This window comes from Lepus europaeus, chromosome 4 (assembly GCF_033115175.1).
Source record: "Lepus europaeus isolate LE1 chromosome 4, mLepTim1.pri, whole genome shotgun sequence".
Taxonomy (NCBI): domain Eukaryota; kingdom Metazoa; phylum Chordata; class Mammalia; order Lagomorpha; family Leporidae; genus Lepus; species Lepus europaeus.
The window spans coordinates 124,521,105-124,809,462 of NC_084830.1; the positions used below are offsets into that span (position 1 = coordinate 124,521,105).

At 40.3% G+C, this 288,358-nt stretch overlaps 1 pseudogene; it reads left to right on the plus strand.

Annotated features, from left to right (window-relative positions):
• The first annotated feature begins 199,850 nt into the window (after positions 1-199,850).
• LOC133758764 (protein artemis-like) lies at positions 199,851-208,234 on the plus strand (annotated as a pseudogene).
• The last annotated feature ends 80,124 nt before the right edge of the window (positions 208,235-288,358 follow it).

Below are 288,358 nucleotides of genomic sequence, written 5' to 3' on the forward strand. Positions count from 1 at the left end.
TAAAGTAATCCACAGGAGGGCCAGTGTTGTGGTGCAATGGGTCAAGCAGCTGCATGCAGTGCCAGCATCCCCTACGGGCACTAATTTGATTCCCAGCTGCTCCACTTCTGATCCAGCTCTCTGCTAATGCACCTGGGAAAACAGTGGAGAATGTGCCAAGACCTTGGGCCCTGGCACCAATGTTAGAGTCCGAAGAAGCTCCTCTGGCTTCAGAGGGGCCCAGCTCCAGCTGTTGAGGCTATTTGAGGGAATGAATCAACATATGGTCGATCTCACTCTTTCTTTCTCTCTCTGCATAGCTATGCCTTTCAAATATATAAATAAATATTTAAAAGTAATTCACTGTTACTGGCTGACTATAAAGTAACAATATTCAAATCCATATTCATCTACAAGGAAAGATTTATCTTTAACATAATTTCCCACTATGTCTCCTCTCGGTGGATTGTTTGGAATAGGAAACATAATAATAACCAGGGACTTCAATAAATGCATTCCTAGTTTTCTCTGACATCTTCTGGATGAGATCCAATCCAGAATAGCCCACACAGGTGACTATGACATGAGTCACTCTTTAGGGAGAAACCATTTTTACTTCTCCACAAGTGTATCAGACACTACCTTAGTTTGCCCTTAAAGAAAAGAAAAAGAGAGGAAAGAAACAAACAGAAAAAAAATACAATAACCTAGGAACTGAATATGACATCCACAAAATTTTTAAATTTTTAAACTCAATGTTTTCTTCCAAAAGTAAGAAAAAATATGTGATGCCTATCTTTCAGAAAATAGCTTATTTTACATAGCATAATGATCTCTAGTTGCATCCACTTTTTGTTACAAATGTCAGAATGTCGTGGTTGTGCCAATTTGTATTCCTACCAACAGTGAATTAGGCTACCTTTTTCTCTGTCTTCATAGCATTTGTTATTTTGTGATGATAGATATTCTAATTGGGGTGTGGTAAAACTTCACTTGAGCTTTTATTTGCATTTCCCTGATGGCTAGTGATTTTGAGCATCTTTTTGTGGGTCTGTTCATCATTCCTGTTCATATTTTTAGCCCATTTCTAAATGGATTGTTTGGTTTTTTGTTGTTGAATTGCCTGAGCCTCTTATATATTCTGGTTATTAATCATTTATCAGTTTCACAGTTTGCAAATATTTTCTCCCATTCTGTCAGTTGCCTTTTCAATTTGTTGAGTGCTTCCTTTGCTGTGCAGAAGCTCTTAACTTGATGTAACCCCATTTGTCTGTTTTTGCTTTCATTACCTGGGCTTTTGGGGTGTTACCCAAGAGATCTTTGCTGAGTCAATGTTTTGCAGTGTTTTCCCTATGATTTCCTCTAGTAATTTTATGGTTTCAAGTCTTTGTTTAGAGGAGCTGACTAATTCTATCAGGGAAAAATGGGTAAATGGAAACTGGCACTACTATACACAAAACACTGGAGGATATTTTTTTCTTACATGACACCTGAAGGTAATGTACACAAAAACCTCATTCTTTGCTATTTTTTAACTTGTTCTTTTTAAATTTAATTTTTTGACAGGCCAAGTTAGACAGTGAGAGAGAAAGCTCTTCCTTCCATTGGTTCACTCCCCAAATGGCTGTTACGGCCGGTGCGCTGCGCCGATCCGAAGCCAGGAGCCAGGTGCTTCCTCCTGGTCTCCCATGAGGGTACAAGGCCCAATGACCTGGGCCATCCTCCACTGCACTCCAATATGATTTATAGATAAAAATAAGAACATAATAACATTCCCTTCCTCTCTTTCTCACATAACAGAGGAAAAAGGAGGGAAGTTAAAACAGCTTCATTTTTAAATATTCCTATAAAGTGATTTTTTAAAGATTTTATTTATTTATTTGACAGGTAGAGCTACAGACATTGAGAGGGATAGACAGAGAGAAAGGTCTTCCTTTCATTGGTTTACTCCCAAATGGCCACAACGGCTGGAGCTGTGGTGATCTGAAGCCAGGAGCCAGGTGCTTCTTCCTGGTCTCCCACATGGATGTAGGGGCCCAAGCACTTGGGCCATCTTCTACTGATTTCCCAGGCCATAGCAGAGAGCTTGATTGGAAAAGGAGCAGCTGGGACTAGAACGGGCACCCATATGGGATACTGGTGCCACAGGTAGAGGATTTAACCTACTGTGACATGGAGTCAGCCCCTATAAAGTGATTCTGTATATAAAGAAATATTAACAAGTGTCTTGATCAGAATTTTTCAATTTTAACTATACTTGTAGCAAGTAAACCAAGCCCAACTCCATGTTTTGGGTCTATTTTAAGAAAAAAAGAAAAGCTCAGTATCCCCATTTGTGTGTTTATAGCATAATATAAAGTTGCATTCACTGTAAATCAGAATAGTTCAAGAATTAATATCAGCCTGACACACAAAATCACTATTTGGAAATTGAAAACTTAGAATATGAGAGAGGCCTCTGAAAATGTACTAATGTACTCAAATAAACACAACATTTTAAAGATTTTTTTGAAGTTTTCAGGTACAGAATATTCCTATTTCTCCAGAATTCAAACATCCTCATGTTTGGTGCTATACTTTACTTTTGTAAGAGTTAATAGGGATATCAGATGTGACCCTAAATATAATTTTATAACCACTAGACTTACATTTTCATTTTGCTTTGACATTTTTACCTGGATATATCTAAGCCATCTTGCAGTTAGCACTGGAAAACTGAAGACCAGATTTCCCTCTAATATATTCTGTTACAGCAGTTCACATCGAATAAGGTACACCGAAAACTGGATTAATTCTCATCTTTCCTCAGCTCAGTGCTTAGCACCAGCATTTACCAAGATGCTTAAGTCAGAGCCCGGAAATCAGGACTGGCTTCATGGGCATGTACACTGTGTGCAGACGGAACCCCAAACTCAGCCTCCCCCAGTATTTGGAGTTTAATGCTCAATGATTGCTATCTTGAAATTCTTAACTTCATTTTATAACTTGTGCTATTAAAGTCAAGTCGAATGGGACAATAGAGCAACTTTGTCTCCCATACATGTCCTTCCTCCCAAAACCTCCTTGCCTCCCTAACAAGTTCTTAAATTTCCATCCTCAGTTCTTTTGTATCCTCAGCCTCCTCTCACCTTTCCTGGCTTATCACTTTGCAAAATCTGCTGCTTTGTGTCCAACATAGCAATCATTTCCTTGGTCTGTGTCCTGGGTGGAGCCCTGGGTGCAGGGATGGCCAAAGTCAAAATTAAGCATACATCCATTGTGTCTTAGGGCAGGGCATGATAGTGAGGTACCCTGGATGTCCGAACAATGATGTGTTCATCCAGCAACATGGCAGGGGGAGGTCTCTTGCCCAGTCTCCCAGGCAGGTACAGAGTATAACTTGGTCTAAGTTTGCAATAACCTTCGGGGTTCCTGTTCATTGTAGTTGAGGCAGCAGGATTATAGGAAGTGGAGACCAACCTCCCTGTTTCTAAAGGAGCACAGGATGTTTGTCCTTTAGCTGATGGGACAGGAAACACAGCAGGCCCTTATAGGTTTCGCTGGGCAGGGAGAGGATAGAGATTTTGTCTTTCAAGTTTTCCTGAGCCTCAGGCAAACTTGCCATTAAACAGCAAATAAAGAAGCATCTTGACAGATGGAAAGAGTGGGAGGGAGGGAGAGAGAAAACAGTTACACATGTTAGTACCGTTACTAAAATGCTCCTTGAACGAGGAACCCCACATTTGTATTTCCACTGGGCCCCACAGTGGTTGCAGCTGGCCTAGCCAAGAGTCATCAATTGTCCCCCATGTTTTATTTGCAAGTTCTGTTGTTTCAGCCATCAAAGTACATGCTATGCTCACATCTCTCCACTCCCACATCTCTCACCTCAGCCTTACAACCTCATTTAACCTAGTGTGAAGGAGTGGACAGTCTGTTCTTTTCATGAGCTTTTAAAAAAGTACAGTTCTCTGCACTTCAAATCTTTCCTCCCCAGCACACTTGGTATGAAGTTCAAAGTCTCTCCCACAACCTCCAATGCCCTATATAATCGGATCCCTACCCTCCTCTCCCCTCCCATCCATACCGTTCGAGCCACACTAGCTTCTGCCCCTCACCAGGGCTTCATGACCCTTCTCTTTCCTCAGAACAATGCACCTCCCTGTCCCCACCCCCCACACACAGTGTGAGTACTGAAGCACGCAGGCTGGATTGGCTCCCTCCCCTTCTTCAGAAACAACCTCCTGGAACCTCCCACGGTACAATCAGACTCCTTGACCATATTTTATCCATTACTTGGTTTATTTTCGACCATTTTCTGTCTGCCTCCTCCGTCTAAGTTATAAGCTGCCTGAGCACAAGTTCATCTGTTTTCTTAACCAGCTGCATCTAGTGGTGCCCAGTATATAGCACCCAGCACAGCGTGTCCAGTAGGTCTTTACTGGATGAATCAGTCTTCCTAACAGCTGTATTTGGTGTCCTGCATTTAATGGTGACTTGAAATCTGGAAGCTAGAAACTTGGGTACCTCATTCAGTTTGCCATAAACCAGTGTCCAGATGCACAGTACAGGGAGCACTTGCTCCACACAGGTGACACCTTCAACTCCTTCTACACTGAAAGTGACAAGAGCCTGAGAAACCAGCTCAGAACTAATATTCTCATTTTTGAAAATGAGGAAGTTTCAACATAACAATTCCATAAATAAATGTGGGGCAGGATATGCTAGATTGGAACAGTTTTAAGGACTTACTATGCACTGACTCCTTTTGTCCTTTCAAAACACATGTGGCTGCTTTGGGAGATGGGGCCTCTAGGGAACAGTAATTAAAGTCAAAGGAAGGGCCAGCACCTCAGCTCCATAGGCTGATCCTCTGCCTGTGGCGCCGGCACACTGGGTTCTAGTTCCGGTCAGGGCGCCGGATTCTGTCCCGGTTGCCCCTCTTCCAGGCCAGCTCTCTGCTATGGCCCGGGAGTACAGTGGAGGATGGCCCAAGTCCTTGGGCCCTGCACCCCATGGGAGACCAGGAGAAGCACCTGGCTCCTGCCTTCGGATCAGCGCGATATGCCGGCTACAGCGTGGCCGCGGCGGCCATTGGAGGTGAACCAAAGGCAAAGGAAGACATTTCTTTCTGTCTCTCTCTCTCACTGTCCACTCTGCCTGTCAAAAAAAAAAAAAAAAGCTAAAGGAAGTCAAAATGCTGAGCCGAGAGGATTTGTGTTTTAGAGGAAATACATACGTCTCCAACCAGAGACAAAGAAAGAAAAGCGGACCCCTCCTCCCAACACAGACCTTGAAAAGTGTGGCTGCTTGCAATTAACAAGTGAAGCAGCTGCCCACTGTTCTCTTGTCTAGCGAGGGAAGATGTCCTAAGTTCTGCTTCTGTAACCTCCAGTCATAAACCTGTCCAATAAATCTGCCCTGGTATCTCTTTTAGTAACATACCAGGCCCAATGACCTTTGGAAGTATGGTCCTAAATTACGTAGGCTGCAATGTAAACCCACCAATGCTGTAACAGGTAAGGTATGACACTGATGAACCTATGAATATTGTAACAAACTTTGGGTTCTTGCTCTGTTCTCAGGAAATGATTCCAGCTGAGCCTGCTGGTGAACTAAATGGCTTGGATCCTCCACTGTCTCTGCTGCCTGTTCGAATGGAGGGAGCTTCCCCACCTCAGATTTCTTTAACACTGTCTAGAGACGCCAGGGCTTGTTTTTTTCTTTCTCCACTTGGACTCACTGAGGCAAGATCTTCTGAAGACATGCTCAGTCACCAGTTAGAACATTCTTTGGACCTTGCTCTGTTTTGCAGCCTCCAAAACTGTGAAAAAACCACCCAGCCCATTGTACTTTGTAACCAGCAGCCACGCTAAGACAGAGCCCTACACCTGGATGAGTATGGTCCAGTGTTGGCTACCAATTTAAAGAAGCCAGACTTAAAGGACATTTTTGAGACAATCAGGAAATCTGAATGTAGCCTGAAACTTTGTTAAAATGGAAAAGCACAGATTATAAACTGAAAGTTCAGTGTGTGTGGAGATACATGCACACTGATGTGCACACGTGTTTGTATGTGCCTGATAAGATACTCTCTAATGTTAAACTTTGGCTCTTTTAGTGGTAGAAGAGTGATTCATTTTTGAATTTTCTTTCCTGCATTGCCTAATTTCCTACAATGTACTTATGCGGTTTCTAGGACAATGAAATATTATTCAGCATAATTGACATAAATCCTTGTATAGAAAAAAATTCTGTCACTTTACGGCATGTTTCTGATCTCTATGCTTTAACGGGATTGTTTCCATTGTTCTACCTTTCTCCCGGGGAACCTGTGGCATTTATGATCAAATAGCTACAGAGCTGCAAATGGCTACTCTGCCTCAAAAAAAAGCAAGAGCCCACCAAGACAAGCACTGTCTGTCTATTGGGTCTCAGGCTTCCATCTGTCTATAGTTGAAGCAGCTCATGCTCAGTCTCACTCCTTCAAACAAAACTTGCTGGGGAATTAATTCATCCTCCTTAAAGAAAATATTCCCTTAAATATTAAAAATAATAACAGCACCATGGGCTCTGACAATGAAGACATTCAGAAAACCATCAGACATGGCAGTGGTGCGCAGTAATTGAAATATGAAGATCTACTCTGATTCCCTTCCACAGCCTCCAGTGAAAATCTGATGTGCTCCAAGCTCCAAGCTTGAACACTCCACTCTCCCCTACTTGAAAAGTTCTATAATCTCCTCATCAATTAGCTGTACTTTACCTCTTCCTAAAGATATTGCTCTACATCCAGTTTTTCCAAGAAGCTCTATCTGACTTTGCCAATTCAAGCAAAAAGCCTCTTCCTATGAAAATGCAGGTTTCTCAGAGTCTCTAGAACTGAACTGGGAGCTTTTAGTTATTTAGATTTATGTAAAGTCTGTCTCTGGTTAGATTAGAGCAGTCCAAGGGGAAGGGTCCTCTTTATTCTATTATCCACAATGTTTTACATTTGGAAGATTCTGAATAAATGTTGCTGATTCACTGACAGATTTGCCACTCACTTGGTCCAAAACACTAGCACAAAACTGCAAGGGTGAAGTTCATATTTATTGAAAAGGGTACCAATTGTTTGTCTCTAAACATGGTAATGATCTTTTTCAAATAGTCTTGGACTTACCCCTGTTTTCTAACTGGCTGGAGAAAGGGTAGGGCTGGTTTGTTCATTAACAATACAAAGAAAAATCTCTTCCTTGCCTTCAGTGCCAGACAGATTGGAATACAGAGTGAGAACTGGAGGTTTCCACAGTTCATGCACCAGGTGATAAGACAGAAGCTTTTTCCAAGCCACAGAACTGCTTTCTCTGCTGAGTTTCTTAAAAGCAAGAAAGAGCCAGCCTTAAAGTTCGGTCTTTGCCCCCACTTTTCCAGTGCTGAGCCAGGAGAAGTAGATACTAGAGAGGTGAAATTTTGCCAAATCCCTGAGAAATGAAGCATTTGCTGCTGGGGATGCAAGAAGGTTGGTGACATTTAATTGAGGAATTGCCCAATTTTCCATCTGGTTCGGGAAAAAAAATCAAGGTGAAACAGTTGGGCTTCGATGTGTGTGACTGAGCGAGAGGCAGGTGCCATCCAATTTCATTTTCTTAAGGCAATGGATCTTAGCAAAAAGATGGCTCTGTTCCCTGGACCGAGGACACAATTAGAGACATGGGGAAGTTTATGTCTTGACTCCTGTTCTTCCAGAAAGACATTTAGAGTGTGTTAACTTTTGACCTACTCTGCTGTGAAGTAAGAATGCACTAAGGGGTCACACAGGGTTGTGTTACACTGCTTAGATAAGACATTCATTAACTGTATGGCTTTGAGTAAGTGACACAGCCTCTCTTCCTCAGTTGTGTCTTCTATGAAGTGGCAAACTTAATATCCGCTCCACAAATCCTGGGTGATTAAGGCAAGTAACATTTTCAGGGTATCTGACACATAAGTTTTACAAAGTGGATGTCCCATCACTAAGGAAACTCTCTTAATTAGAAACTCAAAATTTGGAATATATTCCTGCTTTGGAGGACATGATGGCTTACCTGGAGTCACTGTAGCTAAGACCAGAGCACATTTAAATCATCACGTCGGTTGCATCCCAAGCTCTTGATGTTGCTCCACTGCAACTCCCCAAGTGTGCCTTAGTGATCACTATTCCTCATTCTGATCAAGCTTTTTGTATCTTTATCTTGTGATATGGTTGGGGCTGCCAATCTGAATATAGTCAACTCCTGTCCTTTATCAAGGCTCAAGTCAAAGGTTGTGATTTTATGCATTTCACAGTCCAAAGTCACCATTCTTCTCCATTCTCCCTGGAACCTCCCACTAGTACTTAGGCGTTATGTCCTTTACATGCTTCATTCTATTTTGCATAATGATTTGCTTTTTCCACAGGAAACATTCCACCATCTCTATTGATAAGAGTTTATCATTTGACAGAGAACATACCTCTTCAAATTTATCTTTCCATACATAAAACATATGAAAAAATACACAAGTCTAGAGTTTTTTTTTTTTTTTTAGCAATAGGCACTAAATAAATTGTTGATAGATGAATGAATATCTGAATAAATTCAGCCTCATGGGAGATCAATTAAAGCACCTGACTATACCTTAAGAGCAGCATCCTTCGTCCACATCCCCTCTTTACCACTTGTCTTCTGGTATTTTATTTCTCACATTCCCCCCAAAATAGAAACTTCTGCCTTTTTTTGAAAGTACTGGTAAGAAAAATGTCTGCATGTTCTCCCATCCCTCCTCATTCATTCCTATCCAAATAAGAATAATGAGATAATCTCACCAGTAAGGTGAAAAAGGGACCTGGATAGAAGGTGGTCAAATGCTTCCAGTATACAGCCATTACGTGAACAAGACAACTCAATTCAGCAGTGTGGATGGCCAGCTTATCTGTGAGTCCTGGGTCAAATTTTCAACTGGTTCAGAACTTACAGAAGAAAATGGGTATGACCTGCTCTGATAGCCACACTGCTAGCATTGCTATAAGGTCTAACATTGAGCTGATGCTGGATATGGCACCAGAAAGAAGCATCTCAAAACATAAGATTTCAAAAAGAAATATAGAACACCATATTTTATACATTAGGGCAATATGAGAAACATTCCAAGAAGCTCACCTTCCTTGAATTGAAATTCCAGATCTGATGATGTTTTATTAATAGGTTACCATAAAAATCCAAATGGGCCTCCAGCCAGCCTCTTCCTAAATTAGAGGCTTACACATCATTGGAACCAGTTCCATCAGGAAAGCACTAGATTCAATAGAGGATGTTAAAAGCCCTAAAATAATTTGATATAAGACGTAATAGTAGATGCCCCACTATAAAAGATTAAAAACGTCATCTAAATGGAAATGAAGGCCCGAATCTGCCCACACTCTTGGGAGTGTCACAAACAGCTGGATGCGAGATCCTGAACATACTACACCATTGAGGTCTTTGAATTCATTTCTTCCAACAGCAAACGCAAAAGAATGTAAAGTGGTGGCTTTTCACAATCAGCCATTTTAATTCAACAAGGATCTAATCAGTGTCTACTCAGTATGCAGTGCACTACTGGAGCAGGCTCCCCAAGGCATAAAAATATGTGTCATCTAGCATTCTGTGTACTCAACACCAGTATTTTTGTTTGAGCTCCTCCAGTATAATCAGAGGCAACCTAGATTGTGTGGGGCCTGAATTTTATGCAGTTTGGGGGAAGCTCTTTAAGAAAGATAAGACAAAATGCCAAAGTAAGTGGACATCTTTAGAAAGGGTTCTTGCATGGCAGGGGCACTGGGGCTTAAGCCTCATTAGCGTCTCAGTAAATCCTCTTCTGGTTACATCACAGCAATGCTACCTAACATTCCAATAAAGGCTTCCAGTAAATGGCCTGTTCAGTGTTTGCAAAAGAATATGCAAGTGGTAAAACATAAATAATGATGACAGAGGTTTGCACAGAGCTTAAGCTTCCTCCTTCCCACTTCATGCTGTTGCCATTGGCCAGCAGAAACCCACATCAGAATCAAGGCGATGGCTGTCTCCAGACTTCATTGTTTTGGAGCTCCACTCTCTGGTACTCACCTCTACATACAGTCTCTTGTTTGCAAACTGCTGCTCGTGCAAATGGCTTGACACTCTAATATATCTCCACAGTGCACCATTCAGAAGAATTTGAAGGGACTGTACATTCATCCCTTTCATTTCTTGAACAGTTTAGAGGTTTCTGTCTTTTATATAGAAGTCAAAACAACAGCCTGCAGGAGCTTTTCTGCAAATATATTACCTATGATTTGTTACTTCTCTGTCTCTTTGGGGATCTTGAAACAGCAACAGGAAAGTACTCTGCAGATAGCACAAGAGGATTCAGTGGATACCTTGTAAGTTATAAAGGCTGAAATGAGAAACACCCCAGTCATAGTCATTTCAGTCTAGTTGTTGGTTTTCCTTAACTGCCCAGTTGGTTTTCAGGCAAATGTCTTAATTGTCTAATTTTTGTGGTAGGGTTTTTTTTGTTTTTTTGTTTTTTTGTTTTTTTTTTTATAAAATAGTGTAAATGTCTACTACGTACCTGTACTCTGCTAGATCCTAGGCATCTAACCATGGTTTTTTGTGAAATGATTTGTGCCTAAATATCATCATGTAAAAATCACCCTTGCCCAAGACATATACTGCTTGCTTTGTTAATGTAGGTCTATTGTACATTGCATTTACTTTTGTTTTGGATACAGAGGCATCTAAGTAGTCATACATGGGTATTAAAACAGCAAAGATAATTTGAGATTAATTAATTAATTTGAATTAATATTGTAAAATTATAAAATTGCACATATTGATAATGTGTTGTAGAGGCAAACCAGGAACATGTAGAACCAGGAGGGCATGTTCTTTCACTACAGAGGCACAAGAGACTTCAGCAGCAAAAATAGGTTGTCTAATGGGCTTTTGCGAGTATGTGATGGGGCAGGCTGTCAAAGAAGTCTTCCTGGAGGAAAGAGAGAGATGAAGATGGAATTCAAGTAGCTGTATGTTTATGGGGGAAGAGATGCAACCCTCTAGGAAGATAAGGAAAGCAGATTGCATGCTGGGGGTAAAACAGGCTGGCACGATTGCAGAGAGGAGAAGGTAATCCTGAGAAGATGATCACAGACCAAATGTTGCAGGGAGTCATAGACCATGCAATGGATTTGGCATTTTACCAACTCTGCATCATCCTGCCCATTGGTGGAGGCATTTAGATAGAAAAAAGAAGGCTATCTCAATGTGAGTGATGGTGGAAAGATAGCCTTCTGTTAGAACTCAAAGCAAAGGTCCTACAGGGTGGGCGATGATTCTCCAATCCTTACGAAAGAAGGAACAAAATTAAAATGGAAAGTGGACACCCTGCCTCTGTAAATTTCCATCTCCTTATTTGTAAATTGAAAGCTTTGGCCTATGCCTTTTGTGGGTGTGGAGTCATATTTGGTTAATGTTTTATTTTGAAATAATGTGAGGCTTATAGAAAAGTTGCAAATAGAGTCACCCTAACACTTTCCTCTAATATACTGTTATTATAAAACCCTGGCACATTTACAACCACTGAATAATTAAATTAGTATAATACTATTCACTAAGCTACACACAATTCAGATTTCATCTGTTTTCCCACTGATACCCCTTTTCTGTTAGAGGACCTAATTCAGGACATCCCATCACAACTTAATCTCCCTCAATCTGTGACACAGTCTCCATCCTTCCTTGTCTTTCTTGACCTTGATACCTCTTAAAAGTACTTGTCAGGTGTTTTGTAAAATATATCTCCCTTTGGGGTTTGTCTAATGCTTTTTGAAGACTGCAGTGAGGATATAGATTTCAGGGAAGAATATCTTCTCACTACCACATGATTTTGAGTTTTCTACTACTTTGAACTTTACTAGAAAGTTGACTTTGCTGGTCTATACCTTCAAGTGTCTAAGAATCCATACATCAGACTCGAAAGAAGCTTAAGACATGGCAGCTACAGGAAGTCCCACGACATATCTGGTTTTCTTTTGTAGGAGTTGCATTAACTATGACCTTCCTCTAACTTTCTTTGTTTTATTCATTTCCTTCATTTTCCCCTTCTCTCTACATCATAAAGCTATTATAAATATGTCTATGTAGACACGGTTAGTTATGTTTCTTAGAAGAGTGTCATATTTTATTTTTTAAAAAACTGATTGATTTGAAAGTCAGAGTTAGAGAGAGAGAGAGAGGGAGAGAGAGATCATCCATCTGCTGGTTTGCTCCCCAAATGGTCACAACAACTGAAGCTGGGCCAGGCCTAAGCCATGATCCAGGAAATTCAGGGCTCCCATTTGGGTGCAAGGACCCGAGGACCTGGGGCATCTTCCTCTTCTCCCACAGATGTATTAGCAGAGAGCTGAGTTGGAAGCTGAGCAGCTACAACACACACTGGGACCCATATGTGATGCTGGCATCCCAGGCATCAGCTTAAACCACTGTTACACAATGCCAGTCAAAGAGTTCTATTTTTAATATGGTTATGTTACATTTCTACTGTCCCCAGCAGAAAGGCAATCTCTTTCTAGGTAGTTTGATCTATGTACAGTGGTAGGGAATTAACATATGCAAGAACTATGTCTGTAAATTTTCTAGATCTTAACTGCTTGTTCCTTAAAGCCAATGAATCACTCTTAATTTTCTTGTCCCTTGAAGAGAAAGAACTTTCTAAATTTAAATCATAACCATCAAAAAGCCACCCAATCAACGGATAGACTCAGGAAAAATGGAACACAATGGGAACAAGACTTCACTGTGTTCTAGTGTAAGAAGTTTGTATGGTAAACCTTCACTGGAGTTACACATGATGAGCAGAACTGACTCACAAAGGTGGGGAAATTGGGATGTGAGTATAAGGTGCCATCAGAGGAATGCAAAATCTTGCAGAAACACCTTGGATTGCGGAGAAACGCTGAAGAGAAAATGATCACATTTAGACTGTTTTACGAGCACCATTACACTGGCTTTCCCACCTTAAACATGGCGTCCCCCGGAAGCCTGGGGTACTTTGCACTTGCTACTCCTTCTTCCCAGGAAGTTTTCATCCCCAACTTTCTTTTTGATCCATTCAGGAAAGTTTTCACCTTCCCCCATTTCCCACACCAAGGTTAGGAACTCCTTCAGCTGCTTCCACAATTCCCTATGTTTTCCTTCATTGGACTTAATAACATTAAGAATTATATATCTGTGATGTAATTGAATAGAAACAGTATCAACTAACAACTACTGAGCCAAATCCTGAACCTCTATGCCAAGCCCTGCATCTCTCATTCAGTCTTCAAAACACAATTTGGAAGTCTCTGTGGCACAACTTGACAAATGTCTGGTACTTTGGACAACGGTACCATTGGACAGATTGTGTACCTGTTATACCCTCCCTTAAAACACCAGAATCTGGTAGAAAAAGTTCCTGGTGTGTATTTGTTAAACAAACACCTCAGCATTGTGTAGAAGAAACACTCTCTCTCTCTCTCTCTCTCTCTCTCTCTCTCTCTCTCTCTTTCACACACACACACACACACACACACACACACACATACACAGGGGCCAGTGCTGTGGCACAATGGGTAAAGCTGCTGCCTTCAGTGCCGGCATCCCATATGGGCACTAGTTCAAGTCTTGGCTGCTTTATTTCCAATCCAGCTCTCTGTTGTGGCCTGGGAAAGCAGTAGAAGATGGCCCAAGTCCTTGGGCCCCTGCATCCATGTGGGAGACCCAGAAGAAGCTCCTGGCTCCTGGCTTCTGATCAATGCAGTTCCAGCCATTGTGTCCAACTGGGGAGTGAACCAGCAGATGGAAGACTTCTTTCTATCTCTCTCTGCCTCTCCTTCTTGCTCTGTGTAACTCTGACTTTCAAATAAATAAATCAATAAATCTAAAAGAAAAAAATCTCAATTTTGTGACCAGCAAACTCTATCAACTTGGATGATGAATTTAGCTCCCCTAAGCATTGGTGTCCTCACCCTTCTGAAATAGTGAAACCTCACAATACAAACATTTAAGAAAAGTACATGAGATAGTACAGGTGAAAACACACCCTCACGCATTATATGCACTATATGCTGTGTAACAGTTTCTCTATTCGTTAAAAAAAAAAATCTACAAACAACTCCCTTAACATTAGTATCAGCATTCCTGGATACCACTTTGACACTTTGCTCATGAATGTGCACTGTTTTAAATCTCTTTCGGGACTGACAGTATGGCACAGCAGGTAAAGTTGCCACCTGACACATTGGTTCAAGTCTGGTGTTGGCCTGAGAAAAGCAGCAGAAGACAGCCCAAGTGTCTGGGCTGCTGCCACCCGTGTGGGAGACCTGAATGAGGTTCCTGGCTCTTGGATTCAGTCTGGTTCAGTCCCGGCCATGAAAGCCATCTGGACAGTGAACCAGCAGATGGAAGATCGATCACTCAATCGATCTCTCTCTAACTCTGACTTCCAAATAAATATTTTTCCAAAAACACAATCAATTCTGTTCCTTCCATGATGTTATTCCAAGAATAAAGATGGATTTATCACTATTCAAAGAAATACAATGGAAGTCAACAGGAAACATTTATTTTATAATCCACCTTATTAAACTATTATAAAGGAAAATGATATTTCTCTTCTGCTATTTTTGCACCATTCAAATAGCCACTGTAGTACATTCTGCAGGTGATAAACTTAACCTGATTTAATGACCCTTTGCAAGCTTTCATAACAGGTTGAAGTGGTACTGATAGATGCTGGAAATCATTCCCAAATTAAAAGACACACAAGACAAAGTGAATTATATTAGCATTTCAAAGTTGGAAGCCAAACAGAAAGACTCACAGAGGAAAACTTTAAAACACAGCTTAGGATGAAATTCTTTTGAAGGAACCTCAATTCCCAAAATAACAAAATGGTTATCTAATTGTATCCATTATGTTCTGTTAATTACCTTATGAAATTTATAGTGGAAGCACATTGAAGTCAATCCTACAATATAAAAAGTTGCCAATAAAATATAAGATTAATGGGTATTCACACAAATTTACAAAACTTCCTAATATGTATTAAGGATTTATGATGTGCTATGCTCTGAGTTAAACATTTAAACTACATTTAGTTTTTATTGGATCCTTTGATACATTTATTCAACAAATATTTGCCAAGTTCTGACTATGTATCTGACTTTGTGTGTAGAGAAAGACATAGTTCCTGTTTTCATGAAGTCTGTAGTCAAGAGAGGGAGACAGACAGTATACAGTTTTAAAATGTTTACTGCATAACTTAGAGTGACCATCTCATGCCATTTTGCTTAAGCCTTTTCTGATTTCATCACTGAAAAAGTTCACATGCTAGGAATGCAGCCTCAGAGCCACATGCAATAGGGGAGCCATTTTTTTACTAGCATAATGACAAAATGTATTTAGTTATAATAAGTGTAAGTACAGTGGTCATTAAGTTGTACATGCTTAACCCTCTTAGGTAGAAGAAGAGACTTAATATTTAGGAAAATTGATATACTCAAATCCATATATGATAAAGTAAGGCTCTGAATCCTGATTGCTCTGACTCCAGTTCAATGACTTATAAGTCCATAAGCTATCCTCTGAGATTTTAGACTTCAGATTCCAAACTTGGACTTGCTTTAATTCATAAAATGCCTCCAAAAGGTGTGATGAAGACTGTTCTTCAGAACAAGGAAAGACAGATCTGAGAGCAAATCCCTTGGGTCTGGATCCTGAATGCTGTTCTATCCCTGCTGATAGTGCAAGAAAAAACAGACATCTGCAGACCCTCTGTCATCCCATCTTTCAGCTGTGAATGGCTCATGGACAAACAAAGGAAAGCATTTTTCAGTTTGACTAGTGTATTTTGCAGGAGACAAACAGTAATTCTTCAAGTGTGAAGAGTGAGGTAGGAGCGTAAGACTGTTAAAATTTGACAGGGCATACCTTAATACCTCTGGGCAGTGGATAAAAACTTCCCAAAAGGATATTTCAACAGATGACATCTGCTCAGTTTGTTTAATAACACACAGTTTTCTCCTGGTAGAAACTCAATGAGGAACGTTTCATGACTTGCATTGATCAGCTTGATTGGGCTGAGTTTTTTGAAATAAGAAAACAAGTGGTCTTGAAAATTGGCACTGTGGAGCCGTAAAGAAGGTTAGGAATTCACTGACAATAAGCAAGTTCTAGTAACAGCAGGGTCCTTGCTCTGTTTTGGCCATTCCTGTATTTCTCCGTAACATAGGACAGTATACCTTGCACATGGTCAGCATCCCCTCCTATTTACTGAATGTGTGTATGGAAAACAATCTTAGTTCCTTATCTGTGAATGTGGGAATGGTACTTTTCCTCCCAGAGCCTTGACTTTCTCATCCATTGAAGAGAGAATTTAAGTGGATAACTTCTATCCCTTGCAGGCAAGTTCAGAGTTCCAAGTTCTAAGAACTACACTGCAGGTTACGATTCCTTCACAGACAGGATGAGCCCCAGCATCTGGGCAGATTCACAGAATGCCCGACTAGAGAAGAGTTTAATGCATTATAATATAGTAATAAAAGAGAAAAATAAAATAACACTGATGTTGTAGAAGTCTAGTTACTGATTAGGAAATTGCTCATCATATTAATTTTAACATTATAAACAAGCATAAGCATATGTATATACAAGTGCAGGCTCAGAGGAGAATAATGAAAAGATGTACAGTGATATGTTGGTAATGATCATTACCGGATAGGGGATTTATGGGTGAGGTGGAGTTTATCTTGTGGGTGACAATTTGTCTCAATAATTACATGTGTTGTCATATAATACAAACCGATGCAATGACCTAACACTTATTAGGTACCTAGTGTTTCATGGGTAGGTGCTATAAGATAGAGGTTAGAAGGTGGTCTCTGGAATCAGACTGTGTGATTCAAATTTGAATCCTCTTACTGTAACCAACCTAGGAAGGTTGATCAGTCTCTCTCAGATTCAGTTTCTTCCACTATGAAACAAATAGTTAATAACCAACTCACAGATTAATGCTGAAGTTTAAACTAGGTAATTCTGCAAAGTGCCTAGCATTCATTATACACTTGATAATTGTTAGCTATCATTATGCTCAGTACAAAGAAAGAATTTTTTGTGTGTGTGAACTTGCCAAATGATAAAGTCATCATCCTCAGGGAATTTTTAATTTGGTGAGAATAATAAGATTAACACAGAGAAAGAAAAGCTAAACATTATGCTACCTTCCCAGAATGAAGGATCTGCAATACCTTTTTGTTTTCTCCCTCCTTGAGGCTTTGGATTTGATGAGATCCAGTTACCACCAGGAGGAAATCTCTGGCCTCCCGCTCCCACGTGCGGCCATGATTCCCCCAGCTTCCATTATTTTGCACTCAGCTCAGAAGGGTTCCCTGGCCCTGTGTCTGCTAGCTCCATCCATCCGCTCCGTGGCTCTCTAAGAGTGGGTGCCAGACTAGCAGCACTGCAATACCTGATCACTTGTAGAACTGCAGGTACCCAGGTCTCACCAACAGCAAATGAATCAGAAACACTGGGCACAGAACTCAGGAATCAGGGTTTGAACAAGTCTTCTAGGGGTGTGGATGGCTACTCCAGCTAGAGTGTCTCTGTTCTGTACAATTTTAGGAGATCAGCCATCCTAAAACACAGGTGGAGACACCTCAGGGAGCTCCTGGAGAAACTGAGTTAAAAGGTAAGTGTATTTTAGAGACAAGTAATAGAAATTTGTGCAGTTTTTTCATGAACATTTTGAACACTTCTCATATACTTCTGTTATGTCTCTTTGCCACTTCTCCCTAGCTACTGAGGAAATAGATGTTCCTAAGTGTCTCAGAAATTTCCCACGTGGTCTAGCCTAATCTCCTCTCTAGCATCGTATGTCACTTTTTTTTTTTTCCTCAAAAAGTGCTCTAGTTCTCCAGCGCTGTGGTGCAGTAGGCTAAGCCTCTGCCTGCTGCACCATTATCCCATATAGGCACTGGTTTGAGTCCTGGCTGCTCCTCTTCCAGTCCAGCTCTCCGCTACTGCTTGGGAAAGCAGTGGAAGACAGCCCAAGTGCTTGGGCCCCTGCACCCACTTGTGAGACCCGGATTGGCCCAGCTGCTGAAGCCATTTAGGGAGTAAATGCTCAGATGGAAGACCCCTCTCTGTCTCTCCTTTTTCTGTTTGTAACTCTACCTCTCAAGTAAAGAAATAAATCTAAAAAAAAGTGTTTTAGTAAAGTTAAAGCAACTCACTCTCCCTGGATAAAGCCCGTGTTATGAATTCACAATAGGTATCTATATCTTTATTTGTATAATTCCTAAAATTGCAAAATAACTTTATCTTACTTTTCATTTTAGATATTTAAATCCTGCTCACTGTCCAGACTGAGAGCCATCCTCGAAACATCTCTAATATACCCGTGGCCCATTAGAGAGACGCCTGTTCCCTTCATAGACCATCCAAAGCATTAGACTAACCCATTCTTTGCTCATTTCTTCCCTTGATATCATCATGTCTTCGCTTATTTACTGGGACTGACATTATACACTCTCACAAGCCAGGGGGTTTGAAACAGAAATATATTTTATCACAGTTCCAGAAGCTAAAAATCCAAAACCAAGGTGTTGACAGGGCCACACCATCCTCTTAGTGTCTGGTGTTGCCATCAATCCTAGGTGCTTCTTGGCTTGAGGATGCATCATCCCACTGTCTGTTTCCCTCATCACACAGTATTTTCTCTACATCTCTGTGTGTCTTCTCCTCTTCTAAGGACATCAGACATAACTGGATTAGGATGCACTCTAAATCAATATGATTTCAATTCAAGTTAACATCTGCAAAGAACCTATTTACATCCCAATTCTGTATAAGGTCATATTCTTGGAAACTGGTGGCTAGGACTTCAACATACTTTTTTTTGGAGAATACAATTCAACCTATGATAATGTGTACATGTGACAGATCATCTCTAATTCCTAACAAACTCCTTGAAGGTAGGCACTCCAAATCATTCCTATTTTCCCTCCTCTGGACATGCCCCCAGTCCACCAACCCACCAACTCTCCTCAGAGGATAAACTGTAGAAAAGAGAAACTCTTAGATCATATTATTGGTTAAAGAAGAGAAAACTAAAAGATAGAATGTAACTAAGCACCAGTTAGACTAACTAGGAGCTATGCACTAAATTGCATTATACAATTCATTCAGTTGTGGGGAATGTGGAGGTTAGGGTTGGAGGTTCATCAGTGCTTAGAAAAGCCTTCATAGACACAAAAGGGCTTCTTAGTTATTTAATAGGATTTATGGGCAGGAAAAAAAAAAACCATACAATTTCCAAGAAGTGAAACAGTCCTAAAAAATTTGTGAATAATTAAATTAAAATTCTGTGTTAGTAGAACCAGAGCTCTAGAGAATCAATCTGGAGTGGAGGTAAAAATTGGACAGAAATGGGAAGCAATCCATCGCTTGTTCTTCTTGTTAGTTCAATGATCATTGTTTGGTCTCTTCTCTATTTTTCCTGCTAGCTTATTACTCCCTGGCTGGCTTCTTAATTCTGTTTCTCAGAGAAGATAATTGAGTTGGCAGCCAAATGTGCCTGTAGGACCCTGGACTTCGTTCTCCTGACACTAATCATCTTCTCGTGCTAGAGGGAAAGCTGGCGAATGAGAATAAGGATCATGACTGCCTCTGTTACCACAGTGTCTCCTATGCCTGCCATAGAAAACAGGCTCAGTACACATATCATGAACGAATGAATGGATCAGTGATGACAAGGAAACCATAAAAGTGCTGGTGTGTGTGTGTGTGTGTGTGAGTGATCATTTCTTCCCATTAACTACAGGTTTCTGATTACTGAAAGATAACAAAACACCCATGTTCCAATGAGTTCCAAGGCAATGTTAATTGATGCTTATTTAACTAATTTTTCTTACTTAGTCCCCAATCTAGTTTTTACTATTAGTCTATTAGACAGGCCCTATGGTTATTTATGTTTTATATTCAGTTTAAATGAACATTTTCTTGATTGGCATTACATATATCAAACTGTCAATGTAAAAGCTCTTCATATTCAAATTCACAACACATAATGAGGTCGAAAATGGTGACCATAATAAATTAATTCTTAAATTATGATGTAAAAAATATTAGAAAAGCCTAAAATACAAAAGGGAAATATGTGACTGACTTTAAAACTTCCCTCAATCTTTCTCCAGCATACACACACATAAAGTGTGTTAAAGAAGCAGTATATACAGTTTGTGATTTTGTGCTGAGCGGTAGTCTACTAGCTGGTGGCATTAATGCTAAAAATTCTTCTTTAACAAGCAACAGTTGGTTTGAGACAGCATCATGATTTATTCTCTCCTTTCAGATGGGAAATTATTAAATTTTTATCTTTTGATTCTAATAAATATTAAATCTCTGGCAGAGAAAAATTCTCCACAACTGTCTCAAATCTCATAATATGTAACACATGCATTTTAACGGCTCATCTAGTATCACTGCCTTCATCGTTCCTGGAAGTTTGAAAAACTAAAAAACACTCTGATTAATAGAACTGCCTATCATTGTCAGCAAGGGAAATGTTTACCAAGCAGCAGCCACGCACGAGGCAGTTTTCAGTACTCCTTAAGGCTGAGCATTTGGTTCTCTAATGTCATCATTAGAACAACTTTGAGCTAGGAATTGTAGTGATTATCATGTACACGGGGAATAAGCAGATCCTAGAGGACAAACAGCTGACCCCAGGTCACATGCACAGCTAATAATTCAACGAGTCAACTTTTTTTTTTTTTTTTTTTTTTTTTTTTTGACAGGCAGAGTGGACAGTGAGAGAGAGACAGAGAGAAAGGTCTTCCTTTTGCCGTTGGTTCACCCTCCAATGGCTGCCGCGGTAGCGCGCTGCAGCCGGCGCACCGCGCTGATCAGATGGCAGGAGCCAGGTGCTTCTCCTGGTCTCCCATGGGGTGTAGGGCCCAAGGGCTTGGGCCATCCTCCACTGCACTCCCTGGCCACAGCAGAGAGCTGGCCTGGAAGAGGGGCAACCGGGACAGGATCGGTGCCCTGACCGGGACTAGAACCCGGTGTGCCGGCGCCACTAGGTGGAGGATTAGCCTAGTGAGCTGCGGCGCCGGCCAACGAGTCAACTTTTAATCCCAATCTGGCCGGCTTTACAACACATGTGCTACTCGTTAAATCATACTGTACCTTTTCTTAAACTAAAAGAAAGGTGAAACATAGAAAAAAATCAGTTGATCTAAGGTAAAAAAAAAAAAAATAGGACAATGTTTAGTGCACTGTTTCTGGATCCTGTGCCTTTAACACTGCTGTTTGTGATCAGCAAGTCCCTGAATCCAGAAACGAAGGGATTCAGAAGATACTGAAGTGAAGTACAGCATGTTTGAGGACAGTGATATTTGTCTGAATTGTTCCCCAAAAATTCCTAGTGGAAACTTAATCTCTAGTGTGACAGCATTAAGAACTAGGGCATATGGAGATAATTCAATTATGCATGTTCCACTCTTGTGAATGGGATCAAGGCTTGTGAAAAGCCTTCATGGAGTTCACCATTTTTTACCTCCTGTCTTCGGCCACGTGAGGGACCATGGTTCAAGCCACCACCCTGGAAGACACCACACCCTCACTGGACACAAAATCTACTGAGCCTCTGTTGGAGACTTCCGGGCCTCCAGAACTGGCAGAAGTACTTCTGAAATTTACAAATTACCTAGTTTGTGTTGTTTTGTTTTAGTAGCAGGGAAAGCCTAAAACAATCAACGACAAGTATTTATTATCAAATACATAATTTATATCAGTCAGCAGTACAGCTATTTATTTTTACCTGAATTTTGAATAATGAATGATATTTTATACAAAAAGGTAAGATCCGTCATAGCCCTACATGTTTATTCAACCATTCTTTTTTTCATTTTTAAAATACATATTCAATACATTGAGTATCTACCAAGGGTGAGGTTTTTTGGAGAATGCATAGCACTTTTTTTAAAAAAAAGATCCATTTATTTATCTGAAAGGCAGAATCATGGGTGGGGCAGATTTTTCATCTGGTGGTTCACTCCCCAAATGGCTGCAATGGTTGGAGCTGGGCCAATCCAAAGGGAGGAGCCAGGAGCTTCTTCCTGGTCTCCCACATGTGTGCAGGGGGCTAAGGATCTGGACCATCTTCTATTGCTTTTCCAGGACAAGCAGAAGCTAGATTGAAATTAAGGCAGCCAGGACTCGAACTGGAGCCCATATGGGATGCCGGCACTGCAGGCAGCTTTACCCACTATTCCACAGCACTGGACCCAACCCATAGCATTTTAAAATGTGATCGCCCATGTCTATGGAACAGAAGACTCAAATAATAGCATCGTGATATTTTCCATCCAATCATCATCATATTCTAATAAATTTGGAGTTGTCCTACCCATTTCATTCACCCACAGGTAGGCAGGTCCTAAAATACACTGAGTATTCATTCAGAACTCATTCCTAAAGCCATTATCCACATCAAGATGTCAAAGCTTAAATATCCTAAGTATTTCTCTTTAGAGAAATGTGGTGTCAAACCTAAATTTAACTATCTCAAATAGATTATGCCCCAGGACAAGAGTCTGAAACACATACTAGGAATGAATAAGTACTGCTTTTGATTGAAAAGGCAAAAACATTTCTGATTTTCTAAAAATTGCATTGCTTTTGCCAACCCTGTTTGAAGTATCAAAGTGATGTCATCATAATGCCTTTTTTAATTTGAAAAAAATATCCTACTAGTTGGTTGCTGTTGAAATGAGTTATGCAGGGGTAAGGGTTAAATCAAGTGTCTGCAAACTATGACTCCTGGCCTAAGTGGCCAAGTCTCTCCTATTACTTGGTATTGTAAAGAAAGCTCTGTTAAAACACAGCCACTCCAATTCACTTTGTATTATCTTCTGCTGATTTGTGTTACAGTGATGGAATTGAGTTGTGGCAAAGATTACCTGGTTAGCCAGCCATGTCTAAATTATTATCTGAACTTAAAAAAAATTTCAATTTGTAGTCTATGCCGTCAGTCAAGTTCTTCCTCAACAGCCATTCCACACTATCTACTCCCTCCAGTGAGAGCTTACCTAGAGGACTCTAATAAAACCCAAGTACTAGAGACAACAAGGTAACAGTGTTGTTGGAAATAGTTATGGATCGGGCTTGCTGACAACATGGGGCTGAAAAATAAATTTTGAACATTTCACTCAGGTCTTTCTAAGGACAAACTGAATAGCTGGGCTCAATGATTTCTTTAATGTAAAAAGTTTTATTTGTGTAATTGAGAGTGCATTATGTCACAGAGAAATAAGTTTAAATCATGGCTCTTTCTCCCATGAACTCTGAGATTTCTATTTCCTGCCTGCCCTGGGAGTTTGGACCAGGCTTGCATCCCTAGAGTCCATCAGGATCCTTGTTAGAGTATTCCACAAAACTCTTTCCTTGAGAAAATTCTCTCTTGGGCCATTTTTATATACTCAGACCTGAAATTATTTGATCCATGTTTGCCTCTAATATCCTGCAACCTCTATGAGAATTGTCACCACATCGCTTTCTTTCTCTTTTAACATACTGTATGTAGGGTGCAGAGTAGATTCTCAATAAACATTGGCTGCTAAAATTTTCTGTCAACCTACTGACAAATACCAATACTAAATTGCACATTTTTTTCTACTTTCCATTGCACCAGCAATGGGCCATGCATTTATTATGAATTCAATGACTATCCTTTGATACATTGAAAGCTCAGCTGAGTTTGGAGAGCTAACTAGAGTAACCATTTCATTAGTATTCACTTTATAGACATTGATGTCACCCAGAAGCTCAAAAAAATTGAAGACAACTGTTATTTTACACAAGTTTCCATCACCAGTTCTTCTAAAGTAAAGGGCTAGTGGGCTGTTAAAACAACATGAGCCCAACTACCACCACACAGCAGTCTTTCCTTGTCAACCACCACTCACTTCCATGCATCTTGTGTTTGCTTTGCCTTTCAGAATATGCTCTTTGAAAACACCAAGATTATCCCAAACCATAGAAGCAAATGGCACATTTTTAGCAAATTCCATAACACAGATTTACAAAATCAGACCACCACAAGGGACACTAGGAGAACTGATGCTGACCGCAGCAACAAGAAAGGAAATGTAGAAATTCTCTATTTTATTTCTATGAAAATATGTTCTATTGAGTAGTCATGCTGTAAATTAATCTAAGAGGGGGTCAGTGCTGTGATGCTGTGGGTGAAATCACTACCTGCAGCACCGGCATCTCATATGGGCACCCGTTTAAGTCCCTGCTGCTCTACATCCAATTCAGCTCTCTGCTAATGCTCCTAGGAAAGCAGCAAAGGATGGCCCAAATGCCTGGGCCACTATACCCACGTGGGAGACCCAGAGGAAACTCCTTAGTCCTGGTTTCAACCTGGCCCAGCCCTGGCTTTTCCAGCCATTTGGGGAGTCAACCACCAGATGGCAGGTTCTCTCTCTCTCTCTCTCTCTAGCTCTGCCCTTCAAATAAAATAATTCTCTCTCTTTTTAAAGATAATCTAAGCGACAAGAATTTCAGGAACGAATAGATTTGGGAAAAAATTGCAAAATATGAGTCTATCTTAAAGACAGGCAAATTATGTTACCATTACCAAAGCTCCAAAAAATCCTGAAGTTATTAAAAAAAAGTTTGGCTCAGAGTGGGAAAAATTATTGTGGTCTATTTATATCTGTTTATTCCTACTTTTCCTAGACAAATAGAAGATTCCCATCCTCTTGCCATTAAGCAGAAATTTGTCATTATCACCAACCAGTGAAATATAAGTGGATGTGATGTGTCTCACCCATGGTGAGTAGTGGGAATGCTCTTGTGTGAACTTACTGCTCTCTTGTTTGCTAAGAGGAGATTATGAATGTCGTGATGGTTTCAGAATTATGTGAGGCAGGGGTGTCAATATTTATGTCACCCAGTGGAAGCCAGCTGTCCTAGAAAGGCCTCCCACTGCCACCAGGCTTTTCATGGGCAGGAAACAAACTGTTCTCAAGGTAAGCCATGGAAATTTGAGAACACAGTTGTTGCCATAGATTAACTAACACCAAGTGTTTTCTAACTCATCTTATGAAACCATCCAATAGTCTCATAAAATAATTAACATGACATAGAAATATTAGAACAGGAAATCACCTTGGCAATCACTATGCCACCTAAGATATATTTTTCCAAGGAACAATGGCTAGAACATTCTGATTCTCGGCCACAGTGATTCTTGAAATAAGAAATACATTCCAATCTGCAAGACAAGTCAGGAATCCACAGAACCAACTTGAAAAGGTTCAAGTACTAGAAATCAAACAACTGGGTTGGAAATCTATAAAGCAGAATTATCTCTGCCTCTGCTTTCACCACAAACTTTCTCAATCCTGTAGACAAAATTTTCTCACTTCTTGTAAAAATTCATACACCAAGTGTTTTTTGAGGGCAACCCTCAGGACATTGCACAGTGTGAAGCACAATTTGTGACTTACAGTCCTCCTTCAGTACATATCAAGGAGGGCTGTTTTCTCCCAAGCACACATTGCCTGTTTATCTCACACCTCCCAGTTTCGATAGATACCCATTCACTTCAGCAGAAGAAAGACTTGGAATGACCTGGGCACTGCCATGCTTACAGCCTCATGATCTTTAGTTTTATCCAAGGCCGATTGGATCAGGAGCACTGTAGGAGCCACAGGTAGTAGCAGCAAACCCCAGAGTTATTGGACTCTGTGATGATGTGTCCCAACAGCTCTGGAAGAAGAAATTGCAACCAGAATGCAGGCTGAGATTAAGATGAAATATAAGTATGGCCAATCTCAAGAAAAGTCTAGCTTGTCAGGCAACTGAAGATGGATACAGTCAATGAAGCTACTTTGCATCTTGAATGATACTCATAGACTCCACAGCTCCTTGCTCTTACATTACTGAGGCAGCTTCCTGAGGGCATTCCAATCCTGTGGCACCCAAAGGAACCTTGCCACAACTCATCAAACTCAGGCTCTGAGTTGCTTGAGAAAAGTGACAGGTGTGAATTATGTTATTAAGCCCCACCCAATGCTAACTATGGAGACTTGTTTGTAGCATATATGTAATATTTCAGAAATATTCAGACCCCTGTCCAGTCTCAGCTGTAGACAACATTCAGTGAAGTAGAAAAGCCCCTGGACTCTTGGGACTCATCTTCTACTTCAGCACTTGATTGGTTGGGGGAGAATGCTATGTACCATTCTTGGCAACGTGAGAATATTGTGCCGAACAATACATAAATCACCTAAAGAACTATCTGTCTCCATCTGGAGTCAAACTCTTCCTTCTTTAATAGAAAAATAAAATGAAAGTAAATGTCATTTAGTAAGCTCGCACAACGAGCCAGGCACTCCGCTAGGACCCTACATATGCTGCCTAATCACTTCAAGAACCCCAAGAAGGAGATGCCAGCATCCTTATCAAAGGTGAGGAAAAGGAAAGTTCGTTTAAATAATAGCCCAAATTCTCTGTGTGTAGGCCATGAAGGCATAATTCACATTCTGCTTTCCTTGGCTTTCTGTAACTCTGAGTTTGTGTCTTCTGGCTTCGAGACACTTAGGGGGAAAAGATGAGCGTTTTAGCTAGGGAACACAGTGACAGCTGGGGTGCAAAAGCACACTGTTGTACCAGCGTATTTTCACTGCATGCAATTCAGAGGAATCTGATGCAGAAGATTATTTTCCAGAATGAATTCCTCAAACGGCAAGTAAAGAGAAGTTAATTACTATATACACTTGATCTTAGCCAAAGGCCAACAAGTGATATCAGATCCTACTTCTATCTTTTTATTTTGGCATTAAAAAAATGTAAGAAAGAAAAAGCTAGAAAGAAAAAAAGACAAGGTAAGTTTATATGGAATACTGTGTTTTAAAGCAATTTAAAATATTTAATGGAAGGCAACTTTGTCCTATATATATTCCTTTCTACAGAAATAGTTCCAAATGTTTGCCACAAAAAATTCCCTAGACAACATTACTGAAACTAATTTCTATTCACTATTAGGAAAGTATAGCAAATCTATGCCAAACCACTTATTCTATAACTGAAGTTATGAAATGTGTTAGTTTACACGCTCTGATAATGTTGCAACAATTAAGCCTGGGAAACGCTGGAGTTATTATGTCTTCAAAGAAGAATGTACATGTTATATGATTTCAGAGGCCATACTTGGACACTCACAGTAATTCCACTGCATGCTTTTTAAATGTTTTAAGAATATAAATGAATGCCCAGGGTATACTTTCAGATTTATACTATCCTAAAGGTGAAATTGTTTTAGGATTTAAAGTCTGCAAGGTGTTTTTGGAAGCTGCTAAATTCACTCCATAGCAAGCATAAAATATTACCAACATTTATTTAGAAATAAAATTCAGCAATTATTTGAGAATAAAAAGGAAGGCAGTACTGATACACGTAATGACGGGGCGCACCTTGAACACATTATGTTAAGAAGCCAGGAACAGGGGTTACATATGGTATGATCAATTTATATGAAACATCTGAAGTGGGCAAGAGCATAAAGACAGGAGATAGATTCACAGTCATGAGAGAATGCAGAGAGGGACTGGGAGGAATGAAAACTGACAGGTAAGGGTCGCTGGCTTTCTTTTGGGGTGACTGAAATACTTGGGAGTTGATTGAGATCATGGTGAAAATACTAAAAACCAATGATTTATAAACTTTGAATAGGTAAATTTTATTCTATGTCAGTGACATGTCAATAAAGCTATTATTTTATCAAAAACCATTACCAACAGTACTCCATGCCAGCCCCTCCCTGAACAAACTCCTTTGGTTCCCAAGTGCTGAGAGGACACTCCTTCCCTGGATTCCTGACATGTCTACGCACTGGTTAACTTTTGCCCTTTCAACATCACCTGTCTCCTCCCCAGAGGCCAGAAAAAAGGCCAGAAAAAGCCTTCCATGGCTCCCGAATTATCACTGCAGAGCACTCATGGTCACTGTGCACCTCTACATTTATCGAGGCTTTTACTTTTTGAAGGTGTTTCTATTCGAGCTGACCTTGTTCTTCCAGCTTGTAGCACAGCACCTGGTATATAATATGTGCTCAATAAATATTTTAGTAATGCATGAATTATTTATAATTTTTTATCATGAAAAGTTTCAATATCCTCTTTCCCCTATTTTTTTCCACCAAAAAATAGCTAGAATTTCTTTTAAAAAGCTGCAAATAAACTGTTTATTCCAGGGTATATTAATGGAACCACAGGTAGTGAGCAAATACAAAACAGGTAATTTTTTGTCTATGGTTTCTTACAAAAAAGATAAGTACTTTCAAGGATAACTACAAACAGAATTGCAGAAATAATTTGTGGCTAAAAGAAGAAATGTCTTTTGTTGACGGGAACAATATCTTTTTGTTTTCTTTATGAGTTTCCCTTTTGTTCTGTTCCAGACATAAACACTGGGCAAAAATCTCCAGAGGGCTAATTGTGTGCAGAAGGAAGGTGCAGTGCTTAGGAAGGGCTTGAAAGCCAGACTCATAACCTGAGTTCAAGGGCTACGTGTTTCCAAGTTACTTAATTCCTTGAGGTTTCGGTTTACTTATCTGTGAAAGGAAAACAGCAACACCAAGTCCATGGGGTTATTCTGAAAACCAAATGAGATACACTTGCAACGGGGGTAGCAGCCTGATCAAAACATAGTAGTGATGATAATGGTAACAGTTTGTTGAGCTTTGGTGTGGAGATGGTAATAAAAGGATATAATTCTAAATAACTGTAATTCAAGATGACAAACAACCTTACAGTTAGGCATTAATCCTACTAACAGTCCTTACGAAATTCTCCAAAAAGACCATTCGAGAGTTAAAAAAAAAAAAAAAAAAAAACCACTGGGGCCGTGACGCAGTAGGTTAATCCCCAACATGCGGCGCCAGCATCCCATATGGGCGCCAGTTCTAGTCCCGGCTACTCCTCTTCCGATCCAGCTCTGCTATGGCCTGGGATAGCAGTAGAAGATGGCCCAGATCTTGGGCCCCTGCACCCACGTGGGAGACCCAGAAGAAGCTCCTGGCTCCTGGCTTCAGACTGGCACAGCTCCAGCCATTTCGGCCACTTGGGGAGTGAACCAACGGAAGGAAGACCTTTCTCTCTGTCTCTCCCTCTGTCTGTGACTCTACCTCTCAAATAAAGAAATAAAATATTTTAAAAAGCAAACAACTAAAAACAACTAAAATCTTCACAAAAACAGGACCAGTTAATTAAATTATGATGTGCGTACATATGATGTGATAAAATGTGACTGTTAAAAGCAGGAGAAGCCTGTAAAAAAATCATGCTGTAGTACAAATATATTCTTAGTTTCCCCATTTATTTTTATTTTAGTAGACATGAGCTGGTTTTGACATCCATAATATGGATCACGATAGGCATTCTTATTAAAGTCAGGAAAAGGATGAGAATTTTCCACTATCTCAGCTAGGATTTTAACATTAATTTAAATGTCAATATAAATTTCAACATAGGAGATTATGGTTCTTTATTTTTTGTGCATCCTCTTCTATGTAATTACTAATAAGAAAATATAATAATGCATAAAAATAAGAAAGAACAATATGAACATTCTTAGAGACATACTTCCATTTCAAAACTATTAATGAAATAGAGAATACAGCAAGGTACATGTTTCCCAATAATTAGATAAAATTAATGTGTGTCTTTTTTTTTGAGAAAGATTTATTTATTTTATTTGAAAATCTGAGTTGGTCTTCCATCTGCTGGTTCACCCCCCAAATGGCCACACGACTGGTGTTGGGGTAGACAGAAGTCAGAAGCCAGGAGCTTCCTCCGGGTTTCCCAGCTAGGTGCAGAGATCCATGCACTTGGTCCATCCTCCACTACTTGCCGAGGTCATTAGTAGGGAGCTGGATTGGAAGTGGAGTAGTGTAGAGATGCTGCATAAGTGACTCTCAGGGGAGCACACTGCCCTGAAATTAGAGGCATAGCTGCATTTTCTGCTCATGCCAAAACAGGCCGGGGATGGGCACACCAGCCCCAAAGGAATGTGGCAGTGGGTGCAGCTGGGGACTAATGGGCATTAATTGGTACCTGGAATATTTTTGGGAATTTGTCAGTTTGCACAAGCATCTAAATGGGCCTATCTCTGAAGATTTACAACACAGCTCTAATCCCTATCTTAGTCCACCACATTGAATTCCTTTTCCCAAATCCTTAAATTGATGTATAACCTTGCCTACATGCCTGCTGGCTTGTAGACTCGCTGGTACCCTCTAAATAAAAGTGGGAGCACATAGCTATATAGTGGTGTGCTCTTAGAATGGATGCTCCCATATCCTGTCTCCTCATTTGAAAAATCCTACAGAGTAGCCTGGACTTAAACTAGTGCCCAAATGGGATACCAACACCGCAGGCAGAGGCTTAACCTCAAATGCCACAGCACTGGTCCAAATGTATTTCTTAAATATCAGAAATAACTAACAAAATTTAATGGATAAAACATTCCTATTGTAATAATAAAATTAAAAAATATTTAGCAATGGTGTTGTAAGAAACATACATAATATTATGAGAACAAACAAAAAATCTGCCTTACATATAAAGGAAAATTATTCTATTTCAATAGGAAAATATTAATGAATTCCTCTATGATCTAAGTGTTGGGAAAAGCATTTTCTGAATGACTCAAACTTGAATTGAAATAAAAGAAAATGCTGATGCCTTTGATTATATAAAAATAATAAGTAAAAAAAACTTCTGCATGGATAAAAGTATATAAGAAAAGTTAAAACACAAATTAAAAACTAGTGGAAGATATTTGCAATAATAAACAATAAAGAACATTTATACATTGAAGGAAGGAAAACAGAAATCTTATAGAAAAGCAGGCCAAAGATATTTTACAGATATATTTTAGAGTTGTTCTTAAGCATATGATAAATTATTGTTCTTACTTATAATAGGAAAAATGCAAATTTCCCAATTATGGTATTGGCAAAAATTCAAAACCTTCACAATATACTTTATTGGTTAAGGTTATAGGAAAATGGGCACTGTCACATGTTGTTGGTAGAAACTTAAGGGCACAATCACACTGATAAGGAAATGACCAGGGGAATAAATCCCATTTGATTCTACTGTTCTACCCAGCAATCACATATCCAAGAACATAGTCAAATATACACTTCCATTAATACAAACATATATGTGTGAGGTCATTCATTGCAACACTATCTTCAACTGTAAAATATTGGCAATTATTTAAGTGTCTAAACATACAATTAGTTAAACAAACTATGGTGCCTACACAAGATGCGAATCCAACAGCTACAAAGGACAATAAGAAAGATTCCATAAATTTTAGAAAGTGATTTTCAAGATACATTTAATTAAACAAGGGAAAGTGTAAGACAATATATGTAATATGTTACCTTTGTGTAATAAACAAGGAGAAATAAGAAAACATATGTGTATTTGCTGATTTTTGCAAAAAAAAAAAATATGGCAGGGATGTTTCCATGTCTTGGTTATTGTGAATGATGCTGCAATGAACACGAGTGTGGATATCCCTCTAAAATGTTGATTTTCATTCGTTTGTGTATACAAAAGCAGGATTACTGAATTACATGGTATTTCTTTTTCAGGAACTTTATACCAATTTCCATAATGGCTATACTACTTTACATTCCCCCAATAGCAGATAAGAATCCCCTTTCTCATCATTCTATCCAACACTTTCTTTTCACCTTTTTGATGAAAGCCATTGTAACAGGTAGGAGGTGATAGCTCTTTGTGGTTTCAATTTACATTGCCCTAGTGATGCTGAGTACTTTTTCAACTACCTATTGGCCATCACCGAGGATAACGGTCTCAAAGTACTTCTTGAAAGATTGCCTCATAGCTGCAAAGGGGAAGGTAATGAATACTGAGTAGAGAGAGCAGAGAGCCCTCTGACTCCTGTTACTGTTAGAAATATCTAGGAAAGGCCCGCAGGAGTCACACACCTTCAGATATGATGCCCTGGGTAGAACACATTATTCTGTGGTGTTCTGATTGGACATGCATAGCCTGAGTCTGTCTTAGGAAAAACCACCTCCAAGACCATGTATGGAACATCATAGAAAATAACTGACCATGTATTAACAAAAAATATCACTATTTGTGAAAGCCAAAGAAAGATTAAAAACTGCTCTGGACTAAAGAAGACTAAAGATGATAATTAAAATGATCTTGGACAATATCTTCTACTTACTAGAGGGAAAATTTTGCTATATTAATGGGATAATATTTTACAAATCAGGACAAAGGTATAGTGGAGATCACAAAATACATAAATTATAGTCTCAACTCTGAAGTCTCCTGAAGTTCATAAACATATGCATGATTATCTAAGAAGATACCCTTGTTCTTAGAAAATCAATACCAAGGGGCCAATGTTGTGGATTAGCATGTTAAGCTGCTGCCCATGAAGCCCGCACCTTATGTGGGGGGTCGGTTCAAGTACCAGCTGCTTTAATGCTGATCCAGCTCCCTGCTAATGTGCCTGGGAAAGCAGCAGAGGATGGCCCAAGTGCTTGGGCCCCTGCCACCCACATGGGAGACCTGGAAGAAGCTCCTGGCTCCTGGCTTTGGCCTGTCCCAGGCCCTGCTGTTGCGGCCATTTGGGGAGTAAATTAGAGGAAAGAAGATCTCCCTCTTCCTGTAACTATGCTTTCAAATAAATAAAATAAATTTAGGGGGAAAAAAGAAAACAAATATTGAAATATCCAGAGGATAAGGTACAAGCAATGTACTCACAAATAAAAAAACACATTTTATCATCTCTTCTCAAATTAAAAAATCAATAATGTTTTATATATATTTATGGATGATAGAGCAAATGTAGCAACTGCCAAAAAAAAAGTGAATCTGGTTAAAGGACATGCAGGATTTTCTGCAGTTTTTTTTTTTTTGTAGGTTTAAAGTTATTTCAAAATAAAAGTTAAAAGAAAGAGAATTCTATATCGTATTTGAAGAAGTAAACAGTAAGAGAAGCCAAGAAATCTTTGAAAGAACAAAGTACCAAGGAGAGTCATGCTCTACTGGATATTGAATCTCATTATAAAGTTTTTAAAAATCATAGTGTTCAACTATTCTAAGAATTTGTGAACAAATCAAAAGAAGAACTAAAGGCCCCAAAGGTGTCCTTTAGCTACATATACGAAATCTGGAATTGCTATTCCTTGGCAAAGGATTCATATTTTAAATACATAATGCTAAAACTATTCTCTGTTTGAGAAAAAATACTTATCTCACAAGTAATAAAAACAATTGAGGGTACTTCAAAAAGTTCATGGAAAACACTCATTATCTTTCAATGCCATTTTTCATGAAATTTTTGAAGTACTCTCATATTTCATATAAAATAAATGCCCGTAGTACCTAAAGCAAACTACAGATTCAGTATGATCCTTACCAAAACACTAATGACATTTTTTAAAAATTGAAAAAAAAGCATCCTAAAATACATATGGAATCATGTAAGACCCAGAATAACCAAAGTGATCTGAGGGGAAAAAAAAAAAATTAAAATGGAGGCATCACAATACCTGACTTCAAAGCATACAACAAAATCTTAGTAGTTAAAACAGCATGGTACAGGCATAAGAACAGAATACAATGCCCAGAAATTAATCCACGTACATGGAACCAACTGATTTTTGACAGAAGTATTCAGACTCCACACTGAAGAAAGGATAAATGGTGTTGGCAAAACTGCATGTACAGATGCAGAAGAACGCAATGAGATCCCTACCTCTCACCATATACAAATTCAACTCAAGGTGGATAGAAGACATCAATCTAAGACCAGAGACTATGAAGCTGATGGAAGAAATTATAAGCAAAAATACCTCAAGACATTGGTGGGCTGATGATTTCTTGGATAAGACCACCACAACACAGGCAACAAAGGCAAAACCATATAAAATAAGTAAGTATAAATACACACATCTGAAATGCAAGAAGAATACTAAGGGTAAATATCTAACCTAAGAATCAAGGGTGTCTTTAAGAAAAGGAAAAAAAAAACCACAAAAATTTTAAGGAAAATACTAATTATTCTGATACACAAAATAAAGATGGCTATATGAAAAAATGCACTAAGTAAAATGAAGGAAAAACTAACAATTGGGAACATTTATATCAGTTATGCCAGATAAAGTTTAACATTTCAAAAAGCAAACACTCTTAATTTTAAAAGGGACAAAAGAATAAATTCCTAAGAAGAGATAATAATGACCTGAAAATCCTTGAAACATGTTCAAATATTGTAATAATCAAAGAGATAAAACTGAAACACTGACATGATTTTCCATTTAGGGACATCATTTAAAAAGAAAACTGGTAGTGTCCAAGTTCATAAGGGCAAAGGTAGAATCGGACCTCCTTAGTCATACGTTCCTCATCTGCAGGTTCCACTAAGTGCAGATCAAAAACTATTTTTTTTTAAGAACAGATGGAGTTTGGATAAATTGGGACCAAATCAAAGTTTGTTCAAGTAAATAATTCATAGTGTTACACAGCACACTGCAGAGACAATAGCTCTGATAACCTACCATATACTGTGTGAACAGACAGAACAAGCTCCAAGCCTCCAGTCATTAAGTGATGTCAGAGCAGGGGAAACACGGGGACTGGAGTTGAGGTCTAGTGGGTTAAGCTGCTGCCTGCAATGCAATCATCTGTGAACACCGTGCAAGTCCTGGCTGCTCCCCTTCTGATCCAGTACCCAAATAATGCTCCTGGGAAAACAGCAAAAGATGGCCCAAGTACTCAGACACCTTCCATTCATGTGGGAGACGAGACACAGTTTCAGGCTCCTGATTTCAGATTGGCCCAGATCTGTCTGTTGCAGCCATTTGAGGGAGTGTACCAATTGACAGAAGATTCTCTCTCTGTCTCTGTCTCTGTCTCTGTAACTCTACCTTTCACAAGGATAAATCAATCTTTTAAAAAGGTGGCGGGGGTGAGGTACTGATTACCCTGTTTTGATCAGTACCCATTGTAGACATGTACTGAAATATCACAGCAGAACAAAAAATAAATACAAATTTTGGTAAGTAAATAAAATAACGTATTAAAATAATAGTTGTTATGGTAGGCATCTGGCCTAGCAGTTGACATCTGTACCCCATACCGGAATACCTGGGTTTCATCTCCTGCTTTGCTCTCGGCTCCAGCTTCCTGCTAATGCTGATCCTGGGAGGAAACAGTGATGGCTGAATGACTGAGTCCCTCCAACCCACAGGGGAGACCAGAAGCACGTTCCCAAACCTTCACTTCAGCCCCAGCTGCTGGGGCCTGCAGTGTGCACTTGGGAAGAGAACCAGTAGGTGGGAACTCTCTCCTCTCTCTGCTCACTCTGTCTTGCTCTAGCTCTAGTTCTAGCTGTATCTCTCTATCATTTCTCTCTTGTTCTATTCCTCTCTGCCTCCCAAGTAAAAAAAAAATTAAACTGTATCTATACTGAACAGGTATGAATTTTTTTTCCTTGTAATTACTTCCTTTTTTTTTTTTTTTTTTTTTTTGGACAGGCAGAGTTAGACAGTGAGAGAGAGAGGGAGAGAAAGGTCTTCCTTCCATTGGTTCATCCCCCAAATGGCTGCTATGGCCAGCATGCTGTGCCGATCTGAAGCCAGGAGCCAGGTGCTTCCTCCTGGTCTCCCATGCGGGTGCAGGGCCCAAGCACGTGGGCCATCCTCCACTAACTTCCCGGGCCACAGCAGAGAACTGGACTGGAAGAGGAGCAAGTGGGACAGAACTGGTACCCCGACCGGGACTAGAACCGGGAGTGCAGGCGCTGCAGGTGGAAGATTAGCCTAGTGAGCCGCGGTGTCATCGATAATCACTGTTTTTAAAAACAGACAATATACCAACAAAAGTGAAGATAATTATAGAAAAAAAAAATCTCACACATCTTTAAAAAATGCTATTTAAATTTTTGCATATTTGACTTTATATCCTGTCCCATATGTTTATGCATATTAAAGAGTAACATTCAGTAGTACACAGATCATTTTAAAGCCTATGCTTGAAAATTCACCATCTTATCTGTTCATATTTTATGAAAACTGCCATTTTAGTGTAGATAATTTCAATGTTTCAAAATTATGTAGAGAAGAAAATGTAAATGACTCATAATCATATCATCCAGGAAATCAATAATGGTGGCATTTCAGTGATTATATAGACTTCAGGATATGTATAGATTTGTACATATCTTTTTCTTTATCTCTGTCACTAGAGTTCTATTTCTTTACTGTTAGAATAATTTAAGATATGTGTATTTATATTTATTAAGTCAATGGCCGCAGTGGCCATTGGGAAAAGGAAGATGTTTCTCTCTGTCTCTCTCTCTCACTAACTCTGCCTGTCAAAAAAATAAATAAATAAATAAATTAAAAAAAACAGTGATTATCTACTAAATCAGTATATGACATCTGAAGATCTAATGAAACAGGAACAAACAGAAATTAGAGATAAATGTATACGCAAATATATTGAACACATATAGTTTTAATAAAATACGTTGGTAGAGAAAAACCCATTTTGGTACTCAGGAAATAATAAACAACTGAGTTTTACCTCCTTGTAGGTCAAGTATATTGTAAAGGGGTCAAAATTTTGTATCCAGAGTTAGAAAGAAATTTGCTTGGTAGTACAGCTAGGATCCATCATAAATGGGAGCTCTATGTTAGAAGTTATTAATGTACCTTTTATTTCTGCATTTCTGTATATACAATTTTTGTCCTCGTCTACCCCAAGTATTCATTGGCTTGCTGAGAGATTTAGATTTTATACATACACACACAACTTCAGTAATAACCTTGTTATTATTCATACTGTCACATTTTAAAATAGGATTATGGGGGCTGGCACTGTGGCATAGCAGGTAAAGCAGCTGCCTGCAGTGCCAGCATCCCATATGGGTGGTGGTTCAAAACCCGGCTGTTCTACTTCTGACCCTGCTCTTTGCTATGGTCTGAGAAAGCAGAAGATGGCCCAAGTCCCTGGACCCCCGTACCTGTGTAGGAGACTCAGAAGAACCTTCAGGCTCCTGGCTTTGGATTGGCTCAGCTCTGACTACTGCAGCCATTTGGGGAGTGAACCAGTGGATGGAAGACCCCCCTCTCTCTCTGCCTCTGCCTCTCTGTAATTCTTTCAAATAAATAAGTAAATAATTTTTTAAAATAGGATTGTGTAGATTATTTCTTATGTAGCATATTAAATACCAAGACTGTTGAACCCAACCTATTTCCATCCATCAAGCAAGGACCAAAATTCAGTAAATTTTCTTTAAAGAGTCATGTGGCAAGTACTGCATGCATTATAAGCCAGATAGTCTGTTGTCACTCTTCAGCTCTGCTACATGAGTTGGCAGGAGTTTTAAGAAAGCTCAGGTTTTGCTCCCCAACCCATGCGGTGTACTTGGAGAAGGGCCCCTGCAAGTTCCCTGTAAAATCCAACTGTGGTTCCAGACAATTAAATGTGATGACCCACTGTACTCAGATGGAAAGGGTTTTTTTTTTTTTTTTATTGTCAAACCACCCTCAGGTGCCCAGTGGTCTTTATTCTGTTGAGAGCCAGTGTCCAGGAAAAATGTGTGCTTTATAAGGCAGCGCTGAGTTGACAGAAGGAAACACAGAGATCTGGGAGTCTTTAGTAGATGTTAGTAGATAGGAGTTAATTTGTGGCCCCCACCCTAGCCATATAGCTTTATGAAATCTTTACAAACCAAGAGAGACCAGGAAAGAAGTTCAGGGCTCTCAACCTCTGCCACCAAACAGGCAGGTAATTGGACTCTATGACAGTGAACTGGGAAGTGAGAACAAGTGCACCAGAGAACAAGTGCACAGACAGAGAATCTTTATTTGTGCCCATCTGCCTTAAGTGACCTAAGTCACTGCTATTAAATGTGAGGTTCCTGTACCTGTATTACTACCTGGGAGCTTGTAAACAATGTAACATCTCAGGCCCACCCCACATCTCCTGACCTACTTAATGTGTTTTAACAGGAATCGAGGTGATTTGTAAGCATCTTAAAATCTGAGAAGCACTGATCCAGACTGGAGTCCTCAAGTCCTACATTCAGACACCAACTTAAGAGGAAAAATAGAAGGGGTGATTGAATTAAGAAACAGAACACTTTTACATATGAAAGAACAGAGCCATCAACTGTGAGTGTGAATTATCGCTCATGAAATGTCCAAACTTACTTATAGCTAAGGCCACATCCCATGCACATGTGTGTTCTTGAACACACACACACAAATGCAAAGCAAAGTGTGACACAAGCGGGTTGGGTCCTTGGCAGCACTGGAGACACATGAGCAAGTCCTCATACCATATCCCTGCTGTGCTCACAAGAACACATCCACCGCAAAGCTCCTGCCAGGGCTGCATTTGTGTCTCTACTCAGGGCCAAAAGGGCGCAGTGTTAAAGCAGACTAGTAACTCTCCCTTCTGTATCCTGGAAAACACCTGTAAAACGCCAATGGCAATCAATCGGAGGGTTTCTAAATTAAATAAGATCTAGGGTCAAATTCTTGCTCCAAAGCTTATGAGCTGTGTGACTCAACTGAAAGTCACCTGAAGCGTCTAAGCCACAATTTCCCCATCTATACTGGGGATACTACAAATCCACACCCCACAGCCCAAAAGTCTGAAACCAAAAGCTCTAGGAAACAAACCATTTTCAGAACTTACCTGCTGGCAAACCTGACCTGACACGAACTCATCTGTTGATAAAAACGTGACCTGGACCAAGGGGAGATCAGAGGCAGCCTTTATTCCACTTGAGGATGAAGACTTACACACTGCACACGTTTTGTTGACATATTAACATGTTGACGCAAGAGAACATGTTTTGCTGCCAATGATTCTTCTAAAAATAACTAAAAACTAAATTTTGAACGCACCTGGCCTGAAGGAATATAAATAAAGGACTGAAGACTGAAAACCTGTACTATTATTATCATGGGGTCATGAGGTCATGATAAGGACTTAACATGCAAAGTGTCTCGTTCAATGTCTAGAATAGACTGGACGTCTAATACGCTAACTTTCTTTTCTGTCTTTGCTTTTTTCTAAATTGTTTTAAAGTTTACCCTGGTAAAGGTGCACAAAGATGTATATTTTTAATTATCCAAAGTTACAATGCCTTTCAATAACATATTCAAGGTAATCATGACTCTATCCGGCAAGGAAATTCAATATAGCATAATGAAGTTGTGTGCAAGAGCTATAACTATAAAATAAACCTTAACAATATACATCAGTAACTGCATTTCTAGAAAGGGCAGTAATGAATAATGGTTAAGAAGATGAATTTTGCTAACACAAAAATCTGGATACAAGTCTCAACTTTTTTTGGGCCAAATGCATGACCACTATTCAGTTATTTGGATAACTAAGCTAATTTCACTGAACCTATTTTCTAAGTTATAAGATAGATGCTAGAGGGGCCGATACTGTAGCTTAGCAGGTAAAGCTGTTACTTACAGTGCTGGCATCCCATTTGGGTGCCGGTTCGAGACCTGGCTGCTTCACTTCTGATCCAGATCTCTGCTATGGCTTAATAAAGCAGTGGAAGATGGTCCTTGGACCCCTCTACCTGCATGAGGGACCCAGAAGAACGTCTTATTTCCTGGCTTTGGATCGGATTAGCTCAGCTCTGGTAGTTGAAGCCATTTGGAGAGTGAATCAACTGATGGAAGACTTCTCCCTTTCTCCCTCTCCCTCTCTCTCTCTCTCTCTCTCTCTCTCTCTCTCTGCCTCTGCCTCTGCCTCTCTGTAACTCTTTCAAGTGAATAAATAAAATTTTTTTAAAGGCCGGCGCTGTGGCTTAACAGGCTAATCCTCCGCCTTGAGGCGCCGGCACACCAGGTTCTAGTCCTGGTTGGGGCGCCGGATTCTATCCCGGTTGCCCCTCTTCCAGGCCAGCTCTCTGCTATGGCCCGGGAAGGCAGTGGAGGATGGCCCAAGTGCTTGGGCCCTGCACCCGCATGGGAGACCAGGAGAAGCACCTGGCTCCTGGCTTCGGATCAGCACAATGCGCTGGCCGCAGCAGCCATTGGAGGGTGAACCAACGGCAAAAAGGAAGACCTTTCTCTCTGTCTCTCTCTCACTATACACTCTGCTGTCAAAAAATATTTTTTAAAAAAAGATAGATGCTAGAAAGGTACTGCATGTTATACTGGTGTTTCCCTCATCAGAGTTCCAATTCAAGTACCAGTTGCTCCACTTATGATCCATCTCCCTGCTAATGTGCTGGCAAAACAGAGATGATGCCCAAATACTTGGAAGTCTGTCACACACTTGGCAGAACCAGATGGAGTTCCCAGATCCTGGCTCCTGGATACAGCCTGTTCCAGTCCCAGCTTTGTGGCCATATGTAGAGTGAAGAAGTGGATGGACTATCTCTGTCTTTCTGTTTTCCCCTCTCTGTCACTCTGCCTTACATATAATTAAATAAATCTTCAAAAAAAAAAAAAAAGAAAAGAAAGGAAATGTACCTACATTCTAATATTTGTGCCAAAGATTAAATTAGATGATGTATGCAGAGCACTTAGCACAATGCTTGTCAAATTATTGTGTGGTAATAATAATTTAATAACTGAAACTGTTGTTATTACAGATTAAAGTTACAGTCGGCTAGGTACTATAATCACCTAGATAGCATAACTCATTAGACATCAACTGTCTGAAAAATTATTTCAGTGCCATAATTGATTATGCATTGAGTAACAATAGATTTATAAAGTTAATTTCTATATTAATAGAGTAAACAGGTTTTAAGAGCTGTGTAACATGTTTTTTTTTTTAATTAAACTTTTATTTAATGAATATAAATTTCCAAAGTACTGCTTATGGGTTACAATGGCTTCCCCCTCCCAAAACTTCCCTCCCACCCGCAACCCTCCCCCCTCCCGCTCCCTCTCCCCTTCCAGTCACATCATGATTCATTTTCAATTCTCTTTATATACAGAAGATCAGTTTAGTATATATTAGGTAACGATTTCAACAGTTTGCCACCATATAGCATCACATAGTGAAAAAAAAAATAGAACTGTTGGAGTACTAGTTATAGCATTAAATAAGAGTGTACAGCACATTAAAGACAGAGATCCTACATAATATTTTTTTAAAGATTAATTAATTTTCTATGCCATTTCCAATTTAACACCAGGGTTTTTTTTTTTTTCATTTCCAATTATCTTTATATACAGAAGATCGATTCAGTATATAATTAGTAAAGATCACATCAGTTTGTACCCACGCAGAAACACAAAGTGTAAAAATACTGTTTCAGTACTAGTTATAGCATCACTGCACATTAGACAACACATTAAGGACAGATCCCACATGGGATGTAAGTACACAGTGACTCCTGTTGCTGACTTAACAATTTGACACTCCTGTTCATGGCGTCAGTAATCTCCCTAGGCTCTAGTCATGAGTTGCCAGGGCTATGGAAGCCTTTAGAGTTTGCTGACTTTGATCTTATTCCGATAGGGTCATAGTCAAAGTGGAAGTTCTCTCCTCCCTTCAGAGGAAGGTACTTCCTTCTTTGATGGCCCCGTTCTTTCCACTGGGATCTCACTCACAGAGATCTTTCATTTAGGTCTTCTTTTTTTTTTTTTCTTTTCCATGGTGTCTTGGCTTTCCATGCCTACAATACTCTCATGGGCTCTTCAGCCAGATCCGAATGCCTTAAGGGCTGATTCTGAGGCCAGAGTGTTGTTTAGGACGTCTGCCATTCTATGAGTCTGCTGTGTATCCCATTTCCCATGTTGGATCTTTCTCTCCTTTTTTGATTCTATCAGTTAGTATTAGCAGACACTTGTCTTGTTTGTGTGATCCCTTTGATTCTTAGACCTATCAGAGCCATCAATTGTGAACTGAAATTGATCACTTGGACTAGTGAGATGGCATTGGTACATGCCACCTTGAACAGCTATGGGACATATTTTCACAGCAAATTATAATTTTGTAAATAGTTGAACTATCAAATGCCATAAAATAATTACTGTAATAAACTTCCAAATGTAAAATCAAAACCCAAAGATTAAGATTGTATTTGCTAAACAGAATCCAGTTACAACTTTGTGTAGAAGCTCTCTGACCAGCTCAAAGTAGTGGTAAGCACCATTTGTTCTTTCCATGAAAACTTGGGAAAGCTTAAGAAAGCAATGACTCACATTTGATTTTACACATTAGCACATTTTAATTAAATCTCCTAGAGTCTATAATAATATATGGGGGCCCAATTAACTAACTCATCAAGCTTGTAAGTGGACCACAGAGTAAAATATTCAAACTTAAGCAAAGCAAGACCAATAAAGAGGAAAATTTGCCCAAACTTGTTTGAGTTTATAAGGAAAATTAACCTTTTTATCCACACTGATTGCTGGCTTTCTTCAAATGAATGTTCCTATCTTGAGAAACCTGATGATGGGAATTTCAAAGAGAGTGAATACACAACATTGACAGTTGTTTGTCTACAAACAGAGGGCAACTCAGAAATTCCATCCTGTCCCCAGAAGTAACTCAGAGGACAGATTGCAGCAGTTCAAGAAAGCAATAAAAGCCCGCCAAGGAGATGCTGGCAATTCTTCCAGATCCAGGAAAATGATAAGAAGATGAAAAAACTAAGTGGATGATTAGCAAGGTCTGGGCCAGCCACAACCTGCTTGCTCCTTTATTCAACTTTTGTTGTGTGTCTAATGTGTGCCAAACATTGTATTGCCAATTAATACCCAGGATGTCCGGCAGCAGGGAATATGTGGAACCAGACACAGGAGCATGATCCAAAAAGCAGAAGGATTAATGTTTCTCAAAAACTGAGATAGAGGCCCAAGGGCAAAATTCACAGTCATGGGAAGTGCTGACCAGTAGTAGTTAGGAAACAAACCCAGACCCTGGCCAAGGTCCTGAATACTGCAGAGAGCAAGCTAGTTCAGCATCCCCGGGTATGGGAACTGACGGGCAGAGAGGTGGGAAAGTGGGCAAGGCATCACAATTTGCCAACTTGTTGTTTAGAAACCAAAAGGTCATTGTACTCATGTGAAAATTCACTTGGGGAGTATTTGTGATACCAGGGAACATACATTCCACTACCAGTAGAACTAGCCTGGCAATTGGAAGGAAGATACACTTCCTCTCCCCCAGTAACTAGCTAAATCCAATAACCATGAGAGTTTTGGGTTGATCCCATTCCAGCTTCCCAGTAAGCCTCATAGACCTATAAAGAAGTCAAGTTAAAATTTCCAAAATATTCAAAACATGGTTCTTTTACAAATATACACTGAACATGTTCTGAAGATTTTAACTCATTAATAAAAGAACAAAGATGATTGCTAGGGGTTGAATTTTGTTCCCCAGAAAAAAGTGTGTTGAAGCCCTAATTCCCAATGCCTCATAAAGTGATCTGCCTTGGAAAGTGAGTAATTGCAGATGTAATTAGTTAAAAAGAAATTCTACTAAAGTAGGGTGGGACCTAAGAAGGCTGCATGAGCAGAGAGACGGAGTGCTGCCCCTGTCCGTCCAGGGACCCCAAGCATGGCTGCAAACCACCACAAGCTGGAAAGCATCAAGAAAGGATTCAGCCAGGGGTTTCTGGAGAGCCTGGCTCTGCGAACACCTTGAGACTGGAATATGAGAATCACAATTTTAGATTCCAGCACTATGAGACAATCCATCCTGAGTATTTTAAGTCAGCTCCTTTGTGGTAACGGATCACAGCAGCTCTAGGACAGCAGTGCTAATACAACTCTAAGAACTCTGACAAGCCGACTATTTGTCAGCATTTTAGAAACAACAAGAATCTTGGGGTCAAATTACCAGAGAAAAAAATCTGAATTGTGTCCTACAGGGCAGTGCAATCATGACCTTGGAGGAGAGAAAATATTGCTGCTTGACAAATGTCTACAAGTTAACATGCAACTTCACAAAGTCTGAGCCTTGAATCAATAGTGGATGGCAAGTCAAACACAAGTTCATTCCCTTGGATAATTTTCAAAAAGCCATTGGTGGATTCATTAAATAATGCTCCAGTGTAACACAAAAAGGTCTTACTCTCCCCTCCCCTGGCCCCTTTGCCTTGATCCCAACATGTCTACTACATTTCTCACAAATCCCTCCCATATTGGCCCTGCTTGGATTTGAGGTTCACTACATGCTATCCTGGCTCCTCCAGCTCCTTCCTAACTGTGTACAAACAAGGCCGATCGCACCACTCACCACCACCGTTATCCTCTACTGGCCCCAGTTTTGATGACTGAGCCCTTCCCATTGTCATCTGCGTAACTCTTTAACAACTCCCTCCCACTACTCATCCCTTGCTGAGATGGAGCATATTTCAGTAGGAGGAAATAAGGCCCTATGACAGAATCAGAAAGGAAATTGGACAATTTTAACATGAACAGTTAATTGCTTTATTTCTCTTTGATGCACTTGGAAGATGAAACTCCCGCATCCCAGTGGAGTTTGAAGATTAAACCTATCCTGCTTTCTAAGAAAGGAGGCAGAGTCCCTACCTTGCTAAGCATTTGGACTCAGGGTTTAAAAAGCAACAAGTTCTGTTGTGAAACAAAGTGGTGGCATGGGATGGCGATGTACTTAGCATATGTATCACCCCACGTAGCAAGGTTTCTACCGAGCAGAATGGAAGCTCGGGCAACAGAATTGATGCAAGGGTCTGGCAGCCTCCCACTGGATTCAGGGCAAAACCAGAGGATCCTGGTGAATACATCAGGGCAGTGGAAGGAGCACATGATGTGAGCTTCTTAGGAAACAGCCTACCAATTATATACGATGAAACCACTCCAACATAGGTTTAAGCTATGCAGCTGGACCTTGCTAAGTCTTACGAAAGATAAAGGTTAAGCAGGAATAAAAATGAGATAACTTAGTGAAACTAAGAATGGATAAGCAATGACATATTTGGGTTCTTCCTGAACAACCAGGAATTCAAAAGAAGGGGATTGGAGCCCTAGGTTCTGGGTGGGAAGAGTATAGGGACTCCCTCACCCAATTCATGTATTGCTTGTGATTGGAATGCACAAGTTGGAGAACTGCTCAGCTGCAGCACAGCTCAATAACATTCACATAGATTTCCATGTTAAAGCTTACTATAGGGGCTGGTGCTGTGGCGCAGTGGGTTGAGCCACCGCCTGCAGTGCCTGCATCTCATGTGGGCGCTGGTTCGAGTCCCAACTGCTCCACTTGTGATACAGCTCTCTGTTATGGCCTGGGAAAGCAGTAGAGGAAGGTCCAAGTCCTTGGGCCCCTGCACCTGTATGGGAGACCGTGAGGAAGCTCCTGGATCCTGGCTTCAGGTCAGCACAGCTCTGGCTGTGGCAGCCAGCTGGGGAGTGAAGCAGCAGATGAGGGACCTCTCTCTCTCTCTGCCTCTGCTTCTCTCTGTGTAACTCTGACTTTCAAATAAATAAATAAATAAATAAATTTTTTTTTTAAAAAGCCTACTATAAAATAGATTCTATTCATCTATCTTTTTTTTTTCTTTTCTTAAACAGGTAACATAACCCAAACTGAAAGGTAAGTATCTAGGATGGGACTTGGATCTGGAACAGTGCTTAAGGCTCTGTTTGGGACGCCTACATCCTATACTGGAGTGTCTGGTTTGAGTCTCAGCTATTCCGCTTCTTGCTCTACCTTCCTGCTGATTCTCACCATAGGAGGCAGCAGATTATGGCTCAACTACTTGGACCCCTGCCACCCTGTGAGAGACTTGGATTGTATTTCATGCTCTTGACTTTAGTCTGGCCTTGCTCTGGCTGTTACAGGCATGTAGGGAGTGAATCAGCAGATGGAACATATATATCCACTCCTCTCTCTCATTCTTTGTTTCAAATAAAATAAGAGATGAAAATGTAAAAATCAGGGGTGAAGATACACTATTGTATTTTATCTTGTGGTAGTAGATGCTAGTGAGAATTATTTCTCCTTTCTCATGTCAAGTGAAAAGAACCACATTTTTCTGGCTCTCAGCTACAGAAAATGATTAGATGCATGACGTGGCTCAGTAACACGGTACAGTTTGATTTCTTGGGAAAAAGAAAGGTCTAAGTCCATGGGACAAGGCATTTTTTTTTTTAAAGAGAGACAAGGCATTTGTAACAAGCACACATGAGCTTGGGAGAACACAGTAGCTATCCACATAGCTTAAGCAAGATAGTAAAATAAAAAAAAAAAGGACTTACCCTCAAATGAAGAAGAACCAAATAAAATGATTTGTCATTTTGACTTTGGTACTGATTTCAAAGTCAATGCCAAAATAGAAAATGCCACAATTAATATAAATGCTCACGGTAGTCTATTTTAGAAATAACAGCCATCACTGAAAGAGTTTGGGTCCTGCCCAAGATCACTAAAATCCCTTTTTTCCATCACCACCAGCAACTGGCGATACTGAAAGTAACAGCAGCTCACTGATTGATGTTCACTCTGTACCAGAGATTATGCCAAGGAATAAATCTGTAATCCCTCAGTTCATCTTTACAGCGGCCACATGAAGCACAGATCGTTAAAGCACGGGTATGAGAGATGATGTAATGTGCCAGTAATAAATGAGGAAAGTAGAATTCAAACACAGGCTCATCCTGCACTAAAATCCAGAGCCTTAAACACTGATCATGCCATCCTGCCACTGATGGAGCAAATGTTGACTACAGTTGAATAATAAATTTCCCTTGAATACAAATCAAAATAACATCATTTCATGATGCATATGAGACTATGAGCCCCAAAGACTGGGTGAACCCACAAGGTTTTAAACAACCCCTGACATCAAAACAAACAAAAAAACCCAAAGAGTAAAGATTATTCTTGAAAGCCACATAATTTTCACTTGAGTATGATTTCACTTCTTTGTATGGGATCTTTTTAAATTCTGTTAGAATACCTGGAGTGAAAAACAGACTTGGCCCAAACTCTCCTAATGTAAGCTGGAAAGGAAGATCAATCAGAAGCCCATTAGGGGAGCGATGAAGGGGAAGTAGCTGAGCACAGCCACTGCCAAGAGACTATCAGGATCAGATACTCGGACTATTTGGATGTCTTCAGTGTCAGTCGCTTCCTGAAACACTGTAAGTCTAGAGTCAATTTCCCATTTTCCACCTATGAATCCTTCACTCAGCAGAAGCTTTTGAAGTTCGATGCTCAAAGTTGTTCTGATCTCCAACTCCTGGCCTTCGGCCCTGGAGGCTGCTCTCTGTTAGTGTTTACAAAATAACAGCTCAAACCCCCCACCCCATTTTGGAAAGCAAGGATTTTGCTGTGTCTGTACCTTCCCATCCCTGTACATGTTCATTTATTTTAGGAGGTAGGTACATTCAATCAGTATAGAGAATATTTGTACTGCATAAAAACGGTTTAAAATTCTTACAAAGAGAGCCTAATAGAAAAGTATGAAAAAGTTCCAGCACCAAACTTTGGTTTAACAGAATGTTACTTTTCTACACTATTCAGCATGGAAGAGTTTAGAGTACGTGGGTTTGAAAGCAACCATTACACTAGACAGAGAAAACAAAAGGATATAAATTGGAAAGGAGCAAGTCAAATTATCCTTGTTTGCAAGTGACATGATCTTATGTACAGGGAAACCAAATGATTCCACTAAGATACTACTGGAACTCATAATAGAGTTTGGCAAAGTTGTAGGATACAAAATCAACACACAAACAACGTGTATACACAAACGATGTCATGGCTGAAAAAAGAACTTGTAAGATCAGTCCCATTAACAATAACTGCAAAAAAGTTAAATATCTTAGAAAAATTTAATCAATGATGTGAAAGATCTCTACAATGAAAATTATAAAACATTTAAAAAAATAGAAGACACAAAAACATGAAAAATCTTCCAGGTTTATGGATTGGAAGAATTAGCATCATCAAAATGCCCATTCTACTAAAGCAATTTACAGATTCAATGTGTTCCCAATCACAATACTAAGACATTCTTCTCAGATCTAGAAAAAAAGTGATGCTAAAATTCATATGGAAACAAGAGACTCTGAATAGCTTGATCAATCTTAAACAACAAAAACAAAGCCAGAGGTATCACAAAACCATATTTCAAGACATACTACAGGGTAGTATAATCAAAACAGCCTGGTACTGGAACAAAAATAGACAAATAGACAATATAGATCAATGGGACAGACTAGAAACCCCAGACATTAATCCACACATCTACAACCAACTAACCTTTGACAAATGAGCTAATATCAGTCTCTGGAGAAAGGAAAGCCTTTTCAACAAATGGTGCTGGGAAAACTGGTTTTATGCATCTGGAAATATGAAATAAGACACCTACCTTAAACCTTATACAAAAAATCATTTCAAAATATATCAAAGATCTAAATCTATGATCTGATGCCATCAAATTATTAGGGGAAAACATCAGGGGAAACTCTGCAAGACAATGACATAGACAAAGACTTCTTGGAAAGATCTCAGGAACTCAGGCAATCAAAGCAAAAGTAGACAAATGGTGTCACATCAAGCCAAGACACTTTTGCAAAGCAAAGGAAACACTCAACAAAGTGAAGAGGCAACCAAAAGAATGGGGGGAAATATTTGCAAATTATGCACTGATAAAGGATTAATATCCAGGATCTATAAAGGACTCAAGAAATTCAACAGCAGTGAAACAAATAATACAGTTAAGAAATGGGCAAAGGACGTAAAGAGGCATTTTTCAAAGGATGGAATGCAACTGGCCAATAAACATGGGAAAAATGCTCAAGATCACTAGTCACCAGGGAAATGCATATAAAAATGACAATTAGGTTTCATCCCACCCTAGTTAGAATGGCTCTCATACAGAAGCCAACAAACAAGAAATACTAGCAAGGATGTGGGGACAATAGTACCCAAATCCACTGTTGGTGAGAGTGTAAACTAGTATAGCCATTGTACAAAATAGTATGAAGATTTCTCAGAAATCTGAAAACAGATGTGACTCAGCCATCCCACCCTTCGGAATTTACCCAAACAAAATGAAATCAGCCAATGAAAGAGTTATCTCTACCCCCATGTTTATTGCAGTTTGATTCATAATAGCTAAGATACAGAGTCAACCAAGATGTGCAACAACTGAACTGATTACTGGATAAAGAAAGCGGTGTGTACACAAACACATACACACACACTAAGGTATACTACTCAGCTATAAAAAATAATGAAATCCTGTCTTTCACAACAAAACACATACAACTGCAAACAACTGTGCTTAATGAAATAAACCAGTTCCAAAAAAAGGAAAATTTCATATATTTTCTCTGATATGTGACAATTAATATGTAATTTAAAAAATGCCTAAGGGGGCTGGCACTGTGGCATAGCAGGTAGTGCTGTCGCCTACAGTGCTATATCGGTACTAGTTAGAGGCCTGAATGTTCTACTTCCAAGCCAGCTCTCTGCCATGTCCTGGGAAAGCTAGAAGATGTTCCAAGTGCTTCGGTCCCTGCACCTGTGTGGGAGGCTCGGAAGCAGCTCCTGGCTCCTGGTTCTGGATTGGCCCAGCTCTGGATATTGCAGCTACTTGGGGAAAGAACCAGCATTTGAAACACGTTTTTTTCTGTCTCTCCTCTCTGTCTGTAACTCTACCTCTCAAATAAGTAACCAAATGTTTAAAAAATGTTTGTAATGAAATGGGCATTTTGTGATTTGATTGTTGATTTGGCCTTGTTTATACTCCTGAGGAGCTGCAATCTTCCCACATTTTTATTTGTTGGATATTATGGTTAGTGATGAATTAGCCTGTCCTCACAGAGTGGGTTGAAATTATGTCTTTGTACAAATTAAAGAAAAAAAGAAAACAAGGGTGAGACTGAGGGAAGTATGGTTTTCTTCCTAGAACCATATCTTTGAAATCTATTCACTTTATATTAATAAAAATTAACAAAAAGGAAAAAAAGAAAGATTATTTACACCAACAAATAAAATATGTGCAATTATTTTCTTATAAAAAAATAAAGCAAGGCTGGTGTAGGCTTAAGAGTAGCTTCCAGGTCTTACATCTGGGTGAGCTGAGGTAACTTCTTACTTCGTCCTGTAAGTTTTCTAGCTGGCAATGGGAACATAATATTACTTGCCTTTTGGGTTATAAGTATTCAATGAAACAATATATGAGAAGTATTCACTTAATACTAGGAACAACGCAGTTTCTCAGTAACTTAGAAAGATCACTATTAACATTATCAGGAATATTCCCACACTGTAATGTTAGTACTTCTACATTTGCTAGTGATAGAACTATAGTACAGCCGTATCAATACTTGTAGTAAAGAACAAAGCAAGTTACAAGAGCGGAACGCACTTTGAATAATGCTTATCTCCCAAATACAAATTATTCTTAATATTTATATTTATTTATTTCTAAAAATGCTTTGCCCCAGCTATGAATATCAAATGCTATCTTACCCTGAAAAAAGGACTGGCATAACTAATTAAGATGCTTTCCATTTAGTTATTCTTTAAAGACATTAATTCAATAGAATTGCTTAATTTTCTTTATCTATTTTAAAATGCAAATCATGAATGGACTTCCCTGAGACCCTAATAACATGAGATATAAGATAAGGCCACTTGCTTTCAAATTAAAACAAAATCTATGTTTCTATCTTTGTTCCTAATATAGTGACTAATGGAGCCCTAATGCTTTCATCTTTCACTGGAAAAATATCAAAACATCTTTAATATGCAAATCAAGGCAGGGACTTGTAGGGTCATCAGCAGCAGGTTTATTCTCCCTTACAACAGTAATTGGAAAATCTATGGGGGCCCTGAGGATCATTACTTTAAAAATAATTCTACCACTAACAAAAATCTACTAGCTTATCCTTAGTCACATTGCACGACGAAATTTAGATATTAAGTAGTATTGATTTCAGTTCACAAGCTGCTTTGACCACCTCTCTATCAATCCTTCAGACTTGGAATGGGGATTGGTGGAAATCATTAAGTCATCTATCTTGTCAAAATCTTGGCCACAAGCCCAGATGTATCAAACCCTGCCAGGGGGCTGCTGTTAGCTCCCATAGCCACAGAGTAACTGACTGCCCATAAAAGCCTTCAGTCAGCCTCACCCCAGGTCAGAGAGTTCTGGGGAGGAGAGAGATGACATTTGAAAGCTGCATCATCTTTAAAGAAGAGGAGCAGGTCGAGGTGGGCATTATATTCCCTTCCAAGCAACACGTGAACTCTGAAGCTCTTGTTCACACGCCCAGGGTTGTCCTTTCTCTGTTCATCCAATGCATGCCAAGCACACACCAATACCAAAGGAAGCTTCGGGGCAGGAAGTCAACAACCAACTGTGCCAATAAATTCATAAATTTATGATCCCTACTGTGGAGGAAAACAAGAAAACGCCGTAGAGAGGGAATCACAGAAAGATTGATTAGGTGGGAGTAGACTTTTAAAAGGTAATGGCACTTAAGCTAAATGATAGGATAAGTGGGTTTTGGCTAGAGAGGAAAAACACACTGTCAGAGGGAACCTGTGAGTCAGGAAATTGGGGACGTTGGAAGCGGAGGCGGAAGGCATTCTCAAAAGATGGCATCACCATCTTTGGATGAGGCTGTTTGGTGAAGCACCTGCACAGAGACTCCCTGACCATGGCAAAGATCCTAGAGTTCTTAGAGTTTATAGGTATGGTTTTAAGCAGAGAGGTGCCATGAGTCAAATAAACAGAAAACAGAGATCTCACAGGAGGGTATGAGAGTGTTCCATTTGGTTTTTATCCCTGGTAAATCTCTTGCTGGATGTTATAAGCCAGTTTTAAATCAAGGGTTGCTCCCCTACATCTCCTATAACAGAATGGGCCAAGATAGTCGTTAAAAATGCAGAGCCTCACTGCAGACCTATTGCATCAAATCCTTGGGAATGGCAGCAGGAATCTGAATTTTTAAAGCAGCAGTCTGAGGGATTCTGAAAAGCTCCACAGTGGTGTATGCTCTGCAGGTGACCTATGGAGTGGGGGTGAGGGGCACGGGCTGGAATGGGAGACGGGCACTTCTCTGCAGTTCTCACGGTGGAGCACACAGAGAGGACATTCCCCTGTGACAACCTTTTACTCATAGAGGGCTTTCCCAGGGCTGTCCTAACAGAACCACAGGGCTGGGTGGATTAAACCACGAACATTTATTTTCTCACAGTTCTGGAAGCTGAAGCCCAAGACCAAGGTGTGGATGGGGGAGGTTTCTCCTGAGGCCTCTCTCCTTGTCAATGGCTGCAGTCTCACTGAGGCGTCACCTGGTCCTGGCATGTGCACTGTGTGTGTGCCCTAATCTTTTCTTCACCTGACACCTGTCCTACTGGATCAGGGCTCACCCTGGTCACCTAATCTGAAATAAATGACCTCTTGAAAGACCCTGTCTCCAAACAGTCACACTGTGAGGTACAGAAGGTTAAAACTTCAACATCAGAATTGGGGGCCCACACAACTCAGATTTCAGTACCACCTTATTCTGTTTTACCTCATTCTAAGACCCAGACACCAGGGAAATCTTCCTCCATTCCTGATGATTCTGGATCTCCGTGTGAGGCAAGCCAGTCATACCTTCTGATTTACGCCTTCCCAACAGTCCTTATTTTAGCAGGCCTGACAGCGTGTATGGGGGAATTTTCTGGACAAAGCCTTCATCCTCAGTGACCTTTCTGGGTCAGCCATTAGGATAGGCAGGGGCTCTGCCTGAGTCCTCGCCCAATATGTTTTTTAATTTTAATTCAAATAAATCAGCCACTCCTCCATTTCTGTACTCATAATCATCTAGTCCTCATCTTAATATGTTACACTTTAAAATGTAATTGCTGGTCCAAATGATGCATTTACCTAATAGAAAATAAAATAAGACTCAGTTCAAGCAAAGTAGATGTTCAGTATTACCTCTTACAGAATATAAGTATTTGGAAATTGGACTGTTAATTAACAAGAATACCACTTAAATGGAAAACATTAACAGTTCAAAACTGAGAATATGAGGCAGAGATATGCTATTCAGCTCCAAAGTTGTTCTCAATAATATGAGAGCAAAATATGATTATGTCATTTTTCAATGAATCAATGGAATATAAAATACATTTTCCAACTAAAAATAAAACCAATGAATCATTGACAAGATTTTGAAATTTAGCCATTACACCATAAAACAAATTAGAGTCTATTTTTTGACTCAGAAAATAGTGACAAAACCCTTTCCACCCATTCAATTGCATTTTTATTTGAAGACTTGTCAAAAAAGTCTCAAAAAAGTTTGCTAAACCAGCTGTTGTAGACTTCAATGCAGACTGTGGCGTAATGCAATGGCTGTCTCCAATGGCCACACATAACCATTTGTATCAGCTCCAAGAGCATGAGAGTGGTACCCAGAAACACAGTAATCAGGAGAGAATTCGTGCAAACCCTGGCCAAGGGGGGACTGCAGAGTTGCTCACTGAGCACTTCCTTGTCTCACTGTGTTTGTCATCCCAATGGCAGGCTCACCAGGGTGGGCCCAGAGGAAGATAACAAGCTCCAGGTTTTTGTCACCATTCCTTATCAAGGGATCCTCAAAATATGTTCTCAGCGGCATCCACATTATGAGAACTTAACAGAATGCACATTCAGGGGCATTTAGCAGAGAGGTTAAGACCTCCGTGTGTCACAACACAGTACCTGGGTTCAATACTCATTTCCAGTTCTCAATTCCAGCTTCCTGTCAATGTAGCTCCTGAGGTACAGTGGAGGTAGCTCCCACTTGCTGCCCATGGTGGGAGACTTTGGCTGAATTCCTGGGTCCCAGGTTTCACCCAGTCCAGCCCAGCCTCAGTAGTCACAGGGATATAGGTAGCGAACTAGTGAGAGGTTGCTTTCTCTTTCTCACTTTGCTAAGTACTAAAAAAAAAAAAAAAGATAAACATGTACACACACAGGCAAGGCAAGACAAAAGCAAATTCTGAGGCTTTGTCCTTAGGGCAGGAGGACAATAGCTAGTATTGGAACAATCCCCTCCACCAGCACCAGTACATTCTGATTCCTGCCTGAGCTTCAGAATCTCATCCAAAGCCAGAGCCCCAGGATTCCTGTAAGGTGCATCTGTATGGGGGATGGGGACTTGAGGGGAGGAGAAGTAGAAAGGGAAGAAGGAAGGGCCAGGCTTGGCTTCGGACTGAGGGAGGAAACCAGCCAGGGCACATTCTAGGCTGTGAGCACTGACATCAGTGTGAGAAACTTTGCTTTCTCTGTTTCATATATAAGGGTTCATATACGGCATTATTTGGGGGAAAATGAATTTTTTCTGCAATTTTTTTTCTTTGAAATCATTATTGCAATCAGTACTCCCCTTTACACAGGCAGAGAGGAACCTCAGACCTCAGGGGTTATCTGCCCAGCCCTTCCCTGATCACCCTTTCACACAGGACCAGAGAATGGGCCCTTCTGGGGCTGCAGTCCTTCCAGCCTTAGCCTTATGCTGGGGAATACAGTGCTGCCTGCCCATGTATGCCCATGTATTCCCATGCCTGCTCCCCATGTATTCCACTGACCTCTTTCCCAGAGCCATCTTCTCAAAGATGCACCACACCACCCAAGTACACCCCTCAGCCCAAGGGGTCATTATTATGTGGAGGTAGAGAAGGGTAGAGGATGTGGCAGGGGGAACAGAACCTGGAATTGTAGTCAGGAGCATCCCCATGTGGACAGACTGATGTCACAAAAGCAAAGAAACACCTTTCTACATGTAGGCTCTCTGTAGCCTTCCCTGGACCCAGCAACTACTTGCAGAAGCGTGATCTCACAGCTACAAGTAAGACACGGTCGCTCACTACTTGAACATCCAGCTCTAATGAGATTATCAAAGAAAAACTAACAAAAAATGTTTTCACTGTGCCCATTTTACCACCATCTTCTATTCAGTTGTATGCACAGTCTTTGGGAGATGCTGGCAGACAGGTCATGAACAGGGTGATCTTGTGTTTTTACCAAGCCTTCTGCAGAATCCAGAATGAACAAGCCTTTTGCAGTAGAAAAACATTTTATACACACTGGTGTTTACCAGCCTGAAACCCTGAAAGGTGTAGTTATCCAAAGGGTCATACTTTCAATTGAAGGTTGACAAGACAGACCTGCACCACAGAGGAACATTGCCACCAGCGCGTAGAGCATATGTGGATTATGCTGTTTGGTGCTGTCAGCGATAGCATCATGTTGTGTGATGCTATCAGTGAAAATTTTTCACATTTCCCTGGTTAAATGTAAGGCAATAAAAAAATGCAGTAGGAGAGGAAAATCGCATTAGTCAGCAATTTTCTAAGGAAACAGCCACACAGAATTTTAAATAAGCTTTGGATTGAACTAAAAATGGCCTTTCCCTAAGTTATTTCCCAGGCTTGAAAATAAAAGATATTTGTTAAATTCTTAAATGCACACTGCACATAGGTAACAGTGCCAGATACATTACACTTACCATAGAGCTAACTTTAGAATTCGACATTTGGCCACCCCTATTGTTTTTTAAGATGGCAGAATTTGATTTTATAACGTTTGACTATTATGTTAAATTGCGAAAACTTCATCACTTTGTAAATTATTATGTGGCACAGATGTTCACATTTATTAAAAGCATCCAGGATCATCAATGCCCAAGGCAATGCTTGTCACTATAATAAGCAAGCCAGTCAAATCCTTCCTAGAGGCAGGCCCTGACCCGTTTTCTTCCAAATCTCATTTCCGAAGGTTTTTCACTTTAAAATAATCCACACTGTGAAAGGACAACAAGAAAGTTCAAACCTACTGTACAACGATGTGGACTGTTGACCTAAAAAAGGTCTCCATCTCTCTTTCCCTTCCTCTCCTTCACACTCTCCACCCACCCACCTGCCCCCACCTCTGGCTCACTCTCTCTCCCTCTTATCAAATTTTAAAGCAATTTTTCAAAACACTTCTCGTTAGTGTCTCCCCGTGCCACTTGGTGAGGTCCGTGCATTGTTGAAAACCCTTAATCTGTATGTTCCTGTCGCAGGAAAGGGTCTTCTGAGGTTCAAGCGAGTGACTGCCACCTCCTGAACACAGCATATCGTAGGATACAGACAAGCTCTGTAACATTCAGAATCCTCTGTGAAGTATCAACAATTGTCTAAGGGGCAGGAAAGATAATTCTCTGGCAAGAACCATGGATTCCCTAAAACAAAGAGAGGAACAAATCCCATATACTTCCTTTTTGTCTTTACTGCTGTTTAAATATTTTCCATGTTGCTATGTTCCATGATGACAAACTCACTTCCAGGATCATTCTTCTAATGACAGTGTCCCTAAACAAGTTTATGATAAAAATCTTAAGGATACTCAACTCACTTAAGAGAGTCTCCCAAGCTTAACACTCAGATGCTGAATATTTTCAGCTCTCATGTCTTGCATAGCGCAGTAGCCTATGTTTCATAATGAAAGTTAACATAACTCACTGGAAAATAACAGGCACTGGATTCCATCATGTGAATGTGAGCTTTCACAAGTGTCAAATGGCATTTACAGTAGCACTCACTGTCTTCCATTGTTGTGAAAAGTAGTTATTACCTGCAATGTGCTTAGCACAGTGGCAAGTACATAGACTAAATATTGGCTCAATCACCTTTATATTTAGTAGCTTTACTTTCCCAATCTCCCCACACAATCTTTTAATAAGAAAAAAATAAGCCAAAAAGTTATAAACTTTACGTCCTTCCAAAATTATAGAATAACTTATTATTAAACATATGAAATCATGACTGTAATGCAACATATATATATTTATGTATATATATACATATATTTGTGTATATCAGATTTAGCATTCGAAAGTCTTTGATTTTTCAAATCCCCAGTATATGAAATTAAAGCCAACTAACCCATTAAGCAAACACAGTGCACACTGCCGGCTCTGAACTTGACTGCTGACACGAAGGGATAGAGCATGGCTTGCGACCACATAATCCAAGAAATCGACAGTCTCCTCTCCCTTGGAGGCTGCTCAAAAGCAATGTGCTCCCGACTTCCTCCTGTAAGGGGGCATTCCAAATCTTTTCTTTAAGAAGGGGAAATTCTCACTCTTCTGAAGGCTGCCAAGTTGCTCTGAGCTAACAGGGATGGACCATAGTGAAAGCTTGTGCATCTCTAAGAAGCCCAGCTAAGAACCAGGGCCAATGAGGCTTTTCAGGACAAGAACCTGTGGTGCAGAGGTTCGAGAGAGTCAGGGGGTTGAGTTTGAATCCAGGTTCTATTCCCCAATGACTATGTGACCACTGATAAGTCATCCTATATGTCTATTTACTTATTTTTATTGTTTTTAAAGATTTATTTATTTGAAAGTTAGAGTTATAGGCAGAGAGGGAAAGACAGAGAGGTAGAGAAATCTTCCATGCTGGTTCACATTCCAAGTGGCCATGCCAGTTAAGGCTGAGCCACACCAAACTCTGGAGCCAGGAACTTCAACTAGTCACCCATCTTCCACTTGGCCATCATCCATTGCTTTTCTCAGACCATTAGTAGGGAGCTGGATTAGAGTGGAGCAGCTGGGATAGCTGCTCTGATATGGGGAAGCAGTGCTCATACGGGATGCCAGCATTGAAGGCAGTGGCTTTCCTTGCTATGCCATGATGCTGGCCCCATTTGTGCCCAATGATGAATGACAATAGCAGCCCCATAAATACCACAAGAATTTAAGCTGGATTCAATCAAGGTCCTAGCAGGAGTCAGGACGTACAGGAATTCCAACAGAATTTCTTGGTTCTCTCCAGCAGTGCATCATCTTTGTTAACCCTGTAGTGACAACAGTTCCTTGACAGCCTGCACTAACATAATTGTAGACCAACTTACAAATTGTTTGTACATACACAGTTCATTTGAAGAAAAGAGGACAGGGAACTGATTATTAATTATGTCCCACAAAAACAAACAAATTAAAAAAAAAAAATCCCAAGTTAGCTGTTTGAATCCCAAAGTTAGTAAACAGTAAGGCCAGAACCTGATGGCAAGCATTGTGGCTGGAACTTTTTTTCACTAAGAGTAACCTTTACTTTCAAAACCTAAAATGATCACATCGTCACCAAATTTGCCCTTGCATCCTGTTGCTGTCATTAGTGGTGAAAATGATGTCTCACCATCCTTCAAAGTTCACATCCTAGAAGCGGCAAAATACAGGTGCTCTACTGACATGCCTGAGAATAAGCTACATGCACTACATGCGAGGCCCCATTTACTCTTTTTTTTTTTTTAGTTTTTATTTAATGAATGCATTTTTCATAGGTAAAACTTTAGGAATATAGTGTTTCTTTTCCCCATACCCATCCATCCACCCTGACTCCCATTCTACCTCCCTCTCCACCTCCCATCTCCTTCTTCATTGTGGTTCATTTTTAGCTTGATTTTATATACCAAGGACCAACTCCATATTAAGCACAGATTTCAACAGTTTGCAACCACACACACTCACAACATGTAGAGTACAGTTTGAGAACACGATTTGCAGCCAATTCTCATAGTAAAATTCATTAGGGAGGGAGGTCCTACATGGGGACCTCTCATTTATGACGTCAGTAATCATCCGAGGCTCTTGCTACGGGCTGCCAAGGCTATGGAAGCTTTCTGTGGCCATAGACTCCATTGGTATTTGGACATGGCTATAAGCAAAGTGGATGTTCTCTCCTCCCTTCAGAGAAGAGTATATCCTTCTTTGATGGCCCTTTCTTTCCATTAAGGTCTCACAGGGATCCTCCGTGTAGGATATTTTTTGGTCAGAGTCTTGGCTTTCCATGCCTGAGATGCTCTCACAGGCCTTTCAGCCAGACCAGGAAGCCTCCAGGGTTGATTCTGAGGTCAGAGTGTTATCATCCCAGTGAGACAGATGCTGTTCAGAAGCCCATGTTCTGGATGAAAAAACTGAGGCTCAGAGAGGTTACTGAGTTCCTCCAAGTCAGCAAGCCAAAGAAACCTACGTCTTTCTAGATTCCAGCATTCTCAAACAAAATGTATCCAGTCTAGCCTGCCTCTAGCCTGTTGTGGTCATTTTGTGTACTTCCCTCTGAGATGGTCTGCAAATACCCTCAGCAGGGCTAAAGGGGATAAGTCTTGGGACATGTTATCTTTCCTAAAGACGGTCACCATAGCATGTCTTATTCCACATGTCGTTTCTCTAGCATGGGCCCTGCACTTTTCCCATCTACTGGTGGAGCCTGTCTCGTCCTCCTGGGCCTACATAGGACTTAGTGTCTGCTTCAGGCAATAGAGTAGGACAGAAATGCTGTGTCATGGCTTCCATGGAGGGGTCTTAAATATGCTGTGCATTTCAGCTGTGTTCTCTGGGGAAGCTCATTCTGAGAACAGCTACCAAACCGTGAGGAAGCCCAGACTTGCCAGCCACAACCACCACAGACAGAGTCCATGTGTGAGCAAGAGATTCTGACCCAGCTATCACCAGCCTCTACACATGTAACATTCAGGTTGTTCTGAATTCCTTCTGGGTCTCCCACTTGCTGGCAGGAATCCCACTATTCGAGTCATCACCTGCTGCCTTCCAGGATGCACATTAGCAGGAAGCTGAATCCAAAGCAGAGTGGAGATTCGAACTCAGGCATTTCCATATGGGATGCAGACACTCCAAATGGCTTCTTAATGCTGCCCCAAACGCCAGCTACATTCAGTTTATTTTAAAATGCACCCATAGGTCTTGCACGGTGGTACAGTAGGTTATGCCACAGCTTGCAATGCCAGCATCCCATGTTGGAGCAGGCTCAAGCCTTGGATGTTCTGCTTCCAATCCACCTGCCTGCTGGAGCCCCTGGGAAAGCAGTGAAAGATAGCTGAAGTATCTGGACCTTCACCACCCATGTAGGAGAACCAGAGGGAGCTCCAGGTTCCTGATTTCAGCCTGAGCCAATCCCAACTGCTGCAGCCATGTGGGGGAATAAACCGCAGGATGGAAGATATTCTCTTTCTTTCTCTCTGCTCCCTTTCTCTGTCCCTCCCTATCTTTCTCTCCCCCTTCTCTCCTTCTCTGACACTCATTCAAAATAAATAAATAAACATTTAAAAAAATTAAAATGTACTCAGTTTGTTTTAACATAAGAAAATATACAGACACAGAAATGACTGTCATGAAGGAAGATTCTTCGAGGGGCCTTCCAAAAGGTCCTAGAATATGTATACTATGGAAAAACATGCACTGATTTCTATTTTTCTTTTGCACAAAACTTTTCTTTCAATTTGAGTTTTCAGCAAATTTTTAAAGATACGTCAGTATTAACCAATGTGTAGAAACAGGGGGCCTAGCACATCATGCAGGGGGCTCATGGGGAAGAAGTAGGGCTGATCAAGAGACAGAAAGAGTGTGAGGAAAATGTGAGCAAGGCTCTTTTTTTAATTTTTTTGACAGGCAGAGTGGACAGTGAGAGAGAGACAGAGAGAAAGGTCTTCCTTTTCTGTTGGTTCACCCCTCAATGGCCGCTGCAGCTAGTGCGCTGAGGCCGGCACACTGTGCTGATCCAAAGCCAGGAGCTAGGTGTTTCTCCTGGTCTTCCTTGCGGTGCAGGGCCCAAGCACTTGGGCCATCCTCCACTGCCTTCCTGGGCCATAGCAGATTGGAAGAGGAGCAACCGGGACAGAATCTGGCACCCTGACAGGGACTAGAGCCCAGGGTGCCAGCACCGCAGGCTGAGTATTAGCCTATTGAGCCAGCCGTGAGCAAGCTTCTTAGCTGTGGTTTCCATGAGAAGAGATAGGTGAGGCAGGCAAAGAGCTTTAGGAATGGCTAGTTTGAACAACGTCAGGGTGCTCTGGGTTGAAAGGGCTGCCTCTAGCTGTTTGGTACCTGACCCTGGGCTAATAGGAGTGGGAGAATAGTGGCCTGGGTCTAATAGCCACAAAAAAAAGCTATGGTTGGAGTCTGGGCTGCAGAGTTGTTGGTTCACATCTGAAAGGGATGCTCTGGTCACTGCCTCCAGGAACTGTCTAACTCTGAGAGAGGCCACGCTTATCTCCCTAAGGCACCAGCAGTGCCCAATTGTCAAAGCATCAGAAATACAGAAAATAAAAAGGCATGATGATCAGGGAGGATTCTGTGTCTAGCAACCCAATGAAGGCTAGGTTACCAGTATTCACAGACAGTGTACAGCAGAGAAAACCCACTACTGCTGTGCCCTTCCTGGTCGACAGTGAGCTGACTGCTTCACGCCACGAAGTTCTTGAATAGTTTATTACGCAGCAATAGATAACTGGTATAAAGCTTTTGGCTGGAACAATGATAATTCCAATCAACTGTAGTTAATTTTACCTTCAGGAAGGGGAGATTCTTGATTATACTGTTTCTCTTGGCGTTGAATTTTCACCAATTAGTGCTCATAAATGATATGAAAATGTGTTTAGGTTATTTTCCCGTTTGCCTGCAGGAACGGTTCTAAGATTAGGGATGCTAATTTTTCAATGTTCTGATTAAATCTTTCCTTATAAAAAAGAGAAGAAACAAGCTGCAGTTTCTAAAACTGCATCACCCGAGGCAGCGCTAGTGAAAAACACATATCCTGACCTTGCCATGCAAAAAATAAAAGAGAGTTGCGAGTCATTTGTGTAACTAGGACTACACCAGAAGGATAAATTCTCCAGAGTGTGCACAGAATGGGAAAAGAGGAGGGAGCAAGGTTTCAGGAGGCCTATTTCTATCTGATTCAGTTGGCTTTTCATGATGAAAAAAACCCTAGTCTTAATTTGAAAGCAGTATCCAACCTAGAAGAGGAAAAATTATGTATTTTGTGTGAAAATGATGGAAATTAAAATTCAAAGGTATATACCAATTTGAAAAGAGAACCTGAGAGCTTTGAAGATTCAACCACCAGGGAGGTAGAAAAGTGACACGACAATCTCCATGCTAATATATACAGAAAAATGAGGAAAGGCAGAAAAATAAGAGAGAAAGTTAAATTCCTACACTTCAACATTATCAAAAAGCATTGTCTCTGGAGAGTTCAGTATACAATCCGTGTTTGAGAGGGTAATTTTACACGATAGCAAAAAGAAGCACTTGTAGTCTTTACCTTAAGAAACAATAGACACAGGTTATCAAGGGCCCAGACAGAGAGTAATGACAAAAATACAACATCCAACTTCTATTTGTTCTGATAATATGTTAGTTTATGTTTAACTCAATATTTTTGGTCAGGAATCTATAACTTGGTATAAACAAGAAAAATATGAGACAAAAATGGCTACAAAGTATTTGTTATGCTATTCATATGGAAAAAATACCACTCAATAAATTTTTATCGAGTACATGCTATTTTCAAGGCACTATGGAAATATTCATTTCAGCCAACACAATTTTCCCAGGGTATAACTACTCCCTTGAACTAAGGTGGGAATTGCTCTACACAAAACCAATCCATTGATTTGTGTGTTCAGGATCTTGCAGTGAAAGAAAACAATGCAGGTCTTATATACCAGCAATTCTCAAACTCTGGCTGATCTGTGGGATCATCAGGAGAGCTTACTGAAAGGGACTTATGCAAAGGCAATGGTTTCCCCTTAAGAGCAAATGAGACAAACTGGAATTTTCAAAACTGTTTTCCTCCAGATTTAGAGGAAACTCAAAGAATAATACAAAGCTTTGTAATAACAGCAACAAAAATGATAGCATTCAAAAGTCCAGTTTAAAAAAAAAATGTTCTTTTTTTTTTTTTTTTTTTTTTTTTTTTGCTTACAAGACAGAGAAGGGGAGAGAAGGAGAAAATGGCAGAAAGACAAAGAGGATGATAGTTCCTATTTTCTGGTTCACTCTCCGTCGCTCACAGCTGAGGCCCTGCGCCAGGGCAAAGCTGGGAGCTGAGAATTCAACACAGGTTTCCCACAGGGGGGCCAGCATTGAGGTGTAGTGGGTTAATACCCTGGCCTGAAGCGCCGGCATCCCATATAGGCGCTGGTTCTAGTCCCAGCTGCTCCACTTCCTATCCAGCTCTCTGCTATGGCCTGGGATAGCAGTGGAAGATGGCCCAAGTCCTTAGGCCCCTGTACCCATGTGGGAGACCTGGAGGAGGCTCCTGGCTCCTGGTTTCAGATCGGCACAGTTCTGTCCATTGCGGCCAACTGGGGAGTGAACCAGCGGATGTCTCTGCCTCTCCTCTCTCTGTGTAAACTCTGACTCTCAAGCAAAAAATAAATAACTCTTTAAAAAAAAAAAAAAGGTTTCCCAAGGGTGGCAGAGACCCAACTACTAGAGCCATAGCTGCTACTACATGCCAACGTCTACAATGGCAGGAAGCTGGAGTTAAGAGCAGCAAGTGGCAATCCAGCCCAGGGTCTCTGATAAGGGTTGTGGGTGCATTTTCTTTGGTATCTTAACTGCTAGGCCATATGCCTGGTCTTTTTTTTTTTTTTTTTTTTGGACAGGCAGAGTTAGACAGTGAGAGAGAAAGAGAGAGAGAGAGAGAAAGAAAGGTCTTCCTTCCGTTGGTTCACCCCCCAAATGGCCGCTACGGCCGGCACGCTGCACTGATCCAAAGCCAGGAGCCAGGTGCTTCCTCCTGGTCGCCCATGCGGGTGCAGGGCCAAAGCACTTGGGCCATCCTCTACTGCCTTCTCAGGCCACAGCAGAGAGCTGGACTAGAAGAGGAACAACTGCGACAGAATCTGGCGCCCCAACCGGGACTAGAACCTGGGGTACCGGCGCCACAGGTGGAGGATTAGCCTAGTGAGCTGCCCATATGCCTGGTCTTAAAATCGAATTTTCTACTGCATCATACCTAAAAGATCTTTGATAAGTGGTGATTCAAGTCTGTTCTCCATCTTCCCTCAAATCTTTATCAGGTGTTACTAAGCCCAATGCCCAGCTTGTCCCTACCTGCCTTAGTTTCACCCTGCTCTGTCTTTTCTATCAACAGGAGTGTCCTTTCACTCTCCCTGAATGCCGAAATCGCTCCAAATCCTAATGTGTTGTTCATCCTAAAGCCTTCCCCATCACCCATGATGCAGTAAATAAGTCCCCTTCTTTCAGGTCACAACTGATCTGACCTTTTTGGACCCCAAAAGGTCCCTCCCTCCCGATGCCAAGCTGACAGAGTCCTGCACTTCCCGTTCAATCTCCCACAACGATGGAATAGAGTAATGATTTGTGTGAGTCTCTCCAACAGATACCCGTTTTCTTACTACTTATCCCAGAACCTAAAGTAGCAGCTAGCATCCTGTTAGATGCACACTAAAAAACCCTTGAAGGGATGTGATGCAGGTAAGATTACAGGTTAAAACTGATCAGGTTTGTGAGCTGGAAGACCACGCCTTCACCACGCCCCTGTGTGACCTCACACCCCTACCTGGCCACACCTGAGCACCCATTGGCCAATCACGTTAATTAACCACTCCCCTTTGGAAGTGGATTAAAAGCCTGGGACTCAGTGTGCCCACCCCTTCCTTTCCTTGGCTTACCAGTATGGGTCTGGCTGTGGCCCTGCGCCTCCAGGGCCCATGGCCTTTGAGCAACCCCGCCCCATGCTTCCTGGCCTAGATGCTCCTCCACGTGGCTGGTTCCTGGGACTTGGTATGAACACAGATTTATCTCTCTCCTTTAGACAGGACCCTCACTCTCTTATGCATCTTTTGCACTGAATAAAAGCTTATTAAAATGTACCATGCTGCCTTGTTCATTTATGGTGGTATTCAGAATTCTTCTCTGAATATCAGGCAAGAACCCACGTGGGCTTGTTATTATTGGGAATTTATTAATAAGCACATGGTGATATCATGTGGCACCCCAAATTCCAGTTTCATATGACACCCCAGATGGGACTTCAGGGGAACTTTAAGGGGGCCACATTCCGGTATCATATTTTAAGGGGCCAATCCCAATTTCAGATGGACAACAAATACCAGGGAATATATCCAGCTTCAGAGCAGCCTTGCTTATTTTACAAGACTCAGTTCGAGTTCTGCTTTCTCTGGATAGCTTTTCTTAACAATTCCCCACAGAAGAATACATCAAAATGTTGGTGGAAAACTGAAAATAAAGGTAAGTTCATTATGGTGCCAAAATCCGAAATTCATGCAAAAGTTCATGGAAAATGTGTAAGAATTATTCATGGGCTTCAAAATTTTCCCCACCAAAATAAACTAATCTTTTAATTCCATTTGTACAAAAACCTCCTGAAATACCCAAGTATGAGTCCTGTAGTTTCAGACACTTGGGTACAGGAAAAGAATCTAAATATGCCTGCTTACAGGCAGTGGCCACCAAAGTCCCTGGTAAGAGCTCACTAAATTCTGGGTGCTCCTCCTTCAGTAGGTGGATTTTTTTTCCCCTAAGGACAATGAGGAACCCTGGCTGACTCCTTAACATAACCATGAGAAGAGTCAAATATCTAAATATATGTTTGTATTGGCTGTCACAATATCTTCAATGCATACAGCAAGAATAAAGACAAAGAATAGCAATGAAGCATGTAATCATCTTATTTTTTAACATCTCAGAGGTATTTTCAGAATTCTACGACTTGCTATGAAAAAAAGAAGAATTTCCCGAAGGAAGGTAGACGATAGTTATAAATGAACAGAGTTCAAAGGAATGCTTATCATCACACATCAAGCATCACCTGCAAAAAATAATCTTTACTCAAAGGGCTTTCTTCCCAGGCATTGCCTCCTTTCCCCTTTAGCATACCTTGTAATCTTTTTAAGTATCTTGATCACACTTCCTGCTGCCTCCTGAGCTTAGGGTTATACCTGTGAAACAGTAATCTCCTTTGGCAGCCACTTGCTGTTGGCTGTGGACTCCTTCAGTGTGACCTCTTGGAGTCTGAATTCACACTCAGTGCCATGTGCTTCACTGTACTGTTTAAGAAAAACAGCTTGGTTCTTAAGATATCAACCTTTCAATCACAGGAAAATGTCACACACACACACACACACACTCACACACTCCACTGTGATCAAACTGGATAGCGTGAAAGCCTGTAAACAGAACTATTAAGCACCGTACAATTTCTTTGTGTGTTTATACTTGTAAGTATTGTGTGCATCCATGAAATGACTGCTGTGTGATTCAGATACTGCTCTGAAAAGAATCATGCTTTATATACAGATAACCTTTTATACCTCCAAAGCCAACAAAGAAACAAAGAAGATAAAAATCATTGACTTGAGAGATGTCTAGAATATACATGGGAACCAGCAGGAGTAGCATTAATCGGGAAACCTGTTAGAAATGTGGATTCTTGAGCCCTACCCCAGAACTAAAAAGTCACAAGTCCTGAAGATCAGCCATATGACCCTCGGGTGACTCTGAGACACGCTCACGTTCCAGAATTGCTGGTTTAGATACAGGAGCACAGCAGACTTGTGGTGGTGATAGTTAAGAGCATAGATGCTAGTCACCACAACCCAGGATTGAAACCTGGCTCCTGTGCTGACGTCAGCAAATCATTTATCAGCTTGCTTTAGTGCCTAGATCTGAATGCAGTACAGAGAATAACATTTTTCTCAAAAGGTTGCTTCCAGAATTAAGTGATAAGACACATGGGATGTTTGATATAGTACATATTCAATTAAGGTTAGCAAGTTTTGAATGAGGTCCATTAAATACACAAATGGGAAACTGGGAAAGGCCTTGGAGCTGAAAGGATGGAAAATTTCTACTACTACACATGAGCAGGAAAAGAAGAAGCCAAAACCAAAAAATAAATGATCATGCATGCATTCCTTGCAATGTTTCGTCTTATTTTAATGCTTGATTCAAGTGAAAACCCACGCTGCCCCTGTAGCATCACCATTGTCTGAACGCCTGTGTAAGATCACACAGGTGCTTTCCTGATCTAAACCAGGTGGAAGAAGAACAAACAGAAGCTGACGGACTGCTCTGTCTTTTGAAGAGCACTTCTGTCTTTTTAAATTGTTGTGTCATATTCAGAAATTCTATGGCTGCCTTGTCTCAGCACTGTTATTGACATCAAACATGCTTCCAAATCTTCAAGAAAAGTAAAACAGCTATGTTTTTGGGCAAAACAGCCTATGGGAGAGCAGGACTGCCTCAGACCTGCTCAGAACCCTTAGTGTAAAGCACAGCGAATCCTCTCCATTGTACAGCTTGCAAACAAGCTTTTTTCGCTACATGGAAACAAGTCAAAGGTATCAAATGCTGCCTCTGACAGCTGTTGTCTCCCATTTTCAACCTGACATAATGAGTTTCAAGGCTTCAAAGCTGCTGCCCAGAAGTGGCGGTAGGCCCTGAGCAATTGGATTGCAAGAGAAAAGAAATTGAACAAAAGGAAGGAATAAATATGGTCTTATTTTTATTCTCAAGCTATCAGTATTGCACTTGCTTGCTCCTGGTAGAAGTCTACCAGTCAAACTGCTGTTCTCCATGCTGTAAAATATGCTGTGGTATTTTAGTCCTGTATCATCCATGGGCAGCCTAAGGATGACAGAATGAGGTGGACAACCAGGGCCATCCTATGAATCTCACTCCCTGCCTATTCAAGGCATGACATGACTGCTTGCTTCCTTATAAAGTGAGAAGATTCTAAGTAAATTGAATTACATTTTTAAAGCTATGTTATATATTTACACATTGTAACACAAATTTCATTATTTTGAATGCTCTTATTCCAGTCATAGAAGTTAGTGATTTGCACATTAAAATTCTACTTGGCAATGCTCAATCCAGTCTTTGGAAAGCAGATTCTAGGCACGACAAGATGAATGATAAATTTAATCTAGTATGGCATAAAAGATGAGGATCACATTAGGTTAAAGCAAAAGTTGGCAGGTGGATGTTTGGTGGGTGTTAAGATGTCTCTTCAGGTGTCTTCATCCCATATCAGAGTGCCTAAGTTCAAGATCTGGCTGTGTTCCTGATTCCAGCTTCCTGCAAATGCACGCCTTGGGAGGCAGCAGGTGATGGCTCAAGTAGTTGGGGTCCCTGTCACTCACACACGAGATCCGGATTGCGATCCTGGCCGCCAGCTTTCTCCTGGCTCTGGTGGGCATTTCAGAAATGAACCTTGGGATGGGAGCTTTATCTGTTTGTCTGTCTCTATCTCTTTCAAATGAATAAGGTTCATTTTTACTCCTCACAAACATCATTTAGGTTTCAAAGTAATGCTCACTCCAACTTTCATCAATTTGAGTATCCGCCTTCCCTTTAGGACAATAAAAGCTTTGGAAGTAAAGCATAATGGAGACTGAGGTATGAAGTCAGTTTGACCAATTAAGACGAAGGTACAAGCATGGTGACTGACACTGTTATCTGCTTACCTGTAATCTGTCTTTTCTTTTCTAACACAATCTGTCTTCAAAGTGGACCTGTGCATACGGTGAAGTGAGAAATAGTTTCCCGGAGTCCATGACCATAGGATATGGCTCTGGCCAATGAGACGCAGATGGACGTCAGGGACACTTGGAACATTTCTTTCTTTCTTTTTAATTTTTTCCCAATGAAGGGAAAAGACATGGCATACCAATCCCATTTTTCTTTTCTTCTGTGTTTCAAAATTGGATGTGAAGTCTGGAGTTATAGCGGTCATCTTGTGACCATGAGGAAATACACACAGAGGGAAAACAGAATTGCAGAGGTGTTGGCGCTGTGCCAATAGTAACTATTGCCTCTTCCAGATTTCTTTGCTTGGTTGTCTACCTGAAACCCTTCCTAAGTGATACAGATGAACAACAAAGCAATAAAAATCTAACCCATTTCTGTATCCATTCTCTCCTATTTCCTGGGTGAATTCACTCCAATTCAACAATTTCAAGTTATTATATTTCCTAATAGTAAATATGAATAAAAGTAAACATATCTATGCTCACTATATACTTAATCCAGTTAAGCCTTTATTAAAATATATCATTTACTTGTTATTTCATTTCTGCTCTGAAACAAATATCCTTTAAGAATAGATTGTGGGGGAGGAGGTGGGCATTGTGATGTAGCAGATAAAGCTAAAGCCTGCAATGGCAGTAACCCATACAACTGCTGGTTTGAGTCCCAGCTGCTGCACTTCTGATCCAAACCTTGGCTAATGTGCCAGAAAGCAAAAGAAAGTGGCCTAACTGCTTGGGCCCCTATACCCAAGTGGGAGACCCAGAAGAAGATCTTGACTCTTGGCTTTAGTCTGGTCCAACCTTGGCCACTGCAGCCATTTGGGGATTAAACCAGAAGATGGAAGATTTTCTCTCTCTCTCTCTCTCTCTCTCTCTCTCTCTCTCTCTCTCTCTCTTTGCCTTTTGAATTAATGAAACAAACCTTTACAAAAAAAAAAAAAAAGAGAGAGAGAGAGAATAGCATGGGGCTAATGCTGTGGCACAGGAGGTCAAGCTGCCGCTTTTGATCCTAGCATCCATTATCAAAGCTCAGATGCACATACTGGCTGCTCTACTTCCAATCCAGGTCCCTGCTGATGCACCTGGAAGGCATCAGAAGATGCCCCAAATTCTTGTGTTCCTGCTATCCATGTGGTAGACCCACATGGGATTTCTGATTTCAGTCTGGCCCAGCCCCAGCTGTTGCAGCCATTTGGGGAGTGAGTTGGGTGAATGGAAGAAATCTCTCTCTCTCTCTTTTTCATGCTCTGCCTTTCAAATAAATAAAATTTTAAGACAAAGAATCTATTGCTATGCATTGTTATGAACTATCATCACCATGTTATTCAGAAGACGTCCTGAACTTACTCCACCTCACAGAAATTTGGTCTCCATTGGCAACATCTCCCCAATCTTCCCATCACCTACAACTACAATTGATGCCCTGTTTCCACCAGGTCCCCTTTCATAGATTCCACTTGTGAGGATTTGTCTTTCTTTGCTTGGCTTCCATCATTTGGCATAATGTCTTCCAGGATCACCCATGTTGTCCCACATGGCATTTGATCTTTTTTATGACATACAGAATTTCATTGCAGAAATGCAGATTTTAAATGTTCCCACCACGAAATGTATATGAAGTATGTATGAATATGTCCATTGGTTTGATATGGTCATTCCACAATGCATACAACCCAACATAATATTTAATAGAATCTATGTGTATATATGTATACTTACATGTGCCTAAATTTAATTTTTTTCAAATAAATAAATGACAGAATCCATTTGTATGAATTAGGCACTCTTTGGGATACTTGAGACAGCTTAGGTCCCAGAACTCATGGAGAGGGACAGAGGTGTTTTCAACAGCAAATCTATTTGCCAAGGGTCTTTCCTAAACTATATCCAGTGGATGACTGTGGATAGTCACAATTAACCATGCAGTCACTTGAGTCAAGCAGATAATGGTTTGAACTTATGTCCTTCCTCTGACCAGCTGGGGAATTTATGAAAATAACTTAACTTCCTCTTGAGTTTGTCCCTTTATTTGTGATTTGGGAATAAATACATCTACTTTAAAAGTAGATGAACAATTAAGGGACAGGTGACACAACTGTGATGTGTCCACACAGCCTGACACACAGTAATCTGCTAACAGAAACAGTCGATACATACCACGAAATAAATAATGCATAGCTAAGTGTTGATAAGAAAAGGGTGTAGGGTGGGAGAATGCAAATGTGAACCAAAGAATGTTTTCTGGGGAATGGCATTTGGGCAAATGAAGATGGGAAGGAGATTTCTTGTTAAAAATGAGAGGGAGAATGGAGCATCTTGGGCAGAGACTTAGGGAAAAGTGCTTGGCAGACACAGCAAAAGGTGGATGGAGGAAATATGAATGTACACTATGAGGACTGGCAGACAGTGGGAATTAAAAGGCCCATCATGGAGGGTCTCACCGGTGGCATGCTGAGCTTAGGGCTTCATCCTACCAACAAGCAGAAGCTTCCGACAGATGGCAGGCAAGGAGGTGACATAATCAGGTCTCTGTTTTAGAGGGATAATTGGCAGCACAATGGGAGATGGGTTGGGGCTGGTAGAAACTATGAATAAGAAAGACCATTAGGAAGATATTTCTATAGACCAGACAAAGGATAATGAGGAACCAAACTAGGACAGTCAGGCTGGGACATGTGGAAGAGGTTAGATTTTCGAGATATGTTGGAGGAAGAAGCTAGACACCAGTGAATTTTGGAAGGTTGAAAAAAATGGAAGACTCAAAATTGACTCTGAGTTACCTGGATTGTGGGGTTCAAGGGCTATTAAATGCCGTGACCTGAGATAGCAATGCCAGTGAAGTGCAATAATAAATAGAACTTCAAATTAGGAGGAACCGGCCATTTGGGGAGGTTAGCTGTTACTGTCAAATCCTTCCTGAAGATTCACCTAACTGTCCTTGTGTGTTATACAAGCCTGCTTTCTCCCTGTGACATTGGGGGAGAGGAATAAGAACTGGCTACACTCTGTTCTTAACAAACCATCATAGGGCTAAAATAGTCATTTATACACCCACGTGAGCAATAGGACTTCCAGATCCTTTACTAACAATTCTATAATAGATTTGCTGCCAGGAGGCTCCTACTTAACATTTTCTATGCCCACCACTATGTCCAGTACATGGCCTTGCAAAGGGTAATGTTCAGCAAAAACTTGGTATAAATCCATACTTCCTAGGGATCAAATTTCAAGCCATCAGCGGTCATGGTACAGGCCCTGAAGAGACAGGTGTGGAAGGAGGTCTCAGAAGAGAATTGCATGGGGCTATGTGCATGGATCCAGGCTCTGGTGACACTTGTGTACTTAGACATAGAAGATGGCATTCCATAGCCTGAGACCTATGCTTCCCTCAGTTTCTCTGGACACGCAGAGTTCTCAATCTCTGACCCCAACTTCTCATGCTCATCACCCATCTGCTTCCCTCCTAGACCTCAAAATGGTGCCTTAGGTGTCACAGAACACTGGCTCCATGCATGAGTCAGGTACGGCCTGATACTACACTTCTGGGACTCCACTCAAATTTCTTCAGCATGCACAGCTTTCCGTGTTCCATGCTATCGTCATCTCTTTGTGCTCCTGAAACCCTGGTTTCCTGAAGGCAAACCCAGGGTCACATAGACTGGGAGTGCGTAGCCATAGTGAAACAAAAGGAGTAAAGAATTGGGGTCTTTTATGTGTTAACATCCACTGTAAATGTTCAGACACAGAAGAAACCTTAAAAATATTTGCCACGCTGACCTGAGAATATTTTGAATGAGTGTATGGTTTCAAGGCTAGATAAACAAAGGCATAAACTGACCTAAATACAAATACTCTGGAGCATTTTCAAATCTTTGTTCATGGGGGTTGGCAGAAGCTCCTGGCTCCTGGCTCCTGGCTTTGGATCGGCCCAGTTCTGGCTGTTACTGCCATTTGAGGAGAGAACCAGCAGATGGAAGACCCCTCTCTCTGTCTCTTCCTCTCTCTCTAACTTTACTTCTCAAATAAATAAATTAATCTTAAAGAATCTTTGTTCATAAGATATAGAGAAGGAATCAACAAGTGATTAAATTAATTAATGTAAGAATGAAACAAAGAAGAATCAATCAAACAAATGAAAAGATTATCTATACTTTTTTCTCAGAAATAGTTCTTCGAGTGGGAGCCTGGGCAGGAGGAAGGGTAGGGTATGAAGTATTACTATGTTCCTCAATATGTAAATATGAAATACATGACATTTGTTCACCTTATATAAATAAATTATTATTAAAAATCAATTCTCTCCCCTATAGTGCCTGAATGCCTTGCTCCCAAGTGCACCAACAGGTGAAGAAGAACATCACAAGTTTGAGGTCATAAACTGGAAATTCTGAAGCTTCCATAGTAAAGAGCCTGCCTTTCAGAGAAAGCGTTGTGCCTTGGCCAAACCCCCTAGAGAACAAATTCCCGTGCATGAGGGAAAACTCCAAAGGCACAGTCGTCTGTTGAAGCTGGCAGCTGAGCGCCACGAAGCACACTTCTCTCCTCTGTCCATTTTGTGAATGCGATTCAATCAGCACTCCTGCTCCTCGGGGACCTGGTGCATTAATGTGAACTGCTACTACTCAAAAGCAATGGAGTGAGAGTGCCATTATTTTAAATGGTTTGAGGCCATGCAGTCCCCAATTTCATTAGCTTCATTTCTAGAAAACCCATTTGCCAAATTTCATGGCATCTTCAGAAGTGGAGGGATGTCCACAGAAATCCCATTCTACCACTCTTTCTTCAAGGTAAGTCATGGGCAAATTGATACACATTTGGGATTTATCCAGGCAGCGCAGTGGCCTAAGGTAACTATGTCCACAACCAAATCCTTAGCAAGGATCAATGTGATAAGATTATCCTAGCACATTATGGTGGGCCCACTACAGTCACAGGAGCCCTTAAAAGGAGAAGAGGAGGGAAGAGGAGGAAAACAGAAGATGAGGTAGAAAGGGAAAGCAAGAGATTCCAACACAAGAAGAAGCTATGGTCATGGACTGCGGGCTGTGGGTTCTAGCAGCGGAGAGCAAGCAGAAACTGAACAGCAGCCAGAAACCACAAAGAATCAATGCTACCAATCCTCTGAGTGAGGTCTGGAAGCAAAATCCCACCTACCCCCAAGTTAGTACAGGTCTCCTAAAACTTTGTCTTGAGGAAGCTCAAAGCATAGAGCACAGCTGAACCACCTCAGGCTCAGACTTCAGAATTGGGAACAGGGTGATAAATGGATGCTGCTTAAAATCCTGAAATCTGGTAATTTGTACTGCAACAATATAAAATGAACAGAGTATTTCATCAGTTAATTCGGGAACATTCAAACTCTGATGCTGATGAACCTTCTTCCCATCATTCACCCAATATCTATTTTTGGAGCACCTCCCTACCATGCACTAGTCTCACAGAGATGAGCAAGAGCAGGCATCTGCTCCTATGCTTTCAGTCCAGCTGGGGACAGCAATGTTCAACCTTACTTACATAATACCCATGCACCGGCAGATTCTATACCAGGGGTTTCAGTGAACGGGTCTGACACAGAATACCACCCTGAAGCATGGACGCTGGAGCGGAGGGCTGCAGTGTGGGAAGGCAGAAGCATGAAGGTATGAAGCCTTTGGGGCAGAGTTGGTAGCAAAGACCTTGAAGCAAGGAGCCCAAAATGCTGGGACAGCAGGGAAAGGCTAAAGAGGCAGGCAACAGCTCTATCATGAGGCATAGTGAGCTGCTCCAAGGGCTTTCCCAGAAGGAAAATAAAAACATCCATCACAATTCAAGAGGAAAGGCATATTTGTTGATTAATTACTACAGAAATCATCACGTACATGCAAATGTACACAAGCTATTCCTGCGAGCTGTTGGCTTTTATCATTTCAATCCATGGTTTACGAAACCAAGCACAGGGCTTGCCCTTCAAACATCAGGTCACCAACAGGTTTAGAAAAGAAACCAATATTTGGCATTCTATACCTGAAAGAGGCACAGAAAGTCATTTATTCTCTCTGAGGCTCACTTTACTCCTCAACAAAGTAGAAAGGGTATTTTAATGCTAATAGGAGGCACGGTAAATATTTGCCAAATAAACATGTTAATAAATTCCTACCCCGCTTGACTCAGGACATCAAATGAAAATCAGGTCCATGAATGTGCTTTGCAAAGCAGAAAATGTTTTATAAATACAAATAATCAATGTTATGATTACAGCAACATACATGCAGAGATTGTTTGCATTTCTGAAGACAGAAATAAGACTCATGCTAATAATACTAACAAGCAGAATGGAACAAGTCTGGGAACAAGGTCAGAGGGTTTTCATCTACAGATCCATTTGTGACTAGAATAGCAGCCACCTGCCATGGAGAGATTATGGGATATCAACTAAGGGACAAAGATTCGGCTATATGGGGCATCTTGAGCCCCAGGATTTTACATAAACTTACTCAAACCAGAGCAATATGGAGACCACAATTCTAGAGATTACTAACTTAGGCTATTCTTTGACCTAAAATCTGTCAAAAATCGTAGCCAGTACAAAGCTGACTTTCATTCCTATCTCCACCAGAACCATTCCTTGAAAACTGACAAAATTCTGCATCTACAGGCGTGCTCGCTCACTCTCTCTCTCTCTCCCTCTTTCTCTCTCTCTCTTATATTCTCACCCTAGTCAAGGAGAACAGCCAAGCAGTATCACATCACTGAGAGAATAGCACAGTAAATCTATCAGCTTCCAGGGCCAAGAGAGAAGGTCGCCTTCTAGCTCCCACACCTGGTAGGACAGGTCACTGCTGAAACTCAAATCTTCTCACCATTGAAATAGAAAAGTCAGAGGCTTAAACGTGCGCAGCTACACTTGACACAATGGCTATCACATGGAAACAGTAAATATAGCCAGCTCTTTCTTTCCCTGGGTTCTACACTTCAGGACATTTAACCAATCTCACACAGAATTTTTAAAATTATATCTTGTACAGATCATCTATAGATTTTTTTCTCCATAATTATTTACTTCTCAACAATTCAGCAAACAACTATTATATTATACTTTAAGTAACCTCAAGACAATTTAAAACATATTGGGGAGGGCAGCATTGTAGCATAGCAAGTTAAGTCACTTCCTGGAACACTGGCATCCTACACGGGTGCTGGTTCAAATCCAAGCTGTTCCACTTTCTGCTCAGGTCTCTGCTATGGCAGATGTCCCAAGTGCTCCACCCACCCCCACCCCCACCCACCCCCACCCACTCCCCACCCCCGACATGGGAGACCAAGATGGAATTCCTTGCACCTGGCTTCTGCCTGGCCCAGTCCTGGCCAATGTGGCCATTTGGGGAGTGAATCAGCAGACAGACTATCCCTCCTTCCAACACCCCGCTCTCCCTCTGTAATGCTACATTTCAAATAAATAAATCTTAAACAAAATGAAATATATGGAAGTATATGCATAGGTTCTACACAAATACAAAACCATTTTATATAAGAGATTCACAAACCTTCAGATTGTGCTATTCATGGGTGTGGGTGGCCCTACAAACAATCTCCCTTGCATACCAAGGAATGGCCACGCCATTATCATCATGGTTATCAGAGATCTATATTCTCTGTGTGAACTTGAAAGCTTGAATTCCTCTCAGAAAAAAATGTGTAAATCACACAACAATACCTCACTAATTGTTCAAGCCCCTATTTCTTTCCTCCCTAGTACTAACTATGACAAAGCAAACGTGAACCGGAACTTGCTGACAGAAGCCTCCTCGCTGAGCTCTTGGTCTTCACTGAGGGTTATCTGTGCAAGGCACAAGTGAAACAACAACTCTGCGGATTCTGCTCAGCACATGGAACCACATGTCTTCTATTTCAGAACCCAATCGCCGTCACTGGCGTTTGAAATACTCTGCAGATAGGAATCGTCATAATTTCAGAGACACTCACCCCCGGACAGCAGCCCACACTAAGTCATCCACTGGCAGTATCATAGCCAGGGCCTCAAAGGGAAGCCCACAGTGCAGGCGTGTGGTAATTAGGTCTCTAAATTTACTCTACTGGCTGGGAAACCTGTCAAAGAAATTCTTATCATGGATGGCATTAATTACACATAAAATGACAGGGCAGACAGGCTGGGAGTCAAGTAGTCACCTGGAGAGAGAGATGGCTGGATGAAGGGCAGCAAGGGGCAGTGTTCAGATCCGTTCTATGTGCATGCTAAACCTTCCTGGCCCCGACAGCATAAACAAGTCTACCGGGATCGGAGAGGAGCATTCTCAGTGTCTAAATGAATTTATGTTAGGTCCATTCACAGCAAGATGAAACACACTACAAATGCAGAAACTGAGAACTTTACAGTGCTCGATCTACTCACTCACCAACGCAAGAAGTAATTTGAATTCTGCTTTCCTTTCATCCATTTTGTCAAATATGGGTTGAAAATAGGCTCATATCAGATACAGCGCTTGCAATGATAAAATAAAACAGCCCTGCCCAGATGTCGCAGACAACATGAAATGAAATAGGAATTAATAAAAAACACATGAGCACATAGATCAGTACATTGTGATGGGAGCCTGGAAGGATAAGATGTGAGACACAAACAAGGGCAGGATTGACCGATCGTTGGACCAGGGAGACAAGGTAGAGAAGGTGGTATCTGTTTAAGACTAGAGGGAAGGCAGACATTCAATGGGTTAGGAAACAGACGAGGAGGACCCCAGGGGAAGGGAGGTCTCAGGGCTCCGCTCTGTCTCCAGCTCCTTTCTCTTGTCTCTCCTTCCTTCACTTCTGCCAGTTTAAACCAATCCATATCCTGTCTTAGGATTAAAAAAGAAGTGAAATTTTGTCTTTGCATTCTAAAAGGTTTGACACTTCTTGGGAGACCATGGGAAATAAATGACAAACGAAGCCAAAGAGGATAGGATGGATCACCAAAGGTAAATCCCAAAGGGATTCAGATAGTAAGGTGAGGCTTGGGGTGGGCCCCAGGATGGGCAGGACACAGAGAATGGGAGCACCACAGATAAAGTCACACTTGGGGAAGGAGCCTGGGCAGGCTGGGATAAAACACCGCTGGAGTGAAGGGGGAGGGTAAGGGGAGGAGGTGGACCACAGCAGAAGCCAGGGAGTGGGGGATGGAGGGGTCAGTAGGGACTGAGAAACAGACTGGGCAACTACAGGGCAAGCACACAGAGCATACACATGGATGTCAGAGCCACTGAAAGTTTCTTTGGAACATCAGATTACAACACATTTACATCATAAGGGGGATGGCAAGTCCTACATGCAAGTAAGTGCCAGGAGGAAATGGGGACTGTATATTTAATCCCAGCTCTGGAGTCTTCTCCTTCCTCTGACCTATTCCACTACAGATTCTGAAAACTGTCAGTTTGTAGCCTGACCCCCATAAGACCTATGGCTGACAGAGTTGTTGAGACCAAGTTCAGCAGCTGACATGTCAGGACTCAGCCCTGTGTCCCCAGCCCCCCGGGACACAGGGCTCTCTGAATGCTCACTAGGTCCCCACTGAGATGAGTACAGACCCCAGCTCTGTTCTACTCTGGCCATGCTCGCAGCCCCTCCCTCGCTCTCGCCAGTGGCCTTGCGGAGCTACAGGCACTCCTCCCCAGTTCTCCTTCCTGCTCGTTGGAGCCTTTCCTGCCAGGTGCCATCTCCTCCATGTGCTGGGCCATGGAGACCACATCCCCCTGCTTTCAAACTCCTGTTAGGAGTCAGAATGAACCTCCAGGATGGTCAGGATCACAACTGAACCTAACTTTGCTATTCCCTTAGCACTTTATAAGTTGGATCACTGGCTTCCCAGAAAGTACCGTTCTTATTGCTGGTTCCTGTCCCCTGTCCCAGCATGGACACCATGCACTTTGGAGCATACCCAGCAGGTAGGCCTAATATCTACTGAGGAGCTTATTTTGTTTTTGTGAGTTTCTTTGGGAAAATTATTCTGGTGTACCCCCACCAAATACAAATGAGTTTCATACCATGTTTTCAAAAAGGATAAATGGAGTTAGCAAAATAAAGATCGCTTTTGCAGTCCAGTCCAGAAGTGTTTGCACAGCCAGTAAGAGGTCTTAGTCATCTGCATTAGTCAGGACCACCTTGAATACAAGCCATGGTCATATACACTCTGTCCTAGTCAGTTAGGGCTGCTATAATAAATGACGTACACCAAATGACTTACGAACAGCAGAAATGTTTTTTTCTCACAGTTGAGTAGGCTGGAAGTCCAAGATAAGGGTACTAGCCTGGTTTCCTTCTGGCAGATGGGCAGCCTCGCTTCCTCACATGATTCAGAGATCCAGTCTCTGCCTTGCCTTGTCAGGGCACTTAACCCCATTCACAGGGGCTTCAGCCTCATGGCCTCATTCCCTCCCAAAGGCTCCTTATCCCATCGTCTTGGACGTAAGAATTTCAGCCTATGAATGTGGGCACAACACAAGCATTTAGTGCACGGCACACAGTCATCTGAGTCAGCCCCACTGGGCCCCCCAGCAGCCGCTTAGACACACTGTGATGGGCAATGTCCACACCCCTTCACCTAGTGGCGGAAGTGCTTCTAGCACAGCAGTTGGCAGTGCCACCCTTCTCTGGAAGTCGCCCTTGGGATCTCGCCTAAACCCAATCATTGGTCCAGAGAGAGAAGAAGCCTAGCATCCTCACCTCAACTAGGGACTACTGTTGAGAGCCATTCCAGCTTCATGACCCCACCCGCCCCATACATCTGGCAGAGGCTTCTTTGAGACTGTACCACAGCTCACTCTCCCCTTAATAAAGGCCCTGCATGCTAAACTGTATCTTAGTGCCCACTTCCCAGGGAAACAGATCTCTGTCAACCAAGCCCTGAAACAACAGTCATGTGGATTCTCCCAGTGAAATTATCTAACACCTTGAGCGTTTATTGAGCACCACTGTGTGCCAGATATGTCTTCCCTAAGAAGCTTCTAGCTCTGCTATGGAGTTCAGAGTCTCTCTTGCAGGTATATGTACATTAAGCACACATGGATGGAGGCTAATGCAGTAGGTGTTATTCCAAAAAGTTTCATCCTTAATATCCAAGGTAGCTGTAATGATCCAATATGGACCATCTGTTGTTGTGTCAATCTGTTCAGGCGAGAGACTTGAAATCCTAGGAGAGTCTGGAATCACAAGTTTCCTGCATTCAAAAATAATGTGGCAGCATTTTCAGCCCAGCTGTGAAGCGCTGCATGACTAAGAAAATACAAGTCCCCTAGGAGGCACCCTGTGTACATGCTAATGAAATCAGGATGAGGCCAAGTTTATGATCTAATCGGTCATCTAAGAGGCCAGTTTTTTAACCAGGTGTTTAAGTAGTGACTTTCTTGCTGTAAATATGTTGTCTTTTTAGGGCAACTTGGTAGCTTCACAATTTTCTGCCTTAATTCTTTTTTCTTGTTTACTCCAGCTTTCCCCTCTGCTACACTCTCTCCAAAAAAACAGTTCTCCTGAAGACTAGTTTTGTAAAAATAACATAAAACGCTTGTATTTATAGCTTTGAGGACTAACAATTTCTGTTGTTTTAGAGCTTAATTAAGAAGGAGTCAACAAGAAAGGCCAGGTTGATATTTATCTATCTGGTGAGGGCTAAGTCTAGACAAGGGACACCAAATCAATGTTAATCTTTGCCATGTGTGAGTTAAAAGCAAAAGCCACCAGGCCCAGGAGACGAGGTAGCTCATTCCACAGCTGTAATACTCTGCATAATCACATCCTCTTAGATGTGAGCCATCTACACAGTTGGTACGCTCTCATGACGACTTTCACCATGACTCGCATTTCCTTTAGTTCAAAAGTTACAGGAAGCTGAGAATTTGGGGGATTTTCTAACCTTTTTTTTTTTTTTCATTTCTCCTCTGCCCCGGTCCCATATCCAACTACTATGTACTACAATCCTTGGACCCTGGCCTGAACCTCCTGATTCAGAAGAATGCTCTTCAGGGGGTGCTCTAGAATCTGCATCCTACGTATACACAGTGTGACTGTCATGCACGTAGCGTTCTGGAGCCAAGAGGTTTGGCAATGGAGTGATAAGCAGAATTTCAAATATCAATAAACTACATCACACTGTGTTCTGCTCAGAGATGAGCCCTCCTGACAGCCCTGAACGAGGCTGCCTCACCCATAAAAACCTGTTCCACGACCTTCAGGTTCTGCTGTCTCACTTTCTCAGGCTCCACGGCTGTTTGGCTCCACATTTCCACTGCTAATGGTCACCTGTTGCCACCCGTCCTGGGTGACCACTCGGAACTGTCACTTATTCTTAGGATATATGTACGATGAGCAGGCGAAAATCAAACCGGGCAGAGAGAAATGGAAAAGCCAATTCTGCTTCCTGTGTAGTCTCCATTTTGATAGAGAGAAATGTGTTCAACCATTCATTCATTCCTTTACAGGGGCTCAGGAAATAATCCAAACATGCCAGGACATGCTGAACTAAAAATAAAGCAGTCTGTTCTCTCCGTCCTCCGGCTGCTCTCTCGTCCCCTCTTTTCCACTGGAGTGCAAGGAGCAGCTTTCTTTGAAGCTCCCCTATCGACTTGAAAGGCCAGATTCTGCAGAAGATCCGCAGTGGTTGTGAAACCTGTTCCCAGAAACTCATCAGCCAGGAGACAGTGATGGATACGGAAAGACAAGTGGAGTCGACATCACACTCAGAATACAGAGGAACTGTTTCCCAGGCTATCACTGTCTGTTCTTCAGGTCCATTCATCTCCCATAAAAATAATTTACTCTCCCTTTAAATTACTGAGACCCCCCTCTCTCGCCTCTGCTCTATGAAGAGGGCACATAAGCTTCCAAATTTCATCAGGTCATTGGTTACTGACTTTTCTGAGATGCCCTGGGCATGTAATAAACTCGAATGCCTTTTCTCCTGTTGATCTCTTTATTGGCGGCTTATGTCAGTAGTCTCACTTTTCAGAACTTCAGGGCAAAGAGGGAGTTCCTTTCATGCTGACAGCTGCTTCAATATTTATTGAACACCCACTATGTACCAGGTACTGTACCATGCCCAAAGAATATCAATAAGGAAAAGAGCTCTGAGACTAGAATTTTAGTGTTTGTATTCTAGAAAAAAGTTAATTGCACAATTATGTAATTAAACTTGTGAGTAGTACGATGAGTGATTATGGCGTTCTAGGAGGTTAAACAGCAGGGCATCTAGCCAAGTTTGGAAAAGATAGAAAATTTCCCTGAGGAAATAATATTTGATATGAACATTAAATGGATGGCAGAAGCAGCAACTCAGCCAGGAGACGTGGGTGTGCATGAGGCCAAGGTGCTGCTGAGCAATCTCCCGGAAAAGGAAGCAGCATCTGCAAAGACCCTGGGGTACAAGGGGGACTGGCCACACAACTAGGAAGAAAAGAGAAGACTGGCAAGGATGTGGGCTGACAGGCTAGCTTAGACCTGGACATTCACTATATCAAAGCTATTCTTCCTATTCTAGGCTTTTCTGAAGGCTGGAGGGGAAATCGAGACCCAGTCTGCATTTTAATCACTCTGCTGGGGTCTAGAAGAAGAATAAAAGGGGGCTAACCCAGGAACTGGGGGAGCTGTGAATACCCGATTCCAAGTGAAAGACAATGGCAACCAAGATGAGGACAGTGACAGAGACAGGAGAATGGCAGTGCAGCTTGAAGACTGAGTAGGATTTTTTTTCTTTTCTTTCTTTTTTTTTTTTTTATTTTTGACAGGCAGAGTGGACAGTGAGAGAGAGAGAGAGAGAGAGAAAGGTCTTCCTTTGCCGTTGGTTCACCCTCTAATGGCCGCCGCGGTAGCGCGCTGCGGCCTGCGCACCGCGCTGTTCCGATGGCAGGAGCCAGGTGCTTCTCCTGGTCTCCCATGGGGTGCAGAGCCCAAACACTTGGGCCATCCTCCACTGCACTCCCTGGCCACAGCAGAGAGCTGGCCTGGAAGAGGGGCAACCGGGACAGGATCGGTGCCCCGACCGGGACTAGAACCCGGTGTGCCGGCGCCACAAGGCGGAGGATTAGCCTGTTGAGCCACGGCCAACTGAGTAGGATTTGATGACTGATGAAAATGTGGGAGGAAAGAGAAGGCAGGAGCAGTGACGATGCCTATAGACCAGCCATATTTATTGCTTTTTCTTCAGTCCATGGGAACCCTAAGTCATGGCCACTTCGAAGGGGAAGAGGAAGAACAAGTGGCAGTAAGCGAACATACTGCAAATTTTACTCACTTTCTCTCCATGGCAGTGTCTTGATCGATAACGTGTAGAAGGTAGCAGTGCTTAACTGCATAGGGTTACTGGGAAGATTAAATGAGTGAATGCCTGTCACCTCCTCAGAAAAGTGCCTGGAAGACTGGCGCACCACAAGCTCATATCCCTATCACATCATTCAGCAGTGCCTTGTGTAGTCGAGTAGCATGGGAAGAAAGTTAAGAGCCTGGACTGTAAGACACTGATACCTGACTTTGAGTCCTGGAGCTGGTGTTGTTTAGTTAGTATTCAGTATGTAGCATTTATATCATTTTAGCTCTATTTGTATTCTTCATTTCTCTTTCCAAATATTAAATATTTTAAACATCTAAAAATATGGAAAATAATGTAACAGTACACACCATAGACTTAACAAGTGTTTACACTGTAGTTGAGTCCTATATTTAAAGAAATAAAATAACATAAAACCCTGTTAAAGAACCCTCCCCATTGATTTCCAAGCCTTTCATTCTCAGAGGTAACCATTATTCTAAAATTTGTGTGTATGTTCCCCTACAGCTTGGTTTTATAATGCTTTCACAAGGCATATAAATATCCATAATAATATACAGTATCACTCTGTATGTTTTAAATTTTCATATAAACAATATCAAACTGTGACTAAGTAGATTTTATCCTCATAATGAAAGAATAGTTTTAACATTTGAAAATCTATTGTTAGAATCCATTAGACAGATTCATGAAAAAATAATACATGATTATCTGGATATAGTAAATGCATTAAAGTAAAATTCAACAATGCCTATTCACGATAAGAACACTTTTCACCTTCTTAATAGACCATGTGAGGCCACAGTTTCTCAGCCTCAGCACTACTGACATTTTGGGCAGGATAATTCCTTGCAACGGGGACCTGTCTTGTGCACTGTTGGATCTTTAGCAAGTACTACCTTCCTGTTCACGACAATCAAAATGTTTCCAGACAATGCCGAGTGTCCCCTGAGGACAACATAGCCCAATTGAGATCACTGGGTTAGGCAAGTTATTTGATCCCTACAAGTGTCAGTTTTCTCATTTATATAATGGAGAAAATAACAGAGCTAAGGGGAATCTGTGAAATAAAATTACATCATGTGCTAAAGATATTTGCTGGCACTCTTCCAACCAGCCCTCAGTAAATCACTTGCCTGACAGTGACAGTGGTGAGGGTGCAGACAGTACTGATGATGGTGATGATGATCGTGACACTGACATTCAGGGGGGCAGGGCACTATGGCAGAAGTCCCCACACAATGTTTTTACTGTAAAGATTTCTTTCTGTCTCAACTCTTCTTCATTTATCTCCAAGGCATTTTAGTTCCATAGTCATTTCTTCCAGGAGGGGTGACATAGCAGAAACCACAGAGAAGATGAGCAAGAGTCAATTTCCACTCCCAGGGAATGGGTGGTCTCTTGGGCACAGAAAATAGATCTAGGAGAAGATGGCCAGGACAGAGAAACAAATTTCCAATGTGTGTTAGAACGGATGTCCTAGCATGAGAGAAATAACAGAGACAGGGGTATCGCTAGGATGATGAAATATCAGAGAGGTCCAAGACAGGCAGACCAGCCATATAGCAGCCATGATCAGAGAAGGAAGTTCACCTCCAGAGACCTCCCATCCTCCAGTGGGGCATCCCACCATGGAGCCACTGTTCCTCCCCACATCCTTGTGAACCAGGCTATTTCTAAGGAAACAGTACGATGCAGCCAATAGCAGACTTTCCAGTCTGTACAGCAGGGTACTCCCTACCCATAGGCAGCACACCGCCACTGCTCATCTCATAGAAGTTGCATCTATCTGCGCTCAGGACATTGCTGCAAAGCCCGTGAGTGAGGTTCCCAGGGAAATATACTTTCTGGTCTCCAGACGGCCTATGACACACAGGGATAGAGAGGATGTGAAGAGAAATCCACCTCGCCATGTACATCACCCCTATATAAAATATAACAGAATCAGCCCAAGATCTCATCTTTATACAACTCTGTAGAGGTCACTGTTTGTCATTATTACTAATATTTGATGCTGGGAAAATAACGTAACTTGCCTGGATCTCAATTTCCTCTACTGTCATACACCTTAAAGTCACTCAGCTCTAAAATTTTATGATTTCTCTCTCTCTCCTTTTCCATAGATGAACTGTTCTTCATAAATATGCAGTAACTGCTTGAGAAATATTCAGATGTCATCAGTTTTAAGTCACAAAAGATTGAGATGTAAAAAATAAAATAAAAATGAAAAGTTGGGCTACTTTCACAGACAGCATGGATTGACTGCCAGAGAGAACTTGCTTATAAAATGCCAAATTAATGGCAGTTCTACACAGCTTCATTCAATTCCTTACTTTCCTCTGCTATGACTTTTAAATACTGCCTGCACCTGAGACCAGATCACTCATATATTCATACTCAGCAGGGAGATGAACGTCTGAAATGACAAAATGAGTGATTCTTCGGGAGCTGCCACTGCAAGCCTTACTCCCATTTCAAAGTCAAAGAAACTGAGATCTTCAAGAGTTAAGCAAGGTTCCCCAAGTAATTATTAAGGGGAAAAGTCAAAATGCAAGCCCAGGACTATCATATTTCTCATAATCATCACATGGGTAAGGATTCTGTAGATTTCATTTTGTGTGTCATTTATATTCATATGGTCACACTCACTTGAAGACATAGTTGAGTGGCCAAATGACAACAATTCCCCCACTCACCTGACCATGTTTATTTCAAGCCCATTCATTTAGCAAACGCACCACCATTGAAAAGTTTGGGTTAAATGTAGATAATCATTCAAGAGAGTAGCTGGGCAAAACAAAATGACACTGTCCAAGAAGTTAAGTTACTGCTGGTTCTGTTAGCAATGAGCCACAGCACTCTTTAAAAACTTTCTCATGGAAGAACTGAATTTAAAGGAACTACTTTAAAAAAAGTAAGTCATTCATCTTCCAGGACCAATTTCAAATGGTTAGAAAATTAGAAAGTCTGTGCAAATATGCTATGGGTTATTAAATCCTGGTTTGGACTACATTGCAAATGGGTGTGGGTAAATACCAGCCACAGAGACATAATTACTCAAGTCCGATGAGCTCCCATATTGCCAAAGCTCCACTCAGCATGGATATACAACTTGAAATAGTGGATAATCAGAATGTTTCTGCCTTTTCTTAGCATTGCAATAAGACCAGGAACTAAGAAAGAAAAAGTATCAGCATATTTCACCATAAAAATTAAAGTTCATATAGCCAAAGACACCATAAACACAGTTAAAAGACAAAGGACAATGTAATCAGGAAAAAGATCAACATGCATGGCATGTGGGTTAAAACCTGTAACATCTAAAGTTTCATCACAAGAAAACCTGAATAAACACAGGCAAAAGGGCGTGAGGATGTGACTGACAAAATAATGACCAATAGTCATGTGTACTAATGCTGGAAATCAGTGCTAACCCAATAATTACACGTTAAAAGAGATATATAACCATTTTGCCTTTCATATTAGCAAGGTCCAAAGATATATAATAACTAGTGCTGGTGAGAGTATAGGAAAACAGACATTCCTAAACTGCTGATAGGGGAGAATTCTGTAATGTTTACAAATTTTAAATGTGTCTACTTTCTAAGTAGTCTGTATTTTTTCTGGGTGTTTTCTTCCTATGGAAATACTAAGCACCTGCTTAATGACATATATATGTTAACCACTACAACATTAAACATTTGGAGGAAATTACATGGCCAATATTAGGGGATGGGCTACAAGATTTATAATTCATTCTTTAAAAAATACCATACATACACTAAAATAATCATGTAGATACAAATATACTGGTATGGAAAATGTTCATAATATATTACTAGGCAACAAAATTTGCAAACACTATCGTATCCATTAATGAGGACAAAATAATTATTAATATTTAATGATTGCAAATGTATTGGAAAGTTCCTGAAAGGCCATAAACTAATCTGCTCATGCTGCTTATCCTGTGGGATGTAACCAGAGAAAGCTTTCACTATGTATTGCAAACAATTCTGTATTGTCTTCATCTTGGAAAAGTTAGCCTATGTTATTTCTCCCTTCAATCAGAAATGGCCACAAAGTCTTTTTAAAAGACTTGACGCTCTAAACTTTGAGAGGTTTCTAGCACATGCTTGGGTAATTGAAAAGATATGTGTGGAGGAATATCTATGCTGTGCAGAAGCAACTGCCATTAGAATTTCCACATAGGAGGAAATTCTATGCAGCAGTTATCTGTGTATGAAAGAGAGAAATTAAATCCGCTCTATGATGTGGTGTTGGTGTTGCTATTGTTCAGACTAAGGAACCCATGATTAAGAAAAATTGTTTTAGCATTTTAAGTCATTGAGTTTCGCCTAGGCATCAGTTTACCAAAAGTAATGTCAATAACGATTTCTGACTTATTTTCAAGAGTAGCTTTGCAAAGCAAGTAAGTCAATACAGATACAAACAAGTGCAAACTGAAAGATATTCGATAGCTATGAAGGATTCCGAGACTTTGGACTACTCCCAAGTAATATTCTGTCAGTATTTCTTCCAAAGAAAAACTATTTCCCGCTGATCCTGTATCTAAATTGAATCTGCAATCAGTTTAGTAGTCTTTGGATTTGCCACACATCATGCATCAATCGCTGGCCAATCTTAGGAAACAGTAGGGTAATTAGATGAAAAGTTGGACCAGACAAATTTCAGTGCTTGGAAATTCTACTTAAAATAACAGACAATGTTGACAATACCAATATTAGCCATACAGCAACCAAAACTTTGTTTCAGCCCCTCCATGGTGCTGCCAACATTAGTCTGACATTGGTCACCTCCTCCCCATCTTGTAGGAGACAAACTGCATCACAAATTAATCAGTCAGGTTACCAAAGATTAGAGGAGCTGGACTTCGCTTCTAGACAGACCCAGCTTACTAGACGTGATTCTGAGCACATATTTCATGGCAAGGCAAACAGCAATCCGATACTTATGTACAAGTCTTTTCCCTTATTTGTTTCACTTTGGAAACAGTAACTACTCACTCACTTCCTCAGCCTTCTTTGCAGCAAGGGATGGCCAGGAGACATTGATCTTCCCAATACAACTTCAGAGGGAAACCGTAGAGTCCACCATCTTTCCAACAAGAGAGTCAGATGGAATAGGTGTATCTCCTTCCTTGCTCTGGCTTGGAATTCAGGGACGCTGCCTGGATCTGTAGAAGCCATGAGGGAAAGTTTAAGAAAACAACAGATACCAACCTGTAACAAACTGAGCTACCTAACCAAAAACTGCAACTTCCTCTTTCAGCAGTTTCTGTCAGCTAGAAACACAAACTCCCACTGCTTGAGGTCACTATCAGATGGATACTCTATTGCTACTGAGAAAACTTCCTCATGCATTTCTTAACCTCTTTAAGCATCAATTTGCTAGTTTGTATAACGGGGGTAATAATACTTAACTTGCAGTCAAGAACACACAGGTATGTAACATATCTACATACACATATTTTGTATATATGCAAATATATGCAATAAACATACAAGTACATGTATGTATGTATACACACAGATATATATATATATATATATACACACACACAGATATAAGCTCTATGATATAGTCACTCAAATTGCTAATGAAAGGATAGTCCACAGAGAGGCTGCACCTGAAAACCTATAATGTATTTTTTTTTCCTTCACACTGATGTATATTAAGAATAAAATACAATATCTACTATCTTCTTATCTATTTATTGTCCAGTACTCTCTGCTAAAATGAATCCTTCATGAAGCAAGGAGTTTTACTGTGTTTAACCCCGGCAGTCCAGCACATACTCACATTTGATACGTATCAAGTAATGAATGAACAAATTAATTAATGTATATAAAATATTTCTCATATAAAGGACCTAAAATGAGAGGGATTGAAGTTGTCTTAGAGAGTGATGGTCCTTGCTTAAGTAACAATCACTGGGCGAGGCAGAGCTTGAGAGCAAGAGGAGAAACAAAGCCATGCTGAGGGAGAATGAGCGAGCAGCTCTGTGGGAAGGGGTTGTGGGCTGGGTGAGAATGGGACAGCTCTTTCTGTAGATTACAACTGTCCTAAACACAGAGGATCTCTCATACTAAATTGGGATCCTACCCCTTGACTATATTGAGGCTCTGCCTACAAAAGCTCTAAATTCTATAGTATCACCAACCTAAATTGTATTGTGTGTGTGTGTTTTGTGTGTGTGTGTCTGTGTATGTGTGTGAGGTCATCACAAAGAAGAGCAAAGACAATGAGGGGATCTTCCATTTTTTAAAATAAAAAATAACTAGCCCAAATGGAAAATCTGGAAAGAATCTTAGATAGTATCCAACAAGACTTCCTCTTTTGTGGAGTGGATAACAGGCCTCATCAGATTAAGTTAACCTGACTCATGCCAGAAAGACAATGAGTGATGGGGTTTACAGTGATGATAGTTTCTAAACAACATTATACTTATGACCCACAGGGTAGCCAGTCCCAGGCTTGGCATTTGCCACCAACGTGGCTCATTTCATCTTCATGACACCACCAAGATGCTGGTTATGGTTAACCCTGTCTTAAAGAAGCTGAATGAGAGAGGACTACTAGGGATCTCAGAGGCACGGGTTTCAAACATGGGCTTGTTAAGACTCCAAATATCATTCTCATTCATACATTCTGCTTGTTACATTCGCACCACATGCCCCCTTGCAGAACACATTGAAATAGCTCAAACTCATTTTTTCTCAGCCTTTCTGGAGCACATATTCATTTTCACTTTTATGGGAAATGATCCAAAGGTTGATTATCATGGGTTCTTTTATTTGGTTTTAATTTTCACAGTTCTCTTACATCTTGATGTGTGTGTGTATTGAGCTCTGCAGGATAGCTTACAGGCAAATACATACTAATAAATCATCATTATGTTTAAATTCTAATTGAACACCTTTGCCCAGTGTAACCCCATGGGCCGGAATGCTCACAATCTTGCAAATTCCTATCAGTTAGCACTGTCTACATATGTCATTTTTAGTCCATCATTAGGATAATCAGTTAACAGATTCCAATAATGTAGTGTTGCAGCAAAAACTATGTATGTAACCTAGAGATATAGCATACCCATGTATAAAGAGACGTACACATGTTTCTTAATAGTAACATCTGTTTTTGTAAAAGCAAAACAGTGAAACTAAAATGTCAACCAACATGAGAAGTTGTGGTTCATCCACATCTAGAATAATCAGCTCTTCAAAAAATTTTTCTAGATATAGCTTGATCAACAATACAGATGGATGTATTAATGTAGACATCTCTAAAAATAGTACTAAGCAAAAAAGCACAAGATACAAGAAAAATAAACAAGGAAAATAACATTCTTATTTACTTTATTTTTGAGTGTAAATAAGAATGTGTTTTGAAATGACTAATACTGAAATTATTAAACATAAAGCATGAGATGCATCCTAAGCAATATTTTTTCCCAATGAAACTGTTTATTTAATGAATACAAATTTCTTAAGTACAGCTTTAGCAATATAGTGATTCTTCCCACTATACTCATCCTCCCACCCCCACTTTCACCTCATTTCCTTCTCCCACTCCCCTTCCCATTCTCCATTAAGATTCATTTTCAATTAACTGTATACACAGAAGACCAACTCTATACTAAGTAAAGATTTCAACATTTACTTTAAAATAACCAAAAAATGAAACTATATACTGCTCTGTGGAATATTTAATGCATGGCCATTCAAGTAAAAACATCTACAAGACAGACTTGATTTGGATGAGTGAGGCAGGGAATAAGTTGGAGGGTGGGGATGCAAGTATAAATTCTTGTGTTCTTGGTTATGGGAGTTCTACACAAAGAATGTATTTATACACATTTAGTAAAAAAAAAAAATTGGCTAAAACCATAAGTGCCTCAAGAACAAAACCCAAAAACACCCACATGCCATATGTAACTTAAGCAAATCCCCCAGCTAATGGCAAATATTATTTCATGAGTAATGTCTCAATTACTACTGATAGGCAGTTGTCTTTTGGAAGATTCTACAAATCATTTTTAAAATGAGAACAGACACACAAAATGCACATGTTGATCATTTCCTGCACTACCTTTGCATGACTCTCAGAAAGGCACAAGCACTGTAAAGCCTATTTTGTATAAGACTGACCATCACCCCATCCCAACCACCTTGTAGAGCTAAGGCAACTTATCAATTTGTGAAGAGTCTTGTGGGTGGGAGGGAATCCCAAACCATATGATTACATACACTGTATCTTGAAAGGAAACCAATAGCGCTCTTTGGCAAACTAAAATATATCCATGGAACAAAGCAGCACACGGAAATCATTTCCAATCAGGCTCAATTATGAGCCAGAAATGGGGTGCCTCCGTGCTTCCTCCTGAAAGTGTCTCCGTGGCTGCCAGTTCCAGTGGCTCCACATTATCTCCACCAAATTAAGAGGAAATGGGTTGAGGAGATCAAGGCAGTGAAAGGAAATTGTCCATTCTTTCCGGGCTGCCTCAGAAGTCATTACTGAACATATTCCATGGGATAATAAATAAAACTGATTGGGTGTGTGGTTCAGAGCATTAAAGAAACCTGGGACACCTCTAAAAAGAGCATTGTGCTGCAAGAAGTGTATTAAAAAGTGAGGCATTTCCTCCATTCACATTTCAGCGTGCTGGCTTGGGAGAGAAACCATACTTGAAATGGATAGGAGTAATTTTCCATCATTATGGAAACCTTAAACAACCCCTGACTGCTTATACCCTCATCTCTTAGCATCCTAGTAAATTGCAGTTATTTGTTCCAAACAAACAGAAAGGCCCATGCGATAATGGAGCAATTTAAAGCTGGGAGAATAAGACACCTGTAATTCAATTTCATGGCAGCTGGTTTCACAACACGCTCCTCTACCTCCGCTGATGACATGGGGAACTTACCTCCACGTGTGACAACTCTCGCGTGCTAAGCTGAGGAATCGAGATGATAAGTGGACCTTAAATGGACAGAGACACTTATCACAGGGAAGGTGTAGCTCAGCTTCAGTTCCCACGGCATTTTACCATCTGCCAGGCGCTCAGGCGAGCAGGGAATTGCTGAGCTCTCCCATAGCTGAGGGTGCAGCAATGAGGGATGCTAAAAAAAGGAAGTACTACAGGGAAAAATGCCTGCCCATTACCACTGCCAATGTCCAAAGTGTCAGGCAATAAAGGCATACACACACACACACAATAAATACATCTCTGCCAAATAACTGAAAACACAAGATGCACAACAACTGCTTAAGATTTGATTGGTGGAATGGGACCATGCAAAATTAACATCTGAGGATCATCTGCTATTTGAGGCAAACCAGTGTTAATTCCATACTGCTCCAAGTGAGCACTTACCCCTGAGCTAACTTTACTGAATTTTCACAACTCTAGAAATTCAGGAGCGTTATTGTCACTTCCACTTTGAGAGAAATGAGGTTCATAGAGGTTATGTCACTCACCCAGGTTTACATAGCCAACTAGAAGCTAACAGTTGGCAATTCAAACACTGGTACAGTGACCCACACTTGTGCACGCCATGGCCTCTTACAACTTGTTGACGTGTATCAAAAGAAATGTTGTCAAAATGCTGTCGTGAGAACAATTTGACTTCTGCCCAGCTTTTAGGAAGTGTTTATACCACACAGGGTTTTAATTTCTTATAGAAATCCCGTGAGTTTTATCAATGAAATACTGGTTAGTTTATGAGTACTATATAGACTAACACATTTTTCTATCTGTTAATTCACTGTACAGCATAGTCACTACCTGATGGTTTAAATTATAGCTCCATGTAACCTCTTCTCCACTCTATGCTCATTATTGCCATTTATTACTGGTGGGATTATATGCAAGTTAATTAGATCCTTGACATTTACAGTTTTTTTTAAAAATAATAAAGTATGGGTAATGATACAAAAAAAAAAAAGAAACCCTGTAAGAAAGAGTATTATCCTCACTTTATAGATGAGAATACCTTGACTCAGATAAGCCAAAATAGTTGCTAAACTTATAAATTTATATTAATTGTTATGAAAAAATTAATAGCTTTGCAACACTGGAAAATGAATACTTGGAACTTGAACTTAGAACATGATACCAAAATTTGCTTCCTCTGGGGGTCAGCAATGTAGCACAATGGGTTAAGCCACTGCTAGCAATGCTGGTCTACTGTATCAGAGTTTGAGTTGAGTTCTGGCTGCTCCACTTCCCATCAGCTTCCTGCAAATATGCCTGGGTGAGCAGCAGATAATGGCACAAGTACTTGGTTTCCTGCCATTCATGTGAGAGACAAGGATGGAGTTTCTGGCTCTTGGCTTCAGCCTGGCACAGCCTTGGTTGTTGCAGTCATTTGGAAAGCAAACCAGTGGATGGAATATCTCTCATTGCCTCTCCTTTTCCCTCTCACTCTCACACTCTGCCTTTTAATTAAAGAAATGAATAAAGAACTTTTCTACAAAAAAAAAAAAAAAAAAACAAAACACCTTTTGCTTCCTCTGAAACTCTGAGATTAGAGTGTAGGTTAATAGTTGCTGAAGTCAAGTTGGTATGGTCTTACATTGACTGGGGGGATATTTATTAAAGGATGGTGGTTCATTAGTTTGGAGAAGGATATACGGAACGTAGGACTTCCAGGTACTTCTCATGGCATCAGAGCGTTTCAACGGGTTTGTGTTCTAAGTCAATGCATGCTGTTATAAGAGAGTAATCAGACTGGCAAACATTTAGGGATTATTTTAAAAAATGGTTTAACTCAAAGAAGCAAATCTATCATTTTATAGAGTCCCAGGCAGGTTCCCCAAGTCTCTACACCTACATTTTTACAAACAAAATAAAAGACATAGTAATGGAGAGAGTATAACTGAGACGTGACCAAAAAACCTCCCTAATTCAGTGTCAGGAATTCAGCAGCATTAGCCACTGTGACCACAAATAGGATCTCAAGTACAATAGACATAGAGGACAAAGATTACCCCTCTTCTGTAGGGAGGGGATCATGGTCATGGACCAAGTAGGTCTGATACTGATAAAGCAGGCTAAAGGCCAGGATGCTTTAGAAGAGGGAACTCAGGGCTACCTGGTTGCAGCAGCATCAGGTATCATGGATGTCTACTTAAGACAGATTGAAGGATACTGAACCAAGGTCTCATTTCAAGGTTACAGCAACTAGGAACAATATTTAGCATCACCACAACCCTCACTTCTCCTAGTGTACAGGGCGGAGGGGCACCAAACAGACTGCTTGAACTTTGCGAGGGTAAGTGCGACTCTAGCCCCACTATCTCAAAGTGGCCTTCAAAACTTTTCACTCTTCTGCTCCCAGGCAGGCGTAAACAATTCTAGGACCTGCCTGTCTGCTCAGAGAGGGCTGCCACAAAGCCCCAGGGATGGGTATTTAGGGGTCCAAAAGGAATCATAAATCTACACTGGCTTTCACTGACACTCTAGAGACCTAACGTACACTGCGAATACAGATCATTTTGTGCAGACCTGGGAAAATATCCATGCTGCTAGCCAGCAGCAGAGGTACAACAGTCTGGCCATATGATGTCAGGGAACTGCCTGGGCTTTCGAATCAGAACTCTAGTATCCAGTCTTAACCCTGTCATGAATTACCCGCACATTCTTCATTCCTGCTTGAAGGCCCAGCACCCTCATTAATGCAAAGTGAAAACTTAAAAAAAGCAATTGATGTCTGTTGGCAAGTTAGTATACTAGAGCACAGTACAATATGGATTGGTTAGAGCAAAACAGTATATCAAGTTGTATTAAATTCTTATTTACTTATTGATTTGAGAGAGAGAGACACTGACAGAGACAGAGAGAAAAAGGGAGAGAGAAAGAAGCAGAGACAGAGATTGAGTTTCCTTCTACTGGTTCCTTCCCCAAATGCCCACAACAGCCAGGACTAAGCCAGGCAAGGCCGTGAATTCCATCAGGGTTTCCTTTGTGGACAGCAGAGGCACAACTACTTAAGCCAATACCTGCTGCCTTTTAGGGTATTCATTGGTAGAAATCTACTACAACTTGAACCCAGGTACTGTGATAATCTATACAGACATCCCAAATGGCATCAAATGTCTGCCCCAACACATCTGTATTTATTGCTGAGTACAAAAGGCAGCCCCAGGTAGATTCCCCCAAAATGGTGCTCTTATTTATGGTTGATAAAAAGATGATAAAGCCTGTTTAGGTCAAAAGGAAAGCTTAAATGGAATTGCTTAAATGGAAATATCACTGTGGACAATGGCATGTAGAAAAGCCAAACAGATCTGAAACAGGCAGATGCTTTTCTATGGCTATGGCAATGAGGTACTGTCGAGGACAATTTCCAAGGAAATCGGGTCATGCACAATGAGTGTTGTAAGGGTGTAACCTAAGAACAATAAATGAGCTTCAGCTTTGGGATGCCTCAACTTCAAGAGATTTTTATTAGACTGATATGCAAGAAAGTTTCTTTTTATTTCATACAGAATATTATTTTGGTGAAAATAAAACATTAAAATTTTATGTTTCCAATGAAGTGCCTAATGAAAGTCTTATTATAACAGCAAAGAGGAGAAGGAAGACTGGAGTTGTTTCTGAATGATCATGCTTTTATTAGTCAGGACATTATGTTTACATTTATTCCATGAGTCTCTCTTTTCTGATCTTTTGAATGGAGGGGTAACAATAACAGTTTCTTCAGGGGTCAGTTGTAAGGATTAAATAAGCAGTAGATGAAATACAATTGCAGCAATGCCTCCTTGAAAGGCTCACTCAAGGGATGCCATCATTGCCTCCACTGCTACTATTCTAGATCAGTTTGCAGACCAGGCTGGGCAACCCTAAAACAAACCATGAGACTCAAGAAGACGCATACAGGGAAGAAGGGATTCAATGACTTTTGAGCTCATTTTAATACTACAGTTGTAACTACATAAATGCTTCAGGGAGATATCAAATAAGTATTTTATCAAAATTATAAATGCAAATTTTAAAACTTGATGAAAAGTTACCACATTATTCCATGCACACTTGTCAGTGCTGGCTTTCAAAATTCAAGTGAAAAACCTCTTTATTGCATGTGTATGATGAGCTGCCTGAGGAGTTGGGCACATGGTGGTGCTTTGACAGTGTCTCAGTTATCTTTGTCAATAGCCACAATGACAGAAAAACCTGTGTCCTTGAATGTTAGCATTGATTATTGGGAAGAGTTCAAATGAGTTCAGGTGACTAATCTGGGTAATAAAACTGAGACCTGCTTTGAATGCAGGCCGACATTTTTTGTGAGCCTCAAAAGACATCTGAAAGTAGTTTTCAAAGGGCTTTTGCAAATGAGCAGGAGCAGCATTGCTGAAATTATTGCAAAATCACTAAGGTGAGCACTTTGAAGAGGACTGCTTATGGTTTCAGTGGAGAATTCCTGGTGGTTTCCTGAGGAATCGGTCTCTTGAAACATCCCCCTGCAGCAGAGGCCACATGCTTCCCTTGCCACTTAGTACAGTTTTGTACACACAGTGCAAGCTCAATCCAGCACTTCTCTACCCACTGTGAAAGATGCCCCCAGGTGATGACCCGTGCCCTCCCACCCCTGAGTTCTCTGGAAGGTTCAGGACCTTTTCTTCTATCAATCTTGCCACACTCAAATGAAACACAGCCTACTGCTTTCTGCTCAGATTTTACGTCCTGCTGCTCCCAATCCTACCTCTGAAAGTTTCCTGGGATGTGAGAACTCCCAGCGCTGCTAGGAGGCTCTGTAGCTGTAAAGAAACCACTGGACAATATCTTATAGTGTGTAAAGTGAGTCCTCAGGGAAAAATGAGTTTAGTGCAAGGGTAGGAAATAGCCAGGCAGTGCCATTTGAATATTAAACCTCAAATAGACCCTGGAGTAGTCCATGAGGAAGGGGAGAGTTGTGGAGGGAAGAGCTCAGAACCATTTTGAAGCTAAACACACGCTAGAATGATTTTCCTAAGATGTAGCATTTAGCAAAATAAACTTTTAATCAGAAAGATTGAAGTTCAAATTGCAATTCTAGGGGGCCAGAGCAATGGCATATCGGGTAAAGCTGCTGCCTGCAGTGGCAGCATTCCATATAGGTGCTGGTTCGAGACCCGGCTGCTCCTCTTCTGAGCCAGCCCGCTGCAGTATCCTGGGAAAGCAGTGGAAGATGACCCAACTCCTTGGGCCCTGCACCCGCATGGGAGACCTGGAAGAGGCTCCTGGCTTCGGATCAGCGCACCTCTGGCCACTGCGGCCATCTGCTGAGTGAACCAGCATTCCTGGAGAATGCTTCTTTTTTGTTTGTTTGTTTTAGATTTATTTATTTCAAATGTGAAGTTTCAGAGAGGCAGAGAGAGGGGGAGAGAGAGAGAGAGGTCTTCCATCCACTGGTTCACTCCCCAAATGGCTGCAATGGCTGGAGCTGGGCCATCATGAAAGCCAGGAGCCAAGAGCTTCTACTGTGTCTCCCATGGAGGTTCAGGAGTCCTAGGGCTTGGGCCATCCTCCACTGCTTTTTCAGGCTATAGCAGAGACCTGGATTGGAAGTAGAGCAGCATGGACCGGAACTGGCACCCATGTGAGATGCTGCCACTGCAGGTGGCAGCTTTACCTTCTAGACCACAGTGCCAGCCCCTAAATAAATCTATTAAAAAAAACTTTGAACTCTATCCTAGTTATTATGGGACTATGCATCATATAACCTCTGGATAACTCCTTTTCTCATCTTCTAGACTTGGATTCTCATAGTTCTTAGTTCATTTATTAAATATAAGAAAACATTTGACACATAGAAAGCACTGCACACAATTGTTATTAAAGGACACCATTATTATTAATTATAAAGACTTCAGAACATAATTACTTGCTTAACCCCTTGTATCAAGTGGCACAGTATTTTTTCACGTGTATTTACCAAGTTTGTATGAAAAAGGTCTTTATCATGCCTAGTACCAGTCTGTTTTCATGTGTTTTTTTTTTTAAAATACTTTGTTTCAATGACAATTAGGACTAGTCTAAAAAGGCCTGGATTAAAGTAAAGATTAAAACGCAATTCTGCAAAAAAAAAAAAAAAAAAGAAAGAAAAAAGAAATAAAAATAGCCACATTTGGTTTCATAAATGCTTTGCTTCCTATTTTCTGCCAAACTGACAATTCTTGGTCTGAATTTCTGTCCAGTGGAGATTAAGCTTTGCCAGGTGACAGTAGGTGAGCAAAATATGGCATGGCTAATTGGATTTCTAATCTTCACTAGTCTTTAGCAACAAATATCCACTATGTTTGGTGGCTTAAATGTCAAACTGCTGGTCAATTAAATGCCAATGGGTTACCTGGGTATTTATAATGATTCAGGGAAGCACTTTAAATTATTTCCCTTCTAAAATATACAAATTAAATCTGCAGTTGAATTAAATGAGAAATGTAAATAGTCATTAATTAGGGAAATTTTTTAAAAGATTAATTGAAATGTAATTGCTCAGAAATTAAAACAAAGTATTCAGAATAGTAAAATCTAACAAAAAGATAACTTTTAAAGCAAATAAAGGGGAGCAGATTCATTGTTGCCCTTCAGCCAAGGCATAATTCTACAAATATTAACCATTTAACCACAGAAACACACTAGAAGAAGGAGGCAAAGGCAAGTAAAAGGTCAATCAGGGAGATTTTGATAGCCCAATACACTGAGACATCAGGGATTTCAGTTCTTCAAAATGTTAGGTAGGAAGTCAGATATGAGCTTATGTGTGTGTGACAAAGGCCTAAAAGAAAAGACATCTATGTCCAGCGTATGCATCTGCATCTCAAAGTCATCCGTTTCAGGGGCAGCCCAGTGTTTGCATCCTGCCCCACCCCTTCTACCTGATAACCTGCCAGGTGGGGGTCCCCACCCCTTCTGCCTGGCAGTCTTCCACAATCTCCCAGATGCAGCCCAGTATCTGCATTTCAAGCACCCTGCTCCGGATCCCGATTCTCCAGGGGGTCTTGCTCACCCTTCCTCTAAACTCAGGATGGTGCCAGCTAGGCTTCCTCCTGTCTGATACCTTCAAGGGAAAACTCAGATAGGAGCTTCTTAATATTTACATCCATAAAATCCTTTGTTTCAGGAGGAGATGTGTGAAGACAAAGATCCATCTCCTTAAAAACCCCAGGGCCTCAGGCCGGCGCCACAGCTCACTAGGCTAATCCTCCACCTTGCGGCGCCAGCACACCAGGTTCTAGTCCCGGTCAGGGAGCCAGATTCTGTCCCGGTTGCCGCTCTTCCAGGCCAGCTCTCTGCTGTGGCCCGGGAGTGCAATGGAGGATGGCCCAAGTCCTTGGGCCCTGCACCCCATGGGAGACCAGGAGAAGCACCTGGCTCCTGCCTTCGGATCAGTGCAGTGCGCCGGCCACAGCGTGCTGGCTACAGCGCGCAAGCCACGGCGGCCAATGGAGGGTGAACCAACGGCAAAAGGAAGACCTTTCTCTCTGTCTCTCTCTCACTGTCCACTCTGCCTCTCAAAAACAAAACAAACAAAAAAAACCCAGGGCCTCAACTGGAGTGCGTGCTCAGCCCTCTGCCTCTGCTGAGTCGCCCACCTGCCTGTCCAGGTGTAATCTCTCCACTCAACCATGTAACCTTGCTCCTCCCCCCAGTCTGAGCGACTGAGCACTCTCTCGGGTCCTGTCTGGAGAGGTGCCCATCCGTTCTTACGGATGTCCCTTCCCTAATAAACTTTGCTATTTTACTTTTCCACTACTCTCTGCCTCACGCCTGAATTACTTCTTGCAAAAAGACAAGAACCCTGCCATTCTCTGGTAACAAAACTAAGAAAAAAGTTACAACAAAAAAATTGTGTTTGTGAATGTTCTGATACAGTTAAATTATATCTATGTTTTCCTCTAAGCCGCTGGGCCTCCATCAATTTGCATCATCATGTGATCCAATGTTCAAGTTTCCAACTAAGGTATGCAATTTCAGGACACAGTAAAGAAATACCAGGGAGTTTGGACTTCAAATGAGAATGGAAAGCTACTTCTTGTTACGTAGGAGTGAGTTCCAGCACACTGGGAGTGAAGCTTGGATTCCTTATGTTCCTATAAGGATCCCTTGAATGCGCTCATTTAGACATGCAGATATAAAAGAAATGCTCACTTGGCCATTCCTGGAGAAGTCTTAAGTCTGGGAAGCAACCAAGATGCAGGAGCTTCTGTGAAACGGGGCTTTAGGCTTAGTAAGGAAAACTGATTCATCCTCATCAGAACTCTTCCGTTTTGGAAGCTTTTCTAAATATGAATTTTAATGAGAATATCTTGAAAATTATTCCCTAGGGTGATGTGGGAAATATGTAAAGACTTTTATGGTTCCTGTCAAAGGACGTCAAAGCAGATCAAGGCACTAGATAGAAAAGACCAGGAGGAGGAGGAGGAGGAGGAAGAAGAATAAAAAGAGAAAGACAGAAGAGGAGAAGGAGAAAAAGAAATGCAGGTGAAAGACAAAGGGAAGGGGGAGGGGAGTGAGGTCTTTTGTATCATCCCAGACAAACTTCATGAACTCTAAAATAACTGTTTTTGAATCTTCAACTGCTGACCTTTTTTTCCTTTTAAAATATGTTTCTCTCTCTAGATAAGGGCTTTGGTCGGGACCTCCACTGTGGCACAGCAGATAAAGCTGCAGCCAGCAGTGCTAGCATTGCACATGGGCGCTGGTTCAAGTCCCAGCTGCTCCACTTCCAATCCAGCTCTCTGCTATGGCCTGGGATAGCAGTGGAAGATGGCCCAACTCCTTGGGCCCCTGCACCCATGTGGGAGACCCAGAAGAATCTCCTGGCTTCGGATCTGCACAGCTCAGGCCTTCGTGGCCATCTGGGGAGTGAACCAGCTGATGGAAGACCTTTCTCTCTGCCTCTCCTCTCTATGTGTAACTCTGACTTTCATATAAATAAATAAATCTTTAAAAAAAAAAAAGATAAGGGCTTTGGAACTGGATGCCATAGTCCAGAATAGAGTGTTTTGAAACCAGCTAGTAGGTAGCCTTGAGAAAATTGCTTATCCCAAGTTTCAGTTTTGGCCAGCGCCGTGGCTCAACAGGCTAATCCTCCGCCTTGCGGCGCCGGCACACCGGGTTCTAGTCCCGGTCGGGGCACCGATCCTGTCCCGGTTGCCCCTCTTCCAGGCCAGCTCTCTGCTATGGCCAGGGAGTGCAGTGGAGGATGGCCAAAATGTTTGGGCTCTGCACCCCATGGGAGACCAGGAGAAGCACCTGGCTCCTGCCATCGGAACAGCGCGGTGCGCCGGCCGCAGCGCGCTACCGCGGCGGCCATTAGAGGGTGAACCAATGGCAAAGGAAGACCTTTCTCTCTGTCTCTCTCTCTCTCTCACTGTCCACTCTGCCTGTCAAAAATAAAAAAAAAAAAAATTAAAAAAAAAGTTTCAGTTTCTTCAAATGGAAAAATGTATGAAAATAAACTCTCGGAGCTCTACAAGAGTTAAATAAGTTAACATATACAGTAATTAGTATACTGCCTGATACATAGTTAGTACATAGTGTTATATATATATATATATATATATATGACTAAATGATTTATTAATATTCATTTTATTTATTTAAAAGGCAGAGTAACAGAGAGGGTGAAAAAAATTTAAAAAGAGATCTCCCATCTGCTGGTTCATTCCCTAAATGGCCTGTAATAGCTAAGGCTGAGCCAGGTCAAGACCAAGAGCCCAGAGCTCCATCCAAATCTGTCATATGGATAGCAGGGGCCCGAGTATGTGGGTCATCTTCCACTGTAGGGAGCCGCATCAAAGGAGAACAGCAGGACTTGAAATGGTGCTAAAGTACGGGATGCTGGCATTGTATGCAGTGGTTTAACCCTCTGGGCCACAATGCTGGCCCAAACACTAAACTGTTTAGCTTTTAAAAGTACCATTAAGACTTTTAAGTGATATTTTAAAAATATCTTCTAATACATGGATTATATGTAAACAATTTTAATAATCATTTAATTGAATTCTAGCAACCCAAAGTTATTTCAGAGGCAACTCAAAAAACTCTCAAAAACCAAAACAAGGAAACATAATATTGAAGCCTGGCCCCTATCCAGTGCCTGTGCCTTATTGGGCTCCTGTTTCTCTTTAGCTAGAAGTTCCTCTGTTAAGAGGCATTGATTACATTAAGAGAGAGACAGAGTAAAGCCAGGGCCAGACCCTGAATCCCAAAGACTCAAATTGTTCCTATATTTGACATCTCAATGGAAGCCTCTATTCTGAGAACTTTACAGGAACTAAATCACATGCTCTGATCAAACAAAGTAATATGCAATCTACCCTTAGACTGAGAGAGACTGGAGACGACCATTGCCATTACAAAGGAGAAATGTTGGCCCCTTTCAAAGACGAATCAAAGGAAGGCCAAGTGTACCCCTCACCAACCAGGAACCCACACACAAACTGATCATTCTCTGCTCATCCTCAACTTTGTATGTTTTTTTTTTTAAGATTTTTTTTATTTATTTATTCAAAAAGTCAGAGTTACACAGAGAGAAGAGAGGCAGAGAGAGAGAGATGTCTTCCATCCTATGGTTCACTCCCCAATTGGCCGCAACAGCCGGAGCTGTGCCGATCTGAAGCCAGGAGCCAGGAGCTTCTTCCAGGCTTCCCACATGGGTGCAGGGGCCCAAGGACTTAGGCCATCTTCTACTGCTTTTCCAGGCCATAGCAGAGAGCTGGATCAGAAGAGGAGCAGCCGGGACTAGAACCGGTGCCCACATGGAATGCTGGCACTTCAGGCCAGGGCGTTAACCCGCTGCGCCACAAGGCCGGCCCCTCATCCTCAACTTTGAACTATAACATCTCTGCCTTTAACCCCTCATGGAGTCTAGGAATTGAGCATCAGCTTCCTGGATCTTTGTTTTATACTTTGCAGTAACATCTGTTTTTATCCACCACCTCAGTATCTGTGACTGCCATGCTGCATGTCAGCTGAGAAGGCCCAATTTTGGGTTCTATAGCAGCTCTTTCAGCCACTTCTGGAGCTGTTCTGTAACAACATGATGCTTTCCAAGTGATAAAGTTGGATGGTCTCAGGATAACGTGCCAATCACTATTCAAAAACATCCCACAAAGAGAAGCAACTACCCAGACTCCTTCTGTCATATGGTATACAAAATGTGGGACATTGTAAGAAAGGCCACTTCAGGCTGGCGCCATGACTCACTTGGCTAATCTTCCACCTACAGCGCCAGCACCCCCCGGGTTCTAGTCCTGGTTGGGGTGCCGGGCACTAGTCCCAGTTGCTCCTCTTCCAGTCCAGCTCTCTGCTGGGGCCTGGGAGGGCAGCGGAGGATGGCCCAAGTGGTCCCTGCACCCACATGGGAGACTGGGAGGAAGCACCTGGCTCCTGGCTTCAGATGGGCACAGCGCCAGGCATAGCAGCCATTAGGGGAGTGAACCAATGGAAGGAAGACCTTTCTCTCTGTCTCTCTTTCACTGTCTATAACTCTACCTGTCAAATTAAAAAAAAAAAAAAAGGCCACTTGGCACTCAAGATTCAGACTTGAAGAAACTGTGGGGGATGGAATTACGGAAGAGGATGGAAGAGATGGCATTGGCCAGGGCTCTGGCATAGGGCCTGGATTATAAATATAAATAAAGTAAATGAGTTAATGAGAAATAGGAAGAAAAACTGCAGGCGACTATGAAAGACTGACTAATGCTATGTCACATTCAACTGAGAAATGAGATTTCATACCTATGAATGACCTCATTGTACTTAAGTGGTACCATAGATTTCTATAGTTTGTAATAAACTTTAATTTACCTAACTTCCAATTCTATTGGTTGAAGTCTTGTGGAAAGTGGGGCATGGAGAGAAAGACATTGCTAAGGCAGTGGACTTTGGAGAATAAGATTCCAAATTTAGGGGACATTAGGGCCAGAAAGACCTTAAAATAGGACTAAGTTTGGCTTGAGGTTAGAGAAATCCTATCTACCAGCTTCCCTTAGCAGAGCATATAGTTATCAAAACAGCTGCTTACACTCGTTATTGGCTTTCTTAGTGACAGGCAAGCAGATTTCTGGATGCATTCTCTCAACTCAGGCTCACAGCAACACTCTGAGGCATTATTATTATTATTATCCCTTTCTCATAGAAGAAGAAACTGAGGCTGGGACTTGCTAAACATCACAACACTGCTAGCTACTGGCTGAACTATGACCCAAATACTGCACTGATGACAAAATTTCTACTTTCAAATATTTTTAATTGTTCCCATGCTTATATTCACTCAGTGGTTACTCATTGCCTTGATTAGATGCAACACATGATGCTGTTTTCCTTTTAAGTAGAAGACGTTGGTCTCATTCTCCAGGGAATACAAAACTGGTTGATGACTTCATCCAGGTAGAAGAAGGCAGAAAGAAATGGTGGCAGAAGGTGCAATCTGGCCGGTGCCGCGGCTCACTAGGCTAATCCTCCGCCTTGCAGCGCCGGCACACCGGGTTCTAGTCCCGGTCGGGGCACCGATCCTGTCCCGGTTGCCTCTCTTCCAGGCCAGCTCTCTGCTGTGGCCAGGGACTGCAGTGGAGGATGGCCCAAGTCCTTGGGCCCTGCACCCCATGGGAGACCAGGAGAAGCACCTGGCTCCTGCCTTCGGATCAGCACAATGCACTGGCCGCAGCAGCCATTGGAGGGTGAACCAACGGCAAAAAGGAAGACCTTTCTCTCTCTTTCTCACTGTCCACTCTGCCTGTCAAAAAAGAAGGTGCAGTCTGCAAATCTGGACAACCTGGGTTTTCATCTCAGCTCTGCCAATGGCCAGCTGGAGAGTCCTGGGTCTCCCTCACTTCTTTAGGTTTTAATTTCTTCATCTGTCAAACAGATAACAATACTAATACCTGTCTCCCAGCCTTGTTGTAAGGATGAATTCAGTTCACAGATGTAACATACAGAACAGAAACTAGTACTAGGGAAGCAATCATTGAAAGTTAACTATGGTTAATACAGAGCTTCAGAGCTTAAATACCCCTTTTGTGTGCTTAATTGTTTGCACCCCTCACTACAATCATGAGGTAGGCAGGATAAGGGAGAACTGTGAATATTGCCTAGCAATGCTATCATATTGTCATGGAAACTCAGCCTTCATTCTCTGAGAGGACATTCATCACTTTTCTCTTTCCAAAGCCCTTGGGACCTCTCAGCTGCTGACATTCCTTTTTACTTCACTGAGAAAAATAAAGTAAGTGCAAAGGACATTCTAGAAGCTCCCAACTACACATCTTCTTTGCATCCATGCCCTCTGTCTTCCATGTAAATGATGTGTCACTGTGAATATTTGCATTTCCATCTGTGGCAGGCAGAATAATCATCTCCTGACACTGCCCACGTGCTGACCCTCAGAACCTGTCGATATATTCTACTGTATGGCAAACAGGATTTTTGATAGCCTACAAAATTAAGGCTGGTGTTTAGCTGTGTTGAAAATTGAGAGGAGACATTTGGCCAAGTGGTTAAGGCAACAATTGGAATGCCTGCACCTAATACAAAATGTCTTGATTTGACTCTTGGCTCTGCTCTTTGTTGAAGCTTTCTGCCAGTGTAGACCCTGGGAGGCAGGAGTGATGGCTCAAGCACTGGGCACCCACATGGAGACCTAGATACACTTCTTGACTCCAGACTTTGATCTGGCCCAGCCCCAGTTGGTGTGGATATTTGGGTAGTGACCCAGGAGAAGGGAACCCCCTCCCTCACCGATTAACTAATTAAAATAAAACAGATGCTAAGAGTGTTCAAAGAGGAAAATTATCCAGAAAGATCCAGTGTACCACAAGCATCCTTATATCCTCAAGAGGAGGCAGAAGACCAAGGTCAAAGTGATTCAGTGCAAGGAGGACACGACCCCAGGTTGCTGCCTTTGAAGATGAGAGAAAATGGCCACAAGGCAACGAGTGAGAACAGCTGCTAAAAGCTGAACAAAGCAAGGAAATAGGTTCTCCCCTAGAGCCTCCACAAAGAAATGGAGCCTCAATGACACTTTGACTTTAGCTCAGGGAACCTCATTTCAGACATCTGACCTTTAGAACTGTAATTCTGCCTCAAGGCGAGGGAGCCAGTCTTACGCTTTTCTACAGACTAGTCATTCAGTAAGACTTTCCACTAGAAGAGTGTGTGACTTTGAGGAGTCAGTGCTCTTCAGTTGAGAGCAGCTCCGGGGGTGGGAGGGACTTCCAGTGAGCATCACGAGATGCCCCCACTCCTAACAGCTGGGGGAAGAGTCCGCAAAGAGAAGGGGAACCCACGAGGCTCCTGAAGCACCCACTACAGGGAAGTTCCCTTTCTCTTCCCCCATGAGAAACGCCCCTCCCCCAGAGGCTTTCCAGTCTATAATAATTCCTTCAGACTTTTATCAAATGTCACTTCCAAGTGAACCTTCCCATTCAAATCTGCATCACTTCCGCACCCCCGGCTCTCTCCCCACACTGATCTATGTTTACTGGACAAACTTGAGCATTTTATTAGTTTTGTATTTATAGCCTCTTTCCCTCTGCTAGGTTAAAATCTCTGAAGTGAGGATTCTTGTCTATAATAGCACCTGTCCCTAGTAGATACTCGATGAGCATTTGTTGAGTGAATGAGAAAGCATGAGAAACTAGAGGATTAACCAAGTGGAGTGCTTGGCCAAGGTCATGTAACAAGTATGGAGAACTAGAAAGACTCTGGACATAAGAATAAATCTCTGGCTACAAAGTCTCATGCCCCCAGAGTTCTTCAGCCACCCAGAGCATCCTCTCTGGACTCTTCATTTTGTTATAATTAGAGAACAAAATTAAGTATTGAGTTAACAATCAAAATGACAATCCCAGTCCCCAAATGAACAGAGAATTAGGTTGGGGGTAGGAAAACATTGAAATATAAGCAACAATGAGTGGCCACATTTTGACTTAAAATGCATCATATTATCTATTTGAAAAGTATGGTCATCATAGAACATTATGAATTCAACAAAGGTACTATGAGCCTGTGGATTCTGGCACATATTTGGGCCTTGGAAAATTGGAACCAAACAGACAAGTCTGTCATGTTGTAGGCTTCTGGTAGCCTTATCCTGCAATATACATTTAAGTAACAACAAACCTATGGGCTGACGCACAAAAAATGTTACTCATTGAACTCAAATTTATTCTTAAGACTTTGTATCTGATAGAGAAAAATGTACACATTTCACAACTCATGCTATAGATGGTATCTGAAGCAATGAAGATAAAAAGCTCTTTAGGAAAAGTAAAAACCCCTGGATATCCTGATAAAATGTTAATTTGACAGAAGTGATTTCCATTATAAAGACAGGGAAATGCTTATACTGAGGCAACCCTTACACAGATGCTCCCCCGGCAACAGATGAGCATCTAACAAAACATTTTATAAACATTTTCTGAAAATTACTCAATCGCATCACTCGCATCTCATCCCCAAGATGCCTGCTACCTCTGGGTCTCTGCAACACTGTGCTAGCAAAATTGCAGTTCTTGTCTGTAGCCTACAGGGCAGGGTAAGTGAAGTGGTTAGAACTGTAGCTCCAAACAACGTGGATCCTAGTTCTAACCCTTGGTACATGCAAACGTGCCCTGTTGGGCAGAAGAGCCTTTGCAGGTGCAATTAAGTGATGGCTCTTGTGACGAGATTGCCTGGGTTAATAAAACAGACCCTCAATCCAATGAAAAATGTGCTTATAAGAAGTGGAGGGAGCACACACAAAGGAGGGGAAACACAGTGACATTCAGAGGAGCCCATGTGAAGAAGCAGTCAGAGAGGGAAGTTAGAGGCACTATAATCGCTAAGACTCAATAGACAATTCTCTTCTAGAGCCTTCAGAGGGAGCAGAGCCTTGTTGTTACCTTGACGTTCACTTTCAGGCCTCTGGACCTAGTGAAGGATACATTTCTGTTGTCTGAAAGCCCCTGTTTTCAATAATTTGCTATGGCAACCCTAGGAAACCAATACAGTGAGTACTCTCAGAATGATGAAAATAAACACCAGGGCCTACTTTATGATCCATGCAAGCTCAAGGCATGAACAACCATCATCTGTCGGAGAGGAAGCTCCACGCGCTTGTAATTTTGATTTCTTCTTCTCAGAGTTGATTAAATCTAGCTGATTTTTTTTTTAACTCAATGTTCCTTTGGTTATAAACGTTCCTAACTTCAAAAATAATCTAGTTCTAAAGAAGCAAGCTGCCAAGTCAATCAAGTCACCTCTTGCAAGCTAGTAATATCTGTGATAGATTTACAAGGAACAGCAGGAAGGGTCTAAATCATGAACACAAAAACTCCAGCCTGGGGCACACCTACCTGAGACACAGCAGAGGGAACTCACGGCTTTGGCAGGCAGGGGAGGTGGAATAAGAAGAGCAAGGAGGCAGTTGCCGGGGGATTTTGAAAGGAACCATCTGAACTGTTAGAGTGGAAATGCAATTATTTCAACGCCTGCCTCCTCCAACACTTTACGAATAACACTATTTCCTCCTGCTACTACCTGTGTGCTCATCTGACACACTTTACATTTGATTCCTTATATTTGTATATATCAGTTAACTGCCCACAGCTGTTTTTATAGCTAACACAGCTGTTCCGGTAGGCACTGTACCATGTTTTCTTTTCTCATGCTCCCAGTTTCTCTTCAGGGCTGACTAAACAGTAAATCATTAAGGGATAATTGCTAGGTGACTTATCTTTATATTTCTATTTGTAAACTTCCACTCAAAAAATTACAGCTATTTTGTCTAATAAATTCAAAAGCATTGGTATATCAGAGTAAGAACACATCCAAAAAGTATGTAGCTAGCATGCTTTTACATATGTGTCCACACAACCTAGAAAGACACACGTCTAAGCAACAGAAATACCTGGTTCTTTATCAGATTTGGTAACAACTCTCTTCACATCTGAGAGTTCTAATAACACATTAGGGTAATTATTTTTCACAAAGGAGGACCAGAAAGATAAAAATATCTCCAATTTAGACTACCATGCAGTTTTTGTATAGATAACATAACTGAAGGTTCCTATCAAATGCCCAAATCTGAAATATCACACACTGTGCTTTACATGATCAGCTATCAGCCAAACTTGGTTCAAGAACACTTCAAGCACCTATGGGAGAAATCATAATAATGCCAAGTATTTAGCACTTATTCCAGTTCACTTGTAAACGCTTCACATTCGTTAGACTCACTCACTTCTGAAATCATCACATACTTACTGAGTTCATGAAGGTAGTTTTATATGTCTAATTGACTGGACCACAGGGCCAGACATTTGGCCAAACACTCTTCTAGGAGTATTTGTGAGGGTATTTCTGACACCATCACTTGAAATCCTGTCATTTGGAATGAATGAATGAAGCAGAACACCCCCAGGTGGATAGGCCTCATCCAATCAATTCCATCTCTAAATAGAACAAAAAGGCTGAGTAAGGGGGAGCTCTTCCTACCTTTCTGGTTGTCTTTTCTGGGCCTTGGAACACTTTCTGGCTGAAACACTGGCTCTTCTTGGAGCTTGACTGTCAGATATCAGACTAGAACTTGGACCACAGGCTGCCTCAAGGCTTGGGCCTTTATATTCATACTGGAATACACATTGACTTTTTATTTTTTTAAAAAATTATTTATTTATTTGAAAGTCAGAGTTACACAGAGAAGGAGAGTCAGAAAGAGAGGGATCTTCCATCCACTAGTTCACTCCCCAATTGGCTGCAATGGCTGTAGCTGTGCTGATTTGAAGGTAGGAGTCAGGGGCTTCCCCCAGATCCCCACGTGGGTGCAGGGGCCAAGGACCTGGGCCATCTTGTACTGCTTTCCCAGGCCACAGCAGAGAGCTGGATCAGAAGTAGAGCAGCCGGGACTCGGGATTCAAGACTCAAACCAGCACCTATATGGGATGCTGGTACAGCAGGTGGCGGCATTACCTGCTATACCACATTGTGGCCCTGATATTTTATTTTTAAAAATTTGTTTAAAGATTATTTATTTGAAAGTCACAGTTAGAGAGAGAAGGAGAGAAGGAGAGAGGGAAAGAGGGGGAGAGAGGGATCTCTTCCACTTACTGGTTTAGAACCCAGATGGCTGCAACAGCTAGGGTGAGGCCAGGGTGAAGCCAGGAGCCAGGAGCTTCACCTGAGTCTCCAACATGTTGGCAGGGGCCCAAGCACTTGGGCCATCTTCCCCTGCTTTTCCTAGGCAAATTAGCAGGGAGCTAGATTGGAAGTGGACTGACTGGGACACGATCTGGTGCCCAAATGGGATGCTTGTTGAAACAGGTGGTAGCTATGCCCACTATACCATAATGCCAGCCCCACTTGGTGACATTTTTGATGTCAGATTTGAGTGTTATTTACATGTCATGGGCGAGGTGCGGGATGCTGCTAAACATCCTATAGTGCACAGCATGTTTCCCAGAGCATAGAGTTATCCAGTATAAGACGCAAATATTGCCAGTGTTGGGAACCCTAGAATTAAAATATAATGTGCTAGCTTTATATTTCTGCTTCTCATCCTTAAAATAAAAGTAATTATAATCATATTGTCAGGATGTGATGAGGATGGGAGCAGTTAACACAAGGAAAGCAGTTAATAATATAGTGACTGGAGAGTAGTTAACCATTCAGTAAGAATTTGTTAATATTGGTTCTTAACTGTGTCACAGTACAAAGAAACAGAGGAAATCCATGAGAATATGATATTAATAATGTCATAGGGACTGTCAATGCCTTCCCAGAAAGATCAGCGGAAATATGTCTGTGGTGGATCAGTTGCCACCAGAGAAGACACACTTGGAGAAAGATGGGGTATCTCAGTAAGATGTCAAGGAAGAACATGTTTTGGGGTTTGTGTTTTGCTTGGCTGAATGTGGAAGTGTATTATGAAACCAAAGTTCACTTAAGATTGGATACTGTATAAAAATGGGCATAGTCACATGAATGAGCATATTAATAAATCTTATTTATTGGAAGGCAATCTAGGGTGAAGATTGAGCTATAATTGGAAAGTGACAATCATACATTTTGGCAGAGAGAGGGCCAAATACATATGCATATACATATACATATATATATATATATATATATATATATATATAATTGATATAGAGGAGATAAAGTGACTTGGTTCTTGTTTCTGCTTAGACCAAACTATGGAATGGCCTTGTTTCATCTCATTTTGTCTTGGTCTCAGAGTCCTTTTGTTTGAGGTTGGTATTTGTAAGATGGCATTTATCCAACAGGAGAATAACACGGCCAGCTCTGAGTGACAGGACAATGTTCGAATGTCAGAGACTACTCTGTCTGTGTCAGTACTTACATTTTCTTAATATTTTAAAATACTTTCTAATTGTTCTATTTTGAACCTATATTTTTGTAATTAAAGAAAAGGAATGCTTATTAAAAGTAATAAAACTGAAATACTTAGGTCATCTTCTGTTGCTTTTTCCAGGCCATTAGCAGGGAGCTGGATCAGAAATGGAGCAGCTGGGATATGAAACAGCACCCACATGAGATGCCAGCATCACAAGCTGCACCTTTACCAGCTATGTCATAACACCGGCCCCAACACATCAACTTTAAAAGTTCTCTGGTTTGCATACTGTGCATCTTGGGCCATCTCAGCTTCCATCACAAGCCGGGCCAATTCCTGACGATAAGTTCTATAAACTTATATAAAATGTCTATACATTCAGATTTTTTGGGGAACCCTTTTACAGGTTCTGGTATCAAGAGTGGCATGGAAGAGCACCAAAGAGCAGAGTTTTCAGTCTAAGTTTTCCGAAATAATTCTGATGTTTCTGGAATTGGCTCTTTGAACTGAAAAGAATCCAACACTAATGACTTTGTTTCCAATAGTAAAAAGACCCTGATAGTCCATGGGATTAACAAGCAACAGAGACACACACCATTCATAAGAAGCAAGCAATTCGGAGGCTGTGTATATTGTAATTGAAAGATTCTTTGAAAACTGATGGATTTAATGTGATTTGTTGGTTGTTCTTATTGTCTCTGGATGAAGTAGGGAAATAAAAGGATGAGTTTAAAGATTGAAATTCCCAGTTACGTATGTGATCCCAGAGTTTTTCTTTTTGGCCACAAGGAGACCCTTATCTACTATAGACACAGAGTTGATAGTGCTAAAAGTCAAATACAAAATTTCAACCCAGGACCGGCTGAATTATACTGTCAGTTGAACTCAGCTTTGTAGGCATCTATTGATGAAATGAGAATACTGGGATGGAATGGGTTTCCAAAATTTGGAAAACAGAGGGATGGGGAAACCCTGATAAAGCAGAGGACACTTATCCCCTAAATTCCAATGAATCTTCTTTGCAGTGGAAAAGGCCTCCACATCTCCTTTGGAAGCAATCCCCCCCACCCCAATCACGGTATTATCACTACATTGCCCAAGAAACTACAACAGCCTCCACTGGGGTAGTTGCCATATGAGTTAATGCTAATTCTCCTCAGGGCTACCCCCATCACCTCTCTTGGATTCTAAACTTAAAAGTCAAATTCCAGCAGGTCCCTAAACGTAAGGTACAATGCTTGGCCCATTCGGAAGTGCATTGCATTCCAAAAGAATTACCTGAGTTTTCTGATACAGACATAAGTTATATGTGAAAATGCATACTAAGGATGTAGGACTGTGGTGGAAGAAACATGAAATTGGATGTGGATGAATTGATAAGAGATGGCTAAGCAGAGATTCCTTAATAAATGTTATAGTTCAAGGAGTGGGAAAGGCTATAACAGGTTACTTGGCTGGTTGGCTGAAATATGAATCAAAAGTCCTGCACAATGAGCCAGGTGGAAATGCTGAACCTGCCTTGTTTAATGTAGAGGAAGGGATTCTCAGGCTTGGGAGACTGGAATGTTAGAATGGATTTTCCATATACTATCTACTCACTCACTCTGGGGGGTCCAGAAGACCCTTCAGAAGAATGGGAGTTCAGCAACGTGTGAGTAATAAATTTGTGTGGGGAGCCCCAGCGTATCTGAACAGTCCGATAATGACACAACCCCATAGGCCATACATTACTGTGCCTACTACAGTCACTAAGTTGGGACCCCGAAGTGGCAGGGGCCACATGGCAGCACCCAGTCACAAAAGACAAGGTGAAGAGGCTATGGTGAAGAAGAGCACAAAGCAGCTATCAAACTGGACTCACACTGACCCCTGGCACTGGTAGTAGACCATGGTGTCTCCAGACACCATGGGTGTGTTTCTTATGCGACTCATAGAAACATAACATTTCTAGGTCAGACAAACATCTAATCAGAATCACATCAACTGCCAGTTTACAGACCCACAACCCCTTGGATGCAGGAGAAGCTGATTCCCCTTGAGGAAGGACCCTTGCATATTGCCAAAATTTAGTCTATTAGTCTTTCTCATAGCTTTTCCCAAAGGTACTCAAAGTCTTTCTCCAAGGTATTTGTGTATTAATGAAGAGGAAATAAGCATATTTTTCAGGGACTACTGGATGCTGGGTATGAACTGGTACTGAATTCCAGGAGACACCAAATGTCTCTGTGGCCCATTAGTTGGAGTAAGAGCTTATGGAGGTCAGGGGACCAGTGTAATATTAGTTCAATGGGCCACGAAACCCTTCCTGTAGTTATTTTCCCAGTTTCAGAATACACAATTGGAACAGACACACTCAGGAGCTGTTGAAATCCCCATATTCTGTTGTCATGAAGTGAGCATCACTATAATAGTAAAGGCCAAGTACAAGCCACTAAAACTAAGTCATTCTTGGAGGAACTTGGAGATTAGTGCCACTATTAATAGTTAGAAAAACACAGGGTAGTAATTCCTAGGACATCCCTATTCAAATTTCTTATTTGCAGACAACTATGCAGAAGAGAGTTGGATCTTTGAGAAAGATGGTTGATTATCCTAAGTTTAACCAGGTGGTGATTCCAAATGAAGATGTGGCTTCACTGCCTGAGCAGATGAAAAGAGCCCCTGGTGCCTGGTATACAGTGGTTGGTCTGGAAAGTCAATTTTTCTCACTCCACATCAGTAAGAGCCAGAAGAAGTCTCCCTTTAGCTGTCAAGGGCAACAACGCACCTTTCTTGTCCTTAAGCTCTTTTTTTATAATTTGTTCAAATAGATCTTAGTCACCTTTCCCTTCTGCAAGTGTTACACTGGTCCTTTACATTGATGGCATTATACCTAATGTACCTAGAAAGCAAAATGTGGAAACTACTTTAGACTTATTAAAGTACCTGCATGCCAGAGAAAAGTAAATAAATAGGATTAAATTTCAGGGGCTTCCTATTGCCATGGGATTTGTAGGGGTCCAGTGGTGTGAAGAGTAAGTTGTTGCCATCTTAACTAATTCCTAATGAGCCTCTCTGGATTTTGGATGCAATATATTCTTCATCTCAGTGTCACTGAAACACATCCACCAAATGACCTGAGAAACTACTAGTTCTGAGTGGTGTCTGGAACACGGAAGGGCTCTGCAACAAACCCACGTGGTTATGCAAGCTGCCCTGCTATTTGGGTGACATCATCCAGCAGCTCCAGTGGTGCCTGGAGTGCCAGTGGCAGGCAGTCATGCTTTCTGGAACGACCGGCATGCTTCCATCAGTCAATCAGAGCAGGCCTTTAGGATTTCAGAGAAAAGCCCTACCACACTCTACAGACAACTACTTCCCTGTTGAGAAACATCTCTTGGTAAGCTACTTGGCTATAATAGAGACCAAATGCGTAACAACAGGCCAACTAGCTATCATGTGAATTCAGATGCCTATCAGGAAATGAGTATTCTCTCACTCCCCCAAGCCACAAAGTTGGGCATGTATAATGGCACTCTATTATCTAATAGAAGCTAGAGAGAGAGAGAGAGAGAGAGAGAGAGAGAGAGAGAGAAAGGAAAGAAAGAAGGAAGGAAGGAAGGGAGGGAGGGAGGGAGGGAGGGAGGGAGGGAGGGAGGAAGGAAGGAAGGAAAGAAAGAAGGAAAGAAAGAAAGAAAGAAAGAAAGAAAGAAAGAAAGAAAGAAAAGGAAGGAAGGAAGGAAGGAAGGAAGGAAGGAAGGAAGGAAGGAAGGAAGGAAGGAAGGAAGGGAGAGAGAGAGAAAGAGAGAAAGAAAGAAAAAGAGAGAGAGAGAGAGAGAAAGAAAGAAGGAGAAAGAGAGAAAGAAAGAGAAAGAGAGGAAAGAAAATTAAGCAGACTAGAATCTTAAGGAACCAAGTAAAGTAAAGGCCAACGCTCATGCTCTGGTATTACCCATTCTCCTGGGTGATCATTCAGCAACTCAGTAGCAGACTGTTTATAATGGGTCACTCTCAGAAGAGGGAGGAATTTGTTCCTATTAGAAGATCTACTAATCTGGATATGAATACAAATTTGTCTTTCCTGCACACAGTGCTCCTGCCTAAGGTACTAACCCTGGACTTACAGAGTGCCTTATTCAGTGAATAAGGCATACAATATCAGGGAACTCACTAGAAAACAAAAAAGTGTGGCAATGGGTCCACAGTCATGTAACTCACCGATTATCCATGTTCCCTACCCTCCAAAAGCAAGTGATGTGTTTAAGCAGTGAAATGGCCTTTTGAAGTTTCCATTATAGCATCATGTAGGGGGCAATACTCTGCCAGGTTGGAGCAAGGTCCTCCAGAAGGTTACATTTGCTCAGAATCAGCTTCCAATGCCTGATATTTTCTTCTCCATGGCCTGAAATCACGCATTCAGAAATCAAGGAATGTGATCAACTAGCAAAATTTTGCTTCTTTTCCTGAAACCTTATGTTCTGTTGGCCTACATGTCTTAACTGCAGAAACAGGAATGGTCCCACCAGGAGATACAGAGTGATTCTATTGAACTGGAACTTAGGACTGCCAGCTGGTCATTTTGGGCTCCTCATGCTTTTGAATCAACAAGCAGTGACTTACCATGCTGTTAGAGTAGCCCAGTCCTTTTAGGAACAAAGGTTTGAGTCACCCTATAAAGTAAAGAACTACAACCAGCTAAGGTACTTATTGAAGGCAAAGGGAATATATAACAAGTAAGGGAAGAAGGTAATTATAAATACCAGCTACCACCACGTAATCAGTTACACAAACAAGAACTGTAATCGCTATCAGCACACTCTCCTTATTTTGTATTGAAAACATATGCAGGTCTTCAGAAAGCTAGTGTAAAGTATGAATATCTTTTTTGTTTTCCAAGAACTTTTTGAGATACTTTCATATGTGTGTATATGCATGTGTGCATGTCTAATAAATTATGTGTATGTGATGCCTCTTAAAAAGTTCATGGAAAATGTGCGCTATAAAAAAAACTATGTATACATTTAAAAATTTAGATGAAAATCAACCTTTTATTCCCTTTTTACATGGGAATAAAGTTTATTTATTTAAGTTATTTATTTAAGTTAGCTCATATAATATCTTTGTTTTATTTATTGTGTAGCACATGCCATACAGACTTTATATCACATTATCTAAGTATTACTTGTTCTACGTCACAGTATCTACATCACAGGATACTGAGAATGTTAAACATCACTTAAGCACTCTAACTCCTCTTCATGGAAAATAATTAGTATATTTTCAGTTGTATGCAAGATCATTGTATTGCACTAGGCGGAACTGTGATTTTGTTATTACCTATACTGGGAGGTGAGTATATGTTTTCAGGAGATGTACAGAGATGCCAAGGTGTCAAGGAGTACACTTGTGGTATTCACCATTATGGGTCAACGATACTAGGTTACAGGGTGCCCAAACATCTGACCAAACACTCTTCTGAATGTCTGTATGAAGTTGCTGCTGGATGAGATGAACATCTCAATCAGTAGACTGAGTAAAGCAGATCACCTTCCCTGCTGTGGTGGGCTTCATTCAATCAAGTGAACTCTTGAAAGAACCAAAAGGTTGAGTAAGAGGGAATGCTTCCTGAATGATGGCGTGAGGTAGGACTTTGGTCTTTTCTAGCCATTAGACTCAGACTTAAACACTGTCACTTCCTGGGTCTCTAGCTGGTTGTTTGCCCAACCCAAAAATACACCATTGGCTCTCCCAGTTCTCAAGTATTTGAACTTAGATTAGAACCACACATCAGGTCTCATGGGCCTCCAGCTCACCACCTGAAGATTTTGGGATTTTCTGGAATCCATAATCATATGAGCCAATTACTTGTAATCAATATCATGCTATACAGACTTAGACCCTATTGGTTCTCTTTCTCTGTAAAGAACTGGCTGATTCACAGCACAAGTTGGTAAAGGCACTACTGTAGGTCCCAAGGCTATCACCATAAACACAACAGACCAAAGAATGATGTCTTGGATGTTTTTTTGTTGTTGTTCTAGTCATTTAATCTGAAAAGATACCTTTAAGCTACTCAAAATAATGGATTCTTATTCTACTTTTACAGATGGAGCAATGAGAAGTGCTTTAACCCCAGGGCCACAGCACTAATCAAATGGATCTAAGTTGTTCTTGCATTAGCCTACCACATCTTAACAGTGCTAATTTTATCTTTGGTTTTATTGATTCAGGTCTCATCAGTTTAGCAACTACATTGTGTGTGTGTGTGGGGGGGGTTCTGTGTGAATTGTGCACATTTCTGCAATTAGTTCAGATAAATACTTATTTGTTGGCTGAAAATCCAAAGTGTGCCTTTCCTTCAGGAGTCAAAGTTCAGGAAGTAATAGATCAATTTCCCCCAAAGCCTGCCTAGAAATACTGATGAGTCAGAGATACTTTCAAAAGCTCCTTGCAATAATACATTATTTTCTTTAAAAAACAAAACAAACGAACAAACGTGTAGGAGGTCTTTAATCTGTATTGGAGAGGTGTCAAGTGTGGAAATCAGAGACCTGGTATTAGATCACAGTCTGAGAGGACTTCCCAAACTGACTTATTTGCTTCGCTTAACTGTGCCTAGATTTATGATATGTAAAACAGAAATAGTGTATTTTCCTCTGAAGGGCAGCTCCAGCTATTTGATGAAGAAGGGAATAGAAAGCTCTGAGCACAGTGGCTAGAACACATTAAGTTTTCACGAGATACAAGGAGTCTTCAAAAATTCACATAAAAGCATATTATGAACAAAGGCATGGATGTCTTTTTTTTTTAACATCAAAATAAACTCATCTCTCAATTCTCATTTTCCACTAACTTTCTGAAATACACTCAACTAAAATAACATAGGAAGATTTTTAGACTGAACTTTGGGATCAATGTGACATTTGGGTACGTATCTGAAAAATTTGTGTTAAGCCTGAAAGACAAGGAGAAAGTGACATTATGAGGGCAAACTCAAGATTATGTGGCTGTCTGGATCTATGGTAGAGAGCTAGAAATCCAGCAGAGGAACTTGCCTGAAGTGTCTTGCTTGTACCATGCCCTTTAACAGACTCCACAGCTCAATCAGCTCATTGAATTCTCTGCCACAAGGTGCGGCTGATTTTATCTAAGTGGCTTCTGTGTGCCAGGCAGCTGTTTGGCACCAATGAACCAGTGGTGAGCAAAATTAGGAACTCTGACTTCACAGATCTTGTAGTCACTAACTAGCTGGCTTTGAATCATTGAAGTGCTTACCTGGACAATCTTTTCCTGTAAAGGGTCAGAGAATAAATATTCCAGGTTTTGCAGGCAATGCAAAACAACTACTACAACTGTTGGATTATTCCATAGTATAGAGAAAGCAGTCATAGACAACAAGCAAATGAAGCAACATGGCAGTGTCCCATTTAAGCTTGACTTATAAAACTAGGAAACTGGGCAATGTGGATAGCAACTAGCTCGCGCCTTGAAGATTGAACAGGGATTTCAGAGTCCGATATTTGGTACAGAGATTAAGACATCGTCTGGGGTACCTGCATCCCATATTGGAGTGTCTGGGTTTCAGGCCCAGCTCTGCTAGCAATTCCAGTTTTCTGCTAATGTACTCCACAGGAGAGAGCATGTTGGCTCAGAGAGATGGGTCCCTATCCCCAGTTTGGGAGATCTGGACTGAATCCTAGGCTCCTGACTTCAGCATAGCCCAGCCCTGACTGGTGCAGGCACTTAGAAGTGAACCAGTGGATTAGAAATGCTCTCAGTGTCTGTCTGTTTCTCTCTCTCGATCTCTCGATCTCTCTCTCTCAATCTCTCTGCTATCAAGAAGTGAAAAGGCCTGTTCGGGCAGAAGGAACACAGTGCAAAGTCCCAGAATTACTGAAGGACAAGGTTTGTTCAGGAAGACTAATGGTGAGGAGCAATGATGACCACAAGACTGGGGCTAGAGAGAAACGGATAGAAAAAGCCTTGCTATACATAGTTCGGCAGGGGATGAAAGCAAAGTTCATATTATCTTTCAATATTGCTAAAGGTCGAGCTGAGCTTCCTCCCCCAAAGCTAAACGATAACATGATGCAGTTCAAAAGCTGGTCATATCAAATTGCCATCTAATCATTTAATTAAAGCCCCATGCTGGCACCAGCCATCCTCGGGGCCCATTTTTCATTTGGGCACATTTCATTACACTTTTCAAAGCAAATTTGCCTTTTCAAAGGCGAAAAATGCAAATGACTAGGTTTGAAAGGAAATGCATAACACTGTGCATAATGACAGGGATTTTCTTGGAAAGCAGAAATGCACAGGCAGAGCTATCTTTAGGGGCTGAGGGTGGCTTATCAGCCTTATGGGAACTCAACATGATATTTCATTACAGCACCAGGAAGCAAACCAAAGTGAAATACCAAATACCAGCAAGCAAACAGCCCTCTGTGTCTCCCTTTTTCAGCATCACTGAAACCACATTTTGCAACAAGGTACTTCCTTTGGAGCAGCAAGACCAAGGCAGACATTGATAAATGGAGGACATTTATGGTGTGGCCAAGAAAATCATGAACAGCAAGAAGGGACTGACCTGTTCAAACACAGGAACAGGAACACCCTGCCTAAAGGCCAATTAACATGGAGCATTTTAGGCAAATTCAAGTACATTGAAAAAGCATCCCCAAGAGTAAGAAATCATCCATTTGAGGCAGTATAATGCATGCCAGTGGTATTCATAATAAGGGAATGAACATGACCTTAACAATATAAATCCGTATTCTCCCCCTCTGTTGGGAGAAACAGGCAGAAGCACTGCCCCACAGTTCCTGCTGTTGCGTCTTTCTCCTTGAAAGATGAAACGTAACTCAATCGTTATGAAATACAGACCCCAAAGTCAGAGGTAATTAGCCCCAAAACGAAATGACTGTGAAGTCATTCCTTAGCCCTGGGGAGAGAAGAAATGATGAACTTCAGGTTGTCAGAGAAACACATCAGCAGCATCCATGTGAGGTTGAGCAAAGTGTAAACGAAGTTGAAGGATGTAAAAAGTCCTCATCTGTGGCCAGAGTGCATGTGGGCATTGCAAGCGAGAGCTTCAGACCACTTGAACAATGGCCCAGTAAACTCAGTGAAGGCCGCATTCTATTCCTAACCCAGAAAGGATGCCACACCTGACAGGTACAGGCAGGCCACATCTTGTCCCAAATAGGGACTGTATTTTGGAGCACTGCCCCAGCTCAGATAAACAAGAACTAAAGCACGGCGTGACGTTTTAATGTAGCCTACCTTATATTTTTTTCAGTTTTATTATGTTGGAATATATATATATATATATAGAGAGAGAGAAGTACACATACTATAAATATTCACCTTGATCAATTATCATGTAAACATACCTACACAATCAGTAATTAGGCAAAATATAAAATACACAGTTTAACAGCACTTTGACGTTTTCTTCATGCCTTTTAGGATAACCACTGTCTTAACTTCCAACAGCACAGGAGAGTTCAGTAGTTTATATCAACAGAATGGAACTGTACATTGTATTGTCAGAATTCTTCAGTTCAACATCGTACCTGTGAGATTTAAGCATGTTATGGGGTCTAGTTACATGTTATTCCTCCTCACTGATGCACAACATTCCATTATGTGGAGATAGCACCATCTATTCTAATGCTGAGAATGGGTTGTGGTATTTCCACCTGTAGGCTATGAGGAATGATAGCTATGGAGATCCTGTACCTATCTTTTGGTGAACGTGGCTAATATTTTGTTCTTGCCACTGTGATATGAAAAAAAACTGTGATATAGCATTATTTCACAACTGTGTCAGATTTGTCACGTTGAAAAGTGAAAGCTTGGGGCTGGCGTTGTGGTGTAGTGGGGAAACCTGCCACCTGCCCCGGCTGCTCCATTTCCAACCCAGTACCCTGCTAATGTGCCTGGGAAAGCAGTGGGGATGGCCCAAGTGCTTGGGCCCTTGCATCCACATGGGAGATCCGAAAGAAGCTCCTGACTCCTGCCTTCAGCTTGGCTAAGCACCAGCCATCGCAGTCACTGGATGGAAGATCTCTCTCTCTCTCTCTCTTCCTCTGTGTAACTCTAACTTTCAAACAAATAAATGAATCTTGGAAAACAATGTGCAAGCTGTATCTTCTATGTGGAGAAGAGCATGAAAGGCACATTGCTGATTTACAGTCAGTCTGGACCCTCCCCTCTGCCCCTCACCATTCTGCCTGGATCAAGAGGCTATGCTGGGGGAGCAGAGTAGCACATAAAAGGAGCCAGGCAGCCCACATGTAATACTAATAGCCCTCCTAAAAGGAACAACAAAATATGCTTTTAAAACCACATACGGATTCTTTAAAGGAGACGTTTTAGGTGAGAGGTTTCCTGCCTCCAGCACAAGAATCAATAATTATAACATATTCTGGCTATTTGAAGAGCATCAAGTGTTAGCAGTTGTTGAGAGAGGAAATATCTACAGTTTGCAATAACACAGGCCATCGGGTGGCAAAGGCTAAGGGAGTAGAAAGAAAAGGAACATACACTGCATCAGGATCCGGCTCAGTTACACACAAACCTTTCAGAGAAGGGAGATGTGTGGGCGTCTGTTAGGACAACACTTCTGGCAATCTTCCTTCCTAATCATATCCCAGATTTCCCAACTATGTGATTGGAGAGGTGCTCAACCAACACTTGACTTCAAAGGTGGCCATTAACTGACAAATCAGTCAGGGACTCCTGGTTCTTTAGCTATAATAATGGTTCAGGAAGGGTTAACCCACTTCCCAACAGTGTAACCCCTTCTCCGCCTAACAAGTTGAGGCCAATAGGACACATGGCTGAATCAGATCGCCGTGGGACTTGGTCTTCTTTGTGAAGGCTGGCATACAGACTGCCTTCACCTGTCTATTTCTGGGCTATGTGGCACAAAGGTGAGGACTGGAGAGAAAAGCTGGACTTAGCAGGTGAGCATGAACGATAATAACCTTGAGAGTTAGATTAACTCAAATGACAGAGCAAAGACACAGGTCTTTATTAGTTTTGTACGTGAAGATTCACCTGATGTGAGATTAATTCATGGATTATAAATTTTGTTTTTAAACTTATGTGAGAGACAGAAACATTCTGACTGGCAGACCTCCCATTTGTTGATTCATTCTCCCAAATGATTGGGTTGCATCAGGGCCAGACCATCACCAGAAATTCAATCTGGGTCTCTTATATGTAGAGCAGGAACCAAATCATCTGAGCCACTACCTGCTGCCTCCCAGGATCTGCAGCCCAGCAAAGCTGGGTTCAAGAATTGGAGCTGCAGCTGGGAACTGAACTCAGGCACTCCAGTGTAGAATCCAGGCATCTAACTACTGGGCAAAGTACCTGCTCCCTCCTGAATGCTTCTCACATACATCAATTTGCCTTTTTGAAAAATCCAGTTTCAGTGGTTTTTGTTGTCTTTGTTACTATTGCTGCTTCCTACCTAGCCATTCAAAATTCAAATGAGTGATACTAGATCAGACCATGACAAATATAAGAAACATTCTACAGGTACACCTGGCATCACATTCTGTTTCAGGAACAAGCACGCTGGAGTGCAGGGTGGAAGGGAGACTGAAGAACAAGTGTCTACACGAGAGAGGCAGCACGGTACGGGGGGCGGCAGCTTCATGCATGGGTTAAGATGGGTTAGGAGTCAGCCAGCTTCTTCTGTCGGGGCAGATAGTAAATATTTTCAGTTTTGTGCGCCAGATGATTGCTGTCACAACTACTCAGCTCTTCCACTGTACCATGAAATTAGACACAGACAATACGTAAACAAATGAGTGTGGTTGTGTTCTAATAAAACTGCATTTATGGGCACTGAGATCTGAATTTCATATAAATTTCACATACCATAGAATACTATTCTCAATCTGAGCTTTTCAATTACTTAAAGTACAAAACTCAGTCTGAGCTCACGGGCCGTGAATTTGCTGACTTCCGAGACAGAGGGAATCAAGAACGTCTAGGTTTTAATTTTCCTGCCACCGCATACTTGCTACGTAACATTGAACCAAACTACTGACTCTCCCTGAACCTGAGTTACCTCTCCTTGACAGAACAGGAATCATTAGCGTGACTAACTCATAATTTTGTTCCAAGAATTAAATACTCTCATCCGTATAAAAACTCTGAGAAAAGTATCCGATGCACAGCAGGCACCCATTGAAGACTAGCCATCTTTCTTATGATTGATGGTGAAGGTCCCTTGGTACCAGGCTATGTATCTTCATAATAGAACACCATCAATGTTTTCTGAGCTGCGCCCTGGGAAGTTTACAAAAGCATCTGTTGAGAGGACAGTTTGGAGGAAGCTACCTATTTAAATTGACCTAATGTGTGCCATCCATCTAACTTTGGAAACTCCGATGTTTATTAGTATCTTGCTTTTCATCTCAATGCAGCAAACCGAGAGGAAGAGGAGGGGTAGTGTGTGGGAGTGTGTGCTTCCAGTCCTATGTAAAGTCTTTAGAAACAAATTCTTTCACTGAGATTTCAGCTGAACTGATAAAAATTTTAAAACCCATGGTCATTTCTGGTTTGAACTGCATTTGGTGTTGTGATAATTTATTCATTGGCTAATTAGTTCAGCCAAATCTTATAGACTATGTCATTTGCTGGGAGTCCAGATGGTACGCCATCACACAGATGATGGGGAATAAGACCCCATACTGCATTTGTCAGACACCCCACTGGGTAACTGATAACCAAAAAGTACTTCAGTCAAGATTTTCATTTAAGGTCTCTGAAGGTCTTCTGATTCTCTTCACCACTCCCCTCCACAACACATACTAAAGATCCTAACCCCATTTAAGATCATTAGAAAATCCCAAGCTTCATAAATATCACAGGGGAGCTAATGAGATGACTTAAAGAAGGTTTGCAGTTCAATGTAGATGAGGGCACCAAGCCGGTTTGATTTCTCTGGTCTATGCCACAGGGAAACCAATTAGACTTTGCTTTTGCTGGAATGAGGCAAATAAAAACAGTGTAATTTGGCTGAATAAATCTGTTAAGCAGAGAAATTTGGATCCATATTAATAGCAATAAACATGGGCAATAGAAGAGAAGAAATTGTCTCTAATACCTGCTTCTGACTTGGCCAGTCACCCAATAATCAAAATGTATTTGTGGAGCTCCTACTGTGCATCAGGCAATACAATAAGAATCTTAAGCATGTTTTCTTACGAAATATTTATCGCTACCCTATGAAATGGGTCCCATTTTCCCAGTTTTATAGTTGAGAAAATTGAGGCTTAGAGACATCATACATCTCACCCCAAATCATGGAGCTTGTAAATGTGCAAGCTGTCAACGCTCACTTTTTCTCTCTGGTTTCTCCTCTGCCATGCACTGAGTCAGGGTGACCAGGGGAGCTCTCTTCACTCAGCACCAGCCCGTTAGTGCTGAGGGTAGTCGGCAGAGTAGAATACAGATCTTGTGCACTTGCCTACCTCTTCTCCAAGTGCTTGTTCTTTAAGTGATCTTGATTGAGATAATTTTCAAAAGTACCTCTTCAGACTGTTTTATCTCCCTCTGGGAGATGGACAGTTGACTTCCACATCACAGAGGAAAGAACCGAGCCTGGGAGATGTAACTTGCTCAAGATCCAGAACTACTAAATAAATGAGCCCTATTCAATTCCAGCTCTGGGTTCAAAGGCCACAGTATCTCTAAGACTCTAAAACATTGAGGAAAATCACTAAGATGTCCCTCAAAACCTCATTCTTAATTATGAAAGTCCCATCTTTTCTTGGGAAAACTGGATGCAAAATGAATCCAAATTATAAGTAATTTCCAAGATCCTTAGATTTTATATACATGAACATAAATGTGTTAGGTAAGTGTACTAACACTAAGTTAATAATTTCAGCCTCAGTTCCCGCATCTGTTAAATGGAGCTCATAACACCAATATCACTAGTTTAAGAGTCAAATAAAAAAATACAAGCAAAGCAGCAAGAATAGAGTAGATATTAAAGGGAAGGTACAAGTCCAGCTGTCTGTCTTCCCCTGTATGTCCAGCCATCCTCTCCCAGAACTCCCTCCCTGTTTCTCACCTAAAGGTACATCTTTTGGAAGCCTGGCCCCTGACGTGACCACACTGAGTGGATACAGAACATTAAAGAGATGAGGCGTAGTGGGAGAGTATCAGGTATCTGTGGAGCACCAACCTAGCAGGGGGTTCATGCCAATCTTGTGGGAGTGCTTCTCACACTGGAGAGTTTGCTGAAGAGTGAGTTGTTAAAAAGCAAGTTTGGTATTCTAAGCTTACTTTCTTGCTTTCTATCTTGCCATCCGATACCTCTCTCTACCTTCCCCCAACACCATAGGATGCCATCCACCCTCACCAGCAGTTGATGCCAGCACCATGCTCTTGGGCCTCCAGAACTGTGAGCTAAATGAACCTCTTTTCTTTACAAAGTGCCTAGTCTCAGGTATTCCATTACAGCAACAGGAAACAGAGCATGACACTATCTATCCACCAGGTATGTTTGCTGATAGAATGGGAAGAGTCACAGACCGAACACCTGGGTTCTTGGCCCATTCATAGTTAGTTCTCTTCTCTCACCTCTTATACGCCAGATCCTCTGACTCTCACCTATAAAATGGGGACTTTCTGGTTTATGACAATCCTATTGTTGCAGCCTCCCCCCACCCTACCTGACAGCCACATTTAGGTTCCCTCAGGAGTAGCCTACAGGAGGAGGTTGTGTGCAGTTTTGTCTTAATGACCCAGCTGCTTTGGCCAGCCACGCATTTTGGAGACACACTATTACTAGTCTGTTTAGTGGCTGATGAGTTTCACAAGATTATTTTATTGTGGTTACATAAACAATAACTTTCCAATGACAAGGACTATGCTCTTTTGGCATGAAGATGTGCTTTGGTTAAGCTAGGAGTATTAATCTCGGAAAATGTAAACCTACAGAAATACTGAGGAAGAAGAGATAGGGAAGGCACAATCCTACTCACATTAATATTCCTTTTCTTAAGGTTTCAAAATACTATTAGGAAAAGGCTTTTCATGATTATCAGCAGTGTAGTCGCCTGGCAAACATGATCAATCCTCATTGCAGAGATGTGGAAATCTACTAGATCTTCTTTCAGATGCAGACTCTAACCAAGCTCGCTGGATGAGTTCAATACATTATCCTAATGTCTGTTTACCTCTATATTCTCTACTACAACATGAGAAAAATGATGCTACTTTGCAAGATGGTTATCAGAACTAAATAAAATATGCAAATCATCTAACACAGTTTCTCAAAGTACCCAAAAATCAACATGCTTAAAACACGAATCAAAATTTTTCTCTTACACACCTGCTACATGCAATTCATTGTTTCCTGCCCTGTGAACACCACCAGACAACCAGTTGCAGTAGCCAGAAATATTAAAGTCAGGGCTGGTGTTGTGGTGTAACAGGTTAGGCTACTCCCTGCAACGCAGGTATCACATGTGGGCACAGGTTTGAAGGTTCGAGTCCTGGCTGCTCCACTTCCAATACAGCTCCCTGATAATGTGCCTGGGAAAAGCAGCAGAAGATGGCCCAAGCCCTTGGGGCCCTGCACCAATGTGTGAGACCCTGATGAAGCTGCTGGCTCCTGGCTTTGGCATGGCCCAGCTCTGGCCATTGCAGTTGTTGGAGGAGTAAAGCATCGGATGGAATATCTTTCTTTCTCTGTAACTCTGACTTTCAAAAATAAATATTAATAAAAAGAAATATAAAAGTCATCTTGACACCGTCCAAATGCTTGAAACCTCCATTTCTCACCATTCCATCCTGAAGCTCTGCCCATTTTACCTTCTACATCTTTCAAGTGGATCATCTCCTTCCATCTGCATTGTAACCATTTCCTTCCATGCTCTGACTGTGTACTGCCCCAGTACCACAGCTCTGGCTCCTCACATCTACCACTGGTCCTTTCCAGGTGACCCTCCACAAAGCAGGCAAAGAGACATTTTAAAAATAAACTCTCTGCAAGGTCCTCCCTGCCTTTAAGTCCTTCAGGACTCCCTCATTCTTCTAGGATGAGACCAAACTCCTCACTTGGCCTTCAAGGCACTGCAGAGTCCTGGCCATTTAGCCAGTCCATCTTCTCTTGTCTGGAATCCACAACTCTGAGCTTCCTTGTATGTCCCGAGGGCTCCTGCACTGTTCCCTAAGCTCAGAATCTGAGTGCGCCACTTCTCAGCTCCAACGAAGCTTTAAATCTCGCAAGATGCCAAGCCTGACATCTCAGCTTCTTCAGCCTTGTGTATAGGATTGCAAATTTCCTTAGGTGCCTCCTTTCTGGAATCTACAGAGTGTACAGAGTGTAGTTGTGATTCTTTACCTTGGATGGGAGGGATCATCTCTGTCGTGGTTTTTTTTGTTTGTTTGTTTGTTTTGTTTTGTTTTGTTTTTACAGGCAGAGTTAGCGAGAGAGAGAGAGAAAGGTCTTCCTTCCTTCCGTTGGTTAACCCCCCCAAATGGCTGCCACGGCCAGCGCACTGCACTGATCCGAAGCCAGGAACCAGGTGCTTTCCCCTGGTTTCCCATGCAGGTACAGGGCCCAAGCACTTGGGCCATCCTCCACTGCCTTCCCGGGCCACAGCCATTGTTTCCCCCCTGTATCTAACAGAGAGCCAGGCACAGATAAGTGTTCAATACTTTCAAATGAATGAGTGCAATTTACCTCTTTCTCTTTTTTTTTACTTCTATCCATTCTTTTGTTAAAGATTTATTCATTTGTCTGATAGACAAAGTTACAGATGGAGAGAGGAAGAGAGAGAGAGAGAGGTCTTTCGTCCACTGGCCCACTCTCCAAACGACCTGGGCCAATCTGAAGCTAGGAGCCAGGAACTTCTTCCAGTCTCCTTTATGGGTGCAGAGAGAGGCCCAAGCACTTAGGCCATCTTCCTGTGCTTTCTGAGGCTATTAGTAGAGACCTGGACCAGAAGTGGAGTAGCCAACACTCAAACTGGTGCCTCAGGCAGAGCATTAACCTACTACACCACAGCACTGGTCCCTGCTTCTCTCCATTCTACAGATATTTACTGAGCATCTACTATAGGCTAGTTAATCCATTTGGAAGTATTAGCGTCGTTTTCCAAACTCTGTTTGAATGTCTCTGAAACTTGAACCTCATGAGTTCCTAAAATCTTCATTTACAGAAAGTTCTAAGTGGTATTAATTCTTCTTCCAAATAAGCTCAGATTTATCTCTATGTAATTTCTATCCATTTGTAGATGTGGACTACCTTTTGCAATTAAAGTCAGAAGAAAAATACAACCATTGGTATACATAAAAACTGATGCTATCTGCTTGCAAATCTGTGCCACTGGTGAGATTTACCTTCAGTTTATGTGGTTCCTGCACCTCCAGTGGCATGCCCAGGTACAGATAAAACATAACTTATTGAAATGTTTGCCCAACTTGACAATGATATACTAAGTCACAGGTTACAAAGATGAGAGTAAAGGAACAATTATAATTTAAACTTGAGGACAAACAGTACAATTATGGAACTTTGACATTCTCTTGTATTTTCTATCAGGTTATCTATCTGTGCCACTATAATAACAGTAGCTTGAGTATAAGGTTAATTTCTTCATAGTGTGGGCATTTGTCCCAGCACTTCATAAACTGGGTCTTTAAAATATGTTTGTTGGGGGCAGCACTGTGGCGTAGCAGGTAAAGCCGCCGCCCACAGTGCCAGTCTCCATGGGCACCAATTTGAGTCCCAGCTGCTCTACTTTTGATCCAGCTCTCTGCTATGGCCTTGGAAAGCACTGCAAGATGGCCCAAGTCCTTGGGCCCCTGCCCCCACAAGGGAGACCCGGAAGAACCTCCTGACTCCTGGCTTCAGATCGGCGCAGCACCAGCTGTTGCTGCCAATTGGGGATGAACAAACGGATAGAAGACTGTGTCTCTATGCCTCTCCTTCTCTGTGTAACTCTGACTTTCAAATAAATAAATAAATCTTTAAAAAAATGTTTGTTGAACAAGTGAAATAGTTATGACTATAACAATAGTCTTGACTCTAATTAGAGTAATTAAATGTTGGGCTCTATTACAGACGCTAGACTTTGGATGTCATATGGTGATCCACGACCTGAATAAAATGTTTAAAATACAGTTTCAGAGTTGCAGAACAATGTGATATTTACATGTATGGCAATAGATGTGCAGTGCATGCCTAAACATTATCTTGTCGAGCATCTACAAACCCTAAACTGTTGGCCTTCCTAAGGACATGATTTGCTTAAGTGGTCTACATTAACATATCACCTTTTATTCCATACAAAACTGCACAGTCTTGTGGATCCTGGGTTTTGGTTTGGTTTCATTTACTTTGCAACAAGTATCTACGATTTTTGTGATTCAAGGAAACAGCTCCCAGACCTGGTCACAGTCAGATGAAAGCAACTGGGCTGAGAAACCATCTGCCCCATGAGAAAGTAGTAATCACTGAAAGAATTGATAAATATGAAAAATTAGAAAAAAAACCTAGTGGAAGAGCTTCTTGGCTCTTCTTCTATGTAAACTATTTAACTTTTTAAAGAAACTCGCAAAATTTACTGAGAGCAAGGACTATGCCTGAAATATAGCTATATTTCTTCTAGATCAAGCACAGTTTCTAGTACAACGTAGGTAATTAATCAATGTCAAAAAAATAAGTGAAGAAACAGACTCCTAGGATACATTTCTCCCCTTCTCACTGCTCTATGTGGTAATTAAATTACATCAGTAGAACAGAATTCCATCTATGAGTAGGTAGTGGCAGGATGATTATGGCAGTGGTAACAAATATTATTGACTAATCACTATGCAGCAAGCATTATATATTCCAAAGCATGTGGAATTCTCACAGCAATTATTTAAGGAAGGTGAGTCTTAGCCTAATGAAATAACTTAGCAGGTTTACCAGAGAGTAAAGCAAACCCACGACAGCACCTTAAAACATCAAGTTTTACTGCCAATAATGTGACAAAAACCAAAGCAAAACAACTACAGCATCTTAACAATTGTTGTTATGTTGTATGACACATTCTATTTAGGGAGCAAGATAACCTGGACTTTGTTCTCAATGTTGTGATAGGTGTGTGAAGGACTTAGCCAAGGTTCTTCTCTGTCCTTTACCTGTCAAATCTGTATGTGCAATATATTATTCCAAGAAAAACCTGGGAGATAATATGGAATGATTGTGAAGAGCATAGACTGTGCCAACTTACTAAAAACAATTTTGCATTAATTATACATAATTGTAATACCTGTTTTTAAATCCATATCTGCTATTTCTAGTATTCGGATGATACTGAGGTTATCTTTGTCGAATACTTTCATATTTTTCCTATTTGTCAAGTAATTCTGTGAAGTATTCTGAATACTGTATATGACACTTTTTATCCGGGTTTGGTCATATCTCTGAATAGTCAATCTATTATTGTAGTCATTTATTTTAGGAGACATTTTGCTTTGACTTTATTCAAACTCCAGATTCTGCCTCTTTGTACTAAGGCTTTAGTCAAACTTCTAGTCTCCACAGACCCATAGTTCAGAGACTGGCCAGAGACTGGGAAGAGAGCTTATGAAGAGCAGGACTTGCTCCTATACTACTGTCCTTTCTACAATCCCCTCTTGTCCACTTTCCAGCTTCTTAATTAGCTCTAAATTTTGCTTTACATTTCCTAATGCCAGTAACACTGGAGCTTTTTATCACACACAGTAGCACAAAAACATAAGAAAATGCCATAAAACAAGAAACTCGTTCACTGCCATTACCTTCTCCATTAAGTATCAAGTCCCCTCCAGTTTTTGCTTGCTTTTGTCTATTCTCCATTCTCTTCACATAGTGTATGAGTGTATGAGTGTGTATTACAGAATTTGTAAAAGTTATCTGTGATAGAGCTGGTCCTATAAGACAGACTTCACTCATAGTATGGACTTTGAGGTCAAAATGACTTGATCTCATGCTATGACTCTCAGACAGGGGCATCTTTTCCATTCGCTGATAAAGATCTCAAGTGGCCCTGCCAGTTCTTGGAAGCATTTTACTTCTGCCATAATTTACCCCAGTGTACAATACAAGTATTTTCATTTTCTAAGTGTGTTATAATATGAAAGACACAGGGAACCATTGTCTTAAACAAAGCCACCTTGCTTCCTATAGTTTTCCATCAAACTGGGTTAGTAATGATACATGTCTCAGAGGATTACTGTAAAGATTGAATAAGATAATGTAGTTAATGATATATGATGCGTGAGGAATGGAATACGGAAGTGTTCAGAAAAATCTTAGTAGGATGTGAATGTTTTTTATTTTTAGATTATCAATAATTATTAATGGCAATATAACTGAAAATTTTCATTTAAATAATTCTGAAACTCGTGTTTGGCACAGTAGTTAAGATGCTGTTTGGGATGCCAGCACGTTATACTAGAATCACTGAGCTTGAGTTCCGGCTTCTCTTCTGATTCCAGCTTTCTGTTGATGCTCACTCCTAGAGGTATCAGATTACAGCTCAAAGACAGGGTCCCAGCCCCCACCTGAGAGATCTGGACCAAGGTCCTGGCTCCTGTCTCTGGCTCTGTGCTGACTGTTTTGGACAGCTGGGAAATGAACCAGTAGATGGAAGATATCTCTCTAAGGCTGTCACTCCATCTCTCCCTCTCCCATTCTGTCTCCCTCCATCTCTCTGACCTTAAAATGAAAAGAAATAAAAATTTAAAATATTGATTATTATCAATGGCAATATTTTTGCCTGTGACAGAAGCCCCACCCCAACTGCATGGAGCTATTCATATTTCTCTCCTTCCACCTGGTAAGGAAAATGTGCTGAATATACATGAATCCTCAAAAACTGACCAGCAGAATGACAACAGCAATCCAAATAGCACTAATTAATATTTTTAGGTGTTTATGACATCAGATACTGCTCCAAGTATTGTATGTATACTAACTTCTGTCATCTTCTAATCAGCTCCGACGATGCAGATATTATTAGATCGTCTTTACCAAAGAGGAAAAGGTGGTGCAGATTGGTCAGGTAACTTACACATGATCACACAGCCGGGGTGTGTTGGAATTAAGATTTGAACAAAGAAAAATAGAACCAGAGAAACAAAAAAGATAAAATGGTTTGCACTATAAGAGCCAGAGGGACTACTTGATAAGGAAAATTCTGGACATGTAAATGAAGAGCTAGAAAAAAGGGAAGAGAAACTCCAGAGAAAGATGAATGTTGAATAAAGAACTCTGGAGTATATGGATGCTCAAGACATTTAGTGAGGAGTATACTAGGGAAGATGAATGGAAGAAGAGTTTCTTTTTTTAAAAGATTTATTTACTTATTTAAAAGGCAGATTTGTACACACACACACACACACAGAGAGAGAGAGAGAGAGAGAGAGAGAGAGAGAGAGAGAAAATGACTGCAGTGGCCAGTACTGGTTTGATCCAAAGCCAGGAGCCAGGAGCTTTTTCCAGGTCTCCCATGTGAGTGTAGGAGCTCAAACACTGGGGCACTTTCTGCTGCTTTCCCAGGCACGTTAGCAGGGAGCTAGTTAGGAAGTGGAGTAGCAGGAACTCAACCAGCACCCATATGGGATACTAATGTCACAGGCAGTGGCTTTACCAGCTATGCCACCATACCAGCCCAAAGAAGTTTCTTTAGCCATATTGCTGTACATGAGAGTTCTTCTCAGCCATGCTTCAGGTCTGACATAAAGATTTAAATTTGTCTTTTCCTTGGTTTGGGATATGCAGTTAATTACTAAGTTTTAAAATTGAAAAATTATATAATGTATGTGTATATATAAGTCTATAAAATGAACAAGATGGTTTTTAAAATATGCATACAGAGTATAATGGTTCAACTGACATAATTATATTTTTATCTTATATATTTACTATTTTTTGTGGTGGGAATATTTAAAATCTATTTTTAAAGCAATTTTCAAGAACAAAACACACTGCTATTAAATCCAGGTACCATGCAGCACAATAGATCTCTTTTTTTGATAAATAATTATAAGTGGAGTTTTTTAAACATTTTTTAAAAGATTTAATTATTTATTTGAAAGTCAGAGTTACACAGAGAGAGGAGAGGCAGTGAGAGAGAGAGAGAGAGAATGAGAAAGAGAGGTCTTCCATTTGCTGGTTCACTCCGAATTGGCAGCAATGGCCAGAGCTGCACCGATCCGAACCCACGAGCCGGGAGCTTCCTCCAGGTCTCCCACATGGGTGCAGGAACCCTAAGACTTAGGCCATCTTGTACTGCTTTCCCAGGCCATAGCAAAGAACTGGATCAGAACTGGAGCAGCCGGAACTCGAACCAGAGCCCTTATGGGATGCCGGCACTGCAGGCAGTGGCTTTACCTGCTACGCCACAGTGCCAGCTCCAACCATAGATCTCTTGAACCTATTCCTCCCATGTTGTGGATACTTTAACCAACATTTCCCCAGTTCCCCACCCAACAGTCCTTGATAAAGCCATTCTTCTGTTCTCTGCTTGTGTCTGTGCTGAATGTGATATTGTATTCACACTGGCTGCTATCAGAAGTACAGCTTCAGATGGGAGTTAACAGTCATGCTGACGGTAACCATGATAACGAGGGCCATGTAGTGTCGTGAGAAAGAGAAGAAAACATAATATTTGATATTTAAACCCCAACTTTGACAGTCACTGGCTAGTTATGTCTTTGGACAAATTATTAGGAACAGCTGTCTTTTCTGTGACATTCAGATAATAACGTCCACTTCACAGGTTTATTGGTAAGATTTAATGAAGAAGTACGTGGGTCTGCAGCATACCTAGTATACTGTCTGCTGTTCCGCAGGATCACACCCTGATGGTCCATTTTCCTCATCCTGTCCCTTCTTTCTCAAACTCTCTAATCAAAACTTTGGCTGTGGGGAACAGCTATTACCTTACAGGAAAAACCACTGTCATAGTATCAGCACTTTGGTAAGTGGCCCAATTAGGGACATGTCTATTAAATTTATCTATATTCCAACACATCATTCATGGCACCGAGGCCAACAGAAGAAAAAGACAGAGTGATTAATGAAGCCCCAGTAACAGTCAACCTGATGCCTATAAGCAGCCACATATTTGTTTACTCATCTATAATTTGTTAATTTTTCCTTTTGGAGTCCCAAACTCAGAAGGGGCTGTCAGATGAAAAAATTCAATCTGAAGTGATTCTCCAAGCACACTTATCCTGGGGCAGACCCAAGTTTATTTCAGGCTGACAGCTGGCACCTGTGGCCTGCAGTGAAATACTCTCCGACATGATAGAAAGAGACAGGTGGCAGGGCTGCCACCAAATGCCACATTTGATTGATAAAGTGATCTAAGTATCACAGCCATTGAGAATGTCATTAGCAATCACTGCTTCTCCTGTAGAGAGCACCCGACAGGCCAAACAACTCAACAGAGAACACAGCCCTTCAGTGTCTGTCTATGCAGATGTGTCTGTCTTTGTATGAGAAGTGTGATAGTGTGGCTGCAATGGCAGGGCTGGGCCAGGCCAAAACCAGGAGCCAGGAACTCCATCTGGATTTCCCATGTGGGTATGAGGGCCCAAGAACTTGGGCCATTTTCTGCTGAATGACCAGGTACATTAGTGGAGAACGGGATTGGAAGTAGAGAAGCCAGGACTTGAACTGGAGCCCATGTAGGATGCTGGCATCACAGGTGGCAGTTTATTACACTGTGCCACAATTCTTCCTGCCCCAGACATCTTTTTCTGTGTATATACTTATCCCTTTCTGACCTTTTCATTTCCTTTCTCTCTCCTCTTTCTGTACAGATTTGGGGTTTTCATCATCTAATATCTCTTTGCTTCCTCTATTATAAATCAGTTTAACATCCTGGCTTCTCTATTTCTGCTTCTTTAATTTCCAAATTATCTTTTTTGAGGAAGCTGGCCTTCATAGACAAGCATTTGGATGAAAACCCTGGCTCCAGCCCTTCCGAGCTGGATGCCTATAGGCAAGTTATTTGTCACACTGACCTTCTCTCTTGTCCTCTTGCCAAGCTAGCTTTCCATTGCTATTCCCTTGCCTGGAATTCTCCCCATATGGCTCTTCAATTAGGTGGCTCCTTCTTATGGTTCAAATCAAACATAACTACTTAGATGGCTTTACCAGAGCTCACCCTCATCATTTTCCATTTGATTATGACATTAAATAAATCCCATGCCAGTTATTGTGGGTGACATTATTTTATTTATCTAAGCTTTCAGCATCAATCTCCTCCAATAACAAGGGAATTCTGTGAGGAGAGTGACCTGTCCTACTTGTCAAGTACAGCAGCTTAAACTTAAGTACAATGCCTGGGAAGCACTTTCAGCAAGCATATTTTAAATAAATGAATAAAATTAATTTTCAGTGAAAGAATGAACAATAGTCACTAGGATATCACAGTGATTAATAAAAGATATGTAAAAATGTTTTGTATCAGCCTAAATTCTTAGCTGTAACAACAGAAACCAATTCTGACTGGTTTAAATGGAAGAAGTAACTTTTTTTCAAACACTATCAGTTGAATTACAGAATCTTTCAAAAGATTCTGAGCAAATTCTGCTCTGAACATAGGCTATGTATATTGCCCCTAATCCAGTTACAGCACAATGTGGCGTGGATATTACTGCTGCTACCATCTCTAAGCACTGGATAGCTTTAATCAAGGAGCTGTCTATCTTTGACTACTCCAAGAACTCTATCCCATTGCATATCCTGCCTACAACAGTTCCTCTTGGACCCAGTTTTAACAAGTCATTAGCCCAAGTCTGGGACAGTAGTAACCAATGGACCGATTGTGGGCAAGATGTCTACCCTAATCTAAGGGTATGGGAAAAGCAAGGAGCTGACATTTTTATCTTTTACAATAAGAAAAAAGGCTGTGACACTGAATCTTAGAACAAGGAGCTTCCCAAACACAGGAATATGGGTCAGATGCTGAGCAGTCAAAAATAATGACAAATTTCCACTAAAATCATCAACTAATATTAACCATATAACAACCAATTACCAAGAACATCTCTACAGAACAACTGACAGTCAAATCACTGCAAAGGAAAAACCAGAACAAAACCTACCACTTCATTCTTTAACACTGTACCAAGTTGAAAGCACTCATTTTATAACTTTTTCATGAGTTACTCAGTTTGTCAGGTATCTGGATATTAAATGCACTTGAGTATTGATTTGAGAGAACTCTTGTCCTGCATAGTTCACTGCTACGCAGAACAGGATCGTTAAAAAGACTTCTTCCCGACACAGCTCTGGGGATGTGAGCTAGATGGCAAATAAGCCAAGCCATTTTCATGGCTTGGTGATTACAAAGGCAAAGAAATCCTTAGCTGTTCTCCAAAAATGTAGATGTCAAATATTGTGCACTGAGGCAGCTGCTATTGTAATGTGGCTCTGTGCTTGGCAACATTCTCCAGTCCATTGGTGAAATATTGGTGGGACTGTCAAAGTGCCCACCTACTCCTAATAAAGCTAGATCAGTTGATTATTCTCCTGGGATTTGAATCTTGACAGTTGTGGTAGAAATGAAAACTATAGGAAGTGATGGTCCCTAAGGCCAATGTCCTTACATTCCTGGCACCTAGTTTGTAATTTCATTCCAATCACTTTTGCTGCGCATGGATCTTAGCTTTTCCCTAATTTCCTGAGTTTTGCACACAGCTATGGCTAGATTCTGTTGCTTGAAATCAATGACCTTTAACAGATGTGTTCTTTTGTGGATTTAATGGAGTATTTTTAAATAAAATATTAATGATTAAAGTTTAATTAAACACTAGTTGTAACACAGGCCTTGGAGCAAATGTTTTATGGCATAATATTTTAATCCCACAAATATCCTGAAGATGGATAAAATTTTAGATACATTTTGCCAGTGAGAATTCTGCAGCTTACAATGGCTTTATTTGCCTACCCAAGGATGTACTCACAGAAGTACTAAAGTATTCCGTTCCAAATCCACACATTTGGCTATACCAGATGGTCAGAATAGGATTCATTCATTCATTCACTCACTCATTTATCAATTAATGATTAAATAGTTGTACTGTGCCAAATTCTGTTCCAGAGGCGGGAGAAATTATGGTCAAAGACAATTAAGATTCTATATGCTTAAAGAGTTACATTCCAATAGAAATAACAAATAAACAAATAAATTTGTAATTTCTTATAAGTTAAAAACAAGAAACTGAAGGAGGATAAGGCAATAGAGTGGGATATGCCTGATGGTAAAACCTAATAATAAAGTCAGGAGCTATGCAACCCTCTGGGACAGAGCATTAGAGACAGACAAGAATCAGGTACCATCATCTCTGGAGAAGTAGAGAACTAGATGTAATTTAAAGGCAATAATACGTCTGTCTAGGGTTAAGCGAGGACAGAAGGAGAAACTAACATAGAACTCTGATAGTCAGAGGCTATACGATATGGAATTTAGGACTGTGGCTTCCAGTTATAGCCCCATCTCTGGTGGTAGCTTGTCCCAAGGAAACTCACTAGCCCTCTCCATGTCATTTCCTTATTTGTAAAAAAAGAATGTAGGTGAGATAGGAGTAGGGGGCCTGAAAGGTCCTTCCTAGCCCTGAGAGGAAGAACATGACAGATAGAAAGGAAAGAATAAACACTGAGCAATGAATCCAGCATCTCACAGAGGTCACCTTGAATGTCTACCTTTTTGCATGCACCGATGTGAGAGTTTAACAGGAAAAATACTCTTTCCAAACACTGCAGAATCACCCAATAACAATATTAGCTTCAGGATTCACTAAATTTAAGGAGATACACAATACACCCCGACAGTCAAATAAAGGAACTTAAAAACACTGTGAGAAGCCCCACTTTATTGGTAAAATGCTTTGTTCTGATGAAGGGGAGCCTTCTATTTTATTGAACTTTTTAGAACAATAGTTCCTGAAATCAACTACTTTGAGAGAGAATCAAATCATCTTTGAATTATAACAAATCATAATACTACACAAAATCTTGTCAAATACAGAATATAAAGATAACCTAAATTTGTTTCTTGGGATTATCCCGTGATACAAATTGCCTAAATTACCTGTGAATGACAATTATTTAATAATAGAGGTCCAGATAATGTCCAGAGTTGGACTCACCACCCAATATCAAACTGGAACAAACTCTATTCATTCTCCCTGTGAATTTCTGCACTAGAAAGAAAAGCTCCAATTAGGAAATATTTGCTCAGTTAATTATAAGGATACTTCAAGAGGACCAGGGAAAAATGGAATCAAAAGATAGATTTACAGCATGGCAGGTAGGTAAATTTAAGGCTTTACCTTGAAGCTCAGAGTCAGATCTACTAAGATGAAATCCAGCACCAGATAAATCCCAAAAACTTCTATCCTCAGACCAGGGCTTAAAAACACAGCCTCAGCATCTGCCATAGCATTAGATGAAAAGATGAACTTATTTCAGGCTATATCGCCACCAGCTTCATGTAGACCAGGGAAATACCATGATACTGTGTAGATCCCAGTGACTGTCAGACTCACCAAGACCCAGCTCAGTGTCAGCCTTGACCACTGAGGGACTGTCTCCATCACCTCTCTCCCCTATCCTCAAGCAGACAGAAAGGGATGACTTCAATTAGAGAACAAGTTGAAAAAGTAAGCTCAGGGCTATGGCTTGAAGCTCAATATCAATCTTTCTGTAGGTTATCCAACACCAGGTTTCACATAGACAAGGACTCCATTCCAAGACTAATTTCATATGGAAAGCCTTTAGGATGGCTCTGCCACCATACAAAGTCCTGAATCTTGGTAATATATTATAAGCATCTGAGCCTGCATCATCACCAGCTTCTTGTGGGTTTGGAATGCATCTATAAGACAGCTTGGAGCCCTATAACTGAGACTCAGACACAATCCAGTTTAGAGTCAGCTTGGGAGACTGCTTTTACTACCCTTTCCCCAACCATGGGCAGACAGCAAGACTCAAGACTTCAGTCTCTGGGGAGGAGGCCATCAAATTAAGCATGGAATTGTATACTGAATCTGGTAAAATCATCACTTGGTAGATATTAATAATCCTAGTCCCTGGGCCAATGCATGCCTATAGAGCCCCAGTACCAAATGGAGACCTGTGGTCACAGCCAACTGAATTTCTACCCTGGTCAGCACCACTTGTGTTTGGTTGTAGTGGCCCTGGCTAGAAGTCATACCCAGCAGTAGCCAGCCTATAAAAAAGCAAGCCTTGGCACTGTCCCTTTCCATGTTGATCTTGGAGGACTGTGTGGTCTAACATTGCAGCATAGGTGACCATTCTATCCTTCTGTCACCCCCAGGTAGCATAGTACAAAGAGAATAACTACCTGCTTGGGAGAAAGGAAAGGTAGATGGATGCCAAGATAGCATGTAGAAACCTGAGGAACTGCAGGGAGTTAGGCACCCCTGCTGAACTTTGGGCTGGTTATACTGTGACATAAAAACAACTCTGTGAAAAGCCCCTCCAGAAGTCTGCATTAGCAGTCCCATAACCTCAGCCCCAGAACTGAGTGGTAGCACTCCTGTGACCCCAGACCTTATTCCCACAGGCCACTACCGAGACACATGCACTCCTCTAGTGACTGAGAGGAGTGTCCCTTGCACCCTCTGCTGTTGCCATCAACTGCTGTAAAGGAAGATATACAGAGGCTGTACAATAGCATCCAGCTGGAAATAGACAAAACAGCCTACCAAGCCAACAACTGACAGCACATCTTCAGGGAAAATCCATTAACTGTGAAACCCATCCATTTAAAAGTGTTAGAAAGCACTAGTTCACCAGATACATAAACTGTAAATGTAGGAACACAGGAAATATGAAAAAGTTAAGCAATACTATGCCCCTAAAGGAACAATGTAACACTTTGGTAATACACACCAAAGAAAAGAAGACTGATGAAATATCTATTAAAGAATTCAAAAGAATGATTATAAGGATGTTCAAAGAGATATAAGAAAATACAGTTGACTAAAGTTGGAAAAAATGCATATTATGAATGAGGAATTCAGTAAAGAGATGTATTTTGTGAAAAGTCCAAAAGGAAATTGTGGAAATAAAAAACTGAGTCAGTAAAAAAAAAGAACTACAGTTAAAATCCTCCACAACTGATGAGATCAAGGAGTAGAAAGAACACCTGAATTTGACGATAAGTCTTTTGAAATACCCTACTCAGACAAAAGAACACTTGAAAAGAATGCAGACAATCTCTGAGATCTGTGGGATATCATTAAATACATACTCAAATCGTGGGGACTCCCAAGGGTGAAGAAAGTGGAGTCTTAGAAAAGTTATCTAATGATAAAACAGCTGAAAAATTCCCCATTCTGGAGAAAAATATGAGCATCTATGTACAGCAGACATACAGGACTGCAAATAGGCATGACTAGACAAAGATTCCTTACATGACACAGCATAACATAAACTCACAAATATACAGCACAAAGAGAATAATAATAAAACAGTAAAATTTGCAAGGAAAAAGTTCCAGGTCACTTTTAATGGAACCACAATTAGACTAACTGCATATTTTTCAGCTGAAATCTTACAGGAAAGGAGAGAATGGGATATATTCCAAGTTCTGAAAGAAAACAACGGCCAAACAATAGTAGTTTGCTCAGCAAAGGTATCATTCATAAATGAAGGAGAAATAAAGACTCCAACAGGCAAAAATGGAGGGAATTCATGAACACCAGACAGGCCTTAGAAAAGATGCTTAAGGGGCCAGCACTGTGGCATAGCAGGTAAACCTGCCACCTGCAGTGCCAGCATCCCATACGGGTGCTGGTTCAAGTCCTGGCTGCTTCACTTCCAATCTGGCTCCCTGTTAATGTGCCTGAGAAAACAGCAGAAGATTCCCAAGTCTTTGGGCCTCTGCACCCACAGGGGAGACCTGGAAGACACTCCAGGCTTCTGGCTTTGGATAGGACCAGCTCCAGCCATTGCAGCCATTTGAGGAGTGAACCAGCAGACAGAAGACCTCTCTCTCTCTTTCTCTGCTTCTGCTTCTACCTCTGCCTCTCTGTAACTCTGCCTTTCAAATAAATAAATACATCATCTTTTTTAAAAAAAGATGCTTAAGAAAGTCCCACATACAAAGGAAAAGAAAGTTAACAACCATGATGAAACATGTGAGAGCCTTAAATCCAATAGTAAAAACAAAGAATATTAAAAATAAACAGAACAAACACTTAAATGATAGGACTAAGTCATTACTTAATAACCACCTTCAATATAAATGGATTAAATCCTCCAAATAAAACAATATAAGCTGCATGAAGAAATTAAAAGATAAGACCCAATGGTAGGCTGCTTACAATAAACTCATGGAATCAGGAAATAGCCACAGAAATTGAAAATAAGGAATGGGAAAAGATCTCCTTCACAAATGCAAACCAAAATTAAGCAGGAGTAGCTACACATGTATCAAAAAATAAACTTTAAAAGAAAAGAGGATCAGTATATGATGATCAAGGGACTAATTCAAAAAGAATATATGAAATTGTATTCAATTTTATAAAACACAGAGTATTGGATCTATAGGGAGAGATAAGCCCCAATACAGTAAGAGCTGGGGACTTCCTTAGCTGGCTTCCTTATCCACTTAGTAATGGACAGACAATGCAGACAACAAATATAAAGAAACATCAGATTAAAACTATATTAGATCTCTCTCTCTCTTTCTGTCTCCCCCTCTCTCTTTTTAACTATGACTTTAAAATAAATTAAATAAAACACATTTTTTTAAATGGGGCCCAAGTTGTGTTTTAGCGGGTAAAGCTGCCATCTGCAACAGTACCATCCTATATGGGCACCAGTTCATCTCCTGGTTGCTCCACTTTCACACTAGCTTCCTACTAAAGGGCTGAGAAAACCAGTAAAGATGGCCCAAGTGTTTGGGCCCCTGCCACCCATATTAGTAGACAAAGATGAAGCTCCTGGCTCCTGGCATCAACCTTGCCTAACTCTAGCCATTGTAGCCATCTGAAGAGTTAACCAGCAATCTTTATCTCTGTCTCTTCCTTCTTTCTCTCTGCAATTCTTTCAAATAAATAACTAAATAAACAAACCTACCTTTAGAAAAGAAAACTGTACTATAGACAAAATGTAATTAACTTACATTTTCTGAACATTCCATCCAACAAACACATAATGCATATTGTGCAAATTATTTTCAATATACACGAAACATTCTCTAAGATATCGAATAAATTACCTAGCAGTGCATCTCAAGGACCTTGAAAAGACAAGAACAAACCAAACCTAAAATTAGCAGACTGAAAGAAATAAAGATCAGACATAGCTAGTAAAGCCACCACCTGCAGTGCCAGCATCCCAGATGGACACAGGTTTGAGAGCCGGATGCCCCAATTCCAATTCATCTCTCTGCTATGGCCTGGAAAGCAATAGAAGATGGCCCAGTTCCTTGGGTCACTGCACCCATGTGGGAGACCCAGAAAAGCTCCCGGCTCCTGGCTTTGGATCAGCCTAACTCCCGCCATTGTGGCCATTTGGGGAGTGAACCAGCAGATGAAAGATCTCTCTCTCTGCCTCTGCTTCTTTGTAACTCTGCCTTTCAAATAAATTTTTTTTTTTTATTAAGCTTTTATTTAATGAATATAGATTTCCAAAGTATAGCTTATGGGTTACAATGGCTTCCCCCCTCCCATAACTTCCCTCCCGCCCGCTACCCTCCCCTTTCCCGCTCCCTTTCCCCTTCCATTCATGTAAAGATTCATTTTCAATTCTCTTTGTATACAGAAGATCAGTTTAGTATATATTAGGTAAAGATTTCAACTTTTTGCCCATATAGCAACATCAAGTGAAAAAACTACCATTGGATTACTAATTATAGCATTAAATAGCAATGTACAGTACATTAAAGACAGAGATCCTAGAGAATTTTTTTTTCAAAGTAATTAATTTTCTATGCCATTTCCATTTTAACACCAGGTTATTTTTTTTTTTTCATTTCCAATTCTCTTTATATACAGAAGATCACTTCAGTATATAATTAGCAAAGACCTCATCAGTCTGCGCCCACACAGAAACGCAAAGTATAAAAATACCGTTTCAGTACCAGTCGTAGCATCACTTGGCTTTAGACGACACATTAGGGACAGATCCCACATGGGGTGTAAGTACACAGTGACTCCTGTTGCTGATTTAACAATTTGACACTCCTGTTCATGGCGTCAGTAATCTCCCTAGGCTCTAGTCATGAGTTGCCAGGGCTATGGAAGCCTTTAGAGTTCGCTGACTTTGATCTTATTCCGATAGGGTCATAGTCAAAGTGGAGGTTCTCTCCTCCCTTCGGAGAAGGGTACCTCCTTCTTTGATGGCCCCGTTCTTTCCACTGGGATCTCACTCACAGAGATCATTCATTTAGGTCTTTTTTTTTTTTCCCATGATATCTTGGCTTTCCATGCCTGCTATACTCCCATGGGCTCTTCAGCCAGATCCGAATGCCCTGAGGGCTGATTCTGAGGCCAGAGTGTTGTTTAGGACATCTGCCATCCTATGAGTCTGCTGTGTATCCCACTTCCCATGTTGGATCTTTCTCTCCCTTTTTGATTCTATCAGTTAGTATTAGCAGATACTTGTCTTGTTTGTGTGATCTCTTTGAGTCTTAGACCTATCAGAGCTATCAATTGTGAGCTGAAATTGGTCACTTGGACTAGTGCGATGGCATTGGTACATGCCATCTTGATGGAATTGTGTTGGAATCCCCTGGCACGTTTCTAACTCCACCATTTGCGGCCAGACCGATTGAGCATGTTCCAAATTGTTCATCTCCTCCCTCTCTTTTTCCACTCTTAGATTTAACAGGGATCACTTTTCAGTTAAAATTTAAACACCTAAGAATAATTGTGTGTTAATTACTGAGTTCAACCAATAGTACTAGAACAACAACAATAACAACAAATACTAAAATGGATAAAGTATTACATTGTACATCTAAAGTCAGGACAGGAGCTAATCAGTTCATTGTTGCTTATAGTGTCCGTTTCACTTAACAGGTTTCCCCTTTGGTGCTCAGTTGTCACCGATCAGGGAAAACAAATGATATTTTTCTCTTTGGGTCTGGCTTAATTCACTCAGCATGATGTTTTCCAGATTGCTCCATCTTGTTGCAAATGACTGGGTTTCGTTGTTTCTTACTGCTGTATAGTATTCTATGGAGTACATGTCCCATAATTTCTTTATCCAGTCTACTGTTGATGGGCATTTGGGTTGGTTCCAGGTCTTAGCTATTGTGAATTGAGCTGCAATAAACATTAACGTGCAGATGGCTTTTTTATTAGCCAAATTAATTTCCTTTGGGTAAATTCCAAGGAGTGGGATGGCTGGGTTGTATGGTAGGGTTATGTTCAGGTTTCTGAGGAATCTCCAGACAGACTTCCATAGTGGCTTAACCAGTTTGCATTCCCACCAACAGTGGGTTAGTGTCCCTTTTTCCCCACATCCTCTCCAGCATCTGTTGTTGGTAGATTTCTGAATGTGAGCCATTCTCACCGGGGTGAGATGGAACCTCATTGTGGTTTTGATTTGCATTTCTCTGATTGCTAATGATCTTGAACATTTTTTCATGTGTCTGTTGGCCATTTGTATTTCCTCTTTCGAAAAATGTCTATTGAGGTCTTTGGCCCATCTCTTTAGTGGGTTGTTTGTTTTGTTGTTGTGGATTTTCTTGATTTCTTTGTAGATTCTGGTTATCAATCCTTTATCTGTAGTATAGTTTGCAAATATTTTTTCCCATTCTGTTGGTTGCCTCTTCACTTTCCTGACTGTTTCTTTTGAAGTACAGAAACTTCTCAATTTGATGCAATCCCAAATGTTAATTTTGGTTTTGACTGCCTGTGCTGTTGGAGTATTTTCCAGGAAGTCTTTGCCTGTGCCTATATCTTGCAGGGTTTCTCCAATGCTCTCTAATAATTTGATGGTTTCGGGTCGTAGATTTAAGTCTTTAATCCATGTTGAGTGGATTTTTGTGTAAGGTGATAGGTATGGGTCTTGCTTCAAGCTTCTGCACGTGGAAATCCAATTTTCCCAGCACCATTTATTGAATAGACTGTCCTTGTTCCAGGGATTAGATTTGGATCTTTGGTCAAATATAAGTTGGCTGTAGATGTTTGGATTGATTTCTGGTGTTTCTATTCTGTTCCATTGGTCTATCCATCTGTTTCTGTACCAGTACCATGCTGTTTTGATAACAACTGCCCTGTAGTATGTCCTAAAATCAGGTATTGTGATGCCTCCGGCTTTGTTTTTGTTGTACAGGATTGCTTTGGCTATTCGAGGTCTTCTGTGTCTCCATATGAATTTCAGCATCGTTTTTTCTAGATCTGAGAAGAAGGTCTTCGGGATCTTAATGGGTATTGCATTGAATGTATAAATTGCTTTTGGGAGAATAGACATTTTGATGATATTGATTCTTCCAATCCATGAGCATGGAAGATTTCTCCATTTTTTGGTATCCTCTTCTATTTCTTTCTTTAAGGTTTTGTAGTTTTCATCGTAGAGATCCTTAACGTCTTTGGTTAAGTTTATTCCAAGGTATTTGATTGTTTTTGTAGCTATTGTGAATGGGATTGATTTTAGAAGTTCTTCCTCAGCCGAAGCATTGCCTGTGTATACAAAGGCTGTTGATTTTTGTGCATTGATTTTATATCCTGCTACTTTGCCAAACTCTTCGATGAGTTCCAGCAGTCTCTTAGTAGAGTTCTTTGGGTCCCCTAAATAAAGAATCATATCATCTGCAAAGAGGGATAGTTTGAGTTCGTCCTTCCCGATTTGTATCCCTTTAATTTCTTTTTCTTGCCTAATAGCTCTGGCCAAAACTTCCAGAACTATATTGAATAGCAGTGGTGAGAGAGGGCATCCCTGTCTGGTACCAGATTTCAGTGGAAATGCTTCCAACTTTTCCCCATTCAATAGGATGTTGGCCGTGGGTTTTTCATATATTGCTTTGATTGTATTAAGGAATGTTCCTTCCATACCCAGTTTGCTTAGAGTTTTCATCATGAAAGGGTGTTGTATTTTATCAAATGCTTTCTCTGCATCTATTGAGAGAATCATATGGTTTTTCTTCTGCAGTCTGTTAATGTAGTGTATTACGTTGATTGTTTTGCGAATGTTGAACCATCCCTGCATACCGGGGATGAATCCCACTTGGTCTGGGTGGATGATCTTTCTGATGTGTTGTTGCATTCTATTGGCCAGAATTTTATTGAGGATTTTTGCATCTATGTTCATCAGGGATATTGGTCTGTAATTCTCTTTCAATGTTGCGTCTCTTTCTGGCTTAGGAATTAAGGTGATGGTGGCTTCATAGAAAGAATTTGGGAGGATTCCCTCTTTTTCGATTGCTCTGAATAGTTTGAGAAGAATTGGAGTTAGTTCTTCTCTAAATATCTGGTAGAACTCAGCAGTGAATCCATCTGGCCCTGGGCTTTTCTTTGTTGGGAGGGCCTTTATTACTGTTTCAATTTCTGTGTCAGTTATTGGTCTGTTTAGGTTTTCTATGTCTTCCTGGCTCAATTTAGGGAGGTTGTATGTGTCCAAGAATCTGTCCATTTCTGATAGATTTCCCTGTTTGCTGGCATACAAGTCCTTGTAGTAATTTCTGATGATTCTTTTTATTTCTGTGGCGTCTGTTGTTACGTTTCCCATTTCATCTCTGATCCTATTGATTTGGGTCTTTTCTCTTCTTTTTTTAGTTAGTTGGGCCAATGGGGTGTCAATTTTGTTTATTTTTTCAAAAAACCAGCTCCTCGTTTGGCTGATTTTTTGTAATGTTTTTTTGGATTCAATCCTGTTGATTTCTTCTCTGATTTTAATTATTTCTCTTCTCCTACTGGGTTTGGGTTTGGCTTGCTGCAGATTTTCTAGATCCTTGAGATGACTTGAAAGCTCATCTATTTGGTGCCTTTCCAATTTCTTGATGTAGGCACCTATTGATATAAACTTTCCTCTTAACACTGCTTTTGTTGTATCCCATAGGTTTTGGTATGTTGTGCTGTTATCCTCATTTACTTCCAGAAAATTTTTGATTTCTCTTTTAATTTCTTCTATGACCCATTGTTCATTCAGGAGCATGTTGTTCAATCTCCATGTGTTTGCACGTGCTCTAGGGATTCCTGAGTTGCCAATTTCCAATTTCATTCCTTTGTGGTCTGAGAAGCTGCATGGTATGATTCTAATTCTTTTGAATTTGCTTAGACTTGCTTTATGGCCTAGTATGTGGTCAATCCTAGAGAGGGTTCCATGTACTGCTGAGAAGAATGTAAAGTCCTTAGATGTCGGATGAAATGTTCTGTAGATATCTGTTAGATCCATTTGGGCTATAGTGTCATTTAAATCTACTGTCTCCTTGTTGATCTTCTGTCCTGTTGATCTGTCTATCTCTGAGAGTGGAGTATTGAAGTCCCCCAGTACTATTGTATTGGGGTCTAAGTCTCCCTTTAAGTCCCTTAACAAGTCTTTTAAATAAGCTGGTGCCCTATGATTAGGTGCATATATGTTGATAATCGTTATATCTTCCTGTTGAATGGATCCCTTAATCATTATATAGTGCCCCTCTTTGTCTCTCCTAACAGTTTTTGTGGTAAAGTTTATGTTGTCCGATATTAAGATGGCTACGCCCGCTCTCTTTTCATTTCTGTTGGCGTGGTATATCTTTTTCCAGCCTTTCACTCTCAGCTTGTATGGATCATTGTTGGATAGATGGGTTTCTTGTAAGCAGCAAAAGGATGGGTTTTGTTCCTTAACCCAGTCAGCCAATCGGTGTCTTTTAACTGGACAGTTCAAGCCATTAACATTCAATGTGACTATTGAGAAGGAGTGACTTTGCCCTGCCATTTGCCAAAGATGTTTTCTAATATCTGGTTTGAGATTCCTGTGATCTTTTGCTGTGAGGTTTCCTTCCTTTAACTTCTTTCATATTGGTGACCGTGTTTCTGTGTTTCTGTGTGTAACACATCTTTAAGCATCTTTTGCAGGGCTGGACGAGTGGCGACAAATTCTTTCAATTTCTGTTTGCTGTGAAAGGTCTTAATTTCACCTTCATTCACAAATGAGAGCTTTGCAGGATATAATATTCTGGGCTGGCAGTTTTTCTCTCTTAGTACCTGGGCTATATCTCGCCATTCTCTCCTGGCTTGTAGGGTTTCTGATGAGAAGTCTGCTGTGAGTCTAATTGGAGATCCTCTGAGAGTAATCTGGCGTTTCTCTCTTACACATTTTAGGATCTTTTCTTTGTGTTTCACTGTGGTGAGTTTGATTACGACGTGTCGTGGTGAGGATCTCTTTTGATCGTGTTTATTAGGGGTTCTCTGAGCTTCCTGTACTAGGATGTCTCTGTCCTTCTCCAAACTTGGGAAATTTTCTGCTAGTATCTCACTAAAAAGGCCTTCTAATCCTTTCTCCCTTTCCATGCCTTCAGGAACTCCTAGAACCCGAATGTTAGGTTTTTTAATAGTATCCTGTAGGTTCCTGACAGTATTTTTTAGATTTCTGATTTCTTCTTCTTTTCTTTGATTTGACTGTTTCCTTTCCTGTTCTCTGTCTTCTAATTCTGATATTCTCTCTTCTGCTTCACCCATTCTGTTTTTAAGGCTCTCTAATGTGTTTGCCATTTGATCTATTGAGTTCTTCATTTCATTGAGGTTTTTTGTCACTATCTCAGATTTATGTTCCACTAGTTTTTTCATTTCATTTTGATTCCTCCTTAATATTTCGTTTTCACGGGAGAGATTTTCTATCTTGTCCATTAAGGATTTCTGTAGTTCAAGAATTTGTTTTTGAGAACTTCTTAATGTTCTTATCATAAATTTTTTGAAATCTGTATCTTTCATTTCTTCTATCTCATAATCTTCATAATCTTGCATTGGCGTGTCTTGTTCACTTGGGGGCGTCATAGTGCCTTCCCTGTTCTTGGAACCTCCGCTTCTATGTTTCTTTCTTGGCATGTTAGAGATAATTTGTGGTGTTTTTGTTTTTGTTTTTTTTCTCTCGTTATACTATGCCTCTAAGTGAGCTGTCTGCTTTGTTGGAGCCTTAGGGGCTGTGATGGGTGTGGCCAGAGAGCTATGCTTGTTTCTTCAGGTTTAAGGCTGTGTAAGGAGCAACTCTCCCAGATTTCTCACTCACTTGCTCCTTGCTGGCTCGCTCTCTCTCTCTCTCTCTCTTTTTTTTTTTTTTTTTGACTCAGTTGGGAGTGGAGTTGAGTGTAGTTGAAATCTGGCCTTTGTGAGTATTCGTTTGATCTACCCCTGGGACCATACACAGAGATTATGCAGCCCTCAATGTGTTCTCCAGTTTCGCTAAAGATACTGAGTTTGGCTGAGCTTTACATATGTAAAATCGCGGTGCTCTTTGTTTTGCTTGGTGAGTGAAGGGAGAGGCCTCTGTTCCCCCTCCCCCCAATGTCTCGGACTTCTCAGGTCTTTGTCTTACCCTCCTCCTCCGTTCCCGCGCTGGCGAGATTCTGAGGCTCTGGCTCCTCTCCCGCCGCTGCCACCCGGCTCGTCTCGGTTGGTTTTCCACGCGGTGGGTTCCCTGTAAGTCCTCTGTGTCTCATCCACGAGATCCGGAAGCGTTTCCTCTGCAGTTTTTTTCTTGAGTCTTTTCCTGAGGCTGCAGTAATTCCACTTTTATGAAAGTTTATTTTCCCAAACTAAGGCACACGTCCTCACTATCCGCCATCTTGGCTCCGCCCCCTTTCAAATAAATTTTAAAAAAAGAAATAAAGAATAGAAATAAAATAGAAACTAATGTACAAAAGATCAATAAAGGTTTTTTTTTTTTTTTAAATTGATAAAGGAAGACCTAAATGAAAGATCTCTGTGAGTGAGATCCCAGTGGAAAGAACAGGGCTATCAAAGAAGGAGATACCTTTGTCTGAAGGGAGGAGAGAACTTCCACTTTCACTATGACCCTGTCGGAATAAGATCGAAGTTGGCGAACCCTAAAGGCTTCCATAGCCTTGGCAACTCATGAGTAGAGCCTAGGGAGATTACTGACACCATAAACAAGAGTGTCAAATTGTTAAGTCAACAACAGAAGTCACTGTGTACTTACGTCTCATGTGGGATCTGTCCTTAATGTGTTGTCCAATGTGAAGTAATGCTATAACTAGTACTGAAACAGTATTTTTATACTTTCTGTTTCTGTGTGGGTGCAAACTGATGAAATTTTTACTTAGTATATACTGAATCGATCTTCTGTATATAAAGATAATTGAAAATGAAAAAAAAAACTTGGTTTTAAATTGGACATTACATAGAAAATTAATCAGTTTTTAAAAAATATCATGTAGGATCTCTGTCCTTAATGTGCTGTACATTGTGATGTAATGCTATAACTAGTACTCCAACAGTATTTTTCACTTTATGTTGCTATGTCGGTGCAAACTGTTGAAATCTTTACTTAATATACACTAAACTGATCTTCTGTATATAAAGAGAATTGAAAATGAATCTTGATGTGAATGGAAGGGGAGAGGGAGCGGGAAAGGGGAGGGTTGCAGGTGGGAGGGAAGTTATGGGGGGGGGAGCCATTGTAATCCATAAGCTGTACTTTGGAAATTTATATTCATTAAATAAAAGTTTTTTTTAAAAAGAAAAAATTGATAAACATTTAGCTGAACTAAGAAAAATCAGACAACTCAAATAAAAAGGAGGTATTATGACTTATATTAGAGAAATAAAAAGTATTACTATGGCCTATTAAGAATAACTGTATTCCAAAAAGTAGTAATTCCTAGAAGAAATAGAAAATTTCTGGACACATATATGTTACCACAGTTGAACCATGAAAGAACAGAAAACCTGAACAAACCAATAACGACTAATAAAATTGAATCAGTAATCAAAAATTTCCTGAAAAAGAAAAGCCCAGGTCTTGGATAGCTCACTGCTGAATTTCACGAAACCTGAAGGAAACATTAATCCCAGTTTTTCAAACAATTCAAAACACTGAAATGAAGGAAATTCTTATAAGCTAAGCCTGTAAGGCTGGCGTTACCTTGATCCCCAAAGCAGAAAAGAACAAAAAGAAAACAACAGAACAATATCATAGATAAATATAGTCACAAAAACTCTTACACAAATTCTAACATGTTGAGTCCAATAACATCTCAAAAAAGTGGGTTTGAGCCAGGGATGCAGGGATAGCTTAACAAACATCAGACCAACAAATGAAGGATAAATACACTATCATCTCCACACATACAGGAAAAGCATTCACTAAAATCCAAAATGCACTCATGATTAAAAAGCCTTGAACAAATCAAGTATAGAAGGAACAAACTTCAACTTAATAAAATGCTACATATGTCAGATCCATAGCCAACATGGTACTGAACTGAGAAAAGATAAAAGCATTATCTCTAAGCTGCATACATGGACAAGGAGGTCTATGTTTGCAATTCTTATTTCATATAGTCCTGCAAGTTTTAGCCAGAGGCATTAGGAAAGAGAAATAGAAAGCATATAAATAGGAAAGGAGAACGTCAACCTCTCTGTTTGCAGAAGACATGAATCTATATACAGAGAAACATAAAAAAGTCCACCAAGGCCAGCGCCGTGGCTTAACAGCCTAATCCTCCACCTTGTGGCGCCGGCACATCAGGTTCTAGTCCCGGTTGGGGAACCGGATTCTATCCCAGTTGCCCCTCTTCCAGGCCAGCTCTCTGCTATAGCCCGGGAAGGCAGTGGAGGATGGCCCAAGGACTTGCATGGAAGACCAGGAGAAGCACCTGGCTCCTGGCTTCGGGTCAGCGAGATGCGCCAGCCATAGCGGCCATTGGAGGGTGAACCAACCGCAAAAAGGAAGACCTTTCTCTCTGTCTCTCTCTCTCTCACTATCCACTCTGCGTGTAAAAAAAAAAAAAAAAAAGTCCACCAATAGCCTATTACAAATTGCAAATTCAATAAAGTTGTAGGATACAAAATCAACATACAAAAGTCTCATTTTTGGCCAGCGCCGTGGCTTAACAGGCTAATCCTCCACCTTGAGGCACCGGCACACCAGGTTCCAGTCCTGGTTGGGGTGCCGGATTCTATCCCGGTTGCCCCTCTTCCAGACCAGCTCTCTGCTATGGCCTGGGAAGGCAGTAGAGGATGGCCCAAGTCCTTGGGCCCTGCACCCTCATGGAAGACCAGGAGAAGCACCTGGCTCCTGGCTTCGGATCAGCGAGATGCGCCGGTCGCAGCGGCCATTGGAGGGTGAACCAACAGCAAAAGGAAGACCTTTCTCTCTGTCTCTCTTTCTCACTATCCACTCTGCCTGTCAAAAAAAAAAGTCTCATTTTTATACATTTATAATGAATTCATTCAGAAAGGAATTATAAGAGAAATTCCATGCAAAATTGTTATAAAAATTACCTTGGAATAGATTTACAAAAGGATTTGAAAGAGCTCTACAATGAAAACTTAAAAATACCAGTGAAGGAAATTGAAATCACAAAAACCAGAAAGATATCCCATGTTCATGGAATGGAAGAATGAATATTATTAAATGTCTATATTACCCAAAGTGATTTACAAATTCAATACAATCTCTATCAAAATATCAATGACATTCTTCATAGAATCAGTAAAAGCAACCCTAAAATTGTCAAGGAAGCATCAAAGACTGGGAATGGTGAAAGCAATCTTGAACAAAATGAACTAAACTGGAGGTATCACAATACCAAACTCTAAGACATACTACAGAGCTAGTAGAAACAAATGAAATGACACTGGCATAAAAACAGAGTCACTGATCATGAAGCAGAAAAGAGATTCCAGAAATTAATCCATGCATCCATAACACTTATCTGTGACAAATGTGCCAAAAACACACACTGGAGGAAAGGACAGTATCTTCAATAAATAGTGATGGTAAAACTGGATACTTATAAAAATAAGAATGCAGGAAGGCCCACTCATCCCCCTTAGCTCTCTCTCTATAAAAATCAACTCAAAATAGATATAAGAATTAAAACTATGAAACGAGACGAAAATATAGAGGGAACACCTCAAGACCTTGGTGTAGGAAGTGATTCTTTTGAATAAGGCCCCAAAATCACAGGCAACAAATGCAAAAATAGACAAATGGGATTATTTCAAACTAAGACACTTGGGCATAGCAAAAGAAATCAACAGAGTGAAGAGATCACTGACAGGAGAAAATATCTGTAAACTATACATCTTACAAATGGTTAATAGTCATAATAAATGAGGACCTCTTTATTAGACCTGGAACCAACCCAAATGCCCATCAACAGTAAACTGGATAAAGAAATTATGGGACATGTACTCCATAGAATACTATACAGCAGTAAGAAACAACGAAACCCGGTCATTTGCAACAAGATGGAGCAATCTGGAAAACATCATGCCGAGTGAATTAAGCCAGTCCCAAAGAGACAAATATCATTTGTTTTCCCTGATCGGTGACAACTGAGCACCAAAGGGGAAACCTGTAAATGTACACTATAAGAAACAATGACCTGATCAGCTCTTGTCCTGACTCTAGATGTACAAAGTAATACTTTATCCTTTTTAGTATTTGTTGTTGTTGTTGTTGTTCTAGTACTAGTGGTTGAACTCTGTAATTAACACACAAGTATTCTTAGGTGTTTAAATTTTAACTGAAAAGTGATCCCTGTTAAATTTCAGAGTGGAAAAAGAGAGGGAGGAGATGTACAATTTGGGACATGCTCAATCGGACTTGCCCCAAATGGTGGAGTTAGAAATGTGCCAGGGGATTCCAACACAATCCCATCAAGGTGGCATGTACCAATGCCATCTCACTAGTCCAAGTGATCAATTTCAGCTCACAATTGATGGCTCTGATAGGTCTAAGAGTCAAAGGGATCACACAAACAAGACAAGTGTCTGCTAATACTAACTGATAGAATCAAAAAGGGAGAGAAGGATCCAACATGGGAAGTGGGATACACAGCAGACTCATAGAATGGCAGATGTCCTAAATAGCACTCTGGCCTCAGAATCAGCCCTCAAGGCATTCGGATCTGGCTGAAGAGCCCATGAGAGTATTGTAGGCATGGAAAGCCAAGATACCATGGGAAAAAAAAAAAAAGACCTAAATGAAAGATCTCTGTGAGTGAGATCCCAGTGGAAAGAACGGGGCCATCAAAGAAGGAGGTACCCTTCTCCGAAGGGAGGAGAGAACTTCCACTTTGACTATGACCCTATCGGAATAAGATCAAAGTCAGTGAACTCTAAAGGTTTCCATAGCCCTGACAACTCATGACTAGAGCCTAGGGAGATTACTGACGCCACGAACAGGAGTGTCAAATTGTTAAGTTAGCAACAGGAGTCACTGTGTACTTACACCCCATGTGGGATCTGTCCTTAATGTGTTGTCTAATGTGAAGTGATGCTATAACTAGTACTGAAACAGTATTTTTATACTTTGTGTTTCTGTGTGGGTACAAACTGATGAGGTCTTTACTAATTATATACTGAATTGATCTTCTGTATATAAAGATAATTGGAAATGAAAAACAACAACCTGGTGTTAAATTGGAAATGGCATAGAAAATTAATTAATTTTAAAAAAATATTATGTAGGATCTCTGTCTTTAATGTGCTGTACACTGTTATTTAATGCTATAACTAGTACTCCAATGGTAGTTTTTTCACTTTGTGTTGCTATATGGGGCAAACTGTTGAAATCTTTACTTAATATATACTAAACTGATCTTCTGTATAAAGAGAATTGAAAATGAATCTTGATGTGAATGGAAGGGGAGAGGGAGCGGGAAAGGGGAGGGTTGCAGGTGGGAGGGAAGTTATGGGGGGGGGGGAGCCATTGTAATCCATAAGCTGTACTTTGGAAATTTATATTCATTAAATAAAAGTTTAATAAATGAAAAATAAATAAATAAATGAGGACCTCAAAAAATCTTAACAAAAAAAACCAAACGTTCCAGTTAAGAAATGGTAAATTATTATAACAAGCATTTCTTGGAAGAATAAATATAAATGTCCAACAAATATATTAAAAATGCTTAATATCACAAGTCATCAGAAAAATGCATATAGAATCCACAGTGAGGTACCATGTCACTACAATTAGAAAAGAATTACCAAAATTATAAAAAAAAAAAACGATGAGGCTCTTAAAGAAAAAGACAATCCATCTACATTACTGGTAGGAATACAAATTAGAACAGCCATTACAGGGAATAGTATGCATGTTCCATAAAAACTTAAAACAGATCTAGCATTTGACACAGATTTCTCACTTTTGGGTACATATCCTGTGCAAATGAAATGAGCATATGAAAGAGACACCTGCACTTACATGTTTACTGCAATACGACTTACCATAGCCATAAGGAATCAACCTATGTGTCCACTGATGGATGAATGGATAAAGAAAATATGGTATATACACTCAATAGGATACCAATCAGCCAACGGTTGTGTTGGATGAGAACAGAGAATTAGTGTTTATAAATGTAAAATTCCATTTGGGGAAGACAAACAATTCTATAAGTAGAAAATAGCAATAGTTGCAAATTCACATGAAAACAGGCCTTATGGTGATTAGGTCATGAAGGCGGAGCCCTTAAGAATGGAATTTAGTGCCTTTACTAAAAGAGGCTAGAGAGAGACCACTTATCCACTCCACCATATGAGTGGCGCCACAGGAAGACACCATTTATGGGCCATAAAGTAGGCTCTCATTAGACACTAAGACCACTTACCCAAGAACAGTCAGACAGTAAGTGGCTGAAAGCAAATCCAAAGCAATGGTTTCTGACTTGGAAGCAATACATCCTTGTGACAAATGACAGGTTTAAAATAGGTGGCATACTCGAGACTCAATTTAACCTAGAATGTATTCAGTGCCAAAATACTAACAGTACTGCTTATGTTAATGAAGAAAGATGTATTAATAGTAGGATATCAGAAACCCATGTTCAGCACAACTGTGTCATCTTATTTAATTTATTCAATAGCTTCCAAGAAATTAGAAATTAAATCCATACAACTTTCACACCTCATATAGAAACAGTGGTTTAAATGAAGATAACATCAGAGGATTTACAATATTTCTAGTATATATGTAGCTGAATCTATTTAGAGTGAAATATATTGACAGAAATGTTTACAATATTACAATAATTTGGAAAATCTAATCCAGTAATATGTTGAAGGAATTTTGAACAAAACAGCTTTATGAATGTTTTCTACTTCTTTCTGTGTTCTCAGAATCTGCATGGAACTCAGACTGTAAAGTCATATAATAGTAAGCTTTATTCACTATAAATAGCCAAAAAAAACCTTTTTGCTTTTAAAAATCTTTAAGAAAGCTAAAGGAATCAGAAGAGATTTTCTTTTCTTTGTTGCTTAGTAATTTTACCTTTCATGTGACTTGTTTCAAATGTCATGATTATCCAGCTTAGCAACATATTCCATCAGCATATAAAAAATTCACATCCAACCATATGTAAATATTGAACTATTCTAGCCATCACAGAAGATCAGAGTGCTTTGCCAATAATAAATGAGAAAAAAGGAAGAAAAACAAAAATGAGTAACTCTTAACTCATAAGTTCAAAACGATGATCTGAGGCTTACCATAAACCTGACACAAGTGCCAGGGATTACGATAACTATTATCATTCTCATCCCAAAGTGATTTTTCTCTTTATAGTCATTCCAAATAATGAGGGCAAGAACATTTGAACATTTTCAGTGATTCTCAATGGTCACAGGTACGAATAAAATCAGATAACTGCAAAATATCTGAACTTGAAAACAGTGCTTAGATCATCTGTCCCAGTTTCCTGAATGATGATATTTGACAAGAGTGTTAATTTTAGATCATCACAATAAATGCAGAAAAGAATTTGTTCATATCAAAAATAAAATCCAGGAGCTATAAAATGACTTCTGTCCTATTCTTTTTAGGATAAGATTCATTGATCCAGATAAGGGAGTATTCAAAAAGATCACTCTAATTAGCTATGATACCCAAACGATATCACAGACACACAGTGTGTTTCCCTAACATCCTCTCTGCCTCCATTGCTGTCCTTTAGCCACAGAAAGTAGATCTTGCTGTCACATTAGGTGCATGGATTGGGCAGACATCTTTAACTTTGGTTGCTACAGTTCTATGCATTCATTTTAGACCCTGATTATCTCTTACACATTTTATAAGTGAACCTTACTAAGGACAACTTGTCACCATTTTCTTGTAAAAAGGACTCCCCAGATTGCAGAGAGGACTTTCCGGGTATCAAATATGTGTTGCAAGCTATGAGAAATACAATGATGAATGGAAAAATCAAAGACTTTCCTATGTTAAGTTTTCTAACATTGACAAGAGGAGTTTGAAAATGACATAGGAAGACATATGTAACCAAGGCCCTCAAGCTCAAGTGAGAATATTTTTGGTGGTATAAGCAAAACATCATGAGCACAAAAGTGCAAGGGGTTCAACTTGTGGGACCCTGGACCTTCTGCATAGAGGAGATAGTTGGGCATTGAAAGAGATATTTTTTTGATGGAGAAGGGGTAAGAGAGTATTCTGGAAAAGGAATTAAATTGATCAGGAAAAAGTAATAGAAATAGAAAAGGAATAGGATAGAATCAGAAAAGAAATAGAAGTGGTACATAATCAGATAGTATAATAGGCACACACAAAAAACTACTTGTTGAATGAATGATAATTAGAGTAAAATCTGTAGAAAAGTAAGTGGTGGTAAATGAAATCTGTAAAAGAGGTTGAGATTAACAAAGAACTTTGACGTATGCTCTGTTAAGTAAGGACTACACCTTGGAAGCAATAGAAATTATCAGAAGTCATCACAGCAACTGGTGAGAGGAATCCATATCCCTATTTGAGAAAGAAACTTGGTGTGGGGGATGTAGAGACAAACTGAACAGAAGAGATTTGAGAAGGAGGTTGTTTCAAGAGCTAAGATAAATTAAGAGTTAGGCTAAATGTAATATATAATGAAATGTAGAAGTGGCAGAAAGCAAAAAGAAATGGAAATTTGGAAGGGAATCATGAGATTAAATATGCAAGTTTTCATAAAAGGCTATGGGAAACATTGATGGAGATAACAAATATTTTTTCTCTTTTCTGATTCACTGAGTTCATTAATTAAAGCACTCACTGAGATAAGGACTACTGAAATGTCCTCAGTCAACCCACTGGGCAAGCACATACAGTGCAAGGTCCTGGAGATAATCTACTGCAGACAGAGATCAGGCCCAGTCTCACCCATATGTAACCTCCCATCTCACCCCAGAAGTGCAGGTCAAGATTTCAAGTATGTGAGTCACAGAACTCACAAGGATAAAAAACATGAAAAACATAAAACCTGTATTGAAGGAGAATTAGACTAGAATTAAAAGGTCATTACTTTAAGAATTAAGATGGGAAAAGTAAAAGTTCTTACTGGTCACTTTACACCTTTGCCATTGTTTAAAGTCATTACAATAATTTAATCCTATTCTTCATATGTAAAATATAAAGATTAAAATACAATTAAAATATATTCAAAGTTCAAGAGATCCCTTCCAATCTAACCTAACAAAAGAGTCAGCATTGAAAGAGAATTCGTGTATCTTTAAAGATGTCCTTGAAAATGCGCATTTTTGGTTGGCTGTTGTCATATCTTGGAGAATGATGAGGTATCTTAGCAAGAAGATATTAAGGAAGGACCAGTTTTAGGGTTTGGGCTTTGGTTGGATAAATGTGGAAGAGTGCTAAGAAACAAAAATTTACTTTAGATTGGATACTATATTTAAATGGGGGTAGTCATATGAATGAAAATCTTAATAAATCCATATTTCCCACTAAGTTTGAGTCTGGCAGAGAGGGATGACAATGGACTAGGTATCCACTTAGGACTGTGAAATGCTCCCATCCTCTAAGCCAATCCACAGACTCCAGGGCTCAAACAGCCAAGGCGGAACACCCACAGGCAGCTGGCTGTGGGAACATCTCTGACGTCTCCATGAATGTGGACTGATAGGGGATCCTCTGCACCCTGTGAATGTGGAAGCCTTGCATGCTTTGACTGTGGGAATCCAGTGACTGTATGATAGGGCATGGGGTATAGCTGGGTCTATGGGTAATCACTGTATCTGGCGTCAGAGGCTCAGAGCTCCCTAACTCTCTAGGGTAGATCATTGCAAAAGGTTCCATGCTCACACTGAGGATGGTCAGGCTGAGACGATGTGTGCAGCCCATGTGACATCTTTGGAGAGGGGGAGGAGGAGGGGGGGGGAGGGGGAGGGAGAGGGAGAGGTCTTCCAAGTCGAGGTTTGGCCAGGTTGAAGCCAGGAGCCAGGGGCTTCATCTGGGTCTCCCACGTGGGTGTGCCCTAAGTCTCTCTCTCTCTTTTTTTTTTTTTCCACTTTTTTAATTTATTTGACAGAGTTAGACAGTGAGAGAGAGAGAGACAGAGAAAAAGGTCTTCCCTCCTTTGGTTTACGCCCTAAATGGCCAAATGGCCACTAGGGCTGGCGTACTGCACCGATTTGAAGCCAGGAGCCTGGAGATTCCTCCTGGTCTCCCATGAGGGTGCAGGAGCCCAAGCACTTGGGCCATCCTCCACTGCCCTCCTGGGCCACAGCAGAGAGCTGGACTGGAAGAGGAGCAACCAGGACTAGAACTGGCACCCATATGGGATGCTGGCACCACAGACAGTGGATTAACCAAATGAGCCACGGTGCCGGCCCCAAGTCTCTTGTTTTAAGGTACCCTGTTTGTAGCACTTTGTTATGTTAGCTTCAGAAAATTAGTATGTCAGGATACAGATTTTGCCTTTACAGAATCAATGAATTTTTGTAAATTTTAGGAAATTTAGTAAGAACTTATCAGCACCCTAAAAAAACGGATTCAGAAAGTGGAAAAAAATATACCCCCTATTTTACTTTATTTTATGAGAAAAAGATTGATATGTATGCAATACTAACCTATTACTATCATTAATCATTACTATTATTATCACATTATTTTATGAAGGAAAGACTATTAAAGCATCAATGTAGGAGAGAAATAATTTCATAATATTATAAAAATTTAAGTTTTATTTTTATAATTTTTAATTTCTTTATTTCTCTAAGGACAGGGCTTGTAAAAATTCATTTACGAATCAGTACAAGCCCATCTCTGGCTCATTAAATTCCTGCTAATTCTAGCTTATTTGCAGGTTTAACAACCCACAAAATTTTCCTATTCATTGTAATATCTACAGGAAAAGACACATGAAGCAGACCAATATCTCATAAACCTTCTAAAAATGAAGTAAACTCACTTGAATTTCCTCAGTGTTTTTGCGAATATAGCTGATTTAATTTATTAAAGAATAAACCATAAATTTGCTTGTTAAAATATAATCTGGAAATCCCAATTCACCTCTTCCTTGACTTAGAGAGATAATCAGACCTAAGGAGAAGGACTTCTGCTTGGGTATCAACCTAGTATATAGCAGAACGAGGACTGTGGAAGACCACGTCTTTTTATCTGCACACCTACTATTCTTTACATTATTTTCCTTTGTGTTTGTTATTTTCCTGCTTCCTTCAGATTGTCATGGTCTTATCAACTCAGTGATAAACTCTTAAAGGTCAAAGACATCTTGTTGGCTCCCATTCCTGGGCCTCTTTCTGGCTGAGCACTCCATGCCTGTTAAAGGCAGATGTAGAAGGGAAAAACAGGCAGGGACAGGCCGATTATCAGTTGTGAACAAAATTTTCTTGCTACAAGAAAAAAGACTTCTAAAATTTACTTTCAATGAATGAACTTGAACATACATTCCTCACATCATTTTGTACAGGCATTGTCTATTTTCCTGTTAGATTATGGTCTTTTTACTTTTTATCTGTTGAACTATTTATTTAGCGGAGCAAATAAGCCTTTGACTATAATGTAAATTAAAAATGTGTTATCTCAAGAAACAACAGGGATCAGCCATGTGGCATAATGTATTAAGCCACTGGCTGCAACGCCAGCCTCCCATATTGGTGCCGGTTCAAGTCCTAGCTGCTCCACTTCCAATCCAGCTCCCTGATAATCTGCCTGGGAAAGCAGCAGAAGATGGCCCAAGTGCTTGGGCCCCTGCATCCACATTGGAGACCTAGATGAAGCTCCTGGTTCCTGGCTTTGTCCTGGCCCAGCCTAGGCTGTGGTGGCCACTTGATTGAACCAACAATTACCTCTCTCTCTCTCTCTCTCTCTCTCCGCCTCTCTCTCTCTCTCTCTTTCAAATAAATAAATATTTTAAAGAGAGAAAGAAAAAAAATCAACTTTTTTTTCCTCACCAGAAATGAGAAAAAGTACCAAATAATCAAATAAAAGCTAAACAAATACTAAGTGTTGTTGATAAAGCGATGTTGCAAACATTAGCCAAATCTGCTTGTCTAATTCCCTTGATTGCTTTTATTACTTCTATGTAACTCTAACTGAAAATGTAATGACATTGTTCAGTTTGCTTCAGCTGTCATATTAACATATTAATCGAGTGATGGTTTTTCCAAGGCTTTGTGTGGAAATGTCCGTTCACAAGGAGCTTATTATGAAAAGAGCACGGAAGATGTAACTATGTATACTGTCCAGCTTCCCTGTTTTTTCAGCTTCCTTTGATGAAATAAAAAAAAAAAAATCTGTCTTCCTAGGTCATTCTGAAAACTTCTGATCTTAATCATTAGTGGTGGAGGAAAGATTTGGGTTCCACTAATTTACATTAAAGCACTTGAAGGCATTCAGAGTTATTCACTTGAGTGTCCCATTAATAAAATAAAATAAACTTGAGCACACACCCCCAATCTCTGTATGTTTTTGTAGCTCAAATGTGCATTATTTTATTCATTTGTTATACACTTCAGAAAACATGCTACATGTTAAAAGCATGCCTTAATACATATTAAGAGATTTTACAGAAAATCCATGGAAAATGAAATGAAAAGCTAGGTACATTTTGCTGCAAAATATATTTGAAATTTATGCAGTTTCTTGTTAATAACTTGAACTTTCCTTGAACTTTTTGAATAATCTCCATATGCATGGATTTCAATATTTTTGCATCAAAATAAATCTACCTTTAACTCCATTTTCCATGAACTTTTTAAAGTACCCTTGGAAGAAAGCTCTTAATGACTTCCTCCAGCCCCTGAAAAAATTGTCTTGATCACCTTTGTGTGGCACAAAAATCCCACATTTGAGGCTGTAGTTCCAACATACAAAGGATATGCACAGGTAGCAAGCAGCATCTGCCTGCTCCCTGTTCTGTCTCAGATAATAACTATGTTTCATGCTGTACGGTTATGTTAATAGGACTCATCTAGAAATCGATCCGTTCACCATTGTACACATTTGTTCATTATCCACTGGAGCACTGGGGCATGGTCTGATGTTCAAATTTCTCAGTGGGCATTGATTGTGCTGGAGCTTCTGGTGATTTATTGGTCTTCCCAGATGAAAGAGTCAACCTCACAAGCCCTCCTTCTCTACAAGTTACTTTTCTTCAAGAGCTAAAATTACTGCAAGCTGGTTTAAAGAAACTCCAAGTTTTTGCACCAAAATATTTGCACTGGCAGGAAAGAGAAAGTATATGCCCCCAGAACCTGGGAAGGTAAACTGAGCAATAACGCTAAAAAAATAAAATAAAAATCCACATATTCACTGGGAAATATTGGAAATAAATTTATAAACTGAAAAATTCTTTTAATTTTTAAAATATGTCTTATTTAACATTGTAACAGGCATATAAAATTGTAGATATTTGTGAGGTCCTATGTGAAGTTTCTTTATATTACATTTATACTATAATTACCCTTTTAAACATTTAACAAGTATTTAAGTGAAAACATCCAAAACTCCTACATTCTTGCTTTTTATACAGTAAATTTACATTATTTCTCTTCAACCTATTGTGTATTAGAAACCTACAAGTTCCTACTGCTATCCAGCTGCAGCTTAGTACCTATCAAGCAATCTGTTCCCTCTCCACTTCCCTCCCCAGTCTCTGGTGATACCATTATACTTTTAACTTCTAGGAGATCACTTACTTTTCACACTCTGCATATGGATGAGATCACGTGGCATGTGTCTTTCTGTGCCTGGCTGTTTTCACTTAACGTGGTCACCTTCATTCTCATCCACACTTTGGAAACTACAAGATTGCATCCCATTTTATGCCTGAGTAAAATATTCTGTTGTGTATATGTACTGCATTTTCTTTATCTGTCCATTGACAGGTAGACACTTAAGTTGTTTGTGTTTCTTGACTATTGTGAATAGTATTGTAAAAAGCATGGGAGTACAGCCATCTCTTTGACCCATGGAATTCATTTCCCTTGGACATCCAATCAGCAGGGGGATTGCTGGATCACACAATAGTTCTGTTTTCAGTCGTTTTGAGGAACAGCCATACTGTTTTCCTCAAAGGTTGTACTAAATCACACTCCCATCAACAGTATACAGGGTTTCCCTTTTCTCAATCCTGGCCAACAGCTGTTATCTCCTGCCTTTTTGATAACAGTGGATCTCACTAGAATTGGGTGACGGCTCCTTGTGGCTTTGATTTGCATCTCCCTCATGATTCATGACAATGAGCGTTTTCCTCATGTACCTGCTGCCATTCATATGTCTTTAGGAAATGTCTGTTAAGATCTATTGCCTGATTTATTTTTTGTCTGTTCAGTTGTCTGGGTTCTCACACACAGGTGGACCACCTTCTGCTGCCTTTCCAGGTGCTTTATAAGGAAGCTGGATCAGAAGTGGAGCAACCAGGAGACAAACTGGCACTTTGAAATGGAATGTCAGCGTCCCAAGAGGGAGCTTGACACTGCACCACAATCCTGGCCTCGTAACTGTATTTTCAAATAGCCTATATTTTAGCTCACTAATTATTTCTTCTGCTTGATCTATTCTGCTACTGCTGCCTTCTGTTGTATTTTCAACTTCACTTAGTGTACTCTGCAGTCAAAGGATTTCTTCTTTTTTTAATTACTTCCATCTTTTAGATGTTAGTCTGTTAGAATATTGAATCGTTTGCCTGTTTTCTGAAACTCTGTTGAGGTTCCTTAATACAACTATTTTGAAATCTTCCTCTGAGCATTTGGAAATTGCAATTCCTAGACAGTTGGTTTCTGGCACCTTCTTTTGCTGTTTAGATGAGGTCACAGTACCATGAAAGTGTCTGGTATTTTTGGAGTATGATATTGACCGCACATCATAAGGCTGGTTCAGTAATTTGGTTTCATCTGTGACTGACTTCTAGAAATTCTATGCGGTCTGTTCTGCTGCTGCCTAGAGCTATCTGTTGCTGAAGTGTGCTCACTGACTGATGCTGCACCTGTCAATCACTGCTAAAGCTGGCTCAGGTATAAAACTTCTCAACAAGGACCACACAACATCCCTAGGCTCAAAATCAGGTCCAGAAGCTCAGTCTGCAGGCAACATCCTGGGGAAAGGGACCAATAGTTTATGTCCAAATGTTGGGTTTGATCAGTCTTGCACAGGTTTCAATAAAAGGACTGTGACTCATTGCTGTCTTTCCAACATTGTAGGAGGAGTTGATAAAGGCAGCTTCCCAGCTGCTCAGTCAAGCCAGAGGTGGGTTACAACCGAGGCCCACAGACACCAGGCCCTCTGTAATCCTGAGGACACACACCACACCCACAAGAGGCTATCAATGCTATATGCCAAAACAAGACTGTCTCACCAGGGTGCAGGTCTCTGCCTGGTATCTGGGCAGGTCCAGAGACTTGGTCCACAAGCACTTGCCTAAGGACAGAAATTATTATTTCCTGTCCAGCATTGGGTTTTTACAACCAAATATATTGCTTTCCAAGGCACAGTTCTTTGGCTTCTCGCTGTTTGCCAACATGATAAAGGCAACCCCCTGGCCAACCACATTGTCGCTAGGTTGTCACACCTATTTCCCATGGTTCCTGGGCCCCACAAAGTGCCAGAGGTACCCACCAGCCCTACCTGAGACTGGAAGAGACACAAAATGAATTCAACCGGCTGGAGCACTAATGGCTGCCTGATGCTAGGGAAGCCTAGAGACTCAGTCTGAGCGCACAGGCTAGAAGGTAGAGGCCCTTGAGGTTTGGCAGGTTTCAGCTCTCGATGCCACGGTCCTAACTATCTATCCTCAGCTCCCTCTCCACAGCTCTCCACCTGGCTGCAGTTTCCTTTTCTGCCAGCACTTGGGAGATGAGTGGTTACCTGGTTCTAGATGCTCCAAATATCCACTCCCTGGGTAAGGGTCTGGTGGGCTCAGCTGCAGTGAATTTTTGCAGTGGGCCTAGCACTAGGATGAAGCTCACTCTCCCTCTCCAAGGAGGAGGCAAATTTCTACTCCATGCTGCTTGGAACTGAGAGAGCAGTGACACAGGTGGGCAACTCGTCCTTTCCTGCTTGCTTCACTGTGACCCTTTCTTATGAATTCAGTGAGATGAGAGGCTGTGGTTTCTCACATGCCTTCTGTTCTTCCTTTGAAAGGGATGGAGCTTGCATCTCTGCTAACACTGGTGTCTCTGCAGGAAAGTGGGCACCAGGCCTCTGACTCAGCCACCAACTTTTTTTTTTTTAACTTGAGTTTTTATTTTTACTTGAATTTGTGGCATTTTTAGGTGAATTTTTTTCTTTTTTTCTGAGACCATTCTTCATTTTTAACATAAAACTAATACTTTTGCCATTGGAGGGTGAACCAACAGCAAAGGAAGACCTTTCTCTCTGTCTCTCTCTCTCACTATCCACTCTGCCTGTCAAAAAAACAAAAAACAAACAAACAAAAAAACACTAATGCTATTAGGGCCGGTGCCGTGGCTCAATAGGCTAAACCTCTGCCTAGTGGCACCGGCACACTGGGTTCTTAGTCCCAGTCAGGGTGCTGGATTCTGTCCCGGTTGCCCCTCTTCCAGGCCAGCTCTCTGCTGTGGCCCAGGAGTGCAGTGGAGGATGGCTCAAGTGCTTGGGCCCTGCACCCGCATGGGAGACCAGGAGAGGCACCTGGCTCCTGGCTTCGGATCAGCGTGGTGCGCTGGCCATAGCACGCCGGCCGCGGCGGCCATTGGAGGGTGAACCAACGGCAAAGGAAGACTTTTCTCTCTCTCTCTCTCTCACTGTCCACTCTGCCTGTCAAAAAAAATAAAAAAAATAAAAAACTAATGCTTTTAAATCATGAACACCAAAGAAACGAATACCTTCAAGGACAAGGTCCATGTTCATCCTGGTGCCATGGCTAGCCCTATGACCCCTATGGTTTTACTCACCCAGTTATGGCAACTTGAGACAAAAGGATGAGGACAGGAATGGGAAGTGGTGTTCATACAGGTGCCTCCATACTGCTCACTGTCGTAAGATTTTGGCAAGTCTCTTAACTTCTCTACATCTCATCCCATGGTAGTAAGAGACAATTACAATTTGCTGTTACTATTTCTTATAGGTCACCTCCAAAACCTTGTCTTGTAAATCCAGAGGTCTAGGACTTCACCGAGCCTTACTGAACACTAAACATTTCAAAGACAAAGAAATCCAGAGTCAGAAAATAGTTGGCCACTCGCAACACTCATAGAGCTATAGTATTTTCAACTACGAGGACTATTACTTTGATTTGCAGAGAATGGCTGTTTCATGAAAAGAAATTAATTTTCCATGAAAGTACTCAATATAAAAATATCTGAACCCTTTACCTGTTTCAATAACAAATCCACTGCCCTTTTCAGAGGATATGTCTTTAGTCTTAACACATGGTGGATGTTTAAAGCTTGCTGGTTAAAATGAACACGTGAATGCAGCTGAGGGATGGCACAGAAGGAACTCTTTGCTGCATTCTTACTGATTCCTCAAGCCCCACATTCTGGTAGGCAGACTGATGGCTCCAGAGAAGGTTTATGTAAGCCGGAGGGTACTTGTCAGTGTTGCCTGTGATTATGAAGAGGTTTATTCAAACTCAATCTGCTGTGATACCTAAGAATACTTCGGTTTTCTCCAAAGCTCTGCTTTATACTGAGTTCATATCTCTCCCTAGTTTTAACAAGCTGAAACACCCAGGAGCTTCTCTTCACCAACTAAAATCTGGCTTCTGCCTCCGGAGCTCTACAGATGCTGCTCTCCCTCAGATGACAACTAATTTCATGGTTATCAAATGCAATTGACATTTTCAAGCCCTTCCTGCAACACTGGCTCTGGTGATAGCCTCTCCTTGCTGGGCTTCTATGACTGATCCCCCTTGGGCTTCCAACATCATTAGATATTCCTTTGTCTTTGGGTGCTTCCTTATCCATTAAGTACTGGCATTGCACAACGTTCTGTTCCAGTTCTTCTCTTATTTTATTATCACACCTACTACTTCAATTATTTCCCACGCAGCAACAGACACACTTCTCCAGCTAGCCTCAAGTGATAATTTCTCTACATATCTTCATTTATCAGAGTGGTGGATAACTGAGTGTTTCACCAAGACCCTTCTCTGAGGTTGGCCTGTCCATCTCACTTCCCACTAATTGCTTGGCACATAGGATGTGGCTGTGGTAGTGTGGCCCACTGGAAATTGCTCTGCTGCTCTATGAACTATCCCATGCAGAACTACGCCCCTTCTCATTAGGCAGCCCCTAGCAAATAGATGGTTAATGTGGGATAGAGAGACCGGGTTCTCTGGTCTCGATTTTCAGCACTCCGGAGTGCCATTCAGAGCTCCAAGTAGGACTGACTGAAATCAGCTGTAATTGCCTTTCTGGTCTACTTTGCTCCTGGCCGATTCCTCCCCTCTTTCACTTTCCAACAGGATTGTCTCAAGACTTCCCAAAGAACTATTCTGCAATCACTTCTCCTCCTGAGTCTCCTTCTTAGGGAAGAAGGGTGAAAATACGAGGATTGCGGCTGGCACCGTGGCTCAATAGGCTAATCCTCCGCCTTGCGGCGCCGGCACACCGGGTTCTAGTCCCGGTCGGGGCATCGATCCTGTCCCAGTTGCTCCTCTTCCAGGCCAGCTCTCTACTGTGGCCCGGGAGTGCAGTGGAGGATGGCCCAAGTGCTTGGGCCCTGCACCCCATGGGAGACCAGGAGAAGCACCTGGCTCCTGGCTTCGGATCAGCGCGGTGCGCCGGCCGCAGCGCGCCAACCGCGGTGGCCATTGGAGGGTGAACCAACGGCAAAAAAAAGGAAGACCTTTCTCTCTATCCCTCTCTCTCACCGTCCACTCTGCCTGTCAAAAAAATTTAAAAAAAAAATATGGGGATTGCTCCTCATTTCTCCTAGAAACACCTTTCGCCTCCTTTTTCTTTCCCATACATGTTCACCATCTCTGTAAATGGTACCCACATCCTCTGGAGCTGCTCAGGACAGACATATAGAAGACATCACTGGCTTTTTCACTTATAAGTCGCTCATGAAGGCTTGTTAAGTCTACTATTTAAATACATTTCAAAGAATCTTCTAGTCTCCACTAGTATTGCAAATTCCTCAGTTCAGGAAAACATCTCCTCTATCAAGACTACCACCATGTGTCTTAACCAACGGGCCAGGGATAGATGCTAATCCCTGCATTATTGGAGTGACTGTATGAGGTTTCTGAGACAGATAGCACCTACCACTCACAGCTTCTATCCAAGAACAACCTCACAACAACCAAATTACCACAAACATCCTACCATATGCCAAGCAATATTTTCATTTTATATGCATAGCATGTTATGAAAAAGGTCGGGTGCACCAATCCTACCACTGGCAAATAGTTACTATGTCACATGTCTTGTCATTACTGTGCTAGGTGGTAAATAACCCTAGGTGCTCAGCCTAAGGCAGGCAGATAGTAGGCACTCACTATATATTTGTTGAATGCATGAATATATGTATCAATCAATTTTTCAGAGAAGGAATGAATCAAAGGATGAAAGAAAAGGATATAATACAAAGAGAAAACAGGGAAAGAAAATGATATCAGCTTTGCATCCAACCAAAGGTCTTCTCCCTAGGGTTGAATTGATTTCCATAATGAATGATCTGTTTTAGAAGATAAGAGGAATGGTGGCAAAGTTCTGGAGAACAGAGTTTTAAATTATAGCCACATTTTCTCATTTTGCCTCTTTTTGTTTGCAATCTGCAGGAGGGATTATAATACCAGCTTGTGCTGTGAAGCAGTTTACCCAAGAGAGAAGAATCAATAAATACTAATTAATGATAATAATTAAGGAGGGATAAGCAATGGAAGACAGAATGAGAATGGCTAAGTATGTTTCTTCCGAAGCAAATTCCTCTCTAGAATGAAATTCTATCCAATGGTTTTTCCTGTTGCATTGCATGTTTTCTATAATGAAAAAATATTCACCAACAAATGGAAAAACAAATATTCATGTCCTAGCTCAATCATTTTCTATGACCCTGGAGAAGGCACTTAACCTCTTCAAACTTGCATATCTTTGCCTGTAAGAAGAAGGGATTGCTCTGGGTGATGTTCATGTCCACTTTTACCTCAAATATCCTGTTCTCTACAATGCTATTTTTAGCTTCCTTGATGCCTGTCAATCCAGTGCCTTCTGAAAACTGGAAAATGAATTCAAACTGGCTAGTGTTTTATTGGAGTCAGCTAAAAATAAACTTTAAAGCAGGGATGTGGAAACTGCTATGTGGAAGCCATGCATGTCAGCAAGCCAGAAGATTTTTACAAGAACCATTTTCAGCCTGATTCTTCTTTACCTATTAACGAATGTGCTCCAGACAGGAAAGATATAATGAACAGGCACATATACTTATTTACCAAGCTGACATATTGAGAAGGTAGAAGGCAAAACAGGGAAATTTTGGCAACAGTTGACTACTAGGGATTTTGCATTGAAGGAAAATACAAGATAGAAACTGGATCAGATGTGGAAACCCAATGGCTACTGGCAGACACTAACTGGATCTATGCAATGATCCATCACTCTCTCTTTTCACCCTGCTTCCATTGGGAGACCAACACTAACTCCATGATGAGGTACAAAGGCCAAGTTGGGTGTGCTAACATTATGTTACCCACATCTTTCTTGATATATTACATCACCTTTTTCATTATTAAACACTACCTGGGTGGCCTTCATTTAATGGATAGTTTTTAGGAGACCATTATTTTTCTTTTTCTCTTAAATAAGAGGGACATTCATATCAGAACTTTAATCTCCTGGGCAGATAAAATTTCCATTCTTATCAGGACAGTGGAATACGAAAGAGAATCATCTGAATGAGAAAACAGATCATTTGTAATATTTGGCTATCCAGTAAATTTCCTGAGGCATTACAGATCAGGAAGCACAGTATGAGGTAGAAATCAAGAGAAATGTAGCCAAAAAATATAACACAAACATATGTTGCTCCTAACAACATAAATTAAACCATTAACTCCTGCTTCAAGGGATTCTCCCCTGTGAACGAATCCACTAAAAGGAACCACAGGGCTCTCTTAAAAATTTTCAGCAGTGGTCACTTTAGAAAAACCTGGAATTTTTTTCCCTAAGTACAATGGCTTTAGGAATAGAGCATCCAGTATCTCCCCTATGTAAATGTGTTCCATCATGACTATGTTTCTAACACCGTGGACTCTGCTGTGAGAACAGATAAGCTGTCTTTTTACAAACTGTTCTGTTACCTGGTACCTTGGTATTCCAAAGAACAACAGAACATTTGTTTACTATCTAGAAAAGCCTACTTTCCAGTTAGAGAGGTTGCAGATAATGTTTTCCCAATAGTTTGAATATGGATTGAATATCTCAAAGCATTAGCCCTGTGAGGTTCTAAGAGAGTATAAGCATAAATTCTACTATGGTGTACAGAAGTAGAACCTTAGGGGGTGATAAGGATTATATTAAGCGGAGCCCCAGGACTGAATCCTGATAGCTTTATAATAAGGAGGATACACAAACATATACATACATACACTTCATTTCTTTCACCATGCAGTGTTTCGTACCACCTAAGGCCTATGCCAATAAGAGGCCCTTACTCAATGAGGTCCCTAGACCACATACCTCCCACAACCATGAGCTACAAAATAAACAAATTTTTCTTTATAAAGTAGCCTGCCTCAGTTATTTCATTTTAGTAGCAAAAAGTGGACTAATACAGGTTTCCATTTAAAACTCATTCTTTAGTTCTCTATTCTCAACTTTGCTCAACAGCACTATTCAAAGTATAATAATGTCTAATAAGAATGGTTAGCATTTATGTTAGTACATACTTACTACAGGCCAGATCCCATGTCAGATGTTTTATATGCAATCCATTTTCCATTCAGTCCTGGCACAGACCCTCCCAGTTCAGTGTATGCTTTCCTCAATCTTATTTACACAGGAGGCAACTAAGCAGGGCTTCACATCATGAACTATTCACTTGCAGATAGTCAGAAGGATCCCTCTCTAGTATCAGCCAGTGCACACAGTCTCTCTTTGGCCTGATCAAATGGAGTTAAAGTCAAGTCCCACCAATCAAAATGATTATTAAAAAAAAAAGAGTGATGCACATTGATTCTGTCTTTAATGTGCTGTACACTGTTATTTAATGCTATAACTAGTACTCCAACAGTATTTTTCACTTTGTGTTGGTATGTGGGGGCAAACTGTTGAAATCTTTGCTTAATATATACTGAACTGATCTTCTGTATATAAAGAGAATTGAAAATGAATCTTGATGTGAATGGAAGGGGAGAGGGAGCGGGAAAGGGGAGGGTTGCGGGTAGGAGGGAAGTTATGGGGGTGGGGGGAGCCATTGTAATCCATAAGCTGTACTTTGGAAATGTATATTCATTAAATAAAAGTTAAAAAAAAAGAGTGATGCATATCTAAGGGTCATCTGAGAATGTCATAGCCAAAATGACAAATTCAAATGCAAGTGGCCTTTTATGTATAATAACTGGTTTTACATTCATTGTCTTGCAATTGAGAAATGCTCAGTATGTATGTGTGGAGTGTGTCTGTGTGTGTGTTTGTGTTTTAAACAAGACACAGTTTAAATCAAAGAAGGGAGAATGGTAATTTCAGGAAAGCTGCCTGATCTCCACATTTACTTTTCTTTGTGTTTATTTATTTACTTAATTATTTAATGAAAGAAAGTATTTATGAAGTAGAGAGAATTAGAGAGAGACAGAGACGCATACACAGAGAGAGATTCAATCAACTGGTTAACTCCCTAACTACCCGCCACAGCCAGGGTAAAGCTTAGAGCCAGAGGCAAGAACCCAACTCAAGCCTCAGTGCAGGTGGCAGTGACCCAGCTATCTGCTACCTCCCAGGATGTGTGCTGGCTGGAAGCCAGAATGGGAGCTGAAGAAAGGAATCGGAACCAGAGACTCCAGTGTGGGACACAGGCTTTTCCGTTGGCATGTTAAACACCTGGCCAAACATCCCCACATTTGGGTGGACTTAGGATGCACATATTTCTCCATACATTTCCCACTTTGGTGGATACATGAAAGAAGCACAGGAGATAACAATGCTGGAAGAATGTCTGGAAAAGTTTAAATGCCCCATATGTGAGCTGCTATGGTTACTGTCACTCTAATTCACTTGAACCTGAGAGTCTGTGAAGGTAAAATTGAGAAATAATCATAGTAAGTCTGCTAAACATCTGAAATTTTTCTCAAAATAATGCAATTTTTTTACCTCAGCTATAAAATTATAGTCCTCTGAAAAGCAACTTGAAAGAAACAAATTACGTTGGGAAATCAAAGATCAATACAGACCTGATATTCATACTAAATATGAGCTCAAATTGGGTTCCTGACTTGCTACTTCTGTTACCAAACACCAGAAAGCAGGTTGTCAAGATCACAAAGAACAAGGCCCTGGGATTATCTGTAGTGAAAACTCACAATCAGAGACCTAAGCATTATACTTCTCTAAGAATAATAGTTCATGAGTGTTGGCTACTGTGAAAGAAACACTGGATTGACCCACTGATACATGAGCAGAAGAAACCAGAGAGTCAGTGCTGAAACAAGTTATACCACATCTGACTTCTTGCTGGTTTTATTTTTGTTATGTATCATTCAGTTCTTCACTTCTCCCCCAAAACCTTGTAATGAAAAACATCCATTAACAGTGCTCCTGGGATGTAGCAGGGTTCTGTTACGAAACAGCAACAAGAAGTTGCTTTCTCTGTTTTGCACTGTGGATCTGTATGTGTATATTTGTTTCACATTTAGTAAAAACTCAGGTTACTCAAAGATCATTTGGCCCTTGGATATTTGTAAAAAAGGGATGCTTAACCAACAATAATTCTGTCCAGTGTTTCCCTCCTATACACTCGGATCTATAAAGACACATACCACGTAAGCCCAAAAGGGAGCTATCTACCCCATTTTTACCTTTACTTCTACCTCTTCCCTTTCTTCAATTCTGGGACACTGCACCCTGGGACAGCCAAGAACTGACTCAGATTTCCCTCCTGTAGGCAGTCCTGGTGAAGTCCTCTGGAAGTACCACCCAACAAAATGTCACACACTGGAAATATACGCATGCCCCATTTTGAATGCAGTTGCTTAGTATTAGTACATCAGTATTAGTACATTTAAAATGTACTAATAATGCAATTTCTGAACTCCCATAATCATGAGTAACTCATTCAATATATGTGTTGCTATAATTGCTTGAGAATATTCAGGTTCAGGGATTACTAACGAGTGAGAAAATCTAATACACAGATTGTTCTCAAATATAACTCAATTTTAAGAGTACAAAACAATAAACAAAACTGATAAAATACACAGTTGACAGACCCTGAATTAAACACTTATCAATTCTGATTTTGCAGATTTCATCTGACTGTCTGTAGCCACTGATTTTTTTCCTCCTCCAGGCATTGTGTCTACTACTCTGAGGTCTTGTGTGGCATTAATCGATCTGCTAGTTTTGCTATTACATACTTACTCATGGATTACTTGAAGTCATGCATTCTCAGTGGGAGAAGTACCATCACTAAAAGGATGGAAATGGATTCTCCTGGAAAGATAAACCTTAGTGTTATTGTGTATTATGCACAGGTGCCCATACTGTATAAAGAGACATCTGGAGTGTCTGTTACATAAAAATATTCTGACGTGGGAGGGAGGGGTGAATGGGGAAATAATGGGCGGGGCAAAAAGGAGCACAAAGCTGAGAATGCAGGCTCTGGATTGCTGCTGCAAGCTTTTCATGTATCCCTGGCATTTTCCCAACAGAGGCAAAGCTGTTGAAGGGTAAGGAATGCATCTTCCATTTCTCCTCCATGTTTGCACCTCCTGGTCAAAGTTCCCAACACTTTCTGCTTTCTATCCTCCTGGGGCTACACTGTGATCTAATTGAATGCACAATTGAATTATGAAAATCTGAAAGAATATCATAATGCATATACAATGCTCAAAATGTGAAATAATGCAAATTTCCTCAAACTAAAAATATGCCAACAATAGCATTGTGTTAAACCTGGCAAGCCAAGCTAAGTGTTAATTATATTTACTGCCAGGTGGTAACATTGTATACATAGAAATATCCCTTCTACCTTTGTAAAGACAAATTTATGGGAAGGTTCTAAGAATACTTTTCTCCAATAATATGCTAAAATATGCTGAAGTATACTTGTAAGAATTTAATACGTAACTTTTTTTTTATTAAGTAAAGATTTCAATAGTTTGCACCCACATAGAAACACAAAGTGAAACATACTGTTTGAGTTCTAGTTATACCATTAAATCAAAATGTACAGCACATTAAGGACAGAGATCCCATATGAGGAGCAAGTGCACAGTGACTCCTGTTGTTGACCCAACAAATTGACACTCTAGTTTATAGCGCCAGTAACCACCCTAGTCTCTCGTCATGAGTTGCCAAGGCTATGGAAGCCTTCCAAGTTCACCGACTCTGATCATATTTAGACAAGGTCATAAAAGACAGGGTGAGGATAGTAACCAATGATCCTAAGAGTGGCATTAACCAGGACTGAAGAATTATACAGCATTAAGTGGGGAAGAGGACCATCAGTACACACAGGTTGAGAGTAGAGCCATTGGAGGTAGAGTAGAGGTTATGATTACGAAGGAATGAGGCCCAAGTACGCTAGACAGGGTCTAGAACAAAAGACAGAGTCATTATTAGAGGAAATACGTAACTATTTATATACAGTCATGTGTCACTTAACAATGAGAATATATTCTCAGAACTGAATTGTTAGCCAGATTTTTCAGATGTAACCTAACTATTCTCCACCTATAACATTTCCTTTCCTTAAACCATCCAGATTGTTAAAGGGTGACATTAGCATGGAGAAGCCAACACCTCCTTAGGGTTTCAGTAAATGCTTAATCATACCAAATTTGTCAACAGTTGTGCCGAAGTTGACTTTTATTCATATTTTTCTAATGTACTACTCTATGTGTTATTCACTGGCATCCCACAGATGCAGTGGAATCCCCCTTGCAGATAAACTCTCTTAAATTAGTTACATGCAGGATTATCCCTGCCTTTTTCCTTAATCAGGGAGAGAATTCCCAGTGCACCCTGCCATTCATCTCACATGACTATGTCCATGTATACCCATTTCATCTGCCCCCAACATCCTTGATCCTGCTCAAAAGGGAACTCTTTTTCCCCTTTGATTTGAGTAACTCACATCTGGGCAAGTCAGGAATAGGAAAGCTAGTCAGAAGAGAGAAGTTTTAGAAAGCATTTTATTATATCACTGCTGTGAAAAAATCCACAATGCAAGAGTAGGAATAAATCCAAAACTAAAAATAGAGACTCAAACATGGAAGGGTTCTTAGAAGGAGGGCTATTAATAGATTACCTGACTTAAGTACCAAGAAGAAAGAAAGTTGGAAGCAAAGAAATCAGGTAGGATAAAAGTAATAAAGGACATAGAATGCTGGAAATTAAAATATTAGGGAGGGAACAGGAATGGAAAGAAGACAGGAAAGAGGGATACCAATTAGAAAGAAAGGAAGGTAAGAGAGGGGAGGAAGAAAGAGAGGAAAGGACAGGAGAGAGAGGAGGACAAAAAGCAGGCCAGCCAAGAATTAGATGAACTGACTATCACTCTGGCTTCCAAAGAAAATCAGAGTGAACAAAATACAAGTCATGTGATGAGAAAGAAATACATCCAACGCAATAACATGGCTTTCACATTCTACTTAAAATAGAGCCACAAAACCACGTGAAGTGGAACAAAATGACTTACTGTGTGGTTTCTTTGCATGGAGCAGGCTGTGCTGCTTCAGCCTGGCACTGTTTGAAGAAACTAGTCCCGAATGCCATTTGGACAGGACCCAAGGTGTTCATGCCCCGATAGGAAGCACATATCATTAAAAGAAAAATGTTGAAAGCAGCTTCTGTGTTGGTGTGTAATTTCTCAATGTTGCTGCCAGCACACAAAATGCTCTGAGGGGAACAAAGCTAATGAGGTACTGCGATAAACACTAGTAGTGCTTGCTAACACACCCACCCTTTATCAACTTTCCCAAGACTCCATCAACTCCCCCCCGCAACTCATTCTGCAGAAATGGCACACTTGCACACACCTGAGGTTTCACCCGGATGTGGCATCACTTCATTCTTCCGAATGTGACAACTCAAAAGCCCTCAAATCACATATCGATTGCAGAATTTCAGAAACAAGGCAAGTAAGGTTCTCTTAAACCAGCATGATGAATGAAGTCACTGACACACGTTTTAGCACAGCCTATTCATAGAAAGGACAGGCTCTTGGAAAGACGAAGTCTTTTGCACAAAAATCCTGGCTCCAGAGACACAGCAGGCAGTCGGTGACAGAGTACCCACGCTAGTCAGTCTTCTGATTTGGAGATACCCCTTTAGTGACAGAGCTACAGGTGGTGGCGGAAAAGGCTCTTAGGCTGTGAGAGACAGAGCAGGTGTAGCTCAGGAGACAAAAAATGACAATACTTGGGATACAGGACAATTCCCTTTTTTTTCAGTCTACACAGCTATGATACAGCCCTTTGGCAACAAAATACTCTAAGATTTCCAGGAGACATCACTTTTATCATATTTGGTGTTCTCATGATGGGTTCTTTTAGCAGTAGGGAGAGAGGCACTGACAAACAAATTCAAAGCAGACGGTAAGAAAATTGGGCAGGAGTAGAAAATGAGAAAATGGTGGCTCCCACTTGGTGAATGTGGCTCATGGAAAAGAGACTTAATGATTTGAAAGACACTTAAAAACACCTTCCAGAGGATGGGGTGCTGGACACAACAGGATGAGCAGGTATCAGAGTGTATGATGCTATTGAAGTCAAGAGGGTGTGTTTTTAATTTTAAATAATTATTTATTTATTTAAAAGGCAAAGTTACAGAGAGGCAGAAGCAGAGAAAGACAGACAGAAGTCTTCCATCCACTGGTTCACTCCCCAGATGGCCGCAACGGCTGGAGCTGGGTAAATCCGAAGACAGGAGCCAGGAGCTTCTTCCGGGTCTCGCATGTGAGAGCACTGGTCCAAGGACCTGGACCATCCTCCACTGCTTTGTGAGGCCATAGCAGAGAGCCAGACTGAAAGTGGAGCCGCTGGAACTTGAACTGGCACCCACATGTGATTCTGGCACTGCAGACTGCAGCCTTACCCGCTACGCCACAACGCTGGCCCAAGAAGCTGTTTTGATTTCATTCCATTTTGCTTTGCTTATGATTTGCTAATTTTGCAGGTCCTGAGAAAGAATCTCTCTGGAGGAACAGGAGTAGCATACATATAGAATTGAAATGAGTGTATATAATTTTTAAAATAAAATATAAATCCTTACAAAAGGATTCGGATATTCATATGTGATATGCAATATGTGAAGTGGATGTCCAAAATTCGAGAACCTGGATCTTTTGAAACCCTATTAATCCCACATCACATAGACTAATACCAGCCATGATCCTTCTAGAAAAGGCAACATCATGTTTGCAATCATACATGAGATTACATATAATGCATTGCTATTCAACCGGCATTCACCTAACTCATCTTTGAAATGAAATCCACCAAAAGCAGCTAAATGCCAAATTAGGCCCCAAAATCATCCTCTCAGAATTTTCATGCAGACAGTGTGCAGCTCCCCTTCCTGAGGAACCATGTCCAAATATTTGTGCAGCAGGTGATGAAGCTATTGAGAGAACAGGATGTAAATGAATCACAGAATTGATGGGTAGCTTCCTTTTGATGGTATACTCCCTTAAAATTGGGCATTTTTATGTGGATGATTTATTTTCTCTTCTGTTATTAGTAAGGAACAAATTAGTTACCATTTATTTCCTTTTTCCCCCCAGGAGGGAAAATAATTCTAGGAGGAGGCAAGAATGCACTCAGTGTTTTTCTGCAGGTCTGCCACACTGACTCACTCCCATCTGTCATCCTGGTGCGGTGCTTCTTCAGAGCCCTTGGCAGCTATTCTTCACCATCAGGATTGACACGGTGTGCAACCATCAGCCCACTACCTTGCCTAGAAGTCCCAGTGCTGGGCAATCTAATGACCTCCTTGGGACTGTAGCCTTGCACTGGCTCTCTGCCCTGATTCCATTGGCCTGTCATCTAACTTCAGGCTGCTGGTGTTTCTACGCTGCTTCTTTTGCATAAAGTCTGTCCATGAGATTTTCCAAACTTATTATTTAAAAAAATAAGATTTAAGTTGTTTGCATTTTCCTCTCAATACTGTTTATTTCTTTATTGAGTACAGAAACTTTTTTGAGTGACATATTAGGCAGAGTCACAACCAAGGAAGGAGTGAAAGGGGACGCTGTGCTAACCAAGCACATTGGGGAAGGTTCTGGACAGGTACTGACGGCAGGTTCACAACACCATTTCCCCTCTTCACCCATTCGAAAGCACCACTCTGCCAACTGGAGAACAAAATTTTAAAATGTCTAATTCATAATATCATACAACTTCCTGTTTTGAGAAATAACTGAATATTTTCCATTGCAAATCTAATTGGTATATGTGATACCCTCAGCCTTTTGACAGGATATCTGACAGAATATCCCCTTTGTTCCCAGTCTATTAAAACATATTATAATTTAATCTAAGAATAGTCATTCTCTAAAAAAAATTTGTATATTACAAGATTTTTTTTTCTTGAATTCCCTAAAAAAAAAAAAAAAAAAAAAAAAAAAAAAAAAACCTGAATTACTGAAGTTTGGAAAAATCTGCCTTCATCTATTAAGCTGTTTAAAGAATCCTATGAGGCCGGCGCCGCGGCTCACTACGCTAATCCTCCGCCTTGCGGCGCCGGCACACCGGGTTCTAGTCCCGGTCGGGGCACCGATCCTGTCCCGGTTGCCCCTCTTCCAGGCCAGCTCTCTGCTGTGACCAGGGAGTACAGTGGAGGATGGCCCAAGTGCTTGGGCCCTGCACCCCATGGGAGACCAGGATAAGCACCTGGCTCCTGGCTTCGGATCAGTGTGGTGCGGCGGCCATTGGAGGGTGAATCAACGGCAAAAAGGAAGACCTTTCTCTCTGTCTCTCTCTCACTGTCCACTCTGCCTTTCAAAAAAAAAAAAAAAAGAATCCTATGAGCTCAAACTGCTAATAATTTTAACATTTTCAGCTAAGGTCTACTATAAAAGAAATAGGACAAGTTCAGGTGCCTCAGACTTGGCTAAGGGCTTAGAGAAATCTGCAAGAATTGTGCAGTAATTCTCAAAGTCAAAGAATTTGTGATCTCTCTAAAAGAATATTTTTTTTGCATGCTCTTAGAAGCAATTCCTATTATTTATCCTTCCTGGCCTAAAATATTACATAATCTCTGTGTGCTTCTTATAATGTTATTTTTCAAATACAGTCCTTCCTAGAAGCGGCATTCTGGTGATCTGTGGACAGATATTTAACCAGCAGATAAAGCTCTCCCTCAATAATATGAGGATGTTCTCTGCATAAAGGCAATGTGCAGTAGCAAGTCATCAAAGGGGGAAATGATGGTTATTTATAGGTACTAACAGCACTGTTCCATCAGGACTTCACTTACCACAAAACAGTAAAGAAGATCCCTCTGGAAAATTCACACCTTTTCTCTTCTGAATATTTATTAAGCACACCAACTTTTTTAAGGTTTACTGCAATGACATATCTATGGGTTTTGTTGGTACTTAATGATTCACAAGCTGAAGCCAGACTTCCTTTTAGGTAAGAGAGAAGGAAAACACACTTTGTTCCTTAAGAGAGTTCAGCAGGGGACACTTTTGGAGCACCTGTAGGAGGACTGCAGACTTTTTAAAGTCCATTCATTCACTCATTTGAAAGGCAGAGAGACAGAGCAAGAAATCTCCTGGTTCACTCCCCAAATGCTCACCACAGCCAGGGCTGGGCTAAGCTGAAGCCAGGAGCCAGGAACTCCATCTAGATTTCTCACATGGATGTCAGAGACTCAATCATCTGATGCCATCCCAGTCATATTAGCAGGTACCTTGATCAGAAGCAGGGTAGCTGGTACTTGAACCAGCACCAGCTTAAACTGCAGACTCTTTAAAGATTATCTCCCTTCCTCTCAGAACCTAACACTCACTACATGATTAGCCTCAAGGTTGCCAATTAATTAAAAAAAAAAAAACTATGATTCCTATGTCCTTCATAAGTGAAGAAGCCATGGGGATTATCAACAGAGTAGGGGTTCTATTATAATACATTCAGCAAATAAGTTTTCTTTCCAGTTATTTCATTTTTTCTTAAGTATTCATTGAGGACCTATTATGGTACGAGGTAGACGCTGCTTGACAAAGTAGGTTGTTACCCTTAAAGTGTCCAGTTTAGTCAATTTATTATAGTCTGGGGTCTCACACTCAGCTGGAAGGAGTTTAGAAATGATGCTTCCTGCATCCCAAGTTTGTCTGCACTGTTGATGCTGTTAAATAAATAAAGCTCAGAAGACAATGAGAGGATCCCAAGATGGCAGGATACGGAGGGAGCTTACTGCTCTTGTGTAAAAAAGTGGAGAGAGTGCAATCTTAGGGAAGAGTTAGGGAGAAAACTGCAGAGGAAACTCCACGCAAATTAGAGAGACACGGTGGATCTACATGGAGGATGTGGACATGCACCACTCAGGATCCCAGAAGCCGAGAGCCTCAGCACCAGCTTTGGAGAGTGAGGTGAGACCAGACTGGAGCAGCCCAAGTCACTGGTGATAAAGCTGTGGGGAGAGCCTGGTATGAGTCCAGTGTGGAGCCCTGTGGGTAATGGTGTACCTACCAACATAGAAGGAAAAAAATGGGGGATATTTCTCCCTCCCTAACCATCCAGTCCTAGCATCCTGTAACTAGCCAAAAGAGGGCAGGCACCATTTTGGACATTTTTAACAGCCTTGCAAGCTCAAACCTGGGCGCTCACAAACCAGCCAAAAGGAGATGCCTGAGTCTGACTGGGAGAACTTATAGGGGGCTGGGTGCTCATGACTGTGGGAACCTTGTGTGCTGGGACTGTGAAAACACTGTGGCTGTGTGGGAGGGTGCAGGATGTGGCTTGGTCTTTGGGCAGTCACTCTAGGTGGCTCCACATGCTAAGGGCTCCCTGATTCCCTGGTGAGGGTCACTGCTGTGGGATCCATGCTCACACTGAGGACTGCATAGATCAATTTTATGGTTCTTGTGGTGGCACAGATGAATACTGAACTCACTGGGGCTACTGACCAGGCATTGGTCTCCAGAGCTCCCTGGCCACAACCACCATATGCCTCTGGGTATTCACTGAAAAAGCAAACACTTCACTAAGCCCCAGAGGCATAATCCAAAGAAAACAGCCAATGAAGGGAAAACAACAACAAATACCTCCACAAATGACTAAAAATAAATGCAGAAATCCTAGAAACAAGAATGAGGAAGACAATATGACACCCCCAAAGGAACACAACAACACTTCAATACTAGAACATGAATATGGAGATTGAAGAAATTCCAGAAACGGAATTCCAAAAACTGATTGTAGGATTACTCAGAAGTAATCAGAAGCAAATCCACGAACTAACAAAATCCCTATATGACATGAATAAAATTTTTTCCCACAAAATTGAGATTTTAAGAGAAAACAAAATATTAGAAATGAATAATTCAATAGAACAAATAAAAAATATGGTGCAACGCCTTAACAGACTCAATGAGGCAGAACAAAGAATATCTAAGTTCAAAGATAAATCTCTGAAAATTTTACAGTAAGAACAAAAAAAAAAGAAGAAGAAATCAGAGAACTAAAAAAACAATGTTGGAGATTTATGGGATACTATCACATGACTCAACATATGTGTCTTAGGAGTCCCTGAAGGTATAGAAAGAGAGACGGATTAAAAGACCTTTTTAGTAAAATAATCACTTCAAACTTCTCCAATTAGGAGAATCAAAGGTACATCCAAGTACAGTAAGCACAAAGAACTACTAATAGACATGACCAGAAAAGATCTTTTCCATGACACATTGTAGTCAAACTCTCCACAGTAAAACATAAAGAAAATATTCTAAAATGTGCATGAGAGAAATGCCAGATTAGTTTCAGAGGATATCCAATTAGATTCACAGCTGACTTTTCATCAGAAACCTTACATAATAGAAGAGAATGGCAAGTTATATTCCAAGTCATAGGAGAAGAAAAAAGTCAACCCACAATACTTTACACTGAAAAACTCTCATTTATGAATGAAGCAGAAATAAAGACCTTCCATAACAGAAATTCAATGAATTTGTCACCACTCATCCAGCCTTAAAAAAATATGCTTAAGGATTTGTTACACAGAGAAACACAGAAACATGGTCACCACTGTGAAAGAAAGTTAAGGCAGAAAATCTTCCAGTAAAAATACAAAGAAAATACAAAGTAATATGTATGGAAAAATGGCAGGGCCAAGTTGTTACTTATCAATAGTCACCCTGAATGTAAATGGCTTCAACTCTCTAGTTAAAAGATACAGACTGGCTGGATGGATTAAAAAACAAGACTCATCTATTTTCTGTCTACAAGAAATACCTCTTACCAACAAAGATATAGGCAGACTGAAAGTGAAAGGATGGAAAAAGATACTTCATGCTAACAGAAACCAAAAAGGACTGAAGTAGCCATCCTAATATCAGACAAAATAAACTTTAACAACAAAAATTATTAAAAGAGAAAAAGAAAGGCACTATGTAAGGATTAAGGCATCAATTCAACAAGAAGAAATGACTATAATAAATGTATAGGCACTCAATTACAGGGCACTTGGCTACTAAAAAGAAATTTCAATAGATCTAAAGGTATACACAGACCCCAGTGCAATACTAATGGGAGATATCAATATCCCACTTTCAGCAATGGACAAATCAACCAGACAGAAAATCAGTAAGTAAACAACAGAGTTAATCAACACTATAGACCAATGGACCTAATGGATACCTACAGAACTTTTCATTCTACAGATGCAGAATACATATTCTTTTCACCAGTGCATGGAACTTCTAGGATAGACCACATGCTGAGCCATAAAGCAAGTCTCAGAAAATTCAAAAACATCAAAATCATACCATGCATCTTTCCTGACAACAATGGAATGAAGCTGGAAATCAACACTCAAGAATTTCTAGAACACATGCAAACATATGGAGACTGAACATATGAATGAATTGTGGGTCATATAAGAAATCAAAAATTAAAAAAAAAATTTCTGGAAATGAATATGACAATACAACATGTCAAAACATATGGGATATAGCAAAAGCAATGAAAGACCAAAGTTTATAGCAATTTGTGTCTACATCAAGAAGTTAGAAGGCCAGCGCTGTGGCTCACTTGGCTAATCCTCCCGCTTGGCACCGGCACCCGGGTTCTAGTCCCGGTTGGGGTGCCAGGTGCTAGTCCCAGTTGCTCCTCTTCCAGTCCAGCTCTCTGCTGTGGCCCAGGAGGGCAGCAGAGGATGGCTCAAGTGCTTGGGTCCCTGCACTCACATGGGAGACCAGGAGGAAGTACCCAGCTCCTGGCTTTGGATTGGCGCAGCACCAGCCATAGCAGCCATTAAGGGAGTGAACCAATGGAAGGAAGACCATTCTCTGTGTCTCTCTCTCACTGTCTATAACTCTCTATCTCTGTCTCTCACTGTCTAACTCTGCCTGGCAAAAAAAAAAAAAAGAAGAAGTTGGAAAGTCATGAAATAAATGAGCTCTCAATGCATCTCAAGGACCCAGAAAAACAACTGCCAATCAAACCCAAAATTAGTAGGAAAAAAAAGAAATAATTAAAAATAGAGAAGAAAACAAAATAGAAACAAAAAAAATACAAAAGATCAGTGAAACGAAGAGCAGGTTTTTTGGAAAAATAAGCAAAATTGACACATCACTGGTTCAAGTAACCAAAAAAAAAAAAAAACCGCAAAGACCCAAATCATTAAAATTAGAAATAAAAAAGGAAATAAAACAATGGGTATCATGGAAATAAAAATAATCATCAGAAATTCTATAAAGAGCTGTATGCCAACAAATTGGGAAACCTAGAAGAAATGGACAGATTGCTGGACATATACAACCTACCTAAATTGAGTCATGACACATAGAAAACCTAAACAGACCAATAACCAACATGAAGATTAAATCAGTAATAAAAACCCTCCCAAGATGAGATGGCTTCACTGCTGAACTCTACCAGACATTTAAAGAAGAACTAACTACAATTCCTCTTAAGCTTTTCAGAACAATTGAAAGGGAGGGAATCCTCCAAAATGCCTTCTGTGAAGGCAGCATCACCTTAATTCCTAAACCTGAAGAAGATACAATAGAGAAAGAGAACTACCGACCAATTTCCCTAATGAACATAGACACAAAAATCCTCAACAAATATAGCCTATCAAATCCAATAACACATCACAAAGATCATTCACCTTGACCAAGTAGTACTTATCCCTGGTATGTAGGGTGCCTGAACATTCACAAATCAATGTGACACATCCCATTAACAAACTGAAGAAAAAAAAAAAACATGACTATCTCAATAGATACAGAGAAAGCATTTGATAAAATACAACACCCTTTCATGATGAAAACTTCAAGCAAACTGGGTATAGAAGGAACATTCCTCAACATAATCAAGGCAGTTTATGACAAACCCACAGCCAGTATCCTACTGAGTGGGGAAAAGTTGGAATCATTCCCACTAAGATCTGGAACCAGACAAAGATGCCTACTCTCACCACTGCTATTCAGTATAGCCCTGGAAGTTTTAGCCAGAGCCATTAGGCAAGAAAAAGAAATCAAAGGGATACAAATTCGGAGGGAAGAAGTCAAACTATCCCTATTTGCAGATGGCATGATTATATATATAGGGCATCTAAAAGGCTCCACTAGGAAACTACTAGAACTCATAAAAGAGTTTGGTAAAGTGGAGGATATATAATCAACATGGAAGAATCAATAGCCTTTGTATACACAGACAATGCCCCAGTTGAAAAAGAACTTTTAAGATCAATTCAATTCACAATAGCTACAAAAAAACACCCAAATACCTTGGAAAAAATTTAACCACAGACATCACAGATCTCTATGGTGAGAATTACAAAATATTAAAGAAAGAAATAGAAGACACAAACAATGAAAAAATCTTCCATGTTCATGGATTGGAAGAATCAATATCATCAAAATGTCCATACTACCAAAAGCAGTTTACAGATTCAATGAAATACCAATCAAAATACCATGGACATTGTTCTCAGATATAGAAAAAGCAATGCTGAAATTCATATGGAGACACAGGAGACTCCAAAGAGCTAAAGCAATCTAACACAACAAAAACAAAGCCAGAAGCACCACAATACCAGATTTCAAGACATACTATAGGACAGTCATAATGAAAACAGCCAGGTATTGGCACAAAACAAAACAAACAAACAAACAAACAAAAAACAGAAAACAAATGGAACAGAATAGAAAAGCCAGAAATCAATCCATATGTATACAATTGACTTATCTTTGACAATGGTGCTAAAATCAATCCCTGGAACAAGCATAGTCTCTTCAACAAGAGGTGCTGTGAAAACTGGATCTTCATATTTATGATGAATATGAAATACGAAGTAAGACCCCTACCTTTCACCTTACACAAAAATACACTCAAAATGGATCAAGGACCTAAATCTATAGCCCAATATCATCAAATTACTAGAGAACATTGGGGAAACCTTGCACGACATTGGTGTAGGCAGAAGACTCCAGAAGCACAGGCAATCAAATTCAAAATTGGCCTATGGGATTAACTCAAATTGAGAAGCTTCTGCACTGCAAGAGAAACACTCAGGAAAGTGAAGAGGCAACCAACAGAATGCAATAAATTACTTGCAGCTGATAAAGGATTAATAACCAGAATATATAGAGCTCAAAAAAACTCAGCAACAACAAAACAATCCAGTTAAGAGATGAGCAAAGGATTTAAATAGGCATTTTTCAAGAGGCAATCCAAATGGCGAACAAACACATGAAATAAAGCTCAGGGACACATGAGAAAAAGCTAGCTATCAGGCAAATGCAAATTGAAACCACAATGAGATTTCAGGTCACCCCTATTAGAATCGCTTTCATACAGAAATCAACAAACAACAAATGCTGGTGAGGATGTGGGGAAAAAGGTACCCTAATCCACTGTTGGTGGGAATGTAAATTGCTACAGCTACTGTAAAAGACAGTCTGGAGATACTTCAGAATCTGAATATAGACCTACTATATGACCCAACATCTCACTCCTGGGAATTTACCCAAGGGAAATGAAATGAGCATATTAAAGAGTTATCTGTATCTCCACGTTTATTGCAGCTCAATTCACAATAGCTAAGATATGGAATTAACACAAATGTCCATCAAATGAAAAGTAGACAAAGAAATTATGGTATATGTACACCATGGAATACCACACAGTGGTTAAAAAATGAAATCCTGTCATTTGTAACAACTGTGAACTGTGGTAATTAATAGAGCACCTAAGAGGTAATCTATACAAGTGAAATTATCACTTTGGGATGTAATGACTTTGAATAGCCCTTGTCTCCATTTTTGGGGAATAGTTTTTTTTTATACTAATTGTAAAACTCTTTACTTAGTATAATCTTAGATGTATAAATTTAATTGGAAATAGATCTTAGTAAAAAGTAAGAATGGGAATATGAGGGGGAGGAGAGAGGATGAAGTGTGGGTGGGAGGATGGGTAGGGTGGAAATATTCACTATGTTCCTAAAGTTGATTTTATGAAATACGTGAAGTTTGTATACCTTAAATAAAAGGTTTCTGGGGGGGAAAAGAAGATAACAGAGGAGCTAGAGAAGAAAATAAGTGCAATGTATTGCAGGGATAAGGAAATTTTATACAATCAATGTATTCTTGGAATTACTTGAATGCAGTGCCAAAGTCTCAGTCTCACTTGCAATTTGATTTTGTGGAAGTCAGGCAAACTCTTCGGCCATCCATGTCCCCAGGAGTAAAATGGCAATTAAAACTTACTCCATAAAATTGTTGCTACTAAGTGAAATAAAATGTATGTAATGCTTCACACTAAGTCAATCAATTGTCTTGAGCCAGGGCCAGCATTGTGGTGCAACGGGTTAATGCCCTGGCCTGAAGCACCAACATCCCATATGGGCAAAGGTTCCAGACCCAGCTGCTCCACTTCCGATCCAGATCTTTGCTATGACTGGGAAAGCATTAGAAGGTGGCCCAAGTCTTTGGGCCCCTACACCCATGTGAGAGACCCAGAAGAAGCTCCCAGCTCCTGACTTCAGATCAGTACAGCTCTGGCCATTGAGGACAACTGGGGAGCGAACCATTGGATGGAAAACCCCCCACCCCATTTCTCTCTGTGTAACTCTTTCAAATAAATAAATCTTTTAAAAAAAAATAGTCAGGAGCCCACATATGCAGCAGACATCATACTAAGCACTGGTGACAGTACTGAGTGAATCACATGTCTTTTGGGGCTGTTTTGGAGTCAACAGGAGTGAAATCTTGAGAATGCCAGACTTCACTGGCACATGAGGACCCAACTTCATGCTTCCCAGAGCCAGGCTCAATCAAGGTGGGCACTACCTATCAGGTGAACAGGTAGGACTCCAATATGGTTCCTGTAAACCTCTACTATAAGTTTCCTTTGTTGGCCAATGTCCCTCATGACTTTCAGCTTCACTCAACATACATCTCCAAAAAGCTCATACTAGTTAATGATCATGCAGCACATACCATGTGCTAGAAAAAATGCTTTTTCTCTGGCTAGGGATCTGAAGGTCTCCCTAGCGTGATTTCTGCATCTTTTATTTAATCTATTTAGTGTTTGTGATATATTTGCAATATTCCAAGTTAGCTAAACTGGAACTATGCCTCCCGGAATTGTCATGCCTGCAGGATTGGCTACAAGAGCTATCTTGCTTGAGAGTTGGAAGACAAAAAGTATAACAGTTGCCATCATCTGTGCTTGGAAAGCAGGTGCAAGGCATAGACACTGCCGTGGCTCATGTGTGTTTAGCTGCTGGATGAAGGGTATAGTTTGTCCTGTAGAGCATCCCTAACATAGCAATTGGAGACTGGGGAGCAGTGACAGATTTGCAAAAATCCATCTATCCTGTGGATTCTGACCAATCCTCACATCTCTCCTTCTCCTATGCTTGTTCATCTGATCCCAGGCTCTAGATTAGGACACCAAAGCTAACAGCATCCCATAAACTATTCAGCCAGCCCCACAGGAAGCTCTCTATAAATCCCACAGAGCTCATCTATGGATTCTCGCTTCTCTGACTGAACCCTAATACAGTACTAATTTGCAAACTATTTCTATAATGGTAGTTACTCTTCCTTCAAAGTTTCTGAGAAGATCAGTAAAGGACAGAGCCATTGTAAACATTCTCTATCCTCTCTTTGTTTAAAATATTTTATTGAAATATAATTTATGCAAAATAACATTGTGAAGTTTACCATTCATTGGTTTTCAGTAAATTCTCAAAATTGCAGAACCCTCACTATTACCTATTTGCAGAAAAACCTTCATCCCCCAAAGCCCTGTCCCCCTTGGCAGTCAATCTCCAATTCCCCCTCTTCTTGAACCATGGCTACCATCAATCTGATTTCTGTACCTATAAATTTGCCTATTCTGGATATTTCCTAAAGACAAAATAAGGCAGTATGTGTGTTGTGGTATCAGCTGTCTTTCACTCAGCACAATGTTTGCAAAGCTCACCTATGTCATAGCATACATGAGAACTTCATTTCATTTTATAATGAAATAAAATTAAATTCTGTGGCTACACCACATTTCCTTTAACCATTCATCCAAATAATGGACATTTGGCTTGTTTCCAGTTAATGCTTATTATGAATAATACTGCTGTGAATACTCATGTTCAAGTGTTAATTTGAACATACATTTTCAATACATAACTCAGAATAAAATTGCTGAACTTTAGTTCAATGAAGTAGAGCTTCTAAAGTGTTATCCATTTCATATGCCCACCAGCAGTGTGTAAGGGTTCCTTTATCTCCATTATCTTTTCCAACACTTGGTATTAGCTCTTTTTTTAAATTACTCTTATAGCCAGCCCAGTGAGTATGAAGGGCATCTGATTCAAATCTATCTCTTCTTCCAAAAGAGTTCTAGGTAAACAGGGTAAACAGCATCATCTCTGTTGTGTAGAAGCAAAGTTGTGTTGTGCTGTTGTTTTCTTTTGCATTATAAATTATAGATGACATAATAAAAATAGTGATCATTGTACTCTGTCAGCACAATTCTATATTATGAAATTCTTTCATTGTAGCCTATAATTCTCTTCAATATGCTTCAAGGAAGTCAGCAAAGATGCTGTTGTGTTCACAGTTACCTCTAGCACATGACATCCTGTCAGACACACATTAGGGTCTCTGTTGAATGGCTAAATATCATTCAGTTTGCAGAAAATGATGCGGAGACTTAGAGAAGAAAATGGTCATGTTCAAGTTTGCCCAATGCCATAACTTCCTAACTTCTGAGTATATGCCTGTAACTACTCAGCTTTTCATCATTACAATGAAACACCTGAGAAAGTCAACCATCTAAAGATAAAGGTTTCATTAGCTCACAGTTTCAAAGTTTCAAGTCCTAGATCTTATGTTCCCATTGGTTTGGCCTCAGATGAAGGTGGAAATGGCGGAGTGTGGAGCATGGTTGGAAGAAAGATCACAGGGTGAGCCAAGGCGAAACCAGGTGAAAAGGCTGGGCTATACTCAGGCTTTCAGAATCAACACACTCCTAAGAACTATTCTCCAAGGGCACAATCCAATGACTGAAAGGCCTCCCATTAGACTCACCTCCTAAACATTTTAACTGGATTAAATGTCAACTCTCTTGGTACCAGTAAAATATGACTTTAGTGTTTAGCATCCTCCATGAGATTAGGAGCCAAATGATGTTCAAACCATAGTAGCTCCCTTTGTACTATGTGATAAAAAATGGCATAATAGCTAATTACAAGGAAGCATAGTATTCAGTGTAGATGTGATACATACTGGGTCATAAGACAGAGTTTTATTTTTAAAATGATAGTTATAAAAACCACATATATAAAACTGTGACCAGAGTTAATGAGCATCTCTGCCCTCCTCCCACTTCCTCTGCCTTTTAGAAAATAATCACAGCCTTATTAAAAATTATTTATTGATTTATTTACTTACTTATTTGAAAAGGCAGAGAGTGAGAGTGTGAGAGAGAGAGAGAGAGAGAGCGACTGCTATCAATCTTCCATCTGCTGGTTCATTCCCCAAGTGGCTGCAACATCTGGGGCTGGTGCAGGCTGAAGCCAGGAGCCAATCCTATACTGACATGCATTTACAAAGTAATTACTCTGCTTAAAATATATGCCACTATATATTTAAAATTAATATATGGGGGCCAGTGTTGTGTTGCAGTGGGCTAAGCCACTGCTTTCAAATGCTGCATCCTATATTTGAGTATCAGTTCAATTCCAAGCTGTGCAACTTCTGATCCAGCTTCCTACTAATGCATCTGAGAAAGCAGGCAAAGTTGGCCCAATTACTTGTGTCCATGTCACCCATGTGGGAGACTTGGGTGCAGTTTCTGGCTCCTGGCTTCAGCCTGGCCCAATCCCAGCTATGGCACCCATTTGGGAGGAAACCGATAGATATTCTCTTTCTCTCTCTCTCTCTCTCTCTCTCTCTTTCTCTCACTCTGTGTGTGTGTATCTGTCTGTGTGTGTGTTTGTATGTGTGTGTCACTCTGTCCTCTCAATAAATAAAAGAACTAAAATAATAAAAAGATGTAGTTACTATAACCAGTACAAGGAGATTCTAATGGTAACAGTTGTATAATTCTGTGAATATACTTAATGTCACTGAGTTATTTATTTTTCAGTGGTTCAAATGGCTAATTTTATGTTTCAGATATTTTATTATAATTGGAAAAAAAGACAGGAGGTGCAATCCTGCAAAGAAATCTATGACACTATGATGTGTTCTATGCTATAAAGATTGGGCAAGGCCTTGGAGGAGTGACTTACAGTGTGGTTGCCAAGGAAACCTGCTCCTCATTGGAAGAAGATAGTCAACAGCTGCAGAAACATATTCTGTTTCTGGAAGCTCTCTTCTCTTGTGCTGTAACTTACATCATGGGAAACAAACACACACTGCATAAACATACATGAAAATACATGTCATGCTTCTGCATACATGTGCAAGGTCACACACTAACACACACGCAGCAGGTGAAATACTGGGAATACAATCTCCTTTCTGAGAGCTGGTGAACACAGGCTGCCATGAGGTCCTCTGTAAAGCACCATCTCACACAAAGCCCAGAGAGTGTCTCATGTTCCTGACAGTCTTTGATTCTACAACACGCACAGTGGGAGAAAAGTTGTGTCCCATTTAAGCCACAGAGAAACTAGATATTTAGTGGAGGCTAAATTAAGGTACAGAAAATAGGGGCTAGTGCTGTGGCATGACAGGCTAAGCCTCTGCCTGCAGCACCAGCATCCCACATGGGTGCCAGTACATGTCCCGGCTGCTCCTCTCCCTATTCAGCTCACTGCTAACATGCCTGAGAAAACAGTGAAAGATCACCCAAGTGCTTGGGCCCCTGTACCGACATGGGAGACCCAGAAGAAGCTCCTTGCTCCTGGCTTTCGATTGGCCCAGCTCCAGCCATTGCAGCAATTTCAGGAGTGAACCAGTAGATGGAGGACCTTTCTTTCTGTCTCTGCCTCTCTGTCTGTAACTCTGCCTTTCCAATAAATAGACAGAATCTTAAAAAAAAAAAAGGTGTGGAAATTGCCAATGATTTGTAACTCTCTACAATTTCTTTCCATATTCTGTACAGTGAGTGTTTTAAGAGCTATTTGTGATTTATGAAATTAAATTGTATTCTTTTATGACTAATTATAAAAAATAATTCAATATTTAATGTAAGATAAAAAAACATTTTATTTTTAATTTGTAAAATTAGTGTTCAATGTGCCCTGGGTGGGATCAGTTAAAGGTGGGCTTCTCCTGAAACAAGGGGTAGACCCTGGTAGAAGCAAAGGAGTTACCTCATCCAAGGTAAACCAAGGACGAGTATTTTAGAGATTGAATAGAAGATTTTGTTGAGAATAAAACCAAACAATGAAATCTCTGTGCCATGAGAATAGTGGTAATGAACTGGTTCAAAGGATCCTCCCCCTTGGAATCTGCATAAGAACACAACTATTGCTAAGTATCCATGTCATTGCTTCCAGGATGTCACCCAATACATGTAAACTGAAGTCAGTGGTTGTTCAGGTACCTCAGATAAAATGATGTAGTATTTTCATATAACCTTTACATATCCCTGTGTATAATTAGAATCATTTCTAGATAATTTAAATAAATTTAATAAAGTGTTTCAATAACTTTGTGGAAAGCAGAGCTAAAAGATATTGACTATGATGTGAAAAATTTTGAAATTCATGCATAATTTTTGCAAAATATGCATTTTCCATGAACTTCTTGATGATACTTCATATGCATGAATTTAAGGTTGTTTTGCAGCAAAATAATTATGCTGTAATTCCACTTTCCACAAACTTTTTGAAATACCCCAGTTAATAACTAATACAACTTAAATGTTGAAATAGTTATGATACTGATTGTTTAGAGAATAACTCAGAAAATGGTATGAACACCTTCTGTACAGGGCACACGATTTTCAGATGTTTTTGGTTGGTAGTTAGATAAATCTGTAGATGTGGAATTCACAGAGAACTGACAATGTAAGGAAGGAATCAGCCAGCTGTTAACAAAAGGAGAAAGAGTAAACTGAACAAATTCAAGAAGGGGGTAAGAGCCAAGACTGTCAGAACCCAGTGTAGCCTAAAGAAAACACTGAAACATACAGCAGCTTGCTTCCTAGCACCATATCTCTACAGAAATGCCTGCTTCCTTCAACCTGGAACATACTAGCTACACATTAAACCAAATCAAGTTATGGAAAAAATTCTGATCTTTCCTTCATGCTCCAGCAACACTCGACCATCATTAAACCATGTACATAATCCTAACCCATAGACTTCATTGGGAATGCTTTAAGTTCAGCTATATATACAAAATCGATTGTATTTAACTCCTTTCTGTGTGGTTTGAGCAAGCAGATGAAAATTAACTGAAACTTCTTACATACTGAAATGGTGAACAAAATAAACCAGAGTATGTACCTTCAGAATCCTGCTATGACTGTTTATAAATGAATAATTGCAAATCCTTAATTTTAAGAAAATGAAAGAATAACACAATAATTCAAGCAGAATTAAAAAATCTTAATGGAAAATGCATATTATGAAAAATCTATGCCATTTGCCGGCACCGTGGCTCAATAGGCTAATCCTCCGCCTTGTGGCGCCGGCACACCAGGTTCTAGTCCTGGTTGGGGAGCCGGATTCTGTCCTAGTTGTTCCTCTTCCAGGCCAGCTCTCTGCTGTGGCCCAGGAGTGCAGTGGAGGATGGCCCAAGTGCTTGGGCCCTGCACCCGCATAGGAGACCAGGAGAAGCACCTGGCTCCTGCCTTCGGATCAGCGCGGTGCGCCGGCCGCAGGGCACCGGCCGTGGCGGCCATTGGAGGGTGAACCTACGGCAAAAGGAAGACTTTTCTCTCTGTCTCTCTATCTCACTGTCCACTCTGCCTGTCAAAAAAAAAAAAAAAAAAAACTATGCCATTTATTTCCAAATATTCTTGCATCAAAATGAATTTATCTTTTAATTCTATTTTTCCAAGAATTTTTTGAAGAACCCTCACTGTTACTATTTATTGAGCATATATTATATGCAAAGCACTCTACTAACTTACCAAATTTAATCTTGATCATAATCCTTTTGGATACAGTTATAATTTTCAAGTTGTAACTAAGAGTTCCGAGGTCAAGGAGTGAAGTGAGTAGCTTAAGTCACAGAACAACTAAGAGGCCACCCTGGGGTTCCTGCCCTTATTTGCATGTTATAAGGACTATTTTTATGCTACTACTCATCCACCAATTATCTACCATATGACCCTGAGAAACCAATTAATTATCCCATGCTTTATGCTTCCTCAGCTGTAAAAGAATAATGGACTAGATGATCACCCTAACTGCTCCCTGCTTAACAATGCTATTCTTCAAAGAATGGATAAATAGCTTTTGAGTTTAAAGAGGATATACCATTAATACCACCAGCTGACAGTGATATGACTCCTCACTATGTGCATAGTTTGGCACATACTAGGTGACCAATTAGCTCAATTAATATAAACTATGACAACCTTGCTAAGTACATTGTCTTATTTTATCATCCCACCCTTGAGACTTAGTTAGCACCACTATTCCAGTTTTATACAGGCTAAAAGTGAGACAACTGAATGTTCAAGTAAAACAGTGGCATGCTAGGAAGGCAAACAGTAAGTGCAGAAAGTTGCTTCAGCACAAGGAATCTCAAATTGGAGCATTAGTCCCCCTGATGAGATGACAGGAGATTGTAATTTTAAAGTGGTTAAATCTCTACTATCAGATTCTTTCCTTTTTTAAATACACCAACCCAGAAACAGAGAGGCAGGACAAATTACAACAAATCTACAAATAGTTATTATGAACAAGAAACCAGTATTTTGAGTGGAGTCCCACTAAGCCTTTAGCTTTTCTCATTTCTGTCCTTGATGTATACTGTAGGAACAGACAGACAATCAATTTAGAGGTTGGTAATAAGGTTAATAAGGTAATAAGGTTAAAATGTTAAGGTAGATATGAAATCCATCTGAAAATGAAAGTTCAATACAAATGCAAAATCTTCTTCTTGAATGATCTAACAGGTCCTAATTCTTGGCTAGTTGCCAAATGAGAGACTCATGAGCATTTTGATATGTAAGGTCAGGTTTTTTAAAACTAATTTTTTTAAAACTGATTTTAAAACTAAATGTAGGCCGGCGCTGTGGCTCAACAGGCTAATCCTCCACCTTGCGGCGCCGGCACACCGGGTTCTACCCAGTTGGGGCGCCGGAGTCTGTCTCGGTTGCCCCTCTTCCAGGCCAGCTCTCTGCTGTGGCCTGGGAGTGCAGTGGAGGATGGCCCAAGTGCTTGGGCCCTGCACCCCATGGGAGACCAGGAGAAGCACCTGGCTCCTGGCTTCAGATCAGTGTGGTGCGCCGGCCACATCGCAGCGGCCATTGGAGGGTAAACCAACAGCAAAGGAACTGTCTCTCTCACTGTCCACTCTGCCTGTCAAAAATAAATAAATAAATAAAAATAAAAATAAAAAAAACTAAATGTGGTTTTACTGTTTTAACAGGTGGTTTTATAAAAAGAACAATGGACTTAGTAAGCTTTCAGAAGAAATGCCAAAGTGTTAGGTTAGAATTTTTCAAGATTTGTTTATTTATCTGAATGGCAGAGTGACAGAAAAAAGGAGAGAGAGAGAGAAATCTCCGATTCACTGTCGGAAGCCAGGAACCAGGAGGTCTTCTACATGGGTGGTAGAAATCCAAATACTTGGGCCATCAGCAGCAGCCTCTCAGACAAATTAGCAGAAAGCTGAGTCAGAGGAGAGATTGTGACATGGGATGTGGGTTTTCCAAGTGCTGGATAAACCCACTGTGCCACAACACCCAAACCAGTGCTAGCTTCTTGCTCCAGGTCTGCCATTCATCATTAGAGAAACTGAGACAAGTCCCTGACTTTCTTAGGCTCTTCTTCCCAGCTGGGTGCTTCTACCAGAGGATGCCAGTCTCAGTCTTCTTGGGGCCCTCAGAGTGTCTGATTGGCTTTCAGAATTTCAATTTCAGGGGGTCAGCATCGTAGTGTTGCTGGTAAAGCCTCCGTCTGGGACACTGGCATCCTGTATGGGTACTGATTCGAGTTCCAGTTGCTCTACTTCCAATCTATTTCTCTGCTAATGGCCTGAGAAAAATGGTGGAAAATGGCCCAAGTATTTGGGCCCCTGCTAGCCACATGGGAGACCTGGATGAAGTTCCTGTCTCCTGGCCTGGGCCTGACCCAGCACACTTAGGGAGTGAACCAGCAGATGGAAGATCTCACTGTCTCTCCCTCTATCTCTAATTCTGATTTTCAAATGAATAAATAAATTTTTTAGAAAAAGAATCTCAATTTTAAGAGGTCTCAAAAATTCATCTTTAATTTACATTTTATTGGCTTATCTAACGGGCTATTTTGAACAAATTGACTTTTCATGTTTCCTTTATGTTTTATACCACCTTTTGAAAGGAGGATACATCCTCAAACTCCAGCATTTGGTGATAAAGTACAGATTTAACTAATTCATCAATGGTGGATATGTTTATTACTTGGGTTGTGATGACAACATGAGTGCATACATGTGTTAAAACTTACCAAATTGTTTAGTTTGATCACATTAAGATTTTCCTTAACAATTATACCTCAGTACACTTCACATGGGGCCGGCAATGAGGCATAGAAGGTTAAGCCTTTGCCTGCAGTGCCGGCATCTCATATGGGTGCTGGTTTGAGTCCCGACTGTTCCACTTCCCATCCAGCTTCCTGCTAATATGCCTGGAAAAGCAGCAAAAGATGGCCCAAGTGCTTGAGCCATTGCAACCATGTGGAAGACCCAGAAGAAGCTCCTGGCTCCTGACTTCCTTGTGGCCATTTGGGGAGTTAACCAGCAGATGAAAAATCTCTCTCTCTCTCTCACTTTCTCTCTTTGCCTCTCTCTGTATCTCTGTCCTTCAATACAAATAAATAAATCTTAAAAAATACACTTGAAAAAAGTACTTCCTTAAACCCTTTACTTAATGCTGCAAACATAATTTACTTACTACTCAAACTTTCAAAGGTTTGTGCATTCCTGGAAAGCACCTGGTTGAAAGTTTTGTTTCTATATTTTGTATGAAAATTCTTTCCAGGACAATTGCACACATTTATTTCAAAGCTTACTTGCAAAAGATTTAAAAAGTATGTGTGGGATTAGAGAGAGCCATGGTTGTCCTGTTGCTGCTATTGTTCACAATTTGTATTATTTATTTAAAGATTTTTCTGCACCCTATTTTATGATGACATTATTAAATCCATATAAAAAAAGAGAACATCTTTACAGGTTCTCAGTTACTAGAACTTTATACAAAAGTCTAATTGCTGTCTTTCAAAGATTGAGAGAGATTTAGAGTAGTTTGTTTTGTAATGTAAACACCAAATGAAAATCTCTCACAGGAGGCAATGTCCCAAATGAACACTGAAAATTTACTTATTAATCAAAGAAGCAGATATTTTTTTTTGAGAAATTAGGGAAAGTCAACTTAAATTAGTAACAGGTTAATCACAAATTTTATAAAGAAGCATAGTTTCATCATTCAATTATGAATAGAAGTTTAATGAGGATGCATTTTTTTATTGCTAGGGCTTTTTGGATAATCCTGATTTAATGTTTAGTTAATAGTTCTTTCTAAGACTCTTGGCAAATGGGCATTTCCAGGGTATTTAAAACTTATTCCCTTTAGTATTTACGATCTCCTACAGTTTCTCTATACCATTTAATTGATTAAGAAGTCAACTATCAGAGCTAAGTTTCAATCTCATTGCCCTTTTTAAAGCATATCTGGGAGGGAAGGGAGTCCAAACAGGAAATTATGTGCAATGAAGAGCAATTTTAAATCATCCTGATTTATTTTTCTTGAGGTTTCTCATCTAAAGCATGCTTCTAAAATATCGTTTCCTGCCATAGGAAGAAACACATTCTCTTAGGGTGGAAGTGTTAATTAATGTGCATGACATAGAAAGTACAAGGAAAAGGTTAGAGCTGATGCTTCTGCTAATAGCATCTCTAAAAATAGAGGATTTTTGAAACAATGCTCTTTCATGTTAGTTAACTTTTCCCAAGCCCTGTGATCTGTGCTAAGATATACTGATTGGGTAAGAAAAAAAAAAAATCACCTGTTACACAGATACTATTTTCATGCATTCCTATTTCAACAAATTCTATCATTCATTTCTGATTAGAATGAATTTCCAAGGCAAAGGTGGGTTGGCTTTTGACCTTTGCACCATTTCCACTAATGGTTTTTTGGTATCATCACCAGGAGGTTTCAGTCTGCAGTTACGATCAGAATGGCCTATAACACCATTAGCCAGATGTACATATATATGCACCTTGATCTCTTCAGTGTCATTTATTGCCACAGTCTCCACAACAATTTATACCACATGGACACTAAACATTCTTCAGATCCTCAAAAACAGTTAGCTTTTCCTTAACTCTTTGTCTATATATGTCTCTCCAAGACTCTTGGGAATGTCTCTGCCACCCCTATTCCCAACCCCCTTTTTCTCCAGGACAGCTCCACCAACTTAATACATAGATCAAAGTCCACTCTTTCGCTGACACCTTTCCTCACCCTGTATTCTAATAAATCCTAGTGACCATCCTCCCATGCTGATACCCACTTAAGAGGCTAAAAACTAGCTACTAGATTTCCCAGTTCACCCCACAGCTTATAACCTTGTAACCTTTTTAAGCTAATCAGACATGAGAGATGCCTGCCTAAGGCATCTACAAGTCATGTTGCTCTCTGATAAGACAAAAAAAGAGAGGTGAGAGAATTTTCTTCATTCACTGCCCTAGCTATCCATTTTATTCAAAAGCAACTTTGTGAGTCTGTGATTCCTGATCTCAGAGGCTGTGCTGCCACTAAGGGCAAGATGCTGGGACGGTGACCATGGCAGAGAGGAAATCGAGGAAAAACTCACATCTCCTTGATCACCATACCCACCCTCAGACTGCTAACCAAGCCACCATCAAGGTCTCCACTGTTTAAACTCCAAGGGTTAATTGTTGGGGCCAGTTCTGTGGTGTAGCAGGTAAAGCCTCCACCACATATCTGCCATAGGCATCCCATATGGACTCCAGTTAGAGTCCTGGTTGCTCCACTTCTGATCCAGCTCTTTGCTATGGCCTGGGAAAGCAGCAGAAGATGGCCCAAGTCCTGGGCCCCTGAGCCCGCGTGGGAGACCTGGAGGAAGTTCCTGGCTCCTGGCTTTGGATTGGTGAAGCTCTGGCCTTTGCAGCCATTTGGGGAGTGAACCAGCGGATTGAAGACCTCTCTCTCACTCACTCGCTCTCTCTCTTTGCCTCTCTTTCTCTCTCTGTGTAACTCTGACTTTCAAATAAATACATAAATCTTTAAAAAAAAAAGGTTAACTGTTAACGACCTGAGTGTCTCTAGCATGGGAAAACTACTGTGAATCCCAAAGTTTTATCTGAGAGCATTTTTTTCATGACATTAATTCATATTACCTCGACATAACTCTTTTCAAATGTGTGCCCCATTTAAAGAACTGCAAGTCTCTAGTCCATAGCAGACGATGTGGCTGAAAGAGGAAGCAAACCTTCACTGGCTGAATGAATGCACAGAAGTCTTAATGAGCAAGTACAGAGGCACTGAAGTACTGGGGTGCTCTTGTTATCACTGATCCTACTGCATTCAATTGTTTTCATGTCTGTTGTTTACATTTTTTTTTTCATGTTGTGGCTTGCATTTTTTCAAAATCCCCTGAAATATGCCTAGGACAAGGCAACTGTGTAAAGTATCCCAGGCACAGATTTCTTCTAAGTTACTAACTAATAAGAGATCAGAAGGAAAGGGGCTGATATAAAATGTCAGTGGAAATGGCCCCAGAGTTTATAAGAATCCAGAGTAAAAGGGTCAGGATGGGATTCGGGGTTCATTCATCTACCTATCCATTCATCCATCCAGAATTCATTGAGCATCTGCTATGTCTCACACACTAGGTGCTAAGCCATTCAGCATGATCCATCCTTGATCTGATGAAACTTACAGCACAGAAGGAAAAAGTCATTGAAATATCTTATCTCCTTCTAGGAAATGCACCAAACATTATTATCAACATTTTGCTCTCACACATGCCTGAATACCAATGAGTGGTTTTGCTGAACACTGCTTCTATAAAGAAAGAAAGAGCCACACATATGACAAGACACTGAACCTGAAAGAAATTCTTGTATGTTATCCAATGCATTGATTTTCAAATCTGGTGGTTTTCTTTCCCCCTTTTTGTCCTGAACACAAATTAATGTGATGGGTGTGGGAAAAGTCCCTGCTTAGTTGGCACAACCCAGCACGATCCTTGATGCATCTTTTCAAAACTCTGGGATTTAAGGAGCACTGTTTGAAGTAATAACTTTATTCTAACTCCTTCATTTTAAAAAGGAGTTTCATTTTGAATTCCAAAAGCCTAAAGTGCTTACCTTAGTACTCCTAGCTGGTGACTAGGCTGGCACTAGAACTCAGATCCTGGCCTCTGCATTCTGGCACGTTTTCTTCTATTCCATAATCCACTGAATAACCCAAACTGAAAATCACAAATGATAAGATAAAGGACTTGGGATCTGAAATGGATGCTCAATATTAGAATTTCTGCTGCCTATTTATATTTCCTAGGGAAAATGGGGTAGCAAATAGGAAAACCAATCAGGCAGGGAACATCCTAGAAACACAGTTGTCTTACCAGACTAGTTACAAGGGTAAGAGGGAGAACGTGTTTATGTCCAAGGATAAACATCTCAGACAACGGTTGCAGGTGAGTTCTCGCATGGCAACAGGGAACTTTAACTAAAATAAGGTCAATGTTTTTCATTTTCTGGCCTCCATGAGGCTTTGCTCTTGACTATTGCTCCCTGAGACACCACTTTAGACCTGCTTCCTTGCAATGTGCCCCTGCTTTGTTGTACAAAAGCCAAAAGGCAAAGTAATCTCTAAATGGGTCTGTGTCCCACAGAGAATTTACTTAGATGACATTCAAATCTGTTTTTCAGGGAATATTTCTGATGCCATTACAAGAAATCATACAGTCATTACACTTCAAATTTGACAGTTCCTTCACAGCATGAAAGGCACAAATTAGGTCCAAATGTATTTATTTAAATGCAAGGTTTCACTTACCACCAGGACATTTGTGAAGAGTGATAGATGACAGCAGACTGCTATGTCTGCTCTATTGTTATTTCATGTGCCCCTGACTGTGGATTGCCAAGATCAAATATTTTAAATTCAAACAATAAGCCCATTAAAGAGAACTTTCAACTACTATCTCTCTCTCCAGTTATTCAAAGAACTTCATCTAATTCACTTAACAATCACATTTCAGAATGAAAGACAAACTTGTGCTGTGCACAGCCTTTGAAATCTCTGTGAAGACAAAGGACCTACTCAGGCAGCATTTAATTAACCAGATCTCAAAACTACCACCAGAGTATTGCCTATCTGAGCGCTGAACCCAATGTACCAGTCTTACTTGTAGAAAGCACAGGCTCACCCAGACACGTTGTTCCTGCACCTTATTTTGTAGGAGCTGAAGGCAGACCACGATTCTGTGATTCATCACAGGCATTTAGCCCCAAATTCTGTATCCCTCCAGGGGCAGCTGTCAGGAGGGAGACCATGGGAGTGGATGAGACCCAGTTTCCTCTGTCTAACCTCCATTTGGTGTCTGTACACTGAGATCCCAATTCCCCAAGCCCCTGATACCATCAGTAGGCATCAAGAACAAAGTACCTTGTTACCAAAGTACATTGACCCACACAGGCTTTCTTGCCTCCATGTTTAGGGTTCAAGTGGGAAGTCTGGCCACTCACCCCTCATCTCCCAACACTCATATTTTCACCTGCTTCTATCCCACACAACTCAGGCAGTACTAATTATAGAATTTCTTTTATTCTTGTTTACATATTTTATTACACTAAGCCCAGGGCTTCCAGATCTCTCCTTGCCTCTTGCATTCTTTTTTTTTTTTTTCAAAGATTTATTTATTTGAAAGACAGAGTTACAGAGAGAGGTAGAGACAGAGGGAGAGGTCTTCCATCTGCTGGTTCACTCCCCAAATGGCTGCCACAGCCAGAATTGTGCCGATCCAAGGCCAGGAGCCAGGAGCTTCTTCCCGGTCTCCCACATGGGTGCAGGGTCCCAAGGACTTGGGCCATCTTCTACTGCTTTCCCAGGCTATAACAGAGAGCTGGATCTGAAGAGGAGCAGCTGGGTCTTGAACCGGCATCCATATGGGGTGCTTCAGGCCAGGGCTTTAACCCGCTATACCACAGCACCGGCCCCGCCTCTTGCATTCTGATCCCTCATAGGTAGGGAGATGGTATATTTGAGTTGCCCAGATAAGCGACAAAGTATTTAAAGATTTATTTATTTATGTTAGTGACAGAGATGAAGGAAGAGAAATAGTAACAGAGAGAAGTATCTTCTACCAGCTGGTTCACTCCCCAAAAGCCTGCAACAGGTGGTCCTGGGCCAGGCCCAAGTCAAAAGTCAGGAAATCTACCTGGGTCTCCCATGTGGATCACAGAAACTCAACTCATTGGTAGGAACTTGACAGAAAGTGGGCGTGGGACTTGATCCCAGACACTCAGGTACAGAAAGCAGGTGCTTCAACTACTGTACCACAATCCCCACCAATTTATACCTGCTGTTCTACAGAAAGGATACCCTGCACACTTATTCACTCCCAAAATAGCCATAGGACCCTCTCTGTTCTGTTTATTCCCCATTTCCCCCTGGTTGTTGAATCCTCCCACTGGGGACCTCGGAAATTTATGGTGCAACATCAACAAAACCTTCAACTCCTCTAAAAACATTTTCTTTTCTTGTTCTAAGGGAAAACTGGCTGTGTCCTGAGGACATTGCTTTCCTCACAGGCTCTCAGGTGGTAGCCTTTTCCTCCTAGAATTCTCATAAATGCTTGATCTGAAGACGGAGTGAAGACTTCCTTGTTTCTCATTGCCAATTCCAGACATTCTCCCTAGAAACTCCAGCCTGGATTTTTATGTCATAATCCAGTATCACAGATGTTTTCTCATTTATTAAAGATCAAAAGCTTCAATAGACTCAGTTTTGTATGATTTTTTTTCTTCAGACTTATTGCTGTTTTATTTTATACACTCTTCCCTTCATTTTCATTATTTTAATACTAAAATATTTGCATGCAAAAATGATTCTTCAAACATCTAGGCCAGTTCTTTCAATATCCCTTCTTTAATAGCCTTGATTTGCACCCCAGTGTAGCCATTCAGTACTATGTCATCCTTGAGGTAACTTTCAGCACACTTCTATAAACAGGTATTTCAGGTCATATGAGCTCTCTTGCAACTACTAAACTATGCCATTAAAATACAAAAGCTGGCGTGGGACATTATGTTTACAAATGGGCATAGCTGAATTTGCCCCATGACTGGCCAACTATTATAGATCTTGCCAGTAACAACAGTAGCAATCTCTCCATGTTACAAATTGTGTGCATTCCACTCTTAACAATCCGGTTCACACTTTCAACTCACTTCTGCTAACTCCCTAATTCCAACAACATGCCTTAACCTCACTTATGCATTCATACTTTCATCATATCCCTCACCAACACCAAAATGTTTTCTTTTCTAACTCATTTTTAATTCTATTTTCAATCATCATAATCATTTCTTTGCAATGACACAACTATTTTTCCTTTTCTCAAATATACTTGCCACACTTATTTAGATAGACCCCGGTTAAATACAATTCTTTCCCTTTCCTACAGTTTGTATCCTTGCAGCTGAACATGGTTTGAGAAAAACACACAATCACAGTCCTACCAACTTCTTGTGCAGAGAACTCAAGGTTCCTTCAATGCTACAATGCAACTATTCTATGTCCTATTTAGTAACTCTCCAAGCCTCTGAGACAACTATTTAAATGTTGTATAACAGTCTCTTCTAATCCCATCCTTAATCTTAGCTCACAAAATTCCCCCCTAGTCCCAGGCCCTGAAAAGACTAAAGCAATTAGGACAGAATTTCCATTGACAGTCAATCCTTTTCCCATACAACTCCATCCCTGTATTACATAGACTTAACATGGACTCTTCAAGCTGTTTTCTCTCCTGTTGTTTGATAAACATCTTGTACTTCTATCAAAGGTCAACTCATTCACTTGTGACCTGTGTCCAATCTCTTCTCACCTACTTGGGGCATAACCTCAGCAAACTTATCGTCGTGGTGTAATTACTGTCATTTGAATCAATTCCTTCAGCATATAATTGAATCAGCCTACCATTTACGCTATTAACCAATACTGCTGTATCAGCAATACATAGGGGGAAAATGCTTCAGCCCATTTCCCTTCCAGGCTCCTGTTTTGTTGGATTGGAAAACTCTTTTAAATACTGTCTCCACATTGTCTCAAATTCTCCTGACTTTTCTCTTAAATAAAGACTTACAGTCCCTTTTCCATGGCTTATTGTCTTTCACATTATCAAATCCAATGGTCCATTCTTCATCATGATACACCCAGACATACTTGAAATATCTGACACTATTTGACATCCTGTTTACAAAACACATGAAAAATGTTTTGGGGACAATATCAGGAGCTACGTTCAAGTTTGGATGCATTGCATTTTCAGATTTATAATTCTGGAGTTTTTGGAGACTGGTTCAAGTTGGAAATCAAAACAAGGTCATCAGCACATAGGCGAATCATTAAACCCATGAAACTAATGAGATCACTTAAGCCGTGAGCAAAAATCCAAGCATGGATCTAGGCAGGAGGGAGCAAAGATCACAGAGGCCATGAGGCCAGATACATGTGGAAAGCTGGGGAAATGAGACTACGTAGGGCCTTGTAGAACATGGTGAGAAATATGGGAAACTAATCGAGGGTCAGTTAAAGAAACACTTTAATCACCAGAATTCCAGAGGGGTTTTGAAGGCAGATGGCTGAAGGGGGACATTGCTTTTTAAAAAACAAAGAGGAGATGATACTTCCTGGGATCTGTACATGGTAGGATGAATCAAAGGTCAACTGAATGGACTTCAGGAGGTAAATGAGACAACACGCAAGTGAGAGGCAGAAGGACTGAGAAAGGCATGTGATCCTTGGCCCGTGCCTCCAACAATCTATATCAAACTTACCAATCCACAGAAAGCTAAGTGTAATTGGACCTTTTTTTAATGTAAAATACAGAAGCAGGTTCTAGCTCTGAGTCTAATGCATCTCTAACTGGAAGAAAGCAATGAGGAAGCATTGGGTAGAATAAGGGAATGCGTGAGGCCAATGATCCTGAGTTGGCATGAGGTGGGAGGTGGGATTGAGGTGGGTGGAGAGATATGCTCTGAGCTATGCCAGGCTTTGGCAATGAAGTTTGAACAAGAACAAGGACAATGAGTTTCACAAGGCAAACAGGTGTCACATATGCCAACCAATTTAAAACCTATCTATATCTGTGATGTCTGACATATTGTCCTATTTTACAAATAAAGGAAATTAATCAAGTCAGGTGCATTACTCTTGTTTTTGTGCTAATTTTTGATCTGCTATGACTTATATCCAGGCCTTTGGAACTCTAAAGTTCAATGCATTTTCACTATGTTCCTATCTAGTAACAGATTTCAATAGCTAAAAGGAAATATAAGTCAAACATTCATATAATTCAACGTATCATGCTGAGTATCCCGATAATTTAAAGAGAGTTCTGATTTTAACTGAATCTATCAACTTTTAGAAGGCTAAAGTTTTTTTTTTTCATTCTATTTCATATGCTAGCATTCTTTTAGAACAGAGGTTACAATTGGGAACATCCAGACTATAGATGTCTATTATTTGATCTACAGAGCTTAGTTTTGTTTCTAAGTAAACTCATTACCAATGTTTAAAAATCAAAAGGAATTTATACAAAAATTCTAAATTGGAGTCTGCATTGTGGTGAAGAGGCTAAAGCCCCCAGCTGCAATGCTGGCATGACATAAGGATGCTGGTTCATGTCCCAGCTGCTCCACTTCTGATCCAGCTCCCTGATAATGGCCAAGGAAAAGCAACAGCAGATGACCCAAGTGCTCTATCCATGTGGGAAAGCTGGATGAATCTTCTGGCTCTTGACTTCAGCCTGGACCAGTGCTGTCCATTGCAACCATCCGGGGAATGAACCATCAGATGGAAGATCTGTGTATGAGTGTGAGTGTGTGTGTGTGTGTGTCTCCCTCCCTTTCTGTAACTGACTTCCAAATAAACATGACCCAAATTCTAGCTCATCTTTGAAAATTTAATGATAGAATAATACAAGGTCTGTATTTCCAAAGGGCAATGACCACCAGGAGCTGAGTCTCCGACATTCTTTTACTCAAGGTCTATGTCCTCCAGAGACTCAGTTACTCTACTTCATTCTTTTATGTCATTCTTGGCACTTATAAGCATCAGAGTTTGCAATACCTGCCTTAGACAGAAGACAGCCTACAAGTTTGGAACATTCTTTCAAAGAACTCAAAATACAAGTGGAAATCAGCAATACTCTATGTTCAAAACTAAGCTGAGTCAGCTTTGGCAGACTTAGCTGCTGGGAGGTCCAGATTGTCAGCATATGAGTTCCTTTGAGGGACAGATGGCAGAGTATCGAACCATCTCATAGACCACTGCAACAGGGAGACCTGAGGGCCCAGGCCCCCTTCCTGTCCCATTGCCACAAGGATCACAGGAAAGAGCTAAGAACCCCAATCTTGAAAAGAAGATTAGAATGCAGATGAAGAAACTGAGGAGCCAGAGAGGTTAAATTAGCTGCCCAGTGTCATGCAGCCAGTAGGTGGCAGGACCAGGATTTCAACATGCTTCAAGGTTTCTATTTATTGTTCATCTGTTACTAAGGAGTTGTTGATAACTAACCCCAAATACAAATTTTGGGAGAAACGAATTCTATCAGTTGAAATTGAAACTCCTACTCAGATATAATCACTTGATGAAGCACCAGGAAAGAAGGAAGAAATTTTTGTGACTCTCTTACCAGCTGGTCACTGCCCAGGATGAGTTATGTTTTTATTGCAGGGCGATACTGAATTGTCTTCTACACAGGAGATTTCAGATTGAGGAAAGGAGAAGCTGCCAGAATGGAACTTCTGCACTCTAGGGGCAGAGTGAAAGACATCCAGAGTGTCTTTTTAGATACTACTTTTTGTGATTCAAGATTTTATCAAATTCCAAGTCAGTAGGAATGTTTAAATGGAATTTTGGAGCTGGTTCGAGGCTGGATCACTCGCGGTCTCTACCATGTTGTCTGGCTGAACTGTAAAGCAGCTTATGGCTATGAGTATTTGTTCACAAACCTTGGTGAAGGATTGGGAGTTCAGAGTCATGTGGATACACTGGACATGTTTAGAAACATGCGACATTCTTCACCATCTCACTACAGAACATGGCTCCCAGATCCACGCGTGTCAGCATCCAAAGGCAGAGGAATATTTTCATTGGAACAAATTACTCTGTGGAATTACTTCCAGAAATAGAATTCCACTTCTCAAAATCAGCATTAAAGCATCCACCATGTGGTTTGGAGAAAGAACCAGAAAAACAAATGTAATTGTGAGGACTGGAAAGACTTCATACAGAGCTTGCTTTTCTTTTCATTCCTCCTACAGCGAAATTAAAGAGTTCTTGAGCTACATTTGTCCTGTGAATGCTCATCCAAATATTATTCCACTAGGCACAACAATGGATAAAGCTATAGAAATCTTAAAACCTTTATGCTGATCTTTCCAAAGTACTGAGCCAGAGTATAAACCACTCAGAAAGTTGAAGAGAGCTAGAACAATCCACTTTGACTCAGAGGAAGATGATGAGCTCTTTGATGATCTTCTGCCAGTACCTTGAAGGCATAAGGTTCCATACCAGCAAACTCTTCGCCCAGAAGCTTTTTTTTTTAATTTTTAACGTTCTTTTTTTAACTTTTATTTAATGAATATAAATTTCCATTGTACAGCTTATGGATTATAATGGCTTCCCCCTCCCATAACTTCCCTCCCACTCGCAACCCTCCCCTCTCCCACTCCCTCTCCCCTTCCATTCACATCAAGATTCATTTTCAATTCTCTTTATATACAGAAGATCAATTTAGTATAAAGATTTCAACAGTTTGCACCCACATAGAAACACAAAGTGAAACATACTGTTTGAGTACTAGTTATAGCATTAAATCACAATGTACAGCACATTAAGGACAGAGATCCCACATGAGGGGCAAGTGCACAGTGACTCCTGTTGTTGACCCAACAAATTGACACTCTAGTTTATGGTGCCAGTAACCACCCTAGGCTGTCGTCATGAGTTGCCAAGGCTATGGAAGCCTTCCAAGTTTGCCAACTCGGATCATATTTAGACAAGGTCATAAAAGACAGAGTGAGGATAGTAACCAATGATCCTAAGAGTGGCATTTACCAGGTTTGAACAATTATACAGCATTAAGTGGGGAAGAGGACCATCAGTACACACAGGTTGGGAGTAGAGCCATTGGAGGTAGAGTAGAGGTTATGATTACAAAGCAAAGAGGCCCAAGAAGCATTTTTAACAATGACAATATCAGAAAACCAGTCTAAATAGCTGCGGCAAAACATAGGAAGCTGCAAAGCAGAGTATGCAAAGCTCTCTATGGGGAAACACAGTAGATTGTGAAGAATCCAACAATGCAAATAAAGAAGAACTAGAAACCCCGGCTTCACTGATGGACACCTGGACCCTATCACATTTCACCAGCAAAAGGCTGAAGTGGACATACCACAGTGGGACGTATTCTTTAAAACAAATGATGAAATCACAGATGAAGGTTTGGAGAACTTCCCTCTCTCCACAGAGGCAGTGGGGTCCCAGTCACCAAAGCTTTTCAGTGACTGACAGAGAATCAACCCATATCTCCTCACAGAATTCGTCTCAGTCAACACATGTAACAGAATGAGGAAGTGAAGGCTGGGACAGCCAATCGGATACTGTTTTGTTATCTTCCCGAGAGAAAAACAATGGAGCTATTACCTCTTTGAACCAAGGTGGCCGTTGACCAAAAATCAAAAAGAATATACCTGCCTCTCAGGTGGAACAAAATGTACTTTGCCCAAAGGATACTTACTGTGCTTTGAAAAGCAGGGAAACAGGTGTAACTGTAGTTCCCAGTATTGGGGAATCAACCACTCTAAGTGATGGGAAACATACACCTGGGCCTTCTGCTGGTGCTTTCCCAGGCCATTGGCAGGCAGCTTGATCAGAAGCAGAGCAGCTATTTCTAAACCAGTGCCCATATGGGAATGCCATGAGTGCAGGCGGCAACTTAACCTGCTGCACCTGCCCCTCGATGAACTTTCTGTAAACTCTACATCCACAGAAAATCAGCAAGAATACACAAGAACTGAATAGTACTTGTAAGCCAACTGGACTGACATTGATAGAACACCCACTCCACCAAACAACATAATACTGTTCTTCAAGTGCACTGAAACATTCACCAACATAGGCTGTACCTTGGGTCATAACAACACCGCATTCAGGCTACAAGAATAAACTTGGATCTATTTCAACATCAGTTGTATCTCCAAAGATGTTACATCACGTAAGAACCTTGTGAGTAAGTGGTAAAATTACACCGAGAATAGTTAAGATGTAAAAAAAAAAAAAAAAAAAAAAAAAAAAAAAAAAAAAAAAAAAAAAAAATTCCTAAGAACTAAATGGCTAAAGTATCAATAAAAAATAAATAAAATAAATAAGTTGAGTGATTAATGTTTTAGTTCCCTAAGAACTGTGCATTTTGTAGAGAGAAGAATACAGCCCTTTTCCATTGTAGTATGCCTTCACAGATTTCTTCTGTAATTTTACTCAAAAGACAGAGTAGGTTTCAATATTTGCCACATTTTCTAGTTAGTAAAAGCAAAGGAAAACAAGTTTATGGATTTTCTTTCTTTAACTAGAAAAACAGGGAGGCTTTGCATAAAGTGTATTGTGCCTAACCAACATGGTGACTAATGGATGTTATAGTTCTTAGGGCTTCTCCAATTTGGGAATTCTGAGATACCAGAGTCCAACCTGGATGTCATTTATCTACCAGACATGAACACTCAGGCCAATGAACTAAAGCCTTAGCTGTGAGTACCAGTATATTGTTTCTATTTTAAAGGAAAATAAAGTAGTTCTACCAAATAATAACAGGCAAGCTTAGCCAATACCTATTATACACCAAAACCCCAGAAACTGCTGTTTGTTTTTCTTTGTGATTTTGTAACTCCTTTGCTACATTTGCAAACATTATGAACAATGATAGAATGAGCACTACGACTGCAGGCAGTGGCAGGATGGGAAGCTTAGTAAATGCAACCTCTTCATTTTATAAATGGGCAATGCTGTAGTCCAAGGTGACAGACATCTACTGCTCAAGGCCACTCAGAGAGCTCAGAAGTTCCACTTTGCTGTTAGCCACAAAGGGGTTGAGTTGGTGGTGACCAGAATGTAACATATACATGAGAAATAAAGAAAAGATAGACAAGTGGCCATGCAGGAGATGCCAGAAGGTGAATCTCTACCTAAAGTCTCTCTGGAGACATCAGCTTCAGGAAATGGAAGATCTTGGCACACTCACATGACTCTGCACACTCTTCTAACATGCATCTCAATTTTCCACAGGATATGTGTTGTTTAGGGGGACACTTAGCATCCTTGTCATTTTTTAGACATCTTCGTCTTATTTTGGGAATCCCTCTCCTGTGCAGGAGGCAGACACAAAATCTCTCTGCATGATCTTTACTTTTACTGTCACTTTGTCTATTGCTTCATAAACTTTCCTTCTTGCTCACTCTCCATTATTCCTGTGGCTCATTCCTCACGTGTGAAAGAAAAAGAGCCTGGTGGAAAGGGAGAGCTGTCACCCTAAAAGAGATGTCACATCTGAAAATCCAGTGGAAAGAAAATCCTTCAACTCCTCCACCAGTAAAGTGTGTTAGATATTTGTCAGCTTACTCATGGTGCATGTTCTCTGGTAGCTTGAGATTGCCCATGGCTCATCAAGGTTTTGCAAGCCTTACTGCATAGCTTACATATTAATCTTACTGTACAAAATCATCAGTATTTTTCACCCTGGTATAAAGCATCTGAACATGGAATCTTAGAATCAGCATTTTTTTAAAATTTACTTATTTGAAAGGCAGAGTTACAGAGGGAGAGAGAGAGGGAGAGGGAGAGAGGGAGATCCTCCATCTGCTGTTCATTCCTCAAATGGTGGCAACATCTGGGGTTGGGCCAGGCCAAAGCCAGAAGCCAGGAGCTTCCTCCGGGTCTCCCACATGGGTGATAGGAGTCCAAGGACTTAGGACATCTTCCTCTGCCTCCCCAGGCCCATTATTAGGGAGTTGGATCAGAACTGGAGAAGCCAGGATTTGAATCAGCACCCATGTGGGATGCTGACACTACAGGCAACAGCTTAACCCACTGTTCCATAGCACCAGAATATACATTTTAATAAGAATTGCAGTTGATTCTCCTGCAGTTGGCCCATCAAGTATGTGGCTGAGGGTATGGCTCCCATTCTGCTGATGGCCTTATTATCCAATCTATCATATTTTCCTGAAAGAGAAAGTCAGCTTGGCCATAATCTTCTCCACATGCCCTGTGGGATCAGGTACCCTCTTGAGATCCAATTAATCATGTGATGGCTCAGGGTTTCATGGGCTGCACAAACAGCTCTTGAATATAGTCTATGATCTGGTTTTATGTAAGAGAGGCTGAGCAGGAGACAATGCACTAATATATATTGATACCGACTAATCTATAAATAAGAAAACAAATTCCTGATTACTTTTCCAGAAACCTTCCTCAGTCACCCTTCATACAGAAGATCTCTTTGACTTGATTCATCCTTTGATCCAAGATTTACTGAAATAGGTTTAAATAAACAATTCTATCTAAGAGGTACAGACCTCTAATGAATAACTGGTAAGCTGATTACTACAACACCCGTATTCCTTTGTAAATCACTTTAATTACCACCTCCAGAATCTTCTACGCTGTGAATGCTCAAAGAACCTTACCTCTCTGGAAATCAACTGGGCTTTCACTGATAGTCACAAACTTCTTTAAAGGTGCATTACCCCTTACAATGAGAGTGGGTCTCATTTTAAGAAAATCTTCTAACCAAAGGAGCTTGAATCTACAAAGCTAACCAACAAAAAAGGGACCATTTTTATTTTAGAAACTATTTGTAAAAAATCTACCATGAGGGGCCGGCACCGTGGCTCACTTGGTTAATCTTCCGCCAGCATCCCATATGGGTGCCAGGTTCCAGTCCCGGTTGCTCCTCTTCCAGTCCAGCTCTCTGATGTGGCCCGGAAGGGCAGTGGAGGATGGCCCAAGTACTTGGGCTCCTGCACTCACACGGGAGACCAGGAAGAAGCACCTGGCTCCTGGCTTTGGATCAACGCAGCGTCGGCTGTGAGGGCCATTTGGGGAGTGAACCAACGGAAGGAAGACCTTTCTCTCTGTCTCTCTCTCTCTATAACTCTACCTGTCAAATAAAAAAAATCTACCATGAAAGGTTAAACATGTAGAAGAGCTGGATGAAGCTCCCAGCTTCTGGCTTTGGCCTGGACGAGCCCTGGCCATTGCAGCTATCTGGGGAGTGAACCAGCAGATGGATGATCTCTCTCTCTCTGTCTCTCTCTCTCTCTGTATCTCTCTCTCTAACTCTGACTTCCAAATAAATAAATACATCTTTTTTTCAAAAAAAAAAAAAAGCTAAAAATGTGGCTAGGAACAAAAATAACTGTTCAAAGTAACTGTTCTTGGCCTCTCTGTCTCTCCCATTCTCTGTAAATTTGACTTTCAAATAAATAGATAACTCTTAAAAAAAAAAAAGCGCTGGGAATTTGGCTACAGACATAAAGTAACTGTTCTTTGTCCTCCAGGAACTGTCAGTCTAGTGGTGACAACAAATATGGAAAAAGAGCAAATAATAATATACTACTGGCCTTGATATACAAACATGATTATAGCATTATGAGAAGAGAGAAAAAACAGTCACTATCTCATTAGAGGCATTGGGAAAGGTAAACAACTCGAACTAGGTCTGGGAGGACAAGCAAGTTAATCAAATCAGAAAAAATGCAGGGCAAGGTAGATCCAACAGTCCTTGCAGAGCTACAGAACAAAGAAGGGTTGGGACACTGGAAAAAGTAACAACAAGGTAAAAACAAACAAAACTGTGGAAGTTGGGAAATGTACTTGTGAGGTACCAATACATTTCAGAAGTGGAGAAACACTGACAGTCTATGTCTACTGACTGCTTAAAGAACATAACTTTGATGGGGCCAGCGCTGTGGCATAGCTGGTAAAGCCACTGCCTGTAGTGCCCGCATCCCATATAGGTCATGGTTCAAGACCAGGCTGCTCCATTTCCCATCCAGCTCTCTGCTATGGCCTGGGAAAGCAGTAGAAGATGGCCCAAGTCCTTGGGCCCCTGCACCTAAATGGGATATCAGGAAGAAGCTCCTGGCTCCTGGCTTCTGATCTGCACAGCTCTGGCTGTTGCGGCCAATTGGGGAGTGACCCAGCAGATGGAAGACTTCTCTCTCTCGCTCTCTGCCTCTCCTTCTCTCTCTGTGTAACTCTTTCAAGTAAATAACAAGTAAATCTTTAAAAAAAAAAAAAAAAAAAACCTAACTTTGAGAAGAGGTTGGAGGAGGGTCTGGATAAGCAGAAGCTGGGGGCAGGGAGACCACAAAGGAAACCACCATGTCAGAGAGGTTTGTAGAAGCTGGATGGAGAGGAATGCACCGAGCAGGGAGATATTTCTGAGCGAATGGACTGTCTGCTTCAAGAATTTCATGGTGGTTAATAGAGGTTTAAACGGAGTCACTCAAATCTGAACATAAACAGTGGCTCTGCAATTGACTGGGCAACACTGTCCTTGTGACCTTATCTCACTGAGCTTCACTTTTCTTTAAAATGGAGAGAGTACAAGTGAGAGTATTAAATAAGATAATGGCAAAAGTGCTTAGTGTAAATTAAGGTTTAGCATACAGCCAATGGTAACCAAATGTTAACTGTTATTAGTACTATCATTATTAGTAGTATCATAATGAATAATTGATGGAGAAAAGGCAATCAGAAGTAATTGTCTAGCTTGACAGTTGGTAAATGATGATGCCATTTCAAGACATAGGCAGTAACTCTAATAACTACAATTTATTTAGAGTAATTTATTGAGAGTTTACCATATGCCTGGCAGTGTGCTGGTAGGACCATACATGACTTCCTTTACTCCTTGGAGTGATTCAAGACATTATTATCCACAGTTTACAAAGGCGAAAATGAAGCAGACAGAAGTAGAGAAGGTTGAGTCAGACAGGTCAGAACTAAAGAAACACAGGAGCCTGTGTCTTTACCATCACTCCACGCAGAAGAAGGCAAGAGAAGTTCTAAGATGGGGCAAAGATACATTAGTACGTGGAAAACAAGTTATCATTAGCTCGTTTAAATTTAGCATTCTCAGAAACACCCACACGGAGTACTGCAATAGTAAAAGCGGAAGTGCAGGTATCTTCATAAATCACTTTTCTACCCAAAAGAAAGATCAAGGAACAAAGAACCCGAGAGAAAAAGCTTGAGGGGCTATTTCTAATAGAAGTTTAATCATGAATGCAGAAATCACTCTGATTTTATTTTGCAAGGTGCAGAGGACACATGGCCAGGGTGATACAAGTCAGATTCCCTGCCATCTTGTCGGGAAGCAGTCCACGTGCAATGGGAAGGAAATGTGCATGACTCCGTTCTGTCAACATTCACATCCTCAACGCCACCCACAAGATGCAGGGCCCTAGCAGCCTCAGTGCTCCTTCTGGAGCGGCGCTGCCTCAGTGTAATAAAAGGGACATCAGGAATTCTCCTGTTGGGGATGCCCATTGGGAGTTTCACATGGCAGAGAAACAAGTGCGTGGCTTTGCTGCCTTGAGCTTCGCCCAGGACTTCCGGGAAATCTGCAGTCAGCAGGCCCTGCCGGTTCTGCATGACAGAGCTGACTTGGCAGCCACTTCTGAGGAAGGAACATCCCGAATGAGCGAGACTTTCTGCTCACTCACTTCACTCCTGGGCAGCCTCCCTGACTGAGCGCACACTGTGACGGCTTCATGGAACCTTGAGAGTGGGCTGCGAATCGCACAAGCTTGCCCTGTCAATTCTTCAGCCCTCCGAACTTGTCTGCTCCCTACACCCATGTATTTGCCTTCATTCTTCCATGAAAGAACACATCTTTGTACCTCTTTAGTATTTGTAATGCTTTCCCCTAGGGATGACAACATCTGGGTTATCTGCCAGGCCTAGGATGCCACAAAATGCTTTCTAAGGTTACACACACATGCACACCTGAAATTTTCCATTTTTATTTTTGTGTTTAGTTTTTAGCTTTTAACCGGCTCAATACAGTTCAGAGATAAAATTCTACGAATATGATGACATTCTCTTTCTCCCTCTCACCTTCCCTTCCTCTCCCTTCTCCCCATTCACCTGCGCATTTAAGATAATACATCTTTAATTTTCATGGAGGTCAATGGTTTAAAGCTCCAGTAGCTAAGAGTTCAACAAGTAAAAAGCAGAAAAAACCTAGTTTAGCCAAAATACAGGGAAGGGCTATAAACAATAATTGAATGGAAAAATGGCTATTTCAGTCATGCACATTAAATTTCATAGATCATTAAAACTATAGTAGTATAACATTCTTATCAATTTGACAAAGGTATAAAACAAAGTCTGACAGAAGTATATTTGTAGCAATATTGATAGACATTGGTATTTGTGTTTTTGCTTTATTATTTTTTTAACTCCCACATATAAAGGAGAATATGTGGCATTTGTCTCTCTGTGTCCAGCTTATTTCATTCAACATGATGTCAGTTTCATCCATTTTGCTGCAAATAGTGGAATTTCATTCTTTTTTTATAGCTGAATAATATTCTGTTGTATATATGTGCCACATTTTCTTTATCCATTCAATGATGGGCACCTTGGTTGATTCCATTTTTTCAGTTATTCTGAACAGTGCTGCCATAAACATGGTGGTACAGGTATCTCTTTGATACAATTCGCTCCTGTCTTTTGGATGTGTACCCAGAACTGGGACTGCTGGATCATACTGCAAGTCTATTTCTAGTTTCTTTAAGAACTCCTCCTGCTGTTTTTCACAGTGATAGCACTAATTCACACTCCCACCGAGAGCATACAAGAGTTCCTCTTTCTCCACATCCTTGCCAGCATCTCCTTCTTTTTTGGATTTTAGCCATTCTGATGGCATGAAGTGATAGCACATCATGGTTTTGATTTGCATTTCCCTGACGCCTAGTGAAGTTGAGCATTTTTAAATATATTTGTTGGCCATTTGTATGCCATCTTTTGAGAACTGTCTAGGTTCTTTGCTGAGTTGGTTGTTTTTTATTGTTGAGTTTTTTAATTGCTGATATATTTTGGATATTAATTCTTTGTCAGATAGGTGCCTCGCAAATATTTTTTCCCCATCTGTTGGATGTCTCTTCACTCTGCTGATTCTTTCCATTATTTCCTTTGCTTCGTAGAAGCTTCTGAGTTTGATATGATCCTTTTTGTTGTTGTAGTTCAGTTTTGCTTTTGCTGCCTGTGCTTTAAGATTCTTATCCAAGAAACTGTCACCTACACCAATGTCTTAGAGTGCTTCTCCTACACTTTCTTCCAGCAACTTCATAGTTTCACACCTTAAATTTTGGTCTTTGATTTATCTGAGTTGATTTTTGTATATGTAGAGAGGAATAGATCTAAATTCATTCTTCTGCATATATACATTGAGTTTTGCCAGCACCATTTGTTGAAGAGATTATCTTTACTCCAATGTATGGTGTGAGCTCTTCTGTCAAAATCAGCTGGCTCAATGTACATGCATTAATTTCTGGGCTGTCTATTCTATTCCATTGATCTATGTAACAGTTTATTATGCCAGTGCCATGCTGATGTAATTATTGCACCTTTGTAGTATGATTTAAGTCAGGTATTGAGATGTCTCTAGCTTGATCCTTTTATTTATTTATTTACTTACTTATTTATTTTGCTAAGGGTTGCTTTGGTTATTATGGGTCTTTTGTGATTCCATATGAATTTTAGGATTTTTCCCCCAAGTTCCTAAAGAATGTCATTGGCATTTTATTGGGAATTGCATTGACTCAGACATTTTAATAATATTGATTGCTGCAATCCATGAGCAAAGAATATCTTTCCATTTTTCTGTGTCCTTGCTGATTTCTTCCGTCACTGACTTAGACTTCTCAGTGTAGAGGTTTTTTTTTTTTACTTCTTTAAGTGGATTTCCTAAATATGTGATCTTTTGTGGCTACTGTGGATAGGGTTTCTCTCTCTCTCTCTCTCTCTCTCTCTCTCTCTCTCTCTTTCTTTCTCTTTTACTGAGTTCATCACCAGAACATTTAAAAACCTACTGGTTTTTGAATGTTTATTTTACAACCTGCAACTTTACTGAACTGTTTCATTGGTCCTAACAGCAGTCGAGTTGTATCAAATGAACCTAGTCCTCTGTTTCTGGCTGAACCAGGGATAGACACATGATCCAACATCCATCAGTCAAAGTCTATTATCAGGACATCTGGAATTTCTGGATGGTCAGAACTGGTATAACCAGGGAGCTAGGATTAAACCATTTTGGAGAACTTTTTTTTTTTCCACACAAAAATACAGTCACAGCAGATATCCAGGGAGATTCAGGTCCTTGTTCAGGTCCCTTGGAGTGGTAGAAATCCTGTTTGTTTTTGGTTGTAGGATATACCCTTGCAATATTCCAAAAAATTATCTCTTTTATATTAAATTAGTTCAAATCAGTACCTGTTACTTTTTAACAAAAAAGAGCCTTAAAAAGCCAAACAAAAGTCTACTAAGACATGCAGTAAAAGGGCTTTATATGAATCCAAGTATTGCTGGAAATTTCATTCTCTGGAAGTCCAAGATAATGCAGAAGTGGGAACTTTCTCATTGTACTAAATGTCCAAGCAAAACCAGCAATGATGATGATAAGCAGAGTTGTTACTACTTTTTACTTTGCAAACAGTGCTGGCTAGTCTATGTTATTTAATTGGGGTTGTTGGTATAGTGGTAAGGACCCTATTTAAAGACAGTGAAACTGAAACACAGAGATAAACCCTGATCCACTCCAAGCAAAGTCCCTCTCATTTCTGCATTCTGTATCTTCTGCAGGGTCATGTTTGGAATAAATGGTTTGAAGATTTTGGGTGTCCCTTGTGAAGGCTATTTGAGATGGAAGTATCATGCATTTTAAAAGCCTAATCATCATTTAATCTTTTCTTTTTTAAAGTATCATAGGAAGCTAAAGTCTTTTGAACCTACTTGCGGTGAAAAACAACACATATTCAAGTTTTCCTTTAGAAAAGTGGTTTTTCATGTTGTCAAAGACTGAAGCTGATTTTTAACATGTGAGATTATTGGCTATAAACAATTCAGAGTATGAAAACACAGCATGTTCACAATATATTTTCAAAAGCATAGAATGTGTCCATTTTTATACTCTTATTTTTCACTTTGATTTTACCTAGATACAATGCTGTAACTCCTAACTAGATAATGTGTGGGGTCACTAAGTGGTTTCTCTCTACCCACCAACTGCTCCTCTCTACCTTCCTGGACTCTCACACACCTGATGTTTTTATGCTTCCCTCTATGTCAAAAAATACAGTGCATTAACATCTGATTAACTAAGTTATAAGCTTGTTGAAGGTAGGCGCACTATCATTGTCTCTGTTTTCAGCACCTAGTAGGTCTAATACATAATCAGATATCAACTGCTATGTTGGATGACAAAAAGTGAAATATTTTATCCAACCAAAATAGTCTACAAGGATATCACAGCAAAGAACATATCACTTTAAACTTTGGGTAGAAATTCATGCTCATTAAATAAGTATATGTTCTTTTATTTGTAATAAGCTATTTACGCTAAATCTAATTGGGAAGTAAAGGATGGAAACAAAGCTTCAGGCATTATTCCTACTTTAATGAAAGTTTAGAAAATACACATAGCAAATCATGATTATTATCATAATCACCAATTTTGTCATAAGCATACTTGTTCATCATGTATTATCTATCAGGCACTGTGTTAAGTTCCTTACATGGATTATTTTATTTCATCATCACAAGTCCTTTTTTCATATTTTAAAAATTTATTATGTTCTTTTTTTTTTTAAGGTCAGGTGCCATTTCTAATCCCACTTTCCACATTAAGAAGCCAAGATCAATATCATCAAAATGTCTATTCTCCCAAAAGCAATTTATACATTCAATGCAATACCCATCAAGATCCCGAAGACCTTCTTCTCAGATCTGGAAAAAATGATGCTGAAATTCATATGGAGACACAGAAGACCTCGAATAGCCAAAGCAATCTTGTACAACAAAAACAAAGCCGGAGGCATCACAATACCTGATTTTAGGACATACTACAGGGCAGTTGTTATCAAAACAGCATGGTACTGGTACAGAAACAGATGGATAGACCAATGGAACAGAATAGAAACACCAGAAATCAATCCAAACATCTACAGCCAACTTATATTTGACCAAAGATCCAAATCTAATCCCTGGAATAAGGACAGTCTATTCAATAAATGGTGCTGGGAAAATTGGATTTCCACGTGCAGAAGCTTGAAGCAAGACCCATACCTATCACCTTACACAAAAATTCACTCAACATGGATTAAAGACTTAAATCTACGACCCGAAACCATCAAATTATTAGAGAGCATTGGAGAAACCCTGCAAGATATAGGCACAGGCAAAGACTTCCTGGAAAATACTCCAACAGCACAGGCAGTCAAAACCAAAATTAACATTTGGGATTGCATCAAATTGAGAAGTTTCTGTACTTCAAAAGAAACAGTCAGGAAAGTGAAGAGGCAACCAACAGAATGGGAAAAAATATTCGCAAACTATACTACAGATAAAGGATTGATAACCAGAATCTACAAAGAAATCAAGAAAATCCACAACAACAAAACAAACAACCCACTTAAGAGATGGGCCAAGGACCTCAATAGACATTTTTCGAAAGAGGAAATCCAAATGGCCAACAGACACATGAAAAAATGTTCAAGATCACTAGCAATCAGAGAAATGCAAATCAAAACCACAATGAGGTTCCATCTCACCCCAGTGAGAATGGCTCACATTCAGAAATCTACCAACAACAGATGCTGGAGAGGATGTGGGGAAAAAGGGACACTAACCCACTGTTGGTGGGAATGCAAACTGGTTAAGCCACTATGGAAGTCTGTCTGGAGATTCCTCAGAAACCTGAACATAACCCTACCATACAACCCAGCCATCCCACTCCTTGGAATTTACCCAAAGGAAATTAATTTGGCAAATAAAAAAGCCATCTGCACATTAATGTTTATTGCAGCTCAATTCACAATAGCTAAGACCTGGAACCAACCCAAATGCCCATCAACAGTAGACTGGATAAAGAAATTATGGGACATGTACTCCATAGAATACTATACAGCAGTAAGAAACAACGAAACCCAGTCATTTGCAACAAGATGGAGCAATCTGGAAAACATCATGCTGAGTGAATTAAGCCAGTCCCAAAGAGAAAAATATCATTTGTTTTCCCTGATCGGTGACAACTGAGCGCCAAAGGGGAAACCTGTTAAGTGAAATGGACACTATAAGCAACAATGAACTGATCAGCTCCTGTCCTGACTTTAGATGTACAATGTAATACTTTATCCTTTTTAGTATTTGTTGTTGTTGTTGTGGTTCTAGTACTATTGGTTGAACTCAGTAATTAACACACAATTATTCTTAGGTTTTTAAATTTTAACTGAAAAGTGATCCCTGTTAAATCTAAGAGTGGAAAAAGAGAGGGAGGAGATGAAGAGCTATGGGTTATTTAACTATGTGCTTATTTTCAAAGACTTGAATGATCACCTTGTAACAATGATCAGATTTGGTCTATGTTATGTCATGATTTTAAGGAATCTTATTTCAACCAGATATTTTGGATTTTGATATTGGTCTATTATGCTATGTTATATGTGCGTACATATTGTATTTCCACATGGGGAAATTTTATTAAGAGTTTTATTTTAAATGGCTTTTAGATAAGATTGTCCATAAATTTAAGCTGCTAAAATCAATCAAAGATACATTTTAATTTGTATGACCTGAATCTGTGTATCATATGTTTTAAACTTGTTGGTAGAAAGAAACTAAAAACATTTTATATGGTTGTGCTTAAGTTTACTGGTTAAACAAACTACACCATGTTAGATATTTAAGACGTGTTTTCAAATACATGATTCTTAAAATTTATAGAAGGCATTGGACCTTCCGGTAAATGTTTTATTAAGTTCTTATCTAAAGGTTGAAACGGTTTGCTAAGTATTCATGTAATATTGCTATTGTCAGCAAGTGATCTAGGACTTGCTCCCTCATCTCTCTATTATAAGCCCAACTTGTTCTTTCACTTCTCTATTCTCTTCAAGGTAGGGAACTAATTCTATTATGAAGGAATCTGTAGGATGCACAATTTAATCTTTAGACCTTATAAGAGATGGCTAACATTTTTCTGTAATAGCATAGCCAAAATATGAACTTAACTAATAATCTCATAGCTAGATTCACATTGCCATCAGCGAAGTATACAGTAAGTAGGAAAAACCTCCCTTTCAGACCAAAGGGAAAGAAAGTTTTAAAGTGAAAATATAATTTTCCTCATGGGCATTGTCTACCTTAGAAAAACTACTACAGAACATGCCTGTGACTATAGACTTGTAGTTCAGGCCACCGAAGATTAGAGATGGGACACGGGCACTCCCTTGACTTGCATCGTCTGGTCTGCTTTAACACAAACCAGGAGGAAAAGAAAGCTAGGCATCAGAAGCAATGGGTGGCAGGCCTATTAATGGCTGATCTGTACAGTGATCTGCCCTCAAGGAGACCCAACAGGCCAGTCCACTGCAGTGGCTTTCAATGTGGTAAGCCTGGGCTTCAGCAGAAGTCAGCTTGTGAAGAGCCCTGGCAGCTCTGCCAAGAGTTGGATCACTGGAAATGGACCTGCCCTGGAGTCGAAGGATGCCCAGGTCAGAGCCACAGATCTTATTGGCTCTAAGCTGAAAAGCCCTTCACTCAGCCCAACTTCCAAAGTGACCACTGCAGTTGAGGGGACAGCCAAGTAGGGTCAGCAACATTGCAGGCAGAACTGTAAATTTCTTGTTAGAGATGCCCCCTGCCTTTACCTGGCCAGCTCTCCTCCCAGGCCAGCCAAGTAATGAAAGTCAACAGAGTGCCTTCCCCTAGGAGGTTCACACCTCCCTTAGGATATACCCCATGTGAAGAGATAGATAGGTCTGGGCCTCTTAACTTACAAGGCCTAAAGCCCAGCAGATTATTATCAAGCCCCTTCTATCAGTTCTATTTGCCTCTCAACCAGAAAAATTACTTGTAGCTTAAACAGCACCTTTCTTAGCTCCTCTAATAATGACTCTGTCCTTTGTTCTAGACCCTGTCTAGTGCACTTGGGCCTCATTCCTTTGTAATCATAACCTCTACTCTACCACCAATGGCTCTACTCCCAACCTGTGTGTACTGATGGTCCTCTTCCCCACTTAATGCTGTATAATTGTTCAGACCTGGTTAAGGCCACTCTTAGGATCATTGGTTACTATCCTCAACCTGTCTTTTATGACCTTGTCTAAATATGATCAGAGTCGGGGAACTTGGAAGGCTTCCATAGCCTTGGCAACTCATGACGACAGCCTAGGGTGGTTACTGGCGCCATAAACTAGAGTGTCAATTTGTTGGGTCAACAACAGGAGCCACTGTGCGCTTGCTCCTGATGTGGGATCTCTGTCCTTAATGTACTGTACATTTTGATTTAATGCTATAACTAGTACTCAAACAGTATGTTTCACTTTGTGTTTCTATGTGGGTGCAAACTGTTGAAGTATTTATACTAAATTGATCTTCTGTATATAAATAGAATTGAAAATGAATCTTGATGTGAATGGAAGGGGAGAGGGGGCGGGAGAGGGGAGGGTTGCGGGTGGGAGGGAAATTATGGGAAGGGGAAGCCATTGTAATCCATAAGCTGTATACTGGAAATTTATATTCATTAAATAAAAGTTAAAAAAAATTAAAAAAAAAAAAAAGAAGCCAAGAGTCACAAAGTTTTAAGGAATGTGCTGTATGTAATGTCATTAAAAGGTGTCAGAATGAGGTTTTAGAACTGAAATCTACCCAAACCTCATTGGACACCACAAAGAATCACAGCAACTCTGGTAATATTAAGACTTCAGAGAAAGGAAAGAGCAATGAGACAGGATGAAGCAACCTCTAGACTGATCCCAGAGTACTTCAACAGCAGCATTTCAACACAGAACGTATATGGTAAAACCACCACAATTCTAAGGTAATTTTTCTTGTGGATAGCCTTAAGTAATAGCACAAAACTGTTTCTGTAGTACTTGAAAGAAATGAGCCAAATTTATTGCCTAAGCTTAAATTGGAAGGCTCCCAGGCATCATGGACGGGAATGGGGCAGACCTTGTTGGGATTTATTGTTCTGGAGGAGAGCCGTGACTCCAGCACCGCTAATCAGATCATACATCAGCAGAGTGATTACTGTTGACTCTTCCAGACACACAGAAAGACAAACAAGTGGCTTGAAAGTAAACAAAAGCAGAGCCCTGTAAGCTCCCTCATCTCACACGAGAGAGCTATGAATCATCTTGGTAAAGGATTCATCATTTTTAGGTGTCACCTGGGTCATAGCGGAGGTGTTAAGTGGTGTGCAGGATGGCTTATATCACAGATAACAAAAGGAAAAAGCCAAAAAGAAATAGGGGTAATAATAACTTCCAAAAATTCTGAGTGAACGTGATTTCCCTTTATGGGCGTGTTGGCACAAACAATGTGGATTAGAGAGGGCACTGAACTGAGAGTCTGGTACTTGAATTCTGTTCCCAGCTTTGCCATTAACTACTCCGTGGAACCTTGCTGAGACATCCTGATCCTTCATTTCTCTGCTATCAAATAATGCTTTGCTGCAGAACTCTTCGATATTACATTTTTAAACAACTGACTGATTAGAGCTGAAAGCATGTTATTTTTGGAAATCCTAGGGAACTGGAAGTAACAACACTGGCATCCTGGCTAGTTCACCTGATGAAAAGTTTCCTCCTTCTCAGAGCCTTTGTTTTCTGATTGCTAAAATAAAAAAAAAACTTTTGACTAAAAGACCTCCAAAGCCTCTTTTACCCACAGGGATCTTGTAATCCATAGTCTTTAAAATCTCATAATATTAATTTGTATAGGAAATAACATGGGTGATTATTGTGCTTCTAAGAGAGAAAACTTTTCTGCTCACCCAAGAGTCAAATGCAAGTAAATTCTGAAATACAAACAGCAGAAGGTTCAGATCTTGGCTCTGACAATACTAACAAATCTCTGTCCTTATCCACAGGGGAAATGTACAGGCTGATTTTTACAGGCAGAACAGAAATAACATTTCCAAAACTTTCCTGGTGAGAATACAAATGTAAATGCAAGTCTGCTGGCTCAAGTTCAACTGTGTGGAGTCGCCAAGGTTGGAGCTATTGGTAAAATTGTGTGGGTGCAAGCTCAGGCATAATGGCCACGTTCATAACTGCACCTCTCTGTCCCCCAAGACTCTGCCACCACTCGCTGCCTTGACATTGTGTGTCTGTGCATGGATATCTCTGATTGACAGGTGTGAACAGACACCAAGGGAGATGTGTAGTAAAGTATCAAAGTGAATTTTCAAATAGTTTATTAAGGAGGAAAAGTCAAGATTTAGGTACATTCCATCATCGTCACATCTGTGGAAAACATCTTCACTCAACTGTGAAGTCAGAACACTGGACACTGCTAAGACAGTTCTAATTGCAAGAATAAGTGTTTTAAAAACACTTTTTTTTAAAGCAATGATATCATCAGAAACTTAAGAATTATATAGTATTAATGGAAATCCCCACAGGCCATGCACTGTCCCAAGAATTTTCTAGCTATATTCTCATTAAATTCACACAACCATTTCGAGGCTAGATACAGACGTATTCCCATTTGAAAAGTAATAAAACTGAAACCTAAAGACTAAGCAAGTTGCCCCAGGCCACACATATATTCAACCATGATGCTGACTTTGGAACCAAAGTGTGGCTGACCTCAGATCTTTAAAATCCTGTACAGTTGCTGTGCTCCAGGTGTATCTGCAATGCTGCCACTTAGTCCCTATACAGACACAGTTGAGTCGCCCTAACTTCCCCAACCAGCTGAAACATGCAAATGAAAACAAACTAAAACTCCTTTGTCTTTGTTGCTGTGAAGGACAACATAAGATATAAAAGTTTAAACTAAATCAAACCATAGGATACCTTTGAGAATGAACTAAGTCAATTTCCATTTTCTCACCTAGGTTTCTTAATTTATCAATTGGTTAAAACAACTGTCTTACTCAGAGAATAGTGATGAGGATAACATTATCAGAACCTGAAAATTCACTGGAAAATAATGAAAATGTATAATTTTTTTCATTATTTTCATCATCATTTGAATCTAAGATATTACGTAATAGTTGGAAAAGGATAATACTTTCATTCCCTATAATTTAAAAATATCTTCCTTCAAAGCTGCATCTCATATGATAGGTGAATTTAAAAGCCTGAAAAACACTTTTCCAAGGAAGAATATTCGCCTCCAAAGGAAATCCTATTGAGTAATCATGAAGTGTAAATTTGGGGAAGACAGTTCCATCAACATAAATGCTCAAAGGCATTTTCACTCAGCTTCCTTTTGATTCTGAGGGTGATAAAAACAGTAATCCCTCTGTCCCAAGGCACTGAGCTTTTTCACCTGCTTCATAGGCAAGAAGAACGCAGAATCTGGCTATACACAAACAAAAAGCATTCTGGTGTACACAGTATAGAAACAGACTCAGCGGTGTAATATATGTGATTCAATATGGACCATTTCCTTGAGTTTCAACTTTGAATTTTATACGTAATAAGACATTTGAGGCTACAAAATAAAAGTATATAGGTATTGGATAAAACCCAGGTAATTTCTGTATCATGAGAGAAAATTCAGTTAGTCTAGCCTCCAGTCCCGAACAGTTTTTAGATGCAGTACTATCATGGCTATTTTCTTTTGGGTATTGAAGGTGGTGTGAAAAGAAAAGCTTAAAAATGTTTTTATATTTTTAATTTATAAAATACACTGATTTATAAATACAATTATTTATAAAATTGATTTATAAAAGACAAACTGGGTTTCATTTGAAAGTGGTCAAGAAGAAGCCCAAACCAAGTCAAATTAGCTGGAATTAACAAGTCAACAGTGAGTCTGTGGTTTAAATACAATGACAGTCAGTATTGAAGGTGCTTCTCATCTCACCAATTATAACAGAGTAAAATTTTTTTATATACTCACACAAATATTTTAATTCCACTGGATCTCAAAACAGCATCAACAATGGTATATGGGTTACCAATGTCTGAGTCCTATGCTACAGAGTGACAGAAACCATTGCTTATCAAACAGCCATCTCTCCCTTCCTTCCTAAGAGAAATCCATTTGTTTTATTCCCTCTGAGTAGCCATGTCCTTCACAAAGTCTGCGTTATTCCAGAAAGTCTTAATTAGCCCAAGCTAATCAGAGTAGTTTTATTCTCCTTGCAAAGAAATTGATTTAGATTTGGACTTGTCAACCAATTTTAGCCAACAAATAAAACAGTCTGTTTGGAGATTTCTAGAAATGGCTCCCCATTCTGAATCAAGAGAAATACTGGATGCTCTCATTTTCCTAATTGGTCACCATTGTCTAGGAAGATGCTTTGAATTGCTTTGAACTTTGCAGTCTCTGTAGGAGGACAAGCCAGGACGCTAAGGATCACAGAGACAAAGAATGGAAAGAACAAGGGTCTAGGACTCAAATCATAGAACTGCTGGATTTGCCAACTTTGAAACCTATCCCTGGACTTCTTTCAGGATGAAATAATAAAGATTCTTGTGTTCCATATCATTTTTGTCTGGTTTTCTGTAGTCAAAAGTGTTGTAACAGCTATAAGTTTGCATGCCCACATTATAACTCCAGTTCTGTCCTGAACCTAGTGTTAAATAAATACAGTCATAAAATCATATAGTCACCCACACCAGCATATTCCTCATCCTACAATGTAAGATTGGGAAATGACTGGGTCATAGGGGATATAGGGCTTTTCACAACTTTATTTCCCTTAGCAAAAAATGATGTTTATTTTATGAGGCTCTCAATAAAGCCAAATGTTGTTAGGAAGTCTGACCTCAAGTTCTGCATAATAGCTCCTTTATACACTCACAATTCATAGTAGCATATTTAAGGCTCTGAGAAGTCTTGAAGCAACAAAACCAGACTTACTTTATTGTGCTTATCGGGGATTTGTTCCCCAAACTTATTTAAACACAGGATCCTTTTATCATATAAACCTATCAATTAATCTAGCAGAATAATCTAGCAGAACGTGTGCCTGAAAACACACGTCGATAATCACTAACTTATCATAAGAATTTTTACTTATATGCATTGGGATAATCACCATGGAAGCTTGTCTGTTTGTGGGAAAATGATTCAAAAGGCAAATATGAACTACTGAATGCTCACCTTGGACAAACACAGCCATGATTGCTGTAGCTCATCAAGTGCAGATTCTATTTTTGACCCCGTATTGGGGGTAAGGGTGGGTCATTTGGTCTAGCATCTAAGACTTGGGTTGAGACACTTGTATTCCAGTCAGTTCCTGACTCTAGCCTTCAGCCTGTGTAAGCCCTAGTTGTTGCAGGCATTTGAGTAGTCAACGAGAGGATGGTAGCACTCTCTGTCTTTGTTTGTCTCTCTCCCAAACAAACAAATGAAAAATAAATTTTAAAATTATAAATAGATAAGGCCAGTGAGATTCAGAAAGAGCCTATTACCAACTAATTTATATTGCTCATGCTGCTCTTGTACAAGGAAAGGAAGAAGTGTCTCTTATACTTCAAAGAGCCAAATCCTATTGCTAGACAGGCATTCCTCTCACTGATTTAAGTTGCCCATGAGTAACCTGGCAAAGCCTCTCAGAATATGATCCATGGGAATCCAGCGTTGGCAATCATCTTAAAAGCCAACTGCTTCGGGGTATGGCAGAGCTGGTATCATTTTGGAGACACTTCTAACAAAAGACACAAAGCTGAATTTAACTTAATCCTGGTATAAATAGTTACAGCTTTTCCCTCAACAGCATCTGTATTTGTAGAAACCCTTCAGGTTGTCGAGGTTTTTATTTTTTAAGGCCCACAGACTTGGGTAGATCTTTCAAAAACAAAAAATAGCTGAAGTTCAAGAGGCTTCTAAGAAACTCAGCTTAACTCTAATTTCTTTCAGATAGGGGATGTATTCCAAGGAGTACACAGGGCATAAAAATAACTATATGTTGGTTTCTAATTTCTGTATTTATTAGTCTAACTAGTATATAATTTACCAAGTATTTTTACATGGCTTTCATATAAAAATTTATCTATCCATTTAAATACCATGAAAGTTACCAAATTAAAGTAGAATACTCATGTTGTTATTTAAATATTTTAATAGCTTCTTCCTTGGCGTCTATACTAATCCAATGATGTAATATAATTTTCATGTCCTAAGCAAACCTATGTGGACAAACATGCTAGAGAGGAGTATTTGCACAATTATTTATATCACCACAAATTGGAATACACTACAGAACAAAGACACTGATGTTTTCCCTGAAGATGTAGTAGCTATAGCTCTTAAGAATAAATATATAAATTTGTTTCTGAGACCAAAAAGTTTGGCTTAAGAAGTGCACTACTTTTCAAATTAAATTTCAACTTGACATGAAGTATGGTTTGAAGTACTTTGTAACCAAGATAAATTGTACATAAATATAGCTCAACCCTTCTATTCATGTGGCGCTTTTCAATGTGTTTTGCGTTTTTTTTTTATTTTCAGAAAGTGCGACACTGTTCCTAAAATGGAAAGAGATACAGATGTTCCTGTGCTGATGTCATTCCAGATATAGATGGAGATGGAGAGGGCTCTTACCCATGCAAGGCTCAAAACAACTTCGAAAATTAAACTGAAGGCTAAGTTGAGGTGGAGGTGGTGAAATCCAGTGTGCAGATGGCGTCTGACTTAGCTTTAATTTTCATTTTCTTATCAGTCCTCATAGTATTCCAACACTATGCATTCCTTCATGGCTATACTTCTACAATGTCAGTGGCACTGTGCCCCACCCCCCTTCCCTGGGGCCAAAGCATCCTTCCTCCTTCATATACGACAGAAGGGGTGCTCATGGAAGTGGATGTCAGGAGAGTTCATCCCCTTCTCCAAAGACTAGGGCAGACCTGCCACAGGAACACTGGATGTCCTTGCCTCTGCCCTAGGCAGTTGCTGTTACACGCATGAAGGAGGTGTAAAATAAACATAACAACACTCCAAAATTATCAAGCAGCCTTGCAAATTTAAGTTCTGGTGAAAAATAACAACATTGGTTTCAGAGGATATGGAAGTACCTTTAAATTCCCATAACTTGGTGGAAACAGAGACCAAGACAAGAAAGAGCATGTCTTCCCAGATTCCAGTAGAGCAAATACAATAGGTTATAAAGTTTCACAAAAGTTTCCCACAAAAAATGCTCCACAAAGTCCCTATTTTCTATCACCTAAGTTATTTAAGATTTGTTGATACACATGAAGTTGCAGACACGTCATTATAGAGTTTGGCAATTTATAAGAAATGTTTATTTCAAAAGCAGAGTGACACAGAGAAAAAGAGATACTGTCCATCTGCCAGTTAACTTCCCAAATGCCCAGAATAGCTGCGACTGGGCCAGGCTGAAGCCAGGAACCAGGAACTCTATCTGGGTTTCCCACCTGGGTGGCGAAGACTCAAGTACTTGAGTCATCAACTGTTGCTTCCCACGCATATTAGCATTAGTAGAAAGCTGGACCAGAAGCAGAGATTGGACTTGATCGCAGGCACTTTGATAGGAGATAAGGGTACAGGCACCATAATCATTTGCATCATAATGTCCACCCCAGTTTGCCAATTTTGGACCTACATTCACACCTATCTAACTATCTCCACAATGAGGATACTGAACATATCTATCAAACACAACAGTTTCCTTAAAATCCTCTGTAATCTCTCTGTCCTATCCCTCAGAAATCACTCAGTTTCAACCCCGCCAGCCACAGATCTGAATTATACATTGCTAGAGGTAAGCTTACATTTTCTGGGATTTTACACAAATGGAATCAGACAGCATACATTCATTTTTCTGCCTTTTTTTCCACCAAGCATAATCATTTTGAGATTCATCCATGTTGTTGTAAGCATCAATAGTTTGCTTTATCGTCAAGCAGTTTTCCATTATAAGAATATAGCATAATTTGTTTGTCCATTCATCTGTTGCTGGACATTTTTATTGTTTCCAGTTTTTGCTATTATGAATAAAACTGAAATTCATGTATAGAAAAGAACATCTGTGTACAGTTCTTCTGTAGAGGCATATGCTTGCTTTATACTTGGGTAAAAGTCTAGTAATGTAATGCTTAGGTCATATGTTAAGTATAACTTTTTTAAGAGTATTTATATATTTAAAAGGTAGAATTACAAAGATTAAGGCAGAGAGAGAAAGAGAGAGAGAGATATCTTCCATCTGCTATTTCACTTCCCCAATCAGCCACAACAGCTGGGGCTGGGCAAGGCTAACGCCAGGAGCCAAGTTTCTTCCTGCCTCCCACCTGGGTACAAGGATCTAAGCACTTGGGCCATTTTCTGCTGCTTTCCCAGGAGCATTAGCAGGGAGGCAGACTGGAAGTAGAGCAGCCAGGACTTGATCCAGTGCTGATATGGGATACTGGCATTGCAGGCTGCAGCTTAACCTGCTATATCATAATGCTGGACTCAAGTGTAACTTCTTAGAAAAACTGCTAAAAGTTTTTTCTGAAGCAATGGAAATATTTTGCATTTCCTACCATAATATATACAATTTCCAATTATTCCACAGTCTGACAAACCTGTGGAATTGCAGGTTTTGTCTTTTTTTTTTTTCCTCTCTGGTCATTCTAGGGATGTATGATGATAGCTCCTTGTGGTTTACATGTGCATTTCCCTAATGACTTAAAACTGAACACCTTTAATATGCTCCTTCCCATTTGTACATGTTATTTTGTAAAACGTATGTTCAAATCTTTGCCCCATTGTCACTGTCGTACTTCTATTCTTATTACATCCTCAAAGTTCTTTTCAAAGCCTAGATAGGAGTCCTTTGTTTTTATCTGTTTTCCAAATATTTTCCGAGTCTGTGTACTGCCTATTCATTTTGTTAACTATGCTTCTGAGAGAGCATAAACTACTTTTCTTTTATATTTTCATGCTTTTTGTGTCATATTAAAAACTCTAACAAACTTTGTCACTAAGATGTTTCTCCTTTTACTCCTAAACAAGTTGCATTGTTTAGTTGTTGTTGTTGTTATTTTTAGTATATAACTGCATTCACTTCATGGAAAATTGTAAAAAATATTCTTTTCTATCATCATGAAAACTTGTTCTTCACAATAAAGATAGGCTGGAGGCTGCTTATTTTTTGTAAGATCAGGCATTCTCTTATTTCTTTCTTTCAAAAAACTTACCAAGAATAAGAAAAAATATAACACTATATAAAACATATATGGTCATAAAAATTGCTGTTGAATTCCAAGAAGCCCCTGCAGATATAAGCAGTGGAGTAAGTGTTCAAAGTCTATAGTATAGTCAGCGGTTCCCTTGTAGTACGTCACAGCTATATAAAAATTGACCCTGGCTGAAAATAGGAAGGGTTTTAAGATTAAAAATAGATGCCATATTAAATCATCAGGGGTAGTATTTAAAACCGAAGATTAAATAATTTAAAGCTATGGATAAATTGCTTCCTACTTTCATTTTAGAAATGCTTTCTCCCTGCTGAGTCATAAAATTCTATGTGCAAAGTGGTTTGGTCTTTTTTCTTTTTTAAGTTTTAAGAGGTATACTCTCTTTCTAAAATATAAAAATCTATTTTTCATTTTGGTAATGATTTTTCAAAGAGAAATGTGGTGTATTATTTTAAAACTGGGGATAACAGCATTTTAATTAAATTGCACAGAAAAATATTACAAATTTCTTGTTATGTATATAACCAAGTGACATGCAAAGCACCAATAGTAGCCTTAGGGAGACAGAAAACTCATCCAAACACGCTTGGCCTAGAACTTCCTGCAGGTGTCCTGTGAGGTGAAAAGGTACTTAAGCTCATTGTGAAGTACACCTAAGACAGAAGTCAGGAAATAATTTCCATGTGAAAGGAGCAGACATTGCAAGAATGCTATAGTACTGTAGTTTTAATGATCTGTGATTACTTCAAAATGTACTATGTGTGGGTGAAACGGTCATCTTTCCATTTGGTTACTATTTAGAGCCTTTGTCTATATTTTACACTGGAGTCTTTTTGGCTTTTTAGCTGTTGAACTCTAGGAAGTCCAATAGTAAGCCCTTGACTGTAGTGTAAATTAAATATGGTATCTCAAAAAGAAAGAAGGAAGGAAGGAGACAAAGGGAGAAAGGGAGGGAGGGAGATATCATCATATTCTTAAAAATTTATCTAAGAACTAAATTAAATGTTAAAAACTAAAATTAATTACAAATAAAAAATAGGAGCTGGTAGAAAGGATAAACAGAACATGACTGGTTTAGGGATTATCTCAAAACTATGAGGAGCTTGAACATAAAGTACTATAGGAAGGCAAACCATTTCTAATAAATGCTTCCAAAAATTGAAAAGGAAGCACTATTGTCTGATTTATTATACTATATAAATCAGCCTTGTTCTAATACTAGAATCTGGCAATGATATTACAGGAAAAGAAAACTACAAGTGAAGAGAACAACTACAAGCTGTCAGTGATTAAAAGAAATAAAACATCATGGCACACTCCATGCATGAGTCACTCTGTGATAACTCTGGTCAACAAGAATGAAGAAACAGACTGAAACTACCTGTAGATTATTTAGACAGCAGGAGAAAAAGTGGCTCAAAAAAGGCAAGGAATAAAAGGAAAATATGTTTAAATCTTGGGTATAAAAATGTTTTAAAGCGCAAATAAAATCCTAAGTAAGCAAAAAAAAAGAAAGAAACTAAAATTTCAAAAATAAGGATGGGAGAGTTCCAAGATGGCAGAATAGGGAGGGAGCACACCAATGGTCCATCTTGTTTGTTTACATTCGGGCTTAAAGGAGAGCTGCCTCTGCCTCCACACTAACCTTCCGGGGTGGAGCACAAAGGTGGAGTGGAGCGACATGACACTCCTTGCACAGGGGCGGGCAGCAAGGGAGGGCAGCTCAAAGCCCTGACTCCAGTCTACTCAAGTTACCAGAAAAAAAAAAAAATTAAATAGTGCCCGCGGGAAGAGGGCAGGATCCAGGAGGACGAACTGAGGGATCAAAAACACCAGGATCCTTAGGAGCCGCCCAACCCACAATCAGAGCTGCAGCAGGCAGAGTGCAGCCATCTTGTTTGTTTACATTCAGGCTTAAAGGAGGCTGGCCTCTGCTCCGAAGGAGGAAGCAGCAGGGGCGGAGTCCAAAGGTGGTCTGGAGCTACTTGACACTCCTCACGCAGGAGGTGCAGTGAGAGAGAGTGGCTGTCCAATGAACCCCAGGCACAGACATGTAAGGGCAAACATAGGAACAAGGAAACTGCCTCCCAAGGGACAGAGATTGGCACCTCAAAGCCCTGACACCAGCCCACTCAAGTTACAATAAATAAATAAATAAGTAAAAAACAAACAAACAAACTCTAGAAGGCAGAGCAGCCTGCTTACACTGGATATTGGTACAGATTCACAGCAGCCCATAGCAGAGGGAAATCAACCTGACAAACCACCCAGACGGAATGCCAAAAAACAAAACAAAAACCCACAATAAGAATATAGAAGAACATATAAACTTGCCAATGGAGCAGGCTAATCCAACCATAACAGAGGCTGAAGAAGAATTTGAAACCATGCCAGAAAAAGAATTCAGAAAATTAATAATCAGATTACTTAGAAATAATGAGAAACAGTGTCGAGAGCTGAATGAAAAACAAGTCCAAGGATTAGAGATCCTAAAGAGAAGCCAGAATGAAATACTGGAAATGAAAAACTCAACTGACCATATAAAAAACACCGTGGAATCCCTCGGAAATCGAACAGATGAAATAGAAGACTCAATATCAGAATTCAAAGACAAACTTCCAGAAATAATACAGTCAGTTCAAACGCAGGAAGAAGAAATTAAAAAATTAAAAAATATGGTCGGAGACCTACAAGATTCAATCAAACTGTGTAATGTTCAGATAATAGGAGTCCCTGAGGGGGTGGAAAGAGAGAATGGATTGGAAGGTGTTTTCAATGAAATAATATCAGAAAACTTCAAACAAAGGCAGCTGGATAACAACAGCCAAATTCAACAGATAGCCAAGACTCCAAACAGGGTAGACCAAAAGAGAAATTCACTGAGACACATTGTGGCAACACTCAGCTCAGTGACACACAAAGAACAAATCCTAAAATGTGCCAGAGAAAAACAACAAATCACATTCAGGGGTAAGTTAATCAGACTCACCCCAGACTTCTCATCGCAAACACTACAGGCAAGGAGATAATGACATGATATATTTCAAGTTTTAAAAGACAAACAATGCCAACCTAGAATACTATACCCTGCAAAGCTATCATTTATGAATGAAGGGGAAATAAAGATCTTCCAAGACAAACAGAAACTGAAAGAATTTGTATCCACACGTCCAACTCTACAACATTTGCTCAAAGACATGCTGCACACAGAAATACAAAAACAAGAATTTCACTACAAAAAAAAAGTAAATGTAGAGTAACCTACAAAGTTCAAAATACATAAACAGTTTGTTTAGGAAACATGAATGGGAAAAGACAGTACTTAATAGTAATCACACTGAATGTGAATGGTCTTAATTCTATTACCAAAAGACATAGACTAGCAAATTGGATCAAGAAAGAGAATCCATCTATATGCTGCCTTCAGGAGACACACCTTATCAGCAAAGATGCATGCAGACTGAAAGTGAAAGGATGGAAAAAGATACTCCAAGCTAACAGAAATGAAAAAAGAGCTGGTGTGGCTATCCTGATATCAGACAAAATAGACTTTAACATAAAAACTATGAAAAGAGAGAAGGGCACTATAAAATGATTAAAGGATCTATCCAACAGGAAGACATTACTATTATAAATGTATATGCACCTAATTACAGGGCACCTGGCTATCTGAAAGAATTACTAAAGGATTTAAAGGGAGATACAGATTCAAATAGAATAGTAACAGGGGACTTCAACACCCCACTCTCACCAATGGACAGATCAAACAGACAGAAATTCAACAAGGAAACAGAGTTAATTGATGCTATTGACCAAATAGACCTAATAGATATCTTCAGAACCTTCCACCCCACAGCCACAGAGTTCACGTATTTCTCCCCAGTACATGGAACGTTCTCTAGGATTGACCATATGCTAGGCCATAAAGGGACCCTCAACAAATTCAAAAAAAATTGAAACTATACCATGCAACTTCTCAGACCATAGTGCAGTGAAACTCGAAATCAACAACCCAAGAATCTCTACACCATATGCAAATATATGGAGAATGGACAACATGATCCTAAACGAACAGCGGGTCATCAAAGAAATTAAAAGAGAAATCAAAAGATTTCTAGAAACAAATGAAAATTATAACACAACCTATCAAAACCTGTGGGACGCAGCAAAAGCAATGCTAAGAGGAAAGTTTATAGCAATTGGTGCCTACATCAAAAAGCTGGAAAGGAACCAAACACATGAACTCTCCATGCACCTCAAGGATTTAGAAAAACAGCAGCAAGTCAAGCCCAAATCCAGCAGGAGGAAAGAAATACTAAAGATCAGAGAAGAAATAAACAGAATTGAAACCAAAAAAAAAAAAAAAACCAGTACAAAAGATCAACAAAACCAGGAGCTGGTTCCTTGAAAAAATAAAATCGACACACCATTGGCCCAACTAACCAAAAAAAGGAGAGAGAAGACCCAAATCTGTAAAATCAAAGATAGCAATGGAAATGTAACAACAGACACAACAGAAATAAAAAGAATCATCATAAACCACTACAGAGAGATGTATGCTAACAAACTGGGGAACCTGGAAGAAATGGATAGATTCCTGGACACATACAACCTTCCTAAACTGAGCTGTGAAGATATAGAAAATCGAAACAGACCCATAACCATGGAAGAAATTGAATCAGTAATAAACACACTATCGAAAAAGAAGAGTCCAGGACCGGATGGCTTCACCACCGAATTTTACCAGACATTTAGAGAACAACTAACCCCAGTTCTTCTCAAGTTATTCAAAACAATTGGAAGGAAGGGAATCCTCCCAAATTCTTTCTAAGAAGCCAATATCACCTTAATTCCTAAGCCTGGAAAAGACACAACAGAGAAAGAAAACTACAGACCTATCTCCCTAATGAACATAAATGCAAAAATACTCAACAAAATTCTGGCAAACCGAATCCAACTGCACATCAGAAAGATCATTCACCCAGACCAAGTGGGATTTATCCCTGGTATGCAGGGATGGTTCAATATTCTAAAGTCAATCAATGTAATACATCACATTAATAAATTGAGAAACAAAAATCATATGATAAACTCAATAGATGCAGAGAAAGCATTTGACAAAATACAACACCCTTTCACGATGAAAACCCTAAGCAAATTGGGGTTAGAAGGAACATTCCTCAACACAATTAAGGCAGTCTATGATAAACCAATGGCCAGCATCATATTGAATGGGGAAAAGTTGGAGGCATTTCCATTGAAAACTGGCACCAGAGATGCCCACTCTCACCGTTGCTATTCAATATAGTCCTAGAATTGTTAGCCAGGGCCATCAGGCAAGAAAAAGAAATTAAAGGGATACAAATGGGAAAGGAGGAAGTTAAACTATCCCTATTTGCAGATGACATGATACTATATATAGGGGACCCAATAAACTCCTATAAGAGACTACTGGAACTCATAGAAGCGTTTGGTAAACTAGCAGGATACAAAGTCAATGCTCAGAAATCAACAGCCTTTGTATACACAGATAATGCCAGGGCCGAGAAAGAACTTCTAAGATCAATCCCATTCATGATAGCCACAAAAACAATAAAGTACCTTGGAATAAATTTAACCAAGGATGTCAAAGACCTCTATGATGAAAATTACAAAACACTAAAGAAAGAAATAGAAGATGACACAAAAAAATGGAAAACCTGCCATGCTCATGGATTGGAAGAATCAATATTATCAAAATGTCCGTTCTCCCAAAAGCAATTTACAAGTTCAATGCAATACCAATCAAAATACCAAAGTCATTCTTCAAAGACCTAGAAAAAACGATGCTGAAATTCATATGGAGAAACAGGAGACCGAGAATAGCTAAAGCAATCCGTTACAATAAAAACAAGGCCGGAGGCATCACAATTCCAGACTTCAAGACATACTACAGGGCAGTTATAATCAAAACAGCTTGGTACTGGCACAAAAACAGATGGATAGACCAATGGAACAGAATAGAAACACCAGAGATCAATCCAAACATCTATAACCAACTCATATTCGACAAAGGACCTAAAACCAACCCCTGGAACAAGGACAGCCTTTTCAACAAATGGTGCTGGGAAAACTGGATGTCCACATGTCAAAGTATGAAGCAAGACCCCTACCTTCCACCTTATACAAAAATCCACTCAACATGGATCAAAGAACTAGAGCACCACAACACCATGAAACTAATTGAGAGCATAGGGGAAACCCTTCAAGATATTGGAACAGGCGAAGAATTCCTGGAGAAGACCCCAGAGGCATGGGTAATCAAAGATAAAATAAACAAATGGGATTACCTCAAACTGAAGAGTTTCTTTACAGCAAAGGAAACAGTCAGGAAAGTGAAGAGGCAACCAACAGAATGGGAGACGTTATTTGCAAACTACACAACAGATAAAGGATTAACTAGAATCTATAAAATGATCAAAAAACACCACAAAATCAAAACAAATAATCCAATAAAAAAAATGGGCCAAGGACCTTAACAGACATTTTTCAAAAGAGGAAATCCAAATGGCCAACAGACACATGAAAAAATGCTCAGGATCCCTAGCCATCAGGGAAATGCAGATCAAAACCACAATTAGGTTTCACCTCACTCTGGTTAGATTGGCTTACATACAGAAATCAACCAACAACAGATGCTGGCAAGGATGTAAGGAAAAAGAGACATTAATCCACTGTTGGTGGGAATGCAAACTGGTAAAGCCACTATGGAAGACAGTGTAGAGAGTCCTCAGAAACCTGAATATAGCACTACCATAGGGCCCAGCCATCCCACTCCTTGGAATTTACCCAAATGGAATTAAAGGGGAGAAAAAAAGAGCCATTTGCACCTCGATATTTGTTGCAGCTCAATTCACAATAGCTAAGACATGGAATCAACCTAAATGTCCATCAACGGATGACTGGCTAAAGAAACTATGGGATATGTACTCTATGGAACACTATACAGCAGTAAAAAACAATGAAATCCGGGCATTTACAACAAAATGGAGGAAGCTGGAAAACATCATGCTGAGTGAAATAAGCCAATCCAAAAGGGACAAATATCATATGTTCTCCCTGATCGATGGCAACTAAACGAGCATCTAAAATGATACCCATTGAAGTGAAATGGACACTATGAGAGACAATGACATGATCAGCCCTTGTCTAGACTGTTGAGGAACAACTTACTATTTTATTCCTTTTAGTATTTTTGTTGTGGTGGTTGTTGTTGTTGTTGCTGTTTGTTCTACATAAGACCACTGGTTGAACCTGTAATCAATGCACAATCATTCTTAGGTGTTTAAAATTAACAGAAAAGTGATCTCTGTTAAACATAGGAGTGGGAATAAGAGAGGGAGGAGATATATAGGTTGGCACATGCTCACTTGGACTTACCTCCAATGGCAGAACTAGAAATGTGCCAGGGGATTTCAACTCAATCATTACCAAGGAGGCAGGTACCAATGCCAGCGCACTTGGTAAAGTGATAAGTACAAATACACATCCGATCAAAAAGATAGGGTATGTGTCGAAGAGATTTCACAACTAAAACCAGTGTAAGCAAATAATGAAGGATAGAATTAAAAGGGAGAGAATGATCCTGCGGGGGAAGCAGGACGCACAGCAGATTCATAGAATGGCAAACGCCCAAAATAGCACTCCTGCCTCAGAATCAATCCTTGGGACATTCGGATTTGGCTAAAAGGTCCATGAGAGTCTCACAGGCATGGAAAGCCATGACACGGTGGCAAAAAACAATCTAAATGAAAGATCCTGGTGAACAAGACCCCAGCAGAAGGAACAGACCATCAAGGAGAGAGGCGCCTTTCTCCGAAGGGAGGAAGGAACCTCCACTGTGATACGGCCTTGACTAAACAAGTTCAGAGTCAGTGAACTCAAGGGGCTTCCATAGCCTAGACAGCCCATAGCAAGAGTCTCGGGTGATTGCTGACGTCATAAATAAGAGTGCCAATTGTTAAATCAACAATGGGAATCACTGGGTACATGCTCCCCACGTAGGATCTCTGTCCTTAATGTGTTTTACTATGAAACTTAAAAACACTACTAGTGGAACAATACCCTATACCTTGTGCGGTTGTGTGAGTGCAGCCTGTTGAAATCCTTGCTTAGTATATACTAAGTTGATCTTCAGTATATGAAGGTAATTGAAAATGAAACTCGATGAAGGGTGGGATGGGAGAGGGAATGGGAAAGGGGAGGGCCATGGGAGGGAGGGAGGTTGGGGTGGGGGGAAGCCACAACAATACAAAAGTTGCACTTTGTAAAATCACATTTATTAAATAAAAAAAACTATATAACAAACAAAAAAAAGGAAAAAAAAGAACTTAATACTTTACCCTTTTAGTATTTTTTACATTCTACTTAAAACTATTGGTTGAACTCTGTAATTAATACACAATTATTCTTAGGTGTTTAATTAATGCTATAACTTGTACTCAAATAGTATTTTACATTTTGTGTTTCTGTGTGGGTGCAAACTGTTGAAATCTTTATTTAATATATGCTAAATTGATCTTCTGTTATAAAGATAATTGAAAATTAATCTTGATGTGAATGGAAGAGGAGAGGGGGTGGGAGAGGGGAGTGTTGAGGGTGGGAGGGAAGTTATGGTGGGGGGGAAGCTATTGTAATCCATAAGCTGTACTTTGGAAATTTATGTTCATTAAATAAAATTACAAAAATATATTAAAGGATGCAAAAAAAATAAGGATGGAATTGGAGATCATTATGCTAAGTGAAATTAGGCAGACACAGTAAGGCAAACACCATATTTTCTCTCATGTATGAAAGTTAATATATATAGTATGAAATGTGTGAAAGCAGTATTTTTGGTATATAGATATCCATAAATAGTCTTCAATGAATGATACTGCTTATATAACAGACTTTTTTCCTCACTTTATGAATTTTTCATGAAATTCACATTATGTGATATTAATATATCCACCCTTGCTTTCAATAAAAAAGTACATCTTTATGTATATATTTTACATATGAAACAAATATGCAATTATATTAAAAATGCTAAATCTGTGTGCTCATTGAACTCTTCATAGTTTTCTATATTTGAAATATTTTAAGAAAAAAAAGACATAAGAAATCAACTAAACAAAAAAGCAGAAAAGAAAAAAGCTAGCGAATATCACGTTTGGATGAATAAAATTGAAAAAAACCTAGCACTGAAGAGGAAAGAAGGGAGAAGTACAATTCACCAATGCAATCAGTAGGCAAAGGGACAAAAAGATTCGATAGACACCAAAATGAGAGTCAGTTAATGTTTTTTTTTTTTAAGATTTATTCATTTATTTGCAAGTCAGAGTTACACAGAGAGAGGCAGAGGGAAAGGGAGGGAGAGAGAGGGAGGGAGAGAGAGGGAGGGAGGGAAGGAGGGGGAGAGAGAAAGAGAAAGAGAAAGAGAAAGAGAAAGAGAGAGAGAGAGAGAGAGAGAGCGAGAGAGAGAGAGCATTCTTCCATCCACTGATTCACTCCCCAATTGGCCGCAACAGCTGGAGCTCTGCTGATCCAAAGCCAGGAGCCAGGAGCTTCTTCCGGGTCTCCCACACAGGTGCAGGGGCCCAAGGACTTGGGCCATCACTGCCTTCCCAGGCCATAGCAGAGAGCTGGATGGGAAGTGAAGCAGCCAGGTCTCAAACTGGCACCCATATGTGCCACAGCACCGGCCCCAATAGTCAGTTAATGTTATGTATAGCTTTATGCCAAATACATTGGACAACACAGAAGAAATGGAAAATTCTTGCTGAAAAACCAAATTATCAAAGCTCATTCAAGAAGTAACATTGGGGGGCCTGAGTCAAGATGACAGCTGAGTAAGGAACTCCTGTGACCACCTCTCCACAGAGACATAAATGTGAACAGCTATGTACACAGCAAATCACCATCCTAAGAATTTTGGTATCAAGGTGGGTTATCAGAGTACCTCATCCAGAAATAATTCAAAGAAAATTTGCATTGAAGAAAGCAAAGAAGGAAAGAGTATGCCATAGCATTCCTTCAATTCCAAGGAGTATAGAATGGAAAGGGAGAGAGAAATGAACCCTAGTGTCAGCCCCAAAGCTAAAAAATTTAGTCCAGCTGATCCCACTGGCTGCTGCTTCTCGGCCATGCAAAGAGGATGAGCATTTCAAGCTTCCACAGCCAAGTAACCTCCCCCAACCCTACCCCAACTGTCAGCAGAAAACAGAACTCTAACCGGACCTCTGGACCAGCTTCAGTGGAGTTCCAGGATCCTTGGTGAACCATCTGATACCTCTGCCAGCATCACCAGTGGCTGATAAGTGCATCACTGGGCAGTGAGTCCATCTCAGCAACAGACAGACCATAGCTCAGCTTAGCAGAACGGACTGCTTAGAATTTCTAAGGGGACAGCCACAAATGAAGCCAGATAATTGAAACTAACCCTTGAGTGTGAAGCCAACATCCTACTCTGACAAGCACCAGGAGCTTCCCAGGAACCGTGACCTCACCTAAATGGCAGATAAGGTGACAGAAATCAATCATCTAAGAACTGAAGTTTCCCAAGGCTCAGAAGAAGATACCAAAAGACCTGCCTTAAGAAAACTCAAAAACATATATAAGCAAGCACAGAGAAACAATTTTAATACTCTTTTTTAAAGATTTATTTATTTGAAAGTCAGAATTACAGAGAGAGAGAGAGACCAAGAAAAGAGAGAGAGAGAGACCAATATTCTATTTGCTGGTTTGCTTCCCAAATGGCTTCAATGGTCAGGGTTGGACCAGGCCAAAGTCAGGAGGCCTGGCAATTTCATTCCCATCTCCCATGTCAGTGTAGGGACCCAAGCACTTGGGGCACCTTCTGGTGCTTTCCAAGGCACATTAACAAAGCAGCTGGACCTGGAAGTGGAGCAGCTGGGATATGAACTAGCACCCATATGGGATGCCAAAGGTAGCTTAACCCATGGCACCATAGCATCAGCCCAAACAACTGAATATTCTAAGAGATTTAATAGAGAAATGGAAGTAATAAAACAAAGTCAAGTAGAAATCTGTAAATGGAAAAGTATTCAAAGTGAAAATGAAAATACTATGCCAATCATTAATTGCAGAACAGATCAAGCAGAAGAAACAATCATTGAACTAAAACATAGGCTTTTTGAATATGCACAGTTGGACGAGAGAAAAAGAGAAATGAAGAAAGCTTATGGGAAATATGGAATAGCATGAAAACAGCAAATAGTCACATTATTGAGAATTAAGAATTCAGAATGCCAAACAGGTAGAAAGCATATTCAAAGATAAAAGGACATGAGAAAAAAAAAAACCACCCAAATCTAGAGAAAAATACGAAAATACGACTGTGAAAGGTCACCAGGAGAAGTCCACCCCCAAGACATATTTGAATCAAGTTCTCCAAGGTTAAAGGCAAAGAAAAGATCTCAAAGTTGCAAAAGGAAAGAAGCAAACATAAAGGGGTCCCAGTTTGCCTGACTGTACACATCTTCACAGAAACCTTACAGGGCCAGGAGGGAGCAGGATGAGACTTACGGTACTGAAGGGAAAATCACCACTAATACTCTATCCATAAAAAGCCACCCTTTAGTTATGAGGGAGAGATAAAGACATCCTCAATCAAATAGGTTGAGATATTTTACCACTACCAGACCCGTGTTAGAAGAAACATTGAAGAAATTCTTTGAATTGAAACACACAATAATAAGTAAGAAGAAAGTATCTTCTTACTTAGAAAAATCACTGGTAAGAGTTATTATAGTAAAAAATCCAGACTGTCTGATATGTGTAAACATGGTGTGGAAACCATCTAAATCTTAATATGAAGACTAAAAAAATTAAAATCACTGCACTAAAATGTTAAGAGATGGGCAATATAGAAACAAGTCAAATTTAACAGTTAAAATTTAAAGTGTTGGAAGGACCACAATAAAAATGCAGAGTGCTTCATTTGGACTTATTTATTTGTTTTTGTGTGTATATTTTCCCATTTTTCTAATCAATATTGTTATCATTTCAAAATAGGTTGTTATAGACAAAAGAAGTTTTTTATAAGGCTCAAGGTAACCACAAAACAAAACCTATACATATAATTACCAAAAAATATTGAGCAAGGAATCAAAATACAGCAAGCAGAAAAAAATCACTATATCCCAAATGACAATTTTAATTCAGAACAATGAAAAAAAGAAACTACAATAAAATATGAAACAAATGTCAAAATGGCAGTAACAAGCTCTCACTTATCAATAATTACATTAAATATCAATGGACAAATTCTCCAATTAAAATACAGACAGTGACCAAATGGATTAAAAAAAAAACAGGACCTAGCCATATGTCACTGACAAGAAACTCACTTCACCTCCAAAGAAACACAGAGACTGAAAGAGTAAGGATGGAACACAATATTCCATGAAAATGCAATCAAAAAGAAAGCAGAGTACCCATGCTACTATCAAAGAATATAGATTTTTAACTAAAAGTAGTAGACCAGCATGGTCATTATGTAATGATAAACAATTCAATAAAACAAGAATAAGTAACCCTTGTAAATACACATGCACCCAATATTGGAGCACCTAAATACATAAAGCAAATATTGATACACCTAAAGGGACAGGCAGACTCTAATACAATAACAGTGGGGACTTTAACATCTGAACATCAGAAATGGACAGATCAAGAAAAAAAAAACAGCAAAGAAGCAGCAGAGTTAAATCACACCTTAGATCGATTAGACTTGACAGATACCTACAGAACTTTCCAACCAACACGTGAGAAATGGACAGTCTTCTCAAAAAGCACCTGGGACATTTTCAGGGTAGATCATCTGGCAGGTGACAAAAGAAGTCTCAACAAATTTAGAAGGATAGAATTCATACAGTGTATATTTTCTGACCACAACACATTAAAACTAGAAATCAATAACACAAACACCTGCAAAATCAGTGGATCAAGAAAATCAAAGGAGAAACTTAAAAATTTCTTGAAATGAATGAAAATGGAGATACAATATAACAAAATCTACAGAAAAAGAAATACTAAGGATAAAGTTTATAGCAACAAATGCCTGTATAAACCAAATAAATAAATAAATAAAATGAAAGACACCAAGTGAATAACTTATTGCTGTACCTCAAGGAACTAGAAAAACAAGAACAAAATAACAAATTGAAGTGAAACTTAAAAGAAATAAATAATAAAACTCAAAGTACAAACAAATATCACAGACACCAAAAAATTTTAAAAATGAATTGAAGACTTGGTTATTTGAAAAAAAATAAGTAAAATTGATAAACCCTTAGCTAGACTCAGCAATTAAAAAAAAGTCCCAATTATATAAAAAAGATAAAAATGGAGACAATACCACTTACATAGAATGGAATATTTAACTATGAGAGAACACAGTATTGATACCACTAAAACATGCACACGCCATGGCAGCCTTATGCGTAAGTAGAAGAAACTTGTAACAAAAGACAACAAGTGGGGCCGGCGCTGTGATGGAGAAGATAAAAAGCCATCGCCCACAGTGCCACATCCCACATGGGTGCCAGTTCAAGTCCCAGCTGTTCCACTTCTGATCCAGCTCTCTGCTATGGCCTGGGATAGCAGCGGAAGATGACCCAAGCCCTTGGGCACCTGCACCCATGTGGGAAACCCGGAGGAAGCTCCTGGCTCCTGGCTTCAGATCAGCCCAGCTCTGGCTGCTGAAGCCATTTGGGGAGTGAACCAACGTATGAAAGACCTCTCTCTGCCTCTCCATCTCTATGCATCTCTTTCAAATAAATATTTTTTTTAAAAAAGGCAACTCGTGTATCATCACTTTTCTACAAAATTTCATAATAAGTAAATTTATACATATGTAAGTGAGTGATGACTGCCAGGGGGTAGGGAAACAAGGAAAATGAGTAGTGACTGCTGCTGATGGATATGCGGTTTCTTCTGGTTAATGAAAATGTTCTGAAATTGACTGTGGTGATAGTTGTATAAATTGTGAATATACTTGAAGCTTTTGAACTGTATACTTTTTAAATGATTGAACTGTATGAAATATAAATCACATCTCAATGCCTTTATTGCATTTGCATAAAGTAAGTCAATATTTTTAGCACCAAGTATTTACTTTTATTACCACCATTAGGTCAATTTATTATTAGGGGCAATTGTCCGCTTTCAATCATCTTCCAGGGGTAAGTTTTGCAAAAAATAACTACAATCAGAAAATTTCCCCAAAGCAGTGCTTAGAACAATATGCAGATAGCTGTATGACTTGATAGCTCCTAGAAGAAAACTATCAACCCTTTGATATTTTGCTTTGTCAGTATGTTAGTCCTGGTCATGTTATACGGATAAACGTAGGCACAGATACCTCACAATGAAATCATGCTTACAACATACACTTTGGATCTAATAACCCAACAACTCCCTTCCATATTCAGAATTTTTTAAGTTTATGATGTCATCTGATTTCACAACAAACTCAAGAAGAAAGCAGGCTTATATTGTCATTTGCCACATAAAAAACTTGCTCAAAAACTTGGACCTTATATTTAGTCTGTGAATGTAAGACAATTTTGCATTTATAGAAGTTGATTTCTGAAAATTTAATGCAAAGCCACCATACAGTTCAAATATATATGTACATATGTATGTCTGTTTTTAATGTTATATGTGTGTTTACATGCCCACACAAAAAATGTCACCAACATAGAAAAGTTCAGCTTTATGATGGGGCAACACTGATATAAAATCAGTAAAAAAAACATACTTCAAATTATGAATTTAGTTACTTTTCCAGGCTAGCAACACTTGGTACAATACTTTCTCAAAAAGTTGGGCATCAGCTCCTCGTCACCTGTATGATCGCAAGAATAAACAACCAACACTCAGCAGTGTACTGTGTTGCTAAGAAGTTTATTAGGTTAGGAGTAGTAAACAAATCTTTTAACTTAAAATGTGTTCCATTTAACGTGGATTTACTGAGACAGAACTCCATAGACAGGTGAGGATCTTCCGTATGTGTACATTTGCTTGTGCATGTACAATGTACACATGCACACACATACACAACTGATATTTCAAAATTTTCATGGAAATTAAAAATATAAACACATTTTGACACAGAACTTTTTTTTTTTTTTGACAGGCAGAGTTAGTGAGAGAGAGACAGGGAGAAAGGTCTTCCTATACTAATGTATAGTCAATACACTGACAATTACGCACATTTAAACATGATTATTTTCAATTCAGTCTTCAGCCATACAGTAAATAGACTACTACATTGTAGTCTCCATATAGGCTTATTGCTTTCCTCTAATATTTAACAGTCACTTAAAGTATACAAAATTTAGTTACTAAAACATCTAATTAACTTCTCTATCCCCCCTTTGAAGTAAAGAGGTTTCATCTGTTCTTACATAGGAAGAACCTTACATAGGAAGAACCATGATAGAAATATTCCTATAATTTGTCACACATAAACATTGTGATGTTAGTAACAATGTTGAAGCCTTGTTTTCCAAGGTTAATTGTATTCTGATTGGTTCAGTATATTGCACTGATTATTTCAGGTATTTCATTTTATGAAATCTATCATGTATCAGATGATTTAATGTATTTAAGTGCTGGACTTGCTGGCAGAACTTATACATTTATAGTAATTAAGAATTAGTAAGAAAAACAGTTCACCAGTGTTCAGTTTTATATTGAAGTACTCAGAAACTTGCATAAAAAAAACAGAATAAATAAATACACATTTTATGAAAAACTGTTGGGTTTTTTTGCATCAACATAAACCCATCTGTCAATTCCACTTTTTCTGCAAACTTTTTTGAAGTTTATCTATGTGCATGCGCATGTGTGTGAGTATCCTGTATAGAAACAAAGATTTAGTTAATTGTCTTGAATGTTTTAAAAGCTGACTTAAAAACGCAAGGACTCACTGATGTGCAAGTTATCTTTTAACAAGCATCAGAAGCCAAACAGGCTCTCACAGTTTTCCTTTGAGCAGCTCTTCATTCCCAAGGCCTGACCTGCATTTACTGAGATTCCTCAAACCACAGTTCCATCAGCTCATTGCTTGTCCATATTTCTCCCAATAATTCTTTGTCACAAAAGAAAGCAGCCATAACTCATCCTCTTCCATGGTCTCCATTTGTCTATTTTTTCTTTCCTCTGCAATTACAAATTCCTAACACCTTAGGTCTGACTCGCTTGAAAGATCTCCAAAGCCTCCCTCCCAAAGAATGTTAAGGCAAAGCAGAGCACTGGGCAAGGGGTTGGGCTTTATAAACCTCTAGTACACAGTAAAGAAAATACATCCCTTTTAAAGTTTAAAGATTTTTCTCTCCTTACAAAACACATTCTGAGAAAACAAAAGTTCCTTTTAAAATGCTTGCCCTGTCACTTCATGAATATTTACAGCTTCACTTAGACTGGTGGCATCTCACCGGATAGCCAAGCCCGCTTCCACTGTAAGGGACAAGTTTTCCCCAGGCTTTTCAAGGACCTTTCAACTGGATCTCTGTTCTCTGGGTGGGTTTTTTCGGTCCTTGGGGACACCTAATTGCCTGTGATCCTTCTTTCCTAAGTGTTTTGTCTCACTGTGGCTTTCCTTCGAAGCCTTTTCACTAAGGAACTGGTCTATGTTTCTTCAGCGATGCATCCTGGTGAGGATGAGTTCCTGGTGCTCTCAGAGCTCTGGTGTGCCCGGCTGTGAAATGGGCTATTAATGCACTTTGCCAGACCCACTCAGCACCTTGGTGCAGATCTGAAACTGGAGCCCTCCCCATGGCAACCGCAATCCAGCAAGCAGAGCAAGAGCTAAGATCCAACAACCCGCATCCCCTCAACCAGGTGCCTGTGGGCAGAGGAAGGCATTGGTAATGATTGCTATCCAGACCGGTCTCCCTTTCAGCGGTTCTTCACAGGCCCCTGATAGCTCCTGGCTCCGTTCAGCCAGGCCACCCTGATGCTAGACAGGATCTGCAGCCTAGCCCCTGTCCTCCAGACCTCCTACTGGACCTCCTGCTGCAGGTGTTCTGAGTGCATTTCTATTTCAACAAGCACACAGCAACCTTCCTTAACTGGGCCTGAATCAGTCATCGCTCTAGATACACAAGGCAGTGGTTGAAGAGGTAGGAGAGGATCACAGGCATTGATGTCAAAATCCTTCCATTCAAGAATCACAGTGGCTATCAGTATGAACTTGAGTAATTTACTCAGCCTCTCTGAGGCTCAGGTTCCTTATCTGTAAAATTCAAAGGAAACAGTCATCTCCCAGTGTTGTAAGGAGGAGTAGGTGAGAAGTTGCATGCTAAGAATTTAGCACAATGCCTAGAGCATAAAGATCTCCTAAAAAATGACAGATGCTCTAACTCTAAGAACATTTATTGATAGAGAAACTGCCAAGAACTAGCCAAGATTTTCCACCACCAAATGTGTCGCCATAAGAAGGCTTCAATAACATGGCATTTTGCAAAGCTAAAATCCTTGAAGCCAAAGGACAACATTGAATGCATACTTAGAAGTCTCCAACTGATCTGATCTGAAGACTCCGAATTCAGTCTTTTTCCAGAGAAATCTGACATTCATAACATAGAAGGCTTAGAAAGGACTTTCACCTTGATTCTCTGACATGAATTCTTAGAGAATTTTTAATTTGTTTGTGGCCCTGAATTTCTTGAGCAACTAGTATATGCCAGACATTGTTCTAGCAGATTCCTAGACACATGTTTTCATTTAAACTGCCCAACAACCTTGAGTGGTAGGCATCATTTGCCCACATTGCAGACATAATAAAACTGAGACACAGAGGGGCTTGCCTTTGCCAAGGTCACACAGCTAATGAGTCACATCAGAATGCAGGTTTTATGACTCTTGAAAGAATTTCTTACTATTACATCACTACAATTTTCATTTCTATGAAATCCTGATTAACCCATGTAATACAGGATGCTGAGAGAGAAATCCCGGCAGGAGAGAGGGCTGGCATTAGCCTTCCTGAGTGGGGAAGCAGCGATGCTAATGAGGGTCTTGGCTAACTAAGAGGGGCTGGAATGGTGGTAACTGGCTTGCACATCTATCAGGTGAGGCTGAAAACCGCACCGAGGAGGGAGGTCCACCCTAGAATGGTTGAAACCAGCATCACTTTGCTCAGGTGCCTGAAGGGGCAGTGGCTACACTGTGCCTCTGACCAGCAGAAGGACAAGCTCTGGAGAAGCTGGAAATTCTTGGGTTATCTGCCCAGAGAGTAGCTTCTATAAAGGATCGGTCTACACTGTTTTGAAAAAGAGGTCCACATCCTTTTCATGACAGCTTTTTCTTAACCTATAAAGTTCTGATATCCATTTGTTTCCCATTTATAAGACTGCTTAAAATCACAAGTAACAATGAATGCTGGATCCACACGTTTTCCTGGACTACATTATTAAACTTAAAACTTGCCCACACAAGACCATTCATGTCTTCAACTTTAGTGGTGCCCTATTAACACATCAGGAAAAGTATTTCACAGCTCCATCTGTGCATTCCCTTTGTGCAGCATCTGGCACTCTATGGCACTCAGAGAAGTACTTAATAAAAAATTTAGGACAAACAGGAAGATCGCCAAACTACTCAAGAATTGGCAAAAGAAATGTACAGGATGTACCTTGCCATTTCCTCACAAAAGCATCACATCCTTTTACTTTCACCCCCAGTTCTGGGAAAGAAGTCTACTCCATGTCACTTGCTTGTTGGCTGCCCCTCTACTGTTACAGCACTCTCATTGGACTGTAAAAGTTACATTCCTACCAAAATATGATAGGATCTAGGGGGAGGATTGTAAAGCTCTTAGTAGGCTATAGTGCTTTCCATGCTATTTGACAGGGTTCTTGCCAGTTCAAACAGAAGGTAACACATACTGTGGCATTGTGTCCTGGACACTGTTCATACTGTGAATCACGACCAAGTCTATCAGTTTCCACCCATTTTCTGCTTTCCTCTCCTCTCCTCCAACATGACTATGTGGCACTCATTTCTTCCCTGAGCAAATATCAGTTTTCCTGAACTATACATCCTACCTCCAGTGCTTTCCTCTCCAGCCTAGAGGCCTCCAGGCAACCCACATACACATACAATCTGATGATGTCACCTCTCCATGCTGAAGCCCTGTGTGGTTCCTGCCTATGGGAACTCTCCAGCCCTTTGCTGCCACCTCAACCTGGCCCATGTATGCTCGGACCAGTCACGCCTTAAACACCTTCAACTGAAGGCATGAAATTTCCATCATCCGTTTTTACCCATCAGATGCTCAACTGCCCCCTCTCCTGTCCCTACAGCACAATGCTCAGCACATGGCAGGTGCTCAAAATCAAGTAACTCCTCTTCTTTTCACCTCTCTTGTGATTCCATGACATTGTGTTCTGGACACTGACCCACCTTTTAATCACATTTATTCATGTATGGCTCCCCAGGCAGACAGAAATCCCCTTTTGGAATTTCTTAACATCCCTGCCTTCATGTCTTAGCCTGGCACGAAGTCTGACCCTAACAAATCCTTCAGAAACGTTCTGCAAATAAGCAAAGACTTTGATGGAGAGATAGGAAAATCTTGAAGACATAAAAGTGACTGTTGGGGCCGGTGCTGTGGTGTAGCGGGAAAAGCCACTGCCTTTAGTGCAAGCATCCCATATGGGTGCCGGTTCGAGTCCCTGCAGCTTCACTTCCAAACCAGCTCTCTGCTGTGGCCTGGGAAAGCAGTGGAAGATGGCCTAAGTCCTTTGGCCCCTGCACTCACGTAGGAGACCCAGAGGAAGCTCCTGGCTTCGGATTAGCACAGCTCCTGCCATTGCAGCCATCTGGGGAGTGAACCAGCGGAAAGAAGTCCTCTCTCTCTCTTTCTCTCTCTCTCTTCCCTCTGCCTCTCCTAATTTCTCTGTGTAACTCTTTCAAATGAATAAATAAATCTTTAAAAAAAAAGTGGGTTGTGGGTTTCTTAGGCCATTTTCTGGATGTAGTTGTGGAAATGAGCAGTTGTAGCAACGGTCTTTAATAATGCACATCTCCTCAATGTAGTGGAGGATTCGCCACATTACAACTGTTTTGCTCCAAGACGTTACCTTTCTGCATACTGGAGCCCCAACTATCCGGCTGAGGGCGGCTGAAGGCAGCTGTCACCCTGATTACCCTGGCCAACCGCTGGTATCATACAAAGTTTTTTTTTTTTTTTTTTTAAGAACAAATGCTGTTGCTATGTCCTCTCCTAACTCCAAACTTTCCCCTTTGGAGCCAAGCCTGTTGGCAGAAAATCTGCCAACAGTGTGATGTTCTCATCACTCCCACCTTTATTCCCTGCAGAGAATATTTATCTATCTTCTGTCTCTGTGAAGATTTTGATCCCAAGTAATTGCCTTTGAAAGCAACAATTGTGAAAATGGACTCTATTCATTCTGTTGAAAGTGATAAGCTAAAATAATAATCGAGTGCTGTGACCTCTGAGTACGAACAAGCAGGCGGGACGAGGGTCACCTGCTAAGAGGCATGGACCCAAGAGCATTTCCGCAGGCTGTTCTCACACATCTACTCTACAACTACTTTTGGTTTTGTTTTTTCCCATGGAAGCAGCCACTGCAGTGTTAAGAACTGGGAGGTGGGGAGGTCAGGTAGTGGAGGAGTCTACAGAGGGGTTGTTTAGGAGGAGAAACATTCATTCTAGGGATGGGCAGAATACTCAGAATAGTAAAATCCTTGAACCTCCCCTTTTTCTGACCCTCACTAAGCATCCTGGGGCTCCCTCTGGCAAAAAAAGAAAGGACAAGAAATAAAGGGGGTACAAACTCATAGTTATTAACTAATGGATTCCTTAAAATGATATGACAAAGGATGAGACAGCAGCAAGCAAGGTAAGTAAGATCCAGAGAGTTACCCATTGGCTCGTTAATTCTGGTCAAGAAGAAATTTGGGGGTCATTTACCTATATCCCAGTAACTGTGAATGATATTGTCTATCACACCTGCTATCTATAGCCATCTATCGTGCTACACATGCTATTTAACAGGCACTGCTCTAAGCATTACCTCATTTAATTCTCATAACAAGCCTGTGAGTTAGGTGTTACTAGTATCTACATTTTATAGATAAGGAAATTGAGGCACAGAAAGGTTAGGTAATTTGTCCTAGGCCACACAGCAGCAAGTAGACAAACTAGGGTACAAATCCAGGCTCACTGGCTCTCAGGTCTGGACTCTGAATGTTATCTCTCACTGTTCTTTGTGCCCAGTTTGTGTTATGCAGTTCATAGTGTGCCAGTGATCTCTTTCCATTGTTGTTCAAGCTAGTATGTGCTTGCTCTTGTGAGAACACTGAGGCTAGGAGAGGTAATGAAACTTGCCCAGGGCAACCAGCTTGTGAAAGACAGAACTGGGCCGGTACAGAGCTCACTAGGCTAATCCTCCGCCTGTGGCGCTGGCACACCGGGTTATAGTCCCGGTCAGAGCGCCGGATTCTGTCCTGGTTGCCCCTCTTCCAGTCAAGCTCTCTGCTGTGGCCTGGGAAGGCAGTGGAGGATGGCCCAAGTGTTTGGGCCCTGCACCCGCATGGGAACCAGGAGAAGCTCCTGGCTCCTGGCTTTGGATCACCGCTGTGCGCCGGCTGTAGCGCACCAGCCGCAGCGGCCATTGGAGGGTGAACCAAAGGAAAAAGGAAAACCTTTCTCTCTCTCTCTCTCTCACTGTCCAGTCTGTCTGTCAGAAAAAAAAAAGAACTGGTGCCTGGTGCTCAGACCTGGGTTATCTGTTTAAAACATCCAGGCTGGAAACACCACTGTGCTGAAGCTTAAAGTGAAAAAGCACACACAGCTACGGAATGGGCATGATGTTGTTCTTCACTCACTGTGTCAGTACAGTGAGTGAAAAATTTTTTAAATCATTTCACAAATGGCCAAGTTTAGCACAAATGTGAGGAGATGGTGGAGTAATGAAAGTTAGCATCAAACAGCAAGTCAGCTGGCAGCCATTCATTCACTCACTTGATTATTCATGTAACAAATACTTTTGAGCCCTCACTATGTATTGATCAGTCAGCTTGTTTTTGGACACCTGACACTGCCCAGGACCAACCAGCAGGGTCTCTGCCTCCAGGCAGAAAATAAGGAAAAGATATGGAAAAAAGGGACATGAAAGTTATGTTTATTAACTAGCAGTCTCATTAAAAATATACAATGTTGCGTGTTGTACGTGTGTGTGTGTGTGTGTGTGTTTAAGGGAGAAGAAGGGTAAGACGAGCAACTATTCATTCTACCTTTGGGTATGATATATTATATAAATTATGGGTTAACATTTGGCAATCAGAATAATTTAGTGAGGCAATATCCTTCATATGACTCATGTATATAACAGTCTCAGGCATGGGTAACATGGAAGATAATAAGTGGATTTCAAAATGATTTGAGTTTAAAAACTAATATTGCTCAGAATTCATAGTACAATTAACTTTCTAGAAACCTTCACTTATTTTTAGTATCTAAGTACAATAAGCACGATTGTCAGAAAAGGATACTAACTTTTCCACTGTGTGCTAGTCATCTATATGAGGTCACGTTTTCTTCACATGTGTCAACCAAACAACCTATCACAGCAGATCATCTGAAAAAACAGATACAAGAACGCTTTTTCTGAGAATGTCAAAAAGAGTCTTTTATCTCCTAAATATACAAGTGGTACAGTATTTCCTTTTTTAGGTAAATAAATTTCATGTGTTTAATATGTACAGATTTAGGAACATAGTAATACTTCCTGCCCTACCCTTACTCCTCCTTCCTCTTATTCCCTCTCTCAATTTTAATAATGATCTGCTTTCACTTTACTTTATACTCATAAGATTAACCCCACATTAAGCAAAGAGTTCAACAAATGAGAAAAAGACACGGTTCCTCATAGTAAAGACAAGGGCTGTAGCCAATCATTGAATCTCAAAATGTCGAATTCACTCACATTACATTTCTGGTACTCTGTTAGTCTTTAAATTGTCTAACAAATAAGGTACTAAAGAGGTTTGCCACGAAGGCTGAACAATGCTGTTCATGACACATTTTTAATATTTGAAAATTATATTATTTTAATAAATGGTATGATGTTTGTTAACATACTTGGATTGTTTTAAATGAGTTAATTTTTAAACGTTTTGGTTTACATTCTTAATACAGTAAATATCTACCTTTTCCTACATAAACACAATCTCTGCAGGATACTCAATAACTTTAAAAGTTTACAGCTGTCTTGAAACCAAGATTATTGCTGTCACAGTTTTTTTTAAAAGGTTAAATGTGCTTTCTTATGTAAAATGCTCAGCACACACCTTAGAAGTGGGTCCTACATCAACACTCTGCTTCAAGTATTTAAACATCGCCTGTACCAGAATATATTTGGGTATATTTTCTATGTTAGAGTGTTCCTGCACTCTAACATAGAACATGTCATTGGTCTCTAATTTACCCAACAGTATTACTGTAGCTGCTTCAGGAAAAGCACTTCTGCAATGTATCAATTAGCTGGATTTTTAAGACACTCATTAATGTTTTGTGCGCTAAAATTTGTATACAAATTTCATTCTTAAAAACTTCAGCTGTCAAGATTGCAATCATAAATAATAGACTTTTTTTGTTTACATTAATGTATCTTCAGTCACCCCAGTCAGCCAGCCCTAAGCCACACTATCCCCTGCCTAGGTTATTTCAACCCTCTCCTAACAGCTCCCTGCCTCCACACTTGCCACCCTTGAGCCTTTCCACGCAGCAGCCAGAGCCTTGCTGTTAACACATAATGAGATCATGTCTCTCCCCTGCTCCCAATCTTCCTCTGGCTTTTTACCTGGCGCTAAGGAAGGTCCTTACCACAATGACCACATCTCATTCCCATAGCCTCTCTCAACACATTTCCTACTCCTCCTCCCTCTGCTCTGCTCTGTCTGGCCATGCTGGCTTCCTAGCTATTATTTCCACAGATCAAATCTTTGGCACTTACTGTTCTCGTTACTGGAAAAATTTCTCCAAGAAATCACTGACTTCCTTCTCATATTAGAGGGGAGTCTTCCTAGGAGACCCACTTACACTTCCATTAGCACTTCAGCACAAACTCTCACACAAACCACCTGTCCCCTACTCCCCATCCCATTCTGTTGAGCAGTTACCACTGTTTAATGTATATATATTATTTTTAAATGTTTGTTTCTTTTTCAGTTTATTTGGAAGGCAGAAAAACAATAAAGAGGGATGGGAGGAAAAGAGAGATTGTCCATCTGCTCACTCCCCAGATGCCAACAACAGCTGTCACTGGGCCAGACCAAAGCAAAGTCAGGAGCCTGGAACTTCATCGTTGTCTCCCACATGGGTGGTAAGAACCAAAGTACTTGATCCATGACGTGCTATCTTCCAGGGTGCACATTAGCAGGAAGATGGATCAAAGCACAGACTAGCCAGAGATTCCAACAAGGCATTCTGTTTCGGGATGCAGGCCTCCCAAGCAGCAAGTTAACCGAAGTGCCAAAGGCCCACCCCAACTTCACATTTGATTGATTGGGGGGTTACTCTCCCACCGAAATGGTATCTCCATAAGGGGAGGCATTTCACCCATTTATTGTGTGTCTGGCACACAGTGGATCTCAATGCATACATGTTTGTTGAATGAAAAAATGAATAAATAAGTGAACTATCAGGGCATTGCCAATCCAGCTCCCTCCTCAAGAACTTCAGAGGTATTTTTCTGGGAATTAAACCTGGGTATATTTATGGGACATCTTGACCCTCATCTCCAAATCTCCCATAGAGAGTGCATTTCAGTATCGGTGGAAAACGAAATAGTTTCCAGAAGATTGGCAATTTTCCTGGAGGAGAGTTTGAATTTTTCTGATCTGCGAATGAATCTAACAACGCCTTGGGGAGAAGAGAGTAATTGACCCAGGCCATCCCAGCAGGAAAAGCAAAATCATTCGGGGAAATAAAGACCGTGATTGGTCCAACTGCAGCCTCTCGGAGTTAAACTTGAAGGTAAGAAAATAATACATTGTTTTCTCATCAGGTTAGATCCTTCATTTTACCCTGAGAACTTTTGTATTGTGGCTGAAGATCTCCAAGAAAACCCACTAGGAAGTCATTTAAAAATCAACACACACCATGAAGGAAGCAAATTTAATTCAATTTCAAGAACACATTTTTTAAAGTGAGAGAGAGAAAGCAAGGCATAATGAGAACCTGCAGCCTCAAACTGCAGCCAGGTGGGAAGCCGGGCTGTAGGGGGTGGCCATTATTCAACAAGCTCTGCCTGCATGGAGCCTCCATGCCCCGTGAGAATGACTCTGGCTCAGTTTTATTAAAATTTACTTGTCTTCTACATTCAGCTGGACTCTCCTCACTCTGTGAAGCCACAGCATCCCAAATGTGATCTCCAAGAAACATTCCGATCTCTCCAACATTCTTTCCAAACATCTTTAAACAGAGATAGAACTCATGGCTTCCCTGAAAACATTTCCTATGATTCAGGGTCCCAAGCAAAAAATCTGGAGGTTCCCTAATAAATGGCTGACAACAGGAAGGAGCATCCCCAGGGATCTGTGGGATGTATATTTTCACTGTGTCACTTACTAGCTACACGCACAACTGCTTTAACCCTCCTATCATTCGCTGCCTCTTAACATGGAGATCACAGCATCTCTAACTTACAGAACTGCTAGGATTCACTGAGATAAGACGAGTGCAAGTCTGTGTGGTGTGCACATCGACGGCTGCATTTAAACATCCGCTAATAAAATGAATACTGCCTTAGGTCCAAATACCCTTGGCACCCTAGAAATCACATACAGTCATCAGCAAGATGCCCAAACTGTACACATGCTGTGGGAAATGTGACTGATCTCTCTGGGGCCAAAGTTCACGGAGAGGAATAGCAAAGAGCATGAACTATGCTGCTGGGATTTTTATTTCTCTCGGTTTCCTTTGTTTAGCAGGGGGGAGGGAAAGCAGCAAATACATAAAGGCTTCTACAAGGGGGCTCTTTTTACAAAGTGCATGGCACCATGGAGCACTCCGTTTATGCTGGCCATTGTGAATCACGATTATCTCTGGTAATTCAGCTCTCTAACCTAAGGCTGTTGGTTTACCCCAGAAGGTTTCAAAGGACCTGAGGGGAGCCTGGAAGTGAGTCTAAGTAGTGGAAAAACAATCAACAGGTAATCTCTAGGGGAGAGGCAAGGGAAAGCAGGTCTCAAAGAACTTAAACAATATCCCTGATGCCTCCAAAATCTGGTTCTCAGATCTTTTTCTCACACAATTTAACACAAGCCAGAACAGCTCAAAGATGACGGCAAATGAGTTCCACCTGGCTTACGGATCCCTCAGGACAGCAAATAAGGCCTTGCTTGGCAAGGGGCTAGAAGTTTAATAAGAAGACAACAGTATAAAGAAAAAACATACTAAACCATCTTTTTTTTTCCAGAGTCTTTGAATTCTAAACAAAACTATTTCCTCCTGATATATGTTTCTGTACTACCAGGCACCACACAAATCATAATGCTTATCACCCTTGTTTCAATTACTTATTTCACTATTTCCCACTAGGCTATAAGGGTAATAAGGCAGAGACTAGGTTTGGCAGATTATAAGTACTTGATAAATATTTGTGGAACAAAGGAAACCTCTATATGTGTGTGTGCATGTATACAGACTGAAAAATGTGTGAGTCTATGTTCTCCTACACCTGCAGAGTCCCTGTACTTTTCTTAAATTAAATTTTCAGATTAAACCACTTCTAGGCTCAGAACTCATTTTTTGTTTGCCGAAGAGTGAACTGCAACTTGGAGCTTATAAAAACCTTGAATTATACTTCAGGGCTCTAGCTGCTTTGTCGGTGACAGTCATCAAATTGTTTTTGTTTCAGACTTTCCACTTCAAAAGCTATATTCCCTGGGTCTTATTTTACTTTTTAAAAATATCTAATGCAGAAATCTTGAAAATCTTAAGTGAATCTCTTTGGAGCTTCAAAGCAGGTACCTATCCGCAAATACAGGGGGAAAAAGATTCCTAGGAGACAGGCGTTTCGGGAAGAATACTTGGCGAGGTACCTGCGGAATGAGATTCTGCAGCTTGTGAACAAAACAAACCATCCAAAGACGCGTGTGAAACCAAACACTGTAATCCTCCTGGAGCATTTTTACCTTTCTTGTTTTAGTGCTGAAGCGCTGCTTCTACTATTAGTCCTGTGGCTAATTACAATCGCTACCAGAGAATGTCTAGGGAAAAGTACTGACAACCAGATTTTAGTCAAACCTGACTTGAGGTTTGACTCAATTTTCCTACAGAAAACCATAATGAAACCAAGATGTAACCTTTCTAAAATGACAAAATATACCAATAAGTAACCAAACTCTAAATGTCAGGATTGTCAGTTCAAAGTAGACAATAAGCAATTCGGGTTTCCAGGTAACCTAAAATAAAGTCCATTAGAAGCAAACTGGTCCCCCAAATTCTATTTGGTCATAGCCTGAGCTTATTAAAATATGGTACAGGAAGATGGAACACACAGCCAGGTAACACTATTAAAAGAGTTTTAGGTAAATATTGAGATTTCAAGTAAATTGCCTCTTTCTCCCATCATGTTCCTCTCCAAAGGGCAATGACTGATTTCATGGCAAGGAGTGGCCACACCTCTAGTGACCTCATGAGGCAAGAGGCTGTCAATGTTCAGAGAAGCTTCTAGATTCTCAGGGCCAGAGATGGAGTTCAGGAACTGCTCTGTTGTCAGTTCTGGGGGTATGAGTCTCACCTCGATTTGGTGGAGAAGGGCTAAATATTTACATCCACCACTGGAATCCATGTTTCCGAATTTGGGGCCCACTGGTAAGGTCACAACCACGGTAGCCTCTCCAGCTACTTCTGGGTTCCCTCAACAGCAGGTTCAGGCCCACCCTTTCCCTAATTCTAAGGAGCATCCAAGCAATAGAATACTGCTATGCAGTAATGGGCACACATTGTTATGATGAATCTCAAAAACACACATAAGTGAAAAAAAACATTATCAAATACTAAAAATAACATTTATATGAATTTCTAGCAAGGACCAAGAATTCAGGGAGGAAACTGACTACAAAGGAGTAAAAGCGAACATTTTAAGTAAATGGAAATTTTGCGGATACTGATTGTGAAAATGGTCCTTACATGATTCTATATATTTATCAATTCATTTATTTGTACACATTAAACAGATGAGCTTAATGTATATACACTATACCTCAATAAAGCTTGAAAAGAAAAAATAAAAATTTAACAACAGAAAACATGTAAATCATTTCCTATTTAAGTGATCTTTGTCAGAAGCCTGGCTTGAGTTCACTGTGTCTGTTCCAAGCATGGTTTATGCTAGTTTTAATTGCTATTTCCATTTAATAACTTAAATACACCATTGAACAATGCATTTTGAGTGTGAAGAAGAGGTGATTTGATGAAAAGTTGCTGAAAACTACGTTGACTTAACATTTTTATAAAGATTTATTTATTTATTTGAAAGTCAGAGTTATACAGAGAGAGGAGAGGCAGAGAGACAGAGAGGTCTTCCCTGCGATGGTTCCCTCCCCAATTGGCCACAATGGTCAGAGCTGCACTGATCCAAAGCCAGGAGCCAAGAGCTTCCTTCAGGTCTCCAACGTGGGTGCAGGGGTCCAAGGACATGGGCCATCTTATACTGCTTTCCCAGGCCATGGCAGAGAGCTGAATCGGAAGTGGAGCAGCTAGGTCTCAAAGTGGCACCCATATGGGATCCGGCACTGCAGGCCAGGATGTTAACCAGCTATGCCACAGGGCTGGCCCCAATTAACATTTTAAAAAGTTAATTTTCACTTAATATGAAAGACAGATGAAGAAAGAGAGAGCTCCCATTCACTGTTTCACTTCCCAATCACCTGCAACATCTAAGGCTGGGCGAAGCCAAAGTCAGGAGCCCAGAACTCATTTCAAGTCGATGGGAGGTATTCAAATACTGAGCCATCACTGGCTGCCTTTGGGGGTTCGAGTTTCAGGAAACTGAGATCAGAAGCAGAGACAATGGGACTCTCAACAGGCCCTGTTACATGGGATGCAGGTAGGCATTAAAGCAATGTCTTAAAGGCTATTTATTTATTTGAAATGTGGAGAGAATCAGAGAGACAAAGACAGAGATCTTCCATTCCTTGGTTCAGTCCCCAAATGTTTGCAATAGCCAGGACTGGGCCAGGTAGAAGCCAGGAGCCCTGGACTCAATTCAGATCTCTCAATCAGGGCTCCTAATTGGGTGACAGGGACCCAGGTACTTCATCCATCTGAAGTCTCAGTTGGTGTCTTAACCACTGCACCAATGTCCACCTCAACTCTTACACTGAGTATTTTGTGAAGACTCAGTAAAGGGGAATTTACAGAATTAGAAGTAGACAACTACAAAAGATTGTATAAATGTAGAAGATACCTGTACTGAATTTGCTTCAAAATTGTGTTTTTAAAAACAACTTTTTTGAGGTATAACTGACATGAAACAAACATAAGGTATTTAAATGATGCCACTGGACACGTGTTGACATATGCATGAAGTCATCACCACCATGATTATGAAATCTGTCTATCACACCCAGAATCTTCCTGGTCCCCTTTTGTCTCTCTCCCTCCTGCCCCCTCCCGACCCCTCCTGACCCCCTTCACACTGCTGCCATTTCCCCCCAGCCCAGGGGTTTGTTTTCAGTCCTTATCAATCATGTGTTTTCTTTTTAATTTTAGAATTTGTTAACATTATCAAGTTATGCTAGTGAAGTAAGTCAGACCCATAAAGACAAATATCACATTTTCTCTTATTTATGGGAGTAAATATAAGAAATATAAAAACTGTGTAGACGCCATATGGTTGCTTCAGTGAATCATGACATATAAATGATAATATACTCTTCCTCCATATTATCACTGTCATGAATCCCTCATTCTGTGATATCAACATCTTTGCTTCCAAGAAAAAAATATGTATACATATGTGTATGTATACAATGTCTACATTTGAAGTCAATGTGGCAAAATGGCATTTGCCACATTTTCTAGAAATCATATGACATCATAATATATATATATATTCTTTTTGTCTAGCTTCTTTAATTTAGCATCATTGTTTTGATTCTTCATTGTTTTCTCATATATCAGTAGTTCATATCTTGCATTGCTGGTAAAGCTTCCAAGTCACAGATACAACACACTTCAGTAAGCCACTTATCAGCTAATGGGCACGTAAGCTGTTACCAATGTTTTCCTGCAGTAAGTAAAACTGCTATGAACATTAGTGTACATGTGTGCATTTTGACATTTATTTTAATACCCTTTTAGTAAATGCTTAGGGCTTCAGTGATAAAGTAAATGCATGTTTAACTTTTTGTGAGGCTGTCAAACTGTTTTAGAAAACAGTTCTACCACTTTACACTCTGTGTATGAGAGTTCAGTTGCTCCACACATTTGGAAGTAATTGCAAAGGTTATTCTTGCTATTTTAGTCACTCTAATGACGTGTGATCTCACTGTGGTCTTAATCCACCTATCTCTGATAAAAAATGAAATCATTTCTTTAACCCCTTGCATTCCATCTGCATATATATTGGAGTGTGTGTTTCTGTGTCTGAGTGCTCTGTCCAAAGCTTTTGCTCATTTAGTAACTCATTGTTTTTGCTTTCTTATTAAGATTTCAGAGAGTCTTACTTATTTTATGTACTGATCCAGTATCAAAAATGTGATTTACAAATATTTTCTCCCATTCAGTTGCTTGTTTGAACATTGTCTTTAACAGTCTTTGATTTAAATGTTCTTAATTTTTATAAAATCCAATTTATCCTTTCCTTTCTCTTTGGAATGGGTTTGATGTCTATATAGACAGTAATTTTCTTAAACACAGAATGTGGTTAGATGATACTTTTATCCAAATTGACAGTGTCTGTCTTTGGAGTTTTTAGACAACTTGATTATTAACATGGCTGAGTTTAAATCTACTATTGTACTATGTGTTATTTGTAGCATCTTTGTTATTCTTGTTTCTGAGGCTTTTGTGAGGGGCATGGATTGAAATTGTTATGTTTTTATTTAATCCCTTGTGTTGGCTTATTACCTACAATTTATGATAATGATAGTTTACTCATTGCTTCAGAATTGCCAGTGCACATTTTTGTGGGAGGGTATGTCTATTCTTCCTGTATTTCATTTTGACAGCATTTATTCTTAACCTTTAAAGTTCACTCATATTTTATTCTGCAAGACTTTGTCTGTCATTAATCCCATCTGTTATATTTTTTATTTCCATCATTTTAATCTCCCTATCTACAAGTTTGCTTTGCAGAATACATGTAAGATCTTTTCTGTGACTTGACTTAATACCAGCGATCTTTCTTCTTGCACACATGATGTAAAGTCTCAGCTATTTTAATGTGCTTATCTACTGACAATCTCTGCATCATTCCTTCTCCTGTGGCTCTCTCCTGCCCAGTGCTTCACTCTGCATCACTAGTTGCTGTGGCATCACTGGACTATCACCTGTTCCTCTTCAACTCAGGGAGACTATGACTCTCATTTTTCCTTCTCTGAATTTCAGTCTGAAAATTCACACCAAGTGGTAAACCAAGAAATGTATTTTAACATGAGAAACACATTGAAATACGTTAACTGTCATTTTATTTTTTTAGGTTTCTGTTAGTATAGAACATCAGTATGGGTTCAAAATCTGCCGTTCTCATCAAAGCAAATTTTGTGAAGGTAAATGGAGTATTCTGGATTTCCTCAGAGGGTGGAACTGATTTAAGAACCCAATGCAAATACTTTATTTGTGAAGTGATTCAAGAAACATTGCTAAAGGAGTAAAATAGGAAAGGTGAGTAGCTGACACAAAGTATGACAAATACCTTCCTGTCACAGGCAAAAGAAGCTACATGTCACTGGGGAACTCAGCAGCGCAGGGGAGAACAGCCTCGGATCCACCTCCCCTCTGAGTCCAGGGAAATGGACTTCGGACAACCCCCACAAGTCATTAGGTGAGAGCTGCTGAGAGAATGATGCTGTTAATTTTCTGGAACTTCGGTCTGCCTTGAGAACAGGTAGGGCAGTCCCTCCAGTCAAAAATTCCTGCAGGCAGAGACTCAGAGCTTGGGAGTTAAAGGAGGGACCAAGGAGGCTTCCAAGGTAATTTGTAGGGGAAGCCACAGTGAGGATCTGAAAGTGAGGGGAAGGGCAGATGCTCAGAGCAGCATCTTTTAGGGTAGGATGGCCTTGCTCAAGTTCTGCCACTAACCTTGACCTGCATAATCACCTTAGGGAAGAAAATGAACTTTGCTAAAGCTTCTTTCTTTCCGCTTTATTAAAACAACAGCCCCGGCTTGAGGCACTTGCAAGTGGTTAGCAGAACACTATATATTCAGCCTCAGTACATTATCTGGCACAATCAGTGTTTGGTGAATACCAGCCATCATCATAATGATTTCTGTCCTTAGCATGTTTACAACTGAGAAATTTGCATGATACATGATATTTATATTTGGATATCAGGGTACATCACATAAGAAGTTCCTCATGAGAGGCGTTTTATCTTGGTCTTAATTCAAATATGATTATACGTACTATACACAATTTTTTACCTTGTAGAAAGAAGCAATGGTTTTGTCCTTAATAGCTGAAATATTCTGTCGAACAAGTTGAATCTGCATAATCCACCTGTAACCAAAGGAGCTTAAATGAAATTTGTGAAGTTGTGGTACAAGGCAAACTGTCAGGTTAAAGTTTGGTTTTGCACCCAAGGAAAAGAGTAACTTCTTAGGGAAAACTACACAAAATTTGATCTTTGTGTCACACAAACACAGAAAAGTGTAACATAAATGGGGTAAAATAATACAACAAATGTAAAAATTTATTTATTTATTTATTTTTAATTTATTTGACAGGTAGAGTTATAGACAGAGAGAGAGACAGAGAGAAAGGTCTTCCTTCCATTGGTTTACCCCCCAAATAGCCGCTACGGCCGGTGCTGCGCCGATCCGAAGCCAGGAGCCGGGCGCTTCTTCCTGGTCTCCCATGCGAGTACAGGGCCCAAGCACTTGGGCCATCCTCCACTGCCTTCCCAGGCCATAGAGAGCTAGACTGGAAGAGGAGCAACTGGGACTAGAACCTGGCACCCATATGGGATGCTGGCATCGCAGGCGGATGATTATCCAAGTGAGCCTCAGCGCCGGCCCCAGCAAATATAAAATTATAATTTAGAGCTGTGATTCTCAACCTGAGGTGCTTCCCCAAATCACCCCTTTCAGAGGAAACCTGCCAATGTCTGGAGATGCTTCAGATTGTCAGATATTTGGGGAGAAGAGGTGCTATCAGCATCTGGTGAGTCAAGACCAGCAATGCTGCTAACCATCCTAGGACAGCCCCTGGAACCGAGAAACCCAGGCTGTAGTTTGATTAAAGCGCTGTAATTTGGAGTTTCTGCTATAATGTTATATTGAACAACTGGGTTCTCTATGTAACAAATCTCCTTCTGCTGTGCAATTTTTTAAAATGTATATAAAGAGAACAAATTTCACGTATTTCATATATACAGTTTTAAAAGCGTAATGATACTTCTCATCCCACCCTCCTTCCCTTACTCACTCTCACCCCCCTCCTTTTCTTCTTTTCCTTTTAATTTTGACAGTGACATATTTTCAATTTCCTCTATAATCACAAGCTTAATCCCCCACTAAAGAAAGAATTCAACAAGCAGGAAGCAGAAAAGTCACTGTTCCTCCAAAGTATAGAAAAGCATGGGGTGCAGTGGGTTAATGCCCTGGCCTGAAATGCCAGCATTCCATATGGGCGCCGGTTTGAGACCTGGCTGCTCCACTTCCTGTCCAGCTCTCTGCCATGCCCTGGAAAAACAATACAAGATGGCCCAAGTCCTTGGTCCCCTGCACTGGCATAGGAGACCCAGAAGAAGCTCCTGGCTCCTGGCTTCAGATTGGCGCAGCTCCAGCTATTGTGGTCATCTGGGGAGTGAACCAGTGGATGGAAGACCTCTCTATCTCTCTCTCTGCCTCTCCTCTCTCTGTGTAACTCTGACTTTCAAATAAATAAATAAATCTTTTTAAAAAGTATTGAAAAGTACTATAAATAGTAATCAAATCTCAAAATGTCCATTTCTTCACATTCATTACATTTTTTTGTACCTTGTTTGTTGACCACACAAATCAGGGAAAACATTATATTTGTCTTTTTGGGGACTAGCCTGTTTTTAAAAATAAGATAAAATGGTGCATATTTTTGAAATGTTTAAAAAAATAATTTTCCAATGAAAGGAAGTGCACACTGAGAAGCCTATGAGTACTGGTAGCTAGCTATCCCTACTATAAATTTGTGTTTCAAAGTGCCAAATGAGAGCTATTTCAACAAGCCATCGACAAAGCCAGGTAATTAAAATGTTGGTGTAGACATGACCTTGGTTAATTCAGCCTGACTTGTAATAGCTCCAGTGATGACAGAGAGGAACCTAGGGAAGCTGAGGTCTTAATTGTAGCACAAGAGGCTAAAATATTTATTTCCAAATTATTTTAAATGAAATGCTGGTTTATTACGACAACATATATTGCCTTTTTGTTTTCATTAGTAAACCCTCTGGGAACTTTGACACAACAAATACAAGCTAAACCTGATTACTTGGTTTATGGAACACAGAGAACATTATCAAAGAGCTAATGACAATGTCTATTTGCTTCGAATTCTGAGCAACTTGCCGACTTTTAATCATGTTTTAAAGGCACAGGAACAAAAGAAAAATTGAGAAAGAATGTTTTTACTCCTAACCATTGGAAGGCAAAGAGGCATGTCAAAAATTGCGCAAATAACATCAGAACTGAGATTAGAAGGTCTAAGCAGAGAAGCAAACACATTTTCAGTAAGGCAATTTTTTTTTAACCAACAAATTCTACAGAACTCAACAAGAAGCTGTGATCCAAATCCATTTTTTCTACTAAAATTGCTTTGTTACAGCACAGCTGTACCAAGACTAAAGAGCTCAAAACGCATTTTCTTCTGTAAACAAGCTAAAGAAGATGAGATCCTAGGGTCTCAGCACTCAGATTTCAATTTATTTCACGTCTATTAATGCATGCTAATCATCAACCTTTAAATAACATACCAATATTGTTTTCATCTCCCTGATGTTTCTTTCCATTATACTATGATAGGAATCCTTCCAATTTTAATGCTTGGATATTCAACATATTTAAATCCAAAATGAAATCAAGGGACTTAAGTCAGAGAAGGAATTATTAGAAGTATCCCAATTCATACAAATTGTAACTAAGAGGAGTGAGAAGAAAATTGCCACTCTAACATCAAGATTGAGACTGTGTGAGCTGGCACTTTTTCTCTATTACCTGGGCAACTCTGCCTTCAGCACTTAAAAACATAATGAGATGTGATTTAGTGTCTGTGATATAAGACAGCAGCGTATCATGCTCTATAAACAGTGAGAAGAGGCAGTGGAAGTGTATTACCCACCAGGTCAAAGGGATGAGTCGTCAATCTCCTCAATTGCTTTCTCCTTCATGTTTCTACTTAAATGTTTATAAATATTATTTTTGATTAAACATAACAATTGGATATATTTATGAGATACAATGTGATATTCTGCTATATGTATCTAACGGCCTGATTAACTTAAGCTAATCAACATAGCCACCAACTCACTTACCTATCATTTTTTTATGGTGAGGGATTTCAAATTCACTTTCTCAGTCATTTTGAAATATATCACATATTATTACTGACTGTGGTCACCCTGCTTTGCAACAGATCTTAAAACCCATTCCTCTTGTCCATCTGAAAGTTTGTACCCTTTGATGAACATCTCACCAGATCTCCCTTCCCAGCTCCTCAGCCTTGGGTATCCATCTTTCTACCCTCAACCTCTATGAGATCAACTTCATTACATTCACATGTAAGTGGTATCTGCCTTTCTATTCCTAGCTTATTTCACTGATCATAATGTCCCTCAGACTCATCCATGTTGTCCTAAATGTCAGGATCCCCCGTTTTAAAGGCTGAACAGTATTGTACTGTGTGTATATCCTTTATTTTCTTCATCTATTCATTTGTTGACATTTAGGTTGTTTCCTTACACTGCAATATACACAGAATAGAGATTCCTCTTTCATATTTTTATTGTGGTTCGTCTGGATATAGAACCAGAAGCAGGATTACTGGGTCCTACAGCAGTTCTTTCAGTTTCTTGAGGAACCTCCATGGTGTTTGCCAAGAGAGCTGTACTAGTTTTTTGTTTTTTTTTGTTTTGTTTTTTTTTTGTTTGTTTGTTTTTTTTTTTTTTTTTTTTTGGTTTTTTTTGACAGGCAGAGTGGACAGTGAGAGAGAGACAGAGAAAAAAGGTCTTCCTTTTGCCGTTGGTTCACCCTCCAATGGTCGCCGCGGTAGGCGTGCTGTGGCCGGCGCACTGCGCTGATCCGATGGCAGGAGCCAGGTGCTTCTCCTGGTCTCCCATGGGGTGCAGGGCCCAAGCACTTGGGCCATCCTCCACTGCACTCCCTGGCCACAGCAGAGAGCTGGCCTGGAAGAGGGGCAACCGGGACAGGATCGGCGCCCTGACCGGGACTAGAACCCGGTGTGCCGGCGCCGTAAGGCGGAGGATTAGCCTAGTGAGCCGCGGCGCCGGCCGAGAGCTGTACTAGTTTTACATGCCACCGACAATATACTCATAGAAGTGTGTTCCCATCCTTTTCTATCTTCTCTACTTGTTACAATAAGAGCCATTATTAACAGCTATGAGGTAGTAGCTCACTGTGGTTTTAATTTGTCTTTCCCTAATCAGTAGTGATGTGAATCATTTTTCATGTACTTATTGTTCATTTGTATGTCTTCTTTGGAGAAATGCCTGTTCAAATCCTCTGCCCATTTTTTCATCAGGTTACTTGTTTTCTTGCTAGTGAGTGATTTTAATTCTTTATATATGTTTTAAATATCAACCTTTCATCAGTTAGAACGTTTGCAACTAATTTCTCTAAATCTGTGGGTTGTGTCCTTGCTTCCTCAAAGTCAATATTCATGGAAAAGACTGGGACAGTTTTCAATAAAATTTATTTTTTTCCAAAACATTTTTCTCTTTTAAACTGTAGGGAAACTTCATACCCAAATCTGTTCCATTCCCCTGCCTCTTTGTCAAGTAGAATTTAAGTGCAGATAAAAAAAAAAAAATTCCTGTTTAAAACAATCTTACTTGCAACAGAAAAGTAATGATAATAGTTATGCTGTTATCTTCAAGAAACCTTCACTATAAATGCATATGCCAAAGTAGGTGAAGTGTCTAGGTTCCTAAGTTTTCAACTAGTCAAAAAGACCTTATCTAAGTGAAGCCAAAACATTAAATTAGCAATAGCAAAGCAATATCAAAACACTTTCAAGTCTGTTCACAACTTCCAAAGGACAGAACTATCTTTGTTCAATGATCTGGACTCCATATTATAGCACATTCGGAGAAAAAATTATAAGGAAAAGACATCTTGGAAAATTACATGATTTTTTTTTCAATCTGGAAAGTTTTCTAACTTCAAATAATTTAAAACAAATTGTAAAGAAATTTCTATTTTCAAAAGTATGTATTTACTTGGAAGTTGGCGAGAAAATTAGAGAAAACAAGCTCTCATCCACTGATTCACTCCCCAAATGCCACTGTTAACTTGTCCTGGGCCAAGCCCTGGCTGGTAGCTAGGAATTCAACCATCATCATCGAGTCATTACCACTGCTTCTCAGGTCCACATTAGCAGGAAGGTGGAATGAGGACCCAGAGGTGGGCATAGAACCCAAAAACTCTGCTATAGGACATGAATGTATTAAACAGCAACCTACCTGCTGGTACAAATGATGCCCCTCAAAACACTTTCTTAAACAATTTTAAATCTGAATACAGGTGGAAAATCATAAACAAGACACAGGGTCTCCACATCAAGTCCAGGACTGGGGATTTTTTTATTTAATCTTCCTATCATATTCGAGGTTCTAGGCTGGCTTGTGAGGTAGCCCAAGTGAAAACAATAATCACAGAAGTTCCCAAGGAGCTCAGTCCATTGGAGGCACAGGAAGATGCACACGAGGAATAGAGAACTGATGATGGATACGTGCACAGGATGTTTGGGGAGTAGCGATTTTGGAGCTCAGATCCAAATCCAAGCAGTTTGGTTCCAGTCACCAGCCAGTTCCCTTCTGTGCTAGTTTCCCCTAGATGCAGCCTGAAGGAGAGAGGGCACCCCTAAAAGAATCAAGATGATGGTATAGGAAGATGAAGGGATGTAATATAAGCAGTCAAAATTAGCAGGTGTCTATGAGGCCACAGTGATTTATACATGTAGCATATGTGGAGGAGAAATCTTCCAGGCAAAGAGGCACAGTACTTATAAGGAACTGTGTCTGCAACAATAGCACAGGGCTGCTTTACATGGACGTTCAGGTAGACTATCCAACATCACTGCTGTCCATAGCATAGGCTACTAACAATCAGTTCTTCTAGTGGCTGATGTATCTCGACACATGAAAGACCTTGTCAGACCTGATGAGCCTCCAGAAAAGAAGACAAAAAGATCCACCAAGATGTCAGTTCACAACTGAATTGGCCTATGATTTATGCCCACAACAAACCCCTTTCTCTTTCATCCAAGAACATCATGAACTCCCTGGGTACTCCTGCATTCCACCAGAAAGCTAAAATATAGAGTCTTTTCATAAATTCAGATCATCCAATTAATGTGGATCTGGAAACTATTACATGTTCATCGCAAAGGACACACGTATTTTGCTATATTCACCTCGGATTTGCACGCCAAACTCTTCAATTGATATGCATGACTACAACAGAGATAAGATGGAGAATGAATTTCTCAAAAGCAGAAACATACCAGCCTCTTGGAACTGTAATTAGCAAAGCTTTTTAATTAACTAAAAATAGAGGAAATCAGATATAATAGATACCCTTTGACAATAATAAAAAAAAAAAAACAGCTCATTAATGAATGTAACACAACTAACCCCATCCTATTGAATTCCTGTAATTCTGTCAGAAACTGTTTTCAACCAAAACAAAAAACACATATCAACATTTCCAGTTCTACTTCAGCCTCTCCCATCAGGCTGAGGATTTTTTCAGGGCAGGAATTTTTTTTCTTGCATATTTTGGTAACCTTGAAATACCTCTGACATAGTTCCATCCACACCAAAGGAAGAGACAGGAAAGGGTAAGGCGAGGTCAAGGGCAACATCAAGAGGAAAGTCAAGGAATGCGACAACAGGAAGATGCAACCCTGTGAGCAATTCGGCTGCCACTCACGATGGCTTCTGCATTATCACTCAGCAAACATCTGTGGAGCTATTCTCCCACAGAGGGTGAATTCCGTGACTGATAGAGAAGACGGGCTCCTTTGATAGTTCTTAGTTGACCAACAACATCACTTCTGATCATTTTTTCAATTCACCCATCTTTCATCAGTCAAAGCATAACCAGCCTATTCTCACTCTGTTATTCTGGCGCAGGCTTCTGCATGAGTGATGAGTGTCCGTTGTTTGTTTTATCTTGAGGTCACTGCAAAAAATTTCCCTTGCTTCTTCCTCCCTGCAGGACTCTTATCCCTTTGCGAGCCTTTTTTGAGTCTAGGCAGGTTTCAGCAATATCACCAGCCCAGTAAGGGCTGTGGATAAAAGAACTGTCTGCCTAAGCTCCTCCATTTATCAGAGCTTCAGACATGAAAGAGTAAACCAATTCCTAGTCAGCAAAGTTGCATTACAGAAAAAAGCAAATAAAACCATCAAATGTATTACATACAAGCCTGGAATCCAAAATTAAAGAATACAGAGAAACAAAGTACTTTATCAATTAGGATGTACCCAATGATCTCTTTACAGCCAGAAACTAACCAATTAAACAAACAGCAAATAACAAACATTCAATTCCTGATATTTGTATAGCAAATGATATAGTCATTCATTCTAATGTCCCTGTTGAAAGTCTCTGACTTAATTCTTAAAATGTATTCAATTAGAATCATTTTTTTTAACTGTGTCAACTCATTCAAGGTTATTTGCTTCCACTGAATCAGAAAGTAGCTGTGTGCCTTCACCAACATTTGTAGTTCTGCCACTTCTGATATTAAAAAGGAGAGGTGGCATGGTGGGTGTCTATTAATACATCCAAACTATTCAGTGCCATCTGAAATAATGGGATGATATAAACAGAACCTATTTCCATTTCAATTCAGAGACAACATATCTGATGTCTTTTAATGTACTCTGTATCTCACACTGACTCCAAATGCTACTCAAAGAAGACTGGCACAGTTCAAGCCTTTACATTCTCTGCATTTGTCAATATCATTCCTGAAAGTCAGGTTTTAAGTTCACCTGTTGCAAGCAAAGAACCCACTGGCATACATGATAAGAACGTATTTTTGTGGTTGCGAGCATTGTGGCTCAGTAGCTTAAGCTGTACCACCTGCAATACCAGTATCCCATAGGAGTACCAGTTCTAGCATGGCTACTACACTTCTGAACCAGCTCCCTGCTAATGTGCCTGGGAAAGCAGCAGAAAGTGGCCAAAGCATCTGGGCCCCTGTCACTCATATGGCAGACCAGGATGATGTTCCTGCGTGCTGGCTTTAGTCTGGCCATCTTCGGCTGTTGTTGCCATTTGGGCGGTGAACCAGAAGATGAAAGATCTGTCTGTCTTTCTCTAACTCTGCCTTTCAAATAAACAAATCTTTTAAAAAGAATAAAATAGGGCTGCTACAGTGGCATAGTAGGTTAAACCTCTGCCTGAGGCGCTGGCATCTCACATGGGCGCCAGTTTGTGTCCCAGCTGTTCTACTTCCAATCTAGCTCCCCACTAATGGCCTGGGAAAGCAGTGAAAGATGGCCCAAGTGCTTGGGCCCCTAAACCCAACATGGGAGAATGTCAAGAAGCTCCTGGCTCCTGGGTTTGGACAGATCCAGCTCCAGCCACTGTGGACATTTGGGTAGTGAACCAGTGGATGGAAGACCTTTCTCTCTCTCTCCCCCTCTATCTGTAATTCTGCCTCTCAAATAAAAAAATACTTTAAAAATAAAGCCAGAAGGATAAAATGTATTTTCACAAATTCTTACTGATTTATATCTACATAGTTAAAATGTATGTGTTTTCATATTAAGATATATTATGCATAAATTTTTCCTTTATGTTAACTAGACTTTCAATATTGAAGATGAACATTTTATGCCAATAATATTTCAGATGGTGAACAGAAGCACTTATAGAATGTTTCAAGAGGAGAGAGAGAGAGAGAGAGAGAGAGAATGTTAGTTCTTAACAATTCCCAAGTCATTTCCCTAGAGCAGCCTTCACAGTGGGAGAACATGGCTGCTACTCAAACATTAGCTCAATTAAATGTACAGAACTGTGGACATGCTCGAGTGACCATCTTTCACACTGCTGGGTAATTTGTTCTCTTGTTCTACACTGTAAAAAATTTTTGCTCAGATTTTTAATGGAGACTACTCATAACTTGAAGAAATTTATTTGCCTTTAGAAACTTAGTAAGGGAGATTTTCTGACAAAAGCTAATTTATGCATGACCAGAAACACTACAAGTGGTTCTATGCTAGCCAGGCATGTACTCAGTTCAAATATTTATTCATGCATTCATCAATTCTTTACCAAATCTATTCTATGTGCCAGGCTTTACATAAATAAAGTTAAGAAAACACAGTCTTTTCCTTACTATTTCCTTCCTCCATTTCTTCGCTTTGAACAAGCAATATGTGAAGTATCTTACAGTGTATATGATGGAAAGACACACTTCCCTTACCTTTGATCATTTCACAAATAGCTGGGGAAGATCATATACACAGCTTTTGTTAGAGAGACTGAGCATACATTAGAGAAAGGTGCTACAAAAGCAAAAATCTGGAACACAGAAGAGGAAGGACTGTAACTGCCTGTGAATGGAACTTTTCACTTGACAAGAAAAGGATGAGAGAGTTTTCAGCAGCAAAGAATATTCCACAGAGAGGAGAGAAATCTTGCAAGGACTTAGAGTGATGGAGGATAGGACAGCAAACATGTTGAGGTGGTAGTTATTGTGAAATCTTTTTTTTTTTCCTAAAAAAAAATATGTGTTTATTTGAAAACCAGAGTTATATAGAGAAAGGGAGAGGCACACAGAGAGAGAATCTTCCACCCATTGGTTCACTTCCCAAATGGCCACAATGATCAGGTTTGGGCCAGTCCAAAGCCAGAGGCCAAGGGCTTTGTCCAGGCCTCCAGTGTAGGTGGTAGGAGCTCAAACACTTGGGCCACCTTCCACTGCTTTTTTCCAGGCCATTAGCAGGGAGCTGGGTTGGAAGTAGAGCAGCTTGCCTCATGAACCAGCCCAGGGTGGGATACTAGCATCATAGACAGTGACTTAACCCACTGTGACACAATGCCAGCCTCCAAGAAGTGACATCTCAACCTGCCCCTCAATCTAATCTTTTTTTAAAGATTTATTTATTTATTTGAAAGGCAGAGTTACAGAGAAGCAGAGGCAGAGAGAGAGAGAGGTGTTCCATCCACTGGTTCACTCCGTAAATGGCTGAAATGGCCAGAACTGGGCTGATTTGAAGCCAGGAGCCAGAGCTTCTTCCGGGTCTCCCACACAGGTGTAGGGGCCCAAGGAATTGGGCCATCTTCTACTGCTTTCCCAGGCCACAGCAGAGAGCTGGATCGGAAGTGGAACAGCAGGGATTCAAACCAGCAGCTTCATTCACTACTCCACAGTGCTGGCCCCAACCAATAAATTTTCCACCAAGACTTTATTTTTATCCTCTCCTGCTCCTCTTTAATTTTTTCAAGATTTATCTAGTTATTTGAAAGGCAGAGTTAGATACACACACGCACATGCACACAGACATGGTGGGGGGTGGGGTGGAGAATTTTCCATCCACTGGTTCACTTCCCAAATGCCTGCAATACCTGGAGCTGGGCATGTCTGAATCAGGAGCTAGGAGCTTCCTCTGGGTCTCCACATGGGTGCAGGGGCCCAATCACTTGGATACTCTGGCACTCTGGCACTTTCCCAAGTACATTAGCAGGGAGCTGGATGGGAAGTGGAGCAGCCAGGACTCAAACCAGCACCCGTATGAGATGCCCACCCTGCAGACAGTGGCTTTATCCTCTGTCACAGCATCAATGCTCCTGCTCCTCTTTCTAATCCCTTAGATGTAACAGTGTCACTGACATAGATATGTGAAAAATGAGAACACAGGTGCCAGATTCTAGGCTTTTAGGGACCAAAGTCAAGGTTCAGTGGGCACATAGGCACCTCAAGGCTGAATCAATCACATCATTCAGTCCATGCACAAATGTGCTCTTATACTGAGTTAATTTCCTCTGTAGTACTAGTGACCATCTGAGAGTAATTTTCTCTATTTGGCCTTTCTCCATACTACCTAGAATAAATCTACCCTACCTGTCCTCGTAACAGCTTCCTTTTATGCATTAATTTATTTATTCAATGAATCAACTAAAATTAATTGAGCTCCAACTGCATGAGTGCTGGTACATAAGCTGAAGGAGGCAGCATCCCTACTTTCAAAGAGTGTATCAACCCTTGCTTATGTCCTCCTCTTAATCAATCTATCTCAAAACATAGTGAGTTAGGCCAGCGCCGCGGCTCACTAGGCTAATCCTCTGCCTGTGGTGCTGGCACCCCGGGTTCTAATCCCGGTCGGGGCACCAGATTCTGTCCCGGTTGCTCCTCTTCCAGTCCAGCTCTCTGCTGTGGCCTGGAGTGCAGTGGAGGATGGCCCAAGTGCATGGACACTGCACCCACGTGGGAGACCAGGAGGGAACACCTGGAGGCCATTTGGGGGGTGAACCAACGGAAGGAAGACCTTTCTCTCTCTCTCTCACTGTCTAACTCTGCCTGTCAAAAAAAAAAAAAATAGTGTGTTAACAGAACAACTTATTATTATTACACCTCATGGTTCTACTGGCCAAGAATCAGCACAAAGCTTAAGAGAGCACAGGCTACTTTCTGCTCCATGAAATCTGTGGCCTGAACCAACATGGGTCCAATACCTAGAACTAGCTGGGCAGCTCTCTCCTGCTTCATATTTCCTATCCACAAGACTAGTTAGAGTTTCCTCACGGCAAAGCAGCTTCAGGGTACTTGAACCTCTTGTATATTGGCTCAGAGTGTTGAGAGATCAAACCAGAAGCTGCCAGTCCTTTTAAAGGTAAAACCTGGAACTCCATCACTTCTGTTAAACTCTATTTGTCAAAGTCATCACAGGCGAGTCTAGAGGGGAGGACAGGGAAAATACAATTTACTTCTTGATGAGCAGAGTGTCAAAAAATGTGCAGCATCTTCAATCCACTGCAGTGAGCTAAACCTGTTCACAAGTACCTATACCGTGATACAAAGTGAACCAGTCAAGGGAGAAATGCTAGCATGCAAAACAAGACCGGGTTGTCAGACAGCATCTTTTTTTTTTTTTTTTCACAGACAGAGTTAGACAGAGAGAGAGAGAGAGAGAGAGAGAGAGAGAGAGAGAGAGAGAGAAAGGTCTTCCTTCTGTTAGTTCACCCTCCAAATGGCCACTACGGCCAGCATGCTACACTGATCCGAAGCCAGGAATTTCCTCCTGGTCTCCCATGCGGGTGCAAGGCCCAAGCACTTGGGCCATCCTCCACTGCACTACTGGGCCACAGCAGAGAGCTGGACTGGAAAAGAAGCAACCGGGACAGAATCCGGTGCCCCGACCAGGACTAGAACCCGGGGTGCCGGCGCCACAGGTGGAGGATTAGCCTAGTGAGCCACAGCGCCGGCCAGGACAGGATCTTGAGTCTTGATTCTCCTATCTACCAGGTATGTGACACTGGGGAAGTTCCTTAATCACTCTGGACTTTTGCTTCTTAATCTGTACATGGGAGTTAAGGAAGACACCCAACTTTATAGGGTATATACATATAACACATCAGAGCACCCATTCTGCCCAGACATGGGACCTGGTAAATAGTCAGTGAATGTTGTTCACATTAAAATGATGGAAATAAAGTAAACATGACTTTCCATATATCAATAATTTTATCCTTCATATTTGAAAATATGTTTTTGAAGTAGTCACAAAGATGATTTAGAACAATGGAAATAATTCTTGAGCCAAAAATGGAAACCAGTTACTATAAGCTCAACAAGGAGAGGTTGAGGAGGAGAAGAGAAGAAAAAAGAAGAGGAGAAGAGGAGAGGAGAGGAGGGCAGGGCAGGGCAGGGCAGGGAAGCAAAGGCAAGAAATAATTACAAGCCTACATAATGGCAAGCTGGAACAAATAAAAGATCTAAGCAGTGGATCTAGGAACAAAATATTATTTTCTCTATTTCTTTATGATTTGATATGCAGAGTTCTTAGCAAATTTCATTAGAGATAAAGAAATGTCACAGTCAGATGGCAGTGGAGGATTAATGAGGATAGTGAATTGTAAACTCTTGAAACAAAAGAGAATTCTGGTAAGTTGGACCAACGACTTTTATAAAATCATCTTCAAGTTTTACAGGGACTCAGAATAGAACAGGACAGGAATGGAAATCCTTCACTAATCACAAGGGATGATGATGGGTAAAAACAGAGAAGGCAGAACTATAAAAGCTCTCCCCCAATCTGTAAGCACATCTGTCAGTACCAGTAAACACATGTAACACAAAAGTTTAAAAAAAAAAAAAAAACCTTTATTTAAGAAGTGTATTCACTTTCAAAAAAATCTATACTACTGAAATCTAAAGGATATTACGGCAAATTGGCTGATTTAATTTTTAGACTAACTCTGGACATGTAAGCTACAAGTCAATAGATTATCAAGCATATTCTCAAATAGAGTGAGAAACTAATAACAGCAGCCTCTACAAACCCCTATACTAATGAAAACATGTTCTAGTGAAGGTAAATACTCTGAATTTTCCTCAAACTTGTAAAACTGATCATTTGCTGATCATTGACAAAATTCTTAACTGAGGTCAGAAAGTTCTAGTTCTTATTTGATGCTGGAAATGACCACCGGGATGTTAGTTTCACCCCCAGGCATTATAGTCCATGGATGGAAACTGGTTTGCCAACTGAGAAGATTCTCAAAGTGCATTCTTCTCAGGTGAGTGTGTGACATAAGCAAGCAAATCTAACCTAACCAGTGCACCTGGATAAACAGCCAAGAAACAGCATGGGGCACACCAGAGAATCAGAGAGGGAGACAGTAATGCTCTAAATAGACAGCGTAATTCAACAACCTGCCCAGGCTCTCCATGAACCCCAATATAGCATGAAATAAATTAGCTTTGCCAGGGATTTCTAACCATTACCTATCAGTAAGTTGTACGAAAACAACAAACACAAACTTGATATTGCCTAAGGTATTCCCACCTTAATACCACTATGATTACAGCAGTAAGATACTTTACAGCTTTGTTTCCAACGGAAATTTAAGTGTGGTGGCAAAATCACAAATTTCTGGAGAAAAGGGTTAGATTAAGACTGTTTATTTTTATAACTTCATTTGGGCAAGACGAAAAAGAAAGAAAAGACATTAAGTAAAACCAGCCATCGGTCTTGTAATTTGACCTCTTAAATTTTTGGCAAAGTGCACTAAAAAGAAGGCACATATTCTACACCTTTCAACTCTAATCATTGAATTACTAAACTACACAGATGATGTGGAAGGCAGATGACATACGGAATGTGTTTGTTCAAATTTGGTGACAATTAATATCAATTCCAAAATGTGCCAAATGCATTATCTCACTGAAGTGAAGGCAGGTAAGTCCTGTTTTAATAACAAGATGATAGAAACACAGAGAAGTGAAGTAACTAAGGTCACTCAGTCATCAAGTGGCATGGACTGGCTGACCCAGAACTAACTGTGGTGCTGTGTTTCTCCTTACAATCGTGCTGTGAACTCACCTCTTGGGTTCTGTTCAGTCGCCAGCATCTGTAACATAAGCACGCAGCACAAACTTCCCCAATTAAGTTTTCATGGCAAGCAATTAAACAAGTGACTGGAGAACACCCAACATAAAGGTCAGTCCCTTCCTTCTTCCATCCACTATCTAATCTTTTCTTTCTACTAACAAATTACACCTCTTCCCCATATCCCTGAGTCACAACATTCTTCTAACATGCTTATACACAGCCTTATTTATAAAATGAAAAACATACTCTAGGCCTCTCTGACAATTAAAAACTATGCTTAAGACTGGTTTTTGTCTCACTAAGTGTAGGAAGAACTTAATTAAGGAAAATGGAAAAATATAGTACAATATGGTTTCTTTATAAACAAAACAAAAACATTTTGAAACCAGGGAGAGCCAGAAAAATAGGAAAGTGCCACAGTCAATTGAAGAGGCGGGGCTATATCAGAGAAGAAAGGCTAAGAAAAATAAACACAAACCCAAGCGAATGCAAAGCCTTCAGGAATGGATTGCATGGTTTTCTCCTTATCATATTGTTATTTATTCTAAATTTTGAAGGCAATCAACTCTGAGTGTCATAGTATCAGTTCTACAAGAAGACACTCACACCATTGTATGAATAATCAGTGTGTTTATTAAATACAGCACTGTGCGAATCTGAGTCTTTGGGATGTAACAGAAACCCACCTCAAGTTAGTCTGAGCCACTGTATGGGAACTGAGGGTGCACAATTTATTAGAAGGAGACACAAGTTTCCTTGGGATCAAGCCAAGTAAAGAAGTAATTTTTGTGCTTTGTCAAAGCCCAGTATTAAGAACTAGGAAGCCACCAGGAGGCAGAGGTACAGTATCAGCCTTGTAGCTACACCATGTTCTAGCCATAGCACCTCCACGTGATGCCCAGCTTCCTATTCCCAGTTCTACATTTGTAAGGAAGAAAATCAGTCTCCTCTCCTATTCTATTCTGCTGTCACTATGAGCAGAAGCAGCAGCACACAATCCCACTAACTCTTATCTCTGGCACATGTAAATGCTCAAACTTTCACTGTACGTCCTTAGCAAAGACAGAGAGACAAGTGACTTTTAAAGTGAAGACAATTCAGCCCACCACTCTGCTCAGGGAGGTTATGCCCTACAATACACAGGACTTGGAAGATACAAATCTGCTTCCCCCTCCTTCATCCCAGTATGACCATGTCACTGCTCTAGGGCATGCCATTCTAGTATTTAAAGAAATATATTTTTCCTGTAACGTAGCCCCTGGACCCAAGCTACGTATTTTTCAAATGCTCCATCAAAGGAATTGTTCCCTGATGTAAAACTGAAGGGAAAAAACAGGTATGCTCAACTCACTGAGGATTAATTTGTCATTTGGTAAAATGGAAAAATCCAATGTGTTTTTCAAACCTAATTCTGAGTTTTTACCTATGTCTAGACTTCTTAACAACCTTCACATTAGTGACAAGAACTGTGTACAAACATCTCTCTCTGACCACCACCTATTCTTGAGTATTGAAGTTGATTATTTGAGAAATGGACAATGGCTTCAAAATGTCTTACAATAATATGGTCTAAGGCAAACTGAAACCTCCTATATAGAGGTTATGATGTTGGAATCAGCTTGGAGAAAATCACATAGCAAGTGATCAGACACTGATCATTTCCAAGTGTTCATTACACTCAACATGTTAGAGATAGAAGGCACAAGATGCACTGACATTCAAAATTATTTATTATTAAAGAACAGCCAAATATTTTAGAGTTCCATTTTTCAGGGTTTTTTTTTTTTGGACATTTTACTTCCAAACTTACCCAAAAAGCTAAATTAATGACAAACACAATGGAATACTTTAACCTATTAAATGGAAAACTTTTGTTATACTGTGCTAATTTTATTAAAATTATATTCTGCTAGCTAGTTTTCATAACTACAGAGCTGTACATCTGCACTGATATTAACTACCACCAATAGACAGAGACAAACACATTAACACATTTGGTAATGTAAGCAATTTTATTTTAGTCAGTTATATCTTTTTTTTTTTTTTTTTTTGACAGGCAGAGTAAGACAGTGAGAGAGAGACAGAGAGAAAGGTCTTCCTTCCGTTGGTTCACCCTCCAAGTGGCCGCTACTGCTGGTGCGCTGCGCCAATCCAAAGCCAGGAGCCAGGTGCTTCTCCTGGTCTCCCATGCGGATGCAGGGGCCCAAGCACTTGGGCCATCCTCCACTGCCTTTCTGGGCCACAGCAGACAGCTGGACTGGAAGAGGAGCAACCGAGACAGAATCTGGTGCCCCAACCGGGAGTAGAACCCGGGGTGCCCGCGCCGCAGGCGGAGGTTTAGCCTAATGAGCCACCGCGCCAGAGTCAGTTATATCCTGACTATCAAAAACAAATTGACAGGGACAGGCTCCGTGGCACACTGTGTTAATCCTCCGCCTGTGGCACCAGCATCCCATATGGGCGCAGGGTTCTAGTCCCGGTTGCTCCTCTTCCAGTCCAGCTCTCTGCTGTGGCCTGGGAAGGCAGTGGAGGATGGCTCAAGTGCTTGGGTTCCCCGCACCTGCATGGGAGACCAGGAAGAGGCATCTGGCTCTTGGCTTTGGATTGGCCCAGCTCCAGCAGTTGTGGCCATTTGGGGAGTGTACCAACGGAAGGAAGACTTTTCTCTCTGTCTCACTGTCTGTAACTCTGTCAAATAAATAAATAAAATCTTTTAAAAAACAACAACAAAAAATGACAGCTCAAATAAGTTTAAGAAACAGCAAGGAGTTTTCTGGCTCCTACGATAAAATAGTCCAGGAATGAGGTATAGCTAGATCCGCATGTTCAGATTGTCTTCAGGTGCCATCTCTCTTTCTTCCCTATCCCTATTCTATCCTTTCTGATGTTTGCTTCATTTTCAAATAGTCTTTTTCGTAAGGGCAACATGCATTTATCCCAGCAACCCCGACTCACAGAAGCAAAAGTCAGGGATGACTTTCTGTGATCTCAGTCTCAATTCTCTCTGACCTCAGTATTGCTGTGGAGTCACTGTATCTAGAAGGCTGTGCTCTATGATGGGCCAGGCCTGGGAGAAGGGTAAGGAAAGAAATCATGTCTCTGCCTCGGGAGGTTCTTTCTGTACCATCAACTTTGGGGAGGAAAGGCTGTTACAGTTTTCTAAAGCAAATACATTGGACATGATTATTATAAAATTGTAACAGCACAGTTCCCCAACAAGACTTACAGAATGAGAAAAAATCCTAATGTTTGAACTTTCAAGATAAACTTTCAGAAATAACGAACTAGTTAAAAAAAAAAAAGCATAATATACCTGTCAAATGATTGGCATCACTAATATAAAATAAGTTCATAAAATAGAGAAGGGAAAGACCATTGGCACAGAAAAATGAACAGAAATGTGAAAAAAGAACTCAAAAAACTAAAATGTAAATGACCTTTAAACATTTAAAAACATTGTTGACACAACAGAGATACAAATTACAAATACAATGAGACAATGCTTTTCATTTATTAAGTATCGAAAAAAATCAAAAAGTTTAAAAACATACTGGTGGTCTGCGGTCTGCTGGGAGCCTTGGATCTCCTGCAGTTTTGCAGAACCCTGGTAACTATGGACTCTAACATGGACTTCATTTAAAGAAAACCACAGACCATGAATGGGCAAAAACATGAATCAGTTCATTTGGCAGCATTCGAATCCTAGCGATTTGGGAGAGCAACAAGTACCAAGTTTTTGAAGACCATGGCCTATCATCATTGCATATGCAACATTTGAGTTTGAATAACCTCATCAAGACAGATTCTTTCCCAAAGCTTCAACTTTTATATTCATTAAATCTCTCCATGGGGGCCAGCACTGTGGCACAGTGGGTAAAGCTGCCACCTGCAGTGCCAGCATCCCACATGGGCACCGGTTCGAGTCCAGGCTGCTCTACTTCTGATCCAGCTCTCTGCTATGGCCTACAAAAGCAGTAGAAGATGGCCCAAATCCTTGGGCCCCTGCACCTGTGCGGGAGACCCAGAAGATGCTCCTGGCTTCAGATTAGCACAGTTCCGGCTGTTATAGCCAGTTGGAGAGTGAACCAGCAGATCGAAGACTTCACTCTCTCTCTGCCTCTCCTTCTCTCTATATATAACTCTGAATTTCAAATAAATACATATATCTTAAAAAAAAAAAAACCTCTCCATGAAGCCCTCTTACAAAAGTCAAATTTAAAGGGACCGAAACCCATTAATAACTTCCATTTTATATCCCTTCCTCTGACTTCTCTTAAATTTCCTCAACCTGAAAGGTCTTCCCTGTTACTTATGTTCCATTAGACTACAATCAAAAGAACTGTGGTTTCTATGTTCTGTGGCCCCAAGTGTTCACTATTGGAGAAGCATATGCTTGGCCTAAGTTTCAAATTAAATCTTTTGTTGTATCTTCTATAAACTTGAATCAATAGTAAAAAATGAAGTGATAAAAATACGTAAGGTTAGATTACACTCTAAGAAACTGTATTGTTTAGAGACAGGGCTCTCAACCTAAAGGTTAGCGATTCTTATTTCACTCTGCCTCCTACAATGTATACAATAACTGGGAAAGTTCCTTAAACTCTCTGAACCTCAACTTCATTATCTGTAGAGTGAGTCTGACAACAGTCTCTCTGCCTACTTTGCAGGGTTGTTGTGGGGATCATATAGGGATCAAATTTTATTTAAAATGTGTAACAGCCATGGGGCCCTATTACATAGTTGCAAATCGTCCTTTAGCTCTTGGGCCTGGAATGGTAGGTGATAAATGAGTCCAGGCTAGGCACATGGTAGCAAGGCTATGTGAAGTTTTACTCTCTCTGAGTAAGGAATATTATCGTGTGCTAATTCTTAGAAGGAAGAATACTGAAACTTAGTGCTGACAATTCTCTAGAGCAGTTATGGTTTATGACATATTAATGATTTGCAAAATTGGTTTACTTAATTTTAAAATGCAGGAACAAGAGCAGAACATTTTATGATGCATCCCACTTGATAAGAGTAAATATTGTTTTGGTTATACATGTGAATACGAGTGTGCACTTCATCATTAAATAAAACACATCTTTTCTCTATGGAAAAAAATAAAGCTACTGGTGGGGCCGGCACTGTGGCATAGTAGGTAAAGCTGCTGCCAATGGTGTCTGCATCCCATATGGGCACCAGTTTGAGTCCCAGCTGCTCCACTTCCCATCCAGCTCCCTGCTAATGGCCTGAGAAATAGTAGAAGATGGCCTAAGTCCTTGGGTGCCTCCTGCACACTTGTGGGAGATCAGGAAGAAGTTTCTGGCTCCTAGCTTTGGATCGGCCCAGCTCCAGCATTGTGGCCATTTGGTGAGTGAACCAGTAAATCAAAGACCTCTCTCTCTCTCTCTCTCTTTCAAATAATTAGATAAATATTAAAAAATAGAAGCTACTGGCAAATTAATTAGAAAATAGACACATACATACACATTCATATGCACACATGTATATATGAGAATGGTTGGAAAGACACATTTAAAACATATTTATTAATGGGTCAGAGCTGTAGCATAGCAGGTAAAGCCACCGCCTGCAGTGCCAGCAACCCATATGGGCATCGGTTCAAGTCCTGGTTGCTCCACTTCTGATCCAGCTCTCTGCTATGGCTGGTGAAAGCAGTAGCAGATAGCCCAAGTCCTTGGGCCCCTGCACCCCCGTGGGAGACCCACCCAGAAGCAGCTCCTGACTCCTGGCTTCAGATTAGCCCAGCTCCGGCCATTGCAGCTATTTGAGGAGTGAACCAGCAGATGGAAGTTCTCTCTCTGCCTCTGCCTCTCTGTAACCCTGCCTTTCAAATAAATAAATTTTAAAAATAATAGAATATATTTATCCATGGCAGGGAAGAAAACAAACGGAAATGGTAAAATGGGAATTTTAAAGATTTGACTTTTGAATCATGTGTATGCTTTAAAATTTTATTTTTAATTACAAAATAATTTAAAATAGTGAGATATTTTGTGGGTATCAACAAACTGATTCCAAAGTTTATATGAGAAGAAAACAGACTGAATTGCCAAAACAAAGAACAAAGCTAGGGAACTAACAGTTCCAGCTTCAAGACTTCACTTAATTATACACTGACAGTAATCAAGAAAACAAGGTACTGGTGAAAGACTAGACACACAGATCAACAGAGCAGAATAGAGAGCCCAGAAATAAGTCAACACAAATACAGTGAGCTGATCACTGACAAAAGAGCCAAGAAAGATCAATGGAAAAAGAATAGTCTTTTCAACAGCTAGTGCTACAACAACTGAATTTGCACATACAAAACTGTTAATCTATATCTTACACTTTCCCAGAAATATGACTAAAAATGGAGCACTCATCCCATATTGGAGTGCCTGGATTTAAAGCCTAGTTCCAGCTCCTGACTCCAGCTTCCTGCCAAAGCAGAACCAGCAAGGCAGCAGGTGATGCCTTACGAGTTGGAGCCCTGCTACCCAAACAGGAGACTTGGAATGAATTTCTGGCTTCCAGTTTCTCCCAGTCTCCACCCTCTTTCTCTCACTCACTCATTCACTCACTGGTTTTCCCTATCTTGCCCTTCTTCTCTCTCTTTCCTTTTTTCCCTCTGCCCCTCCCTCTTTTTCTCTCTGTCTCTCAAATATTTATTTTCAAAAAAATGGACTAGACATCTAAAAATAAAATGCAGTACTACAAAACTGCTTAAGTGTAACAGAAGAATATCCATGTGATCTTGGGCTTGATGACTAGTTTTTAGACACAACACAAAAAGCAGAATCCATGATAGAAAAAAAAATGTTATTAGACTTCATTAAAGTTAACATCTGCTCTGTGAAAGACACTGTCAAAAAATCAAGGGATAGGCAATGGGCTTGGAGAAAATAATTACAAATAGAAATCTGATGAGTGGGAAGTAAAAATGACTAAATACGGGGAACTTTTAAGGTGAGGGAAAAACTGTCATGTGTTTATCAAATCCCATAGAAATACACAGCACAGAGTCAATCTACTGAGTGCAAATTAATTTAAAAAAAATTAGAAGTCAGCAGATTCCAGGAAAGAACTCAAACTGGGACAAGATAATCTAACTTTATCACAAATTCTATATGAAACAACTTCACTGAAGGGAGTGGGAAGAAAGGTGCTGATCTAAGTAATTTTGGCAATGGGTGGAATCTGTAAGGCTCAGGGCAGAAAGAACTGCACATAAAAACCATGTGGTAGTTGATAAAGTTGTTTCCCATTTGGTAGCAGATTAACAATCATATTACTATACAAGCACACTAAAACTGGACACTTAAGTAAATGGTTATGGATGCTGGAAACCACTGCTGCAGAGGGCTTTTACAGATAATCAAAAGGAAGAGTCTAGAATGATCCATGTGGAATGGATTACAGGGGAAACATCAGCATGAACTTCTGGTTAGCTTAAAAGAGAGTCAGATGATCACAAGTAGAAATATTTATACTGTACACATATGGGTTAGTATACATGAAGTATGGATTAATGTCCAGATACTTATTTTCACTAATACTCCCCAGTAAAAAGAAGCAGAGATGTTGCTTGGAAAACTGGTCAGTTGTAGAACCAGGACAGAAAATATATGAACGTGGGGAATGCTTAGTACCAAGTGCTCTCCAAAAGAAGCAAAACAAGAGTTCAAAGAGCTGTGAAAATCTCTCAAGTAGGATGATGACACTCTGGGCACATTTACCAGATGTGCTTTTAGAGATACTTGCTGAAATAATTAGAAACCAAATGATGTAATACCCAGAGTTGGATTGAAAATATTCCATTGCAAGAGAGAAGAGAATGTGGATAGTGGTTGAGGTTGGATAATAGGTTCACCAAGTTTGTGAAAAGATTGTCTCCAATTTTGTAAATATTTCCATTTTTTTAATAGAAACAAAAAGAAATGGAGACACAACATGATGCAGTACCCAGTTACGTCCACTGGAAATGGATGCTTTGCAGCCCAAATGCCTTCTGAAGGTCCTCAAACTCATTCTGAAAGAGAGCTGAGAAAAAGGTCATTTCACCACTCCTCAGAATTTCTACTCAGAAATGACCGTTCAAGGAGACACAAACAAAAATGCTTTTGCAGACTTCCTAAGGAAAGCAGGCTGAACTGTGTTAATTGGACTTTTATACTATTTTTTTTAACAGCAATAGGCAGCTTCTAATCATTTATGTTCTGTGCTACATGCAATACAGGAGCTGGAACCAGTTGGGGCTTGAGTATATGACAGAGATAGGAAAAGAAGAGGGCTATTAGTCGCATGACTTAGATCCCTCTGTGTAAATTTGGGAAAGCATCAGATTACAAAAATGGTTTACCATATTTCTGCCAAAGTAGAAATCAGAAATGTGTGAAATGTACGTGTGTGTGTGTGGGTATGTGTGTATGTATGTCCTTTGTGATGAAGAATAACACAAATAATTTTTTACTCATGTACATATTGGAAAACAGTGTTTACAACATCTGTAATTAAGGGTGCATATTCATAATATAAAAAGCATTAATCATGTACAATAATAAGCATTACTATGCAACAATTAAAATATCACACATCATTGAGAAAAAGTGTGCTACAAACAATGTGTTAAGTATGATCTCATTCACGCAAAGAGCCAACAGAAATAAAACAATAAAAAACACTATGTGTGTGTATGTGCTTGTGCTCATGCCCATGAGCATTGGTATGTATGGGTCTGGAGGCCTCTTTGAGTAGTGAATGTGTGTGTTTCCCCCCCAAACTCTTTTTTCCTCCTAGAATCTCAACTCATGTATGCCTTTGCCCTTAAGGTGAAGATGTCTCACCGAACAAGAGACAAAAAAAGACACTGAGTTTTGGACTTTTCCGTTTTTAAGAGCTGAGATCCTCATGTAAACACCTGCCAAACTATTTTTTGCTTGTTTTTCATCTATCCTAAAAGGAGGAAAAAAAAACAGTGGAGGAGAACAAGGAGGAAAGGAAACATGAATATTACAAACCAGGTGTCATCCCTAAATAGAGGCAATGGCAGACTCTGCCCTCTCTTCCATGGCTAAGTTCAAGGAGCTGGGAGAAGCAGAACCCTAAGAAATGCACAGGGTTGGAGAGCCAAGCCATCCACTTCCTGCTTTCTCTTTGAACCCTGCAAAAGGAGTCCCTGCTCTCTCAAGATAGGAGAGAACCTGAGCAGGGATGCCAGATGGGGCAAGACATACCAGAGGTAAAGCAACTCCAAGGTAACCCTACCAC